This window comes from Lithobates pipiens, unplaced genomic scaffold (genome assembly GCF_037356315.1).
Source record: "Lithobates pipiens isolate NorthernLeopardFrog02 unplaced genomic scaffold, aLitPip1_a1.2 Scaffold_16, whole genome shotgun sequence".
NCBI lineage: Eukaryota > Metazoa > Chordata > Amphibia > Anura > Ranidae > Lithobates > Lithobates pipiens.
The window spans coordinates 214674384-214962741 of NW_027507748.1; the positions used below are offsets into that span (position 1 = coordinate 214674384).

The 288358-nt window shown below is 44.0% G+C and overlaps 1 protein-coding gene across 2 annotated transcripts; it reads left to right on the forward strand.

The window, feature by feature from the left end:
• Nucleotides 1-2768: 2768 nt before the first annotated feature.
• FGR (FGR proto-oncogene, Src family tyrosine kinase) lies at nt 2769-214220 on the forward strand. 2 transcript variants are annotated; one of them, XM_077481011.1, is made up of 13 exons: nt 2769-2969; nt 115021-115079; nt 117535-117742; nt 118959-119058; nt 137529-137627; nt 140810-140913; nt 175610-175759; nt 177799-177954; nt 184809-184988; nt 194688-194764; nt 203974-204127; nt 211055-211186; nt 211450-214220. In XM_077481011.1, exons 3-13 carry the CDS (start codon nt 117538-117540, stop codon nt 211656-211658), a joined length of 1566 nt encoding a protein of 521 aa, XP_077337137.1. In that variant the 5' UTR covers nt 2769-2969; nt 115021-115079; nt 117535-117537; the 3' UTR covers nt 211659-214220. The 2 variants fall into 2 exon arrangements, with proteins under 2 accessions (XP_077337137.1, XP_077337138.1); XM_077481012.1 differs by lacking the exon at nt 2769-2969 and adding an exon at nt 24272-24377.
• Nucleotides 214221-288358: the final 74138 nt, after the last annotated feature.

Here is a 288358-nt window from a genome sequence, read left to right on the forward strand (position 1 = left end):
TCACCAACGCAGCCGGGGCACCACCAGCACCTCAGAAGGCAGGATTAGCATGGCCAAAATGTGGAAAAGCTTTGTCAGCAGGCCACAAGAACCAGCACCACCAGCTGAGATGGAACGTCTTAGCAGGAGGCAGCATTTCACCAACATGGTGGAGCAGTATGTGTGCACACGCTTACACGTACTGAATGACGGGTCTGCCCCCTTCAACTTCTGGGTCTCCACATTGGGCACATAGCCTGAGCTTGCCCTTTACGCCTTGGAGGTGCTGGCCTGCCCTGCAGCCAGTGTATTATCTGAACGTGTATTTAGCACGGCAGGGGGCGTTATCACAGACAAGCGCAGCCGCCTGTCCAGAGCCAATGTGGACAAGCTCACGTTCATTAAAATGAACCAGGCATGGATCCCACAGGAATTGTCCGTACCATGTGCAGAATAGACATGTATACAGGTGTTCTGACAAAAACTGTCTGGCCATCGAATAGTGTCCGGCCTGAGGACAAGGAGATTCCGAAAATCTCGGAAGATGAACGGCGCCTGCGCAGTGAGTGCAGGTTCAAGCCACACCATCCAAGTGGACATACGGTACCACATAGTAACAGGGCCCCTCGTGGGCTCGCTTCGCTCGCCACACTTCGGGCACGGCTTTGCTTCACTCGGCTTGGTGTGGCTTGAAAATGGACTCACGGCGCAGCGCCGTTCGTCTTCGGAGATTTTCGAAATCCCCTTGTCCTACATACTGAGCAAGCACAGTACAGGGCGGACACTATCCAACGGGGGACAGTATTCGACACATCACCGGCCTTACTCATTGTTGTATTTTTGTAGTGTTGGCTATCTCGTCCACCTACACCACCACATTCACCGCCACCTCAACCTCCTACTCCATATGGACCTCGTCCTCCTAGGTCAAGATTATAATTTTTAATTTTTTAAATTTCAAAGTATTTTATTTTCCCACTAGCTTATCCATTAAATTGAATATTTTTTTCCAGAAAGGGCGTATTCTGGGGCATTCCCACCATATGTGTGGCATCGTGCTGTTGAGTTTGAGGTTCTTAATCACTTCCTGTACCTCTTCTTCTGAGAAGGGGGCCTCCAGCATATATATTTTTTTATTTATTTTATGTTATTTTAAGTTATTTCCCTATCCACATTTGTTTGCAGAGCACTTGCCATGCTCTTAACAACATTTCTTGCCATTTGCAGCCCTCTAGCCCTTTCCATTACTTTTTTAGAGCCATTGTAATCCTCAAAAGTTCGGGTCCCCATTGACTTCAATGGGGGTCGGGTTCAGGGTCAAGTTCTGGTCAAGTTCAGTCCCGAACCCAAACTTTTTTCCAAAGTTCGGCCGAACCCGAACATCCAGGTGTCCGCTCAACTCTATCCACTACCAATGCAAAAACGCACAGTTTCTCCATTTACATCCGTTTTCTGTCTGTTCCTTTTTTTTTTTTTTTTTTTTTACAAAAAAAATAGGGCTTTGATCCGTTATAAAAAACAGATGTTGATGGACGCGGATGTAAACTGATATAAATAGTTGATCAACCATTTACACCTGTTTTTCTGTAGAGATGTCTGTCTTTCACCTGTCAACGAATGGATGAAAAATTGACAAACGGTCCCTATGTGTGAAAGGGGCCTTAAACGTTAGCATAGGTTAGGTGTAGGGTTTAGGCTTACATTTCAGCCTTAAAGGGTAGAATATAATTCATGTTAAGAGTTATGCCGCGTACACACGGTCAGGCTTTCCGACGGGAAATGTTCGATGTGAGCTTGTTGTTGGAAAGTCCGACCGTGTGTATGCTCCATCGAACATTTCCTTCAGAATATCCGGCCACAAATGCTTGAAAGCAGGTTCTCAAATTTCTCAAATCGGCTCGTCATGAGTCTAGTACGTCACCGTGTTCTTACGTTCGGAATTTCCGACAACATTTGTGTGACCGTGTGCATGCAAGACAAGTTTGAGCCAACATCCTTTGGAAAAAAATCCACGGTTTTGTTGTCGGAAATTCCGATCGTGTGTGCACGGCATAAGAGTTTTATGCCCTGTGCACACGGTTGGACTTTCCAACGGAAAATGTGCGATCGGATCGTGTGTGGGCTCCATCAAACTTTTTCAGTCGGAATTTCCAACACACAAAGTTTGAGAGCTGGATCTAAAATTTTCCGACAATAAAATCCGATCATTTAAATTCTGATCGTGTGTAGACAATTCCGACGGACAAAGTGCCATGCTCAGAATAAATTGAATGCTCAGAATAAATTATGAGACGAAAGCTATTGGCTAATGGCCTGTTTATAGTCCCGCCGTATGTGTTTTACGTTACCGCATTCAGAACAATCAGATTTTCTGACAACTTTGTGCGACCGTGTGCATGCTAGACAAGTTTGGGCCAAAATCCGTCGGAAAAAAATGCGATGGATTTTGTTGTCAGAAAGTCGAACCGTGTGTACAGGGCAGTAGGCGGGGGGGTTTTAAGGTGAGAATAAATGATAGAGATAGGTGATACCTGCGAAGGCAGAGACTTATAAGAGGGGGGATTTTAGGTTTGCACTTAGAAACAGGTTTAAGGTCCCCAAAATTCACTAACAACTATAGCTAGCTAGTTGCTATAAACAGTGTCTGTATCATTATTTTATGCAGTAAGTTCCATTATAAAATGACAAATATGTCAATATAAATATATGCAGTCTCCTTTAAGCATTTCACTTCCTTCTTTAAAGTCTGGAGGAAAATGATGTGTTAATGACTAAATTTCCAATTTTCAGTAAGTATACTGCAAACTCAGAGGACAGTAAAGAGGAACCATAGAAAGGAGGAAGTTTGAGGGAGAGATTTGTGTGAAACAGAGCAAGAGAAGAGAATCTACAGACACATAGTGAAAGGCAGAGAACTTACAAGACAAACGACCAAAGAAATCGCTTGGTATAGGGAGGAGGACACGCGTTGTGCAGTCACGCACTTCCAGGTAGGACACATAATTTTCTTATATATGAATGATTGATTTTTATCTGAATTAGATCTAACTACAAAAGCTGGCAAAAAATTTACATGTTTCATAGAGGCGAATACATTTTATTTGCATCTTCTAATGATTTTCAAATGCTTGCCAAAATGAAGAAATTTTAATAAGTTTGTTAGTCAGTTGCTGTGCGCACCTAATACTAGATATATTTTTACACTGTATACTGTATTTTAACTATCCAATAACTCTGAGCAGCACAGTAGCTTCAAGGTTTGCACTTCTTGTAACACTATCCCAGACAGAGTGGAGTGCATGGAGTTTGCTTGATCTCCCTGTGCTTGTGTAAGTTGCCCCCCACACTCCGATAACATTTTGTTCTATTAATTGGATCCTATGCGAATTGACCTTAGTATGTGTTTGCAAGCATGTGAGATAGAGACTTTGGATTGTAAGCTTCTTGAGGGCACAGACTGCTGTTAGTGTAAAAAGCATGGCATATATTATTGCCGCTACTTTATATAAATACGGTATACAGGGGTGGACTGACCATTCAACCACTCGGTCACTGCCCGATGGCCCCGGGCCACTAGGGGGCCCCATCAGGGTTGCCAGCCTCAGTAAAACCAGGGACAGTATGTAAAAATCTGTGTTTTTTTTTTTTTACATCTGCCTCTGAAATGCCCCTTACCGACATCCTTTTGAGATTATAGCTGCCCCACCTCTCCAGTACCTTCTCAGCTTTTTTTTTTACATCTGCCTCTGAAATGCCCCTTACCGACATCCTTTTGAGATTATAGCTGCCCCACCTCTCCAGTACCTTCTCAGCCAATAGAAACATATCTGTGTATAATGTGTGTACCTGTATGTGTAACCTGTCTGATTGTATACTGTGTGTGTGCGTTTGTGTATACTGTGTGGCTCCATAATCTGATTACCTGGGGGCCCCATAATCTCCTATTGCCCGGGGGCCCCATGAGTTGTCAGTCCGCCCCTGACTGTATATTTAATAACTGCAGCTTTAGCATGCTCAGGTGACCTGGGTATTAAAGAAAACACATCAGTAGATATTAGGGGTGCAACGGATCAGCACCGATCCGCGATCCGAACGGGTCACCCCGCTCCTCAGTCTCGGCCTTAGGAAAGGCCGCAGCTTCGGCCTAGTTCCGGAGCGGAGGCCATCTTGGTACACCCGTCGGCGTTTACAATGTGATCACTCTGTGACGGTTCCTCTCTCCCCTCTCTGTACTGATCTGTACAGTGGAGGGGAGAAATCGGATGGCAGCCACAGCCATCCCAGCAATACCCCGCCAATACTCTGCAATACATACCCCGCCAATACTCTGCAATACATAACCCCGCCAATACTCTGCAATACATAACCCCGCCAATACTCTGCAATACATAACCCCGCCAATACTCTGCAATACATAACCCCGCCAATACTCTGCAATACATAACCCCGCCAATACTCTGCAATACATAACCCCGCAAATACTCTGCAATACATAACCCCGCAAATACTCTGCAATACATAACCCCGCAAATACTCTGTAATACATAACCCCGCAAATACTCTGCAATACCGTGCCAATACTCTGCAATACCGTGCCAATACTTATCCTGCCAATATTCTGCAATACCCTGCCAATACCCTGCAATACTTACCCTGCCAATACCCAGCCATACCCATCCATGCTCAGCCAATATTACATTGGGGTAGATGATGTGGATATTACAGTGGGGGAGATGTATATTGCAGCGGGGACTATATGGTGGTGGCATTTTCACAGGTTTTTGCAAATTCAATTACTATTTGCTGATCTGAAAAATGATCCGATCCGTGACTCTGATCTGAGGAACGATCCGATCCTTGAGTTTTTTGATCTGTTGCACCCCTAGTAGATATTCTTGGACCACTAGGTTGGAGTAAAAAGTGATTGGTTGAACTTTATTAGTCTATTGTTATTTAAAAGTCTTTTTATTTTCCTGTCATACAGAAGAGACAGAATGGGCACATTGGATCTGTATGCCTATCACATACATGAATGTTAATGGCATGCACAGTAAACATGTATGTAGTGGAGCAAGATACATGTTCAGTGTATTATTACTAACATACTATTTTCAACATCCAGTGCAACTCCTTAATATATAGAGATATGAATTTGTGGCCTATTTATGGCTATCCGCCAAATAGACATACAGAGAAAAATACACATTCAAAAAAATATATATAATTTTTTTTTAATGAAAATCATTTTGTGGGAAGGTTTAAGATGAGATCCCATGTGTAGACAGGACGTGACCACTTCCTGCAAGCATTAGTAAGCACACTGTCACAGAAAAAAAAAAAAAATCTCCTAATTTAGCTAATCCATGCTTTCAAATTTTCTTACGCTGGCAGGCTTGATTAATGCTATCATCTTTTTAATCATCTTGTAGTATTGTGCAGATAAGCAGATATCTTTCTATAACTAAGATATTTCTTACAATGCATGAACCAGTTAATCAAATGGTAATTGCATGCCTATGAAACAAGTTCATAACCCCCTTGCTCCTTCTAAGCCAAGAGCAGAAGACCCAAAGCACTGGGGAAGAAGAGACCAGTGTTAATTTCATCTTCAAAATGAACACTAAAATATGACTAAAACAGTTCAGGTGACTAAAATACAACTAAAAATACAACTAAAATGCCATTTTAGTAAAAAGACTATGACTAAAACTAAATTAAAATTTGACGTAGAAATTAACAGATAAATCTGTGTCTGTAGTGCATGTTCAAACCTTAATACTATAAATGACATGTTAGATTTTTAATCCAGAAGTATATTTAAGAGTTTGGAAATTGTAGAGAAATGCTTAAATAAGTCATTACAATTTATCTAAACCCATTAGATTTTAGTCTATTGAAATGTACGGGGGGGGGGGGGGGGGCGCGTGTCCGGAAGCCGAGCTGGAAGGACGCTATGAGTAGGAGCTCTCCTCCAGCCCGACGCTACAGCGGCATTTATCGGGGGTTTTCTCTGCTGCATCATGAGGAGATTGCGGGCTACACGCTCCTCCTCAGCCCGGGGTGCGTCTCAGCCCCTGCCGGGCTCCACTTAAAACCTATTTCCAGCCGCCCGGAGTGTCACCGGGCGACGGCAGCAAGATGGCGCCGGACAGTTCAGATGCCCGCCATCGGGTCCCCACGCCGCCCCATCTGCAACATCGCGGCCTCCAGATGGAACCCCCGTGGCAGCCCCTGCACCCCACTGCGGCCGCGTGGGAGATGGATGATCCGCGCCGCCCTCCTGGCCCCTTACTTGAGCCCCGGGATGTACAGGCCACAACTACTCCTCACCAGCTGCAGCCCGGACTAGGCCGCAGCGGCAAGATAGTGCCGGCCGGCCCAGCGGGCTCACATCAGGTACCCAGGCCTTTCTCTGCACCCAGCCCTGAGCAGCCCTTGGACTGTCCGGCCCACCCACGGGAGCCCATGCATGCCGGGCCATCCATTGGGGTGGATGAACAGGGCCACCCATCCTGCACCTCCCCCTCGTTCCAGGGTGAGCAGGCCGCAGACCCACCACCCTCCTTACTGCACACCCAGTGCTCGGAGGCTTTTTCCCACCTCCTGCGGACTACCTTGGACCCGGGCACGGCCACCAGTGGCTGCTTCTCCCCCACCCAATCAGATGCCATGGAGGACTCCCAGGCCCCCTCGGGCCCCACATCTTACAGGGGGGGTGAGGCACCCCCCGCAGCTGCGGAGGGGGACCGTGCGGCCTGGCCATTACCGGCTTCCCCTAAAGCACAGAGGCCGCCCCGCTCCATGGACCCCAGTTTAACCAGGGACCGCGCAGCTGCTCTCCCCTCCTATGCTCAGGTGGCCCGAGCCTATATTCAGCCCCTAAGGGAAGACCGGCCGGACCCCTCGCCCTGCTCTCCCCATGCCACCTTCTGGACTGACCCATGGTACCCCACGCCATCCTGGCCCTCCTCTCCTACCCGGGAGCCAAACGAGGGGATCTTCCCTCCCACCCTCTATCTCCCCAACCCCCCCTGAAACAGCACGGAGGTGTTCACTCTAGAGGTTGACTGATATGGGTTTTTCTCTGGCTGATGCCGATGCCGATATTTAGAAATCGTGGCGGCCGATGGCCGATATATATTGCAGATTTTTTTGGGCCAATATGTTAGGCCAATTTTTTTTATTTTTTTTCCCTTTTATTTTTTTTTCCCCCTTCATCTCATAAAATCTAAGTTGGACACCTTTCACACTGGGGCGTTTTTCAGGTGATTTTGGGCTAAAAATAGCGCCTGTAAATTGCCTTCAAAACGGCTTCACTGCAGTCTGTGTGAAAGCCCGAGTGCTTTCACAATGAGGAGATGCGCTGGCAGGACGTTAAAAAAAAAAAAATCCTGCAAGCAGCATCTTTGGAGCGGTGTAAACCGCTCCTCCACCACTCCTGCCCATTGAAATGAATGGTCACCACTGCTGAAGCACATGTAATGCGATTTTGCAGCAGTGCTTCACTGCCCTGCTAGCAGCCGAATAGCGGGGCTAAAATGACAGTAAATCGCTGCTAAAACTTGCAGAGTTTTACCGTCAACGCCTGCCCGATCCAGTGTGAAAGCAGCCTTAATAAGTGATGCAGAAAATTTCTTACACATTTATTAAACAAAACAAACCTCCAATCAGTTCACTTGTATGTATAATTTAGATTAAAAAAAAACTATTTATTAAATACACAAAAACAGGTACTTTTGGACGAAAAAAAAAGGGCTAACTTGCGTTTGAAAGACCTCTGCGCAAATACCGCATCACATAAAATATTGCAACAACCGCTATTTTATTCCCTAGGGTCCCTGCTAAAAAATATATATATATATATATAATTTTTGGGGCTTCTGAGTGATTTTCTAGCAGAAAATACTGGATTTTTACTTGTAAGCAACAAGTGTCAGAAAAGATTTAGTCTTTAAATGGTTAAACTGAGAACTTCTACACAGGGAGTTCAGCCCATTGAAGAAGAAACATTGTATCACTTTGATCTTTTCTTGGCAGCCTGCCCAGAGAGGAGGAAAGTCCTTCACTGATGTCTTCAGGCAACTTACATATTACAGAAGTCTTTTGCAAGTCGCGCTGAACATGTAATCGGCTTTTTTATCAGCACAATCGGCCGATGCCGGTTACTTAAAAAATGCCAAATATCGGCCGATATATCGGTCGACCTCTAGTTCACTCCCCCTGGCAGGCCTACTTGCAAACCATTCCAACGAAGGATGACTTTAAACAGCTCGTACAACGACACCCCAGATATTTCCCACACCACCCTGTGGGCCGCCCACAAGGCGGTCATTAGGGTCGCTGCATTGCCCTCTCCTCAGCCCTGAAGCGGGCCAGGTTATTGGCTGAGAAGCGGCTAAAGACCCTTGAGGCCCATCTTCGGGGGTCTTTCTACACGGATCTGTACAACAAGCCGGACATTCCCCACAATCCCCCGACCCCGGGATTGACTGACCGTATAACCCAATACCTAGAAAATATCGCACTACCCCGAATGCAGGACACGGACCTCTGGGAACTGAACGCCTTCCTCCAACAATCCCTGGTCCCGGCCGAGATGCTGGGTTCGTTTATCTCCCTTATCCCTAAATCGGATAAAGATCCGACCTCCTGTGCCAGCTACAGGCCCATAGCCCTGCTGAATGCGGATTTGAAAATTTTCACAAAGATTTGGGCGAATCGCTTAAATGCGATCCTCCCCTCCTTAGTACATAAGGATCAAGTGGGCTTTGTCCCTCTGAGACAGGTGGGAGACAATACCAGGAAAATTATTGATCTTGTCGACGTTGCTAACAGGGAAAACCTGGCATCTCTGGTCCTGAGTTTAGATGCGGAAAAGGCGTTTGACCGCCTGAGCTGGCCCTTTATGACGGCTACATTACACCGTATGGGCTTTCGGGGACCATTCCTGCACGCGGTACATCACCTTTACACCACCCCCTCTTCACAGGTTAAAACCCCCTTTGCCACATCTTCAACTTTCTCCATTGGTAATGGCACCCGCCAGGGCTGTCCGCTTTCCCCTCTGCTGTTTGCACTGTGTGTAGAGCCCCTGGCGGCTGCCATTAAAGGCAACCCAGATGATCCCGGTCAGGGGCAGGGAATTTAAAATATCGCTGTTTGCCAATGACGTCATCCTTACCCTGACCCAGCCTAGGATCTCACTGTCCAACCTCCACATTGAGCTGGATTGCTATGGAGCGCTTTCGGGATACAAAATGAATGTGTCTAAATCAGTGGTCCTTCCGCTTAATATGGCGACGGACGAGACAACCCACCTGCGATCCGTGTTCCCTTATAAGGGGGAGAGTTCCTCCCTTAAATACCTGGGGGGGTCTTTATCACACCGTCATTCCACACTCTATATTGGGCCAATTCCCCCCCCCCTCTATCTGGCGATTAGGGAACTAGTCCACAAGTGGAAGGCGCACCACATATCACTTCTGGGGCGGATCACATCCATTAAAATGGTGATCCTCCCTAAGCTCCTATACTTTTTTATTGCTGTACGTGCTCCCATTAGGTAGATTTACCCTCTCTATTTGTTCCATTTACCATTATCATCAAAAGTGGAATTAAAAGAAAACCCCAAATTTTGGGTTGTTCCCAGAAAAGTAATAGAGGGGAAATAGAGGGGAAATTTTCCAAAGGGGACACTAGTTCTGGTAACCTGGAGGTCACTAAGGAATTCCCTTAATTTCCTGTTTTGGCTATAGGACAGGAAGGTAAGGTAACTCTCTCCAGTGGGACACAGATGTCAAAAAATAAACTGACGGCCTATAACACTCTCTTATTTTATCCAAAATTTGAAAAAAAGTTTTGCCCATAGTTCTACTTTAACCACTTAAGGATTGGAAGAATTTTCCCCCTTAATGGCCAGGCCATTTTTTTGTGATTCGGCCCTGCGTCGCTTTAACTGACAATTGCGAGGTCATGTGAAGCTGTACCTAAACAAAATTGACGTCCATTTTTTCCCACAAATAGAGCTTTCTTTTGGTGGTATTTGATCACCTTTGTGGTTTTTATTTTTTGTGCTATAAACAAAAGCGACAATTTTGAAAGTTTCAATTTTGAGTAATTTCAATGTGTTACCTTTAGTTTAACGCCGTACATTTCAGTGCGTTACAAGCCGTTTAACGCAGTATATTTCTTTTTTTTATTATTTTTATTTAGTTTAAAGTAAAAGACAAGACCCCAAGGGCCCAGGTAAGACAGAGTAATACAGACACATAATGTATGGACAAACAGTTTAACGTGTAATAAACATCAATCATGTCGCCATATGAGGGGGAGAAGAAGGGCATATGAATATCCCAGACTTCCCCATCAGAGCAATTCTGTCAACGTATATATAGATCGGTAAGTTTCCCCCTGGGTCTTATCCTCCACAGTTTTCTTTATTTGTCTGATAAAAATAGAGAGTGAGAGAAGAAAGAAGAAGAGAGTAAAAGTATAGGTTAGAGAGATTAGGGAGAGTAAGAGTTAGGGCAAAGAAAGAGGAGGGGGTGGGGAGAGCCATGAACATGGGCCCACCTGATGTCTAGAGTGTAATAGACCAGTTTGGTGTGGTCATCGCACTGCAGAGATATAAATTGGGGTATGCCTTGGAAAATCAGGCTTCAGTATCATTTCCCAAGGGGGTTTGGCCCTCATCCGAGAATATAAACAGGTTCCAGGTTTTGGATTACTGTTCTTCCCTATGTCTGGTAGTGAGGATAAGATCTTCCATTTTGCTTATGTCCTTGACTTTTCTAAGCCATTGGTCAATTGTCGATGGGTGAGGTCACTTCCAAAAGGAGGGGAATGGAAGCCTTGGCGCCGTCAAGGAGCAGGCAGATCATGGATTTTTTTATATACTTTTGCCAAGGTCTCTGAAGCATGTAGGAGGAAAAAGGCTGGGTCGTCCGGAACCGAGCGTTCAGTAAACTTTTGTGTGATTTGACATACTTTTTTCCAGAAGTCTGTCAGTTTAGGGCATGACCAAAAGATGTGTTGGAGAGTTCCTCGCTCACTCTGAGATCGTCAGCAGAGGTTGGAGGTCAAGGGAAAGTATTTGTGTGGTTGTGCCGGGGGTTCTATACCAATGTGACAGGATTTTAAAATTGGTCTCCTGAGCTTTTGTACAGATTGAAGATTTGTGTACATGTGTAGACGTTGAGCTGGATTGAAGTGACAATCTAACTCCCCTTCCCACCCAATGAAACCCGGGGGTTGAAAATCTTGTGGGCGTGTGATCAGCAGTTTGTATGTGAGTGAAAGTGTATGTGGTAGAGCGCCAGTGTCTGAACAGCAGTCCTCAAAGGTCGTGAGAGGCTGGCCAGGGTCTCTAGAGTGTGGAAGGGAGTTTAAGAAATTACCTTGTTTAAGAGCTCTCAAGAAATCCAAGTGGAAAGGGCCTGTAGGATCTGTAAGTTCCGTTAAGGACACCCATCTTTCCATGGTCTGGAAGTGTGAGGCTTGGTAATAGCCTGATCTGATCATGTTCTGAAATATCCCGTCTTGAAGTTCAGGTGTGAATTGTGTATTGCCTAGTATTGGGGCTGCAGGAGAGTTCTCAGATGAGATAACAGTCCGGGAGAGGTAAATTAGCGCAAAGGCATAGGGTGGGTCCAATGAGGGGGTGTCCTTTGATTGGTAGCGATGGTAGGTAGTGATGCGTAACACCACAGTGCTCTGTTAAGAGGTACTGGACTCTGTGCCTGTTCCAAACGTAGCCACAGCTTAGCATCATGATGGCGGTACCAGTCTATGTGCCTACTAAGATGTGTTGCATAATAGTAGGTGCGCACCTCTGGCATTGCCAAGCCTCCATGTGGTTTAGGAAGTGAAAGTAATGCCCTGCTCAGTTGCGGTAGTTTGCAGGCCCAGAGGTATTCTGTGAACAGTGAGTGCGTTGATTTAAAGAAATTTGCAGGGATTTGGATAGGCAAGGCCTGAAGAAGGTATACAACTTTTGGGAGGATGCACATTTTCAATATATTGAAGGCCCATATGCCATTTGTTAAGGAGGGTCCAGACCGACTTCAGAGGGGGGAAAGTTTAGGTTGAATATGTTGGAGAATTTTGTTGGGATGGTGGTGCATAAGTATTTTAAAGCGGTGTCTGTCCATTTCAATTTAAAGGCCGCTCGAAGTTGGAGAAGTCGTGGTTGTGATACACCCACCCCCATCGCTTCCGATTTAGTAAAATTGATTTTTTAGGTTGGACATCTCGCCATAGATTTTGAATTAGCAGGTTTGGGAGAGATAGCGCTGATTTTGTAAGTGTAAACATCATATCATCTGCATATGCTGATACTTTTTGTTGTGAGTTACCCACACCAAATAACTGTGACATCCGGGTTTAGCCGCACGTGACACAGAAATGGCTCCAGGGAAAACAGGAGGGTTGACAGGGGGCATCCCTGTCTAGTCCCGTTAGTGATCCTGAAGGGTTCCAACAAAACCCCATTAGCTCAGACCCTGGCTGTTGGGCCGGTGTATATGGACCTGATCCAATTCACCATCTTGTTTCCCAGGCCTATATGTCACAGGACCGAGAACATGAATGACCAATGAACTCAGTCGAAGGCTTTTTAAGTGTCTGTCCCTAAGAAAACACACAGAGTATTAGTGGTGTTGGCAACATGAAGTAGGTTAAGAACGGCGGGGCGTCCGAGCCCGAGCTTTCCCCCCTTCCTCCCCCCCCCCCTTTTTTTTTGTCTTCTCTTTCTCTCTACCCTTCTTTCTTCTGTTCCCTATTTCTTTTCTCTTTCATTAGTACTCTCTCATATTTCTAAATAAAAACTGCTACCTCCCATGGACGGGGGTGGCAGGAACAGGGCTTACTTGCAGACCATGATTGAGAGACGAGTTGTTTGACACTGAATCAGTCTAGATCCCATTTTTTGCTCATCTCCCCTTTTTTTTCCCTGTGTTTATCAGGAATATATTGTGATAGTTAGCCCTTTGGATTTATATTTGTGATGAGTGGCCCCTGCGAGGGCTCACAAGGAGATGATTATGCTCTTTTGTTTATTACTGCTTCTTCAAAAATTCACAATAAACATATTGAAACAGAAGTAGGTTAAGAACCTTAGTTGTGTTGTCCCTAGCCTCTCTGAGTGGGACAAAGCCTACCTGATCTAAGTGAATAAGGACAGGGGAGGTGTTTCTGTATTCTGGTTGAAATTATTTTGATGAATAAATTCAGATCTGTATTTAGTAGGAAAATAGGCCTGTAACTCCCACATAGGGAGGGGACTTTGCCTTCTTTTGGCCCATCCCTAGTAGTAACAAGGATCGGGTAGTTTAACAGGCTTCCCAGATGATCCAATAGAAGTGACGTAATGCCGCACATCAGCTTGGTTACGCCTTCGAATAACAGTCGGGGTAAATATGATGACCATAATCCCAGGTTTGAAAGACATTTGTGCATATTCCTACATGTCTAGGTGACAACTTCTTTACCTCACAGTGAGCAGGAATTTTCAGGTAATTACAAATAGCAGTATCAACCCACTGTGCCCCTTTGCATTGGATTTCAGCCTCCAAACTCTCTAGCACATATGGGTACAAGTAGCCATATTCCTCAGCCACTTTTCTCATGACAACTCCTTGCAACTTTGACAATCTTGGTATAAGCTTGGGATCCCCACATTCCGGTAGCACTGGGGTATCTGGAGCACACTTAACAGGATAACCCGCAATTCTGTCTAGCTTTCATACAGCAGCATTTGCAGTTTTAACACAGTGTTCCCATCGCTCTTCTTCTAAAGCATTTACACGGAGATATTGATGCAAACAACTCAGGCCTGATACTGGAGGTATGGGTAGTTGAGAGAACTTCCTCCTCTGCAGGCTCATGCTGTTGCTCACTGCTCAGCATCACTATCAGACCATCTCTCACCCCAAGACACAGGGTCAGAGAACCATTCGGAGATCCAATCAGACAGAATATCAGAATCTGACTCTGTAGAGAACTCTTCAGTGGTAGCAGATCAAACTTTAAACGTGCAACAGCAGACTGACTCTGCTTCCTTAGTGGCTACAGGTTTTACAGTCCCAACAGGCACACTGCCCTCGCTCACATCAGTCTTACCAGGCTCAGTAGTCTTCTCCCTGGGAGGTTTCACCATCAAGGAACAGAAGATCACTGAAGCACCTGACTTTGGAGCAGTCACATTAGCTGGAGGAGCGGTCACTTCAGCCGACAGGGTGACAGTAGCAGTGACCACAGGAACTGGTTCTGGAGCAGGGGTGGTGACACACATGACACAATCCACTTAAAGCACCCGTTGGGATAAGGCTGGTGAGACTACCTCTAGTAGTGGCTCCCTGCATTGCCCGCAGGTGATCCAGGGCCAAACTGTTAGTAGCCAGTCCTGAGCACTTTGAACACAACAGCCCAATTGCTTCATAGCCTCCCACCGTATAGAGCGCCAGGTTACCAACTGGTACATACCGTACTCCGGTGTTGGTAAGGACCTCTTTCAGCCGGCCTGGTCCAGGACTGATGTCGGTGCAATTACTTTCCAATCAGACATGGAGACTCTGAGATGCTCCATGCTTCTCCCCCTGTAGCAGTATTGCAGCATGTGGACCTGTGATGGCGGCATGCACAACTGCGTTTCTGTCTCCTCCTCTGCAGAGTGGTGACTTCTCCCCCTGCCAAGAGATTTGTCCAGCTGCTCTTCAGGAACTTCAGAGCCTGCCTCTTTTCTTTAGCAGTGCGCCAACACTTTCATAAAGTGACAAAAGACCAGGCTAACACTCTCCCAAGAGCAAAGAGACAATTTGTTTCACAGTCAGGGCTGATGAAGGGTCTCCTCTGGATTTCACTCCTCACTACCTATCACAATTCCAAAGGTCATAAAATGCAGAGATAGAACAACCCCCCCCCCCCCCCCCCCAAATGACCCCATTTTGGAAAGTAGACACTGAGCTTTTTGATGAGAGGCATGTTGAGTCCATGGAATATTTTATATTTTGCCACAAGTTGCGGGAAAATTACAAACTTTTTTATTTTTTTGCACAAAGTTGTCACTAAATGATATATTGTTCAAACATGGCAGTTATATGTCGAATTAGACACCGAAATGCCTTCTACTGCTTCTACTGAGTATGAGGATACCACATATGTGGGACTTTTTGGCAGTCTAAACGCATATAGGACCCAGAAAACCAATCACTGCCTTCAGGCTTTCTAAGGGCGTAGATTTTTGATTTGACTCCTCACTGCCTATCACAGTTTGGGAAGCCATGAAATGCCCAGATGGCACAACCCCCCTCAAATGACCCAACTTTGGAAAGTAGACACCCCAAACTATTTGCTGAGAGGCATGATGAGTATTTTGCAGATCTCTCTTTTTGTCACAAAGTTTTGAAAATTGAAAAAATAAAAAAATTATGTTTTCTTTTCTCTTCATTTAAAAAAAACAAAACATATATATTTTTTTAAAGCAAAGGCCCTTTTTTTCAACACAGTATTTGCGCAGCGATTTTTCAAACACAGTGTTTTTGGAAAGAAAACACTTTTTTAATTTTAATGCACCAAAACACACTATATTGCCCAAATGTTTGATGAGATAAAAAAGATGATCTTATGCACATGGATACCAAACAGGACATGCTTTAAAATTGCGCACAAACATGCAGCGGTGACAAACTACATACATTTTTAAAAGCTTTAAAAATCCTTTAAGGGTTACCACTTTAGATTTACAGAGGAGGTCTACTGCTAAGTACTGCCCTCGATCTGACCTTTGCAGTAATACCTCACATGCATGGTGCAATTTCTGTTTACATATGACACCAGACCGACTTTTGCGTTCGCCTTTGCGCATAAGCACAAGGGGACAGGGGTGCTTTTTTTATTATTATTTATTTTGCTTTTTTATTTTATTTTTAAACTGTTCCTTTAATTTTTTTTTTTTTATCATTTTTATTGTTATCTTAGGGAATGTAAATGGATAACTATGATAGCAATAGGTAGTGACAAGTACCCTTTTTTCTTTAAACACCTCACCCAACCCAAGTGGTTAGCAGGTGAAAGCAGGTAAAAACAGCCACGCCCCGTGGGCGAAACACATTGAAGTTGTGGTCTGGATGATCACGCTGAGGCTGCTTTTACCTGCATTCATCTGCTAACCACTCAGGCCAGGTGAGGAGTGCAGCGGCTGGGCTATCTCTTCCCATTTTTGCAGTATGCTTTGGGTCTGGACAGACCTTTCTTCAGCCTGCACCCTCACTAGCCAGCGGCATCCAACTCACTGGACCTTGACAGCCTGAATGGGGACCCTTAAGCAGTTATCATGGATACCATTAAAAGGTGTTCAATAAGTGCAAACAAATCCATTGATCCTGCCAGAAATTCAATACATGTGTACATTTTAAGGAGTGTTATTAACCTAGCCCAGTGCACCCCTGTGAAAGAACACCTCATTCTATATTACCTTATATTATGGAGATTAAGAGTATAGTACAGTATAATGAGTGAATACAACATTGTCATCCAGGACAGGAAGCATTTTACTGGCATACTTACCAGGTGATAATAAAGAGAAAAAAAAATGAACATAAGAAAACAAGTGGAGCCACCACATCTGTGGAGTGGTACACCGAATTATATTCCATTATTGTTCTTGGATTTAAATTCACTTTAAAACATCCTTAACCCAAGCTGAAATATAAAACTTTAGAAGTCAGCCTAAGCTCCTTACTCACCCTAAAGCGGAAGTTCTGCTTTATGGGGTCCCCCCTCCTCCACATTTGGCACAATAGAATTATTTTTGGGGAGTGGGTACCTAGGTTTGACAGGTACCTGCTCCCACTTCCGCTTCAGAGTGGAAGTTCACCCCTTTCTCTTTACCCATAGCATTCTAGGACATGTCGCAGAAGGATATGGACCATTTACAAAATGCAGCAGGTGTTGTGCATGCACAGTGGGAAGCTTGCTAGGAAGTCACAAGGAGTCAAAGCTTAGATGTAATCACTGAGCTGAGCTGACAAGAAGGAGCCCTCTCTCTGCGCTCCAGACTCTAAGTGTGTTGGACAAGATCTCCGGTCCCACAAATCGCATGTAATAAAGAAAATATATAGTGCTCTCTGCAAGGACTGATGTTTATTATGATATAAGAATAAAACTTACAAACATGGCACTGCAACCCAGTGCCTGGTATGCGAGCATGTACAAACAATTCCACATCAGTGATGGCCACGGTTGACGCAACGTGATTCCTTTCTGTGCACGTTACGTCCAAGGGGGCGGGACTTAACGAGGCCTCATCAGCCAAGTCCTGCCCCCTGGGACTTAATGTGTACAGAAGGAAGTCACATGATGTCACTCACGGCCATCGCTGATTTATGTGGAATTGTTTGTACACGCTCGCATACCAGTCACTGGGTTGCAGTGCTGTGTTTGTAAGTTTTATTCTTATATTATAACAAACATCAGTCCTTGCAGAGAGCACTATACATTTTCTTTATTACATGCAATTTGTGGGGCCAGAGATCTTTGCCAACACACTCCTTCCTGTCAGCTCAGCTCGGTGATTACATCTACTGACACTGTAATACATACCCTTTTGGGGAAAGTGTTTGTGACCCTTCTGTTCATTCAGGGGTCCACTCATTGAGGTGAGCTGCTAGTATTACAAGTGGTAGAGGTTCTTCACGGATTCACCTGCATGATCATACATAGAAACACTATTTTGGACACTTATTCTTGTTGCTCGTGTGTTCTGCTGCATATGGACTTTATACGTTTATTATATATTATAACTATGTAATTAAAAGTCATCAACTACAGTATTTGTAGCTGCATTGGCAGGGCCGTCCCTTTAATGAGGCACTTTAATCTTAGCCTAACCCAGCCCAGTTGAAGATTAGCAGCCACTGCCAGTGCAGTTTTTAGTCCGAGGACAGCTCCTATGGGAGGTGGGAAGACAGACTGATCGGCCTAGGCATGTCCACTAACCGTGTTTGAGAGCCTTGGAGGTGCCATTCACTGTTAGTGGCTTAGCAGTCTGTCCTTCATCCCTGGCTGCTTTGCTCTCCTCAGACTTACCACTAGAGATGGCCTTGCGGTTTGCCCGGCGTTCGGTTTGCAGCGAATTTTGCTCATTCGCGATTCGCCAAACCGGCGGACGTCTGGCGCTGTTCGCGGTGGCCATATTTGTTTACATTGTGAAGAACTTTGACCCATGACACATCCATCACGGGGTACAGGAAAGCCAATTGAGACATTTCAGCACATGGACAATTGGACATACCCCCTACCTTATAAATAGACCTGATCTGGCGGCCATGTTATATTCTGTCTTTTGTCAGTGTAGGGACAGGACACTGTGTGGAGCAGGGACAGTTCGTTTAATCACTAGCTATTACTATTAGGTCCACAAAGGTCCTTTTAAGGACTGGTATAGGTGTACAGTATATAGGGTTGTAATACACTTAGAATATACTTTCTTTCAAAGATACAAAGTATATTCTGGTGCATGGCTGCTGACTGCTGTGCTGCTGATTGCTGAGTGCACTGCTGACCGATTCTGCAGCTGTCTTTTGTCAGTGTAGGGACAGGACGCTGTGTGGAGCAGGGACAGTCAGTTTAATCACTAGCTATTACTATTAGGTCCACAAAAGACCTTTTAAAGACTGGTATAGGTGTACAGTATATAGGGTTGTAATACACTTAGAATATATTTTCTTTCAAGTATATTATGGTGAGTGCTTGCTGACCGATTCTGCAGCTGTCTTTTATCAGTGTAGGGAGGGACAGTTTGGTGTTTGGAGCAGGGACAGTCTGCAAATCACTAGCTACTAGGTCCACAAAGGTCCTTTTAAGGACTGGTATAGGTGTACAGTATATAGGGTTGTACACGTATAATATACTTTCTTTCAAATATAGAAAGCATATTATACTTGACTGCTGTGCTGCTGAGCTGATTGCTGCATGACTCTGCAGCTGTCTTTTATCAGTGAGGGGACTGAGGGACAGTTGTGTTTGGAGCAGGGACAGTATGCAAATCACTAGCTACTAGGTCTACAAAGGTCCTTTTAAGGACTGGTATAGGTGTACAGTATATAGGGTTGTACACGTATAATATACTTTTTTCAAATATAGAAATATAGAAAGCCCATTATACTTCACTGCTGTGCTGCTGAGCTAAGTGCTGACCGATTCTGCAGCTGTCTTTTATCAGTGTAGGGACTGAGGGACAGTTTGGTGTTTGGAGCAGGGACAGTCTACAAATCACTAGCTACTAGGTCCACAAAGGTCCTTTTAAGGACTGGTATAGGTGTACAGTATATAGGGTTGTACACGTATAATATACTTTCTTTCAAATATAGAAAGCATATTATAGTGCACTGCTGCTGACCGATTCTGCAGGTGTCGTTTCTCAGTGTAGGGAGGGACAGTTTGGTTTTGGAGCAGGGACAGTCTGCTACTAGCTAGCTACTATTAGGTCCACAAAGGTCCTTTGAAGGACTGGTATAGGTGTACAGTAATACTTGCACATATAGAAAGAATAGTATAGTGCATTTCCACTGTGCAGCATTGTGACTGCTGAGCGGTTCTGCAGCGATACTACAAAGAGTGACAAATGCAATAAAAAAAAAAGTATTATAACTGGTGTGATAGACCAGTGGCCCCCAAAGTCAATCGGGTCCACCGCAAACTTTTGGCCGTGTTCGCGAAACATCCCATCGGAAGTTCGTCCATCACTACTTACCACCATGCTAAAGGCAAGACAAGGTAATGCCCAGGCTAGACTGTATACTCTGGTCAGAACCTGGAAGTCTGGATGCCCAGTTACTTTGAGTCAGTGGGTAGGTACTGAGATCTGTACTGGTCACTGCTGGGGGCTCTGAGATCTGTACTAGTCACTCCTGCAAACAATGACATTTTTACTTGTCACTGCTAGGGGCACTGAGATCTGTGCCAGCCACTGCTGGCGACACTGAGATTTGTACTCATCACTGCTGCTGGCACTGAAATCTATACTGGTCACTGTTGGGGACACTTAGAACTGATCACTGCAGGAAATGCTAACATCTATACAAGTCACTGCTGATGACACTTAGATCTATACTGGTCACTGCCAGAAAGGCATGGATTGGCAACCAGTCACATTTATGCTTTCCGTTGGTTATGCGGCCTTAAAGCGGGTTTAATGGGTTTACTTCCTCTTTGATCCCCTGCAAAGGTAAAGCATAATGGACTACTATGCATCGCATAGTAGTCCATTATGTGTCACTTACCTGACACAGGAGCCAGCGAAGTCACCGTTGTCCCCTCGTGTACGGAGCCTCCATCTTTTTGGTGTGTCTCGCTGCTCCGGCGCTGTCATTCGACAGAGCTGCATGGGAGTCGCCTCTCGCGACATATCGCCGTAGACGGCGGTGCCTGTCTTTTGGCAAATATCTCCTAAACCGTGTAGGTTTAGGAGATATTTCTTGGACCTACGGGTAAGCCTTAATCTAGGCTTACATGTAGGTCAAAGTGGTTTGTAAGGGTTTACAACCACTTTAACTATTGCACCCTATACACTGTTGTGCTTTCAAAGTCCTGACCAAAGTGTTCACTGTCTCAACAGTTGCTGGTTTTAATGAAGTCTTTCTTTAAGGTAGACTTAGTGTTATTTTTTTGTGTGCAGAAATGTAATTGTAATGAAAGAGTTGAATAAAAATGTCCCTTTGTCCTGAGGTTTAAGTGCGACTGTCACTTATGGCTCAGTAAATAGCAGTATTTTGTGGGTACGAGATCAGTGGCATATAGTAGGTGTGCAATGTACACAGTGAATAGGCACAGGCATCCTCTTTAACCACTTTCAGACCGGACCAATTTGCTGGTCAAAGACCAGACCACTTTTTGCGATTCGGCACTGCGTCGCTTTAACTGACAATTGCGTGGTCGTGCGACGTGGCTCCCAAACAAAATTGACGTCCTTTTTTTCCCACAAATAGAGCTTTCTTTTGGTGGTATTTAATCACCCCTGCGGTTTTTATTTTTTGCGCTATAAACAAAAATAGAGCGACAATTTTGAAAAAAACGCATTATTTTTTACTTTTTGTTATAATAAATATCCCCCAAAAATATATAAAAAAACATTTTTTTCCCTCAGTTTAGGCCGATACGTATTCTTCTACATATTTTTGGTAAAAAAAAAATTGCAATAAGCGATTATTGATTGGTTTGTGCAAAAGTTATAGCGTTTACAAAATAGGGATAGTTTTATAGCATTTTTATTAATAATTTTTTATTATTTTTTTTTTACTAGTAATGGCGGCGATCAGCGATTTTTATTGTGACTGCGACATTGTGGGGGACCCTTCGGACATTTTTGACACATTTTTGGGACCATTGTCATTTATACAATAATCACTGCTATATAAATGCAGTGATTCCTGTGTAAATGACACTGGCAGTGAAGGGGTTAACCAGTGGGTGGCAGTGTAGGGGTTAAGTGTTCCTAGGGGTGTGTTACTAACTGTGGGGGGGTTGGGGTTTCATTTAGTGAACACTGATCTCTGCTCCAATCACATGGAGCAGAGATCAGCGTCACTAGTTGCTAGGCAGAATGGAGAAATGTTGTTTACAACGGCATTTCTTCATTCGGCTGCTCCCCGAGACGATCCCGGCGCTCGAGTCCGCGGCTCCCGCGACCGGACTCACGGAGGTCCCGACCAGCGCGATGGCAGGGCGGCAAATTTAAAGGGACATACATGTACGCCCATTTGCCTGCCCGTGCCATTCTGTCGACGTACATCGTCGTGCGCTGGTCGGCAAGTGGTTAAGTCACTCCCATTGTCACACGTAATCTTGCCATACCCACCATTCACATAGCCACAAGGATAAAGTTTTGTTGACACTATGGTCCCTTGACTTTTTTACTGCAACCCAAAATCTGACAAGATCCAGCCCTGTTCTGAAGCCTTTATTATTCTCACTGACAGACTGACCCTCCCACCCCTTCAACTGGAGCAATGCAATTCCCAAAGACAACCTCTGGATATGACGCTGAGCACATACACTCAACTTCTTTGGTCGACCATGGCGCGGCCTGTTCTGAGTGGAACCTGTCCTGTTAAAACGCTGTATGGTCTTGGCCACTATGCTGCAGCTCAGTTTTAGGGTCTTGGCAATCTTTTGTAGCCTATGCCATTTTTATGTAGAGCAACAATAATTTTTTTCAGATCCTCAGAGAGTTCTTTGTCATGAGGTGCCATGTTGAATTTCCATTGACCAGTATGAGAGAGTGAGAGAGATCACACCAAATTTAACACACCTGCTCCCCATTCACACCTGAGACCTTGTAACATTAACAAGTCACATGACACCTGGGAGGGAAAATGGCTGATTGGGCCCAATTTGGATATTTTCACTTAGGGGTGTACTAACTTTTGTTGCCAGCAATTTAGACATTAATGGCTGTGTGGAGTTATTTTGAGGGGACAGCAAATTTACACTGTTATACAAGCTGTACACTCACTACTTTACTTACCTTGTAGCAAAGTGTAATTTCTTCAGTGTTGTAACATGGAAATATATAGTAAAATATTAACAAAGATGTAAGGGGTGTACTCACTTTTGTAAGATACTGTATACTCATACTGTACTTATGTACTCTGTGCCCAAACTAGTCAGTCATCTCTTTGTGATAGCTTCACTCTTCTTAAAGTGTCCACATCTAGCAGTAAGTGACATAAATCCCAATGAAGGCCCTTCCTCCTCTGCAAGAAAGGAAGATGGAAGGCTTGAGACCTGGTGCACCATGTGTCAAGATCAGATATGTATTTGGGGTATTTAAAATAGTTATTATTTAAACAAACCCAGCAACTAGTTAGAAGGAGAGGGGAAGTGCTCTAAATTCAGTCTCATCTATGGCCAAAACATTTTTTTTTTTCATTTTTAGATAGCATAGAGAAGGGTAAAAAAATAAAATTAATTCTGTTGCTTATGTACCCCTGTCCCCTCTGCACCCCCTGTCCACAGTCCCCCTTTACCACAACCACTGGATTACAGGTGTGGACTTCCTCCAGAAGCCAAAGTGTTGTCACAGCTAAGGAAAAGCCAGCATTACTCCCAGGGCTTTTGACAAACGAATGTGCAGAAACCCAACCACCCTTTCCTGAGCCACTTTTGTCTTTATCCCCTCCCCATCTCCCAACACCCCCTGCTCACCTCTGCAAATCCCGTTCACAGTTCACCTCTGCACTCCCTATCCACAGCTTACTATTTCTCCCCTCAACTCTAGCTCCACAGTGCACCCCATCCACAGAATGCCCCTCTGCACCCGAAACATAGCTCACCTATACACCCCCCAATCCACAATTCTCTTCTGTATCTACCCCCCCATCCACAGCTTATCACTGCACCCCTATCAACAGCTCAACTCTGCTCCCCCCTCCTTAGCTCACCTCTGCACCTCCTCCATCTACAGCTCACCTCTCTTGTCCACAACTTACCTCTTTCCATCTCACCTCCACACCTCATTCTACAGTTCACCTTTTACTCCCCCCATTCACAGCTTGTGTTCACACACCCCCACAGCTCACCTCTGCACCCCTTCATCTACAGCTCCTCTCTGCACCCCTCACCCACAGCTTCTCTGCACCCCCTCATCTACAGCTCCTCTGCACCCCCTGTCCATAGCTCAACCGTGCACCCTGAATCCAGAGCTTATCACTCCCCCCACTCCAGTCCACCTCTTTACCCCTATCTGAAGCTAACCTGTGCACCCCCACACACCCTGTCAGCTCACCACTTCTCCTCCAGCTTACCTCTGCACCAACATCCACTGCTCACCTTTGCACCCCATCCACAATTAACCTCTGCACACCCATGCACAGATCACCTCTGCACCCCCACTGTGCACAGCTCACTTCTGCATCTACCCTATTTACTGCTTACCTATACACCCCTTCGCCCTCAACTGTGCCCTTTTCCTTCAGCGCTCATCACTTCTCTCCCCCACCTCAACTCACCCCTCCTCTCCCATTCACAGCTCACCTCTGCACCCCTATCCCCACACCTTTAATAGCAAATTTCTGTAACTGTAAACCAATGAACAAAATCTCATCTACCGTATGATCAACCAAGATTATTTAGTCATCATGGTCCCCAACTAACGGCAATCTGACTATACATAAAAATTCAAAAACATGCATTTCAAATGTTGTACAATATGGGAAGTTTGTCACACGGTCATTAACTTTTCTGTATTGCTAAATATTACACTTATACCTCCACCCTTCACACTCCCCCGCTCTTCCTTCCTCCACACACCAAAAGCCTGCAGCAAGCAGAAAAAGAATTGACTTCTAGCCTCGCTCCACTGACAATCAGGAAAACCTGCAGCCACTTTCCTATTGGATGTAGTAAGTACCTTGAAAAGTCCATGAGAGAATTTATATATGAAATTGTGTTCTGTCACTTGCCTTCTCTGTTATGCTTTTGCAAAATAATGAAGTAGAGATGACAGAAAAGGATGTAAACTAGAATAGCAGTTGCAGAAGGAAATCATTCAGTCAGCGAGGGACGCTATTTGTGCTGCAAGAAAGCCATGATGAGGTCTGCAGAGAGAATGTCAACAAAGTCGTACTTAAAGGCGGACCTTCAGTCATTTTTTCATCTCTCCATCTATGAAATCTTCTGCCCTTGTTGTTCTAACTTTGGATAGTAAAACATTTTTTTTTTCTACCAGTAAATACCTTATACACCCCACTTCCTGTTTCTTGTCTGGTAAAAAGCCTAGGCTTATGATATCATGCACAGCTCTCTCTCTCAGTACTGTGAGAGTTTGCCAGGAAAGGAGGGGGGTGAGTCATAAGAGGGCCAATGAGAGCTGCGGAGCTCAATTTGGGCCTCTGTGTGTCTGTGTAAATCCAGGAAGTGAACAGGCAGCAGTTTAAGCTGCCTACAGTTAAAATGGCTGCAGCCAGACTCAGTGGAGGGAGATTTCTGGAGCATATTTGGCAAGTACAGAATCACAGTATATATAAAATAATATGCAAAGTGGTTGGAGGGAAGCTTCAGAATGGCAAAGACATTTTTATTACAAATTGTGTGAGCAGACTGCAGTTCCTCTTTAAAGTAAATCCCCCCGAAATAAAAAAAAATGACTGACTATAACTACATTAGCCATTTTAAGGCCTCACTCGAGCCACAAATATATTTTGTTTTGGATAGTATGCAGATGGATTAGAACTTTTGTTTTAAACACTGTTCTGTCCCAATGGAGATGTGTTTGTAAGGCTTTAGAAGCTACGTACTTCTAAGTCCCCTTTCACACGGGGTCGTTTTGCAGGTGCTATTGCACTAAAAATAGCACCTGCAAACCGACCTGAAACAGACGCTGATGTCTCTCCAATGTGAAAGCCAAACGGTAAAAAAAGTCCTGCTAGCAGCATCTTTGGAGTGGTGAAGGAGCGGTGTATACACCACTCCTGCCCATTGAAATCAATGGGGCAGCGTGGCTATACTGCCAGCAAAGCGCTGCTGTAGCAGTGCTTTGCGGTGGTTTTAACCCTTTCACGGCTGCTAGTGAAAAGGCGTGAAACCCCCCCCGCTAGCGGCCTAATACTGCCGCTAAAATGACAGTAAAGTGGCGATAAAAATACCGCAGTTTTACTGCCGATGCCGCTCCCGCCCCAGTGTGAAAGGGGCCTAATCCTGTTCTCTTTTAAACACTCATGCAGAGGTGACAAGAATGTATATCCCCCTGCGGGAACTAAGACAAGAGTAAAAACCTGACAGAGGCTCTAAACTTTCTTCACTGTACTATGATTTTATTTTTTGTATTGCTGCTTGTGACCCTGTTGAGGATAGGATGACACCAGTCAAATAAACAGGAAGGAGAAGTCTCCCAAAACGGAGACCATACCTCCCAACTTTTTCAGATGGGAATGAGGGACACCTACTAGCAAAATTAGGTAGGCATAGGGCACGCCCCCTGCCACACCTCTTTAAAGGAGAATTAACAAAAAAAAAAATGATTCGTTTGTAGCGGCCATAACCCTTTGCAGGGCGGCCTTAACTTATTGGGCTTACCGGTTACCTCCTCCTGGCTTGCTCTTCCACGTCTAGGGGTTCCCAGGGTTGATACCCAACAACCTGAATGCTGACACAAATAAAGTCCTTTTGAAAGGTTTTATTTTGCAGTGGTAACATCCAATAACACAGTCTCTTATAGGAACAGAGGGCACAGGTGAAGAACTCAGGCACCTTGAACTGCGGTTTAACAAAGTCACTAATACCACCCAGAGAGTAGCCACTTCAAGGCTGAACAGATCTCTAGCCAGAGATCATGGCAGTCAGCATGTTGACTCAGATAATTGAAACAATCTTATGAATGTGTACAAATTATAACTAAGGGCGAACGGGAACCTTTTTCCTCAGTACCTGGAACGTTCTCTGTCTCCTTAACCACTTGCCGACCGCCGCACGACGATGTACGTCGACAGAATGGCACGGGCAGGCATAAGGGCTTACATGTACGTCCTTGCCTGCCCGCGGGTCGGGGGCCCGATCGGGCCCCCGCCCGGTGCCTGCGGCGGTCGGTATTCGTTCGGGAGCGATCCCGGACGAGGGGACGGCCATTCATTCATGGCCACCCCCTCGCGATCGCTCCCGACGAATGAAAATGTCCGGTGACATCACTTCCTCTCCTGTAATGTAAACACAGGAGAGGAAATGATGTATTCTCTCCTCCGTGTCGGTATTTTTCGTTCCGGCACCGAGGAGAGAGCATCGGTGAGTTGCACAAGCACTACACTACACAGTAGAACATGCCAGGCACACTCACACCCCCCCTTTACCCCCCGATCACCCCCCAATTACCCCTGCCCCCCCAGTCACAGTGACACCAATTGCTTTTTTTTTTTTTGCATTGGTGTCATTTGTGACTGTAATAACTGTTAGGGCAGTTAGGGTTAGCCCCCTTTAGTTCTAATGTGCCCCCCTAACCCCCCCAATAAAGGTTTAACCCCGTAATCACCCCCCGTCGCCAGTGTCACTAAGGCTGGGTTCACATTGCAGCGGTTTATGAGAACGAATGTGATTCGCACCGCACTGCAGTGCAAATCACATCCGATCTCTGTGCGATTCGAGTTCAGCCATACAGATAGTATGGCTGAATTCGTGTCGCACCCGCCGCACCCGCCGCACCCGCCGCAAATTCGCACGGGACCCTTTTTTTGGCCCGCAGCAGAATCGGATCGCATGGGTGTTCACACCATGCGATCTGAGTTTGCAGATCGCACTGCGATATGCGAACTGATCTGGGGGTGTCATTAACATTTCACTGACACTCCCAGCAGTTCGTATAGGGCAGTGTGAACTGCCGCCGGGAGGCATGCGATGCGGGAACCCGCCGCGGATTCGTGGCGTTCCCGCATCGCTCCAGTGTGAACCCAGCCTAATAAGCGATCATTTTTCTGATCGCTGTATTAGTGTCAAAGGTGACGCTAGTTAGGCAGGTAGGTATTTAGGTTCGCCGCAGCTTTTTATAGCGCCAGGGACCCCCATATACTACCGCATAAAGCCCCCTGATTTCCCCCTAGTTAACCCTTTCACCAGTGATCACCATATAACTGTTACAGGTGACGCTGGTTGGTTAGTTATTTTTTTATAGTTTCAGGGCACCCGCCATTTATTACCTAATAAAGGTTTAACCCCCTGATCACCCGGCGGGTGTCATTTGTGACTGTAATAACTGTTAGGGCAGTTAGGGTTAGCCCCCTTTAGTTCTAAGGTACCCCCCTAACCCCCCCAATAAAGGTTTAACCCCGTGATCACCCCCCGTCGCCAGTGTCACTAAGGCTGGGTTCACATTGCAGCGGTTTATGAGAACGGATGTGATTCGCACCGCACTGCAGTGCAAATCACATCCGATCTCTGTGCGATTCGAGTTCAGCCATACAGATAGTATGGCTGAATTCGTGTCGCACCCGCCGCAAACTCGCACGGGACCCTTTTTTTGGTCCGCAGCAGAATCGGATCGCATGGGTGTTCACACCATGCGATCTGAGTTTGCAGATCGCACTGCGATATGCGAACTGATCTGGGGGTGTCATTAACATTTCACTGACACTCCCAGCAGTTCGCATAGGGCAGTGTGAACTGCCGCCGGGAGGCATGTGATGCGGGAACCCGCCGCGCATTCGTGGCGTTCCCACATCGCTCCAGTGTGAACCCAGCCTAATAAGCAATCGTTTTTCTGATCGCTGTATTAGTGTCACAGGTGACGCTAGTTAGGCAGGTAGGTATTTAGGTTCGCCGCAGCTTTTTATAGCGCCAGGGACCCCCATATACTACCGCATAAAGCCCCCTGATTGCCCCCTAGTTAACCCTTTCACCAGTGATCACCATATAACTGTTACAGGTGACGCTGGTTGGTTAGTTATTTTTTTTTATAGTTTCAGGGCACCCGCCATTTATTACCTAGTCTCACTAGTGTACCCCTAAATTTAGGGGTGTCTACTTTCCAAAATGGGGTCATTTGGGGGGGGTTTGTGCCATCTTGGCATTTTATGGCTTTCAAAACTGTAACGCCCTTAGAAATCCTGAAGGCAGTGCTTGGTTTTCGGGGCCCCGTACGCGGCTAGGCTCCCAAAAAGTCCCACATATGTGGTATCCCCCCTACTCAGGAGAAGCAGCAGAATTTATTTTGGGGTGTCATTTCACATATGCCCATGGCATGCGTGAGCAATATATCATTTAGTGACAACTTTGTGAAAAAAAAAAAAAAAGTTTGTAATATTCCCGCAACTTGTGGCAAAATATAAAATATTCCATGGACTCAACATGCCTCTCAGCAAATAGCTTGGGGTGTCTACTTTCTAAAATGGGGTCATTTGTGGGGGTTTTGTGCCATCTTGGCATTTTATGGCCTTCAAAACTGTAATAGGTAGTGAGAAGTGAAATCAAACATTTACGCCCTTAGAAAGCCTGAAGGCGGTGCTTGGTTTTCGGGGCCCCGTACGCGGCTAGGCTCCCAAAAAGTCCCACACATGTGGTATCCCCGTACTCAGGAGAAGCAGCAGAATTTATTTTGGGGTGTCATTTCACATATGCCCATAGCATGTGTGAGCAATATATCATTTAGTGACAACTTTGTGTAAAAAAAAAAATAATAATTATTTTTTGTCATTATTCAATCGCTTGAGGCAAAAAAATAAAATATTCAATGGGCTCAACATGCCACTTATCAATTTCCTTAGGGTGTCTACTTTCCAAAATGGGGTCATTTGGGGGGGTTTTGTACTGCCCTGCCATTTTAGCACCTCAAGAATTGAGATAGGCAGTCGTAAACTAAAAGCTGCGTAAATTCCAGAAAACGTACCTTAGTTTGTAGATGTGACAACTTTTGCGCAAACCAATAAATATACAATTATTGACTTTTTTTTTACCAAAGACATGTGGCTGAATACATTTTGGCCTAAATGTATGACTAAAATTGAGTTTATTGGATTTTTCTAATAACAAAAAGTAGAAAATATCATTTTTTTTCAAAATTTGCGGTCTTTTTACGTTTATATCGCAAAAAATAAAAATCGCAGAGGCAATCAAATACCATCAAAAGAAAGCTCTATTTGTGGGAAGAAAAGGACGCAAATTTTGTTTGGGTACAACATTGCATGACCTCGCAATTACCAGTTAAAGCAGCGCAGCGCCAAATTGTAAAAAGACCTCTGGTCATTTACCAGCAAAATGGTCCGGTCTGAAAGTGGTTAAGCCCCGTACACACTATCAGATTGTCTGCTGAGTTTTTCCTTCAGATTTACCAAAACCATGTAGTAGAAGGGCCTGCCTGATTGCATACACATTGAAACTCCTAAGGTTTGACCTCATATTATATGGTTTTGGTAAATCTGAAGGAAAAACTCAGCAGAAAATCTGATAGTGTGTACAGGGCTTTAGTGGTACTGGAAAAGTATGAATTCGTCAATTTCCTTCCCAACTCAGTAACCAGGCACTTCTCAGGATTCCACTTGTCGGCCCTCCTCTGAAGAGTCCTCCCCCGGTCACTTCCACGAGCTGTGGTGCCCCTCCAAGCCGAGAGCGCACCCGGACACCTTGAATCCTCCCTCAGTTACTGCGCCTCAGACCAGCCGGTTCCAAGACTCGGGAACAGATGGATCCATACCCCAGACCAGGCAAGTCTATTGGGGGCATCTAACAGGAACATGTAGCGGGATGTCGAACACTCCGTGACCGGGACCCCTCATGGGGCTACCCCAGTCCTGGAACCAGAACAGACCACACGGGCCTCACAAACTCCTCTTAAAAACCATGTGACCCTCACCTCTTAATTACCCCTTCCCAGACTCCTCAGCGGGCCCCGGCAGTCTCAATGATTGGTTCCAGAGGAGGCTGATACCTAAACATCCAACCAGGCCTGGTTCTGGCCTGTCAGGTGCACCTCACTGTTCACATGACCAGGCAGAACTTCCAACACAGCCTGGCCAGACTGATGTTTGGCCAACCTATGAAATTAATCCTCAGAATCCCTACTGTTCTGAGGCAAAAACTAAATTTACATGCGTATGACATTTTGCCCAAAATGTCATCCGCTACAAGTTAAACCAACAAGCACTTTTTTTTTTAACACTACTATTCCTTTATATTGGCTTTGGAAATTTACAAATGCAGCAATTTAGACATTGGATGAAAGGTTTAGCACTGGGAAATACTTTTTGAAAGATAAGTAGTGCATTTTATTTACAACTATATAGATCAGACCAAAATGAGGGACAAATGAGGAGGAACGTGGGACAGGGGGACATTGCTCCAAATAAGGGACAGTTGGGAGCTATGGACCACAACAAAAACAACAAAAAAACTGACATATCAAAATCGATATACATTTTGGTGGTGTTGGGTTAGAAAGTTAGTAAAAAGTATTAATCATCTTTACATCACAAACCATACATTTCTAATATGTAAAAAACTTCTAATGTTGCTTCCCAAGACATTTCATACCTTGCTTGTCTGATTGGTTCATTGCTTTTTTTTTTTAAAAGCCTACACTTAAAGCGGAGGTCCACCCTAAAATGGACCTCCACTCATCGGAATCCCCCCCCCCTCCGGCGCCACAATCGGCACCTTTCAGGGGGGAGGGGGGTGCAGTTACCTGGATAATCCAGGTAACTGCACCCACTTCCGGGCTAGCTCTCTGCGGAACGGGCGTAGGTTACGCCCCCGTTCCGCAAGCGCCCGCCCCCTTCAGCAAGTGCCCCGCTGCCTGCTGGGAAACACACAGCTCCCAGAGGCAGCGGGGACCGTCCGGATTGCGCCGCGCGGCTCGCGCATGCGCAGTAGGGAACCGGGAAATGAAGCCGAAAGGCTCCATTTCCTGATTCCCATACCCAAGATGGCGGCGGGACCCGGCAGCCGAGCGAGCGATCGGCTTCGGGTGCCGACATCGCGGGCGCGCTGGACAGGTAAGTGTCACTATTTAAAAGTCAGCAGCTGCAGTATTTGTAGCTGCTGGCTTTTTAAAAAAAAAAAAAAAACGCGGAGTCCCGGTGGACTCCCGCTTGAAGTCAAATTTTTTGTATTTTTTCTCAACAGGAGTTGAGATCCTTCCTTAGGCTGCTTTCACACTGGGGCGGTATTCAGGCGTTACAGCGCTAAAAATAGCGCCTGTGTAGCGCCTGAAAAAAACCGGCCCCTTTCCCTTCAGTGTGAAAGCCGGAGGGCTTTCACACTGGAGCGATGCGCTGGCAAGACGGTGAAAAAAGTCCTGCTAGCCGCATCTTTGGAGCGGTGAAGGAGCGGTGTATTCACCGCTCCTATACCGCTCCTACCCATTGAAATCAATGGGACACCGCGGCAATACCGCCGGCAAAGCGCCGCTGCAGCGGCGCTTTGCGGGTGGGTTTAACCCTCTTTCGGCCGCTAGCGGGGGTTAAAACCACCCCGCTATCGCCCGCAGACCGCCGCTAAAACAACGGTAAAGCGCCGCTAAAAATAGCGGCGCTTTACCGCCGACGCCGCTCCCGCCCCAGTGTGAAAGCAGCTTAAGCGTAGGTTTACACTAGTGTGGGCCATGCATCCCACGTTTGCTCGGGCACAGCGGCCCTTTCAAATGTGCGTGTGAACCACGCAAAAAATGTGCATGCAACTTTTTAAATATGCAGCAGGGAAACCACGTGGTCTTTTTGCCATGCAGTTCCTGCGACTGCATTGCGGACTGAGATACATGGGGGTGTTATTCAGAATGAATGGCAGCCTGTGCTTCCCGCAAGAGCACTGCGATTCGGGTATGGGTGGTTGAGGGTGCAGGAATCAATGCAATTTCTGCACCTGCAAACGGAACATACATTGCAGGCTATTATGAACCTAGCCTTAGGCTAGTTATAGTCACATAAACTGTTTGATTGGATGCAGCCACTGTTTGGCCAACAGTAGAAGTATGTTGTTGGAGCAGTGCTATGAGGACCATCTATGAATTGTTTCTGGTTCATAAAGAATCAATTAAAATTTGATCAGTGTATGGACAGTGTAATGCCCCGTACACATGGTCGGATTTTCAAACGGAAAATGTTCGATGGGAGCTTTTTGTCATTTTCCATCAGAATTTCCGTCGCACAAAATTTGAGATCTGGTTCTCAAATTTTCCGTTGTCGTAAATTTCCGATCGTGTGTACACAATTCCGACACACAAGGTTCCGTGCATGCTCGGAATCAAGCAGAAGAGCAGCACTGGCTATTGAACTTAATTTTTCTCGGCTCGTCGTACGTGTTGTACGTCACCGCGAATGCAAGACCAAGTTTGAGCCAACATCCATCGGAAAAAATACATGGATTTTGTTGTTGGAATGTCCGATCGTGTGTGCGGGCAAAAGGCTTAGTCCGAAGCCAATCGTTGTCCTTGTTCACTGGGGTCCCATCCTCCCATACCTGCAGGTGCAGTAATTTCAGTATGCTCTCTTTCTGCAAGGCCACTCTGTGCACTCACAGCAGGGGACAGGGATAGAAGCGGTTGCAGCATGTAGACTGCTATGTAACAGCGTAGGGCTGTGTGGTTGTAGTGGGAAAACGTCATTAAAAGAACATGTATTCATTCATGTTGGCTTAGTTGAAGTATTTTGCATATGTGATGTTTATACCTGAGCATAGACCTGTATAGATTTCCTCAAGGATGGCCTGCTCATGTAAGTGGCTCACAGCCTTCAGCAGCAGTTTTTGTCTTGGTTGTAAACCCTTACATCTACCCGGTGAAGTGACTACCCTCAGGTGCTAAACAGAAATGAAACAACTCGTCCTTCATAAGTTGTACCTAGTTATCTGCTGCTATTTCTTCCGTAGATCATTCTAAAATCACAGATCAAAGGACTTTTCTCAGCTATAGCAGCAGGGGTGTGGATCTGATGTCACACACAGAGCTTATGTCATACTGTAGAGCTAGAACACAGCGTTCTCTGATATCTGATTGGAGGAAAGGGACATACACACCACACGCAAATGAGGTGGACAGAGGAATCTTCCACCTCTCCCAGGTTATTGTCTTCTGACAGATTTGCGGGCCGCTTTCAGAATACACTGATCAGTGGCTACAGCTGGTTGCCTGCAACTGATCAATAAATGCATGCAACTTTTAGCCCTGGTTCACACCTATGCAGGTTTTAGTTTGCATATTTCAGGTGCATTTTACATTTTTCAATTCACGTTTTTGATTGAAGTCTATGGAACCAAAAACCAGAAAAAAAGTCCCTGGTCCTTTCCATAAAATGCACAGATGTGAACGCAACCCATAGCAAACCATGTTAAATGCACGGTATTGAGTTTCTGCAAAATGGAAAACGCACTAAAAAAAATGCACCAGGCCTAAATCATTTAGAGCCCCTGACCTGAGCGCCTCATAATTTTCTGGGAGATTAAAAAAAAAAAAATTGTACTGACCAAGCCAATATTGCTAATTGTGAAACTAGATAATTGTCTTCCTCATTCTCTTCTCAAAGCTTTTCTAAACCCCATGTGATATACTGATTAAAAGGAAAGCTTTCCTGAAGCAAACACTGATGATTATTCATCCTGCAAAAGCTAGAATCCTAGAAGCTATTATTAGCATTTTGTTTCTGTTCCTAGTAGCTAAATAGTGTTATCCTATGTGTCCATGCACAATACATTAGGCAATTAGCATTTTTTGAGCTTCACCGTCTAGGAGCAGAAAAAAATAATGTTTTTGTAGAGTTTTTTGGAGCGTTTTTTCCAGTAGAAAAAACACTGAACACTTCTAAACACTACTAAAAAACTCCTAACAGCTTTTTTTCCCCTTCATGTACTGTAAAAACGCTAATAAAATGTTAATGCTCCTAACTAAATGCTTCTAAAAGCTACTAAAAGCCCCCACAAAAACGCTATTATCAGCATTTTTCATGCAGCTTTTTTTTCTAGTATTTTTTGAGCGTATACAAAAACGCTAGTGTGCATGGTGCCTAATTCTCATGCTGACCAGCTTGCCAGCTCATAACATACATATAGAAAATTATATTCTATAGGTTTTTTGATGTGAATACTTGTTCCAGGTCATTGACTCAGAAAGTACAAACGCAAGAGGCCTGGGCAACTAGCATTTTTACAAGGAGGTCAGCTGTGGCAGCCCCCCACACTGTCTGTTTCTCAGATGTTTAGGATATTGGGCACATGTAAAAACATGTAACAATTTTGTATCTAAATTCACTAAGCTTTATTGCATGCGGTAAGGGTATCAAGTTACCCAGTTGCATAAATTATTGCATGTTGTAAATAAAGTCCAATTCATCAAAAAAAAAAAAACATTTTGCGGTAAACAACGGAAAAAAAAAAAATGGTAAATATTGCAAAAAATAATACAATAACCTAAGTCCACTTCACAAACGACACAGGAACTTCAAAAATGGTTTGGTATTTAACCACTTCAGCCTGGGCAGATTTGGCTACTGAATGACCAGGCCAATTTTGCACAAGATTGCGCTGTCGTGTGATGCTGTACCCAAACAAAATTGACGTCCTTTTTTTCCCACAAATAGAGCTTTCTTTTGATGGTATTTGATCACCCTTGCGTCTTATTTTTTTGCGCTATAAACAAAAGAAGAGCGGCAATTTTGGAAAAAAAAAGCAACATTTTTTACTTTTTTCTATAATAAATACCCCCCAAAAATATATTAAAAAGTTTTTTTCCTCAGTTTAGGCTAATATCTATTTGTATATGTATTCTTCTACATATTTTTGGTAAATAAATAAAATCGCAATTAGCGTATATTGATTGGTTTGCGCAAAAGTTATAGCATCTACAAAATAGGGGATAGTTTTATGGCATTTTTATTATTATTTATATTTTACTAGTAATGGTGGTGACGCGAGGTTTTTATTGGGACTGACATTATGGCAGACACATCGGACACTTTTGATACATTTTTGGGACCACTGTCATTTATACAGCGATCAGTGCTATAAAAATGCACTGATTACTGTAAAATGTCATTGGCAGGGAAGGGGTTAACAACAAGGGGGCATCAAGGGATTAATTGTGTCCCCTAGTGTGTGTTCTAACTGAAGGGGGAGGGGACTGTGTAGGGTAGATGACAGATCACTGTTCATACTCTGAACAGACGGTCTCTTCTCCCCTCAGAGAACCAGAAACTGTGTGTTTACACACACAGATCCCGGTTCTCGGGGAAGAGCAGCTTGCGTGCGCTCCTAGTGGCCACAGGGTAAAGCGACATAACAAAACGTTGTTTCGCCCAGCAGTGCCATTCTGCCGCAATAAAATTGCGGGGGCTGGTCGGCAAGTGATTAAACATAAAAAAGTACCAGTCACATATGGAATTTACCCAAAGGATAGGACGGTCCTGACTGAACCACTTTTAGCAGCTTCCAGGAGGTTCTTTCCCACCCAAATATTTCTCAACCTCCAAAATAGGAAATTATTACTGCGGAGAGAACTGTAAGTCAGTCCTCTCCTTTATGATTGCACTACCCGGGACCTCTCAACCTGTGTGAGTGAGGACCCCCGAGTACATCAAAACCATCCCCCTAAAGAGACCACAACCCAAATATGGAAGAAACCTAGCACTTATCTAGGACATATCCTTGGTGTCCTGTACACTACCTAAAACACTTGGGCCCTAAGGCCGGCCATACCCGGAGTGAAAAGAAATTCGCTCAATTACCCCATCCACAAAGACAGTGTTGATGCAGGAAGCCCTCCTACTTGGCCATTGTCATCTTCCAGTGGGGGCGGGGGAGCGTGGGAGAAGCTGAAATCCCTGCTCTAGGGAGAAGGAAAAGATAAATCTATCTTTTCCACTTCACAGAGGAGAAAGACTGGGGTGGGTTTTCATAGTAGTGATCACTGTGATGGGCTAATCACAGTGATCACATGATGGAGAGCTGTCAGAACGAGACCCAGAGCTGTCAGTAACAGCTCAGTCTTAGAAATGAGAGCATGCGATCGAGAGCATTTCCAGTACAAGTTGTAAACAAATAATGCAAATCATGATACCAAAAGGTCAAATCATAAAGCATTGGAACTTATACGGTACTCTGTCATGAAATATGGATATGATTGTGAAAAGGCAGAGTGGGTACATTAAGACAGAAAGCGAACAACTATGTAGGCAACTTAAACAGTAGATTTATAATGAAGTACATGTCCTATTTTGCAAATAATTTAAGGCATCTACATGCATGTTACAAGCAATTGTGTCCTCAAAGCATTGTAAAAACCCTCTCTCTCTGAATAATTATGTTATTATTTATTCCTATGCTATTCAGCAATCAGGAAATCTCCCGATTTGGGAGATTCCTCCTCAGCCTTTGTCTTTGTGACATCATAACAACAAATGAGACTATCTGGGAACTTTTTTTTTTTAACATTTTAAGTATGTAAACAAGGTACATTCACAAATATGCATATTACAAGACTGGATGCATAATACAGGGAAAAAGGGTATTTGATCCCCTGCTGATTTTGTATGTTTGCCCACTGACAAAGAATTGATAAGTCTATCATTTTAATGATGGTTTATTTTAACAGTGAGAGACAGAATAACAAAAATATCCAGAAAAACGTATTTCAAAAAAAATTATGAAATTGACTTGCATTTTAATGAGTAAAATAAGTATTTGATCCCCTATCAACCAACAAGATTTCTGTCTCCCAGGTGTCTTTTATACAGGTAACGAGCTAAGATTAGAAGCACTCTTTTAAAGGGAGTGCTCCTAATCTCAGTTTGTTACCTGTATAAAAGACAACTGTCCACAGAAGCAATCAATTAGGCCCCTTTCACACGGATGGCTGTTCTGCCGCAGTTTAGCATGTTTCTTTTTTTCTGTGAAATTCAAGACTCCAGGCACAGTGATCAGCTGCATTTGTACAGTGCAATTACCTGCGTTTATGTGCGTTTCTGTGCAGTTGCGTTCAGCTGCAGTTATCTAATATAGTCGTTCCCATAGCAACCTTTTTTTTTAATTGATTTTTTTTGGTCCCTTGAATCCCTTCTCACGCTGCTATCCGCAATTGGCACAAAAGACTGTGATTACCTGTGGTTATGTGCATATAGCTGCGCTACATCGCACCTGGACGCATTCAATTCTATTTTTTCTATTCGCACCGCATTTAACGAAATCGCAGCTAAACGCAGTGTGTGAATGGGGCCATAGGAAAGCAGTGTGTGCTTTTAGCTGCGGTAGAAAACTAGAAAATCTGCAGCTAAAAGCACCATTCTATCCGTCCGTGTGAAAGGGGCCTTAGATTCCAATCTCTCCACCATGGCCAAGACCAAAAAGCTGTCCAAGGATGTCAGGGACAAGATTGTAGACCTACACAAGGCTGGAATGGGCTCAGGGCCGTCTTTAATATTGATTGGACCCTGGGAAAACATTTTCTTAAATAGCAGCTAGACTTAAAATCAGTTTACTGTATCCGATCAGGCAGCGATTGCAAATGGTTGCCAGAGGTTACAGCATATCATTACTGCTTACTGACTGGTTGCTAGAGGTTACAGCACTCCTTACGGCTCACTGATTAGTTGGTAGAGGATACAGCACATTTCTGCTTGTTGATTGGCTGCTAGAGATTGCTGTACAGTAATACTGCTCACTGGTTGCTATAGGTTACAGCACATCGTCTCCTCACTGCAGGGGGGCATGATATACCTATGAATGCTGCCTTTACATATCAATGCAGTTGGCCTCATCTATTTACATATGCATGTCACTGCAGGGGGCGGTCCCTCTGGCTATAACCCCTCACCCTGCTTCCTGCAGCTCAGTTTTTGTTCTGCCTAGTGCAGGAGAAGGACCTGGCTCCCTGAGGGGACCATTGATCCTGGGAATTCTCATTTTTTCTGCAGTTTTGATCCTGTGATCTACAATCAACAGCCAGGCTGGGTGACAGACAGGATAATATAGATCCTTGTAGTCTCCCCAGCCTGGCCATAGAGTGTGAGCAGACCCTAGCTACACGCCACGACATGCCCCTTCTGCTCCAGGGGTTGCCGGTGAGCTATATGCTCCTGGGAACACATATGACCGGGCTACTGCTGTTCGTGTCACAGTGTGCCTTGGCCAAAAGCCACCCCGTACTGCTCGGGCGATGGGTCTGTGGTGGAATGCGTCCAGCAATCCCGACAGAAGGGGTAAGAACGGCTCTCCCTACCTCAGCAGGATAGAGCAGCTGGGCATTCCCTGGGAGATCAACTAGGGGGTCTCTCACTCTCCCTTTCCTCTCTCCCTATCCCTCAATCCCTCCTCCCCCTGCTGGGGCTGCTGTGTGACTGGGCATGAGGTGCGGTGTATGTACTTGGCCAGGGGTCCTCCGGGCTTGGCGGGGGGCTGCGCTGGCTATTAGGGTCAGTTTTTTCTTTACTGCCCTTTTTTCCTTCACAGTTAGGTGCTTGGGCTATTTTACATGAGGAGAGGCCGCCGTGTGGGCCGGGCCATTTTGCTTGAGGCCGCGGCCATTTTCCTGTAGTCTTATGCAGTGTATGTGCTGTCAGCCATTTTCTAGAATGTTCAGTGTGCTATTTTCTTGGGGATTTTTTTGCTAGGACGGCTGACGGACATTTTCTTGTAGCCTCAGCACTGTTTACGTCTAGTGCTGGTGTCTGTGTACCTTAGAGCAGCAAGATTTTTACCCTGGGCACTTTGTGACTGACATAAGGCAGAGCGGTCAGCGGCAGCACAGCGCAGCACTCGGTCAGGGTGGTGAGTCCTGCGGGGGGCCCCTCAGTCTGTGAGCAGCTAGGAGGTTGGGATTTGTGTACCTTGCCTTAAGTTCCTAAGTTGTGGCAGGCGAGTGAGGGTCAACATGGCATCAGAAGCTGGTGCTTCTTCCCCAGACATCCCTGCTATTGCAACCAGCTCACCTGCTAAAAATGCGGTGCCTAGGGACGCTTTGTCGGCAGTCCTGGAGACCTTTGTTGCCAGGGTGGAAGCGGCGTATGGGTGCAAGGGGGGTAAGGGGGGTAAAAAATGTCCTCTGCACCCCCATCTTCTGGGGAGAGCTCTGATTCAGACTCGGGCCCCACGGTGACTTGCGGCCCCTGTTCTGACGTGTCAGAAAATGCGGACCATGACCGTTCGGACAGTGAGAATGACCGGGTTAGCGCAGGAAAAAAGTGCTAATAGGAGCAATTATCACTGCAGTGCGGGATACCCTGAAGATACAGGATGCAGCAGGAACTTCTGCTGAGGTGGCGGTCCCTTTTGGGTCCCGCAAACCGGCCCGCACGCCTAAGGTGTTTCCGTATATGACTTATTTTGATAAGTTCATCTACAAGGAATGGGGAAGCCCGCAATGGGCCTTTTCAGTCCCAAGAAGAATGACGGTGCATTACCCCTTTGAGGAGAGCCTCAAAAATGGGCGTCACCTCCGGTATCCAGGTTAAATAAAGTCCATGTTAACGGTGGTGGGGTCAGCGTTACGACTTGTGCTGGCCACGGCCTTGGTGTCGTAGACGCTTAGTGAATGGGCAAAGTTGTTGCACTGTGAATTGGAGAAGCAACAGTCTTCTCCGCTCTGCGTAGAACTGGCAGATCTGTTAGAGCATGGCCTTAAGATGTGGGCTTCCTAGCCTCTCGGCTCATTCGAAAGGTGCAGAGGTTTGTGTCCAGGACAAGAGACAGGACAGACGCGTTGGTGGCTCCATGGGGGCATTATCAGCTGATTTATGCCTTCCTCCCTCAAACTTCTGACACGTCTGCTGCGCAGAGTGGAGGCCAAGGAGATTCCAGTGATTCTGATTGCCCCAGATTGGCCTCAACATCCTTGGTACGTCGACCTAGTATGACTGGTGCTGGATGCTCCTTGGCGGCTGCCGATGCAAGAGAACCTTCTAACGGAGGGTCTGATACTTCATCCTACTTTACCGTCACTGGTTTTAATGGCATGGCTGTTGAAAACCAGGTACTAAGGGACTGACGTTTGTCAGACTCGGTAATTTCCACTATGCTGAGGGCACGGAAGCCATCTTCTCTAAAGATTTATCTCCGTGGAAGTCCATCTTTTATCTCCATGTGTGAAGAGATGGGGTGGAGTACGCTCACATATTCAGTTTCCAGGATCCTGCTGTTTTTGCAGTGAGGAGTTGATCAGAAACTTGCCTTAAAGTGGAGGGCCACCCTGAAAAAAAAAAAAAAGCATCAATATTATTTTTAAAAAAAACATTTTTTACCTGGTCAGAAATCCCTGTTGCTAGGCAGTCTTCCTAATTTGCCTTCTTCCTGCTCCTCGGTGATCTTCGGTCTTCTGGGTAATGGGCCGCGCTGTGTTCTGGGAACTGTGTATTCCCTAACACAGCGCGTCCCATTCACAAAGCGCCGCGCGACTCGCGCATGCGCAGTAGGAAACAGGCAGTGAAGCCGCAAGGCTCCACTGCCTGTTTCCCTTAGTACGAATGGCGGCGCTGGGACCCGAGAGCCGAGGGACATGTCGGCCTCTGCGGCCGACATCGCGGGCGCCCTGGAAAGGTAAGTCTCCTTATGAAAAGTCAGCAGCTACTTTTTTTTTAGCTGCTGACTTTTCAAAAAAAAATTTACAACTGAAACACCGCTTTAAGCACCAAAGGGACAGATATCAGTCTTGGCTGTCTTTCCAACGTCCCTTGGCAACTCACTCATTGGTGGGGAATTTTGTGCAAGGGGTTCGACACGTAGTCCCCCTGGTTCGACCACCACTACCTCCTTGAGATCTGAATCTGGTGCTGTCGGCGTTCCAGAAACCGCTGTTTGAAAACATTAGGGAGATTCCCTTGTTAACTCTTTCTCAGAAAGTAGTCTTTCTAGTGGCTATTACATCTGCCAGGCCTGTTTCTCAGTTGGCGGCCTACCTGGTCATCCACAAGGATAAAGCTGTGCTACGTCCGCAGCCCTCTTTCCTTCCAAAGGTGGTTTTTCGGCATTCCATCTAAATGAAGACATTGTGTTACCATCCCTATGTCCTAAGCCAACACACCCGAAAGAAGTTGCCTTACATTCCCTGGACGTGGTTCGGGCTCTACGGATGTATCTGTCTGCTACGGCTCCTTTCAGAAGTCAGACTCCGTTTGTCTCTGCGGCTGGTCCAAAAAAAGGTCTGGCGGTCTTGTCGTCCACCATTTCTCGTGGATCACACAGATCGTGGTTCAGGCCTATGCTTTAAAGGTGCGGGTGCACCCTTTTCCTGTCACGACTCATTCCACCAGGGTAATTGGAACCTCCTGGGCTTTCCGACATCAAGCGCCTGTCTCCCAGGTGTGTAAGGTGGCGACTTGGTCGTCCGTTCACACTTTCAAAAAATTCGACAAAGTTTACGTAAGCGCATCTTCGGATGCCTGCTTCGGCCACAAGGTTTTAAGGCTGTGTAAGGTTGCAATTTACACTTTCTTTCAGTTACAAGTTTGTTGTGAACGCATCTTTGATTCCACCCCTCATTTTTTTACACTGCTTGGGGACATCCCTGAGGTCAAGAATTAAAGGAGCTGTGTCCGTCAATAAACAAAAGAGAAAATGGGATTTTTGTACTCACAGTAAAATCCTTTTCTCTGAAGTTCATTGACGGACACAGCACCTGCCCCTCCTATTTATGTTTGTACTGCTTTTTGACGAACTGAGCTGCAGGAAGCAGGGTGAGGGGTTATAGCCAGAGGGACTGCCTCCTGGGCGGTGCTGTGCAGTCTTGCTGTTTTTACATGTTCTGCCTATTCCTCACCTGAACGTGGCGTGTTAACCCTAAGGTCAAGAATTAAAGGAGCTTTGTCCGTCAATGAACTTCAGAGAAAAGGTTTTTACGGTGAGTACAAAAAATCTAATTTTTCCCTCACTGTAAATATATCTCAGATCAGAAGCCATATAGGTGTCCGTTTATGAAGGAGTGATCAGTGGAGATCCAGAGGATCGCCGCTGATCACAGCCCATAAACAGTATATAAACCAGAGATAATCGGGGGAGAAGTGTTTGAATTTGTTCTCCCGTCAATTATCTCCACACACTGAGAATCCTCATAGACTGACACAGTAACGGTCACTTTATGAAGCTGCGATCTCAGCGCTTCACTGGTGATCTGTGTCAGAATTCACACTCCCCGATTCACCAACTCAGAGGTGGAGAACCGGGGAGTGAAGAGGGAATGTGGGGGGATCTGAGGAGGAAAGAGGAAGATAATTAACTTCCTTATGCCTCGTTCAGACCCCCCAACACTGTAACCATGTTCCCCTGTCATATGTATGTGTATACATATATATACATATATATATATATATATATATATATATATATATATATATATATATATATATGTCTGTGTGTGTATACATGTATATATTATGTAGGGGGACGCTTTATTTCACTAACATTAATCACACCGCGTGTCAGTGTATTGAGCTGTGATAATTTATCACTGCTTAATAAATTGACATCTCTGTGTATCTGTGAATTTCTAGTACTGTAATCTCGTAAAGTCTCACGAGATTCCAGTATTAGGGGCCGTTCTCCAGTGTTAGAAGCATTTGTAGATCGCTTCACTCCTCCAAGTGTGAAGCGATCTACTCCGCTTCATAAAGTGGCACACAGAGGAGAAAAATCTCCTATGTGAATGCCGGAGAATGAAGCAGTGAATAGATTTCACTGCTTCATAAAAGGACACCATAAATTGGACAGCATCACACAACCTGTAGTGTAAAATACAGTTGGATAAGGTATTAGGGAACTTTTAGAATGCTAGAAGCCTGTGATTGCAGGGCAGTGGGGCAAACAGTGGCACGAGAATGGGCATAATAAAGGTGCATTTAGCGCTGCCGTGAACTTGAAACAATGACAAAATATTAGAGTCATAGGCATGCGCACAGGGCCGCCTTGTATGCATTGGCATTCTCACTATGTGTGCAGTTGGGGAGATTGGAAAGATCTCCCTTTTATTGGCTCTATCATAAAATAAGTGCTTACGTACTTCTCTTGCACTGTGCCTGCAGGGAGATTAAAGCGGAGGTCCACCCTAAAGTGGACCTTCCGCTCATCGGAACCCTCCCCCCCTCCGGTGCCACAATCGGCACCTTTCAGGGGGGAGGGGGGTGCAGTTACCTGGATAATCCAGGTAACTGCACCCACTTCCGGGATAGCTGTCTGCGGAAAGGGGCGTAGATTACGCCCCTTTCCGCAACTGCCCGCCCCTTTGCGCAAGTGCCCCGCTGCCTGCTGGGAAACACACAGTTCCCAGAGGCAGCGGGGACCGTCCGGATTGCGCCGCGCGTCTCGCGCATGCGCAGTAGGGAACCGGGAAATGAAGCCGAAAGGCTCCATTTCCTGATTCCCATACCCAAGATGGCGGCGGCAGCACCCGAGTGTCGATCTAGAGATCGGCTTCGGGTGCCGACATCGCGGGCGCGCTGGACAGGTAAGTGTCACCATTTTAAAAGTCAGCAGCTGCAGTATTTGTAGCTGCTGACTTTAAAAAAAAAAAAAAACGCGGAGTCCCGGCGGACTCCCGCTTTAATGTGCCAGGGCCATATATATGTAGTTGCACACACCCTATATTTTTTAATAGTGCCAAAAAGGCAGAGCAGACCTTTCCTAGGGAGCCAGAGCTGATAAAGGGGGTAAGCTAGTCAGAGTAAAATTGTGACTGGTGGTCAAATTATGTTTCAGGGGTATACAGTATGCATACATTCTGAAGCAAGCATTTAATGGTCAGGGGTAATCAGATGTATTTACAGACAGGAAGTGCTGCTCTGCTAAATACAGTAATGCAGAAGAGAAGTTGTTGTAAAAATAAAACCCAAGAAAAAAAAAACAGTGCAGCAGCAAGTGTATACCTGTTTTCTTAAAGGTAAAGCTCCAAGACATGAAAAAAGCATGCAGGCAGTGAAAGTTTTGAAAGATAACTAAAGGTGCACAAAACTGAAATGTTGTATATTTGAGTAGCATGGTTTAGTTCCGAGTTGTCCTACTGCACATGGAGACGGCTCTTTGTGGCCGGTGTGATGCCTTGAATTCTCCGACATGTTTTGTATGTAACGCACTGTCTTATATTGCAACTCTATACACGTCACGCCTGTAACACTAATCGTGACCAATGTATGTGTTTTTGTTTTTGTTTGTTTTGTTTTGCTTTTGGTTGCTTGTTCACTGTTTAACCACTTTCAGACCGGACCATTTTGCTGGTAAATGACCAGAGGTCTTTTTACACTTTGGCACTGCGCTGCTTTAACTGGTAATTGCGCGGTCATGCAATGTTGTACCCAAACAAAATTTGCGTCCTTTTCTTCCCACAAATAGAGCTTTCTTTTGATGGTATTTGATTGCCTCTGCGATTTTTATTTTTTGCGATATAAACGTAAAAAGACCGCAAATTTTGAAAAAAAATGATATTTTCTACTTTTTGTTATTAGAAAAATCCAATAAACTCAATTTTAGTCATACATTTAGGCCAAAATGTATTCAGCCACATGTCTTTGGTAAAAAAAAAGTCAATAATTGTATATTTATTGGTTTGCGCAAAAGTTGTCACATCTACAAACTAAGGTACGTTTTCTGGAATTTACGCAGCTTTTAGTTTACGACTGCCTATCTCATTTCTTGAGGTGCTAAAATGGCAGGGCAGTACAAACCCCCCCCAAATGACCCCATTTTGGAAAGTAGACCCCCTAAGGAAATTGATAAGAGGCATGTTGAGCCCATTGAATATTTTATTTTTTTGCCTCAAGCGATTGAATAATGACAAAAAAAATTTTTTTTTTTTTTTTTTACACAAAGTTGTCACTAAATGATATATTGCTCACACATGCTATGGGCGTATGTGAAATGACACCCCAAAATAAATTCTGCTGCTTCTCCTGAGTACGGGGATACCACATATGTGGGACTTTTTGGGAGCCTAGCCGCGTACGGGGCCCCGAAAACCAAGCACCGCATTCAGGCTTTCTAAGGGCGTAAATTTTTGAGTTCACTTCTCACTACCTATTACAGTTTTGAAGGCCATAAAATGCCAAGATGGCACAAAACCCCCACAAATGACCCCATTTTAGAAAGTAGACACCCCAAGCTATTTGCTGAGAGGCATGTTGAGTCCATGGAATATTTTATATTTTGCCACAAGTTGCGGGAAAATTACAAACTTTTTTTTTTTTTTCACAAAGTTGTCACTAAATGATATATTGCTCACGCATGCCATGGGCATATGTGAAATGACACCCCAAAATAAATTCTGCTGCTTCTCCTGAGTACGGGGATACCACATATGTGGGACTTTTTGGGAGCCTAGCCGCGTACGGGGCCCCGAAAACCAAGCACCGCCTTCAGGCTTTCTAAGGGCGTTACAGTTTTGAAGGCCATAAAATGCCAAGATGGCACAAACCCCCCCCCCCCCCAAATGACCCCATTTTAGAAAGTAGACACCCCTAAATTTAGGGGTACACTAGTGAGACTAGGTAATAAATGGCGGGTGCCCTGAAACTATAAAAAAAATAACTAACCAACCAGCGTCACCTGTAACAGTTATATGGTGATCACTGGTGAAAGGGTTAACTAGGGGGCAATCAGGGGGCTTTATGCAGTAGTATATGGGGGTCCCTGGCGCTATAAAAAGCTGCGGCGAACCTAAATACCTACCTGCCTAACTAGCATCACCTGTGACACTAATACAGCGATCAGAAAAACGATCGCTTATTAGGCTGGGTTCACACTGGAGCGATGCGGGAACGCCACGAATGCGCGGCGGGTTCCCGCATCGCATGCCTCCCGGCGGCAGTTCACACTGCCCTATGCGAACTGCTGGGAGTGTCAGTGAAATGTTAATGACACCCCCAGATCAGTTCGCATATCGCAGTGCGATCTGCAAACTTGGATCGCATGGTGTGAACACCCATGCGATCCGATTCTGCTGCGGACCAAAAAAAGGGTCCCGTGCGAGTTTGCGGCGGGTGCGGCGGGTGCGACACGAATTCAGCCATACTATCTGTATAGCTGAACTCGAATCGCACAGAGATCGGATGTGATTTGCACTGCAGTGCGGTGCGAATCACATCCGTTCTCATAAACCGCTGCAATGTGAACCCAGCCTTAGTGACACTGGCGACGGGGGGTGATCACGGGGTTAAACCTTTATTGGGGGGGTTAGGGGGGTACCTTAGAACTAAAGGGGGCTAACCCTAACTGCCCTAACAGTTATTAGTCACAAATGACACCCGCCGGGTGATCAGGGGGTTAAACCTTTATTAGGTAATAAATGGCGGGTGCCCTGAAACTATAAAAAAATAACTAACCAACCAGCGTCACCTGTAACAGTTATATGGTGATCACTGGTGAAAGGGTTAACTAGGGGGCAATCAGGGGGCTTTATGCGGTAGTATATGGGGGTCCCTGGCGCTATAAAAAGCTGCGGCGAACCTAAATACCTACCTGCCTAACTAGCGTCACCTGTGACACTAATACGGCGATCAGAAAAATGATCGCTTATTAGGCTGGGTTCACACTGGAGCGATGCGGAAACGCCGCGAATCCGCGGCGGGTTCCCGCATCGCATGCCTCCCGGCGGCAGTTCACACTGCCCTATGCGAACTGCTGGGAGTGTCAGTGAAATGTTACTGACACCCCCAGATCAGTTCGCATATCGCAGTGCGATCTGCAAACTCGGATCGCATGGTGTGAACACCCATGCGATCCGATTCTGCTGCGGGCCAAAAAAAGGGTCCCGTGCGAATTTGCGGCGGGTGCGGCGGGTGCGGCGAATGGCTGAACTCGAATCGCACAGAGATCGGATGTGATTTGCACTGCAGTGCGGTGCGAATCACATTCGTTCTCATAAACCGCTGCAATGTGAACCCAGCCTTAGTGACACTGGCGACGGGGGGTGATCACGGGGTTAAACCTTTATTGGGGGGGGTTAGGGGGGTACATTAGAACTAAAGGGGGCAAATGACACCAATGCAAAAAAAAAAAAATGACATTGGTGTCACTGTGACTGGGGGGCAGGGGTAATTGGGGGGGTGATCGGGGGGTAAAGGGGGGGTGTGAGTGTGCCTGGCATGTTCTACTGTATGTGGGGTGTGTTGGTGCAACTCACCGATCCGCTCTCCTCCGTGTCGGAACGAAAAATACCGACACGGAGGAGAGAATACATCACTTCCTCTACTGTGTTTACATTACAGGAGAGGAAGTGATGTCACCGGGGATTTCCATTCGTCGGGAGCGATCGCGAGGGGGTGGCCATGAATGAATGGCCGTCCCCTCGTCCGGGATCACTCCCGAACGAAAACCGACCGCCGCAGGCACCGGGCCGATCGGGCCCCCGACCCGCGGGAGGCAAGGGACGTACATGTAAGCCCTTATGCCTGCCCGTGCCATTCTGCCGACGTACATCGGCGTGCGGCGGTCGGCAAGTGGTTAAATTCCAATAAACAGATTTGCAAAAAAAAAAAAAAAAAAAAAAAGGTGCACAAAACTGGGCTAAAGCAGTAATCTGAATAGTGTCTTTAAATATTATAACTCATGTAGGATTACTTATTAAAGTTGTATTGTATATTGCCTTATTGCTTAGTTTGGTATAATTTGTCTGTGCCCGACATTATATTGGGAGTAGGGCGATTCAGAGGTCGGGTTCTGCCTGTCCACTTCCTGATCTAACACTTTGAACACACAGAAGATGGGAGGGAGTATGTGAGGCCGGGTAGTTTACAGACTGGGAACTTTCAGGTTTATTTTTAAAGTATATCTAAACCCAAGAACAAAAAAAAATTTAATATATTGCACTTACCAGTCTTTAGATGTAATGGCTGCAGGGCCGTCTTTAATATTGACTGGACCCTGGGCAAACATTTTCTTGCCCCCCCCCCCTCCCCCTCCATGCAATTTCACTCTCCACATGCTCTGCAACCTACAATAAATAACAGCTAGACGTAAAATGAGTTTACTGAATCAGATCAGGCAGCAATTGGGATTGGTTGCCAGAGGTTACAGTGTATCATTACCTCTCACTGACTGGCTGTTAGAGGTTACAACACACATTTTGTCTCAATGTTTATTTTCTAGAGGTTACAGCACATGACTTTGGCTTGTTGATTGGTTGCTAGAGGTTACTGCACATTATTATTGCTCACTGATTGGTTCCTAGAGGTTACTGCATATCCTTACCTCTCAATGACTGCTCATAGGCACCAAAATGAAGGGTGCTATGGCACCATGTTATTTTGAACACAGGTTCCACCTCCAATTTGCTTACCTTTGCAGAACAGGCTGATGTTAGGCTTAATGAGCACAGTTGTAGGCAGGACTTTCAAGCATGCTCCCTAGTGGGCAGCATTCAGCAGAAGCGATGGTGGATCTGACCTGAGGGGGACATGATATACACATAAATGCCGCCTCTACTTACATATCAATTCAGGTTATTTACGTGTAAACAGGGTCTGCAGGTGAATTATCTGTACATGGAAAAAGGGCACAGCTAGGCAGCAGCAATAGAACTTTACACTGAGATATCGTGACACAGCATGGGACTAAAACTTCAAGGGATAAGGGAATTTAAACTGGGACAGTTGGCAAGTATGATGCAGCTGCTTTGGGCCCCACAACAATGATGGGGCCCAGGGCAGCTGCCCCTTTTGTCCTATCTTAAAAACGGTCCTGGGTGGCTGCATTAGTTTTCTTTTTTCAACTATTTTTCTTTCCACCTGGTGATCTTTCCAGTAACACACTTTCTGTTTTAGGGTGACAACACTCACTGCACTGTACCTATGGAAAAGCAATGTTGTCATCCTAGACTGCTTTCTTCTGACTTGGACTACAGAACAAACTCATCCCTCATCTTCGTAACACAGGGGTGATGTGTTATGTAGTTCACAGAGGAGAAATGGGCAGGGTTGGTAAAACTGCTAGAGGTTTCAGTGTAAAAGTGCACAGGAAGATCATGAAGTCCAAATGAAAAGAACTCACCGCTTCGGGTGTAACTGATACGCCCAATGGAATACAAACCTGAGTGCTAGCTCACCTCTGTAGTAAATCGTCAAAACAAGAAATGGCTACACCACACGTAGGCTCCAAGTACAGTTTATTGGAATATCAAAATATCCAAAATGACACCAGAGGACACCAGCAGTGGTCAAGGTAGATGCATTTCACACAACAGAAATGTGCTTACCGTATATACTCGAGTATAAGCCGAGATTTTCAGCCTCTTTTTTGAGGCTGAAAGTGCCCCCCTCGGCTTATACTCGAGTCATCGCTGTCTGCCCGCTCGATCAGCGTGTCGAGCAGACAGACAGCGGCCATTCTGATTCAAAAGCCGCGCCTCCGGCTCCCCCTTCGCCTGTGATAGGCGGAACACTGAATTTCCCAGCAGCCTGTGTTCCGCCTATCACGGACTTCGTATCATCCTCGTACTACGGACGAGGATGATACGACGTCTGTGATAGGCGGAACACAGGCTGCTGGGAAATTCAGTGTTCCGCCTATCACAGGCGAAGGCGGCGGCGCAGCTTTTGAATTTTACAATGGCCGCCGACGAACGAAGAGGGCACGGGACGGAGGCAAGGCACAGGACGGCACGGCACGGGACGGGACGGGACGGGACCGGAGGCAAGGCATGGCGGCGAGGCACGGCGGCGAGGCACGGAGGCAAGGAGGCTCGGCACGGGACGGAGGCTCGGGACAAAGGCTCAGGACACAGGTAGGCTGGACACACACACACACACACACACACACACACACACACACACACACACACACACACACACACACACACAGGGATGGATGGATGGATGGAGACACACACACACAGGGATGGATGGACGGACACACAGGGATGGACGGACACACAGGGATGGACGGACACACAGGGATGGACGGACACACACACAGGGATGGACAGGCATGTCTTACCCTCGGCTTATACACGAGTCAATAAGTTTGCCAGTTTTTTTGGGGGTAAATTGGGGGCCTCGGCTTATATTCGGGTCGGCCTATACTCGAGTATATACGGTAATCATTATGATTAAGCACATTTCTGTTGTGCAAAACGTTTCTAACTTGACAACTGCTGGTGTCCTTTGGTGTCATTTTGATATCCCAATAAACTTTACTAGGAGCCCACGTGTGGTGCAGCCGTTTTTTATTTTGATGAGTATTTTTAAAAAGACAAAACATGGGGAAATGAGCATGTATTGAATATATGAACCAAAAATATATATATATATTAAAAAAAATTATATATATATATATATATATATAAAAAAAAGTTATACGAACAATTCATCAATATATACGAGAATATCAGTATAAAAACAGCGCTTATTTCTATAACAAAAAGTCCTTTGTAGAAGTCGTAATAAACAAAAAAATCAAAAAAAATCACTAGACAGTTCCAAAATGTGCAAATAAGGTGCCTATAGTGATCTAATCAACGTTGTAAGGTGATCAAAGGTGCTGCCAAACTTTCTTCCACCATAAACCGGGAGTGCTTCACCACATGCGATGCGTACCCCCCTCGGGGGTTAAACTCACCAGACACAGCTGATAAGATAAGCCTTAAGGAGTAATCACTTCAATGGATATAGTAATATTCATATATATCCCCCTTTAGCGTTGCAGTCACAAGTAGTCCTCCAAGTATATCATAGAAATGAAACAGAATATATACATAGCATAATACTGTTTTATTTTTTAAAAAGTTTGACACATATCAGCAAAGTCACCCACTTCAATATATGCGTACATTAACAAAGAGTAACATCAGCGTTAAAATCGTGTACTTCACCGAATTAGCAATTCCAGAACCATTCACCAGTGTTCCCCTGTATACACTGGGTATCACTTCCTGGTCCGTGGTTAGCGGTGGAGCGCACACCTCACTTCCGGTAGCGTCGTGTAGGCCACGCCCTGACGCGTTTCGTCACTTCCGACTTCAACCGAGGGCGTGGCTACACGACGCAACCGGCCAATATATGTACAGCCCGCCCTCTCTCCGCAAGCCAATCAGACAACCACACAATGTCCAGCCCACACGACGCTGCACATCGTCATGGAGACCGGACGTAAGCAGCCTGACAATACAATGCGGGGAGGAACTATAGCCAAAAGCAAAAACGATCGTCGCATACGTCGCGATCTGTTAATTGCAGAGGCAAGTCAAACATTATAAACATTATAACCTGAGCAGCACATAACACAAATATCCCTAAAAATATAAAATTACAGTTAAAAAAATATATCCTCAATTTATAAATAACTATAAAGCTCGCAGTGAACAAGGATAGCATAGGAGGAGGATAAAAAAGGACATAAAAACATCAATTAATCCCTATATGTGTATATAGTTTACAGCCAGAAACTTTCTATACACATAAAGGTTTCTAGATTATGGGGATTGGGAGTGTGTCAGGAACTTACCAGCAATAGACAAGTACAGCTGCGTGCACACAGGCGTCGGCGTGTGTCTTCTGCGCGTTCGCGTACGCGTTCGCGTGCGCGTTCGTTTACGCGTTAGTGTGCACGTTCGCGAGTGGCGTTCGTACGCGCGCTCGTCCACGTGGTCGTGCGTGGCGTGCGTGCGCTCCTTCCCGCCACTGAGCGTTTAAAGGACTCTCAAGTGCGCCGGTGCGGCGCTGTTTCGTCTCAGCTTCCGTGTGTCTGAATATCTGATCCTGAACCCGGTTACCTTTGAATACCTGATCCTGAACCTGATTACCTGCTACCGTTATCGATCCGGCTTGCTTGACTTCTCTGCCTTCTCCAATCCCGACCCGGCCTGCCTGACCTCGAAACCTCTTCTGCTTGTGATTCCGTTGCCGACCTCTGCCTGCTTACCGACACCTCTTCTGCCTTCCGTTACCATCAGTCTGCTTACCTTCTGACCCGGACCGTCTGACTCTTCTCCAGCCTGCTGCCAGTTCCAACCTTCGGTCTCTGAAGCTACTGCCTGCATTCCTCAGCTTCCAGCAACCCGCAGTCCACTCAGCCTTCAGAGGGATCTCCGCTTTTCTACCAGCTCCAGCGGCTCTATCCAGCAGGCCCTCCTACCCACTGTGCTCTCGAGACCGCTGTTCCCATTCCAGCGGCTCCTGAACCAGCGCTGTAAGAGAGGTCTCCTCCTACAAGTCGGGCTCCACATCTGGACTCTAACAGTACGAAACAGCCATGACTGAGCCCGCAGGAGAGACCTCTCCCATGAAGGAGATCTGCACGCACCTGTCGGCCCTTACCCAAGCGGTAAAATCGCTTCAAGATAGCTACGCCAGGCTTGAAGGACAGGTCCAGGACCTTACAGATACTGGTCACATGGCCTCTGCTCCTGCCTCCTTATCGGCACAGCCCGTCGCCTCACCATCCGTTGTCATGCTTCCACCTGAACCAAGGGTACCCATTCCGGAAAGGTTTTCTGGGGATCGAACCAAATTTCGGGCTTTTCGGAGCGCTTGTCAACTCTATTTTGCCCTACAACCACGGACTTTCTCCCTGGAAGCCACGAAGGTAGGATTTGTAATCTCCCTCCTACAAGGAGAACCGCAGACCTGGGCCCACCGTTTACTTGAAGGAGATTCACTCGCAACCTTCTCTCTGCAATCCTTCTTTGAGGCCATGGCTCAGCTTTACGAGGACCCCCAAAAGACTGCCACGGCTGAATCTGCTCTGGTTGCGCTCCAGCAGGGCCGCAGACCGGCTGAGGATTATGTCTCGGACTTTCGACGCTGGAGCGCAGACACGGAATGGAATGATGCGGCTTTAAGGCATCAATTTCGCATGGGGTTATCTGAAGGACTTAAGGACGAACTGGCTCGAGTCGGTATACCAGAAACCCTGGAGGCCCTGATCTCCTTGGCAATCCAGATTGATCGCCGTCTCAGGGAGCGAAGATCAGAGCGCTCCGCTCAGCAAGTCCGTCCAGTCTGGATGACAGCGAGAGCCCCAATGCCTGCTTCTCGCTATGTATCTCCGTCCAGCCCTATTCCGCCCTGCACGGCTCCTGACACCTCCGAGCCCATGCAATTAGGACTACTGCGCCCCGCTTTGCTTCCAGAAGAGCGTGCACGTCGCCGGCAGCAGAATCTCTGCCTCTACTGCGGTGGTTCGGGTCACTATGTCTCTAATTGCCCTGTCAAGACAAGTAAGTGTCTACCTTCTGCTTCTACCAGTCTCTCTGCATTGACTGCCAATTCAACCCACCTTGCTGTTCCTCTCTCACTACAGCTCCAAGGAAGGACGGTGACAGTCAACGCTATCATTGACTCCGGGGCATGCCGCTGCTTCATAGACTCCACCTTTGCGGGCCGACAGGGCATCCCGTTACGAGGCAAGGCTCATGAACTCTCAGTTTTTCTGGCCGATGGGTCTAGCATCAGTTCTGGAAAGGTAACTCAAGAGACTCTTCCTCTACCTGTCATTATCTCCTCTCAACACAAGGAATTCCTGACGTTGGATGTCATCTCCTCTCCAATGTTCCCAATCATTCTGGGCATACCCTGGCTCCAGGCCCACAACCCCTACATCAATTGGGTTACCAGAGAAGTCACATTCCCATCTTCCTATTGCTTGAAACACTGCCTAACAGATTCCACCAAGCCTTCCGCCACCCTTTTATGTGTAGACTCTGATCAAGACCTACTGCAGACTGTGCCCAAGCACTATCATGACTTTATTGATGTGTTCAGTAAAAAGGGAGCAGACACTCTGCCTCCTCATCGTCCCTATGATTGTCCGATCGAACTACTCCCTGGGGCCGAGATTCCTTTCGGACGCATATTCCCTTTATCAGAAAAGGAGCAGGGGGCACTGAAGACCTACTTGGACGAGAACCTAGAGAAGGGGTTCATCCGTCCTTCAACTTCCCCAGCAGGAGCTGGAATCTTTTTTGTCACTAAAAAAGATCAGTCCCTCCGTCCATGTGTGGACTATAGAGACTTAAACAAGATTACGGTTAAGAACCGCTACCCCTTACCCTTGATACCCGAACTCTTTCAGAGACTGAGATCCGCTAAAATATTCACCAAGTTGGATCTAAGGGGGGCGTATAACCTAGTTCGCATCCAGGCCGGGCATGAATGGAAAACAGCCTTCCGGACCCGATTCGGTCATTATGAATATTTAGTGATGCCCTTTGGGCTCTGCAACGCCCCGGCCACATTTCAACACCTAATCAATGACGTGTTTAAGGATTTCCTCGACGTGTTCGTGATTGTCTACCTGGACGACATTTTAATATTTTCCAACTCTCTTGATCAGCATCGAGAACACGTCCGTAAAGTCCTAGACCGCCTTCGCCAGCACCGACTCTACGCAAAGGCTGAGAAATGCGAATTTGAGTTACAGAGCATCCGATTCCTGGGACTAGTGATCTCTCCAACGGGTATCAGGATGGATCCCCAAAAGGTGTCTGCTGTACTAGATTGGCCAGCGCCTCTGGATAAGAAGGGTGTACAACGCTTCATCGGTTTTGCGAACTTTTATAGAAAGTTCATAAGAGACTTTTCAGCTATAATTGCGCCCATCACGCAACTGACCAGACAAAACTTCCGCTTCTGCTGGACTCAGGAGGCCCAGAGTGCTTTCGAAAGACTTAAAAAACTCTTCACGTCCGCCCCAATTCTCAGCCATCCGGACCCGTCTCTACCCTTCATCCTCGAGGTAGACGCCTCTGAAGTGGCCGTAGGAGCGGTCATCTCCCAACGTCAAGGCAACAAGGACCTAATGCATCCCGTGGGGTTCTTCTCCAGGAAACTCTCTTCCGCGGAGAAGAATTACGACGTAGGCGACCGAGAGTTGCTCGCCATTAAGGCCGCCTTGGAGGAGTGGAGATACCTATTGGAGGGCGCTGCTCACCCGGTACTAATATACACAGACCACAAGAACCTAGAATATCTACGGTCTGCCAAGCGACTGAGACCCCGACAAGCCCGCTGGGCCCTGTTCTTTTCACGTTTCTCCTTTCACATCACGTACCGACCCGGATCGAAGAACGTGAAACCGGATGCGCTGTCACGGATGTATGACAATCCTAAGGACTCATCTGTTCCTGACACCATTTTACCTGCCGGGAATTTTTTACTTTTACAGCCTGACCTCCTCTCTCTGATCAGAGAAGCATCCTCTGACTCCTCAAGACCCCCCGGAATCACCTTAATGTCCAGAGATGGCTTGTTCTGGAGGGGAAGTCAAATTTTTGTCCCCAAGAATGTCCGAGTTAAGGTGCTGTCCCTTCTTCATGACCACCCACTGGCAGGCCACTTTGGGGTCCGTAAGACCCTTGATCTGGTACAACGCACGTTCTGGTGGCCCAATTTGAAGGACTTTTGCGAAAAGTACATCAGCTCTTGCCCCGTCTGTATCCAGAACAAGACACCCAGGAACCGGGCTTGGGGACTGCTGAAACCCCTACCTGTACCCGACAGACCCTGGAGAATGATTAGTATGGACTTTATTGTCGAGCTTCCATGTTCTGAGGGATGTTCAACTATTTTTGTGGTTGTAGACCGGCTATCCAAAATGGCCCACTTCTCACCCTTAAAAGGCACCCCATCTGCCGTGGAGACTGCCCACGTGTTCATTAAGGAGATTGTGAGGCTACACGGGATTCCAGCGAATATAGTCTCCGACAGAGGAGTGCAGTTCACCTCACGCTTCTGGAGGGCCCTGTGCGAGATCCTGAAAATTGAGCTGGCACTGTCCTCGGCCTATCATCCCCAAACTAATGGGCAGACAGAAAGGACCAACCAGACTCTTGAGCAGTACATTAGGTGCTTCACATCATTCGTACAGAATGATTGGGTGTCCCTGCTGCCTTTGGCAGAATTTGCCTACAATAATGCTTGTCATTCGGCCACCGGTCAGTCCCCTTTTTTCGCCAATTATGGCTTTCATTTAACCTTTTTGCCTGATTTTCTTCCAGAAACCTCAGTTCCAGCGGTCCAGAAGACAGTGGATTTCCTCAGCCACAATAACCGGGTGTTGCAGGAAGCAGTGGCCAAGGCCCAGGCAGACAGTAAGAGAGCCTTTGACCGGAGAAGAAGAGGGGAACTGATCCTACAACCTGGCGACCAGGTATGGCTTTCTACCAATAACATTAAAATGGCTTGTCCCTCCAGGAAACTTGCACCTAAATTTATGGGACCATTTCCGGTTAAGAGGAAAATTAATGAAGTTTCCTACGAGCTAACCCTGCCTGAGTCGCTTAGGATTCATCCTGTGTTCCATGTGTCACTGCTGAGACCTGCCACCCCTGATCCCTTTCCTGATAGAGGAACTAGACCTCCAGAACCCATCTTAGTGGATGGAAACGAGGAGTACGAGGTGGAGGCCATCCTTGATTGCAGAAGAAGACAGGGACGCATCCAATTTCTGATCAAATGGAAGGGATTTGGGCCAGAGAACAATTCCTGGGAACCAAACAGCAATATCCATGCCAGGCGGTTAATTCACGCATACTTGTCTGCCCATCCAGAAAAGAGGAACCTGTTGGGCATCCGGAGGCTGCCCCTTGGGAGGGGGCAATGTCAGGAACTTACCAGCAATAGACAAGTACAGCTGCGTGCACACAGGCGTCGGCGTGTGTCTTCTGCGCGTTCGCGTACGCGTTCGCGTGCGCGTTCGTTTACGCGTTAGTGTGCACGTTCGCGAGTGGCGTTCGTACGCGCGCTCGTCCACGTGGTCGTGCGTGGCGTGCGTGCGCTCCTTCCCGCCACTGAGCGTTTAAAGGACTCTCAAGTGCGCCGGTGCGGCGCTGTTTCGTCTCAGCTTCCGTGTGTCTGAATATCTGATCCTGAACCCGGTTACCTTTGAATACCTGATCCTGAACCTGATTACCTGCTACCGTTATCGATCCGGCTTGCTTGACTTCTCTGCCTTCTCCAATCCCGACCCGGCCTGCCTGACCTCGAAACCTCTTCTGCTTGTGATTCCGTTGCCGACCTCTGCCTGCTTACCGACACCTCTTCTGCCTTCCGTTACCATCAGTCTGCTTACCTTCTGACCCGGACCGTCTGACTCTTCTCCAGCCTGCTGCCAGTTCCAACCTTCGGTCTCTGAAGCTACTGCCTGCATTCCTCAGCTTCCAGCAACCCGCAGTCCACTCAGCCTTCAGAGGGATCTCCGCTTTTCTACCAGCTCCAGCGGCTCTATCCAGCAGGCCCTCCTACCCACTGTGCTCTCGAGACCGCTGTTCCCATTCCAGCGGCTCCTGAACCAGCGCTGTAAGAGAGGTCTCCTCCTACAAGTCGGGCTCCACATCTGGACTCTAACAGAGTGGCATAGAATGATTACCTCTGTTAGAAGGAAATGTGCAATATTCATAGTAGTTTTTAATATATTTGGAATACTCTTAACAGTTTTAATACGTTGATGATTTTAAATATTTCTAGTTTTTATGTTTCCTTTTCCGTTTACGATTTTTTCTGTGATTTTTTTCTTTGGTGTTGAAAGGAGTTCTAATTAGTATGAAGCCCCTTAATATGGCACCCCATAGTGATAATAAACACCCTGGGGATGACGGCTCCTTATAATACAATTAAGATTCCAATTTTGACTGGGGCATTGGTCTCCGGATGATATGTGATGCAGTTTTGTTATATATGCAGTAATTGTTGTATATACATATACATATATTTTTGATGATACATAAAATATATATTCTGGCTCTGAGAGAGCCGCTTTTTAGAGAGATAATCTAGAAACCTTTATGTGTATAGAAAGTTTCTGGCTGTAAACTATATACACATATAGGGATTAATTGATGTTTTTATGTCCTTTTTTATCCTCCTCCTATGCTATCCTTGTTCACTGCGAGCTTTATAGTTATTTATAAATTGAGGATATATTTTTTTAACTGTAATTTTATATTTTTAGGGATATTTGTGTTATGTGCTGCTCAGGTTATAATGTTTATAATGTTTGACTTGCCTCTGCAATTAACAGATCGCGACGTATGCGACGATCGTTTTTGCTTTTGGCTATAGTTCCTCCCCGCATTGTATTGTCAGGCTGCTTACGTCCGGTCTCCATGACGATGTGCAGCGTCGTGTGGGCTGGACATTGTGTGGTTGTCTGATTGGCTTGCGGAGAGAGGGCGGGCTGTACATATATTGGCCGGTTGCGTCGTGTAGCCACGCCCTCGGTTGAAGTCGGAAGTGACGAAACGTGTCAGGGCGTGGCCTACACGACGCTACCGGAAGTGAGGTGTGCGCTCCACCGCTAACCACGGACCAGGAAGTGATACCCAGTGTATACAGGGGAACACTGGTGAATGGTTCTGGAATTGCTAATTCGGTGAAGTACACGATTTTAACGCTGATGTTACTCTTTGTTAATGTACGCATATATTGAAGTGGGTGACTTTGCTGATATGTGTCAAACTTTTTAAAAAATAAAACAGTATTATGCTATGTATATATTGTGTTTCATTTCTATGATATACTTGGAGGACTACTTGTGACTGCAACGCTAAAGGGGGATATATATGAATATTACTATATCCATTGAAGTGATTACTCCTTAAGGCTTATCTTATCAGCTGTGTCTGGTGAGTTTAACCCCCGAGGGGGGTACGCATCGCATGTGGTGAAGCACTCCCGGTTTATGGTGGAAGAAAGTTTGGCAGCACCTTTGATCACCTTACAACGTTGATTAGATCACTATAGGCACCTTATTTGCACATTTTGGAACTGTCTAGTGATTTTTTTTGATTTTTTTGTTTATTACGACTTCTACAAAGGACTTTTTGTTATAGAAATAAGCGCTGTTTTTATACTGATATTCTCGTATATATTGATGAATTGTTCGTATAACTTTTTTTTATATATTTTTATTATAAAATTTTTAATGGCTGCTACTATTGTCCGCTCTGCTGGGTTTTAATATACTCAGCAGTTACTATCAAATATAGTGTGGTTCTAGCATTTATTACATATGCAGGTGTCCGCTTGAAGGGAAGTGTATATGTGCATGTATATATGTATATATATATATATATATACTCTTTTATTTACGTGTGTGCGTTCACTGTTTAAGGGGGCTCACATACGTGAGTATATATATATATAATTTTGGGAGGTGTATGAAGGTCTTAGTTTGGCGCAGAGAGGTATATGATAGGCCATTTTAAAGTATACCAGCTGTTGTTTATATATATATATATATATATATATATATATATATATATATATATACACACACATATACATATATTTATACACACACACACACAATTCACACCTGAGACCTTGTAACACTAACGAGTCACAGGACACCTGGGAGTAAAAATGGCTAATTGGGCCCAATTTGAACATTTTCACTTGTACTCACTTTTGTTGCCAGCCATGGCTGTGTTTTGAGTTATTTTGAGGGGACAGCAAATTTATATTGTAGCAAAGTGTAATTTCTTCAGTGTTGTCGCATGAAAATATATCAAATAATTGAAAAAAATGTGAAGGTTGTACTCACTTTTGTGAGATACTGTGTGTGTGTGTGTATATGTGTATATATATATATATATATATATATATATATATATATATATATATATATATATATAGTGTGACATTGGGGGATGTTTAACTCAGTGGTGGATGCCTTTTCAGTAAGTTCACAGCGAACAGGAACTTTCGTTTAAGGGCATGGTAGCCCACTTTTATTAAAAGGAACAAAACAAAGTTCATACATGCACTTGGCTGCCCACACAGGGGTTCTTCTCCCAAAAACAATAAATGAAAAATGCCGAGCCGCCTGGCTCTCTTCAGCAGTGCTGCCACTTAGGCTTTACGCTTCAGCCCTCTTGGCCATATAACAGGGTTCCCGTACAACTACTGTACCTCTTTTCAGCTTATTGGCTGCTCAGGCCTTCCACTTCAGGCTCTCATCTGTCTCCTTAGATGCACACAGCTTCAACACACACAGCATCTATCTAGAAAGCAGCCCCTCACTGCTCTGATCCTCAGACTTGGGTCTCTGGCTTTCGCTAGTGCACACCTGGACTCTGGAGACCTCCTGTCTCTCTGAGTGGAGCCCAGAACCCTAATCCTGACTCTGCTATAAGCCCATGACCCACCTGCTCAATCAACCAGCCAGACTCCTGGCTGTTCCCAAAACCTGGTCCCAGGATTGGAGATTCTGTCCCGCCCATAACGCTATGGAATCTCTGGGCTCCAGGTCCTCAACTGGATTTTACAAACTTTAGAAACTTAGGAAACTGATAAAACAGATTCCTCCACATTAAATACCCCTGGAGCCCCTCAACCTGCCTCTTTGAGAAACCTGGGTGACAATTACTAGGACAGGGAACTGTACTGTCACAGTATATATATATATATATATATATATATATATATATATATATATATATATATATATATATATATATATATATATATATATAATATATATATATATATATATATATATATATATATAATATATATATATATATATATATATATATATATATATATACATACATACACACACTTTTTTTTATTTTACCCTGACATATTTAACCACTTAACGACAGCGCCATAGCCAAATGATGGCTACAGTGCAGCTCGATAACTCTGGGACGGTGTACATTGACGTCCTTCCAGAATCACGCTCCTGCGCGCCTCCTGGGGCGCGCATCTGGGAATATCCTCCGGACCCAGCACATCACGGATCATGGTAAATGGCCATTGACAGCGGCCATTTACCATGTGATCGCTTAGTCAAATGACGGAGCGATCACTTGTAAACAAACCGTCATCATGTCTGGTTCCTCTCTGTACCGATTGCTACAGTTTTCTGAGATTGGCACCATAGCTTGTGGACTCTATAATTTTCACAAAGACAAAATAATATACACCGATTTGAGTTATTTTTTACCAAAGATATGTAGCACTATAAATTTTGGCCAAAATTTATGAAGAAAAATTACATATTTGCAACATTTTACAAAAGAAACAAAGAACAAATTCATTTTTTTTTTTTTACAGAATTTTCTGTATTTTTTTTTTTTATAGTGAAAAAAAAAAACCCCAGCGGTGATTAAATACCACCAAAAGAAAGCTCTATTTGTGTGGAAAAAAAAGAACAAAAATGTTATATAGGTATAGTGTTGCATGACTGAGTAATTGTCATTCAAAATGTGAGTGCACCGAAAGCTGAAAATTGGTCTGGTTACTAAGGGTGTTTAAGTGGCCAGTGGTTAATTAGTTAAAAGCCAATTCCAGCTTAGGTCAAAATATGTTAAAAGGGATCCCCAGCCACTCATAAAAATACAAAACCAGCTTTGACAGCTAGGCCTGACCTTTGGTGCTGTCCCCTACAATTCTCTACTCAAGGGAGGCTTTTACAGGTAAATCATATGCCTAAAATATGTTAAATGCACATATAATCTAAATTTAATTTTTTTGAAGAATGGCCTGGTGACAGGAATACTTTAAAGAGTATAGGGGCGCTCCATAGCTGCTTGCATCCCCCTCTTTTGTACCGTATGGATTGACTGCTGTATGTTGGATTTTAATCAAATAAAGGTGTTGTATCTGAGTGCTGCCATTCAGGCTTATTTGTTTGTTCTCTGAGCTACACTTTAGGTAGGAGTTGAGAAAGGGGGAGTATCTTGAGCTTGGAATTAGGCTTTAAGTTTAGCAGATTTACACCTCTACTGAACTTAAAATTAACTCCTAAACTATGAAATTACCTGTTTAAACGAGTGCTCTACTAAAATAAGCAGCTGATGGGGACGCTATAGGTTTCTTGCTCTGTAGGAACCTATTATCAGACCCCCCCCCCCCACCCCATACCCCATCAAAATCTGTATATCTGATCTGTGACTTACAACTGTGTTACTCACCAGCAGTCAGTTAGCTGACCGACTCTCCCAGATCCCCAACTCATAAATGAATCAACAACAAAAAAACCTTCAGCGTTAAAAAAGACAGTTATAAGGAATCTATTGTCCTGTCAAAATCAAAGGTAAACTTCATCTGGAAACCAGTGCAGCTGTATACATATATACATCTATACATATAACAGCGCTCAATGGGACCAGACAAGAAATAAATTAATGTTAAAAAATCATTTAATATAATGCAATGCACAGACACATTCATAACAGTCTGGTGAATGAATGTGGAAACAATAAACAGTCAGATGCAATTCAAACTCATCACGGGAATGCAGCAAGATAATGATAGCAATACCGCCTTGTGTGATGAAAGCAAGGGGTTAACCTTAATGTGTAACCGTAGCTCACCCCAATCTGGAGGCAGGGGGCTTGATGGTACAGTGCGCTGTAACCAATGATGGCAAAGGAGTGCCACTGGTGATTGAACAGATGCTAATCTGATGCCCAGACAGATATCCACTGTGATTCAGGAGATGAGTCAAAAGCCTCCAGTGCTGCCACACCTCCTAGATGATGCCAACAGGTGTCCTGGGTAACCCTTCGTCCGGACGTCGGAAGAGGACCAGCGGGACCCAGAAAACCATCAGCTACCAAACAGAAATACGATCGGGCGGTACGCACTCTCAGTTAGTTGCCGTGGCGACCATGACTGACATGTTTCATGCGCCTGTGCTTTGTCGAAGTCATAAATGTACCTATCATGCTTGTTGCTTATGTGTTCTATGAAGGTGTGATGCCGCGTACACACAACCGGACTTTTCGACAGCAAAGGTCCGACGGAACGAATCCGCCGGACAATATGATTGTGTGTGGGCTTCATCAGACCTTTGCTGTCTAAAAATCTGACGGACTTTAGATTTAAAACATGTTTCAAATCTTTCCAATGGACTTGAGTCCGGTCAAAAAATCCATTCGTCTGTATACTAGTCCGACGGATGAAAACCGACACTAGGGCAGCTATTGGCTACTGGCTATGAACTTCCTTATTCTAGTCCGGTCGTACGTCATCACGTCCAAATCCGTCAGACTTTGGTGTGCTTGTGTGTGGCCAAGTCCGTTAGTTCAGAAAGTCAGTTGGGAAGACCGTCGGACCTAGTCTGCCGGAAAGTCCGGTCGTGTGTACGCAGCATTAGAATTTAAAAAATTGCTACACCTTGATGTTCTTATAGGAACTACACCATGGGCGCCCTTATCACCACAACAGCTAAATAAACTAGGGATGCACCGATGCCACTTTTTTGACACCGAGTACCGATACTCACCGATACCAATTACCGATACCTGATTTTGGTCATGTGACTATTTTTTTTTTTTTAAATTATGAAAAATTACACATTTTCGCCATAATATGAGGAATTGAAACTCAGTCAAAAGACATTATCAAAGAAAACATGTTTATTTGCTGGTCACATAGCTGTTAAAGCGCAAATTGCACAGAATATGTTATATAAAAAATAATGTCAATGTCATCAATGACATGTACATTGTAAGTTCACAATGTTTAGGCATGAGGAGAAGCAAGAACAGTACAGTACCTCAGTCAACTCACAACACAAGACATTATAAAATTTCAAAAACCAAAAACCAGTTCAACTTCTTACACATATGTAAGAGAAACACATGTCACAGACAGAACATTCCAGGAAGCAAATATAATCTAGATCTGCTGGTTCACGGATATGATTAAGGATTTAAGGTATGGCGGCCTAATTAATGAATATAAGGTCCAAACAAACAAGGAAAAAGGCTTGATTGACATAATTATGGAATCTCATGGACTGTTTTATTATGTATATACACATAAAGATGCTATCTAGATGCTGTTGAGATATAGTCGCTTTTTGAAAGATTACCAAAAGTTAAGGTAAAGCTATTGCTGAAATATACTACAATCTCCTTAAAGGGACAATAACGGTTCTTAGCAGAAGGTAGAAAAGCCCAGGAAAGTTAAAGTTATGGCACCAAAGAAGGGAAATAAAACACCCCAAAGCCAAAAAAATAAAAGGGATAAAAAAGAAGGTGGAAATAAAGGATCCATAGGGGCCCAAGCTACCCAAACAACGGATATTAAGGAATTTTTTCAGCAAATGCACCCACAGGTAGAGGTGCAGGATCAATCTCAATCCCCCCAACAATTATTAAAAACATCGCATACATCGCATACAATACGATCACTACAAATATCGCAGGAATTATTAGAAATGGCAGAAACATCAACATCTTTGGGAATATCAGGAGAGGAAACTACAAGTCAGCCTAGGAATAGCTCACCAATTGAGATAACAGGATTATTAACAGAACAAAAAGAGGGAGATAATGAAAGTTGGGACATAAGAACATATATTCGCTCCCTTCCTACCCGGTCGGATATGGATCAATATATACACAGGTTGGAGGACTCCTATAAAACCGAGATCCAGGAGATTAAAGTATCCACTCAAAGAACACAGGAAACAATAGGGAAACTGGATGAAAGAATGTTTAATATGGAGCAAGAGGTGGCTCAACTAAAAGAAAGAATACAGGAACAAGGAAAAGATTTAATACAAGCTAGAATTGCTATAGATGAACAGGAAAACAGAAGCAGAAGAAGCAATATAAGGATTAGAGGTTTGAGTGAAAATGTGAACTCAAAAGACTTGATTTCGGTGATACAAGGGGTCTTCCAAGGTCTGGGTGGGGACCTGTCTTTAGAAGAGCTGATGATTGATCGAGTGCATAGAGTAGCTGGAGCAAGAAGGATAGAGCCTGGAGAGGCTAGAGACGTTATCTGTAGGATGCATTATGCACGAACAAAAGATAAAATAATGATGGCAGCAAGACAAAAAAAAAACTGATTAGGATGAAAGATAGGTTTTCACATGTATAAGTAGATATATAGATGTATGTATGTATGCGTATATGTGAACATAATAAAAAAAAAAAAATTATGTCACGTAATACGGTAAACAAATACAGTAAAGATATAATGAGTGAACATGGGAAAACGGGGGATTTTTTATTTTTTTTTGGCACGTAATATGGTAAACAAATACAGTAAAGATATAATGAGTGAATATGGGAAAACGGGTTTTTTTTTTTTTTTGTCACGTAATATGGTAAACAAATACAGTAAAGATGTAATGAGTGAATATGGGAAAATGGGGGATTGTTTTTTTTTTTTTTTTTTTCACGTAATATGGTAAACAAATACAGTAAAGATATAATGAGTGAATAGGGGAAAACGGGGGATTCTTTTTTTTTTTTTTTTTGTCACGTAATATGGTAAACAAATACAGTAAAGATATAATGACTGAATATTGGAAAATGGGGGATTTTTTTTTTTTTTTCACGAATTAGGGCAAATAAGTACAGTAAAGATACAATGAGTGAATATGGGAAAATGGGGGATTTTTTTTTTTTTTTTTTACACACAAGTATAATTATTAAATGGAATAAATGATTGTAGGGGGTTGCAAAAGGGTGGGGTGTTTGGGGCTTTTTTTTTATTTTTTTTTCACACACGAGTATAATTATCAAATGGAATAAATGATTGTAGAAAGTTGCAAAAGGGCGGGGTGTTCGGTTTTTTATTTTATTTTTTTTATTATCCTTTCCCTCCCTCCCCATGACCCATCCGTATGCCCTCCTTGTATCCTATTTTTCCCGACTATGACGGAGGCTCCGGGGAAGGAAAGAGACATTTTTTTTTCTCCTTTCTGGGGTCACGGATAAGAAGGGAAAAAACGAAGAAGCCTAATGATATGTAATAAGATATGAGCTTTCAACACTAGAAGTAATAATAGTAGATGAAGATAAGAAAAGACAGGCAGCAATGGAAAAACTGACGAATAGCCAATCCAAACCAGCGGTTCCGACTGCCTCCCTCTTAATAGGGACCTTACTGGTTAAGTAAGTTAGACTTTTTTTTAAGTCATTATAGGGTAGTGTAAGTGTAGGAAAGAGTGGAGTAAGTGGCGAGTCGATTAGTAGAAGTGTTAGGACTGAGTGAAAGTAACGTGTAATTTAATATATTTTTTTTTTCTTTTTTTTTTTCTTTTTTTGTCTTTTTCTTCCCTCTTCTTCCGCTACCTTGTGAGATCCCCCGTAGATTAAGGGATAACTCATCCCCTCCAGAAATTTTAATATGGAGGGGTTAAAAATCTGCTCTTTTAACACAAGAGGCCTTAACTCTCCCTCAAAAAGAAGTCAAATTCTAAACTTCTTCCATAAACGAAAGGTAAATATAATCCTTTTCCAGGAAACACATTTTCGTTCAGAGCATATTCCGAAATTAACTAATAAGTACTATCTTAATTGGATTCATGATACATTTCCATATTCCAAGTCAAGAGGGGTATCAATAGCGTTCCATAGAGATACGTTATATCAAATAATTCAGGAGCACAAAGGGAAAGACGGAAGATCTTTGGCTGTAAAGTTAAAACTATTTGGCAAGATGTTTACAATCGTTAATCTCTATTTACCAAATTATGAACAAATTGAGACAGGGATAAAAATTTTAAGGAACGTAATGGATAGTGCAGAAGGAACAACAATAATTGGTGGAGACTTAAACTTCATAATGGATATGAAAATAGATACTACTAATACCCATCCCCAGAGGAGAAATAAACAACTAAAAGAATTTAAAGAATTACTAGATGAATATCAACTGATTGATATATGGAGAGTACAACACCTAAAAGAAAAGAACTACACATATCATTCTAATATTCATGATTCCTATCATAGAATAGACTACTTTTTCCTGAATCAATCTGGATTATTGATGACTCCAACAACAGATATAGGAGGATTTTTATGGTCAGATCATGCACCAATATATCTGGAATTAAAAATAATGGAAAATAAAAAAACAAGAGGGATGTGGAGCCTTAACGATAATTTACTTAAAGATAGAAAGTGTGAGGAAGACATACAGCGAGCGATAAAGGAATTCCAGTTAATTCATGATAGAGATAGCACCTCATCTCCTATACAATGGGAAACATTAAAATGCGTATTGAGGGGACTGTTCATCAAGCACGGATGTAGGATAAAAAGGGAAAAAGAACAAAAAAAAGATCAATTATTGTTGGAAATCGGGATATTGGAAGGAAAACATAAACAAAGTTTAAAGTCAGATGATAACATACTTTTAAAAGACAAAAGAATTGAACTGCAGGCCGTGCTTGATGAAGAGTCTCTTCGTTTAAGAGATAAGAATAGAACACAATGGTACTATTATGGTAATAAAACGGGAAAACTACTTGCAAGAACATTAAGAGGACAACAATCCACGACATCTATAGTAAAGATCTTAAAAGTAAACGGGGAAATAACATATGATCCAACCGAAATTGTAAAAACATTTCAAGAATATTATGATAAATTATATAATATAGAACTACAACACGAAAATAAAAAAGAGGAAAGGGCAGAAAAAATTAGAAAATATATTAACGAAACAGCGTTACCAAGATTTCCTAGAGAAATAATTGAGAAAATGGAAGAAGAAATTACAACACGTGGACCTGCGTCGTGACGTCATCCGCCAGCTGACACACTGATCCATGCATGGTACTTTTTATCTGAGCACTCAGCACTGGAGATCAGTGCTTCTAAATGTGAGTGGTATTTGTTTTTATTTATTTGTTTAATAAATTTACATCAACGGAGAGCACTAGATTTGCCTGTTCTTTTTTATATGATATCACATTGATCTGATGATACGGAGGAGAACCTTACCTGGAAATGCTTCCGCTTGGTCTGCTGTAATCTTATGATCTACCCTTGATGGGAACATGCGTTTTTGACCTATCTGATTTATCAGAGGTCCACTTGTTGAGGTGAGAGTTCAACTTGCTCAATGGTGAAGGGATCACTTCGTCACTTGATTTATTGATTGAAGATATATTACACAAGTGGACTCTTTCTGAATATTTCTTTCACTATATGGACTTCTTTTTTATATATTTTTTTCATTTTATGATATTTTCTGTATTACTTTGTATTTGCGCTGTACTGATATATTTTTTGAATATATTCAAAAATTATTTCTAACAGATTAACCCCTATTTTGCCAGAATATATAAAGCTGGACCAAACGGGTTTTACAAAGGGGCGGGAAACTAGGGATAATATAATGAAGACCTGTACTCTGTTGGAATATGCCCAGAGGGCCGCCATCCCGGCCTGTTAATTAACTATAGACGCTGAGAAAGCTTTTGATAGGGTGGGATGGCGGTTCTTAGAGGAGGCACTAATACAGTTAGGATTAGGCCCAAAAATGTTAGGTTGGATTATGGCATTATATGCCAATTCAAGAGCCAAGGTAAGAATAAACGGAATACTTTCAGAATACATAAAGATATCAAATGGCACCCGTCAAGGCTGCCCCCTATCCCCTTTACTATATATAATAGTGATGGAACATCTAATTAATGCAATTCGGAAAAATAAAGATATACAAGGGATCAAAATCAAGGATAAAGATTATAAATTGGCAGTATATGCGGACGATCTATTATTGTATATAACAAACCCAATTATAACAATTCCTAATATAATAAAAGAATTAGATCGATTCGGGGAATTAAGCAATTTTAAGGTAAACTATGAGAAATCAGAAATGATGAACATCACAATAAAAGAAGAAACACAGATACTCTTGCAAGAGGATTTTCCGTTTAGATGGCAAAAAGAGGCAATCAAGTACTTGGGAGTTATGATTCCGAAGGATTTGAAACAAATACAAGAATTAAACCATAATACGATTATACGTAAAATAATAAAACAAATGCAAAAATACGAAAAAATAACATATTCATGGCTGGGTAGAATAAATATAGTAAAAATGGAGATACTGCCAAAGATATTATATGTATTCCAAACGTTACCTATTGTTCCATCTAGGAAGATAATGATAGATTTAAGGAAAGCTATAAGTAGCTTTGTATGGGCAAAAAAAAACTGCCGAATAAAAAGAGAAACATTAACCAGAACAAAAGAAGATGGAGGGCTGGCATTGCCCGATTTTGTAAAATATATGCAAGCTGCATCATTGGTTAGAATTATAAATTGGCAACATGATAAAAAAAAAAAACAATGGGTAACGTTGGAAGAGGTAATTACGGGAATACAACCTAAATTTTTACCTTGGATAAAACCTGAACTAAGAACAAAAAAAAAGGAAATGACAATTTTCGTGAGAGCTACTCTAAAAATTTGGGACGCAATGCTGAAAAAGGGAAAGCTATCCTCCAGAACTGGACCTTTGACTCCATTGATGTCCAACCCAGAATTTAAGGCAGCTTTGGAAGGGGCAAGATATCTAAATTGGAACAAGATGGAGAATGTAAGACTAGTACAGATTCTGGTGGATGGAAAAATGGCAAGTTTAATCGATCTTGGATTGGAAGTTAAAAATGACTGGTTGCAACATTATCAATTAGAAAAATGTATTGAGTTAAATAAAATTTTTATAATTAGACCATTAACTAAATTTGAACAGATAATAATAAAGGAGCAAAACCATAAGAATAAGCTATCTAAAATATATGAATTGCTGCTACCTACGGGGGACATTAGAGATCTAATAGAAATTAGAAAATGGGAGGAAGAATTAGGAGAGACAATTACAGAAAAAGAATGGAAAAAAGTTTTAGGGACAATACATAAAACCTCAACGGCATTAAAACATCAAGAAAGAAATTATAAAGTGGCACTGAGATGGTATTGGAGCCCAGTTGCACTAAAAATAGTTAATAAAGGAAATACAGATAAGTGCTGGAGGTGTGGGATAGAAAAAGGAACATTGGAACATATTTGGTATAGATGTAAAAAAGTGAGAAATTTCTGGTTAAAATTTTTTGAGATATACCAAAAAGTGACTGGAAAAGAATTAATCCCAGACGTAAAGGTAGCATTATTTTCTCTTACGACAGATACATTGGATAGTATGAAAAATGGGATAATTCAACATATGACAACAGCAGCTAGAACAATAATAGCACGTAAATGGAAAGAAACAACTAGTCCAATAATATCAGAATGGATATGCGAAATGAACAAGATGTGTTTTATGGAAAAACAAATAAGAGAAGAAGGCTATGTAAAAAGCCAGATACCAATGGTGTGGAAGAAATGGGAAGAGTTTCGGTCCTCAAAAGGAATGGTAGAATATTTATAATTTAAAGAAAGGGGTGGGAGGGAGAGGAGGGGGGAAGGGAGGGAGAAAAGGGGGGTTGTCGTTTCCTTTTTTTTTTTTTTGGTATTAAATGAAGAGTAAAATGATTGTGTTTTATGTATAATGTTGTATGATGATGTTGTAAATGGATATGTATGGTTTATGTTTATTATAAAAATAATAAAGAGAAGATTTGAAACAGAACATTCCAGGATGGCAAGAAAGGATGTGTGTTAGGTTGGCATGTAGGCTGCAGTCAGGCCTCAGGCACAGCTCAAAGCAGCTGCTTCTCCAGGTGTTTAACTCTTGGAGATTTTTTTTCTCTACCTGTTACCTCTTCCTCTCCATGTTAGCCTATGTGTTCATTCATGGCCATTGGCCAAGGAACACTATGCGGTTTCAGAAGTTTAGTGGCAGGACAGCTTACAGGCAGCAGGCAGAAAAAAACAAATCCAAAGAAATTGGAAATTGAAATCTTTGGATTGTTTTTCTGCCTGTAAACTTTCCTGCCACTAAACTCCTGAAACTAGTGTGCAACGGGCTGACATGGAGGGGAGGCCTTAACAGGCAGGAAAAAAGCTCAAACTCCTTGAGGAGCAGATGCTTTTAGCTGCATTGTACAGGCATTATGCCTTGAAAATGAAAAGCTGAAATGTCAAACAGAACATGAAATATCATCATTGTTGATGACGCCACATATAAAACAAACATCACAAGTTCATGTCATCACATCAACCAACCCAAGTGCAATACAGTTAAATAATGTTAGGATGTTAGGCCTTAGGAGGGGCAACTGAACAGTACCTCAAAAACTGACATTATTTTGTAAACTATTTTGCACAGGCCGGCCGCCATGCTGGACAGTGGACATTATGTTAGGCAAGAGAGAGAGACAATGTGGGACAAACTAAGTGTAACACAGGCCGGCTGCCATGTTAGGCAAAGAGAGAGACAATGTGGGAGAAAACAAACTTAAGTATAACACAGGCCGTCCGCCATGTTAGGTAAGTGAGAGAGACAATGTGGGACAAACTAAACTATAACACAGGCCGGCCGACATGTTAGGCAGTTGATGTAAGCTAGCCTATTAGTACTGTACAGTAATCACCGGCCGCAGGACACATAAGTAGAAAGTAAGCAAGCAACAGTTAGAAATAGAGAAGTCTACTCTCCAGCCGCCATGAGGGGACATGTTGTAAAGAGGACGCTCGCCATGTGGGGCAGCCATGTAGCAGAAGCAGCAGCAAAACACATGTCATGAGGGAAACAGCACTCACCGCCGCGTGGAGAGGCCGCAACCTTATCTGGTTCCTGAGCTCCACCCAAGCTGATGTCACTTCCGGTATCGGTTTCTGGTAACGGTGCATTTTCACGAGTACTGATGCATCCCTAGAATAAATATCAACTGACTTATAGATAGACATTAGAGGGTGATCAGATGTACATGTTTATCATGCGAGGAATGACTGATATAGTTTTTAAACTTATTCAGTTGATTATTCACATCTCCGGAGGTCTGCAAGTGTGCAACGGGTGCACTTACAGACTATGAGATGGTCAAAAAAAATTTTTTTTACAGATTTCATGGCTACCAAGCCAATGCATAGAACAGCATAATGAAGCTCCTACTGTTTTTTTGTTTTTTTTTAGATTAGAGTATGTGGACAGAATACTTCATCATTACTACTTAAAATTTTGTAAAGCAGGGCTTTGCTTTTCAATTTAAGTGGAAGAGCGCTTTAAATTTGTCTTGGTAGATTAGCAATGGTTAAGTGCAGAAAATGAAAACAGAACACTTGCGGTCTCAGTTTCTGCCCTAAATGACTTAAATAATCCCTTCCTTTTTTGCTCAGAAACTGGAAGTACAAGATCCTTATTTAAAAAAAACTAAAAAATTTAAGATTCCCACTATGTTCCAGACAGGGGACAGAGATACAGGTACCTGCCCATCCAGCCGGCAACTTCCTGATAACAATATAATATATTGCAAGTTTAATAAAACAGTTAATTAAAACAACAGACATTGAAGACCTAAAAGCACTTACCAAATTGTTGACTTGTTTTCATGAAGTAATAAACACCCTGTTTGTTGAGGGTTCCTTAAAGCGTTACTAAACCCAGGACCCTGCATTCACTATGTCTGGTCTCCCACAGTACACAGAACATGGAAATGCAATTATTTTAGTCTCATCAGCAGTTAGAGCAGTCTTGTGACTTCTGTCAGTGTCTGGTTAAAGCTTGTAGCAGGAGTTTTCATTCTCCCCTGATTGGCCTTTAAGCCTGCAGGACCCTGGCCCTCTATCTGGTTAGGGTTAGTGCTAATTGGCCCTGTGCTGATCACATGCACCCTCCTAAGAACTCTCTCTAGCAATACACACCAAAATGAGCATATGCAGGTTTCCCTCAAGGCTATGTCATATCAGCAGATAGATTGGGGATTATGAAAGCAGCCATTTTACCCAATGCAGAGGGTTAACCCCTTAGGTTCCACAGTGAGTATAACAAACATGCTTTACTGCATATACAGACTGATTTTACTGTTGTGGGTTTAGTAATACTTTAATTAACCGCCTGCATTTTACTGTAGCAGGTCAGCACTATCCTGCGAGCTGTAGTAGCTATACATCGGCTAGTGGTATCAGGATAGCAGGCGGCGCGCATTTGCCCGCTGCACTGCGGGGGTGCCGATGCTCGTGCCCGAGGGTCCCGATGACCGCCAGCCATGAGCAACTGTGGGCACAAGAGCCAGAATAGGGAAATGTGTGTGTAAACACACAAATCCCTGTTCTGCTCTGTGAGGAGTGACAGATCGCGTGTTCCTAATAGCTAGGAACCACGATCTGTCATTTCCTCAAGTCAGTCCCCTCCCCCTACAGTTAGAAACACATAGCAAGGAACACAGTTAACCCCTTGATCATGTTAACTCCTTCCCTGATTGCTGTATAAATGCCAGTGGTCCCAAAAATGTGTCTGATGTGTCCACCATAATGTCGCAGTCCCAATAAAAATCGCAGATCGCCGCCATTACTAGTAAAAGAAAAAAAGAAAAAGAAAAATGCTATAAATCTATCCCCTATTTTGTAGACGCTATAACTTTTGCGCAAACCAATCAATATACGGTTATTGCGGGGTTTTTTTTACCAAAAATATGTAGAAGAATATATATTGGCCTAAACTGAGAAAAAAATTGCTTTTTTTTTTTTTAAATGGGGATATTTATTATAGCAAAAAGTACAAAATATGGTATTTTTTTCAAAATTGTTGCTCTTTTTTTGTTTATAGCGCAAAAAATAAAAACTGCAGAGATGATCAAATACCACCAACAGAAAGCTCTATTTGTGGGAAAAAAAGGACATCAATTTTGTTTGAGTATTTTTAAATGATATGTGGCGCTACCTCACTTAACTATAATAATTAAATTAGTGGAAAAAAATATATTAATGAAAATTAAAAAAATTATTAATCATCACATGTATATAACAAAGTGCAATATATATCCTTAATAATATAAATAAAGTACAATAGTGATAAATGTGCAAACTTATAACAAAATATTGTGCAAAACAACTTATAAAGTGCAGCAAACTTCTAAAGTGCCAAAAACTTTCCAAAGTGCAGTCCGTGATAAGCAGTAGTTAAACACTACGATGATGTAAACCATCAAAAATTTTATACATCAAGTCCTACAATATTTCAATGTATTATAATCAAATCTTATAATAGTTCATCCAAAATCAATTGAAGTGCAAAGCTGGGAGCAGTCCACCTCCAAACAGTGCAAATCCACCAATCCTCTGTGCTCAGTGCAATCCGGAGTGCACCCCCTGTTTCCCCCAGCCTCTCACCTCTATTAGCGGCCACTACAGGCCATATGACGCTGTATGAGTGATGACTGTTACTCTCACATCGACTAAGCCACTTCCCGCAGTTTCAACACACCATATAATATAACATGACCTCGGTTTTCACAGCCACATAAACTCCGGTCATATAGTGAGGGAAAGAAGAATAAGGAGCTCCAATGTGTAGTATGAATAAAATTAAAATTAGGCTTTTAATATTCCACATAAACACTTACATAAAAGCAGGATGACCGGAAGTATCCATTGTATACAGAGCGCTTTTCATCCTACTTTTATGTAAGTTCATTAATATAATTAAATACACTTTAGAAGTTTGCTGCACTTTATAAGTCGTTTTGCACAATATTTTGTTATATGTTTGAACATTTATCACTATTGCACTTTGTTTATATTATTAAGGATATATATTGCACTTTATCATATACATGTGATGATTAATACTTTTTTTCATTAATATATATTTTTTCCACTAATTTAATTATTATAGTTAAGTGAGGTAGCGCCACATATCACTTAAAAATATTTATTTTACTGTGCTGAGATCACCTTCATATGTTGGCAACTTCCCGGTGATTTCTTTAGGTATTAGGTTGTGCGCACTAGTACCCCCCCCCCAATTTTGTTTGGGTGCAGCGGCGCACGACCGCTCAATTGTCAGTTAAAGCGACACAGTGCCGAATGGCAAAAAATGACCCAGTCATTCAGCAGCCAAATCTTCTGGAGCTGAAGTGGTTAATAACCATTTCCATAGGGATGTTTCATGTTACATCAGTAAAAGGAAAAAAGAACCTGTAGCCGTAAAAACCTGTAAAAAAAAAAAAAAAAAGTTCAAGTGGTGTTGCCACCAAAAAAATAAAAAAGTGCTTAAAATTCTTAAAAAAATAAATAAATAAATAATTGGAAAAAAATTAATTTTTACTCACCTCTAAATACCTGTTGCTAGGGGGTACCTCGTAGTCTGCCTTCTTCCTTGCCCGGGCTGGTGACATCACTTCCCCTCGCGTCGCACAGTCATCTGGGACCTGTCACGTGTCCCAGATGACTGTGTGGCGTGTCACGGCGCCCTGCGCCGCTCGCGCATGCGCATTGGGAGCCCTGCTGTGAAGCCACAGCCGGGTGCCCACAGTATGAATGACTGCGCCGCGGGCAGAGCGGGAACGAGGGGGTCTTCCTTCCCCCGCATCGCTGGACCCTGGGACAGGTAAGTGTCCGATTATTAAAAGTCAGCAGCTGCAGTATTTGTCGTTGCTGACTTTTAATTTTTTTTTTTTTTGGGGCATCCCACTTTAAAGCGGGACTGTACTGGGGAAAAAAATATTAAAAGCCAGCAGCTATAAATACTACAGCTGCTGACTTTTAATAAATGGACACTCACCTGTCCCGGGGTCCAGCGATGCCGGCAGCCGAGGCCGATCGATCGCTCGGCTCTCGGCTGCTGCCGCCACCATTCTAGGTGAGGGAATCAGGAAGTGAAGCGAATCGGCTTCACTTCCCGGTTCCCTACTGCGCATGCACGAGTCGCGCAGCGCAATAGAAATTGTCCGCGCTGTCTCTTGGACCCGTGTGTGTCCCAGCAGACAGCGCGGCAGGACAGGAAGAGGCATAGACTCCCACGGGAGTCTATGCCCGGAAGTGGGTGTAAACACCTGTCTTTGACAGGTATCTCCACCCCCCTCCCCCCTGAAAGGTGCCAATTGTGACACCGGAGGGGGGGAGGGTTCCGATCAGCGGAAGTTCCACTTTAGGGTGGAACCCCGCTTTAAGTTAAATTTTAATTTGCTAGTCAAGTCCATCTAAATCTGCTAGCATACCTAACACTATCTCCTCCCCAGATTGACAAAGCTGCTGTCTAAGGCTGGGTTCACACTTATGCGAATTGGATGAGAGTTTCTCCGCATTCAATTCGCATGACAGAAGGCTGTAACCAGCTCTCAATGGAGCCGGTTTACACACCCCTGGGGCGGCCGCAGAGCGCACTGCAGAAGGGTCCTGTGCAGGGGTGGACTGACAACTCATGGGGCCCCCGGGCAATAGGAGATTATGGGGCCCCCGGACAATAGGAGAAGATTATGGGGCCCCCAGGCAATATGAGATTATGGGGCCCCCAGGCAATAGATTATGGGGCCACACAGTATACACACACACATACAGTATACACACACAGACACACAATATACACACACAGTATACATACACAGAATACACACACACACACACAATGAAAAGGTACTGGAGAGGCAGGGCAGCTATCTAGGGATTTTTTTTAAAAACACAGATTTTTACATACTGTCCCTGTTTTTTTTTGAGGCTGGCAACCCTGATGGGGCCCCTTAGTGGCATGGGACCCTCGGGCAGTGCCCTAGTGCCCGAATGGTCAGTCTGCCCCTGGTCCTGTGTGTCTTTGGCTCTGTTTCAGTTTTGAATTCAGGCAAAAATTCGGATCCGATTCTCGTCTGAAACAGAGAACAAGGACGCACCGGACCCCCTGCTGTGAGCCGCTCCACATATAGTGTGAACCTAGCCTGAAGGTTTCTTTGTTACTCCTCCATCCAGAGTGGAGACACCATAAGAAAGGAAGTGTGTTACTGACCGGATAACCAGGTAAAAATTGAGTAAAAAGCCTACAACAGAAAATGAATGCAGCCAACACGTCTAAGGATCTAAGGATTGTGAAGCTGCAATATATTATATATTTTTTTTTTGGATGCAATACAAATTTTGATTTGTAGTTGAAGTATTGTTTTTTCAGCCCTAGAACCTTTAAGATGCAGCATGTGATCTTGGTCAGGGGTATTCAGCTTAGTTGCTTATTACTGAGCTATAGAAGCAATAAAAATATATACATTTATAATGTTTTGTGCGCCCATGGAAATAAAGCTTGGTGGACTGATTGGCTGGATCTGGTGGAACGCTATTATAGGGAAAGGATGGGCACGGTATAAAGTAAATATATAAAGTTCTCATATAGGTGTTTCCATTCGTGCGATAGTTGTATACATAAGTATAGTAAACATGTGTGGGGCATTTTGTTGAATACCTTTTGAAAAAATGTGCTGATCTTAATTATAGGGGAATAAAGCAGTATTAAACACAAAAGAAAACATTTATTATATTGCAGCTTACCAATTCTTAGATGTGATGGTTGCATTCGTTTTTTTTTTTTTTTTGGCTTTCCTTTATCAATTTTCATCTGGTGATCCGGCCAGTGAGTCTGTTATTTTTCAAAAGGACAAGCTCTATTCCATGTATCGGTTTACACAGATGATACAAACCATTTCACACTAGCAGGGTTGCTTACAATGATCAGCTTTTTTGTTTTTGCTCACGAAAAAACTTTTTCCTAAAGGATGTTTTTTGTAACTGATTATAAAGTGCAAGCTGGAGTGTGGCTTCAATTTGTTATCGTTTCTAAATCTGCTAGTGCATCTAACATCCCCTTCCCCCCAGACTGACAATTCTGCTGTGCCCCCTGTGCTCCTTTACACAGAGTGAGATGAATGCTTATACAGGAGGTGTGTTATTGGCCAGATCAACAGGTGAAACCTGAAGGGTAAAAAGCCTAAGAAACTTAAGGCCCGTACACACAGTCTGACTTTTTGACAACAAACATGCAAATTAGCTGTTTTGGAGCAACATCCGACTGTGTGTACGCTTCATCGGACAAACTTTTTCTGTTTTCATCGGACTTTTGTTGGCTGTGCGAACGGACAAACTTTCTGGCAACAAAAGTCCGATGGAGCAAAGTTCGACCGTGTGTACGCAAAAGCATTGGACTTTTGTACAAGGTACAAACGCGCATGTTCAGAACCAATGCAAAAGATCAGACTACAATACAGAAGTTGACCATAGGTGGCGCCGGAGTCATTGAACGTCCTCTTTTGAAGTGGCGTCAGTACGTTGTGACGTCACTACGTTCTTGTTTGTTGTCAAAAAGTCTGACCGTGTGTATGCAATACAAACTTGTAGACCACGCCCTTTTTACAAAAGTCCACGGAAAAGTTTGTACAAAGTCCGACCGTGTGTATGAGGCTTTAGAGCATCACAGTGGCTAAATGGTTAGCACTTCCACCTGGTAAGACTAGGGTTGTTGGTTCAAATCCCAACTCTCACCCGGCCTGGAGTTTGTTTGTTTTCCTTGTGCCTGAGTGGGTTTCTTCCCACGCTAAAAAGACATGCCATTATGTTAACTGACTCCTGTCCAAATTGGCCCTTATATATTAATGTATTTAGGGTCCTTAGATGTTAAGCTCTTTGAGGGCAAGGACTGATGTGAATGTACACTCACCAGCAGGAGCGTAATGACCATTCGGGCACTGCCCGAGGGCCCCATGCCACTAAGGGGCCCGATCAGGGTTGCCACCCTCAAAACCAGGGACAGTATGTAAAAATCTGTACTTTTTTAACCCCTTGCCGCTGAGCGTACGCAGATGTGCGTACTCGGCTTCCGGGGGTTATACCGGGATGATGCCCCCACCTGCAGGCATCATCCCAGTACCGTTTTTCAGAGCGGGCGATTGGCTTTCCAGCCATAACAACTGCTTTGCTGTTATGCCAGAGGAGCCGGAGGGGACGTCCTCCCGCCGCCTCCTGCCGCTCTTACCGGGGCTCCCGTTCAATCGGGAGCACAGATGCACGATCTGATGCCTCTGGCGGCTAGGGAGGAACTGGAATGAAGCCCTAAGCGGCTTCATTCCAGTCTCCTAATTGTAAACACGGAAGCGACGTCGTGACATCACTTCCTGTTTACTCGGCTGCCAATGGCGCCGGATTTAAAAATATATACAGTATTTAGAGTCACCGAAAACGGCGATCTGAATACTTTGAAGTGTAAAGGAGGGATCGAGAGTCTTTTAGACCTCCGATCCCTCCATAAAGAGTACCTGTCACCACCTATTACTGTCACAAGGGATGTGTACATTCCTTGTGACAGCAATAAAAGTGATCATTTTTATTTTTTTTAAAACAATTTATTTATTTTAAAATAAATAAAATAACGCAGACATTTTTTTTTTTAAAGCGCCCCCTCCCGTCACCGCGAGCTCGCATAGCAAAGAAAACACATACGGAAGTCACGCCCGCGTATGTAAACGGTGTTCAAATCACACATGTGAGGTATCGCCACGATCGTCAGAGCGAGACCAATAATTCTAGCACTAGACCTCCTCTGTAACTCCAACCTGGTAACCGGAATTTTTTTTTAAAGCGTCGCCTATTGAGATTTTTAGGTACCGTAGTTTGTCGTTATTCCACGAGTGCGTGCAATTATAAAGTGTGACATATTTGGTACCTGTTTACTCGGCGTAAAATTATCCTTCACATTATGCAAAAAAATTGGGCTAATTTTACTGTATCGTTTTTTTAAAATTCATGAAAGTGTCCCTTTTCCCAAAAAGTTGCGTTTAAAACACCGCTGCGCAAATACCGTGTGACATAAAATATTGCAACAATCGCCGTTTTATTCTCTAGAGTCTCTGTTAAAAAATATATATATATAATGTTTGGGGATTCCAAGTAATTTTCTATCAAAAAATATCTATTTTAACTTGTAAACACCAAATATCAAAAATAGGCTTAATCATGAAAGGGTTAAAAAATCCCAAGATTATAGCTGCCCCGCTTTTCCAGTACCTTTTCAGTGTGTGTATGTGTATTCTGTGTGTGTATATTGTGTGTCTGTGTGTGTGTGTATACTGTATGTGTGTATCCTGTGTGGCCCCATAATCTATTGCCTGGGGGGCCCATAATCTTCTCCTATTGCATGGGGGCCCCATAATCTTCTCCTATTGCCTGGGGCCCCATAATCTTCTCCTATTGCCTGGGGGCCACATGATAGGTGTCAGTCCGCCCCTGCTCACCAACCACTTTATTAGGTGTACCGGGCTGAACCCCCTTTTGCCTTCAGAGCCACCTTAATTCTTTGTGGTATAGATTCAACAAGGTGTTGGAAGCATTCCTCAGAAATTTTGGTCCATATTGGCATGATAGCATCACGCAGTTGCTGCAGAATTGATGGCTGCACATCAATTATGCAAATCTCCCATTCCACCACATCCCACAGGTGCTCTATTGGATTGAGATCTGGTGACTGTGGAGGCCATTGGAGTACAGTGAGCTCATTGTCATGTTCAAGAAACCAGTGGTGAGATGATTTGAGCTTTGTGACATGGTACATTATCCTGCTGGAAGGAACCATCAGAAGATGGGTACACTGTAGTCGTAAAGGGATGGACATGATCAGCAACAATACTTAGGTAGGCCTTGGCATTTAAGCAATGCTCAATTGGTACTAAGGGGCCCAAAGTGTGCCAAGAAAATCTCCACCACACCATTACACCACCGCCACCAGCCTGAACTGTAGATACAAGGCAGGATAGATCTGTGGTTTTATGTTGTTTACACCAAAGTCTGACTCAAACTCTGACTGTCACAGCTGAAATCAAGACCAGGCAACATTTTTTCCAAACTTCTATTGTCCAAATTTAGTAAACCTGTGCAAATTATAGCCTCAGTTTCCTGTTCTTAGCTGATTCTGCTGCTGTAGCCCATCTGCTTCAAGGTTCGATGTGCTGTGCATTCAGAGATGTTATTCTGCATATCTTGGTTGTAATGAGTGATTATTTGAGTTACTGTTGCCTTTCTATCATCTCAAACCAGTCTGCCCATTCTCCTCTGACTGCTGACATCAACAAGGCATTTTTGTCCACACAACTTCCTCTCACTGTATATTTTCTCTTTTTCGGACCATTTTCTGTGAACCTTAGAGATGGTTATGCGTGAAAATCGCAGTAGATCAGCATTTTTTTAAATACTGAGACCAGCCTGTCTGGCACCAACAACCATGCAACAATCAGTCACTTAAAGCAGAACTTAAATCATTTTTTCAACTCTCCCATCTATTAAATCTTCTACCCCTGTTGTTTTAACTTTTGTTAGTAAAACATTTTTTTTCTGCCAGTAAATACCTTATACAGCCCACTTCCTGTTTCTTGTCTGCTAAAAAGCCTAGGCCCAAGCCAGCTCCTCCCATCCCCGCCATAGCCCGTCACTGCATTGAGCACTGGAGGGGAGAGCAGAGAGCTGCTGATTGACAGTCATGGCTCTCTGCTTAGAGCGGAGGGAGAGAACTAACCAATTAGCAGTCTTTGATCACTCAGTTCTCACTGCAGAGCTGGCGGGGGACAGATGCAGCATTGGATCGATGCTGCATTTACTTAATTGAATATAAATGTCTATTTTTCTTAAATCCCGAACTTTAAACTTCTCTTTAAATACTGATTTAATGTTGCACGTTTTTACTATATTTTTGGACTGGCTAAATCAAGTATCAGTGCACAACACACTTTTGTTAAGTTCTTCTAGTTCTTATTAGAAATAGTGCACCACATAGTGCGTAAAAGAATAATAAAAAAAAAAAGCTAGGCACTGTGCAACCATGTGAAAAACCAATTGAAAAACAACTGGAAGAACTCCGCGCCAAAAAATAATTAAATATAATTGAGTCAAAAAGCTGCTCCTTTGAAAAAGGGTAAAAAAAACTCCTTTGTGAAGTAAATAAAGTGATAATGGGGCGCTAGAGTAAATTATTGACTTATTTAGATATAATCATAGTTATCTCAAACAAGATAAAAACCCCCAAAAATATTATATATAAAATATCACATGCAATATCAGTGATAACACATCATGATAACCTCCAATATTTTCAAAATATATGTGCATCTGACAGGAAGGAAGCGCTTCTTGAGGACGTTGATGACGAAACGTACGTCGAGGCGGTACCTGGTCACGTTTTAATGACGCTACATCAGTTTTTCTGGTTGACAGCTAGACGGTGGGGAACGCCCGAATAATTTACTCTAGCGCCCCATTATCACTTTATTTACTGTGCAACCATATTTGCACACACAGGCTCTTCTTTCTACTTAGGATTGTTATGCAGTAATTGTCTTTTACTCTAAGTTGCCACTTTGCCTGTGGCCATCATTCTGGTGAAGTCTGCATTGCTCCCAACTGTTCCTGATTTCGAGGGACTGTCCATGATTTGGAGCAATGTCCCTCTGTCCCTTATTCCTCCTCATTTGTCCCTCATTTTGGTCTGATCTATATAGATGTACAGTTGGGCTTAGGTTACATACCCTGGCAGAATTTATGATTTCTTGGCCATTTTTCAGGGAATATGAATGATAACACAACAACTGTTCTTTCACTTATGGTTAGTGTTTGGCTGAAGCCATGTATTATCAAACAACTGTGTTTACTCTTTTTAAATCATAATGACAACAGAAACTACCCAAATGATCCTGATCAAAAGTTTACATACCCTGGTGATTTTGGCACACAAGTTGACGCAATGGCTAATAAAGATAACCATTCTTACCTGTAAAATGTTTGCTTGTAATTAGTGTGTGTGTATAAAAGGTCAATGAGTTTCTGGACTCCTGACAGACCCTTGCATCTTTCATCCAGTGCTGCACTGATGTTTCTGGATTCTGAGTCATGAGGAAAGCAAAAGAATTGTCAAAGGATCTGCGGTAAAAGGTAGTTGAACTGTATAAAACAGGAAAGGGATATAAAGAGATATCCAAGGAATTGAGAATGCCAATCAGCAGTGTTCAAACTCTAATCGAGAAGTGGAAAAGAAAAAAAAAAAGCGCACCAACCTTATGGGCTCTGGGGAAGAAGGTAATCCTTCGAAACGCACCAGCCGGCAGTGGCCCCTGAAATCTCTTCTGTTACCATCTGGAGTCTGTTGTTACTTAGACCAATTGCTGTCATCTGGAGATTATTTGTATTGCGAGTTTTTTTCCATACGTTTGTGAGTAGTTTTTTATTTAACTTTTAATAAAATATATTTAAGGATAATGCATAAGGTTGGTTCGCCCTTTTTTTCTTTCTTTTCTTTTTGATTGCTAGGATACCCCTATCCCTGAGTGCAGCAAGGCCTGAGACATTATCCACTATGAAATTTAGTCCACCTGGTAACTCACTTGTGCGCAGGAGTGTTTGTTTTCTGCTATCAAGAAGTGGAAAATGAGGGGTTCTGTTGAAACGAAACCACGGTCAGGTAGACCAACTAAAATTTCAGCCACGATTGCCAGGAAAATTGTTTGGGATGCAAAGAAAAACCCACAAATAACTTCAGGGGAAATACAAGGCTCTCTGAAAACATGTGGTGTGGCTGTTTCAAGATGCGCAATAAGAAGGCACTTGAAGAAAGATGGGCTGCATGGTTGAGTTGTGAGTTGTGACTCCCACATTGCTTTTATTTCCTTTTATTGTTTTTGATCAATTTTATTGTCTATCTTGCAAATTGTTGTAAGGTAATTTTAAGCCCAATAAACCGTTATTGGCTGACCTTCACCATATGGAGCTTTTTTCTTTTTACCCTTTTTACTCTGCATTCCACCATCTTTCACCCTTGTCCCTCTATAAATACGTGGACGCATCTGGGTTATCCTTGGTTGCTGTTTGATGGTTCTTTGTGGACTTCCACGGTCCTGTGATTTGGAGCTGCTCACCATCGCACCCTAAGGCCGCGTACACACGGGCGGACTGTTCGCCCAACCTTGTCCGCTGAACAGTGTTTGGGCGGACAGTCCGCTCGTGTGTGGGCTTTCAGCGGACAGTTTCAGCGGACAGTTGGACGGACAAAGTCTTTCGGAAATTCCGAAAAACTGTCCGCTGAAACTGTGTTTGAGCGAACAGTCCGCCCGTGTGTAGGCTACTTTCGAAATGAGCAAACTGTTCCCGCTCGGAAAGTCCGCCCATTTCGAGCGCGTGTACAGGTAGGCGGGGCCCGCGAAGGAGACGTCGCGGGCTCCGCCGCCTGGAATGGACTTAAAGGGGAACCCAACGCCGAAAAAAATCGGCGTGGGGGTTCCCCCAAAGTCCACACCAGACCCTTGTCCGAGCACGCTACCCGGCCGGCCAGGAAAGGGGGGCGAGCGAGCGCGCCCCCCCTCCTGAGCCGTACCAGGCCGCGTGCCCTCAACATGGGGGGTGCCTTGGGGAAGGGGGGGCCGCGCGGCCCCCCCACCCCAAAGCACCTTGTCCCCATGTTGATGAGGACAAGGGCCTCTTCCCGACAACCCTGGCCGTTGGTTGTCGGGGTCTGCGGGCGGGGGGCTTATCGGAATCCGGGAGCCCCCTTTAAGAAGGGGGCCCCCGGATACCGGCCCCCCACCCTATGTGAATGAGTATGGGGTACAATGTACCCCTACCCATTCACCTGTGAAATAAAGTACAAAAAAAAACACAACACAGGGAAAAAATATTTTATTGCACAGCTCCGGGGGTCTTCCGTCTTCGGGGGTCTTCTCGCCGGACTCCTCCGCTATCTGTGTGTAGCTCTTTTGCTAGCGGAGGAGTCCGGCTTTCTTCCTCCCCGCCGCCGGCCTCTTCTCCCGACTTCGGGGGTCTTGTCCCCCTCTTCGGTTCTTCTGCCGGGCCACCGCGCCTTCTTGTAGCTCTTTTGCAGGCGGTGGCCTGGTCTTCTGTCGCCGCTGCCTTCCGTTCTTCTGTCGCCGCCTTCGGTTCTTCTGCCGGGCCACCGCGCCTTCTTGTAGCTCTTTTACAGGCGGTGGCCCGGTCTTCTGTCGCCGCTGTCGTCGCCGCCGCCGGCGCCTTCCGTTCTTGTTCTTCTTCTTGTTCTTCTTCTTCTTCTCCTGGAGATGTTGACTCGACGAGCTCTCCGGCCGGAATGCCAGAGCCGCGCTGTGCGGTCACTTATATAGTGACAATGGGGCGGTGTCACATGGTATATGTCACATGGGTTGGTCACATGGTGACCCCGCCCCCTTACGATGTCATAGTCCCCATGTGACATCAACCCATGTGACCAACCCATGTGACATATACCATGTGACACCGCCCCATTGTCACTATATAAGTGACCGCACAGCGCGGCTCTGGCATTCCGGCCGGAGAGCTCGTCGAGTCAACATCTCCAGGAGAAGAAGAAGAAGAACAAGAAGAAGAACAAGAACGTAAGGCGGCGGCGGCGGCGACGACAGCGGCGACAGAAGACCGGGCCACCGCCTGTAAAAGAGCTACAAGAAGGCGCGGTGGCCCGGCAGAAGAACCGAAGGCGGCGACAGAAGAACGGAAGGCAGCGGCGACAGAAGACCGGGCCACCGCCTGCAAAAGAGCTACAAGAAGGCGCGGTGGCCCGGCAGAAGAACCGAAGAGGGGGACAAGACCTCCGCTAGCAAAAGAGCTACACACAGATAGCGGAGGAGTCCGGCGAGAAGACCCCTGAAGACGGAAGACCCCCGGAGCTGTGCAATAAAATATTTTTTCCCTGTGCTGTGTTTTTTTTTGTACTTTATTTCACAGGTGAATGGGTAGGGGTACATTGTACCCCATACTCATTCACATAGGGTGGGGGGCCGGTATCCGGGGGCCCCCTTCTTAAAGGGGGCTACCGGATTCCGATAAGCCCCCCGCCCGCAGACCCCGACAACCAACGGCCAGGGTTGTCGGGAAGAGGCCCTTGTCCTTATCAACATGGGGACAAGGTGCTTTGGGGTGGGGGGGCCGCGCGGCCCCCCCTTCCCCAAGGCACCCCCCATGTTGAGGGCACGCGGCCTGGTACGGCTCAGGAGGGGGGGCGCGCTCGCTCGCCCCCCTTTCCTGGCCGGCCGGGTAGCGTGCTCGGACAAGGGTCTGGTGTGGACTTTGGGGGAACCCCCACGCCGATTTTTTTCGGCGTTGGGGTTCCCCTTTAAGCCCATTCCAGGCGGCGGAGCCCGCGACGTCTCCTTCGCGGGCCCCGCCTACCTGTACACGCGCTCGAAATGGGCGGATTTGCCTCCTCCTTACGTGGGCGAGTCCGTTCATTTCAAAAGTTGAGCGAACTGTTTGGCAAACAGTTCGCTGAAACAGTCCGCTCGTGTGTGGGCAAGTCCGCTCATGCAAATTTTGAGCGGACTGTTTGCCGAAACTGTTTGACGAACAAGGTTGGGCAAACAGTCCGCGCGTGTGTACGCGGCCTAAGTGATACCAACAGGAGGATTATAAGCCCTTTTGACCCACTTCCATATGGTACATGTGTCCATCTCAGCTGGTAAGAGTACATTATCATGTGTCTATCTTTGTCAAAGGTTGATTGGCACATTCATCTTACAATTGGGATTATACTCCAGTCAAGTCTTTTTGGAAGGGAGGCCTTAAAGAACTATTCAATGTATTTTACATATGGACTATTATATCCCATTGGGTCCTATTGGCACTACCAGTGTTTTCATTCCTTTTTTTGTCATGTCACTATTTTGTGTATAATTTTTTAGTCACTATTATTGTTTGTGCAATTTATCACATTTGTATTTAATTTTCTCACTTCTCAATGGATGTCATGTTCCCATTCATGAGGTTACATGTCTGAGCGTTACACATACATGCATGGTCGAGTCGTCAGAAGAAAGTCATTACTACGCAAATGCCACAAAGTATCCCGCTTACAATACGCCAAACAGTACAGAGACAAGCCTCAAACCTTCTGGCACAAAGTCATTTGGAGCGATGAGACCAAAATGTAGCTTTTTGGCCACAACCATAAACGCTACATTTGGAGTCAACAAGGCCTATGATGAAAGGTACACAATTCCTACTGTTAAACACGGAGGTGGATAGTGATGTTTTGGGGATGTGGGAGCTACAAAGGCACAGGAAATTTGGTCAAAATTGATGGCAAGATGAAAGCAGTATGTTATCAAAAAATACTGGTGGAACATTTGTATTCATCAACCAGGAAGCTGGGCATGGAAGGGACTTGGGCATTCCAATGTGACAATGATCCAAAACACAAGGCGAAGTCGACCTGTAATTGGCTACAGCAGAATAAAATGAAGGTTCTGGAGTGGCCATCTCAGTCTCCTGACCTCAACATCATTGAGCCACTCTGGGCAGATCTCAAACGTGCAGTTCATGCAAGACAGCCCAAGAATTTACAGGAACTGGAGGGTTTTTACCGAGAGGAATGGGCAGCTTTACCATCTGAGAAGATAAAGAGCCTCATCCACAAATGCTACAAAAGACTTCAAGCTATCATTGATGTTAAAGGGGGCAATACACAGGTTTATGTAAACTTTTGATCAGGGTGATTTGGGTAGTTTCTGTTGCCATTATGATTTAAAAAGAGTAAACACAGTTGATTGATAATAAATGGCTTCAGCCAAACACTAATCATGAGTGAAAGAAACTTTTTTGTATTATCATTCATACTTTCTGAAAAATGGCCAAGAAATCATAAATTCTGCCAGGGTATGTAAACTTATGAGCACAACTGTATATAAAATGCACTTTTTATCTATCAAAAAGTGTTTTCCAACACTAAACCTTTCATCTGATTTCTAAATTGCTAAAAGCACTTGTGGGTTTAACCAATCTTGTTTTTTTTTTGTACAATTCTCCTTTAAGGGGCGTGGCAAGGGGTGCCTGCCTGCATACTTTTGCTGATAGGTGTCCCTCATTCCCATCTCAAAAAGTTGGGAGGTGTGAAGTCTGTACTGCAGCTCCAGTCTGTAGTATCCAGGAGCATCCCATTGCACTTATTATCATCAGTACGCACCTGAAAGTCTCCAGCCCTAGCACCCACAAATGTTCCATTGGTGCTTCCCACCAACCTTCATGTTACTGTCCTATACTGTGTACTTAGATTGTTGTTTAGATTTGGCAAGAGTGGGGAATTAGCATCTCATGTTAAATGTGTTTTTATGTGCTGCATTAAAATAACGCTCAGCAGACAGCTCTCAACTCTCATTTACAATGTTTTAGGAAATTACACTTGTTTAATGGAGGACAAAAAGCACAACGTAAATTGCTAACAATGCTATTTCCAGCAAAAGGCTTTTAGATGATCACCCACCATAAATATGCCCACTCCAGATGTGTTTGTTTTGGTGGTGGCACGAGGACTTGAGAAGGGATTTGCTGTTTACTTGGTAGTCTTCCTACATCCATGGATATATGTTGCTACTTTGCCGTTAAATACTGTTGTTATGGCAGCAGATAGCTGCCATAACCCCAGTATTATTTTCAACAGAGGGCAGTCCACTTTAAGATAAAAGTGGTCTCCACAGAGGATTCACCACAAGATCACTTTTATTGGTGGCGAGAGAAGTGCCCACCCCCTACTGCCACGTCCTGGTCGTCTCCTCTGCTTATCGGATCTGTCGGTAGCGGTGGAGATGTTACCATGCTTTCCCCGGCAGGGCAGGAAGTCGAGCAAGGGAGTAATAGCCTCCACTCAACTCTATGTCCTTGGAGGACAGGAGCGACGTCAAATGTCACTTGGGAAAATTTTTAAGGAAAGTTTTGCTTTTAAAGGATAATTAAAGGATAAGTAAAGGTTAAACAAACATGTCATACTTGCCTCCTCTGTGCAGTTGGTTTTGCCCCAACCCTCTTCTTCTAGGGTCCCTCAGCTGGCTCCTCCTCTTCATGTGCCCCCTTGGAGAGCCGCTCTCCCTTGGGGCACTTGTGCAGGTGTGCTCCTATGTCCTGCTGCTGCGTCTATTGACACAGACAGCAGGACTCGGCCCCGCCCCCTGGCTCCCACATCATTGGATTTGATTGGATTGGATTTGATTGACAGCAGCGGGAGCCAATGGCTGTGCTGCTATTAATCTATCTAATCAGGACCACTGGTTCCACATAGTTTTTTTTAAAAAGGACAGTTTAAAAATAAGAAGTAAAATAAATACGAAAAAAATATATAATTTAAAGCACCCCATCCCTCTGTTCTCGTGCGCAGAAGCGAACGCATATATAAGCCACGCCAACATATGAAAATGGTGTTCAAATCACACATGTGAGGTATCGCCACAATCGTTAAAGGAAGAGCAATAATTCTAGCACTAGATCTCTGTAACTAAAAAATGGTTACCTGTAGAAATTTTTAAACGTTGCCTATGGGGATTTTTAAGTGCCAAAGTTCGTCACCATTCCACGAGCGGGCGCAATTTTGAAGCATGACATGTTGGGTATCAATTCACTTGGTGTAAGATTATCTTTCACAATATAGAACAAAATGGGGCTAACGTTACTGTTTTCTTATTTTTTCATTCAAAGAAGTGTATTCTTACCAAAACAAAATGTGTTTTTAAGACCGCTGTGCAAATATGTTGTGATATAACGTATTGCAATGACCACCATTTTATTCTCTAGGGTGACTGAAAAAATATATATAATGTTTGGCGGTTCTAAGTAATTTTCTAGCAAAAAAAAAAAGATTTTAACTTGTTAACACCAAGTGTCAAAAATAGGCTTGGTCTATATAGCACAGTGTTGTGCTGTGTCATTTGGCCCCCTGTAACACCTAAAAAACCCGATTGATCCTGCCAATTTCTACCCTCCCCTTTGTAAACTGACCACGGTGTATCAGGGCTGCTGAGCCCTGACACCGCGGTCAGTTTACATGCCTCCGTCATCCGCAGCCCTGCTCTCCTGTGTCTGTGTTCTCCTCGCCCCACCCCTCCCTGCCTGTCAGCTAGTACCAGGGCTGCAGCCCCCCCCCCCCCGCTAGTATCAGAAGATATTTTTGTTGCTACCATCCTCTCAGCAATATTAAATGATGTGCTGCACGGCATGTGTTTTCTAAAAAATCCACCGTTAGATACCTTATTCTATGGCATCGGTCGGAGGTCACGTGACGGCCATCTCTCTCCTCTTCTCCTCTCCTCCTCTGGCTGATGTCAGCGGGGGTTTCTCGGCTCGGACCACTTTTCTGTCAGCTCGAGAGGGAAGAGAGATGGTTGAATAAGGTATGTAACGACAGATTTTTTAGAAAACACATGCATTGCAGCACATTATTTAATATTCCTAAAGGGATTGTAGCAACAACACCAAGTGGGTTAACAACCACTTTAACAGCCTTTAACAGTTCCTTAAACCATTGCAGGAGTAGAAAGTAGTCTTTGTATAGAGTTAGGAACCCCTTAACTGGCAAACCAAATAAAATAGTTGGCAACCAAAAATTATTTTTCCCATATAATCCCAATTTTGCCATGGCCATTACAAGTAAGACACACCAGGTAAATCAGTGTTAAATATGAATGTATTTTTTTTAAAATACACACACATATTAAAGTGGTAGTAAACTGCCTAAAAACAAAATCAAAAAAAAACCAAAAAGACAATAGCATAATGTGCTAGTATGTATCGCATACTAGCACATTATGAAATACTTACCTTAGAACAAAGCTCCTTCAGCTCGCCCGGTCACTGCCGAGGGGACTGACATGTTTGCTCTGTTTCTTCCAGGTTTGCAGGCTCCGGCACTTTGAGTGGCCGGAGCCGCGATGATATCACTCCAGCACATGCGTACGGTAGTCCTTTGTTCCAGCAAATTCTGGCATGGGCCGCCAGACCTTCAGTGCACATGCGCAGCTGACGTCAGCGGCTGCATGAAGGGTGAATATCTCCTAAACCATGGTTTAGGAGATATCCATTGTACCTAGAGATAAGCCTTATTATAGGCTTACCTCTAGGTAAAAATGACCAAGCGGGCAATACAACAGCTTTAAGGCTTTAAAGAGAGTTTAAACTCTCAATATTGTAACTTTTTCAGCTGCTGATTTAACCACTGCAATACTGGCCACTTTCACCACCTTCCTGCTGAGGTCAATTTTCAGCTTTCAGCATTGTAGCATTTTGAATGACGATTGCGTAGTCATACCACACTGTACCCATATGAAATTGGTATCATTTTTTGAGACAAATAGAGCTTTCTTTTGGTGGTATTTATTCACCAATAATTTTTTTTTCTAAACAGACAAAAAAAAAAAATACAAGAATTTTGGAAACAAAAAAAAGTTTTATGTTTTAGTTTCTGTGATAACATTTTTCAAAAGAATTGATTTTTCTTCTTTACTGATGGTTGCTGGTGGGACTGCACTGATGAGGCTGAACTGATGGGTACTGGTGAGGCTGTACCAGGGCTGGACTGGGATAAAAATTTGGCCTTGGACTTCATTTAAATTTGCAAGCCTGCACAAAAACAGAATATACAGTAAACTATACGCAATTGTGCAAAAAAAGATAAGTAAAAACATTCCACTATTGGGCATAGGACAGGGCATAGCCACACCAGTGCCCATTAATGCAGCCTCACCAGTGCCCAGATTTTCTCTAAGGAAGCAAAGGGACCCAGGAATACACAAAAAAACTATACAAAAACAATGAAGGTTCTAACACCTTGTCATTCTCCAAGTATAAAATAATAAAAAAAAGTACCTGGCTAGCACTGTCTTTTTAATGCAAAAAAAAAAAGCATTTAAAATATACTTTGTAATCATACAGTATATGCATATGGAGGCAGCTATATTTTGGTTAATAAATAAGCAGGTTCCGTTTCTGACTTTACAATGCTACCCAACTTTTGTACTTTGCTGCTCTTTCTCACGCTGCACTTGATGTGCGGTTGACATCTTACCACAACAGCTGTTAGGCAGGGAGGCTAAATACACATGGAATTATACATAGATCTGTGGGTAAGTCTACAAACTTATACACAGTATCTCACAAAAGTAAGTACACCCCTCATGGTTTGGAAATATTTTATTATATGTTTTCATGTGACAACACTGAAGAAATGACACTCAGCTACAATATAAAGTAGTGAGTGTACAGCTTGTATAACAGTGTAACTTTGTTGTCCTCTCAAAGTAACTCAACAAAATTGGGCCCAAAGGGGGTTATTTGACGAAAGGCAAATCCACTTTGCACTACAAGTGCACTTGGAAGTGCAGTCACTATAGATCTGTGGGGAAGATCTGAAACGCGGGTAAGCTCTGCTGAATTTATCATCCAGGCACATGCAACTAAAACTATGTTTTTTATTTTCCTTGCATGTCCCTCTCTGATCTACAGTGACTGCACTCCCAGTGCAAATTCAAGTGCATTTGTAGTGAAAAGAGGATTTGCCTTTCGTAAATAACTCCCAAAGTGGCAACATTTTGTGTGGTCATCATTATTTTCCAGCACTACCTTAACCCTCTTGAGCATGGAGTTCACCAGAGCTTCACAGGCTGCCACTGGAGTCCTCTTCCAATCCTCGATGACGACATCTCGGAGCTGGTAGATGTTAGAGACCTTGCGCTCTTCCACCTTCTGCTTGAGGATGCCCCACAGATGCTCAATAGGGTTTAGGTCTGGAGACGTGCTTGGCCAGTTCATCACCTTTACCCTCAGCTTCTTTAGCAAGACAGTGGTCATCTTGGAGGTGTATTTGGGATTGTTATGTTGAAATACTACCCTGCGGCCCAGTCCCTGAAAGGAGGGGATCATGCTCTGCTTCAGTATGTCACAGTACATGTTGGCATTCATGGTTCCCTCAATGAACTGTAGCTCCTCAGTGCTGGCAGCACTCATGCAGCCCCAGACCATGACACTCCCACCACCATGCTTGACTGTAAGCAAGATATAATTGTCTTTGTACTCCTCACCTGATTACCACCACACACGCTTGACACCATCAGAACATGGTTCCAGCAAAACACATCCTTAGTCTTTGTTTTCAGCAAACTGTTTGCAGGCTTTCTTGTGCATTATCTTTGAAAGAGGCTTCCTTCTGGAACAACAGCCATGCACTAAACACTAAACACTAACAGGCTGACCCCCCCCCCCCCCCCCACACCTCCAACCTCTGCAGCAATGCTGGCAGCACTCATACATCTATTTCTCAAAGACAACCTCTGGATATAACCCTTAGCACATGCACTCAACTTCTTTGGTCGACCATGGCAAGGCCTGTTCTGAGTGGAACCTGTTCTTTTAAACCGCTGTGTGGTCTTGGCCACTGGGTTGCAGCTCAGTTTCAGGGTCTTGGCAATCTTTTTATAGCCTAGGCCATCTTTATGTTGAGCAACAATTCTTTTTTTCAGATCCTTAGAGAGTCCTTTGCCATGAGGTGCCATGTTGAATTCCCAGTGACCAGTATGAGAGAATGAGAGCGATAACACCAAACTTAACACAAGTACTCTCCATTCACACCTTGTAACATTAAAGAGTTACATGACACCTGGGGTGGAAAAATGGCTAATTGGGCCTAATTTGGACATTTTCACTTAGGCTTAATGCACACGGGACGTTTTTACAACCTCTCCTGAACGATTTAACTTGACAGATAGTAACCCACATTTAAAACATCCGTTTTGCTGCGTTTAGCAGCGTTTGGGGAAAAAATTATTTATTTAAAAAAATGAAAAACGCCTGTAAACCAATGCGTCTAAACGCGAGTTATCGCAATTGGCGTCTGAAATGTTGGAAACTTCGGCATCTGAACTAATTTTATATAAAACGCAACTGCATAAAAACAACATTAAACGAACCTGTGTACATGTACACATAGAATAACACTGGATGAGTTCAGGGGCAGCAGAAAAAAGCATCCAACTGCCTCTTAAAGAGGGATTCCACCAAAAAAAAAAAAATATTAAAAGCCAGCTGCTATAAATACTACAGCTGCTGACTTTTAATAAATGGACACTCACCTGTCCCGGGTTCCAGCGATGCCGGCAGCCGAGGCCGATCGATCGCCACCATTCTAGGTGAGGGAATCAGGAAGTGAAGCGAATCGGCTTCACTTCCCGGTTCCCTACTGCGCATGCGCGAGTTGCGCCGCATAATAAGAAATCTCCGCGCTGTCACTGGGACCCGTGTGTGTCCCAGCAGACAGCGCGGCAGGGCAGGAAATGGCGTAGACTCCCACGGGAGTCTATGCCCAGAAGTGGGTGTAAATACCTGTCAAAGACAGGTATCTCCACCCCCCTCCCCCCTGAAAGGTGTCAATTGTGACACCGGAGGGGAGGAGGGATCCGATCACTTTAGGGTGGAATCCCGCTTTAAGCTCCGTTTACCAGCAGCAGTGTACATGAGACCTTAGGGGTGTAAATGATTGAAACAACACTCCTAAGGCCACATCCATATAATGTTTAACTCAGAAGAGGAGAGGAATAAAGGGGCAGAGGCCCTCGTCCGACTTTTCAGGCATTGGACAAAAGTATAATAAAATGATTTTATTAACAAACAAGATTACAACAGACAGGTCATATATAGAAAAGAGTTAAAAGCATACAATGCATATTCACAAAAAATTGACGTGTTGACGCTAGTGAGCCCCTGTGTGTGAACACATTTTGCTATTGCTTCTTCAAGACACACTGGGTTTTGGGTGAAAGAAAACAGGTCTCACTATAAAGATAAAACATATCAATCAGACATTTCATAACAGAGAACACATAATATGAAACTTTTAAACTGTTTGCTATATCCATAGGACCTATGCATAATACACATATAGCTACCTCACAGATAACCGGTTGTCTATACATGGAAATCTCCTGGATGATCAGAAGTAAACCACCATTTATAACAGGAGGTGGACTCTCAATAATACCAATAGCCGGAGGGTAGGCTGTAAGGATCAACACATTAGTTGTATTCAGTATCCAGACTTGAACAAATTCCATAGGCAGATAATACAGATTTAAAGAGGAAGTAAACCATGATGGGTTTACTTCCTCTTTCATTCCCTGCAAAGGTAAAGCATAATGGACCACTATGCATCGCATAGTAGTCCATTATGTGTCACTTACCTGACACAGGAGCCAGCGAAGTCACCGCTGTCCCATGCAGTTCCGAGCGTTCCATCTTCTTGGTGGGTCTCCGTGGGTCTCGCTGCTCCAGCGCTGTGATTCGCCGGAGCAGTGATGACGTCATTCCCGCGCATGCGCACGGGAGCCGCCACACGCGGCATATTCGTGGTTGATGGTGCCACGCTCAGTGCGCCTGCATGCCGCTGTCTACGGCGCATGCGCCGTAGACAGCTGTCACAGTCTTTTAGTAAATATCTCCTAAACCGTGTAGGTTTAGGAGATATTTCTTGGACCTACAGGTAAGCCTTAATCTAGGCTTACCTGTAGGTCAAAGTGTGTTGTAAGGGTTTACAACCACTTTAATATTGTTATATACCACCCACATACTTGATAACATATATAGATCTAGGCATTTCATTTACCAGCGAAGAGGGGGATGAGAAGTGCAAAAATTTAAAAATCCTGGATAATCAAGGATTATCTGTGAGGTAGCTATAAGTTTTGTCAATATGTATTGTATGCTTTTAACTCTTTTCTACATATGACCTGTCTGTTGTAATCGTGTTTGTTAGAAAAAATCATTTTATACTTTTGTCCATTGCCTGAAAAGTCCGAACGAGGACCTTAGGAGTGTACTCACTTTTGTTCCAGTAGTTTAGACATTAATGGCTGTGTGTTGAGTTATTTTGAGGGGACAGCAAATTTACACTGTTATACAAGCTGTACACTCACTACATTATATACATTGTAGCAAAGTGTCATTTCTTCAGTGTTGTCACATGAAAAGAAAAATATTTACAAAAATGTGAAGGGTGTACTCACTTTTGTGAGATACTGTATGAATACAAAAACAAAACTATGAAAAAAGCAAGTATTTCAAAGTGCAAAGTCACATAAAAATATTTTAAGATAAAGTAATACATGGAAATATGTTTGGTCCAAATATACAGTAATATACATTAATTTTAACAGACAGCTTGTCAGCCCCAGCCCAAAACCATTGAGGAAGTAAATGACCATTTCAGTCTGAGCAGGAAGGAAGAGGTCACCATTTACTCAGAATAACATTAATTACAAAGGTTTATGAGCAGGACTTACAAACCAATGTAAAAAGCTGACATTATTGGTTAAAGCGTGTCTGGGCAGATTCTAGTTAATTGATTGATATTCAGAGAAATTAAGGGTCTTTTCTATACTCAGACTAAAAACTGTAGTCATAATGAGGGGGAAACACTGACCAGAATAAAAAGGTTGACACTGAAAAAACTGAAGGAAGTCGATAAAAACACGAGATGTATTTTGAATTATTTTAATAATAATAATAATAATAATAATAATTAATTATTAGGTCGACAATCTCGGTTGCAGCCTCCCCTAAAAATAAAACTCCCTTAACCGGAGCCTTACATAAAAAAGGTATACAAAAAATGGGGTCAATGGCGCTACCTATTATATGGGCCTATATCTTGCTATTATACCCTAGGTCAGGGGTGGCCAACCAGACAAAGACCAAGAGCCACATTTTTTACCAAGTTACCGCAAAGAGCCACATCATACGCATGGGCACACATGAACATCACCCCATCCCTTCCTCATACACACATACTTTTGCTCAGCTGGATTTATTGTAAATGTCACACACTGTTTTAACACTACAAAGACCACAGGCCAGTCATTTTCAACAATGAACACTGTGTGCACTCTCACACAGACAAACTCTGTTTAACCAAATCCATAAACAATAATAGAACAATTTACAATACATACATGAAAAACTGCCCACATGCGCATTTGACGAAAATACTGTAGCGACCCTGCAGTAATGTTGAGTGTTACAATGTTTATGTTAGAGTTCTGTGATTTCCCATAGTCTGTGACTGCGTCTGCCTGGATGTGAGAGCGAGGGGGCGGGGGAGTGAGAGTGAGGGGTGAGCGGAGGTGTGTGTGAGAGCGGATGGCGAACGACTGGAAAAGAGTAAGGAAGAGAAACGAAGATTGTTTTTTGTTTGTGTTGTTTTGGCGTGATTACGGCCAACAGTAATGGAGTTCTGCTGTTGTCAATAAATTAAAGTTCATTCGACTAATTCTCGTCATTCTTGCACGTCTGGCAGAACGCTACAATATGAACGTAAGAGCCGAATGGAACCGGGCAAAGAGCCGCATGCGGCTCAGGAGCCGCGGGTTGGCCACCCCTGCCCTAGGTGTTTCCGGTTAAACCACATGGGGCTATATACTTATAATGCCACGTACACACGAATTCTCGTCGGAAAAAGCTCTGCTGGTTTTCCCAATGGAATTCGGCTCAAGCTGTCTTGCCTACACATGGTCACATCAAATTCCGATCATTTATAACGCGGTGACATACAACACGTACGACGTGACTAGAAAAAGGAAGTTCAATAGCCAGTAGCCAATAGCTTCTGTCTCATAGTTGAATCTGAGCATGCGTGATTTTTGGCGTGTCGGAATTGCATACACACGATCGGAATTACCGATAGAAAGTTTTTCCGTCAGGAAAATCGAGAACATGCTATAAATTTTTGGCTGGTGGAAATGCGGAGCAGCTTAATGCCGATGGAGCATACACTCGGTCGCATTTTCCGATGAAAAGCTCTCATCGGTCTTTTTCGGGCCGGAATTCCGATCGTGTGTACGCGGCATTACAGAAAAAATTGAAAAATATTCAACATGCAGTGAAAAAAAAAAAACTTTTTCACAATGTGTATATGCTTTTTCCTAAAATAATTTTTTTTTTTGTATTTTTGAGGGTATCAAATATTCAATAGTGTAAACTAATTCACAAAAAATGCATGTGCTATGCTATGTAACATTAAAGTGGATGTAAACCCTTACAACCAACTTTGACCTACAGGTAAGCCTAGATTAAGGCTTACCTGTAGGTCCAAGAAATATCTCCTAAACCTACACGGTTTAGGAGATATTTGACAAAAGACAGGCACCGCTGTCTACGGCGCATGCGCCGTAGACAGTCGCGCGCAGGCGCACTGAGCGCGCCGCGGTCAACGGTGATATGCCACGAGTGGCGGCTCCTTTGCACATGCGCGGGAGTGACGTCATCGCAGCTTCACCGAATGACAGCGGCGGAGCGGTGAGACCCACCGAGAAGATACTACAGGGGACAACGGTGACTTCGCTGGCTCCTGTGTCAGGTAAGTGACACATAATGAACTACTCTGCGATGCACAGTAGTCCATTATACTTTACCTTTGCAGGGAATGAAAGAGGAAGTAAACTCATCAGGGTTTACTTCCTCTTTAAACTCTGTGTCTCCAGTGATATATGGTGTAATACCAATTATAAATAATTGCTTATTTATGAAATCAGATAATTGTACAGTGCCAAAAGTGCTCAGTCTAAAAGAAAAAAAAGTGCTTATGTGTAGCACTTATGCGGTAATCCCATGTGGTTTAACCAGAAACACCTAGGGTATAATAGCAAGATATAGGCCCATATAATAGGTAGCGCCATTGACCCTATGAAAAACACAAGATGGGCCACGTGAAAATAATTAATAATAAAGTCCCAGGCTGGATTTCCATCACTAGAGCCTGTAGGCACGCAACTTTTTATGCCCAAGGAAACCAACCCCACCCCCAACCCCCGCCCCCCGCTAGGGTCACTTTTTTATTTTACACAGATTTACACTTCAATTTTTGTTTGCTCTTAACCTGGCTTTGAATATTGCAACAAGGTGTAAATAGGATTCTAAGAGGGGAGTTTGTAATTACTGAAGATTGGGGGAAAATGTGTCATCTAATGGGCCTAATGGAAAATCCAGTACTGAATAAAAAGGGAATATAGAAAAAGATAAAGGTTACAGACTTTGGGGCTGATTTACAAAGAATTTGCGCCATGGGTTGCGGCAAACGCCGATGCGCAACAGCCGCTTTCGTATTCACAAAGCATTTGCGCCTGTAACACAAATACACTTGGAACTGCGCTAGGTCAATTTATGCAAGTTGCGCCCGTTCAAGTGCTCTGGTTCACTGTGCCGACAAAATCTTAGTAAATGTCAAGCCACATAGATTCATTTGCATAAGTTGAACAGGCGCACCTCTCAACTTGACTTTTTTTTTTTTGCACTGGTTCACTTCTATAGATTTTTTGAAGGCTAAGAAAAAAAAATGAAGAAAAAAAGATTTGTGGGGGTCCCCCGAAATTCCATACCAGGCCCCTCAGGTCTGGTATGGATATTAGGGGGAACCCCGCGCCAAAAAAAAAAGAATGCCGTGGGGGCCCCCCTCAAAATCCATACCAGGCACTTCAGGTCTGGCATGGATTTTAAGGGGAACCCCGCACCAAAAAAATGGCTTGGGGGTCCCCCTCAAAATCCACCCAGACCCTTCAGCTCTGGCATGGATTTTAAGGGGAACCCGCACCCAAAAAATGGCCTGGGCGTCCCCCTCAAAATCCATACCAGACCCTTATCCCAGCACGCAACCTGATGGGCCGCAGGAAAAGAGGGGGGACGAGAAACCAGGCCACATGCCCTCAACATTGGGAGGATGCTTTGGGGTCCCCCCCAAAGCACCTTGTCCCCATGTTGATGAGGACAAGAGCCTCATCCCCACAACCCTGGCCAGTGGTTGTGGGGGTCTGTGGGAAGGGGGCTTATCGGAATCTGGAAGCCCCCTTTAACTATGGGACACCCAGATCCCGGCCTCCAAAAAAAAAAGTGACAAAAGTGTTAAAAATTGCAAGAGACATTTTTGGACAATTCCTTTATTAAAGTCTTCTTCTTTCATCTTTCTTCTGGCCTTCTTCCTTCTTCCTTTCTTCATCCTTCGGTTTCTTCCTCCATCTTCTTCTACCTCCGATCCTCTTCTTCTTGCTCGGGTGTTCTCGTCCGGCATCTTCCTCCACGGCATCTCTTCTTCATTCTATATCCTCCATTATATAAGACCTGTCTGAAGAAGAGAAGCGTCACACAGCGGGAGCCTCCCATTGCCCGGAGCGGCCCAAGAATGAAGAACAGAAGCCGTTGAGGAAGATGCCGGACGAGAACCCCAGAGCAAGAAGAAGAGGATCAGAGGAAGAAGAAGATGGAGGAAGAAACCGAAGGATGAAGAAAGAAAGAAGGAAGAAGACCAGAAGAAAGAAGATGAAAGAAGACTTTAAAGTGGGGTGCCCCTAAAAAAATAAAAATTAAAAGTCAGCAGCTACAAATACTGCAGCTGCTGACTTTTAATAATCGGACACTTACCTGTCCCAGGGTCCAGCGATGTGGGGGAACGAAGCTACGCTCGTCCCTCCCTCCATGCTGTGGCGCTGGCATTTTTAATGTGGGTACCCGGCTGTGGCTTCACAGCCGGGCACCCACTGCACATGCGCGAGCGGTGCCGCGCGCTGTGATACGCCACGCAGTCATCTGGGACCTGTCACATGTCCCAGATGACTGACTGCGCCGAGGGGAAGTGACGTCAGGTGCCCGGGCGCTGAAGGAGGCAGACTACGAGGGGTCCCCTAGCAACAGGCATTTAGATGTGAGTTAAATTTTTAAAAAAATCCAATTTTTTTTTTTTACTTTTTTTTTTATTTTACTCATTTTCTTTTTTCGGGGGGGAAACACCACTTTAATAAAGGAATTGTCAAAAACTGTCTCTTGTCATTCTTAACACTTTTGTCACTTTTTTGTGAAATGGGAGGGGTACTTTGGCACCCCCTTAACATTTCACACGGGGGGAGGCTGGGGTCTGGGGGTCCCATTGTTAAAGGGGCCTTCCAGATTCTGATAAGCCCCCCACCCGCAGACCCCCACAACCACCGGCCAGGGTTGTGGAGATGAGGTCCTTGTCCTCATCAACATGGGGACAAGGTGCTTTGGGGGGGACCCCAAAGCATCCTCCCAATGTTGAGGGCATGTGGCCTGGTACGGTTCAGGAGGTTGGGTGGTCTCTTGTCCCCTCCTCTTTTCCTGCGGCCTGCCAGGTTACGTGCTCGGATAAGGGTCTGGTATGGATTTTGAGGGAGACCTCCATGGCATTTTTTTTTGGAGCGGGGTTCCCCTTAATATCCATACCAGACCTGAAGGGCCTGGTATGCTCTTGGAGGGGAACCCATGCCGTTTTTGTTTTTAAATTTAAAGTCGCCTGGCCTGGGGGCGACCTAAAGTCGTGTTGTAAGTTGCCCCAAGTCATGCTGTGATTCACACTCAAGTCGTGTCCAAGTTGCCTCCCAAAGTCGGGCTTGAAGTCGTGTTGCCCCTGTGTGAATGGACTGTTAATGATACGGTGCGCGCTATTAGCAATTGCCCGGCATAATATGTGTTGCGCTTATGCGTGTGCTGGTTCATACGCTCACTTGATAATTTATCTGGCGCACAAATGGAGGTATGAACTGGCACAGTGCATTCATCTTAGTAAATCAGCCCCTTTGTCATTTTCTGTTTAAAGTGTATGTAAACCTCAACAATGAACTGATCTTATCTAAGTTGGCTGGTTCAGCAGGGACCAGTCGAGATTCGAATTGTGTATGGGCAGGCTGAATGTACCAAAGTTGATCAACTTGGATACAACTAGCCTGTCAGATGTTACTCTTGAATATCGCCATTGGATATTATAGCCACTAGCAGTAATCGCAAACTTGAAATAAAAACCTGTGTTAGCTCAACCAACCCTATGGTAGCACATATCGATGGAACTTCACTCACCATACAAACACGATTAGCAAAAAAGATTTATTGATCTCAAAGGTAAGCAAAAGACATTAAAAAACCTAATTTATAGATTAGCATTGAAATGGATATTTTGATGATAGGCAACTCCTATCCTCATATTGATTAGTGGTTCCAAATTGATAATAACTACTGCAGTAGGGAACAGACACAAAAGATACGCTCAAGGCATCTTTCCAAATAACCGTTCTCCTTTATTATGACGCATGTGAAGGTTTTTATACAGATGATTACGTAGGTATCACATTAATATTACAATTGTACGTTTATGGTAACAAGGGGCGTTACATAGGCAGGCTAATTCTAATCAGAACTCGAAAGAATGCAAAACATGTACTGAAAACATTATTATTGCCGTGTGCACAGTGAGGGCATTGTGCAATACATATAAAATAGAATACAATTATATACAGAACCTACAAATTTCCATTACAGTCTCCTCTCTTTTGATCAATGATTTGATCACTAACCATACCTGCTATCACCTTTAACCTGGAACCTCCACATGCTTAGGTGGAGGTAGTCCTGGGCAAAGAGGCAAAAACTCCATTGTGCAGAATATAATAGCTGAGCAGCTTTTTTCATTACAAAACGACTTTTCACTGTGAAAAACAAATGATTGATAAGACATATTTACAGAGTACTGGCTGTACACTCCTGTGGCCAGAATGGCCTTCTAGCTTAATTGCTGGTATGCTGACTTATCAGCACATGTAAACACAGACAATTCTACATAAAATGGAAGAGGTACAAAAGACAAATATGACTTCAACATGGCTAAACTACTTTTCAAATATATATATATATATATATATATCCCTTACAATTAAAGTAATTGAATCAAAAAGTACCCTAGACTGTGATCGCAAGAGGGAAACAAATCAAACACAGAGATTTCTTTAATTTAGTCATTTTTGCAGTGTCTGGTATGGATCCAGGTGACTTTTCTTTCAAGTTTTGCACAACTGTACATGAAATAGATGCTGTATTGAGTCTCCAAACATTTCCTTATATATAAATGTCCCTTAACAATCCACAAGTCAACTGGCTTTAGTTTTAGATCCTTCCAAACTTTTAGGATCTGGAATTGGGGAGAAAACACATAAATGAGTTTGTCAAAAACCTTAAAAGATCAGCAACATTCTCTGTGAGATTGAATGGAGGACTTCAGCTGCTCAGACAAAATATAAGCAAGTGAGTAACACACTCCCAAACCAAATCTCGTAGGGAGAGAGTCCAACATCCACTTAGGGGCTTGATAAATTATAATAAAACATTCAGGCAAAAGTTTTCTAGTTTCTTACTCTACTTTGTCCGCTTCATTGTAGACAGTAGGGAGTGTAAAAATAAAACCTCAAAACTTCTAGTAAGGACTCTCCTATAAAAATGATTTCCTCTGTTACTCTCTGTAGATTCTGCACTCTGCACTTAAAAACTACTTCTGAGAACACCTTTTTACTGTGGCCTTTGCAGTAGTATTTGCCACTGGACATCCATAAAACATGTCCATACAAACAAAATACATACTCGTAAGATCCTGACTTGGGCATCTGGATATATCTTTTTGTTATCTCTGGAAGGGATGTTCAGCTTTTGGTAACACCTTTGGTAACAGGTAAAACAAGAAGTGGTATGTTATAAAAACAACTGTGGTGAACCCTGGCTCTATCCCACGCTCATTTACTAAGGCAGCAATAACTACTTGTGACTGATGACACAGTCCATGTGCCAAGCTGAAGGGAAAAGAGTATCTGGCAGACATAAATGATCACCTTTTCCAAAGTCTTGTTTCGTAAGAAGTTGCCCAATGTGGACTACTTGTGCTTCTCGTTCTGGGGTCCTTAAAGTTGAATTATTAATCCCAGCTATACTGGGCCAGAACTAGGGTGGAATCTGTGAGTTGCACAGACCCAGTAAATGCAGCATCCTTAGAGTCGCCTGGTCTGCTTCCATATGTGAGTTTTACTGTTAGTATGACTACCTCAGCAAGAACCTGGAAGGCTGAAAACAGCCAATCAAATTAACTTGGCATGCTTGATTGGTTTACCCGCCGAAGTAAAAACAAACTTCTGGCCCTTCAAATGGAACCAAAAGCTCTCTATCTCTTGACTATCTATATAAATATACTCTTTTTATAGCTCACAGGCTTTGCTAAAACATGGAGCTCTGCTTCTTGAGCTGGGGAAAAAGGATCCAATGACTCTGAATACAGAGTTTCCTTCTGGGTGATAAACTTCTTCCTCAGTATAAAACCAGAATAACACTACAAAAAAGTAATATCTGTAACTTTGTCTAATAGCAACTTTGCATAAAGCTACAGCTCTGATACATCGGAGTGAACCCTTCATTACTTGGTCCAGCTTGCATAAATATAACAATGGCTTGTTTTCTATCATGCTGTTTGTGTAAGAACTCCAGTTTCATGTTTCAAAAAGACAACTTTTTCCTGGCAATATTATAATAAATGATAAGAATACCCTGCAGTCATGCAGAGATGTCCATAAATCCAAAATATTCTTCTACTTTTACCCACTGCACTTACAAGGAAAAGGGGCACACCATTTCACAATCCACACATTCTGCTTTGGATTTCAAAAATAAAAATACATAAAAACAAAAGTACCAACAATATGTATGACGGACCAGAAAGCACTTGGCCATCAAAAACTATAAACCAACTGGCTGCAGGCAGCAGCTATCCTAACAGGGTGTATGGACTTGATGTGATGGGTCTGTTATATTTAAATGTCATTATTACTCTCACATCATGGACCGCACATCAAGTTATTATCAGACTTTAAGATTTCATTTCTGTAGAAAAACGTCTTTATGTATCCCATCCATCTTGGCTTTGTTAAACATTATGGCAGCTGTATTCAAATTAACAACCTCATCTTAATCTTTTTTTTCTTTCCACTCAATAAATGTAAAATTACAAAATTGCTATCTTAATCTAAACTAATTCCATTTTTACCAATTTCCTCATTAACCTTGATTTCATTTCCAACCAAAGGTTGTCTAAACCAGTTTCAATACATCTATATTTATTAATAAAATTGTTAAACTCATATTAGAAATTAATACTCATATGATAATTTCAATATCACACACTAATATATATGCACAGATAAATGTCCTTAAAGGGGGACATATTACTTAATTTTACTCAATTTCTCTCTCTTTTTTTTTTTAATGCACTGTTTCCACTATCAAAGGATATTCAAATTGTGTAAGGCACAGTTAAATGTAACCTTCATTTTACCATGTTTGGAAAACAAATTAAACAATAATTGTGATCACATTGTTTATCATTAGATTCGTTAACCGGGCACATTTTGTTATAAATGTTTTGTCTAAAAAACTGAAATTGGCATGGTGTCCTTCCAGCTTATCACCAACCTCTCATGCCAGCTACATTCTTTCATGAGAGCACAAAGGAGGGGGCCACATCTGCGTACATGACACATGCAAGCGATAGAACTAAAGATTCCAGCATTCACACACATACACCAATATCTCTCTAAAATCGCTTACGTTTATCCCATTTGTACACAACACATGCATATCATTCTCTCACTTTCTTTTAATGCTTTTTAATACTTCCTTGCTTAAATTTCTGCTTTCTTTATTTTGTTCTGATATCCTTTGCATCCAATGTATTGTAATTCCATACTTCACATACTGTACTTTCTATGATCAGACGGGCAGCCATAGTGCTCATCCCATCTTCCCTCTCTGACAACATTTCAAGCATTCTGTTTTAATTCTCATTACTGTTTCTTGACTTTACTAGTTGTAGTGCCTGACCCCAAATTCATCCCACAACTTAACATCAAAAAGTCCCTTTCTGTCTAGTGTTAATGTCACTCTTGAGCCATCCTGCTCACATAAATAGCCGTTTCTCTAGCTGTATACTCTGCATAATTCTTTGTCCCTGTGGACTTTGGTGGTAACCCAGTTACCCTTTGTGGATCCCTGTCCACTTTAACCATTAATCTAGGGGCTCAGTATAGGCGGAACCGCACCTTCGGTTCATATATAGCGCTCCTCTTGCGCTGGGCATTTTTGAGGGTCTCTTACCCTTCATTCCCTTACTTAATTTAATGCCCATAATGACTGGCCAGTCTTCTCTACGTGTGCCTATACCCTTTTGCCTCTAAACTACTTTATCTAGCAGATGTACTACATATACCTGTGAACAGCACTTCTCTTCCCTTTCTCTATAACACTCCAATGGACAGTAGACAGTGACAACATAACATATAACCACCAATCAATACAGTTCGAGTAAGGGGAGTAAAATAGGTACCCTTTGTCCCGAAAATGCCTTTCCGATCAAGGAAGTCTGATAACTCAAAATGTAAGCAAAAGGCTTACCTCAGCCGGCTGATTATCAGAAATTCCCGGATCGTCTCAAGCTCCTTGTTTCGGATACTCAGGGCCAGCTGATAACCCCACTTGGCTGGCTTCGCCACCTGAAATGGATATTTTGATGATAGGCAACTCCTATCCTCATATTGATTAGTGGTTCCAAATTAATAATAACTACTGCAGTAGGGAACAGACACAAAAGATACGCTCAGCATATTTCCAAATAACCGTTCTCCTTTATTATGACGCATGTGAAGGTTTTTATACACATGATTACGTAGGTATCACATTAATATTACAATTGTAATTGTATTACAATTGTATTACAATTGTACGTTTATGGTAACAAGGGGCGTTACATAGGCAGGCTAATTCTAATCAGAACTCGAAAGAATGCAAAACATGTACTGAAAACATTATTAGTGCCGTGTGCACAGTGATTGCAATACATATAAAATAGAATACAATTATATACAGAACCTACAAATTTCCATTACAGCATCAAAGCTATAAAAACAAAAGGACCATCTCTGGACAGGTGGTGCAAATCCACCAAAGTTGTAGAAGCATTGAGAATGCTGTAATACAGCTGGGATAATATCCCCAGGTCTAAACGACCTATGAAAAGTGACCCAAATGTTGAGTCAAGGTAAAACTGTTATTCCAAAAAGGGAGGTTAGATGTGGTCATACCATGAAGTATTGTATTGTGTATTGTGTGGCTCACTGGAACCATAGAAACATAGTACTCCTTGGCCTCCCTCTTACTGTACCAATCAGAGTCCCAGAGTACCAAAATGGCTGACGTGTTTCAGGGCAGAACCCCTTTCCTCAGAGCCTAAACGGGCTTGTCCCGAAATGCGCCAGCCATTTTGAGGTATCGTTTGATCCACTCAACGCCAGGTCCTGGCTTGCCGATGTTCAGAACAGTGGATTTTGCTTTATTGATTTTGCCTTCTATCAATACTCGTTTGTGAGTATAAATCTTGCTGTTTTATATTTGAATAAAGCTTTATTAGTGGTAATGCACTAGGTCGGAGCGCCCTCCTTTTCTTTTCTTCCTTTAGTGTATGAATACCCATTATTCAGAAGAGGGCTACAAGATGTCAGGCATTACTATATGAAGCTGGCCACATCAGGCATTGATGAACTAGACACCATAGCGCAGAAGAAATTCTTTTTGTGTTTACTCAAAATGCAAAAGCAGACGGGAGCATGGGGTCCAATCGAAAATCTGAGCATCTTTACTGGATAAAAACAAATGCAGACTTAGAACACAGCAGCCAGGATGCAGCATGGGATAGCATGAAATCAAATCATGGAGCTCACTGGATCAGAGCAACAACAAACCAAAACAGCATTCCATTCTGGCAAAGCAAGCAGCTGTCAAGATGATACATGAGAAGGAAGGGGGCGGTAATGCGTTTAGAGGGTGTATGTCTTTTTGAAAACATAATCCCTTTGCTGCTTGTTTTTAACCAATAAAAATGCTCAGCTTTCAAATCGCATCCCATGATCCTGTCTGCTTTTGTGTTGAGACAATGAACACTTCGGTGAGAAGTATGTAATATATAATATACTATACAGTATACAGCGCAGGAGTCTGTAAGGCAGAGTGCAGGGGTCAGGGGTGTGCAATGCACAGAGTGCTGCAGTCAGTGTTGGGTTTAGAATACATAATGCAGAGTGCAGGGGTTCAAGGAGTGTAATGCAATGTGTTCAAGTATCATGCGTATGTAACGCACAGATCGCTGTAGTCAGTTCCAGGTTCAGGAGTACATGAAACACAGAGAACAGGGTCCAGGTTTACATAATGCACAGAATGCAGGGGACAGGAATGTGTAATGTACAGAATGTAGAGGTAGGAGTGTTATGCACAAAATGCAGGAGTCAGGAGTATGTAATGAACAGAATGCAGGGGGCAGGAGTGTTTATTGCATAGTAGGAGTCAGAAGAAGAAAACAAAAAGAGTGTAGAATTCAAGGGTTTGTGAAGCCCACTGTAGGGGTCAGGAGAGAGCCACATTTCCCCCCGCAAGCAATACTCTTCCCCACTTTCCCTTTCAGCAAAAATCCCCCCTCCCTCACCAAAAAAATCCAACACTAATCTGCAGGTTCATGGCTCACAGAGCAAATCTTTAGCCCCCCAGCATAAATCCTCCCTTCCCATCCTATAACACTCCCACCAGCACAAATCCTTCTTCTCCCAAATTCCCCCTCCTAGCACAAATCCTGTTCCGTATTCTAGCACAAATTCACCCCCCCCCCCTCATCCCAGCACAAACCCTTCTTTCTCTTCTTCAGAATCCCCCAGTACAAATCCTCCTTCCCCAATCTCTTCTCCCAAAAAAAAATCCTTTCCCTCAAATCCCCCTCCCAGAACAAATTCTATCCCCACTTCTAGCACAAATCCTCCCCCCAAATCCCCCCCTTCAAACCAACTCTCATAGAGGGGGAGATTGCAGTCTGTAGGACCATGGGCACCTCACAAAAGATGCAGGTCAAGTGTCCTGGGTGCCCACGATAGCGCTCCCTTTGCCAGGCAAGTTAGTGGAGCCAAGAGCACTGGGCTCTAGGATTCAGCTGGGATTTAAATCAAATCTTGCAACGGTCCCAGGGAATCCAGGGCGGTTGGGAGGTATGGTTACCTGGTAAAAAAAATAAGGAAAAAGAAACTGAAGAAAGGAAACTACTGAAGCCATCACATCCAATGAATAATAAACTGCAATATGTTACATTTTTCTTGGATTTTGTTGTAAACCTCAGACGTGAAATATGAACAAAGCATATCCCTCTATAGTGTGGACTTGCCCCACTTACGAGCGCTAATCTATCTGCTTCTTCATTCCTCTGCTAAGTTTTTTCTGACACTAAGAGAAAATTGGTGACAGGGGAGGGGCCTCCAGCAGATTTAGAGCTACACCTCTGTTCATGTGAGCTGTGTGAGTTCCAATCAACTCTCAGAGCTCTCCTCATTGAGCTCTGCAGAGTGTAATTTCAGCTCTCAGAAAAGACTGCAGATAGACAGGTACAATTTATGTGATTTGTTTAATTTCTGTGTATCTGTGTATCACCTGAGGCCAGTCACTTCACTTGGTATACGGTATGTAAGGGTTTACAACCACTTTAATGTTGGAAGAGCAACAGCAGATAGATTTCTATACTGTGAACTATATACTGTATGCATTATAGTTATCTATGCAGCGAGTGTTGCTGTAGTATTATAGTGTTATAATGTGTATTCTATGATATGACAGGATGTACGTCTATTTAAGTTCAGTGTACTTGTTTGTATTTGGTTCCTGTTTCATGTTTCTCATCCTTTAAAGATATGCATTGCCAATCCTCCATGCAATCCAAAGCATATTGCTGTATACAAGAAGCTTCCAGCGCATTAATTCAATACTCTGCAAAACAGGTTACAGGCCCAGCACACCCAGCATACTCAGCAGGCACCCAGCAGCACCCAGGCACTGGAAATGGAACTAAAAGATGGCAAGTGGTTCAGAAAGTTTAAACTAGAAATGTTTCTTAGCAAGGATGACTTGTGGCAAGTGCTGAATACAGACAGACCCACAAACAGAGAAGCGGAGGAATGGGACAGGAAAGATAGACAAGTAAAAGTGACCATAAGCTTGATAGTGGAAGGTGACCACCTTATCCACATAGGAACAGAGAAAAGGGCCAATGGTATGTGGACTTCATTACAAAAACTGCATGAGCGTTCAAGCCTCAACAGCAAGCTATTTCTACTAAGAAAAAGTTATATAAGATGAGAAAAGAAGAAGGCCAACAAATGTGTGAGCATGTGAATGCTATGCTAGAGATCATAGAGCAGCTACGCGCCATCGGAGAGGACATCAAAAATAACCATATTGTTGCCCGGCTCCCCTGCAGCCTTCCAGAGACATATACTACTCTTATTAACACTTTAGGAACCAGACCCAAGCAGGAGCTGACACAAGAATATGTTAAAAGGAAATTAATCAATGAATTTGACAGAAGCAAAGAAACTAAGTACCATGATGACAAGGCTCTTAAGATGTACAAAGGCACAAAGCACAACCCTTTCTGAATGTTTTCGCTGTAAAAGGGCCTGTCACTTAAAAAAGGACTGTTCTATCTGGAAAGCCGAGCAGCGAAAGCTAGAGCTATCCACAAAAAAAAAAGATTCAAAGCAATCACAAAAGAAACTAAAGACACATCATGGAGTGGCACCTTTAAAGTGACACAGAATGGCAAGCCACACAGCGTATGCATAGACTCAGGAGCGACAAGCCACATGACTAGTGATGAGACCTTCTTCACAAACATTGATTACAGTGCAAAAGACAACAACGTTTTCCTAGCAAACGAGAAAAGCATCACTGCAGAGGGTAAAGGCCAGGGCTTCCTGAACTGCATTACACCACAAGGGGGCAAACATAGTATCCTTGTAAAGAAAGTGCTGTATGTTCCAGAACTAAAAGGCAGCCTTCTATCAGTGAGAAGTCTTGCAAACAAAGGTCTCACAGTTAAAGCGGAGGTCCTCCCACCGCTGCAAATATTAAAAGCCAGCAGCTGCACATACTGCAGCTGCTGATTTTTAATAATCGGACACTTACCTGTCCTGGAGTCCAGCGATGTTAGCACCGCAGCTGGTGTGGCAGATCTCTGGTGTGGCGCATCTCCACCAGACCTGTGTCTCCTGTCCTCCAAACGCAGGTGTTGAGGGTTAAACATCCAGAGCATAAACTGTTTATTAAAAACCAAACATGCACCTTTAAACACAGTTAGGGACACTCCTCTTAGCCTTGTCATAGAGGGGGTAGCGGACAAGGAAGAACCAATGGAAACTCAACACTTGTATATTCAAACAACTACAGTTGAAACACATGAAGAAGAGATTATGATAAGCAGGCAGCCCCTCCTTACACATCCCTTGCCAGGATGTGTCTCCAGACCTTTGTCTATGTGCCCTGACCCAACACAATTAACACAGCAACAAGGGTGGGGTGGGGAGAAGGGATGCAGCATTACATTATATTACATTACATTGTTCCCAAGTCTTGTAGCCCCACGCTTTGGGAATACCGCCATCTTGTATATGCCTTTATCAGCTAAAAGTACATTGTGGAATAAAAGTATACACATTTAGCCCAGCCGGGCCAATAGGTTTAGGTAGCCAGAAACTACTCCAAGAGCCCAGCCACAGATACCGCGTTCACCCGGTTCCGATGAACGGCGACCACACAAATGTCTGGAGGTGGCATCTTCTCCAGGTGGTGGGAGATGTCAAATAGCCCTCCAAATCTCATGCTCTCTGCTGGGCCATAGTCTGTGGGTAGGAAGCGAGCCCACAGCCCCTTCCAAAACACACAGTGACAGTGGGTTCTGTCACAGGGTGGAACTCTGCTTTAGGTTCCAGGGTGATGAATGCACAATTCACAATAATAAGCGATTCTTTGCAAAAGAAGAACTGGGTGATTACCTATACAGGCTCATCACCACAGACCAGCAAGCCAATATAGTCTCTAATGACATACACAACAAATGTATATACTTATGGCACAGACAGCTGGGGCACAGAAGTCCATAAGCTATACAGGACATTATAAAGAGAGGTTTATCAGAAGATTTGACAATAGCGCCTTGCAAAGTGCTCATGAAATGCAAATGTTGCATTGAAGTAAAAGCCACACATGCTCTCCTTCCACAGGCATCTCAAAGAAAAACTACCCACCCCCTGCAGCTCATACACAGTGACGTATGCAGTCCAATAAAAACTCCCATGTCTGACGGGAACAGATGTCTACACAACTACTTATCTGATGAAACACCATAGAGACTTCAAGAGTTTGTTGCCATGTCTAGCAACAAATTCCAACACAAACCAGGAATAATACGCACCGACAATGGGGGAGAATACATAAGCAAAGAAGTGGCCTCATACCTGAAGAGACAAGAATAGTACACCAGACAACCACACCATACACTCCTGAACAAAACAGTGTAGCAGAAAGGCAAATCGCACTCCTATAGAAAGGGCTAGATGCATGTTGTTGGATGCCAACCTACCTCACAAGTACTAGGGAGAAGCAGTGGCATGTGGCATGGATCAAAGCCTTGCATAGAACACATCAGAGTGTTTAGATGTAAAGCATATGCCTATATTCCAAGTGAGAAGTGATCCAAGCTGGATAACAGACCCATAGAGGGCATTCTAGTAGGATACAGTGAGCAAACTAATGCAGCGTACACACGAGCGGACTGTATGGCGTACTTAGTCCGTCAAAACACATTTCAGCGGACAATCCGCTCGTGTGTGGGCTTCAGCTGACTTTTTCAGCGTGCAGTCCGGCGTACTAAGAATTTCGGATTTTTCGAAATTCTGTCCGTTGTACTTTGGTTTCAGCGGACAATCCGCTCGTCAGTATGCTAGTTCGACGGACTAAGAATGGCGCATGCCCAGAAAGGATTTACACGGCGGAAGGGTGCTTTGCTGTGTCTTGGACTTCCTATTTCTAGTCCCGTCGTACGTGCTGTACACGTCATCGCGCAAGCTTTCGACGGACTGTTTGTGCATCCGTGTGTGGTCAAGTCCGTCCGTTCAGTCGAAAGTACGACGGACTGTCCGTCGGATTGTACGCCATACAGTCCGCTCGTGTGTACGCGGCATAAGGGTTACAGAATCCTACACCCAATGACTGACAGAGTGACAATAAGCAATACTGTTTATTTTGATGAGAGCCCATCATCAGAAACACCAATCCCTGAAAGCTGTGAAGTGAATATACCCAGCAAACCAGAAGAAAGGGTCGACCAAAGAAAACCTGTGCAGGAGTCAGAACAAGAAGCAGAACTCACAATGCCTAAATCAAGTTCCCCACCAGATCCTGCTGAACTGCCTAAAATCAGAAGATCCACTAGACTACAAAGGGGATACCATCCCGCAAGCTGTCATCCACTGTCAACATACAGCATACTTGAACCAACATCATGGGAAGACATAGAAAAACTTCCAAAATATGAAGCCAATAAATGGAGAAAGGCAGCAGAAGAAGAATTAAAGTCACTTCAAGAAAATAAAACCTGAACACTCACAGAGCTCCCTCCTAACCACAAAACTATAGGAAGTAAATGGACTTTCAAAGTAAAGTCAGATGCAGAAGGGAATATCCACAAATACAAAGCCAGACTAGTTGCCAAGGGTTACTCACAGAAATGTGGTGAAGATTACGATCAAACTTTCGCTCCATCAGAGTGCTTCTTAGCGTTGCAGCCGGGAAGGGCATGCAAGTCAAACGCCTAGATGTTAAAACTGCTTTCCTATATAGAGACATTAAGGAAGACCTCTATATGGAGCAACCCCCAGGTTTTGAACAAGTAGACAATCTTGTGTGTAAACTTCAGAAGAATGGTCTTCTTCATCTAAGGTCTTAAGCAATCTGCAAGGATGTGGAATGAGAAAGTGAACAAAGTACTCACTAGAGTGGTAGTCTCAAGAAGTAAAACAGTCCCCTGTCTCTACTCCAGGAATCAAGAAGACAGATGAATATACATCCTTATCTATGTCGATGACATTATATCCTCTTTTGAACAAGAAGGAGATTACAATCAGATAGTTCACAAGCTAAAAGAAAAATTTGAAATCAAAGAGCTAGGGAACATTAGCTAGTATTCGGGAATCCAAATAGAAGATGGAGGTTAACTTCTCAACCAATCTCAGAAAATCTTGGAACAATTCCATATGCAAGATGCAAAGGAAGTGAAAACTCCAATGGAAACAGGCTAAAGAGAAAGCAGGCTATCTAAAGAGCAACCAAGCTATCTAAAGAGGAAACAGGCTATCTAAAGAGGAAACAGGCTATGTACCCAACAATGACATGTATCACAGAGCAATCGGTAAGCTGCTATATGTTGCCACTGTGACAAAACCAGACATAGTCGCAGCAGTGGGCATAGTATGCAGGAAAGTCTCAATTCCCTGTCAGCGTGACTGGAACGCAATAAAAACAGTGATTCAGTACCTCAAAGGAACAATTCAGATGAAGTTACGGTTACCAGAAACATCGAATCCAAAACTGGTCAGATATGTGGATGCTGATTGGGCCAGGGACTGCACAGACCGCAAATCCACAAGTGGATTCATCTTCCAGTATGGCGAAAGAACCATAAGTTAGTCTAGTCAAAAGCAAGTAACTGTCACTCTATCTTCAACTGAAGCAGAGTACATTGCAGCAGCACACACGTGTTAAAGGGGTGTTCCACCGGAAAAAAAAAATGCGTTAATGTGCCTAAATAAAAAAAAAATTGAAAAATGTTTTATTTTTTACTAACCTCTAAATGCCTGTTGCTAGGGGGTCCCTCATAGTCTGCCTCCTTTAGTGCCTGGGCTCTTGATGTCACTTCCCCTCGGCACAGGAAGGGCTCAGCTCTGCACCCTCCCTCTTGTCAATCATCTGGAACACGTGACAGGTCCCAGATGATTGCGTGGCCAATCACGGCACGCAGCGCCACTCGAGCATGCGCAGTGAGTGCCCGGCTGTGAAGCCAAAGCCAGGTGCCCACAGTAACAATGCCGGCGCAGCTGAATGGAGGGGGAGACGAGTGGGGCCTTCAGAGGAGATGCCGATGCACTCACCAAGCCTTTGTTGAAGAAACGTCATAATTATATACAGAAGGAACAGAATGTGATTTGACAAAGCACATACTGTTGGGAAGGGGTGTTGGAAGAGCAATTGCAAGTAGCTTTCTATACTGTGAACAATATACTGTATACATTATACTTATCTATGCAGCAGGTGGCACTGTAGTATTATAGTGTTATAATGTGTATTCTATGATATAACAGGATGTACCATCTATCTAAATTCAGTGCACTTGTTTGTATTTAGTTCCTGTTTCATGTATCTCATACTGTAAAGACATGCATTGGCAATCCTCCATGACAGTAAAGCATATTGCTGTTTACAAGAAGCTACCAGTGCATTAATTCAATACTCTGCACAACATTTAAACCATTTTAAATTCTGTTTTGTAGGCTTTACCTGCTGTACATTGGTGATGTACTTCATATGACTTCTGACCTTGTCCTTACCCGTAAGTAAAACCTTTACAATTTCTGGTATAGTCAGCGTTATATTTTGTTGTAAGCACTAAAGTATTGCAGTGCTTTTTTACCAAAATGTATTAATGGTTAAGGACCAGCTCACACCAGAACACGGTGTAGGAAACCCATGTTCTGCATACGTTTTCCACACCACATTCAAAACGCACTGCATTTGCGATCTGCAGCAGGTTTCAACGCAATGCTAACAACACCTCAAACGCAGTGTGTTTGCCTGCACCAGATCGCATGGTACAGAAGTACTATGCAATCCCATTGCTCTGTGTTTTGTAAAGTTGTGCATGCACTACTTTTCTGTGTTCTGGCTCAATTTCATCCCATTCAGAGGATCTCCAGAACTAGTGTCCCCATTAGAAGGTTTCTACTGTATACCTGTTATAGGGACAACTCAAAATGTGGGCTTTTCTTTCACTTTTACTCTTGGTGATAATAGCATAACTAATAAAAAGGGTGAATCATCGGAAATACAGGCATTAAAAACACAACAGATGTTTTGCTATTAGTTATACTTTGAAGTTAACTCCAGAAATAACAGACACACTTCTGCAGCTATGTTTTCATTAATACTTTTTATATATACATATATATATATACATATATATATATATATATATATATATATATATATATATAATAAATATATAAATGCATTAAAAAATACATGCAGTATAAGCACCTGAGTTTAACTTGATATCAGCTCCTTGCAGTTCCTGTACAACAGAGCTCAGACTGGTGGAGGGAGTGGAAACACAAGGAGCCACTCAGTTGTGCTGCCTGGCAAAGGAACATGTTGATATGATGAGAGATTATAATGAGATGAGCTCATTGATCTGCTGCTTGTCTCTGTATTGTTCAGTTCCAGGCTAGGGGAGGGAAAAAATCTGTAAATTTTACTGAACTGCAGCAGAGAAAAATCTGGTCTCCTGCTCTGCCAGACAGAGCTGTGTTTGTGTAGCTAAGCTGTGCAATTCTGAAGACTGGATGGACATTTCTTATCTTTATTCGGTTTGTGTATTTATCTGTTTGACTTGAGTTCAGATTTAACGTGTTACTAAACCCACAACAGTAAAATCAGTCTGCATATGCAGTAAAACATGCTGGTTATACTCACTGTGGAACCTAAGAGGTTATATCTCCACATTGTAAAAAAAGCTGTTTGATCCTGGCACCTCTGATCCCCCCCTTCAACTGACTCCTAATCATTTCCTGATAACACAGAAACTACGGAGTCAGGCTGCACATGGTCAGTTTGGTGTGTATTGCTAGACAGTTTTTTTTCCTTGGGAGAAAACGTGAATGTGATCAGCACAGGGCCAATCAGCACTGTCCAGTCAGAGGGTCAGGGTTCTTGCAGTCTCATAGGTCAGTCAGAAAACTCCTCCTACAAGCTTTAACCAGTGCTTAGCTGGACATTGTTAGAAGTCACAAGACTGCTATACTGCTGATGAGAAAAGGTATTTGGCTGTTTAAATTTACTGAAATAATTGCATTTCCATGTTCTGTGTACTGTGGGAGACCAGATATTTTGAATGCAGGGTCCTGGGTTTAGTAACACTTTAAGTCAACCCAAAATTACCTTTTCTCCATTTTGGACAGACTAAAGCTGGCCCTACATTATACAATTTTCTTATCCAAATTCCTTTAGATTTACCTTCAACTATGCAGTGCAAGGGCCTGCCTGATTGAATATAAATTGGAAGCATTTAGGTTGACCTCATATTATATGGTTTTGGCAAACCTAAAGGAAAATTGTATAATGTATGGCCAGCTTTAGGCAGGGTTTGATCTCTAATGTTGCATACACAGGATCAGACTATCCGACGGACTTGGTCCGCAGGACAATCCACCCGTGTGTGGGCTCCGGCGGACTTTTTCTTTCCAAAAGTCCGGTGGACTTAGAAAGAAGTTTTGACTCAAAATTGTCCGCCGGACTCTGCAGTCTGGCGGACAATCCACCCGTCTGTGTGCTAGTCCGCCGGACTTTTGAAATGAACGGACTTGCCCACACGGAGAAAAGTGCGTTAATTTTGAACGCGGCTCGAGGTAGACGGGACTAGCGAAGGAAGTCAATGTTGCCGCCTCCATCGGCGAGATTGACACCTCGCTGGCCCCTCACCTGGTATGGACTTAAAGGGGAAGCCCTACAGCGAAAAAGGGAGTGGGGGTCCCCCCCAAAGTCCATATCAGACCCTTATTCGAGCACGCAGCCTGGCCAGTCAGGAAAGGGGGTGGGGACTGCGGATAGTCCGATCGTGTGTACGCGGCATAACAGGTTCTGGAACCCTGAAAAGTAAACCTCCCTGTGTGCATGCAATCACTCCAACAGATTTAGCTCAGCTTCATGCTAGATGTTGCTTGTTCATGCTACACCTGCTTATAGGGATAGCGCATTTAATGGTTATTAACTATAAAATGCTTACTGCGCAGGTGATGGGTTGTGCACAGTGCAAAAAAACAAAGGAAGAAAAAACAGAGGAAGCCGTTGTGCAGACGAACCTCAATCAACGCTATTACCCAGACCCCACTACAGCAGGCCCAAGCTATGATTTCAACTCTTCAGCCACTAAATCAATATCCCTTTTGAATGGACCTTTTCTGGGAGTACAGTCTGGTTTGGGATACCCCCCATCTTCAGGTAATGAGGCTCAATTATTTATACTTATACCATGAGATTACTACACAAAGAACAGGATGGTTTGGCAGTGGACAGGCTCCCGTTAGGCTGGCCAAACACTATTATGTTTGAGTTTAATAAAAACAATTCAACAGATTCCTCTATCCACGCAGCTCTTGTATTCGGGACAGGTGACACCAGCAGCTTTCAGTACACCTGAACAGGTGCTGCATCTCTTTGGATGCAGCTGCTGTTTGGCCAACAATTTTCTGCCCGCCTCCTTTTATTTTTTCAACCAAAGGATGTACAGAGGGAGGGGCCTGCAGGCCCACCCACTTAGCGAATTTAAGAAATGTCATTAAGAACCGAACAACATTTAAACAGTGTAAGGCCAACACTTAAAGTGACACTCCAGTCAACTATGTAAACACTGAGTAGCAGGGATTTTTTTCACAAAGAACAGGTACAGGTACTCCCTTTTCTGAGTCACCCCTTGTCTCCGCTCCCTACCCATCTCCAAGCATTATCCCTTGGTTCTACCCCCAACCCACCCCCAGTACTGCTCCTTTTAGAGAATGCACAACAAGGTATCATTTTGTGTTGCTAAGTAATTTGTATGCAATTTGTTAAGGATAACAAAAAACTGTAAAAAAAGATCCCCGGGAGCCAGCAACAATAGGACCCCACCCCCTCCAAGCAAGAATGGATACCCCCAGCAACAATATACCCCCCCAAAGCAAAATACCCTTACCCCAACAAGAATAGATCCACCCCAGCAATAACAGACCCCCACCATAATTAATAGATCTTCCAGCAAACACATCAACACTGTGTAGACCTTCCATCAGCTAGCAGCAAAAGACCCCTCCCTCAACAGTAAATCCCTTACAGCAACAATTGCCCCCCCCCCCCCTCCAGCAACAATAGCTCTCCCCAGCAACAGTAGACCTATCCAGCAACAATACATCCCCTGCACCAATAGATCCCCTCCCCCAGTGACAATAGATTCTCCAGTAGCCAGCAACAGTAAACCCTTTAGCACACCCCACCACCTCTTGCCATTGCATACATTCAGTGCTGGAGGTGGCCCGTGTTCTTGCTGAAAAAAGCTTTGCTGGGTAGTATATTAGTGCCTTATAGATGAATAAATAAGTACTGTTATATATCTTTATTCAACTCTTAGAAGCACAAGATTTTTTCAACTGTATTCTAACTTGTTGTTTTTTTACTAATTCAGGAGGGGCAACCACTTTTATTTCTTTGTACGATTATGATGCACGGACTGAGGAAGATTTAACATTTATAAAGGGGGAGAAATTTCACATCATAAGCAATTCGTATGTAACCCATTAAATACTCATATTTGTATACAATGTTGTATTATATGCCTAAGCTGAATGTTTTTTTCATGTATGATCATGGTGACTGTTTTTCAGATGTGGAAGAACTCAAAGCATATCAAATCCCAAGAAAAAAAATGATATATTGCAGCTTACTAGTCATTAGTTCCATGGGTTTTCTTTTTTTTCAAGCTTTTGTCTTTTATTTTCACCTGGTGATTGTGTTAGTAACACACTTCCTGTCCTAGGGTGACAACGCTCTCTTGTATCGTAACATTCTGTATCTAAGAAGAAGCAGCATTGCCTCCCTAGGGAAAATCCACAGAATACTTCCCCATCTTCTACATGATATAGATAGGAGATGTAGACAAGAATGCAGTTTGTGTTGCTCCCAAGCCTTAGGTTGGGTAATTTCCGGAAAAGACTCCAGGAAAATGTAAATGCTTATAGGCAGGTGCAGTTTACACTCCCCTCTGTAGGTGGAGCTGTGTTGCTGACCACTGTACAGAGGGAATGGAGCCATTGTAGGTGTCGCCAAGAGAGTAGTAGTCTGGTTGGATGCTGCAACACAAGTTGAACTACGTGGCCATCTTTAGTGAGGGCAATGCTAATAAATAGCAGGGCCCCGCTGCAGTTGGTGTGCAATCGCTGAGTGGATAGAGTAAGGACAGGATCCATGCTGGATAGGTATTGCTTATTTAATCTGGAAAGAGGTTCCTGACAAGGAGGGACAGAATAAAGACACTGCTTTTGTGAATCCCACGACTCCTGTGCTGTGACTTAGACACTGCCAATACACCGCCACTTTGCCTACAGCTACCCCTCTACTCATATGCTGCTCTGGTAATGTAGGCCTGCCAAAGAAACAACCCATTGACTGCTGGAACCTTGTCAACGTGCCAACATTGCTGGAACTCTCCCAACTATGCTCTTGTGATATTGTGTTTGTGGTATTATAATATATGGAACTGTTAAATCAAGTACTTTGGAGCTGTACTCAACCTGTTGCTCGCCTATCCACAATCTAACCAAATATTAATTCTGCCACTTTCTTTGGGTCTCTGTGTTCCATTCTTTCACATTGGGCCCCAACCCATTGGACACACTCACAAGCTGGCAACTTTATTGTTCTGGACAAACAAGCAAAGAAACTCCATCTGGTAGGAAAGATGTTTCATCTATATAAATTGTAGCAATGATAGCATTTGAGGAATTAAACGTGTGCTGCTTTAAATGTCATCAATTACTGACTACAACTGTATATGAGCGTATATCTCTTTAATCCTGCACCTCCAACTTCTATGTTTAAGCTTAGTATTGTGGGTGAACTGCATGACAGGAGGAGGTGTCAGGTGGGACACTTTGCAAGTTTGTCCAGAACAATAAAGTGCTATTATTTCAACCTAACTGGATGATGTTGGGTTTCTGCTGGAAAAATGAAATTAAGTGAAAAAAGGGGAGTGCGTCTGCTGCGACGTTGCACTCGCCCGGAATGAATGTGGACAGTGGACATTGAACTGATGCTGTAAAGATAATTCCTGCGTAGGAAGGACATGATAGGGAGCGACCTGGATCTGCCCTTATTAATGATATTGGCCATGGCATGGTTGTCGGTGGTGAAGGCCACCGTTTGTCCGGTGCAGGTATGGCCCCAGACCTGAGCGGATGGTATGAACATGGACATGCCATTCCAACTAGTAAGGAACTCATCTTACATAGACAAATTCGCTACTGCTGCTGTGTCTAATCTAAGGATATGATCGGGTATGATATGATCGGAATCCTGTGTCTGGTAGAGGAAAACCAAGAGGGGCAAAATAAAAGATCGTCCCTGGGGAATGATTCTCATTGCAAAGTTGAGCATCCCTAAGAGGGATTGAAGCTGTTTCTTGGTACACTGCTGTGCATGGGTAAAGTCATGAAGAACCGACCTGATGAGGGCCAGTTTGTCGAGGGGAAGGCTGGCCTGCATGGAGCGAGTGTCTAGGTTGACCCTGAGGAAGGTGATAGAGTGTGCTGGGCCTTTCACTTTGTGTTCTGCAATGGGCACATTGAGATTCCCAAACACCACTCTTAACCTATCTAGGTCTACTGGGGGAACGCGGGGCTGTTCGATTAGCAGGAAGTCATCCAAGTAATGAATGACCCTTTGGCACTGGGCTTGGTGCAACAGAATCCAGGTGAGAGACTGTGCAAAGGTGTCAAAGAGCCACGGGCTACTTTTGGTCAGTTTGGTGGCAAAGTAATATGACTCTTTCCATTTAAAGCCGTGCCAACACCAGAGGGGTGATTGGATGGGTTGAACCTTAAATGCGTCTGATATGTTGGATTTAGAGAGCCAGGCACCTGTTCCTACTTTGACAATGGCCTGAAACACCATGTCAGCTGAAGCATATTTGCAGAAGAATTTCTCTGAAGGAATTAAGGAATTCAAACTCGGGATGTGGGAAGAATGAGGTGCAGACAGGTCATATACAAAACAAATTTTATTTGAAAACTTGCTCTTGACAAGCCCAATGGGGCTAACTCCAGATGTTTAAAGGGGGCTGAGCAAAGGGGCTGATGATGGAGCAACGATACGTGAAATAAAGAAATGATATACAAATCCTACCTGCGACAGTTTCAGCAAGACTTGAGCTACAAAAAACATGAATGGAGAACCGAAAGCCTCTGGAAGTTCAGACATGCAACTGACAAACACCAAATGAGTTGGAGGAGTCGGCCTAGTGACGTAACGAATTGCGCACAGGAACCGACAAAGACCACAGATTAGTGGGCTGCTTAAATACCCCCCGGACTACTCTCATAAATTCAGTCCACCATACTGGTCTTCTTATTTATTATATACACACACACAAACTGGCTAATCTTGTACACAGAAGAATTTTTAAAGGCTGAGGCAGCTGTGAAACACTGCAAAATAATAGCATATTACTGTAAAGAAAATAAGTGAAATTACATTTGTATATCCTTAAACCAATAAAATAGAAGAAATTAGGCTAAACAATGAATGTATGTTAAAAAAAAAAACTAAAAATTGTATCAAATGCTTACCATCATTTTTCTTTCCTGACACCAGTCCATCGCAGCATACCTATGATAGAGCTCTGCCCCTATGTCCACACACAAGTCCAGTTTAAATATATAAAAGGAAAGAGAGACCCACCACATTCTCTGTAACAATGCTGCCATGGATCGGCATCAGGAAAAGGAAAATTACAGTGAGTATTTCATACAATTTTCCATTTCCCTCTTGCCCTGGTTCAACAATGTAGTGCCTGAGGAAGGTGTGCTGCAACGACCAGCTTGCTGCTTTATATATAGTCTCCATCAATACCCTTGCATGCGCTGCACCGGACGTAGAGATGGTTGTAGTGAAATGAGCCTTTACCACATTTGGATGCTCTCATCCAGCAAATGCTCTTTGAATGATCTTGACAATCCAAGACAACAAGTTCCTTGCTGTAGCCCCCTTCCCTTTGAATCTGCCTAACACGAACAGCCTCTGAAAATCTAAACAAGGTTGTTGCCTGAAGATAAGTGTTTAGGACTCTTGGAATATCCAACTCGAGAGACCTAAGCACCAATCTTTCTGGACACAACAAGATGTAGGGCCCGTAGCTCCAAGTTACACAGTTACATAGTAGGTGAGGTTGAAAAAAGACACAAGTCCATAAAGTCCAACCTATGTGTGTGATTATATGCCAGTATTACATTGTATATCCCTTTACGTTGTGGTCATTCAGGTGCTTATCTAATAGTTTTTTGAAACTATTGATGCCCCCCACTGGGACCACCTGTGGAAAGGAATTCCACATCCTTGCCGTTCTTACAGTAAACATCCCTCTACGTAGTTTAAGGTTAAACCTCTTTTCTTTTAATTTTAAGTGGCCACGTGTCTTGTTAAACTCCCTTCCACGAAAAAGTTTTATCCCTATTGTGGGGTCGCCAGTATGGTATTTATACATTGAAATCATATCCCCTCTCAAGCGTCTTTTCTCCAGAGAGAAAAGTTCAGTGCTCGCAAACTTTCCTCATAACTAAGATCCTCCAGACCCTTTTATTAGCTTTGTTGCCCTTCTTTGTACTCGCTCCATTTCCAGTACATCCTTCCTAAGGACTGGTGTTCAGAACTGGAAAGCATACTCCAGGTGCGGCCGGATCAGAGTCTTGTAGAGTGGGGGAATTATTGTTTTATCTCTGGAGTTAATCCCCTTTTTAATGCATGCTAATATTCTGTTTGCTTTGTTAGCAGCAGCATGCCATTGCTGAGCCTATCATCTACTAGGACCCCCATGTCCTTTTCCATCCTAGATTTCACCAGAGGTTCCCCCCCTAGTGTATAGTTTGCATACACATTCTTGCCACCCAAATGCATTATTTTAAATTTTTCTACATTAAACCTCATTTGCCATGTAGTTGCCCACCCCATTAATTTGTTCAGATCTTCTTGCAAGGTTTCCACATCCTGCAGAGAAGTTATTGCCCTGTTTAGCTTAGTATCGTCTGCAAATACAGAGATTAAACTGTTTACCCCATCCTTCAGGTCGTTTATGAACAAATTAAATTGGATTGGTCCAAGCACAGAACTCTGACCACCAATTCTCTGCCTCCTGAAGTTATTGCCACTAAGAACACTGTCTTAAGACCCCTTCCACCTTGGGGCGGTGCGGGCATTAGAGGTAAAGCGCTGCTTGTCTTAGCTTTACCGCTGTTATAGCTGTGCTTTTCGGCCGCTAGAGGGGTGCTTTTAACCCCCACTAGCGGCCGAGGAAAGGGTTAATAGTGCCCATTTTGTGGCGCTGCTGAATCGCTTAGCAGGCGCTTCAGGAGCGCTGCTCATTCATTTCAATGAGCAGGGGCAGTGGAGGAGCAGTGTATACACCGCTCCCGTACCACCCCGAAGATGCTGCTTGCAGGACCTTTTTTCTTGTCCTGCAAGCACACTGCCCCAGTGTCATAGCACCAGGGCTTGAGAGGCACTTTACAGGCGCTAGCTGAAATGGCTGAGGCTTGGACCTTTAGGGGACTGAGGATGAACCCTAAGTATAGACCTGTCTGAAGAAAATCCAATAGCTGGACAATCTCCGGAGAGCCCTATACCCGAGGGATCTGGACAAAGCCCTCCTAAATGGAGAGCCCATTTGTTGGGATCTGGAAAACACCTACAGAACCAGTCTACTTCAATATTTTGTGCCCCCCCCAAATTGTACATTGCCTAAAGTACTTGAAGATTTTCCTCCGTCAAGGTCATAATCAGTTCCACTTTTTTCAGAAGGGACCCGCTGTAAGTTCTCCCCCGTCTCTGGATGTATTACACTGCTGCCATGTCATCCACAGGTAGAGTGAATAATACTGCAGTTGCCTTTAAAGCTGCTCAGACTTCCAGTATGTTGGAGACGATGCTCTCTGACAGAAAACTCTGGCACTTGACCACAGGTGGCATCCCATCCAGTATCGCTGGCATAGGTGCGAACAATGGCTAATGGTAAAGGACCTAATGGGCAAGACCAAGTAAGGGTCTCTTGACATGTCCACCACCAAAGACTCCTGTGCGTCTGAGGGGAAATTCTGATGACTTGGCTAAAGTGTATTGCTAAAGCCTGTTGTCAGCTAATGTTACTAAGCCAGTGCAGGCACTGCAGGGATCACAATAATATTGTTGGGTTCTACCCAGATGCCTGACAAGCAGTCAGCTCTGCCTCTCAGCACTGGGGGGACAGAGCACAGAGCAGTGGCTAATAGTCACCGCTCTCTGCTCACTGAAGACCGAGATCAGTGGTCTTTGATCGCTTGGCTCTCAGGTCTTAGGGGCAGCGGGGGGACCGATGCTGCATCCACCTAGATGAGTAGACTTGTTTATTTCAAAACCTGCACTTCTCTTTTAAAGAAGAGCCCCATGTAAATAAATATTCATGTATCTTGGCTGCCATCTAGTGAAATATTCCCACTATTACAATTTGCCAAAACACAGTTCTATTAGCCTTTAGAATTAGATCGGATACATGTTTCATCTGGGGTAGATTTGTAGCTTAGTTACTTGAGAAACTATGAAATGTATTCATTAGATGTGAGATATGTAAGTAATATAATTTGATGTTAGTTTTTATTCATTCATTTTTTGTATCATAGTATTAGTTTATACCTTTAATAAGCCTATATACAGTAGGTGGATTTAATGGGGTTGGCCTAATAGCAAACAGGTCGTTTGCAACTTTACAATGGGAATTTATACCGTACTTTGTACAGACATTTTCTCTTAGCTTAGTGAATGAAGGGAAACTGTGATGGCCTCCATCATTCAATCATGTGCAAACAAAAATACTAAAGTAAATAAAACTAGGTGCAGCGCTAGACCATAACACACCACAATTACAAGCTTAGTGAATGCAGTGCAATATCACTTTGCAGATCATGTACAAGGAAAATACAAAACTGTATTTTTGCTTGTCATATAAGGAACTCTGCGCTAAAGTATAATGTTTTAAAGGTTCCTTTATGCAAAGCTGCTACACACCCCCTATCCTCCCGAAGGGTGCAATTTAAAGTAAATAAAACTAGGTGCAGGGCTAAACAAAAGAAAATTAAGGATTATTTATAAATCCTCCTTCTATCCCTTTAAATCCACTGCATAAAGTGCTAGCGTTATATCCAATATATCAGCAAATAGTGCTGTAAACAATCCCACAGTGTAAACAATTATTATTATTTTTAACAAAAAAAACATAAATAAATGTCCTCCCAAAGTCCAAAAAAAGTGCTGGTGCTGTAAAAAAAAAAACAACAATATGCTGTGATCAGTTCTCTATGCAGAGTGCTTTTCCAAAGGGCTGTGATTGCTGTTCTTTATATAGTGCCTTGAAAAAGTATTCATACCCCTAGAAATTTTCCACATTTTGTCATGTTACAAACAAACATGTAAATGTATTTTATTGGGATTTTATGTGATAGAAGAACACAATCTGGCACATGGAAAAGTGAGTACAATATAATGATCATCCAACATTAATGAGACACAAATAAAAAAAAAAATATTATATATCAAAAAATGAATTATATATAAAAAATATATATAAATAGCAAGCTATAAGTCCATAAGTGATATAATCCCGACACCAAGTAAAATGCTCTGAGATATAACTTCTAGTTCTTCCACCACGAGTGCTCAATGGGAAGATGGCCACTCACCAGAAATATTTGACCCCCTTTTTACAGGATGGTCAAAAAGCGCTTTTGGAATACCAAATTGATTCCACTGTCAGCACAATTCCATTCCACTGGCCCCTCGAGATGAAACTAGGATGTGAAAAATTACTCCACAGGAGACATGGAAGAAGGTCTCAGTGTAGTATTTTAACCACTTGCTTACTGGGCACTTAAACTCCCCTCAGTCCCAGACCAATTTTCAGCTTTCAGCGCTGATGCACTTTGAATGACAATTGTGCGGGCATACAACACTGTACCCAAATGAAATTTTTATCATTTTTTTCCCACAAATAGAGCTTTCTTTTGGTGGTATTTAATCACAGCTGGGAGTTTTATTTTTTGCTAAACAAACAAAAAAAGATGCAAAAAAAATCATGTTTAATAGTTTGTTATAAAATTTTGCAAACAGGTAATTTTTCTCCTTCATTGAAGTGCGCTGATGAGGCGGCACTGATAGGCTGCACTTGTGGGCACTGATAGGCTGCACTGGTGGGCACTGATAGGCTGCATTGGTGGGCACTGATAGGCATAGTTAAGGCGGCACTAATAGGCACAGATAAGGCGGCACCGATGGGCACAGATAAGGCGGCACTGATGGGCAAAGACGGGCACATATAAGATGGCACGGATGGGTGGCACAGATGGGTGGCATGGATGGGTGGCACTAAGGGGCACTGATAGGTACCACTGATAGATGGGACTGCTGGGCACTGATAGGTGGCACTGATAGGTGGCTCTGATAGGTGGCACTGCTGGGCACTGATGGGCGGCACTGCTGGGCACGGATATGTGGCACTGGGGTGCAGCACCTTTGTTTAGGCAGACTGTGGGCACTGCTGGGTGGCACTGTGGGCACTGCTGGGTGGCACTATGGGCACTGCTGGGTGGCACTATGGGCACTGCTGGGTGGCACTGACAGTGGGGAAACATTTTTTATTTAGGCAGGCAAAGCAGGGGGCAGGTGGGCACTGGCAGGGGGCAGGTGGGCACTGGCAGGGCTGGCCGTGATCGGGACTGATGTCCCGATCACGGCCGCCGGTGACCAGCTTTTTTTTTTCTCCTCGTGCTGTCAGCGCGAGGAGGAATAATAGCCGATTACCGGCTCTGTTATATCACATGATCAGCTGTCATTGGCTGACAGCTGATCACGTGATAAGGGGTCGGGATCGACCCCTTGCACGGATCGGTGATCAGGCGAGTCTCGTAGACTCGCCAATCACAGAGCGTGCGCCCCTCAGGGGGCGCGCAGGCCGCTCGTGCACGGGACTACGTCGATAGACGTAGTCCCTGAAAAGGAGATCCGCGCTGTAGCCGTCATTCGGCTATAGCGCGGGTCTCAAGTGGTTAATGAATTTTTAAAACATAGCAACAGCAGTAGAAGTTGCACTCACATGTTTAAGTGCCTGGCCTGGCACTAGGTGTAATCAGTGTGTGCAAGTCGGCTAGTCCCTTGGGGATGGCGTGCATTCCGCGTCTCTGTCCGGAGGGCAATGCCTGGTGTGGGTTATCAGATTAGGACCCGGAAGTAGAGGATCCTCCGCTCCAACATATTTTTCGCCATGATTGGCATCTTCAGGAAGTGACATCAGGCCGCTCCCAGCTTGTTTGTAAATGAATGGGAAGGAATCTATTGGGGGAACTCCTCCAAAATGGAAGAGAAGACAAAAATGTAATGCAAAATCTACCTCTTCGAGATGCTGATCTGCACACATTGCCCATGTTTCATCAGATTTGACAACCCGTCAGAATATGTAATGGATGTGACGTTCCATTGCCCCCATGTTGCTGCACCCCACACTCCTCCACACAAGTATTCATTGAGAAGGGGCAAGGGGACATCTTGTTATACCGACCGGAGTTTTGCATTTCACACTTATTTATAACAGTAAACAGAACAGGGTTAGGTTATAAAAAAATATCCCAAGCTTTGAACATCTCACGGAGCACTACTCAATCCATCATCTGAAAATGGAAAGAGTATGGCACAACTGAAAACCTACCAAGATAATGCCATCCACCTAAACTGACAGACTGGGCAAGGAGAGCCTTAATCAGAGAAGCAGCCAAGAGGCCCATGGTAACTCTGGAGGAGCTGCAGAGATCCACAGCTCAGGTGGGAGAATCTGTCAACAGGACAACTATAATGCCGCGTACACACGACCGGACTTTGACAGAAAAGGTTACATAGTTACATAGTTAGTCAGGTTGAAAAAAGACACATGTCCATCCAGTTCAACCACAAAAAATAATAATTATAATATCAGCTTTGTGTGGCTGAAAACGAACACTGTACATCAACCTGAACACACCTTCCCCACCATGAAACATGGTGGCCACATCATGCTATGGGGATTCTTTTCTTCAACAGGGACAGGGAAGCTGGTCAGAGTTGATGGGAAGATGGATGGAGCCAAATACAGGGCAATCTTAGAAGAAAACCTGTTATGCCGCATACACAGGATCGGAATTTCGTCCCGCAAAAGACCAATGAGAGTCCAATGAGAGACCAATGAGAGTTTTTAGTTGGAAAATGTGACCGTGTGTATGCTCCATCGGTCTTTTGCTGGCGGAATTCCAGCCAGCAAAAGATTGAGAGCATGCTCTCAGTTTTTCGGTCTGGAAAAGTTCCTATCCGAAAATGCGATTGTCTGTGGCAATTCTGACGTGCAAAATTCCTACGCATGCTCGGAAGCAACTTCACTTTCCCAGCTCATTGTAGTGTGGTACGTCACCGCGTTCTTAACGGTCGTAATTTCAGCAAACTTTTGCGTGACCGTGTGTATGCAAGGCAAACTTGAGCGGAATCCCAATCATGTGTACGTGTGTACGTGGAATTAGAGTCTGCTAAAGTCTTGAGACTGGGGTAGAGGTTCGGCTTCCAGCAGGACAACAACCCTAAACGCTCCCCATCCAATCTGACAGAGCTTGACCTATTTTGCAAAGAAGAATGGGCAAAAATGTCACTCTCTAAATGTGCAAAGCTGGTAAAGACATCCCCAACTTGCAGCTGTAATTGCAGTGAAAGGTGGTTCTACAAAGTATTGACATTGGGGGGCTGAATACAAATGCATGCCACACATTTCACATATTTATTTGGGCAAAAAATTGAAAACCATTTATAATTTTCCATCCACTTCACAATTATGTGCCACTTTGTGTTAGTCTATCACATAAAATCCCAATAAAATACATTTACGTTTTTGGTTGTAACATGACAAAATGTGGAAAATGTCAAGGGGTATGAATACTTTTTCAAGACACTGTATAGCTATTTTATCTGGAGTTCAGCTTTAAATGTGAGCAGTTTTAGGGCTCGTTCACACCATACGTGCATGAAAACTGATGGGCAAACTGCGTAGATTTCTCTTGCAGAGACACATTTTGCATCAGTTTCAAATCAGTTTTCATGTGTGTTGCAGTGAGTTTTTATCTACGATGACATCACTTTTCATGTGCGTCAGTTATGTGCCCTGTTCAAACCAATGTTGATTTCATGTCAGTTTTTTTTCTGTGCAGAAAACTGCATACACATTTCAGATTCCTGCATAGAAAAAAATTGGCAAGTTGTGGTGTAGTGAACAAGGCACATAGAGAATCATTGTTTAGTTTGAACTCTTGCAAAACGCGTTCAGAAAAACTGATGTCTCTGCACCCTGGTGTGAACAAGGCCTTACTGTGCCGCCAGCAGTGGAGACTTCTGTGAATAAGATTAGTGAGTGTGCAAATATACCTGCACAGGAGTCTGTTAAGCTTAGTACACACTATGAGTTTTTTTTTTCGTTCAACCCAGCAGGTTGAACGAAAAAAAAACCTACAGCTCAGTTGGATCCGCTATACTAACTATGCAATGTTAGTACGGTGATATCTCCCCACTAAGCCATTTGTGTTCTGACAGAAGGGACGGCCCCCTGCCAGTACACACTGGTCGTTGTCGATGTCAGATGCCAATCGGAAGGCGTTTTTGGTCATGCCCCTGCAGTACACACAAGCTGAATGTCGGCCGGTTTTATTGAACCGGCCGATGCCGCCTGACAATTGGCCTGTGTGTACAGCCCTTTAGACTGAGAAATAGGAAGGTTCCTGAAAAGCATCTCTAGAGAAAGATGTTGAGCAGGAAGTGGAGAAGTAGAGGAGCCAAATTGTTACATTTTAGGATACATCACACACACTGGTAAGCACCACTATAGTCCTTGATTTATCTATTAGAATCTTGCCTCTGGCCATGAATAGGATCACTTCAGAGCTAAATCCTGGCCGTGTAAAGCCTTCCTGCGTTAATGACATGATGAATGTACCTTATGATGTTTTTCTAAAAACATCTGACAGTACTTTATGCGGTGCACCTTGTTGCTTTTGACAGAACAGTGTTCCCAGGACATCAGGTAGCAAAGGAAACTTGTTTGCTGCAAAACAGGAATGTCTGGCTTTCAAGATAAAGCCCTTGGCAAGTAAGCTGTGCATCCTGGCTTGACTGTACTTTTAAAGAGCTACTTCAGTCAACCATTATAAATAAACAGCACACGGCTAATGCTATACATTCTCTACATACCCACCATGGCTGTTTCAAAGAGGAGCTTGTGGGTGGGATTTCAGAAGATGACAATCAAGCAGTTGGAGAAGAAGGCAGTGACCCTGAATGCAATTTGGACTGTAAAGTCAGTGGAGAGAGCTGGGTGACATGAGGAGCAGTTTAGGTTGGGACCAGAAAGCATAACAGGGAACTGACAGAAGTGTAGGGCTTGGTGACACACAAATTTTCAAGTAGTCTGGGAAACAGGATGGAGTTGAGAGTGCCTGTAGCTATAGAGAAATTGACCATTGTGAATACTTGTCCCAGCGTAGCTGTTTATGGTGGTACGCTCCTTCAATTTACGGAGATTTCCTCTTGCAATATTTTGTTACTTCATAATACATTTTAAAGCCAATCTTTAAGCAGGGCCGATGCTAGTCTATTTTGCGTCCTAGGCAAGACCAGCTACTTGCGCACCCCCTCAAAAAAAAAATCGAAAATTAATTCAATAACTTTAGCACCAGAACTGGTCCAGGTGGACAGGAGAGGGGGTGCAGCCAGGTGGGGGAAGGATGGAGCCAGGTGGAAAGGAGATAGGGTGCAGCCAGATGGACAGGAAAGGGGGGGTGCAGCATGGTGGAGGGATGGAGTCAGGTGGACAGGAGAGGGGAGGTGTAACCAGGTGGAGGGAGGATATAGCCAGGTGGATAGGTAAGGGGGGTGCAACCAGGTGGGGGGAAGGATGGAGCCAGGTGGGCAGGAGAGGGGAGGTGCAGCCAGGTGGAGGGAGGATATAGCCAGATGGACAGGAGAGGGAGTGCAGCCAGGTGGAGGGATGGAGCCAGGTGGACAGGAGGGGGTGCAGCCAGATGGAGGGATGGAGCCAGGTGGACAGGAGGGAGGGTGCAGCCAGGTGGAGGGAGGATATAGCCAGGTGGACAGGAGAGGGGGTGCAGCTAGGTGGAGGGATGGGGCCAGGTGGACAGGAGAGGGGGTTCAGCCAGGTGGAGGGATGGAGCCAGGTGGACAGGAGGGGGGTACAGCCAGGTGGAGGGAGGATATAGCCAGGTGGAAAGATGGGGGGGTGCAGCCAGGTAGAGGGATGGAGGGAGGATATAGCCAGGTGGACAGGAGAGGGGATGCAGCCAGGTGGAGGGAGACTATAGCCAGGTGGACAGGAGAGGGGTTGCACCCAGGTGGAGGGAGAATATAGCCAGGTGGACAGGGTAGTGCAGCCAAGTGGAGGGATGGAGTCAGGTGGATGGGAGAGGGGGTGCAATCAAGTGGAGGGGAGGTGGAGCCAGGTGGACAGGAGACAGGGGTGCAGCCAGGTGGAGGGAGGATATGGCAAAGTGGACAGGAGAGGGGGTAGCCAGGTGGAGGGATGGAGCCAGGTGGATGGGAAAAGGGAAGGTGCAGCCAGGTGGGCAGGAGATAGGGGTGCAGTCAGGTGGTGGGATGGAGCCAGGTGATGAGATGGAGCTAGGTGGAGGGATGGAGCCAGGTGATGGGATGGAGCCAGGTGAAGGGATGGAGCCAGGTAATGGGATGGAGCCAGGTGATGGGATGGAGCTAGGTGGAAGGATGGAGCCAGGTGATGGGATGGAGCCAGGTGGAAGGATGGAGCCAGGTGATGGGATGGAGCCAGGTGCCACCTTCCACTACAGTCTGCACCAGCCACCACTCGCCAGGGGGGAACCGATCCTCTGGAGGGGACCAAGGCTGTAGCTGCGCCCCTAAGCGGCAGTTCACCTAGTGGGAGCGCTGGCCCTGAATATAAGGGATGCAGGTTTTGGTGTGGAAGGCCAAAAAGGACCTAAAAGCCCCTCACTAAATCAGTGCAAAACAGAGTAGAGCCCTCTTAAAACAGAAGGTACCTACATGTATTCTATCATAAATTCCCAGTGTAGCGGTACTCCAGTAGGAGCTGCTAAGTGTTATGGTCCACCTGTCACCCTGCCCCAGCCAGGCACACTCTTGTCACTCATCCAGAAACATAATCAGTCCTTGCACTTTGTTTTTGTTTGTTTTTATTGAGGGATATTAAACTTGGATTGCAATTTGGGACTTTATATACATCTCCTCCTGCACATCACTTCCTCTCTTTTGAGCATCGAACCATACTCCTCCTGCCCATCGCTTCCTCTGTTTTCTTCTCCAGACTAGCTAGCACTGATTTGGTAGGCCTGACACTGGCTCAGCCAGGCCTAAAGCAAATGACCTTTACAGGCAGGGATCGCAGGCCCCTATGATGTAGCAATTAGAAAAGTCCCAGTGCTAGCTGTCCCTGTGGCTTGTGCTCTTAGTACCACCTCTTGAGGCACTGCCAGCCCTCCTGGCTGCAGCTGCCTTGCTCTACTGTCCATGACACCACCATCCTCCAGACTGGCTCTTCACCCATACCAGACTGCTGCATATCAGTCCTCTCAGGCGTGCCTCTCAGTCTTTCCGATGGTGTGCACACTCACCAGCCCTCCTGGCTCCTTTTGCAGAACTCCTGGAGACTTGCTAGAGTAGAGGGTGCTACACTAGGGAAAGGGCTTTATTCCTCATCTAAGAATAGTTGGTAGATCCATGTAAATCAGGGGTGCCAAACCTTTTGACCTTCCTGGTCCATATTGGAAGAAGAGGAATTGTCTTGAGACACACATAAACATTGATACATACTAGGCACAATTTAGACAGGATCCAATTAACCTACCAAATCATTTTTTATGCCCCTTGTCCAACTGTATATTCCAAGAGGGGTAAGGGTATGTTTTTTCTTCCTTGTTGACTTTCTGAAGGTCTATTTTGGAATATGTAAATAGTTTCTGTCTTTGTATATATCTTTTTGGAAATTTTTAAATATAGTTGCACTTTTATTTTGTTACTAGTGGACACATATGAGCATTGCACTTTGATCTGGATATCCCCACAGATTCCATGGTGTTGTTGGTTTGTTGAAAGGAGTGAGCGTGTGATGAATGAGACTCTGTGTTTTCAATTAGATCAATTAGTATACTACTTAAGAGACTCCTGTCCCATGTTCACTTATGCTCTGAAGAAACTAGATTTTCTAGTGAAACGCGTCAGCAAGACGCGACCACACTATCTGTAGCTCTCATACAGCTTGAGCCCAGCAATATCCCCCCTCCAGACAACTGCGGAGGTCGACCGGGTTACCGATGTGCGGAAGTGCTTCGCTGACCCGAAGCGGTGCTTTTCAGTAAGAGAGAGAGCACTAGCAAGCCAACACGCTGACCCGCTTATTAGTGGTGGACATCAACTTCTCTTCCACCACCTGACAGAAATCTATCCTCACTAGGCATTACTGCCCAGACTATTGGACTCTGGATGAGCAGTGAATCCCTATCCGAGCGTTTATCATCTGGCTGGGTGAGTGATGGGGCGGCACTGCCCTACATCTCACCCCTTTTCATCTGGTTCAATGCACTGCCCTGAAAAGATAATGGTGAGTAGCGGTAGAAAAGTATTCAACTGGACAGTGTTGGTAGTGATCAGACTTTGGATTGAAGATTTTCTCCGTGCTTTAATACTGAACCTTGGCTAGTCTCTCATTTAACCTACTATGATTTACCCAATGCGATCCGTTTGACATATTACACAGCCACTAAACCTCCTCCGTCCTAGATCTCTATTCTAAGCCCTAATTCGGGATAGTGTATTCTGACGATCTAGAACTGTCTGCAATCGTTCCACATACACGATTTCTGTGTTTCCAGAAATTGTATGTTGAAATGCCTATGGACTTCCTCTGTGATTACTGGCATATAGCCTCCACACATCTGAGGAATACCCTCCTTCTTTAGCAATTCATATACTAATTAGCTGGTTTATGATTTGAATGAGGGTGAATGATTGTTGTGACCATCTGTGTTTTTGATAACGTTATCAAATTTTATACTTTTGCGGTGGAGGTATTTTATTCTTTTTGAATAATATTTTGGTCGGTTTTTCATGTAGCAGTACCCTCGTAAGGGCTGCTGAGTTGGTTATAGCAATCTGCCAATCACCCTGCTGCCAACCTCCCATTCTCCATGATAAAGACAATAAACAGACATTCTGCTCCGTTTTGTTGCTTTTATTGTGGGGTATAACTTGGATGGGAGAAGAGGGAAATATGAGATGCCCATGATACAGCACATTCTTGAAATTACTTGTAGCCTTGGCCTTGTATCTTTGTATTTCTGTGCATTAACTTCTTTACTGACTGTTGCTTCTTTCCTTTGTGCAAATCCTTTACTGCATAATTACTGACTTCCAAAAGAACAAAAGGAACCACTTTGAATAATTCCCATTGGTAAACCGGAATGATGTTGTCTTATGAGTCAAAGAACCAGAGATGCACACAGCTTTCTTCTCCAGCTACTATGAATTGGACAGTCACCCAAACTTTGGAAGATATTACCAATGTGCTAATCAGGCCAGAGATGACACAGCATCTCCCCCCGATGACCTGACACATGGCAATAAACAGACTACTGATTCCAGCTAGTCCATCGCTAACAATGCTGTGTCCCCCGCCCGCAGCATTCTACTCTGCTCTGACAAGTTTCTCTTCTTCTGTTACACTGACCTTTCTCCTCCAGAACAGTTCTGTGTCCCCGGTCACAGAATTCTGCTCCACTCTCCTTCGCTTGACTGCTACTTCCTTTGCTTGATCCTCTTTACCTCCAGGTCCTGTGTCCACCGGTCACAGCAGCCGGATGCCTCCTTACAGATGAGGATCTGTATCTTTAGCTCCTTCCTAGAGGTTCCTCCATCCCTCCTCTGCGCACACTGCATCCCCCTCCCACGTGGGGATGAGTGGAACAACACCTCAAACGTCCAGTCTGTCTTTCTGCTCCACAGAACTCCCTCTGAAGCATGTGACCCCAGCTTATACGAGAGGCCTGCCCCCTGCCAATACAGAAAGATAATTGGTCAGGGCTCCCCACATGAGTTGCCTGCCACTCACTTCTCAAGTCCCACCTCTCTTCCAGAACAATCCATCTGAAAGCAGAGACGGCATCTCTGAGCCAATGTACGGGTGGCCACCCCCCCCCCCCCCCACTACACTAGACACTTCCAGTGCCAAATCACAACAACCAGGCCTGAAATGAAACACAGGCCTGGCTAAATTTACCTGCACTTGGGCCCTGAGCTAGAAAAATACTACTTTAGTACCTACCTTTAGGTAGAGGGGGCTACATTCATAATAAAGAAAATATTTTTTTTTTCTGTTACCAATTTTGTTCCTTTTAGAAGAATCCTTCCTGGACTCTCTAGTCCCCCCCCCCCCCTTTTTTTCTCTTATATGCTAGTTTGATTCAGAGGAACACACCAGTTTCCTGATTTATATGCAACCAGGTGAATGGTATTTGTTACTGGACTGTGGAGTTGCTATCCAATCCTCCCATTCCCAGAAACATACACTAGGCTTTTTTGCAATAGGCGTACATTGATTGGTTTGCGCAAAAGTTATAGCGTCTACAAAATAGGGGATATATTTATGGCATTTTTATTATTTTTACTAGTAATGGCGGCGATCTGCAATTTTTAGCTGAACTGCAACATTGCGGCGGACAGATCGGACACTTTTGACACTTTTTTGGGACCTTTGACATTTATACAACTATCAGAGCTAAAAATAACCATTGATTACTGTGTAAATGTCACTGGCAGGGAAGGGGTTAACACTAGGGGGGCGATCAAGGGGTTAAATGTGTTCTCTAGGTGTGTTCTAACTGTAGGAGGGATGGTCTTATTGGAACATGACAGAGATCACTGTTCCCGATCACTGGGAACAGTAGATCCCTGTCATGTCACCTGTCAGAACAGGGGAATCACCTTCTTTACAAAGGCAGTTCCCCATTCTGCCTCTTTAATAGGCGATTGCAGGTCGCTGGTGGACATCGAGTCCGCTCGACCCAGGGGCATGTTACCGCAGCGCGCAGAGGACGCACGCCATCTGTAGCGCCCTCCTGCTCGCTGTCACGACTGCGTGAGCCGCTGTACAGCTACAGCGATTCGTGCAGGAGAGCCGACCTGCCGCCGTATAACGGTGGAGGCTGGTTGGCAAGCGGTTCCATTTCATGTACTGTAAAAATGCTAATAAAACGCTAACGCTACTAAAATGCTATTACAAGCTGGCACAAAATCTTAGCTTCTTTCATTTAGTGTTTTTTACTAGCATTTTTTGAGCTTATAAAATGTTATGCAATACAACTTATGTTTTTCAACCACTTTTCAACAAAACTTCGTGCCATTCTATGCAGAATGAAAATCACATATATCTTCTCATATGCTCTAGAGGTTGTTTTGTTTCCACCTTTGTAATTAAAATATGTTGTAAACTCTTTACATGTTCCAATATACAGTACACTGGTAACCACTAAAGATTTTTTTTTTTTTTTTTTACAAAAAAACTAAACTTAACACTTGGATGGAAAAGCAAATGCCTGAGATACAAATTTCTACTGAAAAAAGGAAGAAAAAAAATAACTGTTTTTAATCCCGCACGTTAATAAATGCTGTAAGCATTGTTTTCTACACTAATTATACAAGGTACTGCTGAACAACAAGGGTGGAAGGTAGTTTGGGGAACTTTATAAATTACTAACACAAGATTGTTTAGGTATGTGTGGAAAGATTCTATGCTTTTCAAATCTTAGTATCAAAACGAAACAAAAATACATAATTTTTTGTGGACTATACACCAATATGACATGTTATTGTTGCTTTAAAATGTTACCCTTTTTCTTTACAGTGAAGGTGATTGGTGGGAAGCTCGATCTCTGCGCACTGGAAAGACAGGATATATTCCCAGTAACTATGTCGCACCACTGAATTCAATACAAGCTGAAGAGTAAGTGCAATGATTGTATATGTCAAATGTACATCATTTTTAATGTTTTAATTTTTGAACTTTTTGTTTGGAAAAATAGATCTTTTTACTTAGTAATAGGTAGCCAACACTGGCTTGGTCCCGGTATACTGTTATGCCCTGTACACAAAAAACTTGGATTGTTTTTCCGACGGAATTCTGCTCAAGCTTGGCTTGCAAACACACGGTCACACAAAAGTTCTCTGAACTTTTGACCGCCAAGAACGCGGTGGCGTACAACACTACTACGAGCCAAGAAAATGAAGTTCAATGCTTTTGAGCATGCGTCAAATTGTTTCCGAGCATGCGTAGGAATATTGCGCGTCGGAATTTGTACAGATGATCGGAATTTCCAATCTGAACTTTTTCCAGCCAAAAAATTGAGGACATGCTCTCAATCTTTTGTTGCCTGAAATTCCACCAGCAAAAGTCAGATCGAGCATACACACAATCATATTTTTCGACCAAAAGCACAGTAAAGTCAGTAAAGCTAATCATACAGAAATATGATGTATTGGAAGGCTTTTAGAGCTTCAGAAAATGTGTTGCTCATCCAGCATGCACAATAGTCATTCAGTATGTTGTAAGCAATCTCAACACTAGTATCTCAGAAATGGTAAGGTGGATTGCTAAGTACTTTCTATTCATCTTTGTATTATTCCCAGAACAACAGATGACACTTTTTTAACCTGCTGGATGCATAGTCATATGCATGATCCTTTCTAAAGTCTGCCAATAGAAATATTTATGCTACTTACCAATTTTTGCATGAGTGCACTGAAATTGTTGCTATTGTGTTACAGTCTCAATCCTTGCATGACCACAATCATTTATTGATCACCTGGTCTTACTGTAACCATCTGTTTAGCACTGTAATCAGTTCAAGAGATGTAAGTGGAATCAACCTCAGCTCAATCCTAGATTCTAGTGGGTTCAAGTGACAATTCCCACGTCTGTTGATACCAGCAGGTGGTAATAGGCAAGCCAACTCAATTAAATAAGCAGTTGGCAGAATTGGATATTTTTTAATCAATTTCTATTGTTCTCCCCCAGAATGCAATGAAATTGGGATGTCTAGATATACTTCCTTTTCTGAGCATTCTAGTTTATATGAATATCAGCATTAAATTAATATTTTGAAGGTTGGACAATAACCCCTTTTATGTTTGTTATATGGATTAAAGCAACATTATGACTGGCTGCTATTAATTACAAATTAGAGCAAAACTTAAATGTTTGTAGCATAATTGTGGCTGAAGACAAAAAACGAAATAAAAAATTTGATGGGAAAAATCGCTCTTTCTACAAAGAGTCAACATCACTTCTCCCCATTTTTCTAACATTGACGTGCATGTGAACCTATTTAAACCCATAAACAAAAATGAATTAGAGTGTAACTTAGCTGTCCTTAGATGAGGCTGAACGAGTTTTCTCTTTTCTGGCTTTTTTCCCCCTTCATTTATACCTGGTGATCCTGCCAGTAGTCCACATCCTGTTGTTGGGGGATAATGCTCTGTATCTATGTGAGTTTAAAGTTCTGCTTCCATGGTGGTTGAAGCATGCTCCCAATGTCTGACCACCTAATGTCAATAGACATTGGGGGTTATTTCCAAAAGGCAAATCCACGTTGCACTGCAAGTGCACTTGAAAGTGCAATCGCTCTAAATCTAAGAGGTAGATCTGAAATGAGTGAAAGCTCTGCTGATTAGCATCCAATCATGTGCAAGCTAAAATGCTGGGGGGTTTTTCCCTGCATGTCCCCCTTGGATCCACAGCGACTTTACTTCCAAGTGCACTTTCAAGTGCACTTACAGTGCAAAGTGGATTTTCCTTTAGTAAATAGCCCCCGTTGCTTCCTTTTACAGGCATACCCACTTTTATTTTATTTACTAAAGCTGGAATGTGCAAAATCAGGCTCCCTTCTGAAAGAAACCAATGAGCTTCCAGATTTTATTACCAAAGCTTAACTGAACAAGCTGGGGTTAGAAGCTCATTGGTTTCTAAGCAGAAGTGAGCCTGATTTTGCACTTTCCAGCTTTAGTTAATAATACCTATTGTGTACTTAAAAGTGGGGTATGCCTGTATTTATACCTTGGATCCTGCTTGTAGTCCACGTCCTATTCTTGGGTGACAATGCTCACTCACTTTACTGTATCTACGCGAGTTTGAAGTTCTCACGCTTCCATGGTGGTTTAAGTATGTCCCCTTGTCTGACCACCTAATAACAATAGACAGCCTATGAGCGAAGTCCTAATTGCATGGTTTCTAGACTTTTCATCCTTCTCTACAGTGCTGGATTCTACGGGACTGTCCAAGGATTTTATCAAAATCCCGTCACCGCCTGGGGCCAGGACATGTCCCTCTGCTGCGTAGCAGCAGCTTTCATCAAACATTGTCTTGCTGACAGTGTCTTGTCATATTTTGCCACGGATGTCACTTTCAGAGCCAGCTGTACTGTAGAAAGGAGAGTCAGTTTTTTTTGGAGTAAAGCATTGGTACACTCACCTTTACGCAGCAAGGTCTTCCTGCAGTCTAATGAGAACCTCCAGGTCCAGAGAAAGCTGACATCCTTCAGTATGGGGTGGGTTGTAAGGCATAATGGGTGCAAGGTGGAAGTTATTGGGCGCCAGACACTTCTTGAATGCAAAAGAGATGTTTATTTCTCTTACAAACTTTTAAAGGGGAGAAAGGGTTTGTACCAGGACACCCTTGAGTAGTTGCAAGTTCAATTAGCAGACTCCAAAACTTCAATAAGAAGACGGCCATGCAGGGAAAGGCCTCAAGCAAGAAGCTACATCTGCACGTGCAGGAATGCTATCGCCTATGGCAACAGTCTTTAACAGTTCCTAACACAAAATGTAACATTTCTTTCACCTAAAATACAATTTCATACCTCCCAACATTTTGAGATGGGAATAAGGGACACCTACTAACAAATGTATGTAGGCATAGGACACGTCCCCTGCCACACCCCCTTAAAGGAGAATTGATTCCTTTAACGACACACACTTTTTGCCACACGTTGTCTCCTTTTTAGACTTTCCCACTTTCTCACCTTCTGATGCTGGGAGCTAAGCCTACAGTTCTGCTTTTTCAAGCACAATGCATGATAACTACTCTTAACTGGGGTAATAACATTCTGTTGTGATCATTCTTCTTTGTAGGTGGTATTTTGGTAAACTTGGTAGGAAAGATGCAGAAAGACAACTCCTGGGTGAAGGTAACACGCAAGGTAGCTACTTGATCAGAGAAAGTGAAACTACAAAAGGTGAGTTCCAGTTGTTTTAAGAAATAAACTGTTTTCGGGGCTTCAGAATACAGTGCTTTGTGTGGGGTTTTTCAACATGTAAGCTCAAGCATTAAAGAGGAATTCTAGGTATTGGTACGGTATCTTATACATAGTTACATTGGTAACTAGCGGCTGCCCTGAACACAGTTTCAACATGCGCACCATTCAGAGAATGCTTTGCACTTTCTGAATGAATGCAAAGCGTTCTTTGATTGAATGAGGTGGAGAGGCAGGGCCATGATTTCACACTCTCCACCTTTGCATTTATTCAATGCAAGGCATTCTTTGAATGGCTCCCATGCCAAGCGGCCAACCTCCTGTGTTGCATCAGGGCAGCCGCTTGATGTAGAACTCAGAAGCAAGTTGAAATCACTGGACTAGTAGTGGCTAAAGTGATTTCTAGCTTCCAAGGACATTGACCAAGTATGGTATATGCAAAGTTACTTTGATCCATGTAACTATGTATAAAATATCCACACCTGAAATTCCTATTTAAATTTTTTTTTGTGTGTGTTCTGTAAAAATGAACTGTATTGAGTGTAAAAGAATGAAGCAGATACTCCTTAGGATGTCTGTTGGTTGAAGCTTGGCCTTGCTGTGCCTTATGTGCCCCATTATGCAAATGACCTTGTATTGTGATGGGGTTAAATTGTTTATAAACTTAAAAAAAATTTAAAAAATGTAACCATCTCTTCAAGGTTCCATGGTCAGTGTAAAGCCCCCATCCCTCCGCAATAGTAAATAATGTTAATGAACCCAGCTGAGGAAAGTGATGTAATGCTGCAGGGTGTGTAATTGCATTCCATTAGCTTGGAAATGCAGACACTTGGCAGCAAACGTCACTTCCGACAATGATGTCATATCCGATGTACACATGCCCACCTGTGGGTCTATGAATCGCGATGAAAGGAAAAGTGATCATGTGACCTGCACTTTTGCAGCAGAAAACAGATATGCCAGAATTTTTTTTTTTTGCATTTTAACCACTTCAACTCCAGAAGGATTTACCCCCTTCCTGACCAGAGCATTTTTTCCAATTCCGCACTGCATCAATTTAGCTGACAATTGTGCAGTCGTGCGACGTTGTAACCAAACAAAATTGACATAATTTTTTTCCCACAAATCGAGCTCTTTTGGTGGTATTTTAGCACCTCTGTGGTTTTTGTTATTTGTGCTATAAACAAAAAAAACTGTGACAATTTTGAAAAAAAAAGCAATATTTTTTACTTTTTGCTACAATAAATATCCCCCAAAAAATATATTAAAAAAAAGTGTTTTTTTTCCTCAGTTTTAAGTTGATATGTATTCATCTACATATTTTTGGTAAAAAATAAAATAAATACATAAAAAAAAAAAAACACAATAACCGTGTATTGATTGGTTTGCGCAAAAGTTATAGCGTCTACAATATAGGGGATAAATTTATGGCATTTTTATTACGAATTGTTTTTTTTTTACTAGTAATGGCGGCGATCTGCGATTTTTATCGAGACTGCAACATTATGGGGGACACATCAGACACTTTTGACACTATTTTGAGACCATTGTCATTTATACAGCAATTAGCTACTGATTACTGTATAAATGACAATGGCAGGGAAGGGGTTAAACACTAGGGGGCGATCACAGGGTTAAGCGTGTCCTAGGAAGTGATTCTAACGGGGGGGGGGGGGGCGCTACCACTGACATGGCAGAGAGCAGTAGATCCCTGTCATGTCACTAGGCAGAACAGGGAAATGCCTTATTTACATAGGCATCTCCCCGTTCTGCCTCTCTATCTCACGATCGCAGGCTGCTGGCGAACAGAGTTTGCGGGACATGTGTGCCAGCAAGGCAGCAAATTCAAAGGAACGTACAGGTACATGACGTATATGTGTGTTCAGTGGTCGGTAAGTGGTTACATGGAACACTGAATTGTTCATGTGTATCTATTTAATAATGTTTACAGGAGTGATAAAGTTTATAACTACTTTAACATAATACTGAAGGGAAACTTTTTTTTTCTCCATTTTTGATAAGGGAGGCTTGTAACCTTCGGTTCCTGATATGCGACTATGCCCAGACCCAGCTCTTACAGCCTCATAGCGATATTTTTGCAGTGTGAGATTAAGACTCTGCTGTGACAAATGCGGATATAAGATTCCTGCCCTCTTCACTAACTCATGACACAGGACTGGCCAATCTCACTTACGTAACAATGCCACTCTCAGCTGCACCCTGCATAAAGATTTTCTAGCTTGGGGGGACCAAGGGACAGCTTAGTATGCAGAATAAAAGATGATAAAAACATAATAAAAACACTCATTTGAATGGTGAAAAGGCGACAATATGTATATATAGATACATATAGACCATGTACATATATATTTGTGGGGAGATTATCTCATGAGGATCTCCTTTTCTGAATGACAGTCAGCAAACAGGCACTTTCTTAAAAAATCTGGCAGGTTTATTTGCAGGAGGTTTGCAAAGTAAAAACAAACAAACAGTAAATTAAATCCTTGCCATCCTGTGCTAACTAAACAAATAGTCTCCTCTCTATACAGTGCAGGGCTGGTCCCCGTCACCCACAAAACATACAGAAAAGAAAACCTTTTTTAGTCCAACAACCAGAGCTCCTCTCACTCAGGTTCCTTCCTGAGTCTCAAAACCAGAACCCTGCTGTCCTTTCTTCCTGGATATTAAAAGTCCAGCTGACTGCGGACTCCAGTAGACCAGAACATCCGGACTGGAAACCCAGCCTGCCACAGAGGCTGGAAAAACCGGGCCGGATTCTGGTTTAGTCCCTTACTATGGAACGAATGCGAGGTGAAATGTACCTATTATCATGTATCTCACCTTGCATACCGTCACTATATATATATATATATGATATATATATATATATATATATATATAGTATCTCACAAAAGTGAGTACACCCTTCACATTTTTGTAAATATTCTATAATATCTTTTCATGTGACAACACTGAAGAAATGACACTTTGCTACAATGTAAAGTAGTGAGTGTACAGCTTGTATAACAGTGTAAATTTGCTGTCCATTCAAAATAACTCAACATCAACTCAACACACAGCCATTAATGTCTGGCAACAAAAGTGAGTACACCCCTAATTGAAAATATCCAAATTGGTGCCAATTAGCCATTTTCCCTCCCCAGTATCATGCAACTCGTTAGTGTTACAAGGCCTCAGGGGTGAATGGGGAGCAGGTGTGTTAAATTAGGTGTTATCGCTCTCACTCTCTCATACTGGTCACTGGAAGCTCAACAGGGCACCTCATGGCAATGAACTCTCTGAGGATCAGAAAAAAAAAGTAGCTCTACAAAAAGATGGCCTAGGCTATAAGAAGATTGCCAAGACCCTGAAACTGAGCTGCAGCATGGTGGACAAGACCATACAGTGATTTAACAGGACAGGTTCCACTCAGAACAGGCCTTGCCATGGTCGACCAAAGAAGTTCAGTGCACACGCTCAGCATCATATCCAGAGGTTGTCTTTGGGAAATAGACGTATGAGTGCTGCCAGCATTGCTGCAGAGGTGGAAGGGGTGAGGGGTCAGCCTGTCAGTGCTCAGACCATACGCTGCACACTGCATGAAATTTTTTTGCATGGCTGTCATCCCAGAAGGTAGCCTCTTCTAAAGATGATGCACAAGAAAGCTCGTAAACAGTTTGCTGAAGACAAGCACACGAAGTGCATGGATTACTGGAACCATGTCCTGTGGTCTAATGAGACCAAGATAAACGTATTTGGTTCAGATGGTGTCAAGCGTGTGTGGTGGCAAGCAGGTGAGGAGTACAAAGACAAGTGTGACTTGCCTACAGTCAAGCATAGTGGTGGGAATGCCATGGTCTGGGGCTGCATGAATACTGCCAGTACTGGGGAGCTCCAGTTCATTGAGGGAACAATGAATGCCAACATGTACTGTGACATACTGAAGCAGAGCATGATCCCCTCCCTTCGGAGACTGGGCGGTAGGGCAGTATTCCAACATGATAACGACCACAAACACACCTCCAAGATGACCACTGCCTTATTAAAGAAGCTGAGGGTAATAGTGATGGACTGGCCAAGCATGTCTCCAGACCTAAACCCTATTGAGCATCTGTGGGGCATCCTAAAATGAAAGGTGGAGGAGTGCAAGGTCTCTAACATCCTCCAGCTCCATGATGTCATCATGGAGGAGTGGAAGAGGACTCCAGTGGCAACCTGTGAAGCTCTGGTGAACTCCATAACCAAGACTGTTAAGGCAGTGCTGTAAAATAATGGCGGCCACACAAAATATTGACACTTTGGCCCCAATTTGGACATTTTCACTTAGGGGTGTACTCACTTTTGTTGCCAGCAGTTTAGACATGAATGTCTGTGTTATCAGTTATTTTAAGGGCACAGTACTGTTATACAAGCTGTACACTCACTGCTTTACATCATAGCAGTGTGTCATTTCTTCAGTGTTGAAAAGATATAATAAAATATTTACAAAAATGTGAGGGGTGTACTTTAGTAAGATACTGTGTGTGTGTGTGTGTGTGTGTGTGTGTGTGTGTGTGTGTGTGTGTGTGTGTGTGTGTGTGTGTGTGTGTGTGTGTGTGTGTGTATATATATATATATACGCACACATACACACATGCACATGACACGTATCCATCCGCAATGCATGCGTGGAGATCACAAATGTATGCATAAATACACCTGAACATACACATATGTACACATATATTCAAACATGAAACGCTACAGCGAAAAAAAGCCTCCTCAATGGAATAAGTTGACATAAATGCAAATATAAATATAAACTATAATACATAAACGCACGTATATATACGCACATGTATATGCATATGCAGAGTTAGCCAAACTTGTATGGACATACACACAGACTCATGCAATGAGAAAAGATGAATGGGTTAAATTGGTGGTGTAAGTGGAAGTGATGGTATAGGGAACAGTACGAAATTGACTGGCTGCATGATGCTATAGTGACACAAAGTTATGAATACTGATACACCGTAACAGAGTTACTTGGTTTACTATGTAAAATGTATCAGTTTCAAGATAACGGTGTCAAAGAAACTGGTGGTATGGAGGAGGTAAAGCCGAATAATACCTACCTCAGCACCGTAAGGAAAAAATAGATACAGATGTTGTCATCTATTGATAGTTAATGTTGGTCTACAAGACCTACAAAGACAACAATGACATAAATGAATGGAACCTGTTAGGAATAACCAGGTATAGTGGCCAAGTATAGTAATATATTGCAGTCTCAATAGAGCTTATGGGCATAGGTGGGAATGAAAATAGCCATCCATATTACTGACCTACCCACTGGCTGGTTTAGATGCTACCCTTTGTGGTCAGTGGCTACATGCCCAAATCATTCCTTGGTTGAATCTGCGTTCCTCCTGCCAAGATGCTGTATGGTGCTGTGTATAGTCCTATGTCGGATTGCAGCCATGCAGCACTTTAGCGGCGTTCGTCCTTATAATCAGGACTGGTGCAAGGATTTTTCACACCCTAGGCAAAACCTAATTTCGTCGCCCCCGTTGGCTCCACCCCTGACCCCCACCCCCTTTGCCCTGCCCTGTGACAGAAGGTGGCGCTTTTCAGGAAACATGGGCTCTGCTTCCTTTAGCACGGGCTCCAGTGCTGCACTGCGCCTCTAAATACACTACCAGTTGGATGGAGCAGCTGCCTGATACTGATATAGTTACATGCTGCAGCCTGAAGACGCAGAGGGAAACCAGTGGCCGGGTGCCCCTAGGCAGCAGTGCGCCCTAGGCGGTTGCCTAGTTTGCCTAGTGGTAGCATTGGCCCTGCTTATAATGATAGCATTTGGAGGGACAGAGATGGTCGGCTCCATGGAGCGGCCATGTGACATGCACGCTGGAACCAGGAAGTGATTTTGCTGGTTGTTGGAACGCACACCGTCATTTGTGTGTCATTTGTGTTCCATAAACAGCACCAGTGTCCAATGGCAAACCCGATCTCCGAACACAGTTTAGGAGTGGGCCTGCATGCATGGTGGCCTATAGGAGGTTAAGCTGTTTCTAACTATATTGTGAAGTGCAGTAAAGAGAGAGGAGCAGATGGAAAAGGTTTTTTTTTTTTTTTAATGAACTACAGTAGGTGTAATCAGGATAAATCTTAGTTCACTTGTAGATAATAAAGGCATTGAAAAAGTTAACTGCAAAAAATAATAATATTAATAATAATAATAATAATAAAATAATATAAAATGAAATAAAATGCAATAAAATGACATGAAATTAAATAAATTAAAATAAAGTAGAATAAGTTAAAATAAAATAAAATAATATACAAAATAATATACAATAAAGTAGTATTTGTTGATTTGGATTATTACTGAACGATTCTGAACTAGGTGATGCTTATGATTTTTGCACTAGTGATAGTATATGCAATGCCACTGCTAGTGCTAATGACAATGATCATTGCTACCAGTGACCACCCGGAGCCGAGGGATGGGTCGGCTTCAGGTGAGGACATTGTGGGCGCCCTGGACAGGTAAGTGTCCTTGTTTTAAAAGTCAGCAGCTGCATTATTTGTAGCTGTTGACTTTTAAATGATTTTTTTTTTATGCAGAGCTTTAATAATGAAAAGGTCAAAAAAGGGTGCAAATAAAAATATTTACAGAAAAGCGGTGTTACAAGCAATAAAGGGATAATAAAACAACAGAGAAATAAAAATTAAAAAAAAGAGTTGAAAAGGAAAGATACTTGCAATGTCCTGGTTTCTGCGTTCAGTCAATGAGCAAGGTTTTATCAGTTCTCAAACTTCACAAATGTTCCTTGTTTGATGGCGAGAACTGTCCAAATGTGGATGCATTCCACTTTTTTTCACATCAAGGGGGGTGTTGAAAGAGACCATCTTACCAATCATCTTGTTTAAGGGGTGATTGCTGGGATGTCACCACGGTCATGACCACATTCCAGATACACTTTTCCATAGGTATTTATATCTCTAAATATCTACAGTTTACAGTTTGCTAACCAGAAGCTTATTGTCCAGTGTAAAATATGCTTCGAAATGAATATAAATATGGCAGGTTTCAGATGTATACATTACCTAGGAGGGATAAGGGGTGCCAGTGGTTCCCCCATATGGTCTGACATAGGGGTGTCTTGACTTGAAATGCTACAAATTAACTGAGGTAAGTAAATATGTCTATATTCCTGGCTGTGCTTTTGCTATTTTAGAAGTTATAGAATATACTGGGATGATGGGTTCTACTGAGAGATAGATATGTGTATTGTACAGATTCAAACTGAGGTATTTATGACCCAACGCCTGGTAAAGGAGAAGTCCAGCCTGAGCTCATTCAGCTGGGCTTCATCTATGGGCCACAGGAGTGCAATTCGTTGTGATCCCTTTTCAGCAGAGAGTGGTCTGAAATCCGCTCTCTGCTGACGTCACACAAGTTAGTCCAGGCACCGCATCATCCTGACTCTGGAAGTCTGGATCCACCAGGTGGCTGGACTGATGGCTGTCTCAGCCTCTCAGTGAACCACTGAGAGGCTGAGATGGCTGCTCTCCGACCCTCCACAGCTCAGTGCTCCATTGAGCCTGGAGGAGCAAAGCAGGAGAATGTCAGAAACCATGAATCAGACTGAGACAGAAGTACAGTTAGATCACACTTGTGTAATAATAATAAAAAAAGGTAAACAGAGTTAACGTAGTCAAAACATAACCAGAGTTCAAGAACTGGAACGGATAGTCAGACAAGCAAAAACATCAGGGAGCCAGAGAAGAACAGCAAGCAGGATCTGAAGCCAGAAGGAATGTCAGCCAAGCAAGTCTTTAACAGGAACACAGGAGAGCTTCTCTAGAGATGTGACCAAGGCAGAGATCAACTGGACTGGACAGCTTAAGTAGGCAGGACTGACGAGCAAGATATCATCAACAGGTGGGTCACTGTGGAGAGATAGGAGCTGCCAATTAGCTGACAGCTGAGCGACCAGCCTTGAGAAGGAAGGGCTGAGCCCAGCTCTGATAGAGAGCTGCTGATTGACAGTTAGCACCTCTCTGCTCGGGGAGCTGAGAGAACTCAGCCATTGGCGGTTCTCAGTGCAGAGACACTGGTAGTTGTTTGAGATATTTAAAAATTCAGCTTTGCACAGTCAATTACAATTTGTGGGACCAATGCTACATCCACCTAGATAAGTATAATGGGGGGGGGGGGGACCCAGACCCATACTTGTCCTTTAACTCTGTTGTCCCTCAAGCAGGCTAGCTTCACAGTTTTATGGCCCCTGAGATGAGAGATTGATAAGAGATGTCTGCCATGCCACTCAGGGTTGTGGATTGTATGAACTAAAAGGAGGGGGAGAGAGGAAATAGTCACTGTGCTGATGCCCTTCACATGACAATATGGCTGAGATGAGCTGAGACATGAACAAAATGGCTGCTACACACACACAACTATTTGTGTGCCCAGTACACACAACCATTAAACTGCTGCATCTGACTGCTAGTTTTAAGAGATTTGGTGTCAGTACTGTGCTGCTTATTGTTGTTCTTGCTAAAGGCTCTGATATCGGGAAGTAAAGTCCTGACACTACTAGGATGATCACCTCAACACAGAGTCACAGTGAACAAGGCATGGTAAATCAGCAATGGGGAAATGTCAGCTACAGTGAGACCTCATGCAATACTGGTGATTCTTCCATTGCTTTGTGGTTGCCTTTTTCACCACAGCTTAAAAGTTCAGTTCCTCTTTAAAGTTTAATTTGGTTCCATCTTTTCCCTGCACCTTCTAAGGGAATACAAAAGTGACTTTGCCTAAAGCCTTCATTCAGATCTTGCCTTTGAGTTTCCTACAATTAGAAAAATAACATCTGGTTCCTACGGCATATTAAAAATCCAGATTTTACAACACGCTGTAAGAATGCTATCCAATGGAGGAGAGCAGGTGAGTGTGTGCCTGATATAAAAGTTTCTGCAGTTACTCTGTTGCAGTGTCCTGGCAGATGACAGACTGATTTCAGATAAAGCCTGTGCCCAAAATCTGATCAGATCATTGGAAGACATAAGCTGGGCTTAGGCTGCAGACGTTCTGTCTGCTTCATCTGTCCAGGACTCTGCAGCAGGAGATAAGGACAGCCTCTCTGCATATATACCCTAGCCCAGGGGTAAGCACCCCCCCTGCACTGGTGACGCAAGTGGCACACAAAGCCTTTTTTGCCGGCACTCGACTCCCTCCCCATCAGCAGAGCAGTGCAGGGAAGTGTCAGTGAGACGCTAATGCATCCCAAAGTCAGAATTCCCCACACCACACCTGCACTGAGGGGGAGGCACTGGGCCCCCACATATTGTAAAAGATGGGAAACATTGTTTGGTTCTCTATCTTTGCTGTAGCCGTGATCATAAGCTTTAGTGATGGGGAACAGATTGGGTGCAGTTCTGCTGGGGAGGCGGTCCCTGTTTCCAGGAGGAGGAGGACTGCCTTGGCCACTGCTAAAGCCAACCACAGTCCTGCTAGAGCCACCCACCATCTGGAGGAAGATGACTCGCTTGGTTGCCACTACCAATCTCAGAAAGAAAGGATTTCACTGTGATTGAGAAAATCACAATTGGGTGACAGTTTGTGGAATTACTGGTGAGCTTCTGGGAACTTTGTTGAAATTATTCCTGAACCTTACTGCTTACTACTGAACCCCTGCACGTTGTGTCCCTTTAAGCCACAGCCAGTATTTAGAGCAATGAAAATCACACCCAACTTTTCCTGTGGTGCAGAGCGATGCACTTTTTCTCAGATGTGGGGGCCAAACCTATGATCCTGCACACAAGCCCACTGCTTTCAGAAAATGCCCCTGACTTGAGCTCATCATTGTGCATCCATTCCAAATGCTTGTATGAGACATCCCATACATCCCATACATCCCTTACATCCCATACATCCCTTACATCCCATACATCCCATACATCACATACATCACATACAGCCCATACAAACATTTGGTCTGGATGCGAGAGGTGGATCAGCAGGATGAGTGTGCTAGGACAAGTAGATGTGTCTCATCTTCCTTACACCACTCTACATATTACGCATATCATGAGCGGGGGGGGGGGGGGGTACAGTGGTGGGGAAAATTAGCAGGAGGGATTCAGAGGTGGAACAGAAGAGCAGGAGGGTACAGCTGTGGGGCAGATGTGCTGGGAGGTACAGTGGTGGAAGAGATGAGAAGGGGGTTCAGCAGTGGGACAGAAGAGCAGAGGGGTACAGTGAGGGATTCAGAGGTGGAACAGAAGAGCAGAGGGGTAGAGCAGTGGGGCAGATGTGAAAGGAGGTGTATTGGTGGGGAAGATGAGCAGGGGGTTACAGTGGTGGGGCAGGAGAGCAGGGGGAACAGTGGTGGGGCAGATGTGCAGTAGGTACATTGGTGGGGCAGATGAGAAAGTAGGTTACAGTGGTGCGGCAGATAAGCAGATGGGTTTAGTCAGGGCCGTCTTTAATATTGATTGGACCCTGGGCAAAAATTTTCTTGGCCCCCCCCCCCGCATGCAGTTTTGCTCTAAACCTGCTCTGAGACATACGATAAATAACAGCTAGACTCAAAATCAGTTTACTGAATCAGATCAGGCAACTATTGTGATTGGTTGCCAGAGGTTACAGTGTATCATTACCGCTCAGTGACTGGTTGTTAGAGGTTACAGCACACATTATGGCTCACTCATTAGTTGCTAGAGGTTACAGCACATGATTTCTGCTTGTTGATTGGTTGCTAGAGATTACTGTGGCTATGACCTCATGGGGGCATGATATACATACCAATGCCGCTGGCTTCCACTATTTACATATGAATTCTGCAGGTGAGTCATCTGTACACAACAAGAAGGCAGATCTGGGCAGCATTAGTAGCAGCACTTCACACTCAAGGGGCAAGGAAATTTAATCCAGGATAGTTGGCAAGTATGAGGCAGCTGCTTTGGGCCCCACAACAATGACAGGGCCCAGGGCAGCTGCCCCTTTTGCCCTGCCTTAAAAATGGCCCTGGGTTTAGTGTTAGGACAGATAAGAAGGTGATTCAGTAGTGAGACAGAAGAGCATGGGTAAACAGCAGTGGAACAGATTTGCAGGGAGATACAGTGGTGGGACAGATGAGAAAAGGGGTACATTGATAGGGCAGATGAGCAGGGGGGTTACAGTGGTGGCACAGAAGAGCAAGGTGGTACAGTGGTGGGAAAGAAAAGCAGGGGCTACAGTGATGGGGTAGATGAGCAGGGGGTTACAGTGGTAGGACAGATGAGCAGAGGGGTTCAATGTTGGGCCAGATGAGCAGAGGGTTATAGCGGTGGGGCAAAGGAGCAGAGGGTACAGAGGTGGGACAGATGTGCAGAGGGGTGCAGAGGAGAAAGGAGGTACATCAATGGAACACATGAGCAGGGTTTTACAGTAGTGTGGCAGAAGAGCTGGGGGAACAGAGGTGGGACAGATGTGCAGGAGGCACATTGGTGGGGCAGATGAGAAAGGGGGTTACAGTGGTGGGGCAGATGAGAATATCGTTCAGTGGTGGCGCAGATGTGCATGGAGGTACAGTGGTGGGGCAGATGAGAAAGGGGGAACATTTGTGGGGAAGATGAGCAGGGGGTTACAGTGGTGGGACAGAAGAGCGGGGTGGTACAGTGGTGGGGCAGATGTACAGGGGGCTACAGTGGTGGGACATATGAGCAAGGGGGTACAGAGGTGGGGCAGATGTGCAGGGTAGTAGAGTGGTGGGGCAGATCTACAGGGTAGTACAGTGGTGGGGCAGATGAGCAGGGTTTTACAGTAGTGTGGCAGAAGAGCTGGGGGAACAGAGGTGGGACAGATGTGCAGGAGGCACATTGGTGGGGCAGATGAGAAAGGGGGTTACAGTGGTGGGGCAGATGAGAATATCGTTCAGTGGTGGCGCAGATGTGCATGGAGGTACAGTGGTGGGGCAGATGAGAAAGGGGGAACATTTGTGGGGAAGATGAGCAGGGGGTTACAGTGGTGGGACAGAAGAGCGGGGTGGTACAGTGGTGGGGCAGATGTACAGGGGGTTACAGTGGTGGGACATATGAGCAAGGGGGTACAGAGGTGGGGCAGATGTGCAGGGTAGTAGAGTGGTGGGGCAGATGTACAGGGTAGTACAGTGGTGGGGCAGATGTGCAGGGTAGTACAGTGCTGGGGCAGATGTGCAGGGGGTTACAGTGGTGGGGCAATGCTCCTTTAAGGGGAGCGTGTCGGTGTGGTGTCCTTTGCCTACTTGCCGTTGCTAATAGGTGTCCCTCATTCCCATCTCAGAATGTTGGGAGGTATGGAGGGAGAGTGGTGGGATAGCTTTTATCTCTTCCTCTTGGCGCCAAGGGACTCTATGTGAGCACAGCTGCCTGAGTGCGCACACATCAGCCAACCCAGCAGGGACTGGATCTTGAGGCTTAGGAGTGGTGCAGAGCCACACAGACCACAGCATCGCATCTGCACCATTACCATCAGTGTCCTCCCACCCTCTTCTTCCCTCACCAGTGGCATTCTGCGGAGAGACAGAGGGCGCTCACTTCTACAGTGAAAATTTACAACCGCACCGCAGGGACTGTTGAGAGGGCTCACTGCCCATTGTTCACACTGCTTGCAGGGACTGTGCAATAGAGGCAGTTTATATGGATACCGTATCTATGCTGCATGCTGGTTTACCAAGACCGTTGTTAAGTGCACCAATGCTTCCTAAAGAGCCCCAACTATAACTGGCAGAATAACAACATAAAGGACTCCCCAACCACCACCAGGCCATCCTACTAGCCCTTGTCTATTATTCATTTAGCAGGTACCTCCTCCCTTTGAGCCTAGGCCTAGCATAATCCTCAGTAATGCACCTTGGCAGTATGGCCTCCTGAGCGCAGTTAATTAAGTTACATTACTGTCCATGGCTGCCCTCTGGTGATCATGTTACTGTCTACATTGATCTGGTGCAAAGGATCATCTTATGCCTAGTGCTTGTTACTGATTTCATTTATGTCAAATCATGCCCTTGCTATTGCCAATCAATTTTTTATGCTTTATTTCATTACTATTCATATTGTGTAATAAAATATGAATCCATTTACTTACTTGTTTAGTGCATGTCCCTGGATATATTACCACTACTGGGTATCAGGTATTGCCTCCAGTGATTTTCTGTGATAGCGCATTCTTTCTATATTCAACCTAGTGTGTCAGAGAGGCTGAAGTTCTTTTATTTTATATTTTTCTGGAGCTCAAAATGTGATTGACTAAATCTGATTATACATGCATCAGTTCTTCTTGATCAGCCAGCAGACTAAAAAGTTTACTATAATAGCATTGTAAGATAGAAAGATCTAACTCCATTTCTCAACCAGGGTTCCTCCAAAGGCTGCTAGGGGTTCCTTCAGCATTGGGCAATTTCTGCCTCTCAAATAAGTTCCCACTGGCACCATTGATCTTTTTAGCTGACCAGCACACTATTGTATCACGAGTTGCAGATTTCAAATTTTTAGCAGGGGTTCCCCGAGACCGGAGAACTATTTCAAGGGTTCCTCTGTGTTGAAAAGGTTGAGAAAGCCTGATCTAACAATACGTGCTTAGAATGTCCATTCTGCAAAGCAAATGAAACTGTTATTTGCATAATAGCACCCCGTTGGTTTTAAGCATTCCAGGGTACTTTAAAGACATTCCAAGCCTGTGAACAAGTGTCGACTCCATGGGCCTAGGGCCACTTTAGAAGGCAAGTAGAGCCTACAGGTTCCCTTAAATCAATAGTTTACATGTGCTGCCAGTATTGCTTTCCTGCAGGATACCACTGTGGTCGCATGGACCCATCAACAACATAAAAATTATTTTTTTCAGGAGGGGATTTTGCTGAATATATTGTGTTTCAGCTCGTTATATAGCAAAGAGCTCAGGAAGTATTTGGCCGGGCAGACATGCAGCAGACTTTTCAGCTTTCTTCTTTTTGGATAGGTCATGGTCTTCCAAATTGCCTTCAGGAAAGGATTGTAGAGATAGCTTCTAAGAATCCGAAGCTTTGATGTGCAGAAGGGACACCACACATACGCCCCCCATGCCAATTATTTTTAAATGAAAAATCACAGTATTGAAATTCCTCTGTGATCTGAGTTTTGCAGCCTTGGAAGTCATTGAGAAATGCTCTGATCCCGTCAGGCATGCGGTGGGTTTTTTTTTGGGAGAAGATCTTCTTATCTGACAGGATCGCAGGAATGAAATCCTAGGCATGAAAAGCTTTTGACCCTTACTAAAGTGAGCATACTGTGGCATTCAAGGAAAAGGGACCTCCATAGGTATATAAGAGCCCTGGCTGGCGATATAGTGAGATTCAAAGAGCTTTAAGGGAATGGTACTATTAAAACCTCACTAAACCTACTTTTCTCTAAACAAACAATAATATCATTATTTAAAGTGCTGTGATTCAGTATGCTGACTATAGCTCTATCTTTCCATTTGGTGTGTGTTACGTTTTAAACCTAATTAGCTTATTTTGTAAATTGCAAATTTATTGCAGGAACAGATTTTTGTTCAGGCCGTAATGGTCTGCAGAGATGTGTCTGCTCTGCAGAACGGTGATGTTTAAGAATACAAGCAGATATGAAACGCCTGCAGCTACCCACCTCAGAAGCTCCACCACATAGACAGGGCAGGAAACCAGATTTTTCTCTGCCACGGTTTGGGTACATTTACAGGGCTTGTCCCTATTATGACTAGACTGTAAAAGGAGAAGCAGCACTCTGCTGAGCTCACCTCTCATGGGATTGTAGGTCGCACACATTCATTGACTAAACATAGTATTAAATAAAAATAAAAATACACGACACAATAAAATTGGTGTTTAAAATGGCTGCGGCACCTCTATTGGTGTTTAAATTGAAATCTATTAAAATTTTATTCAAATATCAATAGGTAAATAAATATATATTCAAAAATTTTAACAAACTTTAAGCTCGCTCAGTCATAGAACTGGAGCTATAAATGAATAATTCATAAAACAAAGTCTCCCCTTGATTCAAGGGTGACATAACCACATAATGGTGCCAGCGACAGGGTGGGAGGGAGGGGAAGCTCACCAAGCCGATCCAGAACAACTGGAAGCGGGTCCTTTAAGGGGGGGCCTTTTATAGACCCATACACATGCGGAAAACCATGTTTCCCGCCTAAAAGCCTCGTGACAGTTTTTTTTTTTTAAATATAGAATTTAAAACTTTATTTTCAAAAAACGTGGCGGCCACAATCCCATGTTGTGGGCTTCTAATTTGTGCCCACTTGTCTGGTGTACTGTGCGTTTCTGTTCACCGGTTCAGGTGCAAATTTGTCCCTGATTTTGCACCTGAACCAGACTCAAATGCACATGACCCCCTTTTCAAAATCAATTTTCTTTTTTTTTTTTAACCACTTCAGCCCTGGAGGATTTGGCTGGCCAAAGACCAGAGCACTTTTTGCGACTCGCCAATGCGTCGGTTTAACTGAAAATTGCGTGGTAGTGCAAAAGAAACAAAATTGGCGTCCTTTTTTTCCCCACAAATAGAGCTTTCTTTTGGCAGTATTTGATCACCTCTACGTTTTTTATTTTTTGCGCTATAAACAAAAAAAGCGACAATTTTGAAAAAAAAAAAAAGCATTATTTTTGACTTTTTGCTATAATGAATATCCCCAAAAAATATATAAAATTTTTTTTTTTCCCTCAGTTTAGGCTGATATATATTCTTCTACATATTCTTGGTTAAAAAAATTGATTGGTTTGTGCAAAAGTTACAGCGTCTACAAAATAGGGGATAGTTTTATGGAATTTTTATACATTTTTTTTTTATTTTTTACTAGTAATGCCGGTGATCAGTGATTTTTATCATGACTGCGACATTATGGCGGACACATCAGACACTTTTGGCACTATTTTGGGACCATTCACATTTATACAGCGATCAGTGTGATTAAAAATGCATTGATTACTGTGTAAATGTGACTGGCAGTGAAGGGGTTAACACTAGTTGGTGTTGTAGGGTTTAAGTGTGTTCTAGGGAGTGATTCTAGCACATGAACACTGCAGCATAACTGATTATCTCCTGGTACTGTTTCTCCCTTTCCTAGTCTAAGCTCTGCTATACAGGGGATTGCAAAAAGCTAATAAGTCAAATTCAGGTACTTACACTTCTTGCTTATAAAAGAATGCATTCCATTTATTGATGTATTGATGAGTACAAACTGCATTCATTTGTGTATTTTATATCTGTCTGGGCTCAGTTCAGTTTTAAGGAACGTTTTTACATATGCAACTAGAGGGCAGTTTGTCTATTAGATATTAAAACTAACATAAGCTTTGAAGTAGAAGTCCACCCTAACACTAAAATCCCCGCATCTACAGACATCCACGATCTAACACTAACCTATCTAACCGTGTAAAGAAGAAATCAGTATACATACCTTTTCTGCAGCCGATCTGACCCGATCCCACGCTCAGCTGTCAGCTGCGACTTCTCTGTAGAGGTGGGTGCAGAGGACACGACCGACAACGGAAGCCCCATAGTAAAGCCGCTCAGATTTTTTGGACGCCCGATCATCCGTTTTTTTTGCATGCTAGTCTCATGTCGAATAGGAAGTGGTTACTCACCATACGTAAATTCTCGTACGACAGAATACGACTTCAGGACTGACATGTTGACTAGTTTTGTATGTATTCTTTCATTCCTAAGCATACGTAGTCTTCCACAAAAAAAAAAAACGTACTAATTAAATGAAAATCAAACGTTGAGTTAACATATGACAAAAACTTTATAGTCTGCACATCCAGCTTTTGTCTGAAGAAAAACAGGAATCGGCTGTTGAAAGCACCATACTAAACATCTGAAAATCGGCAGATCGATCGTTTTACTTCTGATTTTCGTATCGTGTGCACGGGCCTGAAGTCTTTGGGTGACGTCACTCCCCATTCATTTCACATCCGTTGTCGGCTGTGTCCTCTGCAGAGCTTCCACTGCTGGAGATCGGGTTGGATCAGCTTCAAAAAAGGGATGTATACTCATTTCTTTACAGCTAGATAGATCACTGTTATGCCGCGTACACATGGTCGGAGAATCCGTCGGAATGCATCTTATCGGACCGTCTCTTCAGATAATCCGACTGTGTGTGGTATGCATCGGACTGATTCCGTCCGAATCTCCGTCCGACCCAATTTTCCAACATGTTGGAAATATTTCCCGACCAACTGGGCCGGTCGGACGTAATCCGATCATGTGTAGAGAATTTTGATCGGACCAAGTGCCATGCATGCTCAGATCTAATTCCTACATCAAAGCTATTGGCTACTAGCCTGAATCTAGTCCCATCGTAACGAAATTATGTCATCACGTTCTGAAAGATCGGATTTTTCGACAACTTAGTCCGACCGTGTGTATGCAACAGTTTCGGACACAATCCGTCAGACTAAATCTGATGGACAAAATCTGACGGATTTGGTTGTGGAAATCTCAGACCGTGTGTACAGGGGCTTAGAATGTGGATGTCTGTAGATGCAGGAAAATTGTACAGAACGGCAAATCTTTGCGATTTTATGTGCCACATCCAGTATTTAAAAACTAACAAAAGAAGACCCCTGGTGGTGGACATTAAAGGCACGTACAATAGATAAGAATGTAGACTAAAAAAGAAATGTATTGATTGAAAAATGTCATAAAAACATATCGTAGAAAGACAAACTAAAGTACAACAAACTATATTGCTTTAACGCCCTACGCGTTTCGGAGCACTCACATCTCCTTCCTCAGGGGTGAGTATGTAGAAAAAGCGCCTTTCTATTCAAGAAACAAATAACAAGTATTAAAACATAGAAATAGCCATATATATTTGCAAATATTATATAAATCTCTATATAATACACTTATATATAAGAGTGGAGTGTTAAGCCGCGTACACACGGGCGGATTGTATGGCCTACTTAGTCCGTCATACAATCCGACGGACAGTCCGTCATACTTTCGAATGAACGGACTTGACCACACACGGATGCACAAACAGTCCGTCGAAAGCTTGCACGATGACGTGTACAGCACGTACGACGGGACTAGAAATAGGAAGTCCAATACACAGCAATGCAACCTTCCGCCGTGTAAATCCTTTCTGAGCATGCGCCATTCTTAGTCCGTCGAACTAGCCTACTCACGAGCGGATTGTCCGCTGAAACCAAAGTATGACGGACAATATTACGGAAATTCCGAAATACTTAGTACGCCAGACTGCACGCTGAAAAAGTCCGCTGAAGCCCACACACGAGCGGACTGTCCGCTGAAATGTGTTTCGATGGACTACGTAGGCCATTGTTAGGTGTGACCTCAACAAGTCACCTATTTGTCAGGTTATGTTACCGTTTCCCAATTGTTAGTTAGAGTTCTTATCTAAGCAAAGAGACACGGAGGTATTCAGTATTTCTGCTCAGAAGTCCGTCGTAACTCTGACTGTCTCTGACTGACTCTGGCCCTGAGCTCTTTATTACTTCTCTTTTATAGACAGAAAAGGGCAAACATCAGCAAATGTAAAAAAACAACATTTTTGCAAAGGAAAGACAATTCTCCGGGTGTTATCAGCTGATAAGACAATCTTCTGGGCGTAGACTGCTTTTTAGGGCTGATGCGGCCTCTCCTTATGCGTACGTGACTAAAGATGACGAGTCCTTATTTTACAGAGAAGGATAGAGAAAGACATGTATTTAATAAAGACATATTGTCAACCATTTTGTTTTGACACCCCTTAATCCTTACATTTCCCCCTTTGACATCACCCCTCCCTCTTGCCCTGGGTCCACCTGAACAAGTTCTAGTCGGCCTATATCCAGAGTACTCTCCCTGACCGCGAGTTGTCAGAGGGGTATACACCCATCCCCCTGGACAGTACCAACATCTAAAATTCAGGAAGAGTGGCTTTTCTGACAGATGGGTGATGTCAAGGATCTAAATCTACCTATCTTCACAAAAGTTCCATCTTTTCCGCATCATTTACCTTGGCTTTCTTGCAAAAGCACATGAGCAGTTTAAAGCATGCATAAAAGAAAAATACGAATAAGAGCACCACTATAATCGTCATTGCTGCCTTCTTAACCCAAGAGAATAACCCTGAGAAACTAAAAGTTGCACCAAACGGATCCCAGTCGCGACCAATATTTCGGGCCTTCTCTTGTAAATTCTTTACTTCCGTACGGTGTTGTGCAATGATGTCATAATAGTCAGGTACCTCAATGCTGGTGTTATGTATCCAAGTACAGCACTCATAGTCCTCAGTAGTTTCACAGAGTCCTGTCAGTGCTGCACTCATACTTTCAATTGCTAATTCATGTAATTCTAATTGTTGTCTGATGGCTCTGGTCTCCAGATTTAACTTAGTAATGTCATCAGAGTTTTTCTCCAAAACATCATTAATAATTCCTGTATAGTTATTTAGTCTTTTCATTAAGTCTATACCCCATCCTGTCCAGGACGGGAACCAAGCCCATGCCATGTCCTTCTTCAGGAATATTTCTCTTTTACTACGATACCTGAGGGGATATCTAGGGTGCATGCTAGCTTCTAATAGGTGATCACCTCGTTCATCACCTACTACTCCCATTACTGGTACTAAACTTGCGAGGTAGCACCATCCCTGAGCTCTTCTAGGTATCCAAGTATAACATTTATCCTCACAACAGATGTATATATTGTTTCCTAGAGCTACTGATCTTGAACTGATATCATTTCTATAACGAGAGGTGTATCCATAGAGGGATAAGTTGGATACTAACCACCTAACATTATTATCCACAATGTTAGTGAGGAAGTCAGATAATGTCTGGTGTGTGCTGGAATTACTGGGATAGAAGCTTCCATTTAATACGACAATGGACAAATTAAACTTGCTGTCTTGGCATTCTCCATTTCCTCCCGTTGTGTTCCCTAAGTTGAAACACCAGGCAGGGGGAAAGGCGAGACCATTTGACTTAAACATTACTGTCTCGCTGGTATTTGTTCTAATTATGTTAATGCTACTGTTAGCAAGATCAGTATAGTTTATAGGAACTGCCATCAGTGGTATACTTGCTGTGCTGGGGTGTAATTTGCTACAAATCCAACATTTCTCATATCCTGACTTCTGGGCATAAGCATATTTAAACTTCAGTAATAACATTTTTTTAGAAAATCCTTCATCCTTGTGTATTTTATTCTGTGAGGTAACCAAACTATTAGCCAGAATTACTGAAACAATAAAAAGATACATGTTGTCATTTGCCAACTGGCTCCTTTTTACAGTGAGAAGCGTGGATCCAGGTAGGTTTCCCTTCCAATTTCACTGAGGTTGCTGTAATCAATAGCACCTGGAAAGGACCTTCAAACCTTGGTTCCAGTGTCTTTCTGGTATGTTTCTTTACATACACATAGTCTCCTGGTTGTAGATCGTGTGTACCTGTGACAGAATTAGGGTCTGGAAGAGAAGAATACACACTCTTGTGGATTTTAGTCAGACGCTGTTGCAACTGTATTACATACGTAGTTAACCTATCACATTGTAATTGCATACTTTGAGGAAAATATAAACCTAATCTAGGTGCACTTCCAAACAGTATTTCATATGGGGATAACCCTGTTTTTCCTGTTGGGGTGTACCTAATAGAGAACAAAGCTAAGGGTAGGCACTCAGGCCATGGTTTGTTCAACTCCTGCATAGCTTTTTGTATTTTCAGCTTGATTGTACCATTTACTCTTTCTACTGATCCTGAACTCTGTGGGTGGTAAGGAGTATGAAAACTTTGTTGAACCCCTAACATTGCCATCACATTTTGCATTATTTCTCCCGTGAAATGTGTCCCCCTATCTGATTCTATTGTTTCTGGGAGACCAAACCTAGGTATCAGCTCAGTAATCAGTTTCTTGGCGGTGGCTTTTGCCGTAGCTGATTTCACAAGATAACTTTCGGCCAGCCTGAAAAATAGGCAGATGCACACGAGAACAAATTCAAAGGGGCCGCTCTTAGGCATTTGTATGTAGTCAATCTGCAGTCTCTGAAAGGGATATTGGGCCCGGACCTGATGTTTACGTGGGGTTTTCACTCTCTGTCCTGGGTTATTAATCAGACAGATTTGGCATGCAGCACAGTAGTTCCTTGCAGTACTACTGAATCCAGGGGCTAGCCATCCTTGGCTTACAATCCTATACATAGAATTGGAGCTGACATGAGTGGGTAAGTGGACAGCCGCTGCCATTGCGGGGTATAGAGAAGCGGGTAGACATATTTTGTCTCCTTCTCTCCATACATTGTCAAGGCCTGGTGCAGCTCCCTCCTTAACCCAACGGTCCTTCTCAATAGCCCCTGCTTGTTCCTGTAGTTCGATTAGCTGCTGCCATGTGGTTTCGGGCATACTCACCTGTACCGTGGCTAAGGTCTCAGGGCTTACTTCCCCTAGAGCTGCCTTCTTTGCAGTTAAATCTGCAAATGCGTTTCCTTTTGCCTCAGTTGTTTTTGCGCTCGTGTGTGCCTGCTGCTGTAAGGTAACCTCTAGCTTTCCATATGTGGCCATAATCATGTGCCACACCGTAGGCGTATGCGGAATCAGTGTAAATGTTCCCTTCTTGTCCCTCCAAGTGTTCTAGGGCTTTCTCTAGAGCGGTTAGTTCCGCTTCTTGTGCCGACATGTGTGCTGGTAGTGACTTTGCCTCAATTACCTGTGTGTCCGTTACCACAGCATAACCTGTGTGATATTTACCTTTGTCATCGGCAAATCTACTACCATCTATGTACAGTGTGTGTTCTGCATTTGCAATGGGTATGTCTGTGACATGTGGGAACCCCGTGGTTTCTTGTTCCATAAGTTGAAAACAATCGTGTTCATCAGATGTTATGTCCTGAAACGAAAGTGTGTCAGAATCCTGAGTATCTTGTGCTGTGTCTACACCATTATCATCATTACTCCCCCCTGTCAAATCTGTCTGTAATGGTAAAAGCTGTGCTAAGTTAAAAGAAGTGCATCGCTGAAAGGTAACATTGGGGGGTAGGAGCAAGGTGCATTGTAGACGCAGCTGCCTTGCCATTGATATGTGTTTTGGCTGGACCTGTGACAAGATGGCGTGTATGTCATGTGTGGTATGTACCACTACAGGATTGTCTAAGACAATTTCTGAGGATTTGTCAATGATAATTGACACTGCTGCAACTGCTCGTACACAGGACGGTGATCCTCTAGAGACAGGATCGAGAGCCGCCGAGAAGTATGCTACCGGCCTTTGTTTGATGTGTTGTTGTGTCAACACCCCTGTTGCGTGTCCCGTGATTTCAGCAATGTACAAATGAAATGTTTTGGTATAATCAGGGATCCCGATCGCAGGTGCCGAAATTAGTAACCTTTTTAAGGTGCTAAAAGATTCATGACCTGCTTCTGTGAGTACATAGGGTACTATTTTCAAGCAATCATATAATGGCTGCATCAGAGAACTGGCATGTGGTATCCATTGTCTACAATATGACACCATTCCCAGAAACATACGAAGTTGCTTAAAGTTGCGTGGGACATTCATTTGTCTTATGGCCTGGACTCGTTCTTCAGTGAGGTGTCGAGTACCCTGGGATATACAGTGGCCCAAAAAGACAACCTTTTTCTGACATACCTGTAACTTAGTTCTATTCACCTTGCACCCTTTTTCAGCCAGGAATTGTAACAATGATAGAGTGGCTTTTAAACAAGTCTACATATTGCAACAATACACAAGTGTCAGGCGGTAGCCATTCCCCCTATTTTTACTTTTTAAGGTTTAGTCAGTGGGGCATCGGACAAAAGACCGTCATAACCACTTATGGGTATGGTGTCACGGGACGTCATGTGTGGAGGGACTACTGAATCAGACAACAGACTGCGTGACGCTCCTGTGTCAACCAAACAAGGAATATGTTTACCTTCCACCTTCATCAACATGTGGAGCATTTTGTTCTCTGATTCAGCTAGGACTGGGGCAAGTCATGCGGTCGGATCGTCCCTATCATTGGTACGCCTCTGTCTGTAGTCCCTCGTGTCTCTGTCCGTGTTTCCTTCCTGTTCGTCTTTTATCCTTTTCCTACAGTCTCTTTTTATATGTCCCACCTTGTTGCAGTAATAACAGGTAAGAGGTTTACGGGAGGAATTCCCTCCTTCATTGACCCGGGCAACAGTGTTAACTCCTGGTGTCCTTCTGGGTTTAGTTTCTGCTAAATCAGCCTCTATGCCTTGTGCTTTCTGCAACAATGTTCCTCTGTCCCGTATGGCTCTCCATTCGGGAGTACATGCCTTCAGTTTGTCACCTATTTGGGGTACTAGTCCTTCCATAAACTGTCGATTGAAAGCCCTAATGGTGACGGGTAAGGCTAAATCTAGACCTTCGTCAGCCATCATGCTTTCCATGTTGAGGTAAAATTCTGTAACAGTCTGACCTGGGGCCTGTTTTATGGGCGCTGTCGAACCCCTTTCCTGCTGTTTCCCTTGGCAAAATTCTCGTAACTAGTGATGGCCGAACGGTTCGCCCGGCGGTCGTTTCGCGGCGAATTTCCGACATTCGCGGTCCGCACGTTCGAACGCCTTTTTCCGTCGTTCGCCGCGGCGGACTTACGTGTTTAATGTATACAAGAACTTTAACCTTTGGTGACACGTTTATCATGTGATACAGGACAGCCAATTGAGACATGACAGCACATGGACACTTGTACATTCCCCCTAACCTATAAATACACCCGATCCGGTGGCCATTTTACATTCTTTCTTCTGTTACGATAGGGACAGGTTCCTGTGTGGAGTAGGGAGAGATAAACCACTAGCTATTTGGTACACAAAAGTTCTTTTCAGGACTGGTATAGGTGTTAGGTGTTGATAGGTTTGCTGTGCTGCTGATTCTTGCAGCAGCCTGAGTGTCTTTTGTTAGTTTAGAGAAAGGGAAAGGACGGTGTATGCTACAGGGACAGCCAGATTAGTCTTTCATCATCATCATCATCATCATCATCATTAGCTGTTACTATCAAGGTCCACAAAAGAGCTGTTCCAGTAACCACTAATCGTTCTCTTTTTTTGCCAATTTGTATAGGGACAGGAAGGAAGCAGTGTTGTCAGGCAGTGAGGGTAATTTTAAAGACTTGCTGTTATTATTAGTTCCACAAAGGTTCTTTTCAGGACTGGTATCAGTGGTACAGTAATAGGCTTGTACATGTATAATATTCTTTCTTCCAAATATAGAAAGGATATTATACTTGACTGCTGCCCTTCTGCTGCAGTCTGCTAAACATTCACAACTCACTTGTTCCACAAAAGTTCTTATAAGGACTGGTAACTTGGTATAGGGTGCTACGGTACATAGGCTTGAGTGCGGTACAGTCTGCTGTTCTGTAAGGACCGCTATCGGTCCACAATAGATAGGGTTGACGTGCACCACTGCTGACCGCTGCCCTATACTGCAGCAGTCCTTCAGCGGTATAGGGACTGACGTACAGTCTGCTAATCACTAACACACAACCTGCTTGTTCCACAAAAGTTCTTATAAGGACTGGTAACTTGGTATAGGGTGCTACGGTACATAGGCTTGAGTGCGGTACAGTCTGCTGTTCTGTAAGGACCGCTATCGGTCCACAATAGATAGGGTTGACGTGCACCACTGCTGACCGCTGCCCTATACTGCAGCAGTCCTTCAGCGGTATAGGGACTGACGTACAGTCTGCTAAACACTAATACACAACCTGCTTGGTCCACAAAAGTTCTTATAAGGACTGGTAACTTGGTATAGGGTGCTACGGTACATAGGCTTGAGTGCGGTACAGTCTGCTGTTCTGTAAGGACCGCTATCGGTCCACAATAGATAGGGTTGACGTGCACCACTGCTGACCGCTCACCTATACTGCAGCAGTCCTTCAGCGGTATAGGGACTGACGTACAGTCTGCTAATCACTAACACACAACCTGCTTGTTCCACAAAAGTTCTTATAAGGACTGGTAACTTGGTATAGGGTGCTACGGTACATAGGCTTGAGTGCGGTACAGTCTGCTGTTCTGTAAGGACCGCTATCGGTCCACAATAGATAGGGTTGACGTGCACCACTGCTGACCGCTGCCCTATACTGCAGCAGTCCTTCAGCGGTATAGGGACTGACGTACAGTCTGCTAAACACTAATACACAACCTGCTTGGTCCACAAAAGTTCTTATAAGGACTGGTAACTTGGTATAGGGTGCTACGGTACATAGGCTTGAGTGCGGTACAGTCTGCTGTTCTGTAAGGACCGCTATCGGTCCACAATAGATAGGGTTGACGTGCACCACTGCTGACCGCTGCCCTATACTGCAGCAGTCCTTCAGCGGTATAGGGACTGACGTACAGTCTGCTAAACACTAATACACAACCTGCTTGGTCCACAAAAGTTCTTATAAGGACTGGTAACTTGGTATAGGGTGCTACGGTACATAGGCTTGAGTGCGGTACAGTCTGCTGTTCTGTAAGGACCGCTATCGGTCCACAATAGATAGGGTTGACGTGCACCACTGCTGACCGCTCACCTATACTGCAGCAGTCCTTCAGCGGTATAGGGACTGACGTACAGTCTGCTAAACACTAATACACAACCTGCTTGGTCCACAAAAGTTCTTATAAGGACTGGTAACTTGGTATAGGGTGCTACGGTACATAGGCTTGAGTGCGGTACAGTCTGCTGTTCTGTAAGGACCGCTATAGGTCCACAATAGATAGGGTTGACGTGCACCACTGCTGACCGCTCACCTATACTGCAGCAGTCCTTCAGCGGTATAGGGACTGACGTACAGTCTGCTAATCACTAACACACAACCTGCTTGTTCCACAAAAGTTCTTATAAGGACTGGTAACTTGGTATAGGGTGCTACGGTACATAGGCTTGAGTGCGGTACAGTCTGCTGTTCTGTAAGGACCGCTATCGGTCCACAATAGATAGGGTTGACGTGCACCACTGCTGACCGCTGCCCTATACTGCAGCAGTCCTTCAGCGGTATAGGGACTGACGTACAGTCTGCTAAACACTAATACACAACCTGCTTGGTCCACAAAAGTTCTTATAAGGACTGGTAACTTGGTATAGGGTGCTACGGTACATAGGCTTGAGTGCGGTACAGTCTGCTGTTCTGTAAGGACCGCTATCGGTCCACAATAGATAGGGTTGACGTGCACCACTGCTGACCGCTGCCCTATACTGCAGCAGTCCTTCAGCGGTATAGGGACTGACGTACAGTCTGCTAAACACTAATACACAACCTGCTTGGTCCACAAAAGTTCTTATAAGGACTGGTAACTTGGTATAGGGTGCTACGGTACATAGGCTTGAGTGCGGTACAGTCTGCTGTTCTGTAAGGACCGCTATCGGTCCACAATAGATAGGGTTGACGTGCACCACTGCTGACCGCTGCCCTATACTGCAGCAGTCCTTCATCGGTATAGGGACTAAGAGTTTTGTCACAGGGTCATTTAAAAAATGACAGGCAGAGGAAGAGGCAGGCCCTTCCGCAGGGGTGGTAGGGGTAGGGCAGGAGCAACAGGCTTGAGCCAAAGTGGGAAGTTGCAGAAGGTGCGTTCAATTACTTTAAAGGATGCACCAGACTTGGTTGAGTGGCTCGCTCAGCCTTACTCTTCTGCACCCTCCTCGTCCTCTCGATCTGCACCCTCTTCTTCACTCTCTGCTATGTGCACCCCCAAAGACACTACCACCAACAACACGACCACCACCACCACCACCACATACCTTCCGCTTGAGTCACTGGAATTATTTTCCGATCCATATCAAGAGGACATTTCTGATGCGCAGCCACTCTTGGTATTGGATCAGGAAGAGGAGGTAGCAACAAGCGCTACTCAGCAGTCTGACGCCAGTACCCAGATCAGCCCAAGGAGGAGGTTGGTCCCCGGTGTTGCTGCCTACTCCGAGATCTCTACTTATAGCGGTGGGGAAGGTGACGTTGATGATGACGTGTCTAGTGATGTCACGTGGGTGCCCACAAGAGAGGAAGAGGAGGGGAGTTCAGAGGGAGATATGGACCAGCAGATAGGGAGGAGAAGCAGCAATGACTTACATTGCACAGCAGGGACAAAGCAGACTGCAAATGTATCAGGAGCGAGTCATCGACCATGTACGGTCACATCTGGCGCTCCCAGGACACCGGCACATGGCTCCGCAGTGTGGGCTTTTTTTAACGTGTCCGCTGCTGACAATAGCGTTGCCATCTGCAATCTTTGCAGTCAACGCGTTAGTCGCGGTAAGCCCAATACTCACCTAGGGACGACCGCCTTAAGAAGGCACATGAGCAGCCATCACCGAGCCCAGTGGGAGCAACGGAACACACAAAGCCACACTGCAGGCTCTCACCGTCCAGCCTCGTCTTCTACTTCTCCTTCTCCTCTCTCCTCACAATTGTCCTCCACTCCACCTTCCATCACGCCAAGCTCACATTTTTCTGCAAAAAGGCAGGCTTCCGTGGGCCTAATGTTTGAGCGTAAAAAAATGATGACGCCGGATAACCCTCTTGCCCAACGGTTGGCGGCTGGCTTGTCAGAACTCATAGCCCGCCAACTACTGCCATATAAACTGGTGGACTCGGAGGCCTTTCGCAAATTTGTGGCCATTGGAACACCACAATGGAAGGTCCCAGGAAGGAAGTATTTCTCAGAGAAGGGCATCCCAGAGCTATATGGCCATGTTCAGCGGCAAGTGAATGTATCTCTGGCACACAGTGTCGGTGCCAAGATACATCTGACCACAGACACGTGGTCTAGCAAACACGGGCAGGGAAGGTATATCAGTTTTACTGCCCACTGGGTGAACCTTCTGACGGCCGTCAAGCATGTAACCCGTGGCACCCGTGTAGATTTGGTTTTACCGCCACGGATTGCATGCAGGCCTGACTCTTCTTCTCCTCCTCCTACTCCATCCTCCTCCCTCTCCTCCTCAGCTGCCTCCTCCTTTTCCGCTGCTAGCGTCTCTTCCACTGCACCGCCCAAGCTCCCCAGAACCTATTCCACATGCCAGGTGAGACGTTGCCATGCCGTGCTGCGTCTGTTGTGCCTGGAAGCAAAGAGCCACACTGGCCCGGCACTCCTTTCAGCTTTGCGTTCACAGGCAGATGAGTGGCTAACACCGCTCAATTTGACAGTTGGTAAAGTGGTGTGTGACAACGGTGCCAATCTGCTTAGCGCATTGAAACAGGGCAAAATCACGCACGTGCCGTGCATGGCACACGTCTTAAACTTGGTCGTGCAGCGATTCCTTGTCAAATACCCTGGGGTCCAGGACATCTTGCGGCAGGCAAGGAAAATCTCGGCCCATTTCAGAAGATCTTACACGGCCATGGCTCGCCTTGCTGACATTCAGCGGCGACACCATCTGCCGGTCAGACGTCTTATTTGCGATTGCCCGACGCGATGGAACTCAACCTTCTATATGCTTGATAGGCTGCTCCAGCAGAAACGTGCAGTTAACGTCTACCTGTATGAACTCTGCGAAAGAAACGGTTCTGGGGAGCTGGGTTTTTTTTCACCGCGCCAGTGGCTGCTCATGCGCGACACATGCAGACTTCTGCGGCCATTTGAGGAGATCACCAAACTGGTCAGTCGCAGCCATGGCGCCATCAGTGACATGGTACCTTATGCCTTCTTTCTGGAGCGTGCATTGCGTCGTGTCATTGATCAGGCTGTGGAGGAGCAGGAGCGGGAAGATGAGGAAGTCGCAATGCTGGATGAATTCCCAGGGGGGGCTACTCTATCTGAGACAAGTCAACAACAGGAGTCTGATGAGGAGTCAGAGGAGGATGGTGCCGGGGCGGATGAGCAGGAGCAAGAAGAGCATGCTTTAAACCTTTCTGGGATCCCTGTTGTGCGAGGATGGGGAGAGGAGAATGAAGAGGACGACATTATCCTGGATGATGAGCAGGAGCCAGGCCACCACACCGCTTCCACTTTAGTGCAAATGGGGGCCTTCATGCTCCAGTGTTTTAATAGGGACCCCCGTATAAAAAGCATGAGGGTCAAGGACCAGTACTGGGTGGCAACGTACTTAGACCCCCGGTACAAACACAAAATGGCGGAAATGTTACCGCCGTCGCAGAGGGCTGTCAGAATGCAGCACTTCCAGGCCTTGCTTCGAGAAATGCTGCATTCTGCTTTTGCGTGCGCTGGCAGAGGAGCAATTCCCACTCCCAGAGAAGGATTTGCGGGTACCAATCCAACAGCGCCTGCAAGAAGAGGCCGGTTTGAAGATGTGTTGGTGACTTCGGATATGAGGTCATTCTTTCAGCCGACCCATCGACAGGTGTCATCCGGATCCAGCATCAGGGAACGCCTAGACCGTCAGGTGTCCGACTACATTGGGTTAACGGCCGATGTGGACGCTCTGAGGAGTGATGAACCCCTAGACTACTGGGTGGGCAGGCTTGACCTCTGGCCAGAGCTTGCCCAATTTGCAATCGAACTGTTGGCTTGCCCCTCATCCAGTGTCCTGTCCGAAAGGACGTTCAGCGCAGCAGGGGGGATTGTGACCGATAAGCGTACTCGCCTAGCTCACCACAGTGTTAACTACCTCACATTTCTAAAAATGAATGAGGCATGGATCTCGGAGGAATTCAACACATGTGACCAGTAGACCATGTATATGTCTATAAACTATTTTTTTAATCAAGCACACAGACCTTCTTAATTCATTTGGCTCACTTCCTTGACCCAAAAAAGCACACCGTACTATATGCCCCTACCCTCCTCTTTGAAGAGGTTGAGCGGTGTCATATTTCTACTGGGGCTGCTTATGATATCCCTGTGCTGTGCTGACTTCCTCCTGGGGGTTCTTATTATGAAGGGATCACACTATCCCTGTGCTGTGCTGACTTCCTCCTGGGGGTTCTTATTATGAGGGGATCACACCATCCCTGTGCTGTGCTGACTTCCTCCTGGGGCTGCTTACGGTGCTGCTGTCAGTGCTGTATGTCACGGTGCTGCTGTCAGCGCTGTATGTCACGGTGCTGCTGTCAGCGCTGTATGTCACGGTGCTGCTGTCAGCGCTGTATGTCACGGTGCTGCTGTCAGCGCTGTATGTCACGGTGCTGCTGTCAGCGCTGTATGTCACGGTGCTGCTGTCAGCGCTGTATGTCACGGTGCTGCTGTCAGCGCTGTATGTCACGGTGCTGCTGTCAGCGCTGTATGTCACGGTGCTGCTGTCAGCGCTGTATGTCACGGTGCTGCTGTCAGCGCTGTATGTCACGGTGCTGCTGTCAGCGCTGTATGTCACGGTGCTGCTGTCAGCGCTGTATGTCACGGTGCTGCTGTCAGTGCTCTGTATTACGGTGCTGCTGTCAGATGCCTCTATCACGGTGCATGTGTCATTCCGGTATGTCACGCTGCTGGTGATCATCTCCTGCACCCTCTTCTTTGCCTACCCTGGTCCCTGACCTTCCCTCTCCTCCATTGCCTTCATTAGCTCCATAGTCCTGAATTGTTAGAACAATTTCCCAAATAAAATAAAAATGCTTGTAGTTATCGATCCCAAATTCACCTCATACATGTATTATGTCATTGTCCAGATGGTGGGACTACGTTTTACCCCCTAATAATTACCACGTGGCCGCAAATTCGACATGAAGGTTTGCAAAGTTCGCCTCCCATTGAAGTCAATGGGGCCCGCGGCGAACGTTCGGTTTCGCGAACGTTTGGGTCCGTTCGCATTTCGCTTTCGCGAAACGTCCCGTCGGAAGTTCGTCCATCACTACTCGTAACTGAGCAATAAACAGGGGTCTAGAGTCTATATGACGGGGATGTACTCCTGGCGGATCTGCCGCTGGATCCCCTTGTGGTCTATGTGGAGCAATTTCATTCATAAATTGATTAAACATCGTTAGTGTCATTTTATGTCTACACAAATCTTCCCCATCTTGCCAAGTTGCTTCATGTGTGTCTAGTAATTGTGTCACGAATCTACAGAATGCGGCAGGTTTTGCTACGGGATCAGGAGCATTCTGTATTAATGCCATAAGAGTGTCAGCCGACCAAGGTGTCCATGTCCTCAGAACGACTTGTCGGGTCACTGTAGGTGGCTGTCCTGCTTGACCCGCATTTGGATTATTTACTTGTATTACCCTAGTCCGACTATGGACTGGAGCTACGGGCTCTGGTCTTTGAGCGCCGCAATGCACACATTCCTGTGCCCAGTCTGGGTTCTGGATACCGCATACTCGGCATACCCATCCTCTTCCTCTTAAGGAAGGATAAAGTTTTGGTCTTTCATTACCTGGTGTGGTGGTGTTATAAGGAGGTGGAGTATCTCCCGTATTAACCCTATCGCCGGGAGCAGAAGGAAGACTTTTGTGTCGGACCTTCATATCCCATCCACCCTTTTCCTGACAATACTCCCATCCCTCCTCTTCAGCCCTGTTGGAAACCTTAATTAAACATTGTATTTGTGATACCCATCTGTTCTGCAATATCTCTCCCTGTCTGTCTTTCTTTATTTCTTCCCAACCTTCTACACTTAATCCATTTTCTCCATCCATCCCCAATTTCTTGAGAATCCTATTCGTGCCCTGTGCCTTATCCTTCCCATACAACATTGTAATTATGTCTTTAACAGCATAAAATTTCTGAGATTCCTCCTGGGGTTTACCATGTGTCTGGCCCATTTTGACAGTCCTGCCTAGGTGGCGTTTGGATCACTTACTAAGTGTCTCGTTGCCTTCTCCTCCTAGGGTGCCAAAATACTAAAAACCTCTCCTGGATGAGATTTCTGAAATCGAATTACCTTATATGCTAGCCAACTGACAAATATTATGACCAGACTGACGGCTACAACATATACAAGCATTCCCTTTTGGTGGCCAAACACATATGACTAGGTCTCCGGGACTTTGTGGAGACCTTATTTCCGTCCCATTACCATGGAATCTCTCAGCATTCGTTTCTTATTCCTGCTTTATTGAGGCAGTCAGGACTTATACTTTCAACCCGTTTTTAGGCTCATGAATCAAAAAGCGTATATCAAACTTAAGTGTCGGACCCCCAAAGTACTCTTACGAGTTAAGGGCGCATTCCGTTACCCATTGGGATGATATATGTTTCAATTCACACCATACAAACAGGGCTTATCTCAGTCACAACAGACAGATGACAAGTAGACAGACAAGAAACAACGGTAACATAAGCCAAAATATTAAGTTCAAGACCCGCTTACTACAGAGGTTGGTGTTTACCTGAAGAACAATTCAGACAGATCAGGTGGGCACAAATCTAAGAAGCACAGAGTTTATAAGAAAATAAAGCTTTTCTTACCTGCGCAGGATTTGTCTGTGGTTCTTGATGTGCCCGACCATTTCGTTCCGTCCTTATGTTCGTTCGCCTCTTGTAGTTTCTTTCTGCAGGTCCCTTGTTCGCGGCGCCAGAAATGTTAGGTGTGACCTCAACAAGTCACCTATTTGTCAGGTTATGTTACCGTTTCCCAATTGTTAGTTAGAGTTCTTATCTAAGCAAAGAGACACGGAGGTATTCAGTATTTCTGCTCAGAAGTCCGTCGTAACTCTGACTGTCTCTGACTGACTCTGGCCCTGAGCTCTTTATTACTTCTCTTTTATAGACAGAAAAGGGCAAACATCAGCAAATGTAAAAAAACAACATTTTTGCAAAGGAAAGACAATTCTCCGGGTGTTATCAGCTGATAAGACAATCTTCTGGGCGTAGACTGCTTTTTAGGGCTGATGCGGCCTCTCCTTATGCGTACGTGACTAAAGATGATGAGTCCTTATTTTACAGAGAAGGATAGAGAAAGACATGTATTTAATAAAGACATATTGTCAACCATTTTGTTTTGACACCCCTTAATCCTTACACCATACAGTCCGCCCGTGTGTACGCGGCTTTAGACAAATATTCTATGATGTTTAAAGTTAAAAGCAACAAGACAAGTCAACAGATGTCTGTAGATGCAGGGATTTTAGTTTTAGGGTGGACTTACACTTTAATTATAAAAAGGTCGGATTGATAAGCAGTTCTTATTGCACATAGAAACCATCCGGTCTACTCCATGCCTCCAAAATGAAAACTTAAAGCAGTATTAAACCCAAAAACCCCAAAATGTAATATATTGCAGCTTATCAGTCATTAAATGTGATGGCTGCTTTCGTTTTCTTTCTTTTTTTTAGGCTTTTTTCCTCTCTGTTTTTACCTGGTGATCTTGCCAGTAACACACCTCCTGTATTGGGCTGAGTTTACATATATGCGGCTGCGGCTTGCAGTTTGGTGTCCTGTGCGTTTCTGTTCACCGGTTCAGGTGCTATTCAGGTGCAAATTCTTCCCTGAATTCGCACCTGAACCAGACTCAAAACCCCTTTTCAAAACCGCACCGCAGCCGCCTTGGACATGTGTGAACCGACTCCATTGAAAGTCGGTCACACTCACATGTAATGCGAATTGGATGCGGTTAAAATTCAATTTGCATATATGTGAACTCAGCCTTAGAGTGCCTCCGCTGTAAATGAAGGAGCACAGGGGGTACCTTTGGATAGCAGCACTGGTAATCTGGGGGGGGGGGGGGGGTAGTGTTAAATGTACTTGCATATTTAGACACACTAAGAAATTTAAGCCAAACTCCAGCTCACACTGTATACGCAGTTACAGCAACCTTTTTTTTTTTCCTTTTGGGATAAAGGTTTTACATTAATAAAAGCTGATCATTCTAAGCACCCCTGTCAGTAGTAAATGGTTTGTCTCATCCCTCTAACTGCTACATCTGCAAGAGAGCTTGTTCTTTTGAAAAAGGATCACCAGGTGAAAATAAAGGGGAATAGAGCCAAAAAAAAAAAAAAAAACAACAAATGCAGCCATCACATCTAATGCCCTGTACACGCGGTCGGACATTCCAATGACAAAATCCATAGAATTTTTTCAGATTTTGGCCCAAACTTGTCTTGCATACACACGGTCACACAAAGTTGTCAGAAAATCCAATCGTTCAGAATGAGGTGATGTACAACACGTACGACGGGACTATAAGGAGGCCAGTAGCCAATAGCTTTCGTCTCGTAATTTAATCTGAGCATGCGTGGCACTTTGTACTTCGGAATTGTCTACACACGATTGGAATTTAAATGATCTGATTTTGTTGTCGGAAAATTTTTGAACAAGATCTCAAACTTTGTGTATTGGAAATTCCGATAGAAAATGTCCGATGGAGCCCACACACGAACGGAATTTCCGACAACACAGTCCGATCGCACATTTTCCATCGGAAAGTCCGACTGTGTGTACAGGGCATAAAGCCCCATACACACTGATTTTTGTCTTCGGATTTACCAAAACCATGTAGTGCAAGGGCCTGCCTGATTGTATACACATTGAAACTCCTAAGGTTTGACCTCATATTATATGGTTTTGGTAAATCTGAAGGAAAAAAATCAGCAGAAAATCTGATAGTGTGTATGGGGCTTAAGAATTGCTAAGCTGCAATAGAATAAATGTTTGCTTTTGGGTTTAATAGCACACTAAAAAGAACCTGTTTGTCTCCTGAGATTTGTAAAAAACGACATGTTAAAGATGTGTTCTGCATGCTTGCAAAATATACTCTCAATATGAAAACTTTTTTTTTTTTTTAATATTTTCTCCTACATTGCTTTTTTTATGCATTATTTGTTATTTTTGTATTTTCGCCCTAGGAGCATTCTCTCTCTCTATCCGTGATTGGGATAATGTGAAAGAAGATCATGTTAAGCATTACAAGATCCGCAAAATTGATAATGGAGGGTATTACATTACAACACGGGTCCAGTTTGATACTGTGCAGGAACTTGTGCAATATTATAAAGGTATGTTGAATTACAAGCAGGACTGGGCTAACAGAGAGATAGGGAATACCCCTGTCTTAGATACACCAGTAAGGGGAACCCAGCCAAAGGCAGAGAAGGGCAGAATGGGCAGCTGTCTGGAGATCCAGATTCCAGGAGGATGCATAGTAGTCCATTATGCTTTACATTTGCAGGGAGACAAAGAGGAAGTAAACCCATCAGGGTTTACTTTCTCTTTAATTGAACAAGCTGGGGTTAGAAGCTCATTGGTTTCTATGCAGAAGGGAGTCTGATTTTGGACCAGCTTTAGTAAATAAACCCCATTGTGTACTTAAAAGTGGGGTATGCCTGTACTTCACTACCCTTCATAGAATAGCTATTTTCAGCTTTGCAAGTCTTTACATTTTTTTTTGATCAGCAATGACAGCCTTTGTATTACTTTCAATAACAGTTTCCTTTAGCTTCCTTTTAAATACGCATAAACAATACATACGCACACTTCTTGTGCCTGAAAGTGCTGCTTCTATAATATTTTTTCACCATAAGGCTTCATGCACACTGGAGAAAAGCAGAATAAAAGAAGCTGCTGCTGCAACCCTGAAATGTGACACTTGGGAGAATTGGATGGGAGGATGAAAAAATGACAAAAGACTATATGGTGTGTAGGCACTGAGACAGGAGACTGGAATAGAGAACAAAAACCGCACATGTAAAGGGGAGATAGATAGATAGATAGATAGATAGATAGATAGATAGATAGATAGATAGATAGATAGATAGATAGATAGATAGAATGTAGAACATGACATCAACATATGGCTACTGAATCATGCGTTTCTTGAAAAATCAAAAAAATATAAGATAAAATGGATACAGGGTGCTGTATACTGTATATGTCCCCCTCCCTAACACTCCCTCTAACAATCCCCTTGGGAACCCCCTCAAAGAAAAACAAAACACCCACCCCTACTGAATCATCTGTTTCTTAAAAAATCAAAAATATAAAAACATTAGATATACAGTATACAGCACCCTGTATCCATTCCACATCCACCTCCCTAACCCCCCCCCCCCCCCCTCTAACAATCCCTTTGGGGACCTCCTTGAAAACACACGCACCCCTACTGAATCATAAATGTCTTGAAAAATAAAAAAAATAAAAAAACATTAGACATGTAGCACCCTGTATCCATTTCATCTCACCCACCCTAACCTTCTCTCTAACAATCCCCTTGGGAACCCCCCTCGGAAACCCCCCACCCCTACTGAATCATACGCTTCTTAAAAAATATATAAAAACATTACATACATATACAGTATGCAGCACCCTGTATCAATTTTTTCATGCTCCCCCCCAACCCTCCTTTTAACAGTCCCCTTAGGGACCCCCTCGAAGGAAAAAAAACACCCACCTCACCATATATATATATATATATATGTATATATATATATATATTTATATATATATATATATATATATATATATATATATATATATATATATATATATAGTATGTATAAACTCCTAGGATTGTATCTGCATGTGTGCCACAAATTGGAACCCAAATAAATGAGTGGATGCTATATTTTATATATATATATATATATATATATATATATAGATATATATTATATATCTATATATATATATATATATATATATATATATATATATATATATTATATATATATATATATATAATGTACACATCAGGTTCATGGCTGCATGCATATGTATAAACCCTATAGGATCTATATGTGTGTGTGTGTATGCCACAGGATGGCATCCAAATTAAGTATTAACTATGCCACTGTGTTGCACATAACTATGGCTATGGTGACATCATGTGGTAACATTTGGTATTACTAGTCTATGGTATTTCTATCTTAGTCTTATTTCAAGTTTACTCATTTGTTCCCAAGAAAGAACAAAATGGATCTAAAAGATAATTTAATAGACCTAGTCATAAAATAGAAACGTGACTTTTTTCATTAGACTACAAAAGATAATTTCATTTTCCTAGTCATAACATGGAAATGTGTCTTTTTTTTTCCATTAGAATACAATGATGGTCTGTGCCAATTATTAAAAAAGGCTTGTGTCAATCTAAAGCCCCAAACTTTGGGGCTAGCAAAAGATGCTTGGGAAATATCAAGAGACTCTATCACCCTAGACAAAAAATTGGGACAGGGCTGTTTTGGTGACGTCTGGAAGGGTAAGAACCTCGAAGATATTTTGATTTGTTTTTACAAAGCTAACTATAAAAAACAATGTTCAGATTTGATGTCTGCCACTACAGATTTCTTTAGCTTGGGTATCAAGGTTTTTGGAAATCTTTATGTGCAGGCCCATTCAGAGCGACGTAAAAGGGTCACTTTACTCTCCCATTTCAAAGGGACATTTGTTATACTTAGCTTTTATATGCTTATCTGCCACTCCTTTCAGCCACAGAAGCAAATTGGAAGTTTAAGGTATAGGTGAGCTTGGAGTTTGGAGTTTACTTATGGATTTCTGGAGTCTAAAGAAGCAAGTGTAAAACAGAATGCACACACACATACACCCCAACCCTACATATTACATTGTGTAATAGCAGTACAGACCTCAGTGCAAAGCCATTCTCTATGGCTGGATTGTCACAGAGGCAAGTCTGCAGCTGAAGTCAGTTACTGTTTTTAAGTAATTTAATAAGGAAACAGAGATAGGGGAGGTCATCATTTTAAATGTACAGCTATTCTTCAATTAAAGGTACCTATTGGAAATCTTATGCCCTGTACACACGGTCGGAAAATGTGCGATCGGACTGTGTTGTCAAAAATTCCGATCGTGTGTGGGCTCCATCGGACTTTTCCCGTCTGAATTTCCGACACACAAAGTTTGAGATCTTGTTCTAAAATTTTCCAACAACAAAACCCGATCGTTTAAATTCTGATCCTGTGTAGACAATTCCGACACACAAAGTGCCACGCATGCTCAGAATAAATTATGAGACGAATGCTGGCTACTGCCCTCTTCTTTATAGTCCTGTCGTATGTTTTTTTACGTCACCTTGTTCTGAATGATTGGATTTTTCGACAACTTTGTGCGACCGTGTGTGTATAAGACAAGTTTGAGTCAAAATCCGTTGGAAAAAATCTGGCGGATTTTGTCACCGGAATGTCCGACGGTGTGTACGAGGCATAGTGCTACTTGGAGAGTCTTCATCTTATCATTGCACTCTTCTAAGTGGCTTCTGGCAATCCCGCAGTGAGAAAAGGGTCGTGGTCTAAATATTTGGTGTGGCTTAAAGAGGGTGTGGTGAGAGAGAGAGAGATTAACAATTGGCAGATAAAGATACTCCAAACACCTGGTGTTAGAGCTTCAATCATCCCGGTACCGTGATTGATATGGTGTCAGGATGATTGAAGCGCATTATTTCTATTATTACTTTGTAATATGAAATAGTTCAACTCATCATAATGCAGAATCAATGGGAGCTCTGAGTGTGTCACTTTCCACTGTTGCCTACCACCAGACTCAGTGTGTCACTTGCCACGTCGCCTGCTACCAGATGCAGCTTGGCTCACTTGTCACCAGATGCAGTTTGAGTCACTTGTCACCACAGATGCAGCGTGTCACTTGTCACCACAGATGCAGCGTGTTACTTGTCACCACAGATGCAGCGTGTCACTTATCACCACAGATGCAGCTTGTTACTTGTCACCACAGATTCAGCGTGTCACTTGTCACCACAGATACACTTTGTCACTTGTCACCACAGATGCAGCACAGTTCTCAGCACAGATGCAGTACTTACTTGTCACCACAGATACAGCTTGTCACTTTGTCACTATAGACGCAGAGCTCACTTGTCACCACAGATGCAGCGCTCACTTGTCACCACAGATACAGCTTGTCACTTTGTCATCACAGATGCAGAGCTCACTTGTCACCACAGATGCAGCACTTTTGTCAGCACAGATGCAGCATTCACTTGTCACCACAGATACAGCTTGTCACTTTGTCGCCACAGATGCAAAGCTCACTTGTCACCACAGATGCAGCACAGTTGTCAGCACAGATGCAGCATTCATTTGTCACCACAGATACAGCTTGTCACTTTGTCACCACAGATGCAGAGCTCACTTGTCACCACAGATGCAGCGCTCACTTGTCACCACAGATGCAGCGCTCACTTGTCACCACAGATGCAGTGCTAACTTGTCACCACAGATGCAGCGCTAACTTGTCACCACAGATTCACTAACTTGTCACCACAGATGCAGCACTCACTTGTCACCACAGATGCAGCGCTCACTTGTCACCACAGATGCAGCGCTCACTTGTCACCACAGATGCAGCACTCACTTGTCACCACAGATGCAGCACTCACTTGTCACCACAGATTCACTAACTTGTCACCACAGATGCAGCACTCACTTGTCACCACAGATGCAGCACTCACTTGTCACCACAGATGCAGCGCTCACTTGTCACCACAGATGCAGCACTCACTTGTCACTACAGATGCAGCGCTCGCTAGTCACCACAGATGCAGCGCATTTGTTACCACAGATACAGCTTGTCACCACAGATGCAGCGCTCACTTGTCATCACAGATACAGCTTGTCACCACAGATGCAGCGCTCACTTGTCACCACAGATACAGCTTGTCACCACTGATGCAGCTAGTCCATGCTGCTCTGTATTGGTGATTTGGTCTCCGCACCATTTACAGAAGACCAGCTCCCGTGGGGAAGAAACAAGAGGCGGAGCCTGTGTGAAAATGAAAGCAGCTGCCATTATAAATAGAGCAGCTCCATTTTTATTGGCAACCATTTTCATTGCTACCGGGGCTCTGCCTCTTGTTTCTTCCTCATGAGAATTGGTCTTCTGTAAAGTGGCGGCAGAGACAAAGTCACCCGTGCCGACCCCAGGCCTCTAGCGATAAATCTGGAAAATGCCAATTTTCCAAAAAAATTCTGGGGACACAGTAAGACTGGGACAAGGGTCTAAATACCGGGAATGTCCTGGGGAATTCTGGACTGTTGGTGTCTATGCATTATCATTTTAAACAAAATGGAAGATCTGGAAATACCCAGTCACTCTTCCATCCTTACTGATCAGGCTCAATTTCAGTGGAAAAAGATTATTTGCTCGCAGCTACTAAATCAGTAGTTCCACTGGAAAGCACCTTATTCCCTTATAATATCTGAATAAATGTGTACAGCTTGTCAAATTAAAAGGCATGGAGGAGCTGTTACTAGAAACCTGTGAAGAACCTGTGAGGTGTGTATGTCCTTTAGTTCTAATGGAGGAATTTAAAACAATCTCAGCTATTCTGCAGAGGAAAAGATTTCCTGCTACTTTATAATGCTGATTTTGTTCAATGAGATATTTGTAATCAACATAACATTTAATGGTACTTTAAACAATCAGACAGTTGATGGTTTAGAAATTGTCAAACCTTACAGTGCAAACCCAGGCTAGCAATAGGTGCCATAGAGCGGGGAGTCCTCAAGTACCCCCAATACGCCATGTTTGCAAGTTTTCCTTTATCTTGCACAGGTGCTTTAAATCAGAGTCAATGGCTTGGTATTTTGGACAGATATTTTATCTAAAGCTGGTCATATACCATACAATTTTCTTATTCAATTTCTTTTAGATTTATCTTCAACTGTGTAGTACAAGGGCCTGCCTGATTACACACAAACTGAAAGTGTTCAGATTTGACCTCCATATTATATGGTTTTGGTAAATCAAAAGGAAATCTATAGAAGAAAATTGTATAATGTATGGCCAGCCTAAGAGAAATTTCCAAAACATGGCCTGTTGGGGGGTACCTGAGGACAGGGTTGAGAACCATTGCCATAGAGTATTTCCAGCATGCTGAACAGTTATGCTTTAAAAAAGATAGAAGTAAGTTGATTGGTGATTGCTTTAGTTTTGGACCAGTGTAGAGAAGGATTAGAACCCTATGTACATTTTTTTTATTTCTTTTGTCGTCTCTGCTGGGAAGAAGCAACCGCTCAATTTGTTCTGCTGACCATTGTTACTGGGGAAGTAAGAGATAACAAATCCAAAATTTTAGAACTATCAACAGAACAAGAGGTCAGGTTAAATCTTCCAGATAGGGACACCTGTTTAGGTGACAGCTATCCCTAAATTTGCAGAGATTTTTTTAGAGGAAGTAAAGGAAAATCTCCCAATCTTCTGTGCATATACTGTACATTTATTGCTTCATATGTAAACAAAGAATCCATATAATTAGTATATTATGTATTTGTCAATTACGTAAAAGAATTTGTTGAAAAAAATAGAACTGTGTAAATTGCACATACAGTATTTTCCGTGAATAATACCCATTCTTTGCCACAATCTGCACACAGAACACATACGTGTATAGAAACTCTTAACCACTTCAGCCCCCTTCATGACCAGGCCATTTGTTGCAATACAGCACTGTGTTACTTTGACAATTGTGCAGTGATGCAATGTTGTACCCATGTTGTACCAATGGGTACTAGTAATGGCGGCAATCAGTGATTTTTAGTGCGACTGCGACATTGCCGTTGACAGATTGGACACCTAACTGACATTTTTGAAACTTTTTTTGGGAAGCAGTGACATTATTACATTGATCAGTGCTAAAAATATGCACTGACATTGTACTAATGACACTGGCAGGGAAGGGGTTAAAATCAGGGGCAACGAGCAGTTAAATGTGTTCCCAGTTTGTGTTTTTCTATGGAGGACTGTGTGACTAGGGAAACACACAGATCCATCTTCCTGCTTAGCAGGAAGACAGATCTCAGTGTCATCCTCTGACAGAAAAGAGATCTGTTTGTTTATTTTGCCAGACCCCCATTCTGTCTCTGCGGGGAACGATCACAGAGGGCCGGTGGACTCCGCTGATTGGCTCCCCCGCTGGTCAATCAGAGCCCACAAAAGCTAGTGCACAAATCGCCGTATGGTGATTGGCGTAGCCGAGCCACCTTGCCGCAGTATATCTGTGGCGGGTGGTCGGCAAGTAGTTAAAAAAGAAGTTTGGAATTTTTATACTTACCTAGGTGGATACAGTATTGATCCGATTATCCACCTGTCTCCTGCTGGCTCTAAGGCTAAGAACTGAGTGATCAAATACCACTGATCGCTCAGTTCTCCTTGCTGCTCTGAGCAGAGAGCGGTGACTGTCAGTCACCTCTGTCTGCCCTGCCCCTTCAGCGCTCACAGAAGCGCTGGGCTAGGGAGGACAGTGGCGTAGCTGAGAGGCTGAGCTAGGTGCCAGTCTAGGCTCCTAGGTGGATCCCGACCATATCTTTGCCTAGCCTGGACCGGTTCTGCAATGTCAGCTGACAGCGGACTGTCATAGGAGTGCAGAACAAACTGCACTCCTGTGATGCACAGGAGAAGTACAGCCAAATTAGCTTTGGCTGTACTTTTCCTTTAAGTAGTGTGAATAAAAAAAGGCAGTGGTAGCTAGTGGTAGTATTGTGCAGAGCACTGCGCCCCCAACCCACCCTTTTTGGAAGCCTATTAGAGCCTCTGACTCTAATCACGTGCTTCTTAAAAAAAAAAAAAAACCTCATTGGAATCCATGCGTCCGGGCCCTGCATGTAGAATAGGGGGCCGATTGCATAGATTGCGGGGGGCGGCACCCCTGCACCCTACATATGGCCCCTCCCATCCTCTGGAACTCACTACCCCCGCTGGTCTGGCTATCCCCTACTCTTGCTACCTTCAGGCGATCCCTGAAAACGTATCTCTTCAGGGAAGCCTATCATGTCTCCAACTAATCTCCTACCACTTCCATCAGCTCATTCCTGACAGTTATAACCTTTTGTACCACCTGCCCCACCCTATTAGATTGTAAGCTCTTATGAGCAGGGCCCTCTTAATCCTCTTGTATTTTAATGTATTGTAACTGTATTGTCTCCTTTTATATTGTAAAGCGCTGCGTAAACTGTTAGCGCTATATAAATCCTGTATTATAATAATAATAATTATGGGCCGCCACTGATAAAAGGTATAATGGAAATGTTTCAGACTCTTGACAAAGTAATTTAAAACTGACCCATTACTGATACGGATACATTATAGAAGATCAACTGAATATACTGTAGATGTCCTGTATAATTTCTGTTAGGATATATATACATTTTTAAAGATATAATGGGATAATAACTTACATTTCTTTACAGATTACAGTTTGTTTCTAATATGGTCTTAACTTTGCAGATGAGCTACTGGATACGTTTACATGTGTCACCTAGAGAACAATTATTCTAATCATATTAGGTTTTTCTGGACTGCACTATATATAATAAAATGCTTGATTGGTTTTTTAAAATATTATGGTTATTAGGTCAGCATAGAACTGCGAGTCATATCAAGTCAGAATGAATGAATCCATTAATTTCCAGTGAAATTAGACAGCTGGGTCACGTCCGTATCACAGACGGGAACGCTGAAAGAAATATAAACAGCTAAATTGTTTTTTTTGAGACACATGCATGCTTGTATCAGCCAACTGTACATTTGTATACACCACACATATATTCCTGGTGCTGGCCTTCTACCAGTGAATAATAGTGGCTAGCTAAACAAAACAAAAACCCTTTAAGGTTGGTCAGCTAGGGGCTGTTTGCAGAGATTGTAGTCCCTAGACCAGTGATTCTCAACCATGGTTCCGTGGAACCCTAGGGTTCTTCCAAAGGTTGCTAGCGGTTCCTTCAGCATTGGCCAATTTCTGCCTCTCAGATAAGTTCCTACTGACTCCATTGATCTTTTTAGCTACCTGTAAGGAGGTAATTCTTCCCAATGACCACAAGTGTAAGGACTATTCTTCCCACTGACCATCACACTAATGTATCATGAGTTGTAGATTTCAAATTTTTTAGCAGGGGTTCCCCGAGACCGGAAAACTATTTGAAGGGTTCCTCTGTGTTGAAAAGGTTGAGAAAGGCTTGTCTAGGCCAACAAAAGTCTCCTCATATGATTGAACTTGGCTTCTTAACATAGTGATCGTGGTATGTTGATAAACCTGACTGTATTAGCATTGTTATATCTTTCATATATCTTTACAATTATAAGGGACATGGAATGGGTCAACAAAGGTAGCTGTGAAGACTCTCAAGCCAGGAACAATGTCCCCAGAAGCATTCTTAGAAGAGGCGCAGATCATGAAGAAACTCCGCCATGATAAACTAGTTCAGCTATATGCAGTGGTTTCTGAAGAGCCCATATACATTGTAACCGAGTTTATGGAACAAGGTAAGTTTTGTGCCACTGGTGGCCCTCAATTAGTTAATAATTTTGTGTTTTATTTTACCCACCCCTCTCCCAGTCAAGAACATTAGGCATTGTTAAGCTATTAGTTCCTACGTGTAGCCATACCGTTCTGCTCTGTGCTGAATAATAATAGAATAATGTAGTTGTGATCCTGGACTTATTGTTAACTGGTTATATTAAGTGATTTCAGCAGTTACTTATTTTAAAACAATATCTCTTTTAGGCTAGGTGCACAATGCATTTCTGGTGCGTTTTTGATACTACAGCATTTTTAGTATAGTAAGGAGACTGGATGTTGGTTGTTAAGGAGCTTGCGCCCGTCGGCGTCCTAACAACCAATGACTCACCCCTGCTGTCAGTTGGGATTCCTGGCTTGATTCTCCTGGACTATTTCATTGAAGTGGTTAATCTCACAGGGAAGGGGTTTAAAGCAAACATGTAGGAGAGCTGAAGTTAAGGAGGCTGAACTAGGATAAGCAAAATATTCCATGAACTAAGTGATTTTCTTTTTGAGCATGAGATTGTCACAAAAGACTCACATCTACTAGGTCTTGGCTACCTAGACCAGTGTTTCTCAACTTCAGTCCTCAAGGTACCCCAACAAGTCATGTTTTCAGGCTTTCCATTATGTTGCACAGGTGATTTGATCAGTTTGACTGCCTTAGTAATTACCTCAGCCGTTTCATCTGAGGGACATCCTGAAAACATGGGGCGCCTTGAGGACTGGAGTTGAGAAACACTGACCTAGACACTGTATTCAGTGTTAACCCAGTTAGCAAAATAGTATACGATATTCAGGAAAAACGGCCAACAGTGAGTTCAAGGTACAAGGGGCAGTTTTGAATCTCCTTTCCACCTCCTTTCATTCTTTTCAAAGTTCGTCAAAGCCTTAGCCAGAGCTAAAAATGATCCAAGCTTCTCTCTGTGACTGCCTCAGGCCCGCCTTTACCTCCAAATACAAGAAGAGAAAACATCAACACAAAACAGACTTTAGAAACACTATGTTAGAAAAACAGCAGCTAAAGTGTTACTAAACCCTGCATTCACTATATCTCGTCTCCCACATTACACAGAACATGGAAATGCAATTATTTTAGTAAATATACACCGCTAAATATCTTTTCTCATCAGCAGTATATAGCAGTCGTGTGACTTCTATCAGTGTCTGGTTGTCAGGAACCATGAATCAGACTGAGACAGAAGTACAATCAAAACACACTTGCTTATTAATAATAAAAAAAAATGTAGGAAGAAAAAGCGTAGTCAAGCATAGCCAGAGTCCAGTAGCCAGATCGGGTAGTCAGCTAGTCCAAAGTTCATTAACCAGATTGGGTAATCAGCCAGGCCTGAAGTCAGGGATCCAAGGAGAGCAACTGCAAGCAGGATAAGAAGCCAGGAGGGATATCAGCAAGCCAGTCTTGAAACAAACAGCAGGAGATGGTTCCTAGTGATGTGACCAAACGTGAAGGCAAAGGAGAAATGGTCTGGAAGGCTTTAAATAGGCAGGTCAGATGAGCATCATCCGGAACAGCTGGTAATTAGCGGACAGCTGAGCGGCCAGCCCAGAGGAGGAAGGGCTAAGCCAGCCCTGACACTGGTTAAATCTTGCAGAAGGAGTTTTCATTCTACCCTGATTGTCCTATGAGGCTGCAGGACCCCTGACCCTCTGTCCGGACAGTACTGATTGGCCCTGTGCTTATCACATGTACTCTCCCAAGAAAAAAAAAAACTATTTGGCAATACACACCAATCTGAACAAGTGCAGAGTGCCCCCAAGACTCTGTTCTATCAGGAGATGGTTTGGGGACAGTGGAAGAAGGGGAGGAATAGAGAAGGCATGATCAAACGGCCTATTTAAACAATGCAGTGGATTAACCCCTTAGGTTCCACAGTGAGTATAACAAGCTTGATTTACTGCATATACAGACTGATTTTACTGTTGTGGGTTTAGCAACACTTTAAGCTGGGTATACACATTCAGCCTTTTTTTCATTCAACCCAGCAGGTTAAAGGGGGAAAAAAATGACAGATTGCCGTACTAACAAGAGTGATGCAAGTGTGTAGATCGCCTCCCACTGTGTCCTTGTGTTCTAACAGGGGGGCTGCCTCCCTATCAGAACTTACTGATCAGCGCTCTTAGCCATTGGCTGCAAGCGCTGATTGGATGTGGGTCAGATGCTGGTTTTCCGGCATGCCCGCTCAACAAAAGCCGGTTGTGAGACTGGCTTCTGTAGAACAGACAGCTGTACACCCGGGCTGTATGTACAAGGCTTTGCACCTGTTACCAGCACTGAGAATGAACAAAGGCAAAAAGCTCCTAACTCCTACTGTCTTATCTACAACAAACCACATCCTTTCAGAAAGTGCTGTGCATTCAAGGAAAAGCCCTTTGAAGGACACAAGGACTTTCTAAAGAACCATGACATTTGCTTCAGATGTTGTTCATCCACAGAGCACTTAACCAGAGACTGCAAGGCTACAGTTAACTGTTCAGGGTGCAATAGCAACAGGCACAAATCCGCCTTACACAGAGGCCCCTTTGAACAAGTCTGTACATCCACAGAAGTTCTTACACCCGTGCCACATCATGGCATAGAGAGTGCAACAATCATATCTAAATATAGTGAGCTACGTCACAGTTACAGAGGACTTTCAGTGAAAAACGGTGCTAAAATACTGTGCGTCTGGTGAAAGTGTTTCCTTGGGGACAACCAGAAAAAGCTGTCGGGATGTATGCTGTTTGGTCCAATGACCAAACCAGTCATTCATTTGCCACTTCAGAGTTCTTTGACGTGTTCTGTGTAAGGGGAGAAGTACTGTACTACACCCTGCATACATGTGTTAGCACAGAAGAGATCATAGGCCCTGCTGGAGAATTCATTCTTTCAGACGTAAAAAGGGACTGAAAGAATTCATCTTCCTACGCTTCCTACGCTTATCAAGTGCAAACAAATACGTAATGACAGAGAGGAAATCCCTACACTGCAAGTATGATTTTAAGTTTGAAGGCAAGTCTACACACAACCATGGGAAGAGAACACCAAAATCATACTTCTACTGGAGAAAAATAAGGCAAAGAGTCCACAAGGTACAAGAACAACGCACAAGTGAGCTTTAAAATGACCTTCATGCTCAAAAGAGCAAGCTCCTCAGCACTCCGTGCTTAAAGCGGTTGTAAACCCGCGGATTTTTTATTTTTTTTACTCACCTGCAAAGGAAAAGGCATAATGAGCTAGTATGCACCGCATACTAGCTCATTGTGAAATACTTACCTTTGAACGAGGCCCCGACATCTGGCCTGATCCACGCCGAGGGAGCTGACATGTTCCCTCTGCGTTTCTTCCAGGTATCGCGGCTCCGGCGCTGTGAGTGGCCGGAGTCGCGATATCGTCACTCCCGCGCATGCACGCGGGAGATTTCTTCCTGGCGGGGTCCAGAGTCTGCCGGACTTTCAGCCGAGAATCCCCTGTGCGCATGCACCGCTGCAGTCAGCTGTGCATTGCGAGGGGAATATCTCCTAAACCGTACAGGTTTAGGAGATTTTTTTTTTACCTACAGGTAAGCCTTATTATAGGCTTTCCTGTAGGTAAAAGTCCCAAAAATTACTATACAACCACTTTAAGTATCAGCCAGTGGAGCAAAAAAAAAAAAAAACATGCAGACCCCCTTTTTTAATGTATTCTGAACACACAAATCATCACTTGCAGCCATCAGCTGCAAGCACTGATCGCATGCTGATTTTTCGGCGTGACCATTAAGCCCCATACACACTATCAGATTTTCTGCTGATTTTTGTCTTCAGATTTACCAAAACCATGTAGTACAAGGGTCTGCCTGATTGCATACAAATTGAAACTCCTAAGGTTTGACCTCATATTATATGGTTTTGGTAAATCTGAAGGAAAAAAATCAGCAGAAAATCTGACAGTGTGTATGGGGCTTTAGACAAAACACAATGTTGCATACATCCTGCTAAAGCAGCCGATTTTGGAGACGTGTACCAGGCTTAAAGTGTTACTAAACCCACAACAGTAAAATCAGTCCATATATGCAGTAAAGCATGCGTGTTGTTATACTCACTATGGAACCTAAGGGGTTAATCCTTTGCATTGTGTAAAAAGGCTGTTTGAGCCTGTCTTCTCTGATCCTCCACTCCTTCCACTGTCTCCTAATGATTTCCTGATAGCACAGAGTCTATGGAGTTAGCCTGCACATGCCCAGTTTAGTGTGTATCGCTAGAGAGGTTTTTTTTTTCTTGGGAGAATGCATGTGATCAGCCCAGGGCCAATTAGCCCTGTCCAGACAAAGACTCAGGGGTCTTGCAGCCTCATAGGTCAGTCGGAAAACTCCTCCTACAAGCTTTAACCAGTGCTTGGCTGGACACTGATAGAAGTCACAAGACTGCTCTAACTGCTGCTGAGAAAAGGTATTTAGCAGTTTATATTTACTAAAATAATTGCATTTCCGTGTTCTGTGTACTGTGGGAGACCAGATATTGTGAATGCAGGGTCCTGGGTTTAGTAACACCTTAAGAAATAGAGTTCACTCAGTGTGCGCACTTAAAAGCTATTGTGAGAGAATCCAAAACACTCCCATCTTCTTTAAAAACTTGTACTACGAGAGCTCAAAAGAGATACCCACTCAGCCAAGATTTCCTGTGAGCGATGAAGTCTACATCAAAGGACCATCTTGCTGCAGTATCTGTGAAACAATATCTCACAAACCTTTACTGATGGCAACAACACTGAGCTTTTAGTGTGCGTCCAGGAATCTAATATTGCCAAGATCCTGCACAACAATACTGATATGCATTAGTTTTTAGACTGTGTAATTAGCAAATCCAAGTCTGCATCAATTTCAGTGGATACAACTGTGCTGTTCACCGTAAACCAGCTGCAACCTTCCCTCTCTTGTCATTCCCTTCTGTTTAGTGCTAGTTAGTTCAGTCCTAGCTAGCTAGTCCTAGCCCTGTTTCATCCATGTCCCCCCAGTCAGTGTTAGTTAGTCACAGATACAGGGCTTGGGAAAGTCATTGGCATTTATTTACTAAAACAGGAGTGTAAAATTCGGTGCAGCTCTGCAGAGAAACCAATCAGCTTCCAGGTTTTTTGTCAAAGCTTAATTGAACAAGCTGAAGTTAGAAGCTGACTGGCTACCAAGCACAGCTGCACCAGATTTTGCACTCTCCGTGTTTAGTAAATCAATCCCATTGTCTTCTTACACTTCAAAAGACTAGAAAAGTATCCTCTGTAGTCAAATTACATTGGAGTCAATTTCTGTGCCCTATTGAAGCATTAAGCTGTCCGTAAATGGTGCCAAGTCAGCAGGTGACCATACTGTCTTGACAGACTGGATCTAAGGCGCGATTCACATCTATTCATGTTGCTTTTGTTAGTTTCTGCAGTGCTTTTTGCGGTGCTTGCCACGTTTTTGGACATGCGTTTTTAAAGCGATTTGCAGGGTTTTTTTTACACTGAATATAGCTGGTTGCTAAGCCGGCCGCTGCGTCCTTAACAACCAATGAGTCATCAGCTGTCAGCGGGCTTCCCCATTGAATCTAAAAAAAGAGCTGCCGGTTAAAAAAAAAATAGTGAATGGTCCCCCCCCCCCCCCCCGGTCCATACCAGGTCTTTGGGTCTAGTATGGATTCAGAGGGGACCCTCCCAAGCCAAAAAAAAAATGGCATGCCAGGAGGCCAGGAAATTGAGGGGATGAGCGAGCACCCACCCCCCCCCCCCCCCCGAACCATACCAGGCCACATGCTCTATGGGGGGGTGGGTGCTTTGGGGCAGGGGGGCTCTGCGCCCCCACCCCAAAGCACCTTGCCCCCATGTTGATGGGCACAAGGGCCTCTTCCCGACAACCTTTGCCCGGTGGTTGTCGGGGTCTTTAGGGGTGGGGGGCTTATCGGAATCTGGAAGCCCCCTTTAACAAGGGGGCCCCCAGATCCCGACCTTCCCCCCTATGTGAATGAGTATGGGGTACATTGTACCCCTACCCATTCACCCCAAAAAAGTGGACAGTTTTTGACAAGTCTTTTATTAAAAATATCTTCTTCCCCGCTTCTTCCTCCATCTTCTCCCGCATCTTCCTCCTCCAGTCTTCTGCTTCTTCTTCCACTCTTCTGTTTTCTTTGTCCAGTGTTCTTCCTTTGGCACGGCTCCCACAGATGACCCTCCTCCGATGCTGCATCACACTGATCTGTCCGTGCGATGTCAAGCATTTTTTGGGTAACGATAGGGTGTGTGACAATCGGATTAAATCATCATGAGGCTTCGTCCCCTTGTGACATCACATACTCATTATGCCCTGGACGGTGACCTCACAAAGGGGCGGGGCCTCCGAATGACACAATCAAATAGCCACACTCCCATTGTTATCTAAGAAATGCATTCAGGGCTGGACTGGGACAGAAATTTGGCCCTGGACTTCATCCAGACTGGCCCACTTACATTTTGAGTGTCCCATCAGCACTCCCTTACATCAGAGTGTCCCATTACCAGCCCCCTTACATCAGAGTGTCCCATCAGCACCCCTTAACATCAGAGTGTCCCATCAGCACCCCCTTACATCAGAGTGTCCCATCAGCACCCCCTTACATCAGAGTGTCCCATCACCAGCCCCCTTACATCAGAGTGTCCCATGATCACCAGCCCCCTTACATCAGAGTGTCCCATCACCAGCCCCCTTACATCAGAGTGTCCCATCACCAGCCCCCTTACATCAGAGTGTCCCATCAGCACCCCCTTACATCAGAGTGTCCCATTACCAGCCCCCTTACATCAGAGTGTCCCATTACCAGCCCCCTTACATCAGAGTGTCCCATCAGCACCCCCTTACATCAGAGTGTCCCATCAGCACCCCCTTACATCAGAGTGTCCCATCAGCACCCACTTACATCAGAGTGCCCCATCAGCACCTACTTACATCAGAGTGTCCCATTACCAGCCCCCTTACATCAGAGTGTCCCATTACCAGCCCCCTTACATCAGAGTGTCCCATCAGCACCCCCTTACATCAGAGTGTCCCATCAGCACCCCCTTACATCAGAGTATCCCATCAGCACCCACTTACATCAGAGTGCCCCATCAGCACCTACTTACATCAGTGTCCCATCACCAGCCCCCTTACATCAGAGTGTCCAATCAGTAGCCCCCTTACATCAGAGTGGCCCACTGAGCCATCGGCCCACCGGGAAACTCCCGGTAGTCCCAATGGCCAGTACATGCCTGAATGCATTACATCGGTGCGGACATATCAGTGAGACTCAGCATCAGAGGAGGGTTGGCGGTGGCAGAGGAAGAACACCGGACAGAGAATACAGAACAAATAATACAGAAGAAAGAAGAAGAGCAGAAGAAGAAGCAGCTGGAGAAGCAGAAGACTGGAGGAGGAAGATGCGGGAGAAGATGGAGGAAGACCGGAGGAAGAAGCGGGGAAGAAGAAGATATTTTTAATAAAAGACTATTCAAAAACTGTCTACTGTATTTTCTAATACTACACTACTTTTTTGGTGAATGGGTAGGGGTACAATGTACCCCATAGTCATTCACATAGGGGGGGCCAGATAGGGACCCCCTTGTTAAAGGGGGCTTCCAGATTCCGATAAGACCCCGTCCGCAAACCCCGACAACCACCTGGCAAGAGGCCCTTGTGCCCATCAACATGGGGGCAAGGTGCTTTGAGGTAGGGGACATAGAGACCTTCTTACCCCAAAGTGCCGTTCCCCCCATGTTGAGGGCTTGCAGCCTGGTATGGTTCAGGAGGGAGGGGCACTCGCTTGTCCCCTCCCTTTCCTGGCCTGCCAGGCTGCATGCTCAGATAAGAATCTGGTATGGATTTTCCCCTCCGAATCCCTTTTAGACCCAAGGGCCAGGTATGGACCTGGGGGGGAACCCCACGCAGTTTTTTTTTTTTCATGATTTTTTTTAGCTGGCAATTCTTTCTTTTACATTCAGCAGGGAAGCACACTGACAAATGATGACTCATCAATTGTTAAGAACCCGGCCCCCTCCTTAGCAAGCAGCTATATACAATGTAAAAAGATAATTTAAAAAAACGCAAATCGCTGCAAAATCGTGGTAAAAACGCGGTACTTGCGTATTATATGCGGGTCCATTGAAGTCTATTACATGCAAAACACTGCATTTTGTAGGAAAAAAGTCCCCCGCCCTTTCCAAAAACATAGAGGCACAAAAATACATTGATGTGAACATGTTTCATAGGAACCCATGTTAAAAATTTCCCTACATTTCTGCAAAATGCATAAAAAACCATTAGTGTGAATAGAGCCTAAAGAGGTATGTCAATGCATAAAGGAGCATTTGAAATAGAACTTCATAAAAAAAATGGCACAGCCATTAAGTGGAAGTGCATTGATTTTTGGAGAATAAAGATATAATTTAGTGTCATTTTAAGCTCTGAAGGCTAATGGTTTCCTTACCAGGCAAACGTCTACATACACTACATGGTTCTTCTGGCCTTTAACTTTCACAAAACTTCCCACAGGGTAAGCAGCACCTAGGCCTCTCAGAATCTCCTGGACTTACACCAAGGCCCAACTGTCAGGATGAATTTGTTCCACAGCTTGCCTGATCTTACAATAAAGGTTCCTGTCCCTATCTATAGAGCTTGCCTGTCCCTACCAGTTGGGTTAGTGTCCCTATCCATGCTTCTCACTCTGGGTGCCTTGGTCATGCAAATTGGCCTACGTATAGCAAATCTGTGTCCCAAAATGGCCACCAAAATCTTAAGACATTGTGTCAAAAGTATATAAAGGCTCTCCCAAAAAGGCAACTTGTGGCAGAGAACCTTGGATTACGAGCATTATCCATTCCAGGAGAATGCTTGTAATCCAAAGCACTCGCATATCGAAGCGAGTTTCCCCATAGAAGTCAATGGAAACTAAGATAATCCATTCATTCATTGACTTCTATTGCATTTTTTCCGAGCGGCTCCGAACTGCTCCGAGTGACACCTGCGCCCGCACACCAAATGCGGTACTGCACCCTGCAGAGGCTTGAATCCTGCTCATTTTGCAAACCAAGTCAGGATTTTAAAAAATAATAGCTTATATTGCGAAACGCTTGTTAACCTTGTTACTCGCAATCCGAGGTTCCACCGTATATTAATCCTATGTTGGGCTTTCTCTAGTGCCAGTAGCACACAGAGGTCATGCAACTGCTTTGTTTACCACTGAAAGGCAAAATGGAAGTGATTCAGTGATCACAGGATCACTGCAATACTTCCCAGCACAGCTAATCTGACGGAGATTTATCTACTTATTTTAGATAATTTACGCAGCACTTTACATATAGTATACATTCACATAAGATGCACCTTTATTCCTGTTTACATAGTTGTTCGGAAATCTAAAGACTATACAGTCTGTAGAGACTGTACAGATATTGTACTATCAAACTTACGTGGCCATTTTGTATTCTTGGACATTACTTGTGATTATCTGTCAATTTTTCAATTTCTAGTAAGCTGTTATTAATTGGAGGGGCTTGTTATGACTGAGAGATTTTCCAGCTTGCTGGAAATTTTCCCTACAAACTGGTTCAATCCTTTTCTCTGTTGTGGAAAAAAGAAACGGTTAAAAAAAAAACACCAACAGCTTCGGGTCAGTATAACAGTGGTATAAATTACATACTTTCTCATTTTTTTTCCTTTCTACAGGTAGCCTGTTAGAATTTGTCAAAGATGGGGATGGACGATATTTGAAGTTACCAGAGTTTGTGGACATGTCAGCACAGGTTAGTGGGATTTAGTACCATCTATGGTAAATGTATTTTCTGCTCATTACTACTTTTTCCTGTAGTCAATACTCTCATGCTCTATCTGTTACATGATGTTAAAGTGTACTGTATGTTCAGGCATTGCCCAAATTTAACTTCAAACCTATTTCTCCGTCTCCAAACCATGCCCCTGTATGATAATTTTTTTTTTACATTGTTCCTGCAGCAAGAAACTGCTTTTATTACTCCCTGCGACATCATTACCAGACTCAGGGCGCACCTTTAAGGCAGGGCAAAAAGGTCAGCTGCCCTGGGCCCTGTCATTGTTGTGGGGCCCAAAGCAGCTGTCTCATACTTGCCAATTATCCCAGTTTAATTTCCCTTGTCCCATAAGGTTTTAGTCCTGTGCTGTGTCCTGATATCTCAGGGTGAAGTTCTGTAACTTTTTGCTGCCCAGCTCTGCCCTATTGTTGTGTAAAGATGACTCACCTGCAGACCCTGCGTTTACATGTAAATACTGGCATTGATATGTAAATAGCAGCGGAATTCATATGTAAATGGCGCTGGACCGGCAGCATTCATATGTAAATAGAGGCGGTATTCACATGTATATCATGCCCCCTGATGTCATATCCACCATCACCTATACTGAATGCTGCCCACTGGGGAGATAAAGGGACATGCAGATGCGTGAGGGTGTCATTAACAATTAATGGAACTGCTGTTTATCTGCTAAAGAGCAACACGTTTCTGTAGTGTCGGGAAAGTGATTTGCATGTGTTCCCGACACACATAAATGTGAACGCAAGCTAAATGTCTCAGTTACATTAGTGGTCAGTGTCAATCTTCTCATTATGTTGGTGCTTGCTTTAGAATCCTTTCATTCACTAGTGGCCAGTGTGAATGTCCCGCTTACATTGGTGGTCCGTGTAAATCCCTCCTTACTTTGGTGGTTACTGTGAATGCTTCTATTACATTAGTGGTCAGTGTAAACCCCTATTAAATTAGTGGTCAGTGTGAATACCTATTACATTGGTGGCTAGTGTTGAAACTACTCTTTATTATGGTAGTCGGTAAAAAAATCAGCATTGCCATTGATCATACCCTCCCTTCCTACCAGCACTGCCACTGATACCAGGAGTTCTAGGATCCCTAGGAGTTTTCTATTAATGGGTCCCCTCACCTCCTCAGTCCATTGTGTGCAGGCAGTGAGGAGACAATGTGCTGTAACCTCTAGCAACCAATCAGTAAGCAGGAATAATGTGCAGTATCCTCTACCAAACAATCAGTGAGCAGCATTGCTGTACAGTAATCTCTAGCAACCAATCAACAAGCAGAAATCATGTGCTATAACCTCTAGCAACTAATCAGTGAGCTGCAATGTGTGCTGTATCCTCTAACAACCAGTCAAGTGGTCCCAGAAATTTTTTGCCTGGGGTACAATTAATATTAAAGACGGTCCTGACCAGGCTTGTAAAAGTCTTTTTTAGGATAGGTTCACACTGGTACCACATACACTCCGAATTTGGGAGCACATGTCGCATGACGTGTATAAATCAATGATTCCCTATGAGAGCCGTCTTAACTGGTCCGACACAAGTCTGTCCGACTTTGAAAAAGGTTCCAGTGCTACTTTGGTACGACTTTAGTCCTACTTCTGCCCATTGAATATCAATGAAGTCGGATCAAAGTCGGATCCTTGTCCTAACCATCCGACTTGTGACATCCTACATGGTGATTACAGCAGCAGTAAAAGGAATTTATGTCACACTGGGACTGTTTTGATTGGTCAAAGGACAAGTCAGACTATCTCAAAGTCGGAGCAAACTCTAAAGCCGCGTACACACGACCGGACTTTTTGACAGCAAATTCGATCTTGTGTGGGCTCCATCGGACCTTTGCTTGCCAAAAATCCAGCGGACTTTAGAAATAGAACATGTTTAAATTTTTCCACCGGAACTCAGCCGGACCGAGAAATCCATTCGTGTGTATGCTAGTCCAAGGGACAAAAACTGACGCTAGGGCAGCTATTGGCTACTGACTATGAACTTCTTTATTCTAGTCCAGTCGTACGTCATCACGTTCGAATCCGTCTGACTTTGGTGTGATTGTGTGTGGCCAAGTCCATTCATTCGGAAAGTCCGTCGGAAAGACCATCGGACTTAGTCCCTCGAAAAGTCCGGTCATGTGTACGCGGCATTATCCTGTTTATTCAAGTGGAATGGAAGTAGGACCGATGTTGCAGAGTAGGATGACAGTCCTACAATAGTCTTGTCTACCAGTGTGAACCCGGCTTTAGTGACAGGTGCTAAGAGCTCAGTGTGTGGGCAGCATGGAACTCAATTCAGCAGGGTGACAACACAGCTTGGGATTTCAGTGCAGAAAATGAACCGTGTTGTCACCCCAAAGCAACATGCTTGATTTTTGACAGATCAACCGGTATTTGCTGTGTTTTTAAAGCGGAATTCCACCCATAAGTGGAAGTTCTGCTTGTTCGCAACCTCCCCGCCGCTCTCCGCTGTCACATTTGGCACCTTTCCCGTTTCTCTTAGTAAGCATGCCGGCGCCTTCGGGTGCCGACATTGTGGCGAATATATTAATATAAGGGCCCGTGTCCTTAGATTAAAAGTCAGCAGCTAAAGTATTTGTCATTTTATTTTCACCCAGGCTGGATATCCCTTCAAAGAAATGTGCATGTATTGAAGAGATGTACCGTGTATGTTTTTTTATTTCACTCTCACGTACACTTTTAACCTTTGGTGTTACTACTCATTGCCTACCTTCAGTTTTTAATTCTAGTTTTCAATTCCATTTTTTCTTTGATGCAATGTAGTACATGCATATATATATATATATATATATATATATATGTACTGTATAAATTTCCTGAGCTACAGCCAGCAACAACATTTGAAAGCCTCCAGCGAGGAAAGGGAGGTCGGTGTACATGAACTGTGACAGCAGAGTGCTGGCTCAACTGGAGTATTCCCTGCATATGTTTATCTTGCAAGCTGTTCATATTTCCATCAATGTCCTCAAAGTGAACCTTGGTTCACTGTAAACCCACTTAGGGAACGGTTTTCCTAAAAAGCGGGCTGATTTCAGATACCTTTCAAGTTTCTGGCCTGCCAATTGCTCCTGATTGTTACTGGTCAATAACTTTGACAGGTTGCCTCACTCACCAACGTAAAGATGTGGAATGGGGCAGGTCCAGGATTGATGTCAGCAATGAGAAATGCATAACAAAATACACTAAGTCTGTAAACTGTTCAAGGTCTAAAATAAAAAAAATTAAAAATCACCTTAAATAATATGAATGTAAATGGGCAAGGGCTAACAAGCAACAAAGACCCAATGATCAAAACTAACAAAAGGTAAAAAGTTGCTCTAGCCAAAAAGAAAAAAAAAGAAAAAGAAAAACAAAGCTCTAGTTACTATGCTGTCTCTGCTTTCAATAACTTCTAGATACAGACCCAAAACTGAGGTCAGTGTAAATTCCTTGCCTGCATACCAATACAAGCTAAATGGCACAGAATCCAGAAGCCATCAGATAGGCATGACAGTCAGGCAACTAGCATTTTTGATGCGGTGAGGACAATGGCCATATTTTTGGTATAGCTTTTCTGAAAGCGGTAGTAAACCCGCTTTTAAGTAAACCCGCTGAAGTTTTTTTTTGACCTGCAAAGGAAAAGGCATATTGATCTAGTATGCACCGCATACTAGCTCATTATGAAATACTTACCTTAGAACGAGTCCCCCGACATCTGGCTGATCCACGCCGAGGGAGCTAACATGTTCCCTCGGCGTGTCTTCCGGGTATCGCGGCTCCGGCGCTGTGAGTTGCCGGAGCCGCAATATCATCATTCCCGCACATGCGCACGGGAGATTTCTTTCCGGCAGGGTCCGGAATCTGCCGGACTTTCAGACGAGAATCCCCTGTGCGCATGCGCCGCTGCAGTCAGCGGCGCATTGCGAGGGGAATATCTGCTAAACTGTACAGGTTTAGGAGATATTTTTTTTACCTACAGGTAAGCCTTATTATAGGCTTACTTGTAGGTAAAAGTTCTAAAAATGACTATACAATCACTTTAAGGCAAAACATTTATTTATTTATTTTTATTGATAGAGTGTTGAGGGGATAGAACTGCTTTTCTTTTTTGCTGTCTTTGTCCCTGTTAGGCTGATTGACTTTTTTCAGTCATAGCACCCTATTTAAGTAGCATAGTAGTAGTTATAATAGTAGTAGCATAGCCATAGCAGTACTTTTAAGTATGTAAAATCTGCTGGCACCCCAGTCAAAAATGTTAAAAACCTTACATTCGATGGGAAAGTCGAGCCTGGGATGTCACACACAACCACCTTGATGAAATGAACTGCACATCAGAAGTTATCCTTCCTATCAGAGATGCTCCGTTACATCAGAGTCCCCCATCAAATCAAAGTCCCCTTATCACATTAGAGTCCTCATCACATCAGGGTCCCCACATTCACAGTGTCTTCTCTTCACATCAGAAGCCACTTCTTCTCATCAGAGTCCACTCATCACAACTGAGCCCCCCATAACATCAGAATCCAACAACATTACATAGTCCCCCAATCGTAGAATTATCTCACCTTATTTGAACCCCCCCTTCCCATCAGAGTTCCCCTATACATCAATGCCACCCTAGATATGAAAGCCCCATAATATCAGAGTCCCTACTTCCCATTAGCGCCCTGCCTTACTCCAGCAGCATGGCAGAGTATGGAAGATGGATCAGATCTGAATGGAAGTAAACTTCCATCCTCTCCTGAATGCTGCGGGCTGCCCTGCATCCCGTCTGACCTTGATCAACTTCATGTGTGGCTATGGTGAAGGCAGGAGGCCATGCGTCCTGGCTCTAAAGCTTCATTGGTTATTATTGTTCTAGCGGGCAGCAAGCACCATGGCAACACATAATGCTGATGCAGGGCAAACTGCATCCTGTGTTTGTGGCACTTGGGGGGGACCCAATTTTTTTTTTAGAAATGCTGCTGTAATTGTCCTGATCACCAGTGTCAAAGGAAATGAAAGTGAGGATAAATCCGAAATTTTGCTACCCAATTAGGAATAGAGTGGAAATCTTCAAATGGGGACACTTGTTCCTATGACAACTAAGAGTATAATTTACTTCACATTGGAAAGATATCCTCTCACTTCCTGTTGAGACACTGTTTAAGACACTAAAAAATAAACTGTCAGTGGTTGTATACATCTTCAATTCTATCCAAAATGGAAAATTAAAACGTTTTGGCTTTATGCCGCGTACACACGACCTTTTTTTCCGTCAGAACAAACTCTGACAGTTTTTCTGACGGAGTTCCGCTGAAACTGTCTTGCCTACGCATGATCACACCAAACGTCTAGAACGTGGTGACATACAGCACATATGACGGGACTAGAAATAGCCAGTAGCCAATAGCTGCTCATGCGTTTTTGGTCCGTCGGAACAGCATGCAGACAAACCGTTTTCCCGATAGGAATTGATTCCATCAGAAAGATTTAAAACATGTTCTACTTCTAGGTCCATCAGAATTTTCGAAAACAAAAGTCCGACGAGGCATATACACGATCAGAATATCCGATGAAAACATTCCGTTGGACTTTTTCTGCCGTAAAAAGTCCGACCGTGTGTACATGGCATTAGATATACTTTAGACATAGGGGTTGATTTACTAAATGCAAATAGACTGTGCACTTTGCAAAGTGCAATTGCTCCAAAGCTTAGTAATTGAGGTAAAGCTTCACTTTGCACAGAATACCCAATCACTTGCAGGGACAATTAAAAAAAAAAAAAACAGCATTTTTGCTTGCACATGATTGGATGATGGAAGTCGTCAGAGTTTCTGTTCATTTACTAAGCTCTGGATCAACTGCACTTTGCAAAGTGCACAGTCTATTTGCCTTTAGTAAATCATCCTTGTAGAGTTGCTATTGCAATGCATTGGTTAACATCTGTAATCCACAGGTCTCTTGTGCCTCTCCTGTATCAGCCTCAGTCCAGCCCTGGGTCTCCGCCAAAGTATTCAGGCAGATTCAGTCTCACAAAGCCAGTTACAAACATAAGCAGCTTTCAGAAAGGCCTGTGCAATGAAGCACTAGCACAATAAATGAATCAATATATTTATCGAAACTTTTTCACAACTGATTAAAGCAATCCATGTGCAAACTTTAATGTTCTAATTATGCCGAATATAATACTGATGATAATACTAACAGCGAGATTGTAAATGTACATGAGTTAGTGCTTGCAGACAAAATAGAGGTCCTTTTGGTGTTTAGTAATCCCAGACTCCACTCTTTCACTGTACCTTGTCTACTTAAAGCACAACTGCCCTTTTCTACTTTCTTTTTTTTTTAAGTCGTTAATCCAGCAAAGTAAAAAAATAAATAAAAAGCAGCTTTGGCTGCAATACTCCCTTCCTTTCTGGCGCTGTACGGAGCCAGCTCACCAACCAGTGGTAGTGCCCTTCTAGGGCTGAATGATATCCAAAACCATTTAACCCACTTCCTGTAAGACGAAGCCATCAACAAACTGGTTTGGGCCTATTGTAATCCTTGTTATATGAGCACTGCGTTGTCCAGGAGTAAGGCCTGCCCTACTGGAGCAGAAAAGAAGGACTAAAGCTGGGTATACACCCACAGGTTTCTTTCCCTCAACCCACTGGTTGAACCAAAAAAAATAAAACGGACAGATTCCCAGATTCACACAAACAATGTGGATGCAGGGTTCTCCCCCCACCACGTTATTGTATTCTGAATACCCCTCTCCCTCCAACAGAATACACAGATCAGCGATGAAGCCATTGGCAGAATGCGGTGATCGGATGCTGGTTTTCCAGCAGGACCATTTGACAGAAGCTGGTCATTAGACCGGCTTCTTTTAAACAAAGATGAGCACCTATGGACTGAAGGTCGGCCAGATCCTGATGAACCAGCCAAATTTTGTAATTTACCTGACTTTACCTGACTTGTGTTTACCTGACTTTACAGTCTGGCCTGAAGACTGCAGGAAAGAAGTAATGTATAACTTCTTTAAAAAAATAGTGGTGAGGGGTTTAAGTTGGGCTTTCATAATCCAGATGTCCAAGCCTGGATACAGCCTGGAGCCTGGATACAGCTGAGTCCAGGCACGGACACCGCAGCTAATCCGCAGATTCTTGCCGCAGGAATCCAGAGGCCGCAACAAACCGGCCCCAACTTTGTTTGTTTTATTTCAGAAATGATCTTTCTTTGCCTTTTAACCACTTGCCGACGGCCCCATATCAGAATTACTGCTACAGGGAGGCCACGCTGTGCAGGATCACGTATATATAAGTGATCCTGCACTTCGCTCCCACTGTGATTTTACACAGCAGAAGCTGATTAGCTTCTGATCAGTCCACTCTCCTGTGGACCTGATGTTCGCCGGCCCCCACTGATCATTCGGTACACTGACAGATTGGCAGTCTGCCCATGTAAACACAGCAGATTTCTGTTCTGTAAGTACAGAAGGCATGGATCCTGTGTTTCTGTAAAAAGCAGAAACACAGATCCATGTCTTCCACTAGTAAAAGCACCTCCCCCACTTCACTAAAACACCAGCTAAAACACCAGCTAGGCCCACGGTTAACCCTTTGATTACCCTGATGTTGACCCCTTCCGCGCCCGTGTCATTAGTACAGTGTCAGTGCATATTTTTAGTACTGATCACTGTAATATTGTCCCTGGTCCCCAAAAAAGTGTCAGTTTGGTGTCTGATTTGTCCGCTGCAATACTGCAGTCCTGCTATAAGTCGCTGATTGCTGCCATTACTAGTAAAAAATGATAAATAAATAAAAATATCCCCTAGTTTGTGACACTGTAACTTTTGCATAAACCAATATACGCTTATTGGGATTTTTCTTACCAAAAACATGTAGCAGAATACATATTGGCCTAAACTGATGAAGAAATTTAGATTTTTTTTAAAAATGTTATTGGATGTTTTATATCAAAATTGTCAGCCGTTCTTTGTTTATAGCGCAAAAAATAAACTGAAAGGTGATTAAATACCAGCAAAAGCCAGCTCTATTTGTTGGAAAAAGGGACATACATTTTATTTGGGTACAGTGTTGCACGACCCGCGCAATTGTTGGTTAAAGTAACACAGTGCCGATTTGCAAAAAAATGGTCTGGTCAGGAAGCGGTGTAAATCTTCCGGAGGTCAAGTGGTTAATAAGGTTAAAAGGTTCTGTCATGTGACCATGCAACTCTTCTTCTGGATAGTGGGGGGTGGGGTTAAAAGACACTGTGCACACACACAGTGTGCCTGTATTCCATAGTCTGTTTAGCCTGAGGCAGGTTGCAGGCTGTGTTAGAATAGGGGGCGTGTTCAAGATGCAATCTGTGATTGAGAGGGGGTGTGTGCCAGAGGCAGGATGTGATTGGGGGGGGGGGGGATGTGGTGGCTGAACAAACTACCCAATACAGACAGTCCCTGAGTTACGAACGGGTTAGGAACTGCCGGTTTGTTCGTAAGTCGGAAAGCGCATGTGCAGAACGGCAAAGACATTGTTTACCCGATGTTCTGTCACACCGTTTCCCGTTCGTAAGTAGGAGTCGTCCGCAAGTCGGAGGTTCGTAACTCGGGGACTGCCTTTATAGGGATGCTGTATGTCTGCACAGTGGCCTGTAATAGCCAGCCAGAGGATGATAACTTACCAGCAGATTAGCTTCTGTGGTTTAGTCAGTTTAGAATAAGGAAGAAAGCTGACTGTCAGGATCAACCAGGTACTTCAGATGGAAAAAAGTAAATATGATAGAAATTATGATTTATTAAAATATATATGTGAACACACACCCATAAAAAAAAAAAAAAGAATATTTAGGGTAACGTCAACTTTAACCAAAACCTGGTCATCCTTTCCTTCTTAAAGCTGACCATACACCTATAGATTATCTGCAGATTTTCTATGGTTAGATGGAAAAAGTGGAAGATTCTTCCATCCACACAGTTTAGCGAACATGGAGAAATCTGTTGCACTTTTTCCATCCAACCATAGAAAATCTGCAGATAATCTATAGGTGTATGGCCAGCTTAACTTGGTCTCTCTTCATTCTTTTTTACCTTTAAAACTCCCTGGCACTTGTAACCAATTAATTCTCACTTGCCAAGGACTTTCAATCCCACTAATTCATCCCCATCAGTCTGATCAAATTGTTTCTGTTTTTTTTTGTTTTTTTTTAGATATCTTCTGGCATGGCATATATTGAGCGAATGAATTATATTCACCGTGACCTCAGAGCTGCCAATATTCTGGTTGGGGACAACTTGATCTGTAAAATTGCAGACTTTGGCCTTGCTCGTCTCATTGAAGACAATGAATACACAGCTCGACAGGGTAATGACATTTCATTTATTCTCCACCTCTGGGTCTCCATTTAAAGCTGATAACGGTGATGGCTTCTGGGTAAACGGAGAGTGTTTGTAGGGAGGATGACAGCAGATGAACAATACTAGCTCTGGTGAAGAAACGTCAGACAGTTAAAGTGGTATTAAACCCAAAAGCAACCCTTTGTTATATTATAGTCTACCAATTTCTAGATGTGATGGCTGCATTAGTTTTCTTTTTTTTTTAGGCTTTCTTTCCTTTATATTTACATCTGATGATTTGGCCAGTAAGTCTGCTGTTTTTTCAAAAGAGCAAGCTCTCTTGCAGCTGTATCAGTTACAAGGATAAGATAAACCATTCAGCACTGGCAGGGTGGACTTATGATGATCAGTTTCAATTATTTATGTAAAATCTTTATTCCAAAAGGAAACAAACTGTTGCTGTAACTGCTTATAAAGTGTAAGTTGGGGTTTGCCTTTAATTGGATAGTGTAGTTAAATCTGCTAGTACACGATTCTTATTAATTATGATTATATGCAACATGGTGTATTCAGTAGGAAAAAAAACAAAACAAAATGCAAAGAGAAATCCAGAGCAACCAGTAAGATGAAACGTGACTGCTTGTGTGGTCTTTTGGACATAGCACATTACCACTGTTGCTTAAAATGGTTGTAAACTCTCTCTAAAAAAATAAATAAATAAATAAAAACAGAAAAAAATAACAATAAAAAAAACAGAAAAAAAAACCCGCAAGTCAAAGATATAATGAGCTAGTATGCACCAATCACGGCACAGCTACTGAAGAAAAGGTACGAGCAAGCCGATTCTTCAGTGCGCATGTGCCGATGACATCAGCCCATGCGGATACAGTGAATATCTCCTAAACGGTACAAGTTTAGGAGATATTCACAATACCTACATGAAAGCCTTATTATAGGCTTACCTGTAGGTAAAATCGGTAGTAAAAGGTTTACAACCACCTTAAAGTGGTTCTAAATGCAGAAGATTTTTTACCTTAATGCATTCTCTGTGTGCAGCAGCCTTAAATACTTACCTGAGCCCGATCTTGGTCCAGCGATGTGCCCAAGAGCAGCAGCTCTCTCATCTCTCTTTCTCCTCATTGGAGAGAGAAGCAGCAGCAGGAGCCAATGGTCAATCACAGTCAGTGAGGAGAGAGCAGGGGGCAGGGCCAATGTGTGCTCTGTGTGTCAGCATATCAGCGGGCACGAGTGCCCCCATGGCAAGTAGCTTACCATGGGGGCACTCAGCAAGAGGAAAGGGCCAGGGGCAGCAGGGGATTCAAGAAGAGGAGGATTGGGGCTGCTCTGTGCAAAAACATTACACAAAGCAGGTGAGTATAACATGTTTATTATTATTTTTTGTTAAATCATGGGTTTACAATCACTTTAAAGTGGAATGTCACTCTCTCAAGCAACACTAACTATTTTTGATCCCTGTGCTGCTAGCATTAGTAAATAGCAAAGTGTATCACTATGTACTTGTGTTAAGCTGTTTTTTTTTTTACAATTCTTAAAGTGGTGGAAAACCCTTACACACTCATATATATGTGTGTGTATATATACCCAGTGAAGTGACTGACCTCAGGTGATACACATAGATTAAACAAATCTTCCTACGTAAATTGTACTGTACCGGTTTATCTGCAGCCATTGCTTCTGTAGATCATTTTAACAAGAACACACAAATCAAAGGATTTTTTCCCAGTTCTGAAAAGCAGAGGGCGGGGATATTAAATCTTACATTATGGATCTCAGTGACGGGAGCTTGGAGCCCTGACTGGAGGGAAGGGACACAACCCCTCTTCACAGTACATAGCGAACACACACGGCTGAGAATATCAGCAATGGGCTATGTGCTGGAGCTCTCCTCCCCATTACCTTTTTATCTCTTGGTGTCAGGACAACCTGTCACAAGTGACTTATGCAGATAACAGAGGAGAACCAGGAAGCAAAGAGAAATCACACTTAGTGCTTTGGATAGAGGCAAGTACACCGTATAGAAGGATGTGTTATTTTTATATCTCACCTGAGAATTACAACCACTTTAATTTTACTTCCGGGTTCCCAGGCCTAGACAAGTGATGTCATACACCTTAGGAGTTTTTAGGGGGGAGGGGGTTTTCCTCACTTAAGCACACTCTCCTGTATGCATGCCTGAGCTAAGGGCAGATGGATTCCAGAAAGTAAATGCTACATGAATCTTCTGCCCTTACTCACAGTAATTATTAGCTAAATAAAGCATGTGGACATTGATGGATGGGTGAATTTGCTTTGAATATTAAATATGAATTAAATAGCATTTTTGGTTTTGTGGTGCTTAGATGCAGTGTAGTTCTGCTTTAATGCATATGAAAAATTCCAAATTTTCTATTTTTAAAAATACGCTAAGCTGCATTTCCCATATGTGAATACCAATAAAAGTGTTGTGCTGCTATTGGTCATTCAATGAAATCGAAATCAGTGCATGCGTAGTGTATTTTTAAACAATGGCTATGATAAAAGTAAACAATACATATAATAATGCCACTATTGCCATTTCCTATAATATTACAATCTCTAAGTGAGTCCATAAGTCCAGTGCATCATCCTTAGAAATTGTGTATATCACAGTGTAGATGCTTCATATAGTGTTCCAAATTAATGTGAAAGGATGTTCCCCTCACCAGTGTAGTGAACAATGATATTCTGTATAATTATCACCACGTGCTCTCTTGGCTCCCAAAACTCTCACCTCCAACATAGAGAAGTATGGCATAAAATGCTCAAACACTGCAGTCTCTCATCTCTTCCACAGGGGTCTCTCTTATTGTACTCCACAATACCTTCCAGAATAAAAAGGGGGTGCGGCTCCTTTAAATCCACTTATATATTCATGCGGCCATTCTCCATAGATAGAGCGCTAACATTGTGTTGTAGTAATAAGACCAGCCAATTTATTAAATCTGAATTATACTCACATTAAAGACAATGGGATTGCACTTTGCAACCAGCATAAACCAAATACTGGATATCCTATTGCATCACTTAGGGTTCGCATCCACCTCCACTCACACCCTACGCGTTACGCCACAATCACGTGACTTCCTCAGGGGATGCCCATATGTGTACTAGCAACATAGAAATGAATACTGTATGTTCAAAAAATAGATTTTTACACAGCCAATTTCATGCATTTTATTGGGGATAAATATGCAAGCCCAGAACCATCAAAGTTGGGTTAGAGTGTAGGATGAATGAATTGTGTCTCTACCTGGATTACTGTTTACAAGGTGAAAAAGGGTCCTGAAATTGTTTTGTGTGGAGGTGAATGTGCATACTTGATCTGACTGTCCTTGGAGAACAGGATTGGGCAGCAGCTATGTCACAAATACATCCATGCAGCTCAGCCAATATTTGTGTCCATGAGAAGGCATGGTTGTCAGAAGCCATGAAATCAGACAGAGACAGAAGTACAGTTAAGTCACACTTGTTTAATAATAAAAGTAAAAACGACAAACGTAGTCAAAACGTAGCCAAAGTTCAGTAACCCGAATGGATAGTCAGCCAAGACAGAAGTCAGGGGTCAATGTAGTAGAACAGCAAGCAGGATCTGGAGCCAGAAGGGATGTCAGCAAAGCAAGTCTTTAAACAGGAAAGCAGGAGAATGTCTCTGTGATGTTGACCAAGGCGAAGGCAGAGATCCTCTGGACTGGACAGCTTAAGTAGGCAGGGCTGACGAGCAGGATATCATCAACAGCTGAGTAACTGTGGAGAGCTACTAGCAGGCATTTAGCTGACAGCTGAGAGGCCAGCTCTGAGAAGGAAGGGCTGAACCCAGCCCTGACAATGGAAAAGGAGGATGGTACTGGCAGTTGTTACCAATGCTGCTTATCACAGAGGGTAGGTCTTCTAACCTGCACAATAAACTTTTCCCCCTGGAATAGGTTGTGGTGTGCAGGGCTCATAGACATGAAACTGTCAAGAAATTTAACAAAATACTGACTTCCATCATTGGGTCTCATCCCTAGCATCAGGACCGTCTTTAAGGCAGGGTAAAAGGGGCAGCTGCCCTGGGCCCTGTCATTGTTGTGGGGCCCAAAGCAGTTGCCTAATACTTGCCAACTATCCCAGCTTAAAAGTTTTAAAGTCTCATGCTGTGTCCCGATACCTCAGTGTGAAGTGCTGGTACCAATGCTGCTCAGCTCTGCCCTATTGTTGTGTACAAATGACTCACCTGCAGGCCCTATGTTTACATGTAAATAACCGGCATTCATATTTAAATAGTGACGGCATTCATAAGCAAACAGCTGTGGTCGGTGTCATTGCTATGTAAATAAAGGCGTCATTCATATGTATATCATGCCCCCCTGCAGTGAGGAGATGATGTGCTGTAACCTCTAGCAACTAATCAGTGAGCAGTAATACTGTACAGTAATCTCTAGCAACCAATTAACAAGCAAAAACCATTTGATGTAACCTCTAGCAACTAATTCAGTGAGCCATAATGTTGCTGTAACCTCTAGCAACCAGCCAGTAAGCAGTAATGATATGCTGCAACAGCTGGCAACCAATCGCAATTGCTGCCTGATCTGATACAGTAAACTGATTTTAAGTCTAGCTGCTATTTATTGTATGTCTCAGAGGAGGTGGACAGTGAAATTGCATGGGGGTGGGGCCCCAAGAAAAATTTTGCCCAGGGTCCAATCAATATTAAAGATGGCCCTGCCTAGCATATATGTCCATCAGTTATTATATGTATATGAGTGAACAGCAGATTGTTTAAAGTGGGGGGTGTGGAATGTAGAACACATAGTATACAGATAGTGATGGTGTAGAATACAAAATATACAGCACAGCATACAAAATTGGGCAGTGTGAAACACAGCATGTATAGCACAATGTACAGAGTAGGGCATAGAACGCATAGTACAGCAAGCAGAGCAGGCAATATGAAGTATAGGAGAGGGCTTGGTCTTGGTAACATATAGCACATCATACAAAGTGTATGTCCAGCAGTGGACCAGTGTGACATATAGGATAAATATTACAGCATATATTTTGGCATGCTGTGAAAAATAGAATGTACAGTGAAACATACAGAATAGTGTTTGAAAATATAAAGTACAACATGTTTTGCCAGGCAGTGTAGAATATAGAACATACAGCACAACTTATAGAGTAAGGAAGTGTGGCTTACATAAGGCACAGCATAGCAGCTACTTTCTCTAAGATCCTGCAGGACGAAATAGCTTGGAGTTGTGTGCAACACGTCCCGAAAATGAGACGGAGTCTTTTCTGGCTGTGAGACTCACACATTGTCATCTCTTTGGCATGCAGTCACCTGTATTGCCTGTAAACAGTCAGAGGATATTTGGCATCACCACACCAGAAATTTCACTCTGGCTTTTCAATTCCAGTGCTACCTATTTACAGAGAAAGCTGACGGAATGGCCAGATGGGAGTAGATATTGTGGTTTTAGCACTGGCAGGTCCCCTTGGCTTGTGGGACTGGGATTCCGTTCCCTCACCACCATTGCCCCTATGTGTATCAGCTCTTCCATATATATTATAACCTCTTCTAGCCTCGCTGCCATACTTTCCTAAATCGTTAGACTACCATTCAGAGCCATATACCACATTTAGGATTCAGCAGACCATAACTGAATGGAAGCTCAGCGGTAGTTAAAGTGGTTTGAAATAGGGATCCACAGCAAAATTCCCCCCCCCCCCCCTGATCGTTGCACAATTGTTGAGGAAAGTGGAGGAGGTGAGGAGAATGGAGAATCTGATCCTCATTGCACAACACAAAAAAGAGGCCCTTAAGCTGAGATGTCAGAGCTGGAGACCGCTTCCATCTTCACCCATCTTGCTTCCATATTAATGGACTCCAGCTCTGTGACTGGTCGAAGCTGTGATCATGGGCGTCCGCAGAACTTTTTTCAAGGGGGGGCATCATTTTAGGGTGACTCCATGCACCACCCCTTTTCGACAATGTCATTATCACATTATTATGTTCAGAGACTACGGACATAGTACAGTCCCTAGGATAAGTAATCCCCATGTACCATGATGCTCTCCTAGTCTCCTTTGATTGGCCCTCAGTTATGGCCAATAGGGAAGGAACAGAGCCCGCACCCCAATAGCAATGCAACTGTGCTGAATTTAAGATCCGATCCCTGATTCCAGGGGGGGGGGGCACTTGACCCCCCTTGCCCCTACCTGCGGAAGCCCATGGCTGTGATGATGTCACGCATGTAGGAGCAACGGGTCACGGCACAGGGCTCTGAAGAAATGGCACAGGGTGGCCATTCCTGCAGAGTGCATGCCAGTGATGTCACTGGCTGCATGTACAGTAAATATCTACACTACCTATAGGTAAGCCTTATAGTAAGCCTATAGGAGTACCTATAGGTAAAATGCATACATGGAAGTTAACTTCCACTTTAAAATGTTGTTATTAATTAAAATTCTCTATCTCCAAATAGGATAAATATGTCCACGAGGCCTATTTTTATGTGCATTTGACATGCATTAAACCAGTTAAACTGAATCGGGCAGAATCACATATTTTATATAGATACAAAGACAGCACTGAAAAATAGGTTTTGTGCGATTTATTTAAAAATGCACCCAAAATGCAAATCACACAGCTATTTTATGTTTAGGTACGCCTATTAAATTCTAAGGATAATGCCACAGATATGTTTATACACACTGCAGCGTCCCGTTATGTATAAGCTTCTGTCCTTTTATATTTATGCAGTTAAAAAAAAAAAAAAATCAGCTTATCTTGATATGTAACGTTTGCAAAGATAACGCCATGCCCTGTTTTTGTTAATGTAACTATTGCAAGCTCTTTAATTCCTGATGTAACTGTATTTTTCTTTTTCTTTTTTCTTTTCTTTATTTTTTATTTTTTTGCTGTGCATCCAAACAGGTGCCAAATTTCCCATCAAATGGACAGCTCCAGAAGCAGCTTTGTATGGCAGATTCACTATAAAATCTGATGTGTGGTCATTCGGAATCCTGGTGTCTGAGCTGGTGACGAAGGGAAGAATTCCGTATCCAGGTGCAAAAAAAAAAAAAAAAAAAATCTGCTAGGCAACAGGATCTGGGGAGCTTAGTGTAATGTTAACGGATACACTGCTATACTTGGAAAACACACTAGTAGCAGATATGTGTATGTACAGATACATACCATTTTAAGTATGAATAGGGACACATTTAGATGTTTATAAAAAAAAAAAAACATTTTCCCACCCCTAGATCTGCTTGTATTTCTTTCTATTTCTGCCTCTGAGATAACTGTCGCTTCTTTTATCTCTACGCTAGGAATGAATAATAGAGAAGTGCTTGATCAAGTGGAAAGAGGGTACCGCATGCCCTGCCCTCCAAGCTGCCCCCCATCTCTTCATGACCTTATGCTGCAGTGCTGGAAGAGTGACCCGGAGGAACGGCCAACATTTGAGTACTTGCAGTCCTTTCTGGAAGATTATTTTACAGCCACTGAGCCTCAGTATCAGCCAGGGGACAACATCTAAGACTGAGAAGGATTGCGGGAACTGTATTATCAATTAAAAAAAAATTAAAAAAAAAATCACCTTTTGGATCTTTGCAATATAAAACCCCTAGGGACTTTCCTCATGAGAGATGATAATTGTTATTGTGACTACAAATGCTAGATATATACCTAAGGAGCCTGGGGGCAAAGAAATTCTGACTCCCTAAGCTTTCCCCTTTGTCTCGCTTCACTATAAATTATGTCCCTCTTATTTTCAAAAAACATATATAGAAAAAAAATGTGCTTGAATTTTAGTGATTCCCTGGTGGTAGATGTAATATGCTGAAGGATCTATTTTTATTATAGCTGAGGACAGGACATGCCAGTCTAGGGGTCCATGTACTTCATACATTGTAAAAAAAAAAAACATAGAACATTCTACATATACACTTACTGGCCACTTTATTAGGTACACCTTGCTAGTACCGGTTGGACCGGGTTGGACCCCCTTTTGCCTTCAGAGCCACCTTAAGGCCTGATTCACACCTATGCATTTTTAGTGCTTTTTGCATTTTGCAGATTTGCACTGCAGCCCATTTAACATGGTTTCCTATGGAACACGTTCTGTAGTGAAAATCTGCTAAATGCAAAAATCACTAAAAATGCATAGGTGTGAATCAGGCCTAATTCTTCATGGCATAGATTCAACAAGGTGTTGGAAACATTCCTCAGAGATGTGGTCCATATTGACATGATAGCATCACACAGTTGCTTCAGATTTGTCAGCTGCACATCCATTGTGTGAACCTCCTGTCCCACCACATCCCAACGGTGCTCTTTTGCAGTAGTTCTCAACCTCAGTCCTCAAGTACCCCCAACAGGCCATGTTTGCAGGTTTTCCTTTATCTTGTGCAGGTGCTTTAAATCAGAGTCAATGGCTTGGTAGTTTGGACAGCTATTTTATCTAAAGCCCCATACACACTTTTTCTGCTGAGTTTTTACTTCGGATTTACCAAAACCATATAGTATGAGGTCAAACCTCAGGAATTTCAATTTGTATGCAATCAGGCAGGCCCTTGCACTACATGGTTTTGGTAAATCTGAAGGAAAAACTCAGCAGAAAAACTGATAGTGTGTCTGGGGCTTCAGAGAAATTCCCAAAACATGGCCTGTTAGGGGTACTTGAGGACTGAGGTTGAGAACCACTGCTCTATCGGATTGGGATCTGGTGATTGTGAAGGCCATTGGAGTACAGTGAACTCATTGTCATGTTCAAGAAACCAGTGGTGAGATGATCTGAGCTTTGTGACATGGTACATTATCCTGCTGGAAGGAACCATCAGAAGATGGGTACACTGTAGTCATAAAGGTATGGACGTGGTCAGCAACAATACTCAGGTAGGCCGTGGCGTTTAAACAATGCTCAATTGATACTAAGGGGCCTAAAAAGGAGATATCCCCCACACCATTACACCGCCAGCCTGAACTGTTGATACAAGGCAGGAGGATCCATAATTTCATGTTGTTTACACCAAATTCTGACCCTATCATCGGAAATCAAGACTCATCAGACCAAGCAACGTTTATCCAATCTTCTGTTGTCCGATTTTGTTTAGCCTGAGCAAATTATAGCTTCAGTTTCCTGTTCTTAGCTGACAGGAGTGGCACCCTGTGTGATCTTCTGCTGCTGTAACCCATCTGCTTTAAGGTTTGATGTGTTGTATGTCCAGAGATTGTATTTTGCATACCTTGGTTGTACCAAGTGGTCATTTCAGTTACTGTTGCCTTTCTATCATCTCAAACCAGTCTGCCCATTCTCCTCTAACCTCAACAAGGCATTTATGTCCACACAACTGCCACTCACCGGATATTTTCACTTTTTTGGACCATTTTCTGTAAACCCTTGAGATGGTTGTTCATGAAAATCCCAGTAGAGCAGCAGTTTTTGAAAAACTCAGACCAGCCAGTCTGGCGCCAACAACCATGGCACGTTCAAAGTCACCTAACTCCCCTTTCTTCCCCATTCTGATGCTCAGTTTGGACTTCAGTAAGTTGTTTTCACCACGTCTAGATGCCTAAATTCATTGAGTTTCTGGTTGACTAGCAATTTGTATTAAAAAGAATTGAACAGGTGTACCTAATAAAGTGGCCAGTGAGTGTAGTCATGTTACATATTTATTTTTTTACAATATGTGTCCGTAGATACATATTCTGTAAGGGCTTGTCTACAATTTAGGCACAAAATTTGGATTTACTTTACTAAAACTGGACAATGCAAAATCTGGTGCAGCTGTGCATGGTAGCCAATTGGCTTCTAACTTCAGCTTGTTCAATTAAACTTTGATTTAAAAAAAAAAAAAACCTGGAAGTTGATTGGCTTAGTAGAGCTGCACCAGATTTTACACTCTCACGTTTTAGTAAATCAACCCCACTGTCTCTAAACTATGCAGAGTGTTTGCTAAGATTACTATAATGTTTCAGTGGTGCAGTTCTCCCTAGTGCCTTTGTATTTAGCATATTTTTTTAAATGCCGCTTGCTGCAGATATTTGCGATTAATTGCAATAAAAGGTACTACTGCATGCAAAACACATGTATAGTGAATTTCACAGGTGTTTTAATGCACGGAACCGCACATAAAATATAAATACCTTGAAAAAATGTATACATAATACCTCTTGGCACCTGCCAGTTCTAGGGAAGATCGCTGTTACACAACTTGGAACTTGGCCTCACTTTTATCATTCACTGCTACTAATATTAAAGCGGACCTCCACCCTAAAGTGGAAGTTCCGCTCATTGGAACCCTCCCCATCATCTGTGCCACAATTGGCACCTTTCAGGGGGGGGGGAGGTGCAGATACCTGTATAAGAAACACACAGTTCCCGGGACACAACGGGGACCAGTAAAGACGCGCAGCGTGACTCGTGCATGTGATTAGAGGATCGGGCAGTAAAGCCGTAACGCTTCACTTCCTGATTCCCTGATAGAGGTTGATGATGGGGCAGCAGGGATGCGAGCGATTGCTCGTCATCTGCTGCCGACATTGCTGGACCCTGGGACAGGTAAGTGTCCATTTATTAAAAGTCAGCAGCTGCAGTATTTGTAGCTGCTGACTGTTAATATTTTTTGTTTAAGGTGCAGCTCCTCTTTAAGTCATGTCAGAGCTTATGGAGTTTCAATGATGGCAAATTCTTGGTGCCCACTTAGCTGGTGCCTCTGTGACTGAAGTTGACAATCCATTTGCGATGTCATGGCATACAGTATCAAAGGTTATGGCGGCATATACAGTTTCAGGGAAAACGTCATCTGATAAGCATAAGCTCTGTCGACATGGTCAATTAACCGAAACATGCAAGAATTGGGCAGAATTGTGACCCAGATGTTTGCATGAAGAGTGGTATCAGATTCCATTATCCACCATCCAAGACTTTGTCCATTTCCAGGAGAGTGCCAAAGGCAGTCCAACACCATATTAGGTAACCATTTTGTTCTTTTACCATACTTCTTTCCATAATTTTATCCAACCCCTGTATATAAACATACACTTTACAACCAAATGCGTTTTTTAAATTATAAATGGGCCCTTATTAGATTGAGCATGTCATAACTTGTTATTAAACTGATGCCATACATATTACGAAACTGCAGTGATGCAGATATTATTATACCGCTCACGTATGATCAGGCAGCCATACTGCTGCCATTTTGCCAAAATGCAAATGTTGCCATACTACAGTCATAAATTATAGTCAATCAGAAACTATATTGCACCTTATGTACCCGCATACCCTTGGGACAGCCAATAATACATTGGCATCTGTCATAAAGAACATTTTTACACTTCTTGTGATTTGATGCTGTGGATAAGAGAATTGGTTAACTACTTCAGCCCCGGAAGATTTTACCCCCTTCCTGACCAGACCACTTTTTGCGATTTGGCACTGCGTCGCTTTAACAGACAATTGCCCGGTCGTGCGACGTTGTACCCAAACAAAATTGAAAACATTTTTTCCCACAAATAGAGCTTTCTTTTGGTGGTATTTGATCGTCTCTGCGGTTTTTATTTTTTGCGCTATAAACAAAAAATAGCGACAATTTTGATTTAAAAAAAAAAAACACAATATTTTTAACTTTTTTCTATAATAAATATCCCCCAAAATTATATATAAAAAATGTTTTTTCCTCAGTTTAGGCCGATATGTATTCTTCTACATATGTTTGGTAAAAAAAATCGCAATAAGCTTATATTGATTGGTTTGCGCAAAATGTATAGTATCTTCAAAATAGGGGATAGTTTTATGGCATTTTTATTTTTAATTTAAATTTTTTTCCTCAGTTTAGGCCGATATGTATTCATCTACATGTTTTTGGTAAAAAAAATTACAATAAGCCTATATTGATTAGTTTGTACAAAATTTTATAGTGTCTTCAAAATAGGGGATAGTTTTATGGCATTTTTATTTTTAGTTTCTTTTTATTAGTAATGGCGGCCATCTGCGATTTTTATCGGGACTGCAACATTCTGGCGGACACATCAGACACTTTTGACACTATTTTGGGACCATTGTCATTTATACAGCAATCAGTGCTATAAAAATGCATTGATTACTGTATAAATGACACTGGCGGTGAAGGGGTTAACCACTAGGGGGCATTGAAGGGGTTTAGTGTATCCTAGGGAGTGATTCTAACTGTGGGGGGAGGGACTACACCTCACATGACAGTGATTACTGCTCCTGATGAGAGAGAGCAGTGATTTCTGTCCTGTCACTAGGCAGAATGGGGAAATGCTTTTTTTACAAAAGCATCTCCCCATTCTTCTTCTTCGTGACATGATCACGGGCACCCAGCGGACATCGAGTCAGCAGGACCCGCGGTCACGGAGAACGCAGCGGGCGCCCACAACACCGCTTCTTAAAGGGGACGTACCTGTATGCCCTTTTGCCCACCAGTGCCATTCTGCCAACGTATATCAGTGTGCGTTGCCACGCTTAACATGTATAGAAATACAGGGAACCTTATGCATCAAGAACTGCGGGATGTTAGTTGTGAATAATACAGTACTTACAGTGGGCAATCTACAGCGCTATTCCACAGTGCTAAGACAGACGCCATTTTAGTAAAAGTGCTATCTATAGCCGAGCAGCTCTTCTTGTCCCTAGACTGGGCCACCTGATGACACCCTCAATGTATTCAGAAGCAGGAGTGGGTAGGATATCTGACAGCTGATGATGACAAATTTCTGACAGGCACCTGTGAGTCTAGAAGAATGGAGGATGTCTGGGCACTGTCATACAGTATGTACTTTTAGTGCTTTTAGTTAGAAATTAAATGCTAAAAGGTACATGTTTTACTGATTGAATTGTCACATTAAACTGTGCTAAGGAATCCCTGTTAGACAGCTATATTTTAGACTTTAGGTAAAGGGCTGCTTTAGCAAAATAGATTGTCGGAGTTGCTCTAAGCAGAATATTATAGAAGAGGTGACCTTATAGCTGGAAACTCTCTGGAAAAGAACCTTTCTGCTGTATGTCACAGTAAGTCCAGTTCTGGTAACTATCTATTATTATTGTCCTTTCCAAAGGGAATAGCATTTAATATAATGTTGCCAAGCAAAGCGCTAAGATTTAGAAATGGATCCATTTTCCAGAGCTGATATAACAGGATAAGCATAAACCAGGGGTAGGCAACCTTTTGAGCGCAGTGTGCTGAAAAATATTTTCAAAGAAATAGAGAGTGCCGATTTTATAACAAAAAAAAGTCAACTTCACACTCTCAATCACGAAAAGGTTTTTTTTATAAAGTAAATGCTGTAAACTACTTTAGTAGTGAGAAATTAACATCCTGCACTCTTACGCCTCGGATCAGCCCCAATTCCTGCAATTCCACGCTTCAGATCACTGTCCCCCCTGCACATCTGCCCCACCACTGTACCTCCTGCATATCTGCCCCACCACTGTGCCACCCTGCACATCTGCCCCACCTCTGTACCCCCCGCTCATCTGTCCTACCACTGTAACCCCCTGCTCATCTGCCCCACCAATGTTCCCCCTTACTCATCTGCCCCACCACTGTACCGCCCTGCACATCTGCTTCACCGCCGTACCCCCGTGCTCTTCTGTGTCACCACTGAACCATCTTCTCATTTGTCCTAACACTGCTCATCTGCCCCACCACTGTAACCCCCTTTCTCATCTGCCCCACCAATGTACCTCCCGCACATCTGCCCCACCACTGTACCTCCTGCATATCTGTCCCACCTCTGTTCCCCCTGCTCATCAGTCCCACCAATGTACTTTCCTTCTCCTCTGCCCTGCCACTGTACCCCCCTGAACATCTACTCCACCTCGGTACCCCTTGCTCTTCTGCCTGACCACTGTAAGCTTCTGCTCATCTGTCCCACCAATGCACCTGCTTTCACACCTGCACCACCAATGTACCCCTCTGCTCTTCTGTCCTACCGCTGAACCCCCTTCTCATCTGCCCCAACACTGAACCCCCCCACTCATCTTTCCCACCAATGTAACCCTCTTCTCATCTGGCCCAACACTGAACCCCCGTGCTTTTCTAACCCACCGCTGAACTCCCTTCTCTCCCCTACTACTACTGTACCTCCTGCAGATCTGCCCCACCACTGTACCCCCTTGCTCTTCTGTCCTACCACTGTAACCCCCCTGCTCATCTGCCCCATCAATGTACCCCTTTTCTCATCTGCCCCACCACTGTACCTCCCTTCACATCTGCTCCACTGACATATCCCCATGCTCTTCTGTCTCATTACTTAATCAGCCTTCTCATCTGTCCTAACATGGAACCCATCTGCTCATCTGCCCCACAACTGTAACCCGCTTTCTCATCTGCCCCACCAGTGTAACTCCTGCACATCTGTCTCACCTCTATACCCTCCTGCTCTTCTGCCCCACCTCTGTTCCCCCTGCTCATCTGTCCCACCAATACACCTCCTTTCACATCTGTCCCACTGCTCTACCCCCCTGCTTTTCTGTTCCATCACTGAACATCCTTCTCATTTACCCCAACACTGAATCTTCCTGCTCATCTGCCGAATCACTGTACCACCCTACTCCTCTGTTCCACCACTGTAACCCTCTGCTCATCTGCCCCATCACTGTACCCCCCTTCTCTTCTGTCCCACTGCTGAAGCCCCTTCTCATCTCTTCCACCACTGTACCTTCCAGCACATCTGCCCCACCGCTGTACCTCCTGCTATTCTGTTCCACCTCTGAACCACTTCTCATCCATGATATGCAGAGTGGTGAATGGAAGCAGAGATGAAACACATCTACCTGTCCTGGCACACTCATCCTGCTGATCCACCTCTAGCATCCAGACCATGTGCTCGTATGTGATGTCACATAAAAGCATTTGGGCTGGATGCGCAATGATGAGCTCTGGTCAGGTGTATTTACTGAATGCAGTTGGCCTTTGTGTAGAATCATAAAGTAGGCCCCTGCAGCTGAGAAAAAGTGCGGTGGGGTGTTATTTTCATTGCACTGAATACTGGCTGTGGCTTAAAGGGACACAGAGTACAGGAGTTCAGTAGTAAGTGACGCAAACGTTCAGGGATAATTTCAACAAAGTACCCAGAAGCTCAACAGTAATTCCACGAACTGTCACCTGATTGTGGTTTTCTCAACCACGGTGAAATCTCTTCTTTCTGAGATTGGTGGTGGCAACCAAGCAAGTCATCTCCCCCCCCCCCCCCCCCCAGCAGAACTGTACCCAATATCTTCACCATCACAAAAGCTGATGATTGCAGCAAAGTTAGAGAACCAAACAATGTTTCCCATCTTTTACAATGTGTGGGGGCACAGTGCCTCCCCCTGAGTGCAGGGAACTCTGAAATTGGAATGCATTAGTGTCTCTCTAACACTTCCCTGTGCTGCTCTGCTGATGGGGAGGGAGTTGAGTGCTGGCAAAAGAGGCTTTGAGTGCCGCTTGCGGCAGCAGTGGCAGGGGTTGCCTACCCCTGGAATAAACCAACTATATTCCTATTTTTTTTATGGATAATGGAAACAAACACAATTATCTTAGGTTATTGTAATAGAAAGTACCTATAGTAGCAAGGGTGACCCTATTGCACAGCACTTCTAATTTGTTTTACTTTTTGCTTGTTTATTCTTGCCTTATTCTGGTCTTCTGTAGGCAAATCCAGCAGTAGAATCGGGCGTGTGTTAATCACAATGGCAGCTCTGGGCCCATACCTAGGATGATAAAATAAGGGGGAATTAAGCCTCAAATCTAATTCTGATTTCTTTCTTTTTTTTTAACCTCATCTGGTCACCTCAGGATATTTGTAGCTACATTCCACAATTACCAATCGGAAGTCTTAGCATAGGATGCTGAAGGTAGTCACAAAATTCAGTCTAGTTTAATAGAAAAGAATGGGCAAAGCTTTTTTGGCTCTACTTCAACTATGGATCACAGGAGCACAGTTCATTGTGCATTGTGCACTTGTGTGACACGTTTTCCGCTGGTGGTGAGCTAAATCCTGCTGTTGGCTGATGTAACTCAACCAGTACAGGCTGTACCGGTTGAGTGCATCCCAACTTTAAAGTTGGCATTCACCCAGATGCCTGGAGCGGTAGTGAGCTGCTGGGAGACTGAGCCAGCAACTGCCTCCCCTCCCCAGCATTCCAGTGAGTGCTGGAGGGGCAGTGCAGAGATCTGTTGACGGACAATCACCGGCTCTCTGAAGGGGGGGGGGGGTTAGATGCAGCCTCCGATCGATTCTGCATCCACCTAGGTGAGTATACTTTTTTTTTTAAAACCCCATACTTCTCTTTAAAGGAATGGCGGGGCCCATCCATTAGGGGTGCATGGGCATCGCCCCCCCCCCATTATCAATGCGTTCGGTCCCCTGAACTACATGCAGGGTGCCGGACGCATGGATTCCAATGAAGGATTTTTTTTTGAAGCACGTTATTAGAGCCAGAGGCTTTAATAGGCAAAAAAGGGTGGGGTCGGGGTGCAGAGCACTGTGCCGGAAGCCCATCCAGTTGTGTGACAATGGCGAATGAATATTCACTATTGAAACACTAATTCTCCTTCCGGCCAATCAGGAAGTGAGTCCTGAGACCCGTATCCTGATTGGCTGAAATGAGATCCAAGCGGATTGGCTGCCAGGAGGAAGAAGGAGGAGACACAAGTGAAGCGAGAAAGCAGCCACCCGCAGCCTGGAGAGAAGATGGGGTAAGTGCAGGGCGCTGACTACTGACCAACCCGGGGGGGTGTCGCATGTAACCCGGCCGGCCAGCCGACCGACTAGGAGAGGGGTTGTCGACCATGTCACCACTGCTTTTAAGAAAGACAAAACCCTGTTTCAATTGTTTGTCGATCTGTCAGGGAAAAGTGAACTAATGGTCAAAATTTAAAATCATATAATAGTTTCCACATTGGTTCATAAAGATTTGATGAGGTACAAAGAGGCCTAAAAGACCAGAGAACATAGCAGTACAATAAACCAAGAAGAGACAATGAAAGGTATCAATCCATTCCTTGGCTGCCAGGGTAAGGGGCCCAACAACTTAGAAAAGGGGTAGTGAGCCGAGTCTCTGGTGCAATTTTGGTAGCATCAAAAGAGAAATTCCCCAGCAGAAGGGGAAGAGGTAGTCCTTCACTGATCGAGACGAGATGGGCCATGTGCAAATGGCTAAATAGATTAATAAGAGCTGACACACCACTCTGGAAACAAACTTTCAATGATCCACCTCAGGACCAAATCACCTAATCTGTTGAGCGCTCTTTAGTCTGCTGTCCATGTCATATATTAAGGATGCACTTAACAAAACAGTAATGACTGTCATCACACATCACCTGACATCAGGTCGCAGCAGAGACTTCATTGATCCATGTGTCTTACTAAGCTTTCCAGTACGTGTGATGCAAAGCAGAAGCTACTGATTTTCAAACAATCAACGTTGTGTGAAGTGACTGTTTTTTGTTGTTGTTTTTTTTGTAATTGTAATTTAGTGTTGTAATTTTGAAATAATTAGAGATAAAGATTATGATGTCTAGCAGTGTAGAATGCAAGTGACAAAATTTGTAAGCTTGATTGGACTAAAGGTCCTGGAAGATGGGAGTGGATGACACATGACAGGTATATTGTACTATATATTATATTTTATAGAGTTAATAAAATGTCATAAAAAATATATATATGTATAATGTGTGATGCTTTTTTTTTTTTAACTGAAAAAAACTAAAAAAATGAAAAAAACTTCACGTCAACACATGTTGATATGTATTGCCATGCATGTTACAGTGCATATTACAGAGAACATATGTTGATGTGCTTCAACTCACATTTTACCATATTACCATGGGGTTGATTTCCTAAAACAGGAGAGTACAAAATCTGCCCAAGCTCTGCATTGAAACCAATCAGCTTCCAGTTTTTTTTTTTGTCAAAGCTTAATTGAACAAGCTGAATTTAGAAGCTGATTGGCTACCACGCAGAGCTGCACCAGATTTTGCACTCTCCATGTTTAGTAAATCTCCACCTATGTGTGTTGATGTGCTTTGGGATGTATTTCCATTCATGGAAAATGTATCAGGCAAAAATACAAAGGCATAATGGAAAAGGGCACACATTACTTACTTTAATCAGTCAGAGGTTGTGACATCATCAGTCTGCTTCTTGCTCAACCAACACACCTGATCACAGTTCGGGCACAGCTGATCACATGGTAAAGGGCCACTGCGATTGGCTCTTTATGTCCAACTGTGATCGGGTGCGTCCAAAGGGCACAGTGATCACAGAGCGCACCCGATACGCACCTTGGGTTGGGTGGAGGATCGGGGTTCTGGGAGGACATCAACAGATGCCCTCCCAGGACTGGACAACCATGCCAAAGTTGTCTTTCAGGTATAGTGCGGTCGGCAAGTGGTAGGCGGATGCAGACGGCTGAAAAAAGCACAGGCACCAGGATGTAATTTCCGGTTGCCATGGCAACCTAGCACCTGGGATTTGGCGAAACCTGTACTCCTGAGACTAACGGTCAGAGGCAGCAGTACCTTAGATCTCATATTGCAGGTATACAGCTATGAGACCACAAAAAAAATGCTTAGGCATCCTTACACACCAGTAACTGTGCTGCTATTTTTTCAAGGGGAATTGAAGACAAAGCTTCTTTTTTTTCCAGGGGTCTGCCTAGGCACAATTAATATTTCTAGGTATTCCCTATAATATAACAAATCTTCCCTTTTTGAGTTTAGGTCCACTTCAAAGTCCCATTGTCCACTTGGTTAAAAGTACCACCCCAGAAATAAGCTGTTTTGTGTAATCTGCAGAGTCCGAGATCACCAGACAGCCACTTAAAAGTAAAAGTAGAAATCCATCAACTCTCCCAACAAATAGCAAATCTTGAACTGCAACACAAACAATCCCATTCACTTAAAGTAGAACATCAATTAACGCAACATAGGACCGCACTAAGACTTCTGTTAGACATGAAAATTAAACGCTCCCTATTTTTTAAGAAAAGCATTTTTTATGAATTTGGAGACAAAAGTGGCAAACAATTGGCAAAGGCCCTAAAAGATGCTACGCTATCGAACCGTATCCACGCTCTAAAAGACAAGGAAGGTATTTTAAAACACAACTCGGAGGAAATAGCTGATATGTTCCATGCCTACTATTCTAAACTGTATAAACTTCCGGCCCAACACAAACCACCTCACCTAACACACACAAAACAGGATAACATACAGGATTTTCTACAGGATAGCGGACTTCCCTCCCTAACAGTAGAAGATACAAATGCACTTGAGGACCCCATAACTACCACTGAGATTGCGAACGCGATTGCCGACTTGAAAGCAGGGAAGAGCCCCGGACCTGACGGCTTCACTTCACAATACTATAAAACTTACACTACCGCTCTTATAAAACCCCTCCGCTCAGCCTTTAATTTCTTAGCAAAGAACCAACATGACTCCCCATCCTTTCTCATGGCGCATATAGCGGTAATTCCCAAGCCCAACAAGGAACACACGGATTGCGCAAACTTTCGACCCATTTCACTTTTAAACATAGACCTCAAACTCCTAGCCAAAATCCTAGCGAATAGACTAAAACCCCTTCTAGCGAAAATAATCGGCCCTGAACAAGTGGGATTCATGCCGGGGAGGGAGACCCGTGACAACACCATTAAGGCCTTGAACTTAATACATTTTGCACGCAAATCTACCACCGAGGGCATGTTGCTCTCTACCGATGCCGAGAAGGCTTTCGATAGGGTTTCCTGGGATTACATGATAGCTACGTGCACACATATTGGCCTTGGAGGAAACATGTTGTCATGGATATCGGAATCCCTGAGCCAAAATCAAAATTAATAATATTTTCTCAGACCCTATATCCATCCATAACGGTACCCGCCAAGGCTGCCCCTTGTCACCCCTCCTCTTTATCCTAACCCTAGAGCCTCTAATTAGAACAATTAATCTAAACGCTGACATCCAGGGCTTTACGTTAAAGGATAGAGAATACAAAGTTTCTGCTTTTGCCGATGACCTCCTGTTCTTTCTCACCAATCCCCACATCTCGCTACCTAACCTACACAAAGTATTTCAAACCTTCGGGTACATATCTAACTTTAAAATAAACCAGTCAAAATCAGAAGCCCTGAACCTCACCCTACCGCAAAACATCCTTGAAAATCTACAAAACAATCACCCCTACAAATGGGAACGAGGCGCCCTTAAGTATTTGGGCATAAATTTATCTAGTGAACTTGAAAAACTATATGATGCAAACTATAAACCCCTACTTGCCATGATCAAAAAAGACCTTCTCAAGTGGAAATCAAAAATGTTTTCTTGGTTTGGTAGGGCCTCGATATTAAAGATGACAGTGCTCCCCAAACTTCTGTACGTATTTAACGCTCTACCAATAAAAATCCCAGAACTCTTCTTTAAAACATTAAGCCAAATTCAAAGACAATTTCTATGGGCAGATAAGAAACCTAGAATCCAATTCCGACGTTTAACATTGGCTAAGCGAGATGGGGGCATAGGACTGCCGGACTTCAAAAAGTACCACCAGGCTACCCATATCACGAGAGTGATAGATTGGCATTGCCACGGACTAAATAAAGATTGGGTCCAGCTAGAAAGCAATCTGGCACAACGCAGCACCCTCTACCTCCCATGGTCGCTTCACTCCAGAAGGCCCAAACTTATAGGCCACCCATTAATCAAAACCACAATACAGATTTGGCAGACGCTGGTAAAGTCACAAAAAATCGCAACAAACCCAGGTCCCCTGACCCCACTCACGGATAATCCCGAATTCATTCCAGGCCTACACCATAACATGCCAAAAAAAATTTTAGTACACACTTGCATGTCAGGTACACAAGTTAAGACATTAGAAACACTGGCCGCAGAGGTGGGGGAGCTGTTTCCTGGAAGTTGGTTCTATATCCAGCTAAAGGACTTCCTGGTCAACAACAAACACAAAAATCAATTTTGCCTCCCATTAACTCAGATTGAGCATATATGTCTACAAAGATCACCAATAACGAACACCACTTCTCTTGCATACTTGATGCTAACTCAAGCGTCTCAGGCTGACAAAAATAAATTCAAAACAAAGTGGGAACGTGATCTCAAGACCAGCATATCTGAGGAGCAATGGAATAAGGCATGCGTTTTGACACACAAATGCTCTTTAAGCTCTAAATATCAGGAAATATCCTATAAAATTCTAGCTCAATGGTATATTACGCCACAAAAAAACAGGAGATGGTCTCCCTCCGCCTCAGACACATGCTGGAGATGTAAAACAGACACAGGTACCTTTATGCACATATGGTGGGAATGCCCACTAATACGAACCTATTGGGAAACAATCAGATACTGGGTTAAGCATATAACAGAAACTCGCCTGGAATTGAATGCGGCCGCATGCTTGATCAATCTGGTACCCATCAATATATGCCGCTACAAAAAATCGCTGTCCAGACACCTACTCACGGCCGCTAAAACACTAATACCAATCCACTGGAAAACAACCAAAGCCATTACAGACTGGCTAGACAGAGTACAATATATCTACAAGATGGAGGAGATCGTGGCAACCAAACACGAGAAAAGCACAAATTTTAACAAAACATGGCAACCATGGCTGGCCTTCACACTCTCCCCTGAATTTCGTGCACTCAAGGATTAATCTCGTCGGCACCTCTTAATCCTTAACATGGTGGGGGCAAGGTTTGGACTGACATAGAGCATCTATAACAAACGGAGTTAGATACAATAGCAAAGGGCTGATCACACCCCACACCCCCCCCCCCTTTTACCCCCTACACCTTCCCCCCTCCTCCCCCTCCCCCCATGTCCTCCACACCACATATCCCCAAATAGTGTACGCTACTCACCGTATTCAATCGTGCACTCTCCCCAACTTAGTCACTGACTAAATTAGAACACCATAGAGATGTATTTATATGTTTTATTGTTTACAGACTGCCTGAAATAATATATGTATTCAAACGTTGACTGTAAACATGATCTTAATTTCAATAAAACCTTTGATTGTGAAAAAAAAATAAAAGTAAAAGTAACAAACTTTATTGGACATTCAAAACAAGCAAGCGAAAGAGTAACTTTTCTTTAGCAAAAATAAAGCAAACAGTCCATAATCCTGGTATAATCAAAACATCATAATGGCTCACCACCAATATCACAGTCCCAAACCTGGGTTTAGGGTTCCCATCTGTTTTGGGGTACAGGAAAGGCCACAGGAGCTCAGCAAACTTAGAGTCTTAGGCCGCGTACACACGCGGGGACTGTTCGCTCAACTTTGTCCGTCAAACAGTTTCAGCAAACAGTCCGCTCAAAATTAGCATGGACGGACTTGCCCACACACGACGAACGAACAGTTTGCTGAAACCGTGCGCGATGACGTGAACGGCACGTACGACGGGACGGAAAATACAACGTCCTATACACTGCATTACAACTTTCGGCGTGTAAATCCTTTCTGAGCATGCGCGGAACTTAGTTTGACGAACAAGCCTGCACACGAGGGGACTGTTCGCTGAAACCAAGTTTCAGCGGACAGTTTTTCGGAAATTCCGAAAAACCTTGTTCAGCAAACTGTTCGCTGAAACTGTCCGCTGAAAGCCCACACACGGGCGGACTGTCCGCCGAAACACTGTTCAGCGGACAAAGTTGGGCGAACAGTCCCCGCGTGTGTACGCGGCCTTAGTCTCCAGATAGTCCATGCTTTTTCACAGCTGTGAAAAACTCCACACTACCTCATAGATCCCTGCTGACTCCTTCTTGCTGCTTTTCAAGCCTCCCATGCAGGTGGGCTAACCAAAGTCATTGAAATCAGGTTTTGAAGACTCTTTCCCTCCCACAGTCACTCTGAGTCTCTGAATTCCAGATCTCAAATTAGGATTTACTAATTCTGTGAGAATTTCCAGCCTGTACTGTTCTCTTCAATCGGACTACCCCATAGCCCCTCACCTTTTATGAATGAAAATCCCTGAGTACTCAGCTGTGGTCCCCATTCACAGAATTAACTCGCATGAGATATTTAGATTTCAGTACACATTTTGCATAAATATCACCTGCGATCATGAAACTGTCAATTAAAGCATTTGTTAACCCAGAAAAAATGGATTCCGCATCTTTAAAGCATGTTATATGACACAGTGCTTGGCCTGTGTCATTTGGCCCCCTGTAACACCTAAAAAGCCTTGCTGATCCTGACATTTTCTTCCCACCCCTCTGTAAATTGACCACGGTGTATCATGGCTCCTGGGACCAGACACTGTGGTCAGTTCACGTGTCTCCGTCATCAAAAGCCTGTTATATGCTCTCCTCTCTGCTCCTGTGAACCCCTCCCCCTCCCATCTTTGTCTGTGTGTGAGACACCCCTCCCCCTTCCTACTGTTCTCATAGCACTAACCTGTATACACCATCAGCACTGCCTCCTATTGCAGTGTCCCCCTCTGTGAATGATTTATAAATATAAATATAAATGCTGTAAATACCTAATTTAAGAGCCGAGATTGTGATCACATGACCAGCCAGCTCTCTCCTCTACTCCTCCCTTCCAGACTGACATCAGCAGAGGAATCTCAGCCCCACCCACTGCATCTCTCAAAGAAGAAAAGGAGAAAGCTGACCGGTCGGTCATGTGATCGCAGTCTCAGCAGTGAAATTAGGTATTTGCAGCATTTATTTTTATAAATCACATACGGGGGGAATACTACAATAGGAGGCAGTGCTGATGGTGTATACAGGTTAGAGTGGTTTAACAACCACTTTAACTAGACCGTTTTGCAGTATTTACCAAGAAGTGCTTAAAACGCTTGGTAAATACTGTTTGAAAAAGTGTTAAAATTCATTCACAGAACAAAATAAATAATTAAATGCATGGAGAAATTAAGCAGTGGTCCAGAAATTCAGTATTTGTGGAATCAGTACTGGTTGTTAAGGAGCAGGCGGTCGCCACGTCCTTAACAACCAATGAGTCAATAGCTGTCAGTGGGATTTCCCGCTGACAGTTGAAAGTAAAGAAAAACATTGCCGGTAATTTAAAAATGTGAAAAAAAACAGTGTCGGGTCACCTCCAAATCCATACCAGGCATTTTGGGTCTGGTATGGACTCTGAAGGAAACCCCCATGCCAACATGTAAAAAAAAATGGTGTGGGGACCCCTCAAAATTCTATACCAGACCCTTATATGAGCATGCAGCCCAGTAGGTCGGGAAAAGGAGGGAACGAGCGAGCACCCCCCCCCCCTGCAATCATCCCAGGCCACATGCCCCATGGGGGGGTTGTTTTGGGGCATGTTGATGGGTACAAGGGCCTAATTGTGGGGGTCTGCGAGCAGGGGGCATCGGAATCTGGAAGCCCCCAGATGACACCTAAATGACACCTTTGTACCTGTCATACCCATGTATACAGTATGCAACAAATATGGAGTAAGTGGGAATCGTACCTAATATATATATATATATATATATATATATATATATATATATATATATATATATATATATATATATATATATATATATATATATATATGTAGTGCTCACCGAATAAATACACTATACCAACAAACAAAAAATAAAAAACACAAAGAATACACACCCTAAAGAGTTACACTACAAAAATAATTTATTGCTAAAAGAAGTGATGTACAACAATTTATTAGCAAAATAACTCAAGACCCCCCATAATATAATCCAACCCTCCCCAAATATATTCCTCTTAAAACCAAACACACTATGTAGGGCAAAAATACCCCTCGTATGACCGAGGGTCAAAAAGGTGCAAAAAAACATACATACATAGTACCCCAATTAATTCACCAAAAAAATGTGTAGTGTAAAAAAAAAGACATTAGACAGTTTTTGACAATTCCTTTATTTAAAAAATAAAAACCCCCCAGTGTAGATTCATCATTAATCATGTTGCCCTCTGCCACAAACTGAAAAAAAAAAGAAAGGTCCATCCGCGCCGAGGGCTCCCGCCATCTGACAGCGCTGCAGTCTGAGAGTTCTTGAATAACTAAGGAGCATGGCCTGGGGACCCGCCCCCTTGTGACATCGTCGACTCAGCATGCCCCTGGCCTTTTTTTACACTACACGTTTTTTATTATGCACCCCATACTCATTTACATAGGGGAGGGGCCGGGATCTAGTGGCCCCCTTGTTAAAATGGGTTTCCAGATTCCGATAAGCCCCACTTTTTTTTTATTGCCCGCAATTATTTTTTTTACATTCAGTTTAAATTACCACATGTTTTACCTACTAAAATACTGCAAGACTTCATAAAATAACTCATACAGTATTTTAGTATCTTTTTTGTGAATGGCAAAAAACTTTTCGAAAAACGCTAAGCGGTATTTTACTAAATTTTTTAAGGGGAAACGTGAATTGAGCCTAATGTCTTCAAACCACCTTTCTTAAAAGGACCAAAACCCAAATAGTGGATAAATATACCTGTTGTCCTGGACCCATCGCTAGTGTCCTGTACACTTGGTAAAAGACACCAAAGCTAGCCAGACAGAGATAGATTTTTTTTTCTATTCAATCTGTGTGTTGAATGTAGAAAAATCGAATCGATTACATCCACGCTACACAGACATTGCAATATACAGATAGTTCCAAGAATAGTAAATTACTATTTGTAGAAACTGCTTTTGGATCATTTCTACTGGGCATCCCACAGGTAAAGACCAACAATCTGTGTTTTTAAAAATGATACACATAGCTAGAAAATGTACATGGATGAATAGATGAGTCTTTTGCAGATGCATCTAAAAGGCCCTAGGCAACCTGATGCTCTATAGATGGGTGTCCATATGCTCTTGAGCTTCTGCTCTGACGTATCCAGTGTGTTCCTTACTGGCAGGGATTATTACAAAGGTAGATAGATGCAGGCTGCATGTATGACTGATCAACACTTGATCATACCAGGCAATAAAAGCAGATCTATGTTACATACCAGAAATGTTTTACCTTTTTCTGTTACAAGCTTTGCAAACCTATCAGGTGTCACTAGCATCATGCATGGAACTGGCTACATGGTCTCTGCCAATGCAGAGGATCTTTGATGGCTAATATCAAGAATGTCAGCCATATCTGCCTAATGCCAGTTCTCCAAGATCCACTAGAACTGTCCATATGACCAATGCCTGGGTATTTGACAGTGACCAGACAGTGGTAGAAAAAAACTAAATGTTCTAGTCTGCATTTAACATTACATTGCGTTATGGAAGGTACACATTTTTAGGGCACCCATAGATGTGAGATAACATATGGGCACCAGAAACACATGTCAACACTGTTCAGGACAGCAAGGGATCAGACAGATAAGAAAACCTAAGCAACATTGCCAATACATCTAATCTTGGAACATTCTATCTCTGAACATATCCATTAGGATTAAAAAAACAAACAAACAGGTTTTGGCTATAATTCTCTTTTAACCCAGGCAGCTGTTGTGCTGATGTGTACGACACATGTGTTGGCACTATCCGAAGGGGGGCATTTCTTGACAGAACACCGGATTACCAAATAGCCAGAGTAGGCACAAGACTATGGGCCCAACTCTGTTTAAGGGAAACACAATGAACCAAAATAATATTGATTTTGAAAGAAAATTACAATGAAGTTTTCTAAAATTGTTTACAAAAGATAGAAAAAAGTTAATCAGCTCAAAGAAACAAAAATTTCACCTTAACCGCTTGGTTTTATCCCCTTCATGACCAGAGCATTTTTTACTATTTAGCACTGTGCTACTTTAACTGGCAAATGCGCAGTTATGCAACACTGAACACAAATTAAATTTCTATAATGTTTTTCACACAAATAGAGAATCCTTTTGGTGGTATTAGGTGATTACCATTGGGTTTTTATTTTTCGCGATATGAATGAAAACAGACCAAAAAAAACAACTATATTTTCTACTTTCTGTTATAAAGCGTATCCAATAAAAAAAAAAAATAATAATAATCAAAATCCTTCATAAACTTAGGTCAAAATGTATTCTGCTGCATGTCTTTGGTAAAAAATTCTGATAAGTGTATATTAACCCCCCTGACGGTATTCCCGAGTCTGGCTCGGGGTGGAATTTTTATACCTACAGCGGTAACCCCGAGCCAGACTCGGGACTGCATGGCTGGATCCAGGAGGATGTTTACTTACTTTCTCCCTCGGATCCAGCGTTGTCTCTCCGCTGTACGAGCGAGCCGTGTCTCACTCGATCTATCACAGAGCCGATCTCCGTTCCCTGCGAGCGTTGCGACGCACGGGGACGGAGATCGGCGCCAAATTCAAAAAGTAAAACACACACATTACATACAGTATAATGTAATCTTACAGATTACATTGCTGTATGTAAATATTTCACATCCCATTGGTCCCTAGTGGTCTGCCCAGTGCTCTGCATGCAGTTTTATATAATAAAAACTGTTCTTTCTGCCTGGAAACTGGAGATTGTCCATAGCAACCAAACTGTCACTTTACATCAAAAATGGTTTTAGACCAGCTAGAAAACAGCGATAATAAATTAGAATCACTCGCAGAATTGAGGGATAGTGATTTGTGGGGAGATCCGTCATCAAATACTGAAAAGTAATGACAGCGACAATTCTGCAACTGAGCAAATTTCAGTGTTTTTGATTTGATTACATTATTGAATAATTTTTATTATTGTTATATTAATATTTGGTATAATTATTTATAGTTATTTATTATATTATAATTTATGATTTCATTTTTCAAACTTCATCATACCCAGGATGTCTGCTAGACTCTGGTTTGGACAGCTTTAAGAGAGTTATTCCTAAAGCCGCGTACACACGGGCGGACTGTCTGGCCAACTAAGTCCGTCAGACAATCCGACGGACAGTCCGTCCTACTTTCGAATGAACGGACTTGACCACACACGATGAACAAACAGTCCGTTGAAAGCTTGCGCGATGACGTGTACAGCACGTACGACGGGACTAGAAATAGGATGTCCAATACACAGCAATGCAACCTTCCGCCGTGTAAATCCTTTCTGAGCATGCGCCATACTTAGTCCGTCCAACTAGCCTACTCACGAGCGGACTGTCCGCTGAAACCAAAGTTGGACGGACAATATTACGGAAATTCCGAAATACTTAGTCCGCCAGACTGCACGCTGAAAAAGTCCGCTGAAGCCCACACACGAGCGGACTGTCCGCTGAAATGTGTTTCGGCGGACTAAGTTGGACAGACAGTCCGCCCGTGTGTACGCGGCTTAAGAATTACAGGACTACAATATAAAACGCCAAATTTTCATGCAAAATAATGGTACCGCTTTTAGCACCTAAAATCCGAAATAATCCTACCGCCAGGGAGGTTAATTGGTTTGTGCGAAAATTATAGCATCTACAAACTCTACAAAACATACTGGAATTTACACAGCCATAGATGCTATACTGTAATGGTGATGACCAGCAGCTTATAGTGGAACTGTGATAGGATGGTGGACAATCAATCTGCCACTAACAGACACTCGTTGGAAAGGTACACTAACTGACTGACACTGACCTCAGTAGTGGCAGCCTGCACCATAGACATCTGGTTCACATTACAGTTTTTTTTTATAAAAGTTTACCTTCTTTCAGCTGTCAGTTTGTATAAAAATGTTGGCGTGACCAACGTGTGTAATGTACAGTACCAATGGTCAGGGCCAGCCATACCATGGGACCCAGCGGGCCCATGGTCCCAGGCGGCATTTTAAGAGGGGCGGCATCCAATAAGTGTGCAACCCCTGCTGGGACAGTTTCACACTGAGCAGATCGTTCTGCCTGTCAGAGCCACTCAGTGTGTCTCATAATGTAACTGAATGCAGAGAGAGAGACCAGTATTGATGTCAGGGGTGGGACCCAGCAGCTATCAAACACCTGCCAATGGGATGGGATCTGGGCAGCCACTACGTGTATGTGGCCCACCCTCTTTCTTAAGCAACCCAATCATTGACTGGTGTTTGATAGCTGCTGGGTCCGGCACACCCTGGATTCCACCCACCCCCAACATCACCGCTGAATTTTGACAGCTGGTCTCTCTCTGCATGCAGTTACATTACATGAAAGAGTTTCACTAAGCGTCAATATCGGCTCAGTGTGAAACTCCCATTTCTCTGTCAGTGCCAGTCAGTGCCACCTGCCAGTGCCACCTGTCAGTACAAGTGATTCCAATCAGTGCCATTTGTCAGTGCCAATCAGTGGCATCTGTCAGTGCCAGTGTTTCCAATCAGTGCCACCTGTCAGTGCCAATCAGTGCTTCCAATCAGTGTCATCTGTCAGTGCCAATCAGTGCCACCTGTCAGTGTCAGTCAGTGCTAATCAGTGTTTTCAATCAGTGCCACCTGTCAATGCTGCCAAATATCAGTGCCAACCAATGCCACCTATCAGTGCCAATCAGTGTTTCCAGTGAGTGCTATCTACCAGTGCAATCAGTGCCGCCAATCAGTGCCAGTGCTTTCGATCAGTGCCCATCAGTGCCACCTATCAGCTCCGCCTATCAGTGTCCATCAGTCCTGCCAATCAGTGCCACTAAATGCTGCCCATCAGTGCTGCCTATTGGTGCTTTCTATTAGTGCCAATCAGTGCCACCTACCCTGTTTCCCCTAAAATAAGCCTAGTGTGATTGTCGGTGATAGCTGCAATAAAAGCCCTACCCCCCAAATAAGCCCTAGTTAAAGTCCTTGTAGGTCTTCTTTTCAGGGTAGGGCTTATTTTTGAGGAAACAGAGTAGGGCTTATTTGGGTGGTAGGGCTTATATTGCAGCCAACACCGATAATCACGCTAGGTCTTATTTTAGGGGAAACAGGGTATCATGCTAATCATTGCTGCCTGCCAGTGCTTCCAATCAGTGACAATCATTGCTTCCTGCCAGTGGTGCCAATCAGTGCACTGAGTGCAGGGATGGGGCGATGAACTCAGCAGCCAGGCACATTCTCCATGGGGGGCCGGCCTGGTGGGGCACAACTGAAATCTGTTGATGTTTATTAATTCCACATGCCGATCTTTCGTATAAAAGTAATCACCACACTACTATTTACAATAAAATACTGGAGCTAAAATAAAAAAAAGTGTCCGTAAAAGGCCTGCCACTAAGCACTGCTATATGTTCCCATACCACAACAAGAAAAAAGAGCAGCATTAACTTACTAATCAATAACTTAATAATGGTGCAATCCCCTAATGTATGGAAAGCTCAATAGTCTTCAGTATTACGACAATACCGGTCTCTGATACGCAACTTCACTTATAATACACATAAAACTGTATAAAATGAAACTTAGCAGAAGTGATGGAAACCTCTCCTATAGATAATGGCTATAAAAAAATGTCTTCATCAGTTTAGGCCAATATGTATTCTGTTACATATTTTTGGTTAAAAAAAATGCAACAAGCGTATATTGATTGGTTTGCGTAAAAGCTATAGCGTCTACAAAATAGGGAATAGATTTATGGCATTTTTAATCTGATTTTCAGATAAATTTAGTTTTAGTTATCATGATATGAAATAATGAATGCTGGGGCCTTTTGGTGGGCGTGATTTTAAAACATTTTTGGGGGGGCAGCCTTTCATTCTTGTGCCCAGACAGCACAATGTCTTGGGCCGGCCTGCTGATGGTAAACTCCATCTAAAGGCCGACATGCACATTACTTAGTTTAACGTTATTCCACAAGAGTGCTTGCACAAGAACCCTCCAAAAATTTGCAAGGGGGCCCAAAAGTTTTGAATGCTTAGGGGCCTCCACAGAAGTTAACCATTCGCCTAAAGGGCACTTTCACCCCCTTCCCGCAAAGGGCTATTTTCAGCTTTCAGTGCTGCCACTTATCGGCTCTCCTTTTCTCACGCTCTGTCAGAAAATCCTGTTTACACTGTGATCAGCTGTGATTGGACACAACTGGTCACGTGGTAAAGAGCCACTGTGATTTGATCTTTATCGCAATCTACGTTCGGCTTCAGAGGACATATCGATCACAGATCACTGCTGGTGCGTGCCGCAGGGGGCACGTGGGAAGCGTAATCATATGCCATATGACACCCTTCTGGCAACGTGCGGCCGTACTGTAGACATCATTCAGCTATGGCACGGTCGTGAAGAGGTTAATCCTGCACTGAACACAAGTATTTAAATAGAGCTGACAATTTATGCAGCACTTTACATATTGTACATTCACTTCAGTCTTTGCCGTCCAGGAGCTTAAGGCTGGGTTCACATTATGTGAATTGGAATATGGGTTTCCCCACATCCAATTCGCATGACAGGAGAGTATGACCGGCTCCCAATGGAGCCGGTTCACATATCTCCGTGGTGGCCGTGGAGCAAATTGCACAGGGGTATGTGGCCATTCATGCGAAAAGAGTGTCCATAGGACAGCCATATCTTTTCTTTTGCTCCAGCACCCATCATTCTAGATCTAGTTTAGAGTAGACTAGTTTAGAGTAGGCTGCTAGATACATTTAGTTAGCTCCTCTGCAACCAGTGGGGCAGGGTATGAGTGTCCATGGGACAGCCATATCTTTGCTTTTGCTCCAGCACCCATCATTCTAGATCTAGTTTAGAATAGACTAGTTTAGAGTAGGCTGCTAGATACATTTAGTTAGATCCTCTGAAACCAGTGGGGCAGGGTTTGATTTATTTGGCCTGTTCAATGTCTCACAGGCTTCTGTTCTACTATTTCCCACTGTCTCCTGGATATTTCTAGAAGTATAGTGGGAGGGAGAGCAGGACAGGCAGCCTGAATATTTATGAGACGCCATCCAATCCCTGGGGATGGCTTGCCCAGTAGGTGGAGGGAATGCCCATAAATGTACTGAGGCCTGGCAGCCAAGGGGCAAAGTCCCAGGGTCCAGCCTTCTGGAGAAGACCCCTGTGCTGATAGCTGATGTGCCCCTGGAGCAGAGAAAGTGAGGAGTCCTTTTAAAGATATCAAGGTCCCAGCATGGCTTAGCTGGAGGGCCTACCGAAGAGGGATAGAGCCTGGGTCAGAGTTTGGACAGAGCTAGGAGAGCAGGAGTGAGGAAGCTCCACTATTCTGGGCCTGAGTGAGTACTTGATCCTGCTACATAGTGGAGAAGTGATTATGGGGTAATTTACCTTACAATTCAGTGCAGTGCAGTCAAGAGTTGTGCAAGACAGCCAGGAGTATGCTATACTGTCTAAGTGTGCCCAGTGAAGCCAGAAGCTCTGCAAGACAGCAAGGAGCACGCCATATTGCTTAAAGCCTCGTACACACGATCAGATTTTCGGACAACCGCCCGTACGTTTTTTGTTGCATACTAGGGGCTGAAAAATTGGGCCTTAGCCACTGTTGCTGGTACCACGACACTGCAACCTCTCCCAGATACACTAGTTGGAGTGCAGGAATGAGCCCTGCTGCAAAGCATTGCATCAAAAATTGTAATTACATGCCCCTGTTAAACAGGGGCTGAAAAATTGGCCCTTAGCCACTGGTGGCATCACCCAGAACTAAAAATGTTCTTCCAAGCTATCAGCAGGATCATTGAGGAGGAAGAGGATAGTCAGTCAATATAACAGGAAAGTCACTCAGCATCAGCATAGGCAGTCTTGAAGGGATGTGACATTTCAAAAAAAAGTATTCAATTACATCAGCTTCAGGTGCTTGATAGCTGGTGGTGATCCAAGACTGATTCATCTTTATGAAGGTCAGTCGATCAACCGAGTCGGTGGATAGACGCACCCTGTGATTGGTTACAAAGCCTCCAGCAGCACTGAAGGTGCGTTCCGAAAGAACGCTGGATGCAGGACAGGCCAGTAGCTCAATTGCATACTGTGCAAGCTCTGGCCAGTGATCCATCCTCAAGACCCAGTAAGCCAGAGGATTTTCAGTGGGAAAGGTGTCCAAGTCTGACCTTGCCCCTAGGTATTCCTGCACATGTAAATCAGACGCTGGTGATGGTTGCTGGAACGGATCATACCTTGGGGCTGACTAAAAAATTGTCTGAACGCATGGGTCAGACGGCCACCTTCTCCACTGCTCCTTGTGACTGACCGAAGCCTCAGCAACACGTTGTCCAGGACCAGGAGTTTGTAACCTCCCAGTCTCTGGGAACGTGCTGCACAGACCTTTCTGCAAGGCCTCCCAGAGATGTCTCATCCTCTGCTCCCTCTGCGATGGCAAGATAAGGTCCGCAACCTTACCCTTGTACCGTGGATCAAGGAGAGTGGCCAGCCAGTAATGGCCCCTCTCCTTGATCCGAAGAATACGAATATCATTTCGCAGGATTTGCAGGATCAGGGAGGCCATGCAGCGTAGGTTAGCTGAGGCATTCGGTCCGGAGTCCTCTGGGTCACTAAGGACAACATGATCCGCAGCCACCTCCTCCCAGCCACGTACAAGTCCACGGGTTTCTTGAGACTGTAAATCATCCCTAAAAGACTGCTGCTGATGATGCTGAGTGCCAGGCTCCACCTCCATGCTGACACAAGCATCCTCCTCCTCCTCTTCCTGTGTGATGGGTGGGAAATCAGGAACACTGTCTAGATAAAGGGGGCCTTGAGAGACAAGGAAGTCCTCCTCTTCCTGCCTCTGTTCTGCCTCAAGTGCCTTGTCCATTATTCCACTCAGCGTATGCTCCAACAGGTGGACAAGAGGTACAGTGTCACTGATGCATGCACTGTCACTGCTCACCATCCTAGTGGCATCCTCAAATGGTGACAGGACAGTGCATGCATCCCTGATCATGCCCCGCTGGCGTGGTGAAAAAAAAAGAGCTCCCCTGACCCTATCCTGGTGCCATATTCCCACAGGTACTCATTGATGGCCCTCTGCTGAGTGTGCAGCCGCTGCAGCATGACCAACGTTGAGTTCCACCTGGTGCGCATGTCACATATAAGGAGGTTCTTGGGCAGGTTCAACTCCCTTTGGAGCTCAGCCAGCCGAGCACTGGCATTAAATGATTGGCGGAAATGCACACAGACTTTCCTGGCCTGCCTCAGGACATCCTGTAAGCTTGGGTACCTGCCCAAGAACCGATGCACCGCCAGGTTAAGGACATGAGCCACACAGGGCACATTGGTCAGTTGTCCCTGTCGGAGGGCGGAGAGGAGGTTGGTGCCATTGTCACAAACCACCATTCCTGGCTTAAGCTGGCGTGGTGTCTCGGCCTGCCCCTGCAGAGCTGACAAAATATTTGCCCCAGTGTGGCTCATGTCCCCCAAACAAACCAGCGCAAGCACGGCATGGCATATTTTTGCCTGCGTACTTGTGTAGCCCCTTGAATGCCTACGGAGCACCGCTGGTTCCAAGGACAAAGCACTGGAAGAGGCCATGGAAGAAGAAGAAGAGGAAAGGGTGGAGGAGAGAGGTGTGTCACAACCAGAAGTAGCATTTTGGAGGCGTGGTGGCGGAACAACCTCCAACACTACTGCACCTTGTCCTGCATCCTTCCCAGCTGCCAGAAGAGTGACCCAATAGGCTGAGAAAGATAGGTAACGTCCCTGTCCATGCCTGATGGACCATGAGTCAGCGGTAATATGCACAATACCGCTGACCGCCCTGTCCAGCGAGGCAAGGACATTGCCTTCCACATGCCGGTAGAGAGACGGAATCGCCTTCCGTGAGAAAAAGTGTCGTTTGGGGACCTGCCACTGAGGAACTGCACATTGCACAAACTCACGGAAGGGGGCCAAGTCTACCAACTAAAAAGACAGCAGCTGAAGTGCTAGCAATTTAACCAAGCTAGCATTCAAACGCATGTGGATGGCTGGGAGTGAACTTCTTTTGACGGTCCAGCAGCTGGGGCAGGGAAATTTGCCTGGTACAATCAGACATCAGTGTACTGCTAGCAGAGTGCCCGCAAGTACTTGGCTGTGACACACCTAATTCTATACCTTCATTCCTCTCAGTGCAGGTTTCAGAGAGGACTGAAGGTCTAGTGGGGTTGGAGATCCCAGCTGATGAGGAGCAAGGAGAGGTCCGCTTTGATCTTTGGTGTGGGTCTTTAAGGTACGCTTGCCAATGAGCTGCATGTCAGGTCAACATAGGTCTGGTCAAGGCTGTGGTGCCCAAGTGGCTGATGTTTTGGCCACGCAAGATATGCTTGAGACATATGTTGCAGATAGCAGTGGTGCGATCTGATGCACTGTCTCAAAAAAGGCCAACATCAAAGAACTTTTGGAATAATGCGCAGAGGCAGCGCCTTGCACAGGCGGAGCTCTGCGGTGTGATTCAGTCAGTGTGCTGCCCCTAAGCTGGCCCCCGGAGGGCATTCTGCCTGTGGACAATTATGGCTCTCCTTGCTGCCGGCGCTGTGATTGGCCAAGCATGCGTGGTCACAGTGCATGCTTGGCCAATCATGAGCCAGCAATGCACTGCGATGGCGTAGTGCATTGTGGGCCATTGGCACCACACGAATATGGTGCGAACGGTCCACAAAGTTCTGATTTCGCCGAACGGACGAATGGCCGATGTTTGAGTCGAACATGTGTTCGACTCGAACACCGAGCTCATCCCTAGTGGCAAATGACAACCCACATCTAGTGACAGGTGATATGGCAAGTGACAATCTGCAAATGGTGGCAGGTGATTTGGCAATCTGCAAATGATGACAGGAGACGTGGCAAGTGACAATCTGCAAATGGTGGCAGGTGATTTGGCAATCTGCAAATGATGACAGGAGAAGTGGCAAGTGACAATCTGCAAATGGTGGTAGGTGACGTGGCAATCTGCAAATGGTGGCAGGTCACAGTAGCAAGTAACAAGTGGCATCTGGTGACAGGCGATGTTGGCAAGTGACACACTGCATCTGGTGACAGGCGACGGTGGCAAGTGACATGCCCAGGGCTCCCACTGATTCTGCATTATGGTGAATTGAATCACTTGCTTACCACTGGTGTGCCCCCCTCCCCCCACGGCCCCGCAAAAAGGTTGGTGACTGCAGCTATGGGCTCAAGCCCCAGATCTTTTGCAGACCTAGCAACGCCCCTGGATACAGTTATAAGAAAGGTTTGCATACCTCTCAACTTTCTGAGATGGGAATGAGAGACACCTATTTGCAAAAGTATGTAGGCGTAGGAAACACACCCTGCCCCGCCCCCTTAAAGGAGAATTGTACAAAACAGAATGGTTGGTTAAACCCACAAGTGCTTTTTTTTACCACTATTATTGCTTTATATTTGCATTTGGAATTTACAAATGCAGCAATTTAGAAATTGGATGAAAGGTTTAGCACTGGGAAACACTTTTTGATAGATAGATAGTGCATTTTATATACAACTATATAAATCAGACCAAAATGAGGAACAAAAGAGGGACAGAGGGAAATTGTTCTGAATGAGGGACAGTCCCTCAAAATCAGGGACAGTAGATAGTGGTGCTCACATACCCACATTAATCCAGATTAGATGTTGTAGGTACACATGCTCATATTGCACACTAAATCAACCGAAGCTCAAAAATCACCTAAACCGTGAGACAGTATGGCACCACTGTAGCAAAGTTATATATATCTGTTTATGTGTTAATGAAAGACTTATATGTCTATTGTATAATTTTTCTATCTCAATTTTTCTATCTCAATAAAAATAAGATTGAATTAACCACTTCCGGCGCAGGCCGATGTACGTCGGCAGATTGACACGGCCAGGCATATTGGTGTACAGGTACGTCCAGTTTTAAATGCCGCCCTGCCATCCCATGGTCGGGACCCCCGTGAGTCCGGTCGTGGGTCCCGCGGACTCGATCGCCACGGGCATACCCATGATCGTCTCGCGGGGTGGCTGAATGAGGAGATGCCGTTGTAAACGGCATCTCCCCGTTCTGCCTAGCAACAAGTGACGCTGATCTCTGCTCCATGTGATTGGAGCAGAGATCAGTGTTCACTAAAACAAAGCCCAGCCTCCCACAGTTAGTAACACGCCCCTAGGACCACTTAACCCCTACACTGCCACCCACTGGTTAACCCCTTCACTGCCAGTGTCATTTACACAGGAATCACTGCATTTGTATAGCAGTGATTGCTGTATAAATGACAATCGTGTCAAAAATGTCCGATGTGTCCGCCATAATGTCGCAGTCACAATAAAAATCGCTGATCGCCGCCATTACTAGTAAAAAAAGAATATTTATTAAAATGCCATAAAGCTATCCCCTATTTTGTAAATGCTATAACTTTTGCGCAAACCAATCAATAATCGCTTATTGCGTTTTTTTTTACTAAAAATATGTAGAAGAATACGTATCGGCCTAAATTGAGGGAATTTTTTTTTTTTGATATATTTTTGGGGGATATTTATTATAACAAAAATTAAAAAATTATGCGTTTTTTTTCAAAATTGTCGCTCTATTTTTGTTCATAGTGCAAAAAATAAAAAACTCAGGGGTGATCAAATACCACCAAAAGAAAGCTCTATTTGTGGGAAAAAAAGGACGTCAATTTTGTTTGGGAGCCACGTCGCACGACCGCGCAATTGTCAGTTAAAGTGACGCAGTGCCGAATCGCAAAAAGTGGTCTGGTCTTAAGCCAGCAAAATGGTCGGGTCTGAAGGTGGTTAAAATCAGGGCCAGTTGGGAGCTATGGGTTTGGTTGCTATTGTTTAGAATGGTAATTCACAATGAGTGACTTGGGAACCACACGTGCCTTGCAGCTTTCCATTTTCTTGCTTTCAGAAACTTCCAAAGGTTTGCTAAGAAAGAAAATATCAGGAAAGTATCAGTACAGTACAGATATGCTGTAATCCATAGCAATTATATTTGGTTGCTATTGGTTACTGCACTTTGTCTTTTTTTGCTTTCTTTCATAGGGCAGCATGGGTTATACATTATGATTTTAGATGTACAAATCTATTTTAGGACTAAATGTTGAAGAATCCTACTCGCTCACTCCCAAAATCAATATGATTGTTGTGTACACGTCGTGAAGGAGCTAAGACACAGACAGACACGTCCCCTGCTCCGTATTTGTGTCCCTTTCCTGATTTTTTTTTGTTGTTGTTTGTTTCTTTTGTATCCTCCCCATGTCTGCCTTTTTCCCAATGAATTATTTTTTCCTCTCCTTCCCTATCTTTCCTTAGTATCTCTTTCTGTCCTCTTCTCCCTCTCTCGGGGTTATATTACAGACACCTCTCAGCTGATTCAGATGTTTTCACACCTCCCTTCTTGTGTAAAGTCCTCTCTCCCCCCTCCCTTTAACTCCCAGACTGGATTTTTTCTGCTGTGTGTGCAGAGACAGATTGGCATTAAACCAGCCCTTTCCCTTAACACAGTGCCAGCCCCATGCCGCCTTCTCCACCTCTGGGAGCTGTAAAAGCATTAAGAAGAGCGAATGGAAGAGGTAGTGAAGATGCAGCTGGCATCATCTGCATAAACAAGAACACAGGACAAGAATTAAAGGGTGGGGGAGGGGAGGGGAGGAAGAGGACCAATATAGGATTTAGGAAGCAGGTAAAAAAAAGAAGAGGGGTGGTGACCATATATGTCCCAATCTTTGCCCAATCGGAACGTTGGTTATAGTGATGTGTAGGGATTGGGTCATGCAGGCTATCCCTAGGGGGCAATAACGAGTCTGGAGACAGTGCTAAACTCTCATATTCAAACAGAGATTTTCCAGCTTCTTGGAAAATTCTGCACAAGTGTGCGCTGACAGGGAACAAGTAATTCATTCCATGTGCACCACATTTACTCGTCACGTTGGGAAAAAAAAAAACAAGGCGGCCTGGTGATGCATTTGAGGCTAGGCAAACACTCAGCAAGACAGTTTCCCTTTAGTGGCCAGGCTGTGATTGTAAAGTCAAATTTATTTTTTAATAAAAAAGCAAAAAACAATCATGGTATACTTACCTGCTGTCTGCAATAATGCACAGAGCGGCCCTGAACCTTCTCTTCTGGGCCCCCCCCCCCCCCACCAGCACTCTCGGTTTCTCCTCTTCTCCGTGTTCTCCCATAGCATCTAATACTAAGAGGTATATACAGTATATGAATACATTGAAAAACTATCACACCGTGGTGGACAATTTACTCAAAAAAAGTGTCTAACCTCTCGCTACTAGGAATCCTAGTGTGAACTGATTATAAATTATATTGAACTGAATATTAAATATTCAATTTAAAATTATTTAAGAATATTAAATATTCAGTTGAATATCTAATATATCTCTCTTTTACTCAGACTGGGAAAACAATCACCCCCTCAAATGGAGTTATCTACTTTCACTACAAAGTGTCTCATTATATTTGTATTAGTTCTGATACAGTTCTGAGTACTGTGACAATAGTTGGTGCGATTATTCGCAAATGGAAGAAACACAAAATAAATGTCAATCTCCCTCGGTCTGGGGCTGCATGCAAGATCTCATCTCGTGACATTTCAATGATCATTAGTACTGTGAGGAATCAGTCCAGAACTACACGGTAGAATCCTGTCAGTGATCTCAAGGCAGCTGGGATCATAGTCACCAAGAAAACAATTGGTAACACACTACGCCATGAAGGACTAAAACCCTGCAGCGCCCGCAAGGTCCCCCTGCTCAAGAAAGCACACGTACAGGCCCATCTAAAGTATGCTAATGAACATCTGAATGATTCATTGGAGAACTGGGTGAAAGGGTTGTGGTCAAATAAGCCCAAAGACTAGCCCTTTGGCATCAAATCTCTGTGTTTGGAGGAAGCGGAATGCTGCCCATGACCCCAAGAACACCATCCCCACAGTCAAAAATGGAGGTGGAAACATTATGCTTTGGGGGTGTTTTTTTGCCACGGGACAGGACAACTTCACCACATCAAAAGGATGATGGACAGGGCCGTGCACTGCCAAGTTGGTGGGTGAGAACCTCCTTTCCTCAGCCAGGGCATTGAAAATGGGTCATGGATGGGTATTGCAGCATGACAATGACCCAAAACATACGGCCAAGACAACAAAGAAGTGGCTCAACAAGAAGTACATTAAGGTCCTGGAGAGGCCTAGCCAGTCTCCAGACCTTAATCCCATAGAAAATATGTGGAGGGAACTGAAGGTTTGAGTTACCAAACGTTAGCCTCGAAACCTCAATGACTTGGAGAGTATCTGCAAAGAGGAGAGGGACAAAATCCCTCCTGAGATGTGTGCAAACCTGGTGTCCAACTACAAGAAACATCTGACCTCTGTGATTGCCAGCAAGGGTTTTGCCACCAAGTACTAAGTCATGTTTTGCAAAGGAATCAAATACTTTTTTCACTCATTAAAATACAAATCAATTTATAACTTTTTTGAAATGCGTTTTCTGGATTTTATTGTTGTTATTCTGTCTCTCGCTGTTAAAAAAAAAAAAAAAAAAACTACCATTAAAATTATAGACTGATTATTTCTTTGTCAGTGGGCAAATGTACAAAATCAACAGGGAATCAAATACCTTTTTCCCTCAGTATAGGAAGGTCCATTGGTATATGATCTAATTATAAGAGGATCTCCAAGGTAAACACAGCTAGAATATCAGAAGTGTATATCTCCGTAGTGCTCAACCAAGTATTAGGCCTCATGTACATTGGGTGTCAAAAACACCACTTTTAAGGCTCCTTTCACACGAACATTCCGATCAGGTCAGTTTTTTAGGTGGACTTGATCTGAGTCTCCATTCTCGTCTAAGGAGCAGTGGGTATAAACGGACATGTGTCTGTTTGCACCTGCCTACATCCAATTTAATCTGATCCACTAGAAACAGACAGATGGGGTTCCATTCCCCTTCCATTCAGGGGATTGGTTCAGATAGTAGTCGGGTGTAAGGGCGGGTCGTGTACATCTGACCACCCATAGAGGAGAGCGGGCTGTGTCCATGTCTGCTCTGCTTCACTGAACCTGTAATTTGCCTGCTTAGCAGGGTTCAACGGACAGATGTGTGAAAGAACCCTGACTTTTTTTTTCTGCATCTAAATGCCCCTCCATGTTAACCTATTTGTGTCCTTGCATTTAGAGGCAGAATCATTTAGAGACAAAAAAGGAAAATCAAGGTGCATTTAGTGCTTGAGCATTCATTTGTTTCAATGACCAGAATAAATGAATATTCTGGCCAATTAAATAAATTAACACCCAAACGCATGATGCGACAAAACATGTTTGCAAACAAGGCATTAGGAGCGCTTTTAACCACTTGCCGACCGCCGCACGACGATGTACGTCGACAGAATGGCACGGGCAGGCATAAGGGCTTACATGTACGTCCTTGCCTGCCCGCGGGTCGGGGGCCCGATCGGGCCCCCGCCCGGTGCCTGCGGTGGTCGGTATTCGTTCGGGAGCGATCCCGGACGAGGGGACGGCCATTCATTCATGGCCACCCCCTCGCGATCGCTCCCGACGAATGAAAATGCTCCGTGACATCACTTCCTCTCCTGTAATGTAAACACAGGAGAGGAAGTGATGTAATCTCTCCTCCGTGTCGGTATTTTTCGTTCCGACACCGAGGAGAGAGGATCGGTGAGTTGCACCAACACGACACTACACAGTAGAACATGCCAGGCACACTCACACCCCCCCTTCACCCCCCGATCACCCCCCTAATTACCCCTGCCCCCCCAGTCACAGTGACACCAATGTCATTTTTTTTTTTTTTTTTGCATTGGTGTCATTTGTGACTGTAATAACTGTTAGGGCAGTTAGGGTTAGCCCCCTTTAGTTCTAATGTACCCCCCTAACCCCCCCAATAAAGGTTTAACCCCGTGATCACCCCCCGTCGCCAGTGTCACTAAGGCTGGGTTCACATTGCAGCGGTTTATGAGAACGAATGTGATTCGCACTGCACTGCAGTGCAAATCACATCCGATCTCTGTGCGATTCGAGTTCAGCCATACAGATAGTATGGCTGAATTCGCATCGCACCCGCCGCACCCGCCGCAAATTCGCACAGGACCCTTTTTTTGGCCCGCAGCAGAATCGGATCGCATGGGTGTTCACACCATGCGATCCGAGTTTGCAGATCGCACTGCGATATGCGAACTGATCTGGGGGTGTCATTAACATTTCACTGACACTCCCAGCAGTTCGCATAGGGCAGTGTGAACTGCCGCCGGGAGGCATGCGATGCGGGAACCCGCCGCGGATTCGTGGCGTTCCCGCATCGCTCCAGTGTGAACCCAGCCTAATAAGCGATCGTTTTTCTGATCGCTGTATTAGTGTCACAGGTGACGCTAGTTAGGCAGGTAGGTATTTAGGTTCGCCGCAGCTTTTTATAGCGCCAGGGACCCCCATATACTACCGCATAAAGCCCCCTGATTGCCCCCTAGTTAACCCTTTCACCAGTGATCACCATATAACTGTTACAGGTGACGCTGGTTGGTTAGTTATTTTTTTATAGTTTCAGGGCACCCGCCATTTATTACCTAATAAAGGTTTAACCCCCTGATCACCCGGCGGGTGTCATTTGTGACTGTAATAACTGTTAGGGCAGTTAGGGTTAGCCCCCTTTAGTTCTAAGGTACCCCCCTAACCCCCCCCAATAAAGGTTTAACCCCGTGATCACCACCCGTCGCCAGTGTCACTAAGGCTGGGTTCACATTGCAGCGGTTTATGAGAACGGATGTGATTCGCACCGCACTGCAGTGCAAATCACATCCGATCTCTGTGCGATTCGAGTTCAGCCATACAGATAGTATGGCTGAATTCGTGTCGCACCCGCCGCACCCGCCGCAAACTCGCACGGGACCCTTTTTTTGGTCCGCAGCAGAATCGGATCGCATAGGTATTCACACCATGCGATCCGAGTTTGCAGATCGCACTGCGATATGCGAACTGATCTGGGGGTGTCATTAACATTTCACTGACACTCCCAGCAGTTCGCATAGGGCAGTGTGAACTGCCGCCGGGAGGCATGTGATGCGGGAACCCGCCGCGGATTCGTGGCGTTCCCGCATCGCTCCAGTGTGAACCCAGCCTAATAAGCGATCGTTTTTCTGATCGCTGTATTAGTGTCACAGGTGACGCTAGTTAGGCAGGTAGGTATTTAGGTTCGCCGCAGCTTTTTATAGCGCCAGGGACCCCCATATACTACCGCATAAAGCCCCCTGATTGCCCCCTAGTTAACCCTTTCACCAGTGATCACCATATAACTGTTACAGGTGACGCTGGTTGGTTAGTTATTTTTTTATAGTTTCAGGGCACCCGCCATTTATTACCTAGTCTCACTAGTGTACCCCTAAATTTAGGGGTGTCTACTTTCCAAAATGGGGTCATTTGGGGGGGGTTTGTGCCATCTTGGCATTTTATGGCCTTCAAAACTGTAACGCCCTTAGAAAGCCTGAAGGCGGTGCTTGGTTTTCGGGGCCCCGTACGCGGCTAGGCTCCCAAAAAGTCCCACATATGTGGTATCCCCGTACTCAGGAGAAGCAGCAGAATTTATTTTGGGGTGTCATTTCACATATGCCCATGGCATGCGTGAGCAATATATCATTTAGTGACAACTTTGTGAAAAAAAAAAAAAAAAAAAAGTTTGTAATTTTCCCGCAACTTGTGGCAAAATATAAAATATTCCATGGACTCAACATGCCTCTCAGCAAATAGCGTGGGGTGTCTACTTTCTAAAATGGGGTCATTTGTGGGGGTTTTGTGCCATCTTGGCATTTTATGGCCTTCAAAACTGTAATAGGTAGTGAGGAGTGAAGTCAAATATTTACGCCCTTAGAAAACATGAAGGCGGTTCTTGGTTTTCGGGGCCCCGTACGCGGCTAGGCTCCCAAAAAGTCCCACATATGTGGTATCCCCGTACTCAGGAGAAGCAGCAGAATTTATTTTGGGGTGTCATTTCACATATGCCCATAGCATGTGTGAGCAATATATCATTTAGTGACAACTTTGTGAAAAAAAAATAAAAAAAAATTTAAGTTTGTAATTTTCCCCGCAACTTGTGGCAAAATATAAAATATTCCATGGACTCAAAATGCCTCTCAGCAAATAGCTTGGGGTGTCTACTTTCTAAAATGGGGTCATTTGTGGGGGTTTTGTGCCATCTTGGCATTTTATGGCCTTCAAAACTGTAATAGGTAGTGAGAAGTGAAATCAAAAATTTACGCCCTTAGAAAGCCTGAAGGCGGTGCTTGGTTTTCGGGGCCCCGTACGCGGCTAGGCTCCCAAAAAGTCCCACATATGTGGTATCCCCGTACTCAGGAGAAGCAGCAGAATTTATTTTGGGGTGTCATTTCACATATGCCCATAGCATGTGTGAGCAATATATCATTTAGTGACAACTTTGTGAAAAAAAAATAAAAAAAAATTAAAGTTTGTAATTTTCCCGCAACTTGTGGCAAAATATAAAATATTCCATGGACTCAAAATGCCTCTCAGCAAATAGCTTGGGGTGTCTACTTTCTAAAATGGGGTAATTTGTGGGGGTTTTGTGCCATCTTGGCATTTTATGGCCTTCAAAACTGTAATGGGTAGTGAGAAGTGAAATCAAAAATTTACGCCCTTAGAAAGCCTGAAGGCGGTGCTTGGATTTCGGGGCCCCGTACGCGGCTAGGCTCCCAAAAAGTCCCACATATGTGGTATCCCCGTACTCAGGAGAAGCAGCAGAATTTATTTTGGGGTGTCATTTCACATATGCCCATAGCATGTGTGAGCAATATATCATTTAGTGACAACTTTGTGTAAAAAAAAAAAAAATATTTTTTTTTTGTCATTATTCAATCGCTTGAGGCAAAAAAATAAAATATTCAATGGGCTCAACATGCCACTTATCAATTTCCTTAGGGTGTCTACTTTCCAAAATGGGGTCATTTGGGGGGGTTTTGTACTGCCCTGCCATTTTAGCACCTCAAGAAATGAGATAGGCAGTCGTAAACTAAAAGCTGCGTAAATTCCAGAAAACGTACCTTAGTTTGTAGATGTGACAACTTTTGCGCAAACCAATAAATATACAATTATTGACTTTTTTTTACCAAAGACATGTGGCTGAATACATTTTGGCCTAAATGTATGACTAAAATTGAGTTTATTGGATTTTTCTAATAACAAAAAGTAGAAAATATCATTTTTTTTCAAAATTTTCGGTCTTTTTACGTTTATATCGCAAAAAATAAAAATCGCAGAGGCAATCAAATACCATCAAAAGAAAGCTCTATTTGTGGGAAGAAAAGGACGCAAATTTTGTTTGGGTACAACATTGCATGACCGCGCAATTACCAGTTAAAGCAGCGCAGTGCCAAATTGTAAAAAGACCTCTGGTCATTTACATGCAAAATGGTCCGGTCTGAAAGTGGTTAAAGCTGCATTTCTCCTGCCAGGAGAATGCATGAGGCCTTAGTGTCTGTCTTGGAAGTGAACAGACAATACCCATCCTACTGTAGGTGCAAAAACTGTACATCTGAGAATAGAACCTTCTTCAGGTGCCTATCTCTGTACAAAATAGGTAAATATCTCTGAATAATATGTGGTATCTTTTTCAATTCCAAACTATAATATGTGGAAGAACTTGTAGACTGTGACTTATTCCTGGAGTGTCTTTATCTCTTGTTCTTAATATAGTTTCCTGAAGAGTTCCCCTGACATTCAAATATGCTTTCTTAACTACACCCGGGTCATATCCACGCTCCAGGAATCTCCTTAATAACAGCAGCCTCCTTTACAAAACTTTCAATGTTAGAGCAGTTCTGTTCAGCTGTGATGAATTGACCCTTTGGCATAGCTCTTATAACATGGCTTGGATAACAGCTCGCTTCATGGAGTAGAGAAATCTTGAAGATGGACTTCCAGTAAGCTTGTGCGTAAATTTTCTTATCTTCGACTGAACCACACAACTTTATGTGTAGATAATTATTTGGGACTCCTGTTCTTTCCCCTGTGAAATTCAAGTTTCATTTATTCTTATTTAAATATTCCAAGAACCTCTCAATAGACAAGTCACGTTTCACCACAAACAGAAGATTATTGATGTAGCGGCAATAAAACTTAATCTGATTTCTAAGTAGATTTGTATTTGCAAAGACGCCCCTCCCACCAACCCATATATCTGCTGGCATAAGCTTTGCGTCTATGGATGTACTGCTAAATGCAAAACCTTAGGAAGACCTGAGAACAGCCATGATGTTAAAGCTGAGTTCCACCCAAAAGTGGAATCTGATTCCTCCCCCCCACAATTGCCACCTTTCAGGGGGGAGGGGGGTGCAGATACCTGTATAATCAACTTCCAGGAATAGACTCCCGTGGGAGTCACGCTCCTTCCCACACTCCCCCGGTGTCTCCTGGGAAATACACAGGTCCCAGGAGATAGCGGGGATCATTTAGGATGCACAGCGTGACTTGTGCATGCGCAGTAGGGAACCCAGGAAGTGAAGTCGTAACGCTTCACTTCCTGATTCCCCCACCAAGAATGGTGGCGGCAGCAGGTGAGAGCCGAGCGATTGATCGGTCCATTTAGTAAAAGTCAGCAGCTGCAGTATTTGTAGCTGCTGGCTTTTAATATTTTTTTTAGGTGCACTCCCGCTTTAATGTACCTGAGACTGCAACTTCTGAGACAGAAAAACTCAAGCAAGGTATCTATAATAAACCGTGTAGCGGCATCCCAGACCTCCAAAAGCCCAATGGTGACCTCTAGAGTTAGGGAGAGCTGAGATCCTTCTTCACAGTATGGGTTACTAGGCATGGTGGGTGTAATAATGGGAACAGAGGGGTGCCAGACTGAGTGCAGTATAAATCATATATTTAATAAAAACAAGTAGTAACTCACAGGTTAAATTAGATGAGTTCAGTATGTGGTGAAAATCGCCAGTCCTGGAGTCTCATAGAAGTCTTCCCTTTGCAGCCTGGGGCACTGGGTGTAATGCAAGTTGAAAACATGGGCACCAGTCACTTTTTGGATGGGAACAAACTAGATTTTTTGTCTCTTAACAAGAACTGAGGGAGAAAGGGTTTAGGGTCAGGACACCATTAGGCAGATGCAATAGCAATTGGCAGACTTCGAGACAAAAATAGGCAGAAAGCTATTCTGGAAGAGGGCCTTTAAGCTGGATGCAACAATTGTATTTGTAGAACTGCTGTCTCCTATGGCAACTGAACTTTGAACAGACAATAGAGAGCCATACACGTAACTCACAGTAACCCGTTATAGATGTTTTCTTACATCTCACAGTATCTTAGTGTAGAACTTTGCTCACTGAGGTCCCGGTCTCTCACTAGACTTCAAGATCCCAGTCATCTGGATCCCTTGAGCTCTTCCACAGCTAACCCATAGCATTATCCTCAGGTGTCTCCCCTGCTAACCCGCTGGGCACTCTGCTGAAGCTTTCCCGCTACTTCACTGTCCCCGGCTGGTGAAAAGGCTGCTCTGGTACTTCTTCAGATTCTCATACACTTGCCTTTGACAACAGGAATGGTTGTCCCTTGCTGGCGACTATTCCTCCCTTTACCTCTTTCCTTGATCATCACTTGCCCCTGGCGACAGGAGTGGCCATTAGTGATGGAGAACTTCCGACGGGATGTTTCGCGAACGCGGACCGCGAACGCGGCGGGCCCCATTGACTTCAATGGGAGGCGAACTTTGCAAACCTACAGGTCAAATTTGCAGCCACAAAATAATTACTAGCTGTGCAAACATAGTCCCACCACATGGCCAATGACATAACACATGTATGAGGTGAATCTGGGATCGACAACTACAAGCATTCTTTTTTTATATGTGAAATTGTTGTGACAATTCAGGACTGTGGCGCGCATGAAGGCAATGGAGGAGAGGGAAGGTCAGGGTAGGCAAAGAAGAGGGTGCAGGAGATGATCACCAGCAGCGTGACATACAGCAATGACACCTGCACCGTGATAGAGTGATCTGACACCAGCACCGTGATAGAGAGCACTGACATCAGCAGCGTGACATACAGCAATGACACCTGCACCTTGATAGAGTGATCTGACACCAGCACCGTGATAGAGAGCACTGACATCAGCAGCGTGACATAAAGCACTGACACCAGCACCGTGATATACAGCACTGACACCAGCACCGTGATAGAGAGCACTGACATCAGCAGCGTGACATACAGCAATGACACCTGCACCGTGATAGAGTTATCTGACACCAGCACCGTGATAGAGAGCACTGACATCAGCAGCGTGACATACAGCAATGACACCTGCACCGTGATAGAGTGTTCTGACGCCAGCATCGTGATAGAGAGCACTGACATCAGCAGCGTGACATAAAGCACTGACACCAGCACCGTGATATACAGCACTGACACCAGCACCGTGATATACAGCACTGACATCAGCAGCGTGACATACAGCAATAACACCTGCACCGTGATAGAGTGATCTGACACCAGCACCGTGATAGAGAGCACTGACATCAGCAGCATCACATAAAGCACTGACACCAGCACCGTGATATACAGCACTGACACCAGCACTGTGATAGAGAGCACTGACATCAGCAGGGTGACATACAGCAATGACACCTGCACCGTGATAGAGTGATCTGATACCAGCACCGCGATAGAGAGCACTGACATCAGCAGCGTGACATAAAGCACTGACAACAGCACCGTGATATATAGCACTGACACCTGCACCGTAAGCAGCCCCAGGAGGAAGTCAGCATAGCACAGGGATGATGGGAGCCCCTCATAATGAGCATAGCACAGGGATGGTGGGAGCCACTCATAATATGCACAGCAGAGGTACAGCCCCAGGAGGAAGTCAGCACAGCACAGAGATGGTGGGAGCCCCTCATAATAAGCAGCCCCAGGAGGATGTCAGCATAGCACAGGGATGGTGGGAGCCCCTCATAATAAGCAGCCCCAGGAGGAAGTCAGCACAGCACAGGGATGGTCGGAGCCCCTCATAATGAGCATAGCACAGGGATGGTGAGAGCCCCTCATGATGAGCATAGCACAGGGATGGTGGGAGCCCCTCATAATATGCACAGCAGAGGTACAGCCCCAGGAGGAAGTCAGCACAGCACAGGGATGGTGGGAGCCCCTCATAATAAGCAGCCCCAGTAGAAATATGACACCGCTCAACCTCTTCAAACAGGAGGGTACGGGCATATAGTACGGTGTGCTTTTTTTGGACAAGGAAGTGAGCCAAATGAAGAAAGAAGGTCTGTGTGCTCGATTAAAAAAAAAAAAAATCTACTGGTCACTTGTGTTGAATTCCTCCGAGATCCATGCCTCATTCATTTTTAGAAATGTGAGGTAGTTAACACTGTCGTGAGCTAGGCGAGTACGCTTATCGTTCACGATCCCCCCTGCTGCGCTGAACATCCTTTCGGACAGGACACTGGACGAGGGGCAAGCCAACAGTTCGATTGCAAATTTGGCAAGCTCTGGCCAGAGGTCAAGCCTGCCCACCCAGTAGTCCAGGGGTTCATCACTCCTCAGAGCGTCCACATCGGCCGTTAACACGATGTAGTCGGACACCTGACGGTCTAGGCGTTCCCTGATGCTGGATCCGGATGACACCTGTCGATGTGTCGGCTGAAAGAATGTCCTCATATCCGAAGTCACCAACACATCTTCAAACCGGCCTCTTCTTGCAGGCGCTGTTGGATTGGTACCCGCAACTCCTTCTCTGGGAGTGGGAATTGCTCCTCTGCCAGTGCACGCAAAAGCAGAATGCAGCATTTCTCGAAGCAAGGCCTGGAAGTGCTCCATTCTGACAGCCCTCTGTGACGGCGGTAACATTTCCACCATTTTGTGTTTGTACCGGGGGTCTAAGTACGTTGCCACCCAGTACTGGTCCTTGACCCTTATGCTTTTTATACGGGGGTCCCTATTAAAACACTGGAGCATGAAGGCCCCCATTTGCACTAAACTGGAAGCGGTGTGGTGGCCTGGCTCCTACTCATCATCCAGGATAATGTCGCCCTCTTCATTCTCCTCTCCCCATCCACGCACAACAACAGGGATCCCAGAAAGGTTTAAAGCATGCTCTTCTTGCTCCTCCTCATCCGCCCTGGCACCATCCTCCTCTGACTCCTCTTCAGACTCCTGTTGTTCACTTGTCTCAGATAGAGTAGCCCCCCCCCCTGGGAATTCATCCAGCATTGCGACTTCCTCATCTTCCCACTCCTGCTCCTCCACAGCTTGATCAATGACATGATGCAATGCACGCTCCATAAAGAAGGCATAAGGTACCATGTCACTGATGGTGCCATGGTTGCGACTGACCAGTTTGGTGATCTCCTCAAATGGGCACAGAAGTCTGCATGCGTCGCACATGAGCAGCCACTGGCACGGTGAAAAAAAAACCAGCTCCCCAGAACCTGTTCTGCCGCAGAGTTCATACAGGTAGACGTTAACTGCACGTTTCTGCTGGAGCAGCCTATCAAGCATATAGGAGGTTGAGTTCCATCGCGTCAGGCAATCGCAAATAAGACGTCTGACCGGCAGATTGTGTCGCCGCTGAATGTCAGCAAGGCGAGCCATGGCCGTGTAAGATCTTCTGAAATGGGCCGAGATTTTCCTTGCCTGCCGCAAGATGTCCTGGACCCCAGGGTATTAGACAACGAATCGCTGCACGACCAAGTTTAAGACGTGTGCCATGCATGGCACGTGCGTAATTTTGCCCTGTTTCAATGTGCTAAGCAGATTGGCACCGTTGTCACACACCACTTTACCAACTGTCAAATTGAGCGGTGTTAGCCACTGATCTGCCTGTGAACGCAAAGCTGAAAGGAGTGCCGGGCCAGTGTGGCTCTTGGCTTCCAGGCACAACAGATGCAGCACGGCATGGCAACGTCTCACCTGGCATGTCGAATAGGTTCTTAGGAGCTTGGGCGGCGGAGCAGAAGAGACGCTAGCAGCGGAAAAGGAGGAGTCAGCCGAGGAGGAAAGGGAGGAGGATGGAGTAGGAGGAGGAGGAGAAGAGCCAGGCCTGCATGCAATCCGTGGCGGTAAAACCAAATCTACACGATGCCACGGGTTACATGCTTGACGGCCGTCAGAAGGTTCACCCAGTGGGCAGTAAAAGTGATATACCTTCCCTGCCCGTGTTTGCTAGACCATGTGTCTGTGGTCAGATGTATCTTGGCACCGACACTGTGTGCCAGAGATACATTCACTTGCCGCTGAACATGGCCATATAGCTCTGGGATGCCCTTCTCTGAGAAATACTTCCTTCCTGGGACCTTCCATTGTGGTGTTCCAATGGCCACAAATATTCGAAAGGCCTCCGAGTCCACCAGTTTATATGGCAGTAGTTGGCGGGCTATCAGTTCTGACAAGCCAGCCGTCAACCGTTGGGCAAGAGGGTTATCCGGCATCATCATTTTTTTACACTCGAACATTAGGCCCACGGAAGCCTGCCTTTTTGCAGAAAAACGTGAGCTTGGCGTGATGGAAGGTGGAGTGGAGGACAATTGTGAGGAAAGAGGAGAAGGAGAAGTAGAAGACGAGGCTGGACGGTGAGAGCCTGGAGTGTGGCTTTCTGTGTTCCGTTGCTCCCACTGGGCTCGGTGATGGCTGCTCATGTGCCTTCTTAAGGCGGTCGTCCCTAGGTGAGTGTTGGGCTTACCGCGACTAATGCGTTGACTGCAAAGATTGCAGATGGCAACGCTATTGTCAGCAGCGGACACGTTAAAAAAAGCGCCAGATGTGACCGTACATGGTCGATGACTCGCTCCTGATACATTAGCAGTCTGCTTTGTCCCTCCTGTGCACCTCAACCCTATATATTGTGGACCTATACCAGTCCTTAAAGAATAGCAGACTGTACCTCACTCAACCCTATGTACTGTAGTACCCTATACCTTACCAGTCCTTATAAGGACCTTTGTGGAACTAGTAGGTTGTGAATGATTAGCAGACTGTACCTCAGTCCCTATACTGATAAAGGACTACTGCAGCAGAAGGGCAGCAGGCAAGTATAATATTCTTTCTATATTTGGAAGAAATAATATTATACGTGTACAAGCCTATTACCATACCAGTCCTGAAAAGAACCTTTGTGGACCTTATAGTAACAGCTACTGATTAAACTGACTGTCCCTCACTGCCACACACAGCTTCCTGCCTGTCCCTATTTAAACTGACAAAACACAGGCTGCTGGAACAATAACTTGAATAGCACTAAAAACTATATCCTGTATTACTTTACCATACCAGTCCTGAAAAGGACTTTTGTGGACCTAATAGTAACAGCTGATGATTAAACTGACTGTCCCTGCTGCACACAGTGTCCTGTTCCTCTCTCTACATTGACAAAAGACAGGCTGCTGCAACAATCACTAGCACAGCAGTGCCTCAAACCTATATCCTGAACTACACCTAACACCTATACCAGTCCTGAAATGAACTTTTGTGGACCTAATAGCAAGCGATTTGGGTCACTGCAGTCTCTCCCTGCTCCACACAGCAACCTCTCCCTATAGTGACATACGAAAGAATGTAAAATGGCCGCCGGATCGGGTCTATTTATAAGTTAGGGGGAATGTCCAAGTGTCCATGTGCTGTAATGTCTCAATTGGCTGTCCTGTACCACATGATGGATGTGTCATCATAGGTCAAAGTTCTTTTACACAGTAAACACGGAAGTCCGCCGGGCGAATGGCGGCAATAGTCCGCCGATCGGGCGGATCGCGAACAGCCGAAATTCGCCGCAAAAAGACAGCCGGGCGAACCGTTCGGCCATCCCTAGTGGCCATCGAATGTGGCAACTACTTCTCCCTCATCGCTGCCAAAGATGCGGTTCCCCATCCGGCGGAACATCTGCAACTTGGTTGGGCATCATGGACTTTGAGGATACACAAGTTTTGCTCAGAGATAGGTTAAGTACATCCAGAGGTGCCCTGCAGGTAAAAAACACTGCAGGACTCTTGCAGAGATTGGTCCATGCAATGTGAGTAAATTGGTGATAGTTGGCTGTCATAAATCGCCAGTAATACCTTCATAACCTGTCTGTCTGCTTACCTGGTCTGTGTGCCAGCCTTGGTTAAGTAATCTTCCTTCAGCGTGGCTCCACCCTAGCTTCTACAGGATACACTATTTAACACTGTGCTTTCCAAGCCTGCCTTGCCCGAGCAATATTGTGTGTTTAGTTTTCTGATTGGCTTTTTTTTTTGCCTACAATATGTACTGTCTAATGACAGCATGCTCACAAGCACTGAGAGGCGCACAAGCTGTAAAAAGAGCACTATTTATAAATGGCTCTCCAGTAATAAGAGTCTACCTTCCTCTGTCCAGGGAGCCGCAATGTCAGTCCCCCGAGGCTGATCAGTCCATCGGATTGTGTGCAGGTGTCGCCATTCCAACTAAGGGAAACTGGAAATGGAGCCTTTCGGCTTAACTCCTTGTTTGAGACTGTGCATGCGCGAGTCACGTGGTGCTTTGTGAATGTCATACATCCATGTACCAGAAGACAACAAGATGTCCTAATATATATATATATATATATATATATATATATATATATATATATACTGTATATATGTACATAAAACTAAATAATTTGTTGGTAATGAAGAGGTTTAACAGTGTAGGTATTTGGCTGAATGGTCGGACAGGGAGTAACTGTAACTTGCAGTTTGCTAGATAGATGCCAAGTTAGAAGCAATAATGCAAAACAGGTTCAAGGTGGTAAAGATGCATGTATAGACTGCAGAATAATAAAATCTGTACTTATCCAGCTACCTCTGCCTCATCAGGTGTTGCCTTGTAGACAGGATGAGTTTATTAGTTAGGAAGTTGGCTTGCCCAGTCGAGGGACAGGGTTAATTGCTAGCTCCTCTGTACCCAGACTTTTTGGGCTCTGCCTGTCCACCTTGTGATATTAGTAGAAGGGGGAGGCTGAGTTCTGGAGCTCATCCAGTTCCCAAAGATGCTGTGACTAATATTATTGAATACTGAAAGGGATTGCTGTGCCCAGCAGTCCATCGAAAAACACCGGAAGACTGGAGAACTGCCAAGCCTCGAAGGATGACAGTAATGGACAATCCCCATGTTGAGGTATGCCTGGACAACTTAGTTCAACATGATATGTTGCACTTGAAATTACTTGTTGGACTTTCCCACAACTGTTCAGTAAAGTTGCCTTAAGCCTGGTCTGAAGTCATTTAAAGGAGTGCATGATGGTTTCTGGCATATGAAAGAACAGGGTCAGTGAAGCACATGTGGAATGTGAAGCAAAGCCACTACAAAAGGTTTACTCTGCAAGACAAGCAGGAGGAGGAATGGGGTTGCTATGAGTAACTAGTGTAAGGTACATTGCAGCTGGTCATGAATCTTGGTACCTGACATGGCGGAGGGGGGTGGTGATCTGGCTCCCTCCACATTGGTCAGTTCCCAAGGGTATCGGGACTAGGGATGAGCCGAACACCCCCCGGTTCGGTTCGCACCAGAACTTTCGAACGGACCCCAAATTCGTACGAACCTTAGAACCCCATTGAAGTCTATGGGACCTGAACGTTCGAAATTAAAAGGGCTAATTTTAACGGCTAATATGCAAGATACTGTCCTAAAAAGGGTTTGGGGACCTGGCTCCTGCCCCAGGGGACATGGGTCAATGCAAAAAAAAAGTTTTAAAAACGGCCGTTTTGGCGGGAGCACTGATTTTAATGATGATTAAAGTGAAAAAAAAAAGTGAAATATTCCTTTAAATATGGTGCCTGGGGGGTGTCTGTAGTATGCCTGTGAAGTGCCACGTGTTTCCCGTGTTTAGAACAGTCCCTGCACAAAATGACATTAAACGGAAATAACACCATTTAAAACTGCTTGCGGTTTTAATGTTATATCTGGTTCCTGCAATATGGTTGAAAATCATTGAGAAAAATGGCATGGGTAGCCCTCCCTGCCCATTACCAGCCTATTTGGGTCTTGTACGCATATTAAGGGGAACCCTGTACCCATATTAAAAAAAGGAAATGCGTGTGGCCCCCAGGCCCTATATACTCAGAACAGCAGTATACAGGCGGTGCAAACAAGACAGGGACTGTGTAGGTTTGTTGTGTTAAGTTGAATCTGTTTGTAATTTTCAACTGGTAAATTTTTAGGCCTCTTTCACACTAACGTCCCGTTCAGGCCCGCCTGTCAGTTTTTCAGGCGGACCTGAACGGGTGCTCCATAGAGCTCTATGGAGCGTCGGATGTCAGCGGTGACATGTCCGCTGACATCCGACCCGCTCCGATCCGAAAAAGTGTAACGGAGGAAAAAGCTATTTTTCCATCCGTCTGCGGATCGGGTGACGACGGGCACTGCGGTCCGTCGTCATCCGATCTCCCATAGGGGAGAGCGGCGCTGTGACAGATCCGTCCCTGCGCAGTGTGCAGAGACGGAGCTGTCATCTCCCTGCTCAGCGGGGATCGGCGGAGTGATCCCCGCTGAGCAAACGGACATCCACGGGGCGGATCAGAACTGATCCGCCCCGTGTGAAAGGACCCTTAAAGTGTAGCTCCAGTCAAAAAAACAATTTTTAAGCTTTTTGGAAAACATAGGGAAGGGTTATCACCCCTGTATAATTTGTTTTGTCGTCCATCTTTTTTCATCTCACTTGCTGTTGTCTTCTTCCGTTTGCAAGTAGGAGATGTTTGTAAGTTGGATGTTTGAAAGTAGGGGCCTGCCCTATATGCTCTGCAGAAATGGCGGAACAAGGTGTTGGTTTTGCCACAACATTGTAAGCCCTCAAAGTGACTCTTGGTGGGCGCTGGAGCGCCCTGCTGTGAACGATTATATCAAGAATTGTAATTACATGCCATTGTTGAACAGTGGTAGAAAAATTGACCTTTGGTGGTTGTGGTGCTGGTGCCACAACACTATAAGTCCTCACCGTTACTCTGGGTGGGCACAGGATGGGGCCCTCCTGTGAAATATTATATCAAGAATTGTAATTACATGTCCCTGTTAAACAGGGGCAGAAAAATTGGGCCTTAGGCACTGGTGCTGGTGCCACCACACTACAACCTCTCCCATATACTTTAGTTTTATTGCAGGAATTAGCCCTGCTGCAAAGCATTGCATCAAAAATTGTAATTAAACGCCCCTGTTAAACAGGGACAGAAAAATTGGGCCTTAGGCACTGGTGCTGGTGCCACCATACTGCAACCTCTGCCATATACTCTTGTTTTATTGCAGGAATTAGCCCTGCTGCAAAGCATTGCATCAAAAATTGTAATTAAACGCTCCTGTTAAACAGGGGCAGAAAAATTGGGCCTTAGGCACTGGTGCTGGTGCCACCACACTGCAACCTCTCCCATATACTCTTGTTTGATTGCAGGAATTAGCCCTGCTGCAAAGCATTGCATCAAAAATTGTACTTAAACGCCCCTGTTAGACAGGGGCAGAAAAATTGGGCCTTAGGCATCACCCAGAACCAGAAATGTTCTTCCAACATATCAGCGGAGGAGGAAGAGGATAGACAATCAACATAACAGGACAGTCACTCAGCATCAGCATAGGCAGTTTTGAAGGGATGTGATATTTCCCAAAAAATTATTCTGTTACATCAGCTTCAGGTGCTTGGTAGCTGTGGGTGATCAAAGACTGATTCATCTTGATGAAGGTCAGTCGATCAACTGATTCGGTGGACAGGCGCACCCTGTGATCGGTAACAAAGCCACCAGCAGCACTGAAGGTGCGTTCCGAAAGAACGCTGGATGCAGGACAGGCCAGTAGCTCAATTGCATACTGTGCAAGCTCTGGCCAGTGATCCATCCTTAAGACCCAGTAAGCCAGAGGATTTTCGGTGGGAAAGGTGTCCAAGTCTGACCTTGCCCCTAGGTATTCCTGCACCATGTAAATCAGACGCTGGCGATTGGTGCTGGAACCGATCATATCTTGGGGCTGCAGACTAAAAAATTGTCTGAAAGCATCAGTCAGACGGCCACCTTCTCCACCGCTCCTTCTGACCGATGCCTCAGCAACACGTTGTCCAGGACCAGGAGTTTGTAACCTCCCAGTCTCTGGGAACGCGTTGCACAGACCTTTCTGCAAGGCCTCCCGGAGATGTCTCATCCTCTGCTCCCTCTGCGATGGCAAGATAAGGTCGGCAACCTTACCCTTGTACCGTGGATCAAGGAGAGTGGCCTGCCAGTAATGGTCCCTCTCCTTGATCCGAAGAATACGAGGATCCTTCTGCAGGCTTTGCAGGATCAGGGAGGCCATGCAGCGTAGGTTAGCTGAGGCATTCGGTCCGGAGTCCTCTGGGTCACTAAGGACAACATGATCCGCAGCTACCTCCTCCCAGCCACGTACAAGTCCACGTGTTTCTTGGGACTGTAAATCATCCCTACAAGACTGCTGCTGCTGCTGATGCTGAGTGCCAGCCTCCACCTCCATGCTGACATAATCATCCTCCTCCTCCTCTTCCTCCTCCTCATCCTCTTCCTGTGTGATGGGTGGCACAGCAGGAACACTGTCTGGATAAAGGGGGCCTTGAGAGGCAAGGAAGTCCTCCTCTTCCTGCCTCTGTTCTGCCTCAAGTGCCCTGTCCAATATTCCACGCAGCGTATGCTCCAAGAGGTGGACAAGAGGTACAGTGTCACTGATGCATGCACTGTCACTGCTCACCATCCTTGTGGCCTCCTCAAACGGTGACAGGACAGTGCATGCATCCCTGATCATGCCCCACTGGCGTGGTGAGAAAAAACCGAGCTCCCCTGACCCTGTCCTGGTGCCGTAGTCGCACAGGTACTCATTGATGGCCCTCTGCTGCGTGTGCAGCCGCTGCAGCATGGCCAACGTTGAGTTCCACCTGGTGGGCATGTCACATATAAGGCGGTTCTTGGGCAGGTTCAACTCCTTTTGGAGCTCAGCCAGCAAAGCACAGGCATTAAATGATTGGCGGAAATGCACACAGACTTTCCTGGCCTGCTTCAGGACATCCTGTAAGCCAGGGTACCTGCCCAAGAACCACTGCACCACCAGGTTAAGGACGTGAGCTACACAGGGCACATGGGTCAGTTGTCCCTGTCGGAGGGCGGAGAGGAGGTTGGTGCCATTGTCACAAACCACCATTCCTGGCTTAAGCTGGCGTGGTGTCAACCACCTCTCGGCCTACCCCTGCAGAGCTGACAAAACATCCGCCCCAGTGTGGCTCCTGTCCCCCAAACAAACCAGCGCAAGCACGGCATGGCATCGTTTTGCCTACGTACTTGCGTAGCCCCTGGAACGCCTACGGAGCACCGCTGGTTCTGAGGACAGAGCACTGGAAGAGGCCATGGAGGAAGAAGAAGAGGAGGGGGTGGAGGAGAGAGGTGTGTCACAACCAATAGTAGCATTTTGGAGGCGTGGTGACGGAACAACCTCCAACACTACTGCACCTTGTCCTGTATCCTTCCCAGCTGCCAGATGAGTGACCCAATGGGCCGTGAAAGACAGGTAACGTCCCTGTCCATGCCTGCTGGACCATGAGTCAGCGGTAATATGCACCTTACCGCTGACCGCCCTGTCCAGCGAGGCAAGGACATTGCCTTCCACATGCCGGTAGAGAGCCGGAATCGCCTTCCGTGAGAAAAAGTGGCGTTTGGGGACCTGCCACTGAGGAACCGCACATTGTAAAAAATGCAGCAGTTGAAGTGCTAGCAATTTAGCCAAGCTAGCATTCAACCGCTGGGCATGTGGATGGCTGGGAGTGAACTTCTTTCGCCGGTCCAGTAGCTGGGGCAGGGACATTTGCCTGCTATAATCGGACGTGGGTGTACTGCTAGCAGAGTTCCCAGAAGCACTTGGCTGTGACACACCTAATTCTACACCTTCATTCCTCTCAGAGCAGGTTTCAGAGAGGACTGAAGGTCTAGTGGGGTTGGAGATGCCAGCTGATGAGGAGCAAGGAGAGGTCCGCTTTGTTCTTTGGTGTGGGTCTTTGAGGTACGCTTGCCAACGAGCTGCATGGCAGGTCAACATATGTCTGGTCAAGCATGTGGTGCCCAAGTGGCTGATGTTTTGGCCACGCGAGATACGCTTGAGACATATGTTGCAAATAGCATTGGTGCGATCTGATGCACTCGTCTCAAAAAAGGCCCACACCAAAGAACTTTTAGAATAACGCGCAGAGGCAGTGCCCTGCACAGGCGGAACTCTGCGGTGTGATTCAGTCGGTGTGCTGCCCCTAAGCTGGCCCCCGGAGGGCATCCTGCCTCATTGGACATGTGCCTCCTCCTCCTCCTCCTCCTCTCTCCTTCCAGGCACCCACGTGGAGTCAGTGCCCTCATCATCCCCTCCCTCTTCATCGCTGTAGCAAACCTGGCAGTATGCTGCAGCTTGTGGAACATGACTGCCAGATTGCTGTCCTTCTTGAGCATCCCCTCTCTCTGCGCTAACGCTACTGCCTTCCTCTAGCTGAGTGTCATCATCAGAGCCCACAAAACACTGGGCATCCTCCTGGAGCATGTACCCAACACTGTGCTCAAAGAGTTCAAGAGACTCCTCAGGAGGACGTGGTGGGTCTAGGGAAGGAGTCACTGATGATGACATTGAGAGGAGGGAAGACGATGTGTTGGCAGCTGCTTTGCTAGTACCCTGAGACTGGGTGAGAGAGGATGAGGAGGATGAAGAGGGCTTGGTCATCCACTCTACCAAGTCGTTGGCATGTTGCGGTTCAACATGTCCAGCTGCCGAAAAGAAGGACAAGTGTGTCCCATGGCCACGTGCTGATGACAATGCACCGCGTCCACGACCAGCACTGTTGTCTCTAGACACAGAGCCTGCTTGCCCTCTTTTATCGGCTCGCGCCTGTCTGCCTCTCCTTGCTGGCCTTCCAGACATGGTAATCGCCTGAAGGGAGTTGGGTAAAACAGCAGTGTAATGGAGTCACACAACACCCACTAAGCCCTGCAGATGGCTCTATTAGAGAACAGCAATAAACGGTAGATACAGGTGTATATTGTGCTGGAGTCACACAACACCCACTAACTCCTGCAGATGCCTTTATTGTGGAACACCAGAGATAAAGGGGTATACTGTAATTGAGTCACACAACACCCACTAAGCCCTGCAGATGGCTCTATTAGAGAACAGCAATAAAGGGTAGATACACGTGTATATTGTGCTGGAGGCACAAAAAACCCACTAACTCCTGCAGATGCCTTTTTTATAGAACACCAGAGATAAAGGGGTATATACAGATGTATACTGTGCTGTGCTGGAGGCACACACAACTTCCAATAACTCCTGCAGATGGCAAGTGGGCTCAAATAGAGAAGAGCTATGTAGGTGGATATAGCGGTGTGTACTGGGTACAGAGCACGCAGACAGCACGCACAAGCTCCTAACACTACTGACTGCAAGCTCTATTATAAAAGATAGATCACTAGCTATATAGGTGAGGTGAATATAGCGGTGTATACTGCGGTCAGGGCACACAGACAACAACCACTACACAACAGCAAGATCGAAAATCGTCCGAAAACGATCGGTGTGTACTGTGTTGAAGGTACACAGAACACCCACTAACTGCTTCAGACGCCAACACACTGCACTAGGCCGCCGCGCTGGCGGCCTTATATAGTGTGGGGCGTGTACTACACAGCCTGAGCTATGATTGGCCACAGGCATCCTGCCTGTGGCCAATCATGGCTCTCCTCGCTGCTGGCGCTGTGATTGGCCAAGCATGCGGGGTCACAGTGCATGCTTGGACAATCATGAGCCAGCAATGCACTGCGATGACGCAGTGCATTGTGGGCCGTGAGCGCCACACGAATTTGGCGCGAACGGCCCATAACGTTCGGAATTCGCCGAACGGGCGAACAGCCGATGTTCGAGTCGAACGTATGTTCGACTCGAACACGAAGCTCATCCCTAATCGGGACTAAATCTGTATTACGGAGACTTAGCTTAGCCGCATGGTACGGGAGTGTGAGGTAGTTAAGTAAGGGCACACATGAGGTCCACGCTAGGACTGATGAAGAGGGCAAGGGTTCAGCGTTATCCTTCCAAAATGCAAGATATATCAAGCAAAGGTGTATAGTGACACGGGATAGCACTTTACAGAAAGACTCTGTATATTTTTTATTGCACACAATGTATGGCTCATCTCTAACATCCCCCAAGAGGCAACCGCTATAATGTTTGATTTTTGCATTAATGCAGTGCCTGGCATTGATGAGCACACACACGCAAAATGTACCCCCACATGCAGGGTGAGTGGCCCTGCCCACAGCCTATCAGGGCCGCTGAGGGAAGTAAGCTGAGTAACTTATCTGCCCTAAATCTGTCCAGAAACCAAGGAATTCACTGGGAAATGGAGTTGAAGGGGCCAGTCTCTGCACCTGAGCATTGAGAGTAATGGACATTCTGCTACAGAGGTAGAAAAAAGGTGAGTAACTCATAGCTCCCAACTGTCCCTAATTTTGAAGAACTGTCCCTGATTTGGAGCAATCTCCCTCTGTCTATCTTTCCTCCTCATTTGTCCCTCATGTTGGTCTGATCTATATAGATGTATATAAATGCACTTTTTATCTATCAAAAAGCGTTTCCAGTGCTAAACCTTTCATCTGATTTCTAAATTGCTGCATTTGTAAATTCCAAAAGCCATTATAAAGGAATAGTAATGGTAAAAAAGGCACTTCTGGGTTTAACCAATCTTGTTTTTTGTACAATTCTCCTTTAAGGGGGCGTGGCAAGAAATGTGTCCTATGCCTGCATACTTTTGCTGATAGGTGTCCCTTATTCCCATCTAAAAATGTTAGGACATTAAGTAGTTAAACTTGGAAGTGGACATATATCAACATGTAATAAGGCAGAAAGAGGTTATAACAAACTTATGCCCCGTACACACGAGAGGACTTATGTCCGACAGACCTCCAAAGGAGTTCCGCCGGAGTTCCGACGGAGTTCTGGTGGACTTTTCGACCGAACGGACTTGGACACACACCATCACACCAAACTCCGACGGAGTCGAACGTGATGACGTACGACTGGATTCGAATAAGGAAGTTCATAGCCAGTAGCCAATAGCTGCCCTAGCGTCGGTTTTAGTCCGTCGGAGTAGCATACACACGAGCGGATTTTTCGAAGGGGACCGGGTCCGGCGGAGTTCCGTCGGGAAAATTTGAAGCATGCTTCATTTCTAAAGTCCGTCAGACTTTAGCGAGGCTAAAGTCCGTTGCAGCCCACACACGATCGAATAGTCTGACGGACTCAGTCCGTCGAAATTTGGATGTCGAAAAGTCCGCTCGTGTGTACGCGGCCTTAGTGCGCAAAGTTGAAGGAAATTCTTGCCATCTGGAGCATGTTCTTTGTATCTCGAATTAATAGTCTACAGGTAAAAATAGTTATGCAGAAAAAAAAGTCATAATTTTCTTATACAGCTTGTGGAACTTCTGCATTAAGTTTACATGATATTAGTATTAAAACTCTGCTTTTGTCATTTGCTGAATAGCAGTGTGCATTGCCTACTCACACCAGAGATGAATGAGTATCTATGGTGATATAAAACACTTTGGTGTTTGCCAGAAATCTTTAGCTGAAGGTGAACTGCACTGAAAAGCTCAGTATGAAGCTACTGTATATTAAAATTAAAGCTAAACACACAAAAACAAATGAGGTGATAGTACGCGTACACATGATCAAAATTTCGGCCCGCAAAAGACCAATGAGAGCTTTTCATTGGAAAATATGACCGCGTGTATGCTCCATCGGAATTTAGCTGGCCGAATTTCCGCCAGCAAAAATTTGATAGCATGTTCTCAATTTTCCCTATGGAAAAAATTTTTCTCGGAAATTCCCATCATGTGTATGCAATTCCGACGCGCAAAAACTCATGCATGTTCAGATTCAACTACGAGATGGAAGCTATTGGCTACTAGGTATTGAACTTCCTTTTTCTAGTCCCGTCATAGGTGTTGTACGTCACCGCGTTCTTGGCGGTCAGAATTTGGTGTGACCGTGTGTAGGTAAGACAGTTTGAGCGTAATTCCTTCGGAATTCTGACGTAAAAACCATCAGTTCTTTTTCCGATGACAATTCCGATCGTGTGTAACGTGGCATAAGTGTATGTTAAAACCTCCCAGTCTTGGATAATTCTAATATTCCTCTCTTACATGTGAAAACATCTTTTTTTTTTGCTAGAAAACTACTTAGAACCCCCCCCCCCCCCCCCCCCACACACACACACACACACAACAAAAAAATTTATGTCACAAGATATTTGTGTAGCGTTTTTCCAACAATACATTTTTGGGAAAAATACACTTTAATGAGTTTTAATGCACAAAAACACAATATAATACCCAATTTATGAAAAAAATATAAACTATGATATTATGCTGAGTAAATAGACACACTTTAAATTGCGTACACCCATATCCGGGCGACAAACTATGATGACTAAAAATCTCCACAGATGATGCTTTATTTGCCTTTACAGGTTACCAGTAACTGATTTTCCGTCTGAAAAAACTAGGATGGTTCCGGTCAAGCTTGGCTTGCATACACACGGCCACACAAAAGTTCTCTGAACTTTCGACCTTTCGAACTTTCGACCGTCAACAGCGCTGTGACGTACAACACTACATTGAGCTGAGAAAATTAAGTTCAATGCTTCTGAGCATGCATTGAATTGTTTCCGAGCATATGTAGGAATTTTGTGTGTCGGAATTTGTACAGACGATCGGAATTTCCAATCAGAACTTTTTCTGACCAAAAAATTGTGAACCTGCTCTCAGTCTTTTGCTGGCCGAAATTCCGCCAGCAAAAGTCCGATGGAGCATACACACGATCGCATTTTCTGAACAAAAGCTCTCATCTGACTTTTGCTGGCAGAATTTCCGATCGTGTGTGCGGGGCATTAGGGCAACACAGGACGTGTCTGAGGCTACAACTATTGCTGTCACTCTGAAGCCCCATACACACTATCAGATTTTCTGCTGATTTTTGTCTTCAGATTTACCAAAAGCATATAGTGTAATGGCCTGCCTGATTGCATACACATTGAAACTCCTAAGGTTTGACCTCATATTATATGGTTTTGGTAAAGACAAAAATCTTCAGAAAATCTGATAGTGTGTATGGGGCTTGATGTTTGCAGCAATACCTTACAAGTGCGGTACAATACCGGTTTATATATTCGTGCAGGACTGATGCGCGTGTTCACATTTGCGCGTGAGCACAGAGAGGCGAGGGCACCTTAAATGTTTTTTTAAATGTTATTATCAATTGTATGTTAAAAAAATTACACTGTCTCTTTTGTATTTATATATTTTTGATCACTTTTAGATGAACAACATTCCTTATGATAGCATGGGCTGTTGTCTAGATGACCAACATCCCTTATGATAGCAGGGGCCCTGACAGGTCCTCTTTATGGAGACATCTGGGGTCTATTAGACCCTAGATCTCTCCTCTGACCTCCAAAGCATCTGATTAAACCAAGATTGGTTTGACCAGATGTTTGTACAAGCCGGTAACTGTTTGTAAATCAAAACCCGAAACAAGAAGTGACAAAATCCTTGTCGCTTCCAGTTTCTGATGTCACACAATGGGAGGAACAACATTAGCTCCTCTCACTGTGTCCAAGGAACCATATGCATGCCGCTGGCTTGTGAGAGCCCATAAGGACGGCGGTAGCGGGGGGACCCCTTCCTCTAGGACTGCTTTTACAGTGAAGGGAATTGCCGGTTGAAAAAAATGCTACTATCTCGGTCATCGCTTCAGCTACTGATATCACCCTCTCCATCCAGCGATGTACTGATGGAAAGTGGTGGATGGAAGTGGTTAAAGGATCACTATAGTGAGAAATATTGTGTTCTAGCAACTGTATGGGATATATTTGTGATTATAGCATTCTGTATGTGAATTCCTTTTTTATTTAACAAACCTTTAGTATTTAAATTGTTTTCCACACTGACATGCACACCAAGCTGTCCAGCAAATGTGACAGTTGGGACAAACCATATAAAGGTCCTTTCACATGGACATTATAACTTCAGTCACCTTTTTGCAAAGAAAAAAACTGATGAATATTGATTCCGATTACATCAGTTTGCACATCCGTCTTCAGTTCAGTTTATATCAGTTTTCACTTCAGTTTAATTCAGTTCATATCAGTCTACATCCATTTTTCATCCATTTTGTTTCAGCTGATGAAGACACTAATCATAGATGACAAAAGTATTTTCTGCAAAAAAAAAAAAAACAGATGCAAAAACAGTTGTAAATGGAACTCGAAAGTAGTTGTAAAGTTTGTTTAGTGCAGTGATGGTGAACCTTGGTACCCCAGATGTTTTGGAACTACATTTCCCATGATGCTCATCTACACTGCAGAGTGCTTGAGCATCATGGGAAAACATCTGGGGTGCCAAGGTTCTCCATCACTGATTTAGTATATGCCTTTTGAAAAATCCATATTTATAAACAAACTTGCTAGTTGTGTTTAATCCAGCTCACAAACTGCAGGTCACGTGATCAGAGCGATTCACAGACCTGCGAGTGGGCGTGTTCAGAGCAGGGGGCACCTGTCATTGCAGGAAGTGGCATAATGCCGCTGAGTGTACTAGATTCCAAGGCAACCATACCTAGCCCCAGCTGAACGCAGTGTTGATTCACAAACAGGAGGATTGGCTGTCAATCAAAGCAGGGGGGATAGGCGGGGTGTGTGGTCTAAAGCTGGCCATACACCTATAGATTATCTGCAGATTTTCTATGGAAACAGATTTCTCCATGTTTGCTAAACTGTGTGGATGGAGGAAACTCCCACTTTTTCCATCTAACCATAGAAAATCTGCAGATAATCTATTGGTGTATGGCCAGCTTTACACTAACCACAGAAGATACAGGCACAACAACGACAGAGGACGCAAATTGACCATGCTATTCAGGATCGGCTGCCATGCTTGGCGTGGTCAGTTTACTACTAGAGAGAAGGGAACTGGCAGTATCAATTAAGTAATACAGAAGCACCGCAGGCACTGCAAGAAAAAAATAATATTAAAGATCTCAGGAACCCCTTACAGAAAGAGAACATGCTTTTTATTTCTTGGTCTACAAACACTTGAAGTATAAACTGAGGTTTTTGGCATCATAGACTTGAATGGGAACGTCTGAAAACATGTGAATCAAGCATTTACGCATGTTTTGTTTTTTCCCAGACCTTTTTTTTTAGCATGTAAGTCCTTGTACACACGGTCAGAAATTCCGACCACAAAATCCATCAGATTTTTTCAGACGGATTTTGTCCGAACTGGTGTTGCATACACACGGTCGGACAAAGTTGTCGGAAAATCCAATTGTTCGTAACGTAATGACGTTATTTAATTATGACGGGACTACATTCAGGCTAGCAGCCAATAGCTTTGGTCTAGGAATTTGATCTGAGAATGTGTGGCACTTTGTCCGATCGGAATTCTCTACAAACGATCAGACGAAGTCCAATCGGATCATGTTGTCAGAAAATCTTTATATCCAGCTCTCAAACTTTGTTGGTCGGACATTCTGACGGAAAAAGTCCGATGAAGCCCACACACGGTTGGATTATCCGACAACACGGACCGAACTGACATTTTCCGTCGGAATGTCTGGCCGTGTGTACAAGGGCTAAGAATTGCTTTCCGCTGGCTAAAACAAAAATGGCTGAAACTTGAATACATTTGTAAAATGCTTGAAATCTGCTTCTAAAATGCTCATATATGTGCAAAAACACAAATAAATACACCTAAAAATCACTCTGCGCAGCCTGAAGGCAAATGACATACTGCAGCCTATATGTCATTTTGTTGTTTTGCTCATAGCTGTATTTAAAGTAGAAATACACTAACCCAACTTTTCTACTCATTTTGAGCTAAACTATTCTACAAATCTCCCACCTGCCTAAGCCCTCGTAGACTTCAATAGTTTAATTTTCAGTCTTGAATATCATCTTATATAAGTCTGTGCCTGCTCAGAGGTAAAGAGGATTTCAGCCAGAGGACGAAAACAAATCTGTGGCTCAATGTAAGCCACGGCTGTCTTCCTAAGCAAGCTAAGCAGCTGGGGTGGGGGGTTTCTGCAATAGTTTACCTAGGGAGGGTCTGATAATGTTTTTAATGTGAATTGTTAGACAGAGTCAGTTTGTTTGTTTTTTGTTTTTTGCAGGCTGGCTGGTAAGTGTGCTGGGAATTTTTTTTTGTCTGTGATGCGCAAAGCTCTTCCATGTACACCTTAATGCAAAGGCTAGTTATAAGTTCGAATGGTTGCCATCCCTTTTTATAGCATGCTCCCTGATTTTGGTGTGGGAACACATTGGATGCCTTCAGCTGCCATTGTGTTCTTGCTGGATGTCTTATGTGTTCCAGTGTGTTTAAGGAGGACTGGGCTCCTTTCAGGCAAACCTGGCCACAAAAGAGAAGTTTGGGGGGAAAAAACGAACATTCACACTCACCTGTGTGATGCTGTTTGATGCTGCATCTGCCGCTTTAGCCCACTGTTGGCTGAAAATGGGTCACAGGCAGTGGCGGCTGGTGAAGTTTTTGGATGGGGGGGCACCAGACCCCACCCATCATGACCCCACCCATCATGACCCCACCCCTCATTTTTGCCCCCTCCCACTTCTCATAAACCACGCCCCTCGTGTAATCCACCTAATCCGTCCCCTGTATTCCACTTCCTTCCACCCATAGTGTCACGAGTATACAGCTCAGATCACAGGACAGGGTATACAGCCCCAGAATCATAGGACAGATTATATATCTGGATAAAATATTGAAAATGTCAATGTTTAAACCAACTGTTAAAGAATGCAATAAAAGTACACATGAATCAGTGATTTTTTGTTTACAACAACTCTTATGTCATGGGGAGCTTCTGATGTGAAAGAGGTATTATTCTGATGGAAGGGGCTCTGTACATCATATACCAGGCTCTACATTATACACCAGAAATGCATCATGAACCAGGCTCTACATTATACACATGACTCTGCACATCATATACCATACCAGGCTCTACATTATACACAGGACTCTGCACATCATATACCATACCAGGCTCTACATTATACACATGACTATGCACATCATATACCATACCAGGCTCTACACTATACACAGGACTCTGCACATCATATACCATACCAGGCTCTACATTATACACATGACTATGCACATCATATACCATACCAGGCTCTACATTATACACAGGACTCTGCACATCATATACCATACCAGGCTCTACATTATACACATGACTATGCACATCATATACCATACCAGGCTCTACATTATACACATGACTCTGCACATCATATACCATACCAGGCTCTACATTATACACAGGACTCTGCACATCATATACCATACCAGGCTCTACATTATACACAGGACTCTGCACATCATATACCATACCAGGCTCTACATTATACACAGGACTCTGCACATCATTTACCATACCAAGCTCTACATTATACACAGGACCCTGCATATCATGGGCAAAAATGTGTATTTGATATGATATACATATGAATGGCCCCTCTATTATTTACATATCAATGCCACCGGTCCGCCGCTATTTACATATGAATGCCGGGATTTACATGTAAACACAGGGTCTGCACTCTGCAGGTGAGTTATCTTTATACAACAATAGGGCTGGGCAGCTTTAGTAACAGAACTTCACACTGAGATATTGGGACATATCACAGGACTAAAACCTCAAGGGACAAGGGAATTTAGACTGGGATAGTTTGCAAGTATGAGTCAGCTGCTTGGGGACACACAACAATGCCAGGGCCCAGGGCAGCTGCCCCTTTTGCCTGGCCTTAAAGATGTCCCTGCCCTGGGTTTATGTATCTGACAGAGCAGTGATCTGATTCCTAAACGTTATATACAGCAAATGCCTTCTGAACCACTTAAGGACCAGCCTCGTTTTAAAATTTAGGTGTTTACATCTTTAAAACTGTTTTTTTTTGCTATAAAATTACTTAGAAACCCCCAAACATTATATATTGTTTTTTTTTCTAACACCCTAGAGAATAAAATTTGCGGTCATTGCAATACTTATTTTCATACTGTATTTGCACAATGGTCTTACAAGCGCACTTTATTTTTTAAAAAAATCATTTTTTTAAATAAAAATATAAGATAACAGTAAAGTTACCCCAATTTTTAGATATATTCCAAAAGATAATGTTACGCCGAGTAAATTGATACCCAACATGTCACGCTTCTAAATTGCGCCCGCTCATGGAATGGCGTCAAACTTTTACCCTCAAAAATCTCCATAGGCAACGTTTAAAAAATTCTACAGGTTGTATCTTTTAAGTTATAGAGGAGGTCTAGGGCTAGAATTATTGAGCTCAGTCTAACGATCGTGGCAATACCTCACATGTGTGGTTTGACGTTTTCATATGCGGGCGGCTGGGCGCAGTACTCACATATGCGTTCGCTTATGCACGCGAGATCGTCGGGACTAAGTGCTTTAAAAAACATTTTTTTCACAGTTTAAAAAAAAATGGTGTCACTTTTATTCCTATTACAAGGAATGTAAACATTCCTTGTAATAGAAAAAAGCATGACAGGTCCTCTTAAATATGAGATCTGGGTCAAAAAGTCCTCAGATCTCACATTTACACTAAAATACAAAAAAGGTTTATAAAATGTCTTTGCCAGCAAATTAACTGTGAGTAACAAGCAACATAGCAGACCATTACTTTGCACTTGCTGAATAAGAATACCACATGGCATGATGTGATCCTCCTGCAAGAAGCATGAAATTATTTGTTTCTTTTACAAATTGCTTATTGCTCTCTAATATAATAATTCCTGCACAAGTGCACAGCACACAGAGAGTGGTCTAGTAAAGGCTTAGGTCAGGTGCATTTGGTAATTAATTATTATTTACTTAATTATTTCATTTTTTTCACAGTCAGAGAGTCAATTATGCCACTAACCGTCTTGCAGCTCTGCTCGGGCTGAGGAACGGAGCTGCCGACATCACTTCCGGGTTTTGTGAAGTAGCCGAAAGCCGGAAGTGACCTGCCTGTCTCTGAATGACAATGCTCCCGCCCGTAGAATCACAGTGATTTTACGGGCGGAAGCTAGTCGGCGTTCTACAGTGCGCCGCAAGGCGGGTTTTTAACCCGCAAATGAAGACGTGGCGCTTCTCATAGTGCACTGCGACCGGTGCCACAGTACACTATGTTAAATTGTTAAATGACATTTTTTTTTTTAAATGTCTTAAAGGGCCCGTTTTTAGTTTTTTTTACATTTTTTTTTTACTTTTTTTTTTTTTAGACTGGGGGGGTGGGGGGCAGCGCCCGGGCGCCCCCTATGGACGGGCCGCCACTGGTCACAGGAGTGCAGAACTAAAGCCTCGTACACGCGATCAGATTTTCAGATGGGAAATGTGTGATGACAGGCTGTTGGCGGAAAAGCCGACCGTTTGTATGCTCCATGGGACAATTGTTGTCCGATTTTCCATGGACAAATGTTGGATAGCAGGTTTTAAATTTTCTGTGGACAAATGTCTGTTGTTGAATTTTATGAGCGTGTGTACACAAGTCTGTCAGACAAAAGTCCAAAGTACAAACACGCATGCTCGGAAGCAAGGGCAAGCCAGAAGCGGTTGGCCTTGAAAAATAGCGTTCGTAATGGAGAATTAACATTCATGGCGTGGAAAATTATGAAATCTCGAAATGCAGCGCACATTCTCTTCTTCTTTAATGGGATAATAATGAAGCTGCTTTGCTGGTGATACTGATGTTATTGCAAATACATTTTCAAAGGCATTTTTTTTCAGAGAGATCAATAATAATATTATTATGCTTTTTTTTATTTGGGAAAGTTACCATAACACCATTATCCCATAGTTTTTAAGATCAAAGATACAACTATGTGTTGGTTTTTTTAAATGTAACTGCCTACTTCCAAACGGTCATTTGAAGTAAAACACATAGCCAAGTATTATTCTACACAATTTTTTTATTGTGCAATAAAAAATGAAAACAAATAAAATTAGACATGCTATCTGCCAATAGAACTTAACCAAAAAGTGCATCCTATGCATCCAAAAATATAGAAAATATACCAAATCAAGTCATTATTATTCAACCCAAAAATAAAATAAAAGCTTATGAATGTGTCCTGCTTCTTAATATAGGGGGTCAACAATGCCAAGAGTTGGTAAAAGCAGGGGTCCATCATCTGGAGATAATTGAAAAAAACATCTGGATTATTCTCCCGGAGCTCCCGCAGCAAAGGCATATGACATAATTGGTCACGATTAATAAAGCAACCAATTCTTGGTCCAAGAACTCCTCCTCCTCCTGTTCCTGGACTGGACTTGGGTCAAAGCAATAACTCCAAGGCCAATAATAAATAACACATTATCTACTCTGATTCCACAACATGTCTGGTTGACAAACAGCCGTTCATAAACGAACTGAAAAGTACAAAATGAAAAGCGCAAAATGAAAAGCGCAAATCAACACTCACCAAACTTCTACTAACACAAAATTAGCAGAAGGAGCCCAAAGGGTGGCGCTAAAGAGCTGAAAAACCATGTAGTATGTCAGTACGTTCGTGTTTGTTGGCCGTCAATTCCTTGCCATTTGTATGCAAGACAAGTTTGGGCCAGCGCCCGTTCACGGTTTTGTTGGCCAACAATCCGATCGTGTGTGCAAGGCTTAAGTGTACTCTATTGCTATAAATGCTCCAACTTGGAGACAATCAAATATAGAGGAAGCAGCAGTGGCTCAACGTCAATGGGATCTTAATTTGAGACTCCAGATTATTCAAGAATTCTTAGAGAAACCTTCGGAGTGTCTTGTGATATTACAATATTTGTCTTCTGAAATGTTATTAAAGATAATACATGGTGTTCAGGTAGTGTGACTTTGTAGGGAATAATTTGTACGTCCATACTACTTTCAAACAGACCCATGGGTCATAGTTAATATTCAATGTATTATTAAATCATCAGACAGTGTAACTACCAAAGAATTTCTAACAAAATTTACAGACGATCCCTTTTATTTTTGTATTGAACACCAAGGAATCCTTATATACTGTTGTATTAACTAAGCATTTCTAAATTCCATTTGACTAATTTGAGGTTTTCTGGCCCATATATCAATATATTAAAAAAAAAAATTATAGTAAGCCTATCAATTCATTGTAAGATCGGACAATTTTTAAGGGTACTAGACTTGTCTACCCATTATCCTTGCCATTCATTCCTTTATTTGAATTGGAATCCATATGGGCAGAAGAGAATGACAATATGCTATTTATTCAGGCACACCTTCAGGAAGACAAAAGTTATAAATTATAAAAAAAAATATGTTGGACACTGGACACCAAAAAGTGCCAAATTACACACTACTTATCACAATAAGCCACCCAACAGCACTGTGGATGTTGAGGGTCACTGTTTGCATAGATGTAGGCACACCTGTTGCATAGCAATGCTGGAGAGTCTGGAGAGATGTGGCCCGGGCACTATGCTAGCTCAAGATCATAGAGTTACTTGCTCTTTTCTCATAGCTTCCTCTGGGTACTGGTGCAAGGATAAAGCAGCCGTGGAAGGTTGGATCTATGTCCAGGCAGTGGTATTGATTGGCTGCCTCTGCCTGGGAAACTAATTAGTAGCATTATCCACACACAAATCCTTCCTTGTGCTGTGGCTCTATGCCTGCATTGCAGAAGGAGACTGAAGTTACCCAAAGATAATTATTATACAGGGCTTTTTATTAGCTTAAGCTACAGGCCAGCAGGGAGGTTTGAGTAGGAAAAAGTTTATTAGCATTTAGGCCCACTCCAGGCAGATATTAAAAGACAGCAATCAATCACATTCAGAAAATAATCATATCTATTTTTAAAGGAAATAAGCACCTGAATTGGATTGTTTACGAGCCTCATGTTATCCCTTAGAAGAACTCAAATTGAGATAAAAAAGGTCAGAAATGGGGGTACAATCACATGTGCGTTTTGACCTTTCTGGAAAGGAACATGCTGACAGGAGAAGAGAGCAGATGCTGTTCCTTTACTAATCACAGGCTAGGGGGCAGAGAGTGATTTATGCCCCATACACAGTGACAGAAATTCCGACAGAAAAAGTCAGATCGGATTATGCTGTCAGAAAATCCGATCATGTGTGGGCTCTATCAGACTTTTTCCTGTCGGAATTTCCAACGGAAAAAGTTTGAGAGCTGGATCTAAAATTTTCCGACAACAAAATCCAATCGGACTTTTCCTGATCGTGTGTAGAGAATTCCGACGCACAATGTGCCACGCATGCTCAGAAAAAATTTGGAGACGAAAGCTATTGGCTACTGGCCTCTACGTAGTCCTATCATACGCGTGTACCGTCACCTCGTTCCGAACAATTGAATTTTCTGATAACTTTGTGCGACCATGTGTATGCAAGACAAGTTTCGGCCAAAATCCGTCAGAAAAAATCAGATGGATTTTTTGGGCGGAATGTCAGAACGTGTGTATGGGGCATAAGTCTTATTGCTTATTACCTATTTTTGTGCAGAAAAAAATACAGCTCCCTGCAAAGGCACATTGAAAACATTGGTTTTCTATGTGTTTAGTTCACACTTCAACACAACTGTCAGCTGAAAGGTGAAAAAAACAACAACATGTCTGCAATTTTCCATATCTCAAAGCAGTTGAGCACAGCAAAAATGCACAGTAATCCAACATTGCAGGAAATAAAGAATAAAAAAAAAAAGATTTGACTGGCAGATGATTGTCTACGGACACACACAGAGGAGCTTGGGATAGAGCCCACACCAGTGCCCCTATACCAAGTGGCTCGGTATGAAGGCACTTGGCAAGGGTGCGGGGCCAGAAGCACCAGTGGGGAGACCCCAGAAGAGGAAGATTAGGGCCTCATTGCACAGAAAAGGTAAGTATAACATCAAATTACCCCAGCAATATATTTTTGATCAAGAAACTAGAGTTTTACACTTACAAAAAACCTTTCCTAAAACAGACCCACACCAGTGCCCCTATACAAAGTGGCTCGGTATGAAGGCACTTGGCAAGGGTGCGGGGCCAGAAGCACCAGTGGGGGGACCCCAGAAGAGGAAGACTAGGGCCTCATTGCACAGAGCAGGTAAGTATAACATCAAATTACCCCAGCAATATATTTTTGATCAAGAAACTAGAGTTTTACACTTACAGCAAACCTTTCCTAAAATAAATATGATGGAGGCCATTCATGATCTTCTGAAAATGCTAGTTGCTTGGCAGTTATGCTGTTCTACTGGCCTCAGTATTTTCTAAGCCATTTACCTGTACATACTTTTTCCAAAGCAGTAATTCAAAGTAATGAAAGTATTAAAGTATAGGTCCACCTCATAAAAAAAAGAATAATAAACACACAAGTTTTTTTAAGCAAAAAATTTTGCATTTCTTATTTTTTTTACACAGGAGCCTGCAAAGCATGGCACCCACAATCAGTGTTTTGCAGGTGCAATGTCAGGCTCCTGCAGACACTTATTCCAGCTTTTTGTTTGTACTTCTGTATGGGATTTCAGTTTGAAAGGTTAAGGAAGTGTGAATGGACTAATAGCGCTGTTAGGTTATGGTGGTGAGCCTGACTTGACGGAAGAAGACCTCTCTTACAGCTCTGGTTCAGGGGCCACTAGAATGGAGACAGTGGTCCTGTGAGCGCAGCGGGGTAGGAGTATCTGACTGGAAGCAGCAGCTGGGTCCTCCTGGATACTGGAACTGTCGGGCAGATGGTGGATAAGCAGACCGTGATCAGCAGACATAGGAGCAGCGGCAGCAGGAACAGGGTTCAGCACACTTGAACGACAGAAGAATAGTCAGGCAGGCCGGGTCACAACAGGCAATGCAGTCAGATATGTTCAGCAGGCAAAAGCGGGGTACAGGCAGGCAGGGGTTCGGCAACAGAGGTACAATCCAAAGCAAGGTCAAGCAGGCCGGGGTCAGGGCAGGAGAGGTCAGCAAGGTCAGTCGGAAGCCGAATCAGAGATACAAACAGCAGGCAGATTGCAGGAGTTTCAGATACAGAGCTGCAGACAAACAGCACTGGGCAAGTGCAGCAGCCTTCCTTAAATAGGGCCACTGGTGCCAAACAGCGCTAAGGCTCACGCGCACCTGGGGGGAAAAGTGTCAATTAAAAAAACACACAACACAGGTTTTTAAAGTGGTTTATTAGGCAGCTCCGGGGGTCTTCTTCCGACTTCGGGGGTCTTCTCACCGGGCTCCTCCGCTATCTTCTGCTCTTTTGCCGCTCTTTTGCTAACGGAGGAGCCTGACTTTTTCCTTCGTCGTCGTCGCTATCCAGGGGTCTTCTTCCGACTTCAGGGGTCTTCTTTTTCCGACTTTGGGGGTCTTTTTCAACTTCTCCACGCTTTCTGGCCTCTTCTCCCACTCTTTGGCTCTTCTACCGGCTCCTCCGCTATCTTCTACCGGCTCCTCCGCTATCTTCTTCCAGCTCTTTTACTAGCTTTGGCCCGGTCTTCTCGTTCGCCACCGTCGTCTTCTTCTTCTTCCTTCTTCTCTTCTTCCGATATTGACACAACGCTCTCTCCCGTAGTAATGCCGGGAACGTGTTGTGCGCCGACTTATATAGGCATACCGGGCGGGGTCACCGGGTAATGTCACACTGTGACCCCGCTCCTTATGCCTATATAAATCCCCACGTAACGCGCCCCGGCATTACTGAGAGAGCGTCGTGTCAACATTGGAAGAAGAGAAGAAGGAAGAAGAAGACGGCAGTGACATCGGCAAATGAGAAGACCGGGCCAACGCTAGTAAAAGAGCTGGAAGAAGATAGCGGAGGAGCCTGGTAGAAGAACCAATGAGCGGGAGAAGAGGCCAGAAAGTGCGGAGAAGTCAACAAGGGTGTTGACAAGTACTCAAGGGTATAAAAGCATTTCTATCAGAAATGTGTAGTCGTTACCAATCTAACCCCCCACCTGAATATTAAGATCCAGAAAGTGGGCTTTTTGATTACTAGCCTCGTGTTGCAACATAATTTCCCTGCCATTGTCCTTAAGCTTCTAAAAGTAGCCCTCCAAAGAAGCCATATCCCCCTCCTATAGGAGGAGGACATCATCGATATACCTCCTCCACAGGCATAACTCACCAGGTGGGTTGCTCCAAATGGTCTCCTCCTCCCATCTACCCATGTAAAGGTTAGCCATGCTGGTCACAAATTTTAGTTACAGCAACAGGTATTTTTTTGAGGAGATAAAGGATAACTTCAAAATCATTCAGTTAAAAGGAGGAAGCTAGAAATAATTGATATATGAAAATGAATTCCATTATATGTTAATAAGAAGGAGCTTACCCTGTCCTTAAGTCTTTCTATTGAGACAGAATGAACTTGCTGAAACATCTAAAAGGTAAGAAATATTTTAACCAGTTGAAGGGTGGACTGTTTCACCACCTTCCAGTCTGGGCCATTTTACAGTTTTCAGCGCTGTCACATTATGAATGACTATTACTCACTCATACAACACTGTACCCAAATTATTTTCTTTAACATATTTTTAGACAGAGCTTTCTTTTGGTGGCATTTAGTCACCACTGTGGTTTTTACTTTTTACTATGTGATGAAAATGTGGGGAAAAAATAAAATTTTCTTAGTTTCTGTTATGTTACGTTGCAAAGAAATAATCTTTCTTCGTAAATTTGCACAAAATATTTTCTGCTACAGTTCTTTGATGAAAAAAAAACCAAATCAGTTTATATTATTTATTGAGTCCCTGAAGTGCCAGAACAGGAGAAAAGCCTACAAAAGGAGCACACTTTGGAAAGCTAAGACCCCAATGTATTTTCTGAAAGGCATAGTAAGTCTTTTGAAAATTTCATTTTTGGCACAAGTTTTTGGATTACAAAGAAAGGAAAGAAAATGAAAACTTATTTTTTACATAATTTTGTCAATTAATAGGATATTTCTAATTCACAGCATAGACATATTTACATTTACACCTCAAAACACATTCTGCTACTCCTCTCAAGTATGGGGATACCAAATGTGTGAGACTTTTTTGCAGCCTAGTCACAGAGGGATTCACAATCCAAGGAGCACCTTCAGGCTTTCTAGAGGCATAAATTACGCATCTATTTTCCTGACAACTTATCACATTTTGGGACACTGTGACTTGTGTGGTGGTGATCGGAGATACTGTGAATGGCTGCCCCTGTGGGACTTGTTCACACATAAGATTGCGGGGGTAAAACCTTGTGATTGGGACATGGTTTTGCTGCCTCTCAACTGCTACCCCCTTTATCTGAAAAGGTAACTGCTGGGGGTGTAGACATGCTGCGGCTGTGATGCTTTGCTTCAGTGCAGAGAACACCACACATGTGAACAAGACCTTATGGTGACACTGGGACTAGTTTGGTGATGACTGGGGACACAGTGACTAGCTGCACTGGTTTGATGACATTGTACTGCTGTGGTGGTTGATCAGCGATAATGGCTGTCTGCACCGACATACAGTACATATGTACACATACAGTATATACATAGTGACACTGTACTGCTGGGGGGATCTGTTTTTTTACACTCTGGGTGCTTACTACAGTCCCAGTGACTGTAGTAAGCACTAAGTTTCCTCTCACAGCTGATTGATAGGAGAGGAAATAACTTAAAGGCTGCACCATGTAGCCTTTGTTTACAAGTGTGATCGTTGTGATTGGTGACAGCAATCACATGGTGCAGGGCCAATTTCATAAATTCTGCATTTCAAAAAAAGTGACTGCTTATTTATTTTGTCCCTATAACTATTTATTCTGGGTACCTCAAAAAGAATTTGGAAAGTCTTAAGATTGTCACTATAAAACATCTGATTGTTAATTCTAGGCAGCTGCTATGAAAATAATTCTGTAAACTTGTATTTAGACCCCCCAAAGATTTATGCTACAATTATGCTTTTACAATCCTAATGTGTATTTGAAATGTTTGATAATAGATTTAGTAACTTGATATAAATACATGGTATAGCAGCTGTAGACAACGTGAGTGTATAAAAAATACAGAAGTTATATATTTTGTATAGATATATTCTATTTTATTTTTATTGTAAATTATTGTTTATTGTGTCTTCATCAATGTACTTGTTCAATGTACAGAACACGTTTTTTGTTTACTGTTGTTGTAATTAAATAAAATAAATCATCTAAAAACTAAGCTTTTTTTTCAATATGGAAATGTTGGTATTATTTGACACATGCTTAACCACTTTCAGACCGGACCATTTTGCTGGTAAATGACCAGAGGTCTTTTTACACTTTGGCACTGCGCTGCTTTAACTGGTAATTGCGCGGTCATGCAATGTTGTACCCAAACAAAATTTGCGTCCTTTTCTTCCCACAAATAGAGCTTTCTTTTGATGGTATTTGATTGCCTCTGCGATTTTTATTTTTTGCGATATAAACGTAAAAAGACCGCAAATTTTGAAAAAAAATGATATTTTCTACTTTTTGTTATTAGAAAAATCCAATAAACTCAATTTTAGTCATACATTTAGGCCAAAATGTATTCAGCCACATGTCTTTGGTAAAAAAAAAGTCAATAATTGTATATTTATTGGTTTGCGCAAAAGTTGTCACATCTACAAACTAAGGTACGTTTTCTGGAATTTACGCAGCTTTTAGTTTACGACTGCCTATCTCATTTCTTGAGGTGCTAAAATGGCAGGGCAGTACAAAACCCCCCCAAATGACCCCATTTTGGAAAGTAGACCCCCTAAGGAAATTGATAAGAGGCATGTTGAGCCCATTGAATATTTTATTTTTTTGCCTCAAGCGATTGAATAATGACAAAAAAAAAATTTTTTTTTTTTTTTACACAAAGTTGTCACTAAATGATATATTGCTCACACATGCTATGGGCGTATGTGAAATGACACCCCAAAATAAATTCTGCTGCTTCTCCTGAGTATGGGGATACCACATATGTGGGACTTTTTGGGAGCCTAGCCGCGTACGGGGCCCCGAAAACCAAGCACCGCCTTCAGGATTTCTAAGGGCGTAAATTTTTGAGTTCACTTCTCACTACCTATTACAGTTTTGAAGGCCATAAAATGCCAAGATGGCACAAAACCCCCACAAATGACCCCATTTTAGAAAGTAGACACCCCAAGCTATTTGCTGAGAGGCATGTTGAGTTCATGGAATATTTTATATTTTGCCACAAGTTGCGGGAAAATTACAAACTTTTTTTTTTTTTTTTTTTTTTAACAAAGTTGTCACTAAATGATATATTGCTCATGCATGCCATGGGCATATGTGAAATGACACCCCAAAATAAATTCTGCTGCTTCTCCTGAGTATGGGGATACCACATATGTGGGACTTTTTGGGAGCCTAGCCGCGTACGGGGCCCCAAAAACCAAGCACCGCCTTCAGGCTTTCTAAGGGCGTAAATTTTTGAGTTCACTTCTCACTACCTATTACAGTTTTGAAGGCCATAAAATGCCAAGATGGCACAAAACCCCCACAAATGACCCCATTTTAGAAAGTAGACACCCCAAGCTATTTGCTGAGAGGCATGTTGAGTCCATGGAATATTTTATATTTTGCCACAAGTTGCGGGAAAATTACAAACTTTTTTTTTTTTTTTCACAAAGTTGTCACTAAATGATATATTGCTCACGCATGCCATGGGCATATGTGAAATGACACCCCAAAATAAATTCTGCTGCTTCTCCTGAGTACGGGGATACCACATATGTGGGACTTTTTGGGAGCCTAGCCGCGTACGGGGCCCCGAAAACCAAGCACCGCCTTCAGGCTTTCTAAGGGCGTTACAGTTTTGAAGGCCATAAAATGCCAAGATGGCACAAACCCCCCCAAATGACCCCATTTTGGAAAGTAGACACCCCTAAATTTAGGGGTACACTAGTGAGACTAGGTAATAAATGGCGGGTGCCCTGAAACTATAAAAAAATAACTAACCAACCAGCGTCACCTGTAACAGTTATATGGTGATCACTGGTGAAAGGGTTAACTAGGGGGCAATTAGGGGGCTTTATGCGGTAGTATATGGGGGTCCCTGGCGCTATAAAAAGCTGCAGCGAACCTAAATACCTACCTGCCTAACTAGCGTCACCTGTGACACTAATACAGCGATCAGAAAAACGATCGCTTATTAGGCTGGGTTCACACTGGAGCGATGCGGGAACGCCACGAATGCGCGGCGGGTTCCCGCATCGCATGCCTCCCGGCGGCAGTTCACACTGCCCTATGCGAACTGCTGGGAGTGTCAGTGAAATGTTACTGACACCCCCAGATCAGTTCGCATATCGCAGTGCGATCTGCAAACTCGGATCGCATGGTGTGAACACCCATGCGATCCGATTCTGCTGCGGGCCAAAAAAAGGGTCCCGTGCGAATTTGCGGCGGGTGCGGCGGGTGCGGCGAATGGCTGAACTCGAATCGCACAGAGATCGGATGTGATTTGCACTGCAGTGCGGTGCGAATCACATCCGTTCTCATAAACCGCTGCAATGTGAACCCAGCCTTAGTGACACTGGCGACGGGGGGTGATCACGGGGTTAAACCTTTATTGGGGGGGTTAGGGGGGTACCTTAGAACTAAAGGGGGCTAACCCTAACTGCCCTAACAGTTATTAGTCACAAATGACACCCGCCGGGTGATCAGGGGGTTAAACCTTTATTAGGTAATAAATGGCGGGTGCCCTGAAACTATAAAAAAATAACTAACCAACCAGCGTCACCTGTAACAGTTATATGGTGATCACTGGTGAAAGGGTTAACTAGGGGGCAATCAGGGGGCTTTATGCGGTAGTATATGGGGGTCCCTGGCGCTATAAAAAGCTGCGGCGAACCTAAATACCTACCTGCCTAACTAGCGTCACCTGTGACACTAATACGGCGATCAGAAAAATGATCGCTTATTAGGCTGGGTTCACACTGGAGCGATGCGGAAACGCCGCGAATCCGCGGCGGGTTCCCGCATCGCATGCCTCCCGGCGGCAGTTCACACTGCCCTATGCGAACTGCTGGGAGTGTCAGTGAAATGTTACTGACACCCCCAGATCAGTTCGCATATCGCAGTGCGATCTGCAAACTCGAATCGCATGGTGTGAACACCCATGCGATCCGATTCTGCTGCGGGCCAAAAAAAGGGTCCCGTGCGAATTTGCGGCGGGTGCGGCGGGTGTGGCGGGTGCGGCGGGTGCGGCGAATGGCTGAACTCGAATCGCACAGAGATCGGATGTGATTTGCACTGCAGTGCGGTGCGAATCACATTCGTTCTCATAAACCGCTGCAATGTGAACCCAGCCTTAGTGACACTGGCGACAGGGGGGTGATCACGGGGTTAAACCTTTATTGGGGGGGTTAGGGGGGCACATTAGAACTAAAGGGGGCTAACTCTAACTGCCCTAACAGTTATTACAGTCACAAATGACACCAATGCAAAAAAAAAAAAAAAAAAATGACATTGGTGTCACTGTGACTGGGGGGCAGGGGTAATTGGGGGGGTGATCGGGGGGTAAAGGGGGGGTGTGAGTGTGCCTGGCATGTTCTACTGTGTGTGTAGAGTGTTGGTGCAACTCACCGATCCGCTCTCCTCCGTGTCGGAACGAAAAATACCGACACGGAGGAGAGAATACATCACTTCCTCTCCTGTGTTTACATTACAGGAGAGGAAGTGATGTGACCGGGGATTTCTATTCGTCGGGAGCGATCGCGAGGGGGTGGCCATGAATGAATGGCCGCCCCCTCGTCCCGGATCGCTCCCGGACGAAAACCGACCGCCGCAGGCACCGGGCGGGGGCCCGATCGGGCCCCCGACCCGCGGGAGGCAAGGGACGTACATGTATGTCCTTATGCCTGCCCGTGCCATTCTACCGACGTACATCGGCGTGCGGCAGTCGGCAACTGGTTAAAGAGGAAGTAAACCCTGGTGGGTTTTACTTCCTCTTTATTTCCCTGCAAAGGTAAAGCATAATGGGCTGCTATGCATTGCATAGTAGCCCAATATGTGTCACTTACCTAAACCAAAGCCTGTGATGCCACCAATGTCCCCACTAGCAGGGAGCTTCCATCTGTGCCCCACTTCCTTCTGGGGTCGCGAACTCCGGCTCTGTGACTGGCCAGAGTATGCCAGTCACGGCATGACCCCTATTAGAAACAGCACGATCTGCCCTTTCTAAAGTGTGCATGTGTCGATGACATCGCTGCATGTGCCGTAGTCATCGGCGCTCAGGTCTTTCGTAAATATCTCCTAAACCGTGGAGGTTTAGGAGATATTTTCAGCACCTACAGGTAAGCCTTAATATAGACTTTCCTGTAGGTAAAAGTGGTTGTACTGGGTGTACAACCAGTATAATGTTTACTTTTCTTTGATTGCCTAAGAAGTGGCAAGTGGTTTAGCTGCTATAACTGCCAATCGTATATTGACTGTACTTTTACAGACTTGGATAGCATGTTCTTTGTTGAGCTGGCTTTGAATCTTGGATGCGGATGCTGTTCTGTATTTTTCAGAAACCATGAACCAGACCGAGACAGAAGTACAGTAAAATCACACTTGTTTATTGATAAAAATAAAAAAGTAAATAGAGTAAGAGTAGTCAAAGCATAGCCAGAGTCCAGTAGCCAGATCAGGTAATCAGCCAAGCCAGAGTTCAGTAGCCAGATCAGATAATCAGCTAAGCCAGAGTTCAGTAACCAGATTGGGTAATCAGTCAGGCCAGAAGTCAGGGATCCAAGTAGAGGAACAGCAAGCAGGATAAGGAGCCAGAAGGGATGTCAGCAAAGCCAGTCTTTAAACAGGAACGCAGGAGATGGTTTCTAGTGATGTGACCAAGGCGAAGGCAAAAATGAAGAGAGCTGGAGGTCTTTAAGTAGCCAGAACAGCTGGTTAAGGGCTCCTTCACATGGACGTGTCTGTGTATGAGTCCGCTCTGCTCAGCTCTGTCGATCCCCACTGAGCAGGCAGATGACAGGTCTGTCTCTGCACACTGTGCAGGAATGGACCTGTTAGAGCGCTACTCTAAAATAGGTTTTTCCTCCGTCACATTTTTTCGGATCAGAGCGGGTCGGATGTCAGCTGACATGTCACCGCTGATATCTGTCCCTCAATATACCTCTATGGAGTGTCCGTTCAGGTCTGCCAAAAAAATGACAGGTGGACCTGAATTGATTGTCCTTGTGAAAGGGGCCTAACTGTGGAGAGAGATGAGAGCTGGCAATTAGCTGACAGCTGAGCAGCCAGCTCAGAGAAAGAAGGGCTGAGCCAGCCCTAACAGTATTGTACTTAAATAAGCTTGATATACTGGTCTTTAAATGCTGTGGCTACTAGATCTGCCTGATTTTACTCTGGATAAAACAGCTTCCTTATAAACTTGAAGTTTATTTGCCATTTGTCCCTGGAATAGTTTTTAGCAATTGGGCACAATTTCACTTCAAACTGCTTCATTAAGCCTTTTGATGTTATTATAAATAGCGGGAAAATATCTTTAAATAATTTCAGGCTCACACTAGCCTGTGCTCTAAAACTCATGCGGTGCAGTGAGTTGCGCTGCATAAAAATGCAGCATGTCAGTATTTTTACATAATGCACCACCACCCACCTCAATTCAGCTTCATGGTGTGAACACCACGCATTGGAAACAATTGTTTTCTATGTGCCATTGCCTTGAGCAATAGTTGATCTATGCAGATCAGTGCAGCTCAACAAAAAGAAAGTTGGAAAAAGCCCTTACTTGCCACAATAACGTTTAGAGGATCATATTAATTTAGTAATTTTACAGTATTAGTTGTTGAAATAACACAATTCGCATTGTTTATAAGAATTACATACCGTGTATTGCCATTTGAATTAGTATAATAAGATCAAATTTGTAAAAATATCCATCAATTTTTATTTTCATACAAAAAATCTTAAAGTACACCTGCACTGCAAGCGAAATGTAGGCTGCCATTGCTTATCTCCTTCTGAAAATGCTAGTTGCCAGGTGGTCATTCTGATACAATGTGGTTGATTTAGATAGGAAAATATTCTGTTTACTTTGCAATGAAGTGTTCACAAAGCTTTGCAAATAATACCCAATCCCATGCAAGGAAAAGAAGAAACAGTATTTTTTCTTGCACATGATTGATGAAGGAAGCCAGTAGAGCTTCACTTCATTCACTAAGCTGAGGGAAAATTCCCTTGAACAAATAGAACAGGCTTTTTGTTCTTTAGTAAAACAACCCCAGTGGCTTCAGTGCTTTCGGAATCTTTGACCCACAACAAGCATGTGACTCGGGACTTCAGTCCGACCTTACTTCCAGCATTCTTCTTTATGGTCTGGGCTACAGAAATAACTGAATGCAGGAACACCCAAACCATAAGAATTTTCAGAAAGAGATCAAAAATATCATATGCACATCTACATTTTCTTATGATGAGTTGCATTTTAAAGTGTGAAAGCTATTGAGTTCTTTAA

Coding starts and splice junctions, on each gene's coding strand:
- FGR (XM_077481011.1), top strand. CDS start 117,538: ATGGGTTGTGCACAGTGCAAAAAAACAAAGGAAGAAAAAACAGAGGAA. Junction 117,743..118,958: donor GGGATACCCCCCATCTTCAG/GTAATGAGGCTC, acceptor TTACTAATTCAG/GAGGGGCAACCACTTTTATT. Junction 204,128..211,054: donor TGAATACACAGCTCGACAGG/GTAATGACATTT, acceptor GCATCCAAACAG/GTGCCAAATTTCCCATCAAA.